Source organism: Oreochromis aureus, linkage group 7 (genome assembly GCF_013358895.1).
Source record: "Oreochromis aureus strain Israel breed Guangdong linkage group 7, ZZ_aureus, whole genome shotgun sequence".
Taxonomy (NCBI): Eukaryota; Metazoa; Chordata; class Actinopteri; order Cichliformes; family Cichlidae; genus Oreochromis; species Oreochromis aureus.
In genome coordinates this window covers 32,956,613-33,199,975 of record NC_052948.1, presented here as the reverse complement: position 1 = coordinate 33,199,975, position 243,363 = coordinate 32,956,613, and the positions used below count along the sequence as shown (strand labels likewise).

Here is a 243,363-nt window from a genome sequence, read left to right as displayed (position 1 = left end):
ATGCTAAAATCCCAGTTGGACATGACTGATATTACAACAGTAGTTGTAACTTTGTTAACCATTGCCCAGCATCATGCAGATATAGTATGGATGTAATGTTGTGCACCAACAGGAACCTGGAGCTTAGGACCCACTGCATCAGCATGGAGTCTGATGAGTCAAAGAATTTCATCCCAGTACTTGATTGCAGTAAAGATCTGTATGTCCCTGCATGGGTATTCCTCCCCAGACTATCACAGACCCACCAAACAGGTGATGCTAAGCAATGTTTCCATGGTGTCTCCAGACGTCTGTCACATGAGCGCCAGTTCACCACGAGCACATCTGTGAAAAGCACAAAAGATCAGTTTTGTGTGCCAATTCTGTTATGCTATGGCAAATCCCAGGCAGTGAACAGTAGGCCCACTAGAGGATGTTGGGCCCTCAGGCGACCCTCATGAAGTCAGTTTTTGTTCAGATAGTCTCAGCAGTACCCAGCTGAAGGTCATTTTGCTGTGCTCATCCTGTTCCTCCATGCACAAAGGAGCAGATACATTCCTTCTGTCCAGCTCTCTTGGAATTTTCTCCGTGATCTTAAATCTGTAAGGGGAGAGAGCAAACCTGACAATGGCACACATTGATGTGCCATCCTGGAGGATTGGACTACTTGCACAACCTCTTGCTTGCGGTAGTGACACTGACCTTAGCCAAATGCAAAACTCTTTCCAAAAGGAGAAAAAAAAAAAAAAAAAACAGGATGAGGGGAAAAATGTGATTGGCCGCCACCTGTAAAACCATTCCTGTTTTGGGGGTTCTCATTGTTGCCCCTGTAGTGCACCTTCGTTAAAACAAAACCAGCTGATTAACCACCAACTCTGACTTAACTGGCCAGATGGATATGCCAGAAATTTGGTGGATTAGATGTTATATTCTAGTGTTTTCTTGTTTAAAGCTGCAGTGCATTTACTGAAAGCATAACTGGAGAAATATGTAGTTTTCTCATACTCCAAAGCTCAAAGCAAATTATAAGGTTAAATTTGGGTGCAAGAGAATTTAAAAACGTTAATGCATGTGTGTGCGCACCTTCCCCTGGACCAATTGGAACAGGTAGTAGTAACAGAACAACTTTTATCCAAGTCTAAGGACTCGCCGCTGCAGTCATTCAAGTCCTCAGCAGCACACAGCGAGTTAGTGGATCAGATAAATGAGGAGCATGCTCAATTTCCTAGATAATTATTAGGGAGCCCCTGAACTACCAGTTACAAGTCCTTAAAGCTTTCTTTTCTTTTATAATTAGAATTTTCTTTAGGAGCAAATGACAATCACCACAAGCAGGACTGACTCTGCTGTATGTAATGACTTAAACTCTCCTCCTCTGCTTCCAGCACAGTTTAATCTGCCCTCTGTCAGATCAGGGGCAAACATGAGGATGCGTGTATGTAAAGGGAAGTGGGTCGCGAAACGGAGTTTGCCTCCATCTTTTTATTATCCCTGTTTAACTGAAGGAAGGATTAATCTCCACCTAACTACTTGAGTTATAATTGCATCAAACACACACACTTGGATTAAGGCAGAGATTTAAAATGCGAAAGTCTATGTTGCATCTGAAGGAAGGCTACATCAGATATTTGAAAATCGAGGTTTGTTGTGATGCATTTAAGGAGCGCTCTGAACAACAGGGGAAAATCTTTCCCAAGATCGTATCAGCTGAAATAACCAAACTTTGTCTTAAAACCAAAAATCTTTTAATTGACTGATGGGAACAGTAGATGCCTTGCTTTCCAGGTTTTTGTTTTTAGAAAACCAATAGTAATATTATTTATTACGTAAAATCCATCTGTTCATCCACAGTTGGCTCAGGGTGGCAGCAGGTTAATTTAGTTTGTCCATACTGTGGAGGATCCTTGAGTGTCTTCTGGATCTCTTGCAAGCTGGAAACCCTCAAATAATCAGATGCCTGATTAGTTTAAGTTGAGTCAAAGAAACGACGGTTCCCCTCCGAGCCTCAAAATAAATTTTTCAGTGAGGCTTGAAACCATATACTGTATAAAAGATGGACATAGATGCTGCAACATTATGTCAAATCATCGATATTGACCATTTTTGATGAGCCAGAAATTACCATGTTTGGCCAAGACGGTGTGCCAAGTTACCAGCTCACAAGTTGCTTTCATAAACTATGCTGTTTAAAAAAACAAAAAAAACCAAAAAAAAACCCCTGAAAGGAACATTTTAAGAAACACTTTAAGAACACACAAAATCAGATCTGAGTGGGGGGGGGGAAATCCCAGGTCGGGACCAGGGATGGACAGAGGTACAGCCTGGCAGCATTGGTACTCCGTTTGTCCCACCACGTGCTTGTATGTGTGCCTGTAAACATTGGAGAAATCTCCTAATGAGACAATGAATGAAGTCTAAGGGGATCATCTCCCAGATTTAGACTGAAACATAATGTCCCAGAGGTGTTCTATTGGATTTAACACAGGTGAGTGTGGAGCCAGTCAGTGGTTTTCCTTCATCGTCCCACTAGTGGCAGATGTAAGTCGTACTCCACAGTGTAGTGAGCACAGAGCTTACTAGAGGATGTTGGGCCCTCAGGTAAACCTCTGGAAGCTGACTTCTGATTGTTTGGTCAGACGTTCACACCAGTGGCCTGCTGGAGGTCATTATGCAACTCTGCTCCTTGCACAAAGGAGCAGATACTGGTCCTGCTAATGGGTTAAGTACCTTCTACAGGCCTGCCCAGCTCTGCTACAGTAACTGCCTATTACCTGGAATCTCCTCCATGGTTATGAGACTGTGCTGGAGGAAACGGCAAACCTTCTGGCAATGGCATGTATTGATGTGCCAGCCTGGAGGAACTGGGCTCTGGAAACACTGTAAGGTCCAGGTATCGCTAACAGTAGTGTCATTGATCCTAATGAAATGCCAAACTAAAATGTACACCAAAGCAGATGAAACTGTTTAACAACCCCCTCAGCTACTTTACTGACCAGATCAATGTCCATGTGTAGTGAAGTATAACAATGATAGAACTTTAGATCTGCATGTGTACTGTAGGTACAGAGATTTTGACACCTACAGTCACCTACAAAGAAATTGCTACTCTAATTTTTTCTTATGCTATCCGTTGGCAATGAATGTCAGAACTGCATTTTATAGCTATCATTACGTTTCAGGTGCTGTTGTAAATTAAGAGTTTTCTTTGGGTATTGAACAAAACTAGCAGTTGTTAACAAATACTGTCTTGTACAAAGCAGTGGACTGGACTGACATCTTAGAACAGTATTAAAATCATCACATTTATGACCCCAATTTACCAGATTTGTAAAGTTCCGTGAAAGTGGGAGGAGAGTGAGAGCGTGAGAGATCAGGAGATGGACAGAAGAGGATAATAGTATTTAAAACTTTAAGCACCCGGATCATCTCAGTCAGCAGCATTAGGCGAGGAGAATCACTTCCCCCATCACTCTGAGTGTGATATCTCTCTGTCAGCTGCGTGCATGTGTGTGAACAGTATGATTTCTTTATTACTGCATGTGTCTGTGAATGCGACGTGTCTCTGTGCAGTTTACACTTAACACTTAAAGCAGCGATCATGTTTAACCACCTCAGAGCTCGAAGCAGGAGTTTATTCTCCAGCTACAAGCCCGGCAGCCGGACTCAAGAGGTCAAAGAAACAGTGGAACACCTGGACTTGATCAGTGCCTTCGTTAAACCATGGAACTCCATGCAGGTCAGTCACTCGGTCCATTTGGGATTGATTTGATTTGATGGAGCTATTTTTAAAAAATAGATTTGAGCTATACCTTTGGCTTTTGGTTAATTTTTGTATAGATTCAACAAGTTCAGTGAGGCTGAGACAGCTTCCAAGGTTTTTACAGGTGCTGTGTTTTTTCAGCATTGAACAACATTCTAGTGCTCAAGCTAAGACTCTCAAATATAAGATAAAGTAGGATGCATGGATGGATAGATATGGAGAGGTAGATGGGTACTTTATTGATCCCACAGGGGAAATTGTCGTCTCACAGCAGCAGGATAACGAATAAAAATAGTACAGTCTACTATAAACAACAAATCAACAGCAACATTAAAGTAAAACTGGAACTTAAATATACAGATGTGGAGCTCTTCAGTGAAATCTTTGGCAAGGATGCCAAACAGGAAGTGGAAATGGACTTGGTGTTCCATCTGCCTTAAGCACTGTTTTCCTCAAATCCACAGCCAGTTCAGAATCTTCAATTTAAATTTGCTGAAGTACTCAAAGCAAACTCCACACAGAAGACTGTAGATGACCAGGTGAACTGGGATCCTTCTTGCTATGATGTGAGGCAGTAATGCTATTTAGTGAACCACCATGCCACTTATTTATCTCATTAGTTTGGAAAGTCATCTGTCACTGCAACCAATAAGGTAAAAATGTCACAAAAGATACTACTCTACACCTAGTTCGGTGTATAGTAGAGCAAAAAGAACCCTAATTGGAACTTTGATTCCATTACTACTGTTTTACTATGATCATATCTAAGCTGATATTTTTCAGTTTTTCTGTTCCTTTTGTGTTTTGTTATATTTTGAAGGACCTTGGCAGAGACATCTACGATATTTATGCCGAGTATGAAAACGAGGAGGTGGAGGATCGATTGCCAGTGTCTCCCTCCCGCCTGCTGAATTCTCCAACCAAACACTTCATTCTCAACATCAATGTTGGAGGAACGGTAACTCCGCTTAACTTTTGCATAAATGCTAATATTTTTATTTTACTGTTAGAAAGACTGAACCTGACACTTATTAACAAGCAGCAGAAGAGGCACTTGTTCATCATTATCAGACTGTGAGCTGCATATCTGTCACAGGCGTCTTGCTCAGATGTTACTGCTGACCCCGTGGAATCAGTGGTTCTGATCCAATCCCATAGAAACTTACAGATTTAGGAGGTCTCCTCTGAGTTCACTCTGACTTTTTCCAGTGACTACCCAAAGCTCGCAGTCATCAGAGAGTGCTAAAACCAAAGACTGTATATAAAAGATGGATCTAGCCCCCATGATATCATCCGCTGGTTTTCAAATCTGCATTTTGAAGTCTCATCCTTAGTCTTTGGGCCACCCACTGGTGCTGTAATCTGCTGTCTTATCAGCAGATTACAGCACACAGTAGAGCATCAGACAAATAAAATACTAGATTTTTGTTGACTAGAACAACGGCGTAGCCTGCTTAGATGATCTCTACATGCAAGTCTCGTTTGGTAAAGATGAGGTGTGGCAGCCAGCTCCATATCGCTACTATTCAGATGGATGAAGTACAGAAAAAAAATTGACCCTCACAGAAGGGAGGAAGAGAAAAATGATATTTTGTACCAAATGATAAACATGCTTTATAATGCTGTAACGTTGAGCATTTTTTATATGAAGCCTGTGGGGATGGGACTCCCTGTAAGTGGTCACTAGAGGAACTTCGGTTTGAAAGTTGAAGAGCTGCAAATATCGCCACCTACAGGCCACCAAACAAAGCTACTATAAGTTTTACAACTGTGCTAGTTGTGAGCAATGAATAAGAACTGGATTTTTTAACTGGTTTTGTACATGCATGTTTTTTGTGATATTAGTGTTTTGTAATTGTAATGAAAATGTTTTCCATGTTTTTTCAAATGTCTATGCTAAAGAGAAGAGATTCATTCTCTTTTTATTTCTCAGGTGTATCACCTACCTTACAGGTTAGCCGCCAGGTATCCGAAGACTCGGATTGGTCGCTTGGCCACATACACAGACCACAGCAGGAAGCTGGACCTCTGTGATGACTACGTCGTCCAGCGCAACGAGTTCTTCTTTGACCGCGACCCAACAATTTTCCACAACATCTTTAATTTCTACAGGTGACATAAAACACGTGAGGTTATAAGTCAACACAGGGACACTTTAATCTCCTTTGTGATATCTTGGAATGATCATGGATGCTGTTTTCCCGTCTCTCTCCTCTCTGTCAGAACTGGAGTGTTGTGGATTAAAGACGAGCTGTGTCCCCGAAACTTCCTGGAGGAGATAAACTACTGGGGCGTCAGAATCAAAAACAGCCAGCGCTGCTGCCGCATCTCCTTTGAAGAGAGGCAGGACGAGCTGAACGAGCAGCTGAAAATACAGAAGCAGTTGATCACAGAGATGGGTGCTCTGGTGAGTAATGTCATACTTTTTCTGCATTTTTACTTAAATTGTGTGTAATAAATAAACATTATTGTGCTCAAGTTCACCTCAGTTTAATAGACTTTAATAGGCTTTGCATGATTCACAGTTCACAATATTCATCTTATACCCCACCATAGTGCAGGCGCTCAGTTCACCATCTGTCTGAAACAAGCTTTATAGCTCCCTGTCTCTTTCCTTTAAACCATTTTTCTTCTGATTGGCTGCCCCTCATAAATAAATATTTTGAACTACAGGTGGGTGGAGCTTTTTTCATGGATGCTAAATGTTGGAGGAGCAAATAGGAAAAGTAGCTTTTATATGATTTTTTTATTTTTATATTTTTTAAAAATAAGTGCAAGCTCTCATGTCAGGATCCCTCATGTTTATCTTGTGACCCTTTTGGGGATTTCCGTCTTTAAATTTAATACACACATATATGTTGCCATGGCCATATTTGCAGTCCTCACAGCCTAGAAAAGTTAGACCCTTCTCCGTAAGAAGTGGATAATCCACAGGACACAGGAGGCGGTTTGTAATCAGTGACTTTATTTATTTTACCACCGGTTCGACTCCATATGTTTAACAGTGCTGCAAAATACAATGTCATGGGTTCATCACCTGCTGCTGCCTCACTGGTTCAGCAGTTATTTTTTTAACTCTGATTTGGCAGTAATCTGCTGGCTGACTCTGAGTCTGTTTGACCTACATTATAAATCACCGCTCCGCTCTGCTGTCTTGACAGATGGGGAGAAGAGAATAAGCTTTTCCTTGGCACAGATTTATACAGATGTTTCCATTACAGTTTGCTGTGCCAGTTTTTTTTACTTTAATTCAAGCGCGTTTCAGCTTTGTGACTTGTGTTGATATTTGATTTGTCTAGTTTTGTCCTCAATGAAAAATAAGATGTTTTTATACCGCCTATTTTTCTGGTTGTTTCTAGTGAGCATCAAGTTTGACTCCCCTCTAAAAAACAAACAAAAAATGCTGTTTTTATGCTGTTGCTGATGCATTTCCATCCTGCAGGTAGAAACCGAGGAGAATGAGGTGTTATTTAACGGCATGGCCTTTGGGCAGACCCGGAGGAAAATCTGGAACCTAATGGAGATGCCGTTCTCCTCGATCACAGCCAAGCTAGTGGCAGTCGCATCCTCCATGTTTGTGCTGGTGTCGCTGGTCGCTATGACCCTCAACACCGTGGAGGAGATGCAGTACAAGGTGTCTATAACACTAAAACCATGACTGATCCTTTATTGTTTCAGAACAGAAGCTGTAACTTTATATTCTCTGTTCTAGACGCCATCAGGTGAGCCCAGCGGCAGGTTCTACGGCGAGTACGTCGAGACGTTATGCATCACCTTTTTCACCCTGGAGTACCTGCTGCGCCTAATCTCCACCCCTGACCTGAAGTGTTTTGGACGCAGCATGCTGAACACAGTTGATCTGATCGCTATCCTGCCGCACTACTTGCAGATGATCCTGGAATGCTTTGAGGACAAGGACATTCATGTGCACTCTGGAGACATTGAGACAGTAGCACGTGTTGGGAAGGTAAAGAAAAGACGGGAGTTGTTGTTAAACTTTAAGTATGGTGGTCTTATCCATGTTTAATAGTTTTTTTTCCCTCTCTGTAGGTTGGGCAGGTTCTGAGGATCATGCGTCTGATGAGAATCTTCAGGATCTTGAAGCTGGCTCGTCACTCAACGGGCCTCAGAGCCTTTGGCTTCACGCTGAGACAGTGCTACCAGCAGGTCAGGGTTTATCTGCAGGTTGAGAGAAATATGAAGAAAGTGTTTAACAAAATGCTGAAATTGCTCTAAAATATTTCTCCAGGTGGGATGTTTGCTGCTCTTTATCGGCATGGGAATCTTCATGTTTTCAGCCATGGTGTACACAGTGGAGCACGATAGCTACAACACCAACTTCACCTCCATGCCACACGCATGGTGGTGGGCTGCTGTGAGTCGACACACAAATACACACCAACAATTTTGTTACGTACACTTGTTCAACTGCTCATTAATGCAAATAAATGGTGGAACAGGAGAGTTGCATCAGGGATGTAAGTCCAACAAATCTGATGCTATCATCTTAATATTGACCAAAATCTCTGAGAAATGTTTCCAGCAACTTGTTGAATCTTTGCCAATTAAGGCAAGCAAGGTGTATTTTTTGTATGGTTGTCACAGAATCCCCAAAGACACCATTTTAGAACCAGTGTTTTAGATACAACATAACACTGTATACAAGTAAGTGTTTGTGTGGTGGGAAAAAAGAAAGAAATGTTTCAGTAAATCCGACTTAAAGTCATTCAAGCTCTACCTTTGAATCTTTAGAGTTATTGTCTCTTTCACCCCTCAGGTGAGTATTTCCACAGTGGGCTATGGTGACATGTACCCAGAGACCAACCTTGGACGTATTTTTGCCTTCGCCTGCATCTCCTTTGGCATCATTCTCAATGGCATGCCCATCTCCGTCCTCTACAACAAGTTCTCTGATTATTACGCCAAGCTCAAGGCCCACGAGTACACTACTGTGACCAAGGCTCGTGGGAAGGTGGGCTTTGCCAGGAGGGCAGCAAAGAAGTTCTCAGAGTTCTGTGATGACACCATTCACCAAAAGTGATGACAGTACCTTGTAGAAGTTGTAAGAGAAGAATTAAAATCCTGAAACATGTTTGTGACATCATATTCCTGATCACACATACTGCACAGTACCTGAAATTTCCATAACAACTAGACTCTATCTGGATGAGCTGCTGGATGGTGAGATGCTGCTGGAAACTTCCTCCACCAACAACACTTTTCTGATATCAGTTAGAGGGTGCACAGGTAAATAGACACCAGGAATTGTACTTGTCATTCTACCTCTTTTTTCAGGTTATTCAGTTATTTTTACAACTTGTTCTCACAATGTTCAGAGCAATATTATTGTTCATAATAGAACTATTTGACTGTTCAGATGCTAGCACCGATGGAAGTGGAAACTAATGGTGGCAAGAGACATTTCAGTGAAACAGCTTCCAGCAGTCAAACTTGAGGACTTTCTGGCCACTGAATTGACAAACCTGTTTATTTATGCAAATTTTCATCCATCCTCCCATTATACATGATGTAATCCTGCCCATTAAAAAAAAAAAAAAAAAAACACAGGTGGTTTGGTTACTATGCTCTTGCTCTGTTGTGCTACCTGCACCTCCTATTGGCTTTGCAGTGCAAACCTTTGGGGGTGCACAACCTTAACAGATAACCATGGTCCTGATAAAGTGGCTTAGTTGGTTTTTAATGCAACACCACTTCTTACTAGGTCATGCTCTCCTGGCTGCAGTTTTTAAATTTCTTTTTCTGTATGTAAACTTAGATTATTTAGAAATTGAATAAAAACTCACATTTCTAAATGATCTGATGTCAGTCTCAATTTTATGTTTCAGCTTTGTGAGCTGGGTAGCAACAAAAATTCAGGTTATAGGCGAGAAGTACCGATCCTGGACAAGCCCCCAAATTTATTGTTAACCAAGGTTTAAATACCTTTTGTAGAGGAATATCTGCCTCTGTTCATGAACACTCCCACAAATGCTCCTGGTCACATTGATGTATCCCAGGTCTCAACTCTCACCAGCAATGATCCTTGACACAAAAGTCAACAGTTTTACACAGAAGGGATTTCAAATGATCAGGACAGGACTTCTAGAGAGTGACCCAAACTGAAAGCAGCACTGGAAGCAGTTCAGTGGTGCAAAAGGAGATAACCTTGAAGGAGGGCTGTGGCCAAATTTATATGTAGTATCACTTTTGCTTATTATTGTTGTACAAGTTTTTGTTTTTTTGTAATTGCAATTCCCATTCTTGAAGTAAAAACAAAGAAAAAAAGTCCTCTGAATTAAAGGTGTTTATTTATTCCAAACCTGTCTGTGGTGAAGCTGTTAAAGCCTCCATCCACAACATGGGACCAGATAACATTGAAACATCCGACATCTGGACAGAGCCTGAGAGACCTGTTTATCTGCCCCATGAGTCTCTGTAAGAATAAAACTGTTTCTCATTATCTTGTCTTCAACAGTTTGTGTACAGAAATTGCTATCCTCAAAATATTAACTGCATCTCTGGAGCCGACAACTTTTATAAAATATCAGGGTTTTTTTGAAGCAATTTCTTTTTTCAAATGGTGAAAAGAAGGATCGAGCCAGGTTCCTTCACAGGAAAGCAACATTAAAAAAAAAAAAACACTGATGTAGTCAAATTACATGCATGACACTGTCAAAGAGGACCTGTTAAATTCATTTCCGCCTCCATATTTGTATTCTTCGGCTCTACAGGAGTGGCTTTGCATGATTCAGAGTTCAAAATTATTTATCTCACAGGTATTACCAGTCTATTTACCATGAGCACCAACCACTGGAACAATATCTATGGCAGAAATGTGACAGGTCCTTCAGCTCACTGAAATCAACCAACATTTTAAAGTCTACTTTAACTATGCTTGTTGATTACTTGCTTGCTCACACTCATATTTGGAGTTCTGTGTCACCATCACATAAATAAATCTCTTATTTAAAAAAAAAAAAAATCATAATTCACGTTATGATAATTCTCACAATAGTCTTTATTTTGCAAACACATCAACTTTGTAGCTGATGCTTACAACATATAAAATCTTACAAAACAAATCTGAAGGCTGACCAAATGAATCCTAGTTCACACAACTTACCAAAAAACTTGGGGCTTTGTCATGTAATGCACATGGTTTTACTTTTCTGTGCTTTCAATGACCTGCAGAGTGTTGGACTGAACACAGATTTTAAACTCAAGTCAATTGGAGAGACCCCAAGCATAAAATAAGCAGGATTTTCTCTTATAATTACAGTAAGTATAAGAGACCTCTCTGTTCATTTCTTGAAGATCTTGTCATGATTCATTCAGTCATGCTAAGCTCATCGATCACAGACAGAGGCCGTTTCCCATTCACTAATCAGCTCTGTATCTTAACGTTTTAGCTTCTGTCCATGAAACCCATCACTTCATCCAGATTTGTTTAGTTCAAGCTTTAATGTAAATGATGAAGTGCTGAGTTTCAAAGACAGTAATGGACTCGAAACTGATTATCTGAGAATTTGTGTGTGCTGTCCGTTGACTTTTGAACTGCCAGCTGTTCGTCCATGTTTGTAATCTGTTTTCTTGTAGCGGTGACCATTTTTCCAAACACTTTTCCTCATTTCCCAGATTCCAAACAAATTCCCATCCACTGTAATTACATATCAGTGTGTCAGGTTGTATCCACTTCCTGAAAAATGTTCCCATTTGCTGCTTCAATCGCTCGCAGGTGTTGGTGCCATAGAGGCAGCGATGGGTTAAAAATCAGCAGTTTGTTTGGAAGAGAAAGGTCTACTTGTTCAGATTCTCCAGCAGGATTTCCACGCCTTTGTTGTTGCTGATGCTGCTGAGCTCCGACCTGATGGACTGCAGTGCCGCCTTCACCTCCGCAGCCACAGACTTGTCACAGCTGTTCAGCAAACTGCAAAGAGAAAAACCCCCCAAAACTTTAATTTACAAAAAAAGAGGGCAAATGGTTTCTTTGTGATAGCAGTCGCCCCCTGCTGGTCCGTAGAACAAATGCATGGTTATCTTCAGTTTAAAACCAGCTGGAAGTGCCATGTTTCCCTGGTTCTTTGAGCATGTTTTAAAATCAGTATCGATTATCTGCTCTTACTTTTAGATTTTTATGCTCTTGATAGATTTTTAATTACCATTTTATCATCAGGTTATTTTGTACTATAGATGAGTCATGTGATGTTTGACATTATGATACCCCTCATCCCTGACTGGGGTTTTAGTTGTTGTCCAGCCAGCTAATAAAAAGACTGACTGAGCTGAACTTCAGTTGTTATACAGCCCTCAAGAAACATCCTCTGAAGTGATAGAAATGTTTGTTCACCGACCTGCAGAGCACCATGGCTCCTCTGTTGACTTTGGCCCAGCTCTTCATCTTATTTGTTCCTACTGTGTCCACCAGGATCCTCCCAAATCGCTCTGAGAGGGTAAAACAGACAGGCAGAGATTAACAAGATACAGAGACAAGAGATAACAAGATATATAGTTTCCACTTTCTAGCTCTGATGTGAAGTGATTTTCCTGCAGGTATGTAGGAGTATTGCAGTTTGTGGTGAACTCTGTGGTTCTGTTGTTCAGCTCAGCAGAGACACACTCCAAAGTTGTGTTTGGCTTTTAGTCCACTGAATACCACCTGTCTGCCTCCAGTGTATTCATGTTTTTAAAAAGTTCACTTCTCTCTTTTGATCCATAGCTATAACTGACTAAAGCCTCAATCGGGTTAGAGGGGACAGGCGCTAAGCTGTTTTCACATGCGGCCATTAACTTTTGGACACATTGCTCTAGAGAGGTGCCAATGAGAACACAATGTCCAGCTCAGTTGAATCAGGCATTAGCTGGTCTTTAACCTGGCGGTTTGCAAGAAGTGTGACAGCTGCTGCTTCCAAGCAGGTGTCATGTGTCCTGCCTGCTTGTCTAAACAACGCAAAGTGTTTCCAGCATTGTGAACACATCTGAACCCAGCCTGATTCCCCTGCAAATGTCTGGAGTTTGTGTGAAAATAACAAGCTAATGTAAGAAACCCACTTAAACAGGTTTTTTTTAAATGCTCAGCACACTGTCAGAAATGACCTTAAATCAGATATGAATTCAACAACATTCTTATTAAAACCAGTTTACTGTGTGTGTCAGTGTGTCCTTACCTTCCTTGCCGGCCTCTGCCAGCGTGACGTCCTGCTCTATGAGCCACTTCAGCACCAGGTGTCCTGCTGGATGCTCTGCCATGTGAAGCTACAGAGGGCACAAAGAGCACAGCACATCAAAGTCACCATCAAAGCTTCTTTTAGTGAATATCCAAGTTAAAAAAATCCTTTCATATTCATATTTGTTGTTTAAATGTTGACACTTTTGTGCTTGGTTTCTAACTGCTGTCACACACCTCGCCTTTAATCCCTCCTGGCACCAGCTCCTGATTGGCCAGCTGAGCCACAGCCGTCATGGCGGGCCGCAGGTCCCCACAAGCAGACGCCAAGATGTCGCTGATGGTGACGCTGGTCGCCTTGTCTATCGCCATGGCAGCTGCGTTGTTGCACAGGTACTCCAGCAGAGGTGGGGAGACAACCTCCAGCAGCTCCTTCCTCCGAGTTGCTTTGTCCTTTTTACTGAACAGAGCAGAAACATGTGACGTTCACTCCATCTCAGACTTTTATATGTCAGCATTACTATTTATCTTTACTTTCTTGGATTAAACAAAACCGTCCATATTGCTGTTACCTGTGTGCGTTTCCGTCTCCCTGCTCCAACACCTTGATGATCTCCGGCAGCAGGTGAGCCGGGTCTCTGGGGCTCAGCAGGTACACCAGAACCTTTTTACCGTACTTGTTACCTACGACCTCATCCAGAGATTCTAGGATCTCCTGGAAAGGTGGGACACAAAGGAGGTTTTAATGGGGATACTTCTTAAACATGTCATGCTTTGCACTCTTTCCCCTCCCAGTCAGGACCATATGAGTCTAGGAACCATCCTAGTCTGAAGCTAAGGTTTCTTTTGCTGAGGCAGTGCGTGTCTGCCCTCCTTCCTGTTCAGACAGACTTGCACTTTGGCTCAGGCCACTCACAGTCATTTTTCTCTGCACTCTCTAGTCAGTTTACAGATTCCTGCTGGGCTCCAAAAACATTTGAGTCTGCATACCAATGAAGTATTTTGCATTTGACTTACTGAGAGCACGGCCTGTTTGACCAGCTTGGTGTCGTCCACACAGTCGAATATGGCCAAAAGAACCAGGTGAGCAAACTCCCCCTGTGGATAAATACATATATCAGTCCACACTCTTACTCACTCTGAGGAATTTTCATTTCTGAACAATGCGACTTTAAAGAGATATAATAACCAGGTGCTATTTTCTAGTTTTGAACAATTGTGCACATAACAAGCTGTCTTAGACATTTTAGAAGATACATCAAGAACAGAGAATCTCATCACAAAACTTCTGAAACACTGACAGAAATCCACAAGAAAAATAAGACTAATGAGACGTAGAAGTGGAGGTGAGAATACAAAGTACAGAAATACACACTGGCAGTGATTATTTTTTGGCAGAGATACAACCATGAAGCTGTTTTACACTACACTAAAACATCCAAACTGATTATACCACACTTTAATTGACCTGCAGACATGCATGTGTTAACATATAAACTTAGGTTTTGGTTTAATCAATCAACACGTGATTTAATGAACTCACCATGGCAAACTTCACCATGTAGGTCTTCATAGTTTTTATGATGACTTTTCGGTCCTGAAACAAAAAATAAAACAATGACTTTACGAAGCAGACGGTTCCATTTCCTGCCAGTCATCGACATCAGTTACATAAATATTAAGTTTGGATGGTGCCAATCTAAAGATTATGGGGAACTGAAGAAGCTTTAAGTGCAGCTGGCATGTTGGGAAATAATTATGATCATCCATCTTCTGCCACTTGACCAGAATGTGGTTCAAGCAGAGAAGCCCAGAACTCCGTCTTCCAGCTGATGTGGTGGGAAAAGCAGCCATTCCAAGCCGGCTGAGAGTACAATCCCTCTGGTGTATCCTGGGTCTGCCCCAGGACATCCAGGAAGCCTCCATCAGGAATCCTAATCAGATGCATGAATCACCTCAACTAGCTTCTTTCAATGAATAAAGCTCTACTCTGAGCTCACCCCTATTCTAATGAAGAACAGGCCATCTTGGATCTTCCAGAGGAAACTAATTTCCACTCCTTTTTTGGGTGCTACCCAGAACTTGAGGGTAAGAGTGTAGATGCACCACTGAACTGACAGCTTCACTTTTACGCTCAGCTCCGCCTTCACCACAAGAGATCAACACAGCGTCCACATCACTGCTGACACCGCAGAAGAAAATATCTTTGATCACCACAACATCAGTTTACCCTGGCTTGTGGTACATGGAATAATTCTGATAATGTAGGTAATAATAAAAAAACTTTCAGCCTAACCTTTATTTTATAGCGGTCACAGTGGATGGACCTGCAACCCTTTTACCCTGTTACCTGTACTCGCTTACTCCTCCTGCTAACCTCAGGGATGGATAAATAAGCACAGGTGATTACTTGAGGTCATTTATGCCACCGATTTTAAACTGGGTACTAGAGACTTTTTATGCAAACAAAATCCAATCAGGCTCTCTCTTTGTGTATTTTGAGCCCAAAAGTTTGTTTTTGAGCAGAGTAAGTAAGAGCGCTGCTTCCTTTTTTAAATAACTCCCATGGAGGAAAAAAGAAAAGAGTGAAGGCTGCTTCTCAAATGTCTGTAACAACAGAACTCCTGTATGTGCACGTGAAGCTGTTGCAAGTTGAGCGTGTGCACACCTTGGCCGTGCCGTGCCACAAGCAGTTCATCGCCACTCGAGCTCCGTCGTGAGTGTGGGCCATGTAGACGACCGACTGTCTGATGGACTCGATCATCTCCTGCTCGAATCGCAACAAACACAGAGCAAGGAGAAACAATTATTATTCCATTTTTAGTTCTGGTGAAGCAGCGATATTCAGCTTCTGTTCTTTAATACATGGAAACTTTAAAAAGAGGCTCACCGTTCTCTGTTTCTCAGGAGCACACTGGAAGAAATCCAGGAAGACTTTGTGGACCAGAGAGTGTTTGATCACTTGTTCCCTGAAATATGAAAAAGAGTCCAAGTGATTAACAAAACATCCAGATAAAATAACATATAAACAGAATTTCAATGGAGCAACTGCAGTTTTTGGCACTTCCACTTAAGATTCATTTTTCATCCTTCCATTTGACCCATACAGCAAGCCTGGCATACGACCTCACTTCCTGTTTGACAGCTTTGCAGCCGATTTCAGTTAAACATATCTGAAATCCATCTGATAGCTTCTGTGAGCTTTGGTCTGAAGATTAAAAAGTTTGGACAGAATATTTGTGCCTTTCCAAAAGAGGTTAAACCTTTAACCTTTAATTTCTAATGGTAGAAAATCCACAGTGGTGCCAGCTGATGTAGGCCACTCTCACCTAGGACTAAACCAGTGCTTCATTTTTCAAAACTGGGGCCTATGATTCAAACACGTAAAATCACCTCCCTCTTCCACCCATATGCACGACGTGCAAACTTTGAGTGAAAAGAATGACAGTAACTTAGGTGTAAATCAGGGGTCTCCAGCACCAAAGAGCCATTTTAGCCCCTCAGGCTGAATACTGGGAGAAAAAGAGTCGTGTGTCTGTGGTGGTCTGTGGTCCAGCCCTGAACATAAAATAAAACTACATCTAAAACTAAAAACTAAACTATAACTAAAATACCAAATCTGACCTAAAACTATTTTACAAATGCGTACATCCAAACCTGAAAGAGTTCAGCTCAAGAATCCAAAAATTCTGACTTTCAAAAACCTTTGTGTGCGTACAAATGTCTAAAACAGCTTGTAACATCTCTCTCGCTCACTTACAAAACCTCAAATACGTGTGGACGAATCAACTTCAAGATTTTATTTGTAACTTTTAAGTTCATTAATGAAATTTTATAACTTTAACTTTCTTTTAGGTTTTAATTCATCTAAAAGAATTAAATTCAGACCAGAAAAGTGACTCAAACCAAATCAAAGTTTCCACATCAGCTCAGATTTGTTCTCATCTTTAGGAAAAACATTTTAAACATTGTTTTTATTGACTCTTTTGCCATTTTACCTCAACTTAATGTGAACTGCTTTATTCATTAGTTTAACAAAAACTGAAACCTTTAACTACACTCTGTCAGAAAACATTTGTAAATGACTTCATAATCAAACTTTGGAGGTGATTCTTTTTCTGGTCTTACTTCTGGGCCATGGGTGTGAGAACCTGCTTCATCTCATCGATGATGTTGTTCAGCTTGTCCGGGTTCGTCCTCACAACTTTCTCAAGGGTGTTGAACTCATACGACTGGACACGGAGAAAGAAACGCACACCAGCAATGAATAAACACACCTCTCAAAAATAATAATCACAATAGTGGTCGGTGTGTTTGTCTGCCCTCTGGTGGCGCTGATATAAAACAATATTTTCGAGCCTGTGTGTGTGTGTTTACCTTGCAGACAGTGTAGGTGTTGCCGTACAGCTCATCTGTGAGCATGAGCCTCTGTGCGAGCACTGCTTTGTCATTGTACGCATACTCGATGATGGATGAGGCAGCGGCGTGCCGGAGCATCTGTCGCACATGGCCTTTAAACCTGTTAATCACTGCTGCCACCAGCTCCTTGTTCCTGTGGGGGAAGTAAAGACATAAATAATAAATATGCCTAAAATAACACTTATCTACTGCAGAACTTCATTGTAGCTGCTGAGCAGTTTATTCTGTCATATTTAGCTGAATTCATTTAAACTGACTGGACAAAATAATAGAAACACCTGTTTCAAGAGGCATCTGCAGAAAGGGGAAAAAACCCTCTAAGCTGACTCACCCGTACATCAGCAGCTTTTTCACCACATGTCTGCCGTACTGTGACTTGCTCAAACTCAGGATGTCATCTGTTAAAAGAAAACAAGGACACAGACGTATAACTGGATCTTTATATATCTACTTACGTCTCATTTATTAAATTTCTATGTTAAAGGGAAAATGTGCTGCCTATTCATGAGGTGTTTGGAAAAATGTGGTGGTTTCAGTATCAACCAGCATGACTTTGGTGCTGATAGACTTCTGATGGTTTTGATAAATGACAAAAATGTAAATTTTCTGGGGAGAAGTAGCAGTGAAAACCCACTCGACCCAAAAATCATTCGTCAACAGTAAAGTTATCAGGGCCGTTTCTGCATGAGTATTGAGAAGGTCCAAAGGAACCTCACTAGAATTCTAATATTTTTAACCAGTTTTGCTGGTTTGGAGTCCCATTTACTCAAACATATAAGACATTTTCCCCATTCATCCATCCTTTTCCGCTTATCCTCATCAGGGCTGCGGGAGGGCTGAAGCCTATCCCAGGCTATCCCAGACAAGACGCACAGGTACACCCTGGACAGCTCGGCAGTCTGTCACAGGGCTAACAGAGAAAGACAAACAACCATTCACACATTCAGTCACACCTATGGCCAATAGGAAATCAGCAATTAACCTAACCCTGCTAAATACATGTCTTTGGACTGTGGGAAGAAGTTGGAGTAAACAGAGAGAACCCACGCAAGCACAGAAAGAACATGCAAAGCTCCACAGAGAAAGTCCCAATAGTGGTCCTACGGACAATTTTGTTCACCAAAATGTCAGAAAAAACAGAAAAACTCCATAAAAACCGAAACCCCCTCACACCCGTTATGTCAGCATAAAAATGAACGTACATTGCTCGTGCGCGTCAGTCATTTCTCAGATTCTGGATGGCTAAAGCGCCATGTGTGGACAACTTGTGATTTCCCTTTCTTGCTAAAAGCCTCTTTGCCACTTCTAAAATTTCTTCTGTGCAAGAATAAAAAGTTAAAACAAAAAAGAGAAAAGGGAAAACTATGCACTATCACAGTAAAATCCAGAACTGCTAAATGCCCACAGCCCATTCTGTCTGTATTTGGGATATTCTCTAGATGTCACCTTTGAATGTAGTTTAACTGGTGATGAAAAAGCTCAGAATTTGACGAAACTCACACACAGACTGTAACACTTGCAAAGACAGTAGATGAAACTTTGATCCTCACCTTTGAGCTCCTCAAACACTTCCTGCCTCTGCTCGTGATTGCTGAACTGAATGTAACACTGCAGCACTCGCACGGCGTCGTGAGCAAACGCCATCTGGGGGAAAGAGAGCACAGTAACGTAACAATCCGAATTATTCCATAAAATAAAGACAAAATCCGAGAATCTGCTGGTTTTCTTTTGTTTTTATGATGTTTTGTGTTCCATGTGTCCACTTTTAAGCTTGTTTACTTGCTGAGTCAACTGCAGACATGATAATCAATCCTAAGAGAATATGACCCTAACTATATTTTAAAAAGGTACATCTTAATGGGAGCCTATCCCGTTTGTTCTTGTTTTCTGTCATATATGATTAGGCTAGTGTATGTACAAGTAATCCCTGTGAGCCAAATGATCAGGATTCAGGAAGGTTTTTTTCCCACTCTTGGCTCTGTATGATGTCAACAAGAGTGGATGTCCATTATATGGTCATCTGAGGATGGGTTCATTTTAAAGAAAAGTTAGACAGGTTTAAAAATAAAAAAAATCCAAATGTGCAGTTTCTAACAAACAGACGAACCTGTTTGACTTTTCCATGGATCAGGTCTCGGAGCTCTCTCAGCAGTTTCTTCTTCAGGTCTTTCTCGCAGTTCTTCCTGTTGACACAAACATCCGATATTGAACCGACCGCAGCAACACAAACGATGGCCTTGTCTCCAACCCTGTGAGTCTGTGTGTACATGTACCTCCTGAGGTCTCCCCACATATGTTTGGACTGATTGATGATCTCGAACATGTCCTTCCTCTCAGCTTCCTGTCGGCTCCTCTTCAGGTCCTTCTTTCTCTGTTGCCTGTTCTTCTTCAGCTCCTCCTTTGTGAGCTTCTCATTTGGCTTAAACCCACCTTTCTTCACCTTCTTAGCCACAGGACCTGATCTCACACAAAAGAGGAAACAGAACTTTTGCTTTTGAAGGCCGTCCTCTAACAGAAAGGCTCTCAGGAGGAGCCGAAAACAGAATCAGTGATTTAGAGCAGAATGTGTCGTTTCAGCAGCCAGACTATCCACGCTGTAGCACATAGAGTCTGTCTCATGTATTTATTTATTTTTACTCTAAAACTAAAAAGCAGTGAGCTGATAACGTGCTGTATGTGTGCAGAATGTATGTGTGTTAAATATGCTCAGTTCATGATATACAACCAACTCCAGTGTCTACAGGCAGTGTCAGATTTGGTCTGGAAAGAGAAGATATTTCCTCACCTTCACCCTCTCCTCCTTCATCTTTAGCATCTGTCAGTTTCCTCTTTCCTCCTTTAGAGAAAGAAAACTTTGTTTCTCTCTTGCCACCATCCCGGCCCTTCCCCGGTCGGCTCTTCCTCTCTGCGTTGTTGTACTGTTTGAAGGGCTTTTTGCTGCCTGGTTTTCCACCAAATTTGGTCCCTGTGGAATCTGGGCAAAATGAGACACCCCAATCACAAAACTAGTTTCATGTGATGAAGCGTGGAAGCATTGTTGTAAAAGATGCTTTACCTTTTCCTTTTCCTTTCTGCATGAACTTCTTCCCATTTTTAGGAGAAAAAGGTTTTTTTGATTGAGTTTCCATCCTAATGTGTGTCTGAAAGAGAAAGTGAGACAAGAGTAGGAAGATTAACAAGTCACATACACGCAGGTCACAAATCAAAGTAGAAAAAAAAAGGATGGAACGCCAATCTCCCACAAGCGGTTATCTGGGTTGAAATTTGTTGGCTATGGCTAGCATGTGATCAATATATCTTTCATACTCATCAAACCACTGAGTGACCACTCAGGCTGTATACAACAAGAGGCTTAGCAGGCACCACAATCCTTCACTGTGTGCAGCAAAGTGATGATGAGATTTTCTATCCATCACTTACTGCGAGTACAGTGTACTTTGCTGTGATCTGCAGGAGAAGCAGCACTAGAGCTGGTGATAATAACAGACTCTATGAACTGGAATCAGGAAGACTAGTTCTGTGATTGCAACTGATGAGAACTAAAAACTGCTATGCTATCACCCTCTATAACGCAATATATCTGAAGCACCTGACAGGTGTTGATAATAATAATAAATATTAGTAGTATCTGATCATTATTTAAACTGCTTTAACAAATAACCAAATATGGGAAAAATAAAGTATTCCTTATCATCTTACCGAGGCAGTGAGAAGCTTTGTTGGACTGGGCGAAAGTGTCTGACGATAATGTTTCTCTGATTCTAATTGGATTTAAGTTATGAGCTAGTGAAGCTTTCTGCAAAGCAATAAATGTAGGTGTAAAGTTCAAAAGTGCCTTCATCTGACAATACAATCATTGTACCAGACGACAGTAAGGGGGGGGGGTCCAATTTTGGCTTTAGAAACACTGACCTGGGCTTTTAGCTTCAGAATAAAAATAAACAGAAAGCCGAGCTTCTGAGACAAGAACACAGTTTTTTCAAAACCTTCTCCACGTCTCACATTTAGGACATCAGAAGTAGATTCATGTGGATTTTAGAAGACTTTCAGATGGGAACTTTCCCTGTGATACACTTACTGGCTCTGCCAACTATTTTATTCCTCACTTTGTAAATTAAGGCGTTAATCTAGAACCACAGACAAGAAACTACACCAAGCCTTTTTTCTTCCCGTGCTGTTAATGACGACACTCTGCTTAAATTTTAGTTTTAATGAACCACTTCTCCATCAGTTATAACAGTTTTAAACTGTGTTTTCGATCCATAAAGCGCTTCTGGTGCTTTTACCCAAGCTACTTAGCAAATAACATAAATAACACAAGTTAGCAACTGTTATTACGCAAATAAAAATAGCATTTTGTTATAACATAACGACGTAAACGTGATTTTTTCGAGCAGTTAACTCACATTTCAGATGGACACGCTACCTCAGCTCCGTCCCATGTGTTCTTTAACCGACACGGTTTACGGCACAAAGCGTCCAATCAAACTTAAACTCCACTGCCGTAAAACGTTGGTTGTTGCGACAATTCATTATCGCCAAAAAACGCCGCACCGATAAATTTATTAGTTTCAGCTACCAATATTTAACACTTTGATTGGTTGTGCAGTTCCAAAGTGTACCGACAAAAAGTGAACTTCTTTCTTTCGATTTGTGGAGCTCTGAGCCACTATAACGCGGCCATGTTTGTTTACAGACTGTCATTTAAAGGGGCAGACCTCGTTACTGTGGTTACATCGATGTGAATTAGAAATTGACATTCTTTAAAATTCCTTAAAAATCAAGTTAGTTTAATCTGATATTAAAGTTAATCATGTTTGTAAAAAATCATGTCATTTTCTTTAAAATTACGACCCATTACTTTAAAAAACGCAAGACAACGGTTGAGAACTACATAACCCACAAGGCTTTGCAACTCCGTTGCCCGGCAACGTAGCAACAGACTTTACAGAGCCGTATCCAGACGATAGGACTTTAAATCCATCTGGTGGTATTGTGTATTATCGTATTCTAAAGCTTAACTTCCTTCATTTCAAGCTATAAATACCTTTGAATAATAGACTGTCTGTGTGTGTTTCACAGAGCAGGTAACAAACAGGAAATGTTGGGAGAAAACGGAGCTTCTGTTAGTGAACAGACTGAAAGCACACGGACATCTTTACAGGAAAACATTGAAGGTCAGGCAGCTTAATGCTATTTCCCCCCAAGTTTAATTAATAATTGTTTTTTTTAATGTCAGATATTTTAATTTACTTTATTAACCCGCTTTATTGCAACTTTTAATGAATGAAAATCCATTATTATTAATTATTAATTTATTTCATATTTCATATTTTAAATTTACATATTTACATTTTAAACTTAAAATGTTGTATTTTTCTCTAATTTTCTCTTTTTACTTTATTGAGACATTTATTTTGATATATTGAATTTTATTGTACACAGCAATGTCCTCATTCTACCTAGCTAAGCTTTGTTCTAGGTTGTATTAAGTAGTTTTGGCTAATGTAGCAAAGGAATCTCCCAACTTTGGGGTAAATAAAGCATGTATTCTCATGAAGGTACCAAGCTAAACCCAATCAGTTTTAGATACTTCGTTGTTATTGCAGTTTGCTGATCATTTTATGTCATGCACCACGTAAAACCCAGTTTCAGTATCACTTCAGTAGCACTATCACTTTAAAGCAAGAAGGGGTTGCTGGGTTGAATCAGAAAATAAGTTGTGAAGACAGTGTCCTGGAGGAAAGGTCTTGGCTGTAGATGTTACACTTGGAGTGGGTGTAAAATTGATACATAAATGTGATTCAGCACTAAAAATTTAATGTGGCTATCCCCTGTAGTTCCTAAGTTATGAGTGCTAAAATACTGGAAAAATAAAGTTAATTAAATGGTACAAGTCACGAGCGACTAAAAACTGTTTTCACATCTTTCCTTCCTCGCAGAATGTGATACCAAGCACTCAGCAATGCAGCAGGAGGCTGGGAGCCAATCAAAAAAGCAACTCCCTGCAGACATGTACTACAAATATGAAGAGCTTCACTCCAGACCGTACATCACACCCGATTCTGAAATCCCAGAGAACCTCCTGCATCTCTCGTATCCTTTGCTGAAAAATATTTTACACATTCCCATGTTCCATTATAAGAATAGTGCACATAGTTTATTTTGAGTAGTTTTTAACTCCAGCTTTTATGTATTCAATTCAATTAAGTTTTATTTATACAGCAGCAAATCACAACAACAGTCGCCTCAAGGCACTTTATATTGTAAGGTAAAGACCCTACGATTTTATTTAAATATGTTATAAACACTACCTAACTCTATATTGTGCTTATGTTTGCAGCCATTATATGTTTAGCTTGTATTATATAAGTGTATGTGTAAGTATGAATGCTCAGTATAATATACTGTACATTTAAACATGCGTTGCGTATATTGTATGTAATATGTAGTATAGACTAAGCAGTAATATTGTTTAATAGAGTAGCATTATAGTGCCATTATCTTATGGTATGTGTCATATATAACTCTGCTAATACTAATGCTTCTAAAGTAATAGTATGTATAAACAGTATGTGGAACAGAGATATTAGTATATTGATACATTATTATAAAAAAGCAGTTGTAATTTTCTTTTGCTAAAAAAACATTTTTCTATAACACTGATGTGAATTTTAACTTTGATATCCTTAATTAATGATGCAATCAGTCACTCCTTTGGCTATGACTGTGGACGCAGGGCAAACCTGAAGCTGCTGGATGACAGAACTCTGATTTTTATAGCGGGGAACATGCTCGTCCTGCTCGATGTGAACACCAAGGAGCAGAGATACCTGCGCTCCTGCAGTGGAGGGGGAATCGGAGCAATCACGGTAAGGGGAAATTACTCATCATGCAAGTGAACTGTCCCACAGAATCTGCAATCTCTGTGACTGGCAGCAGGCACATTGAGGAGATAAATAATGCTACTGGGGATTTAAGCTTTAGCGGGAAATCTACGGCATAACTACATCGTAACCCCAAATTCCTCTGAAAGCCCACGGTGTAACCCAGCATGCACCTCTCTAGAAATGTAATTATTACACATCATGTTGACTCAGCCCGCAACTAATATGATTGGCCTGTTTACTACTGCAAATTCCTCCTATGCATTTCCAGCAACTTTTCTGCTCTAGTTTTATAATTTAACAGTGTGGCTAGCATCAAATGTAAAACTCCAGGATAAATGCCAGCAACCTGGTCGGCTGCTTATGTAGGTTATATCGTAGGCACTCCAAAGATTTCCTGCAGAAGTGTACATTTATGCACCTACAGTTTTCAAGCAGAAATGATTGAGGTACATACACGTAATACCTCACTTGTTTTAATGCAGTATTTACAGGAAGATTTACAACCCCTTATTATAAAATGCATTTGGTTCAGTTGCATAATTAATCACTTGATGACTGCATTTTCTCAGACGTGTGTGTTTGTGTGTGTGTGTGTGTGTGTGTGTGTGTGTGTGTGCGCGTGTGCGTGTGTGTGTGTGTGGTTAAAGGCCCACCCTGGCAAGGAGTACTTCGTTGTAGCAGAGAAGGGAAAACAGCCCAACATCATAGTCTATGAATATCCTTCATTGCGACCTTACCGCATCCTCAAAGGTAAAGCTGATTCATTTTACAGTTATTATCTTAATGTTATTTGATGGTCTTGATTTAACCTGCATGTCTGTAGGTGGTACCGAGCGGGAGTACAGTTTTGTGGAGTTTAACCACAACGGAAGCATGCTGGCCAGTGTGGGGAGTGCACCCGACTACACACTGACACTGTGGGACTGGAGGCAGGAGGAGGTGATGCTGAGCTGCAAAGCCATTTCACAGGAGGTCTATCGAGTCAGCTTCTCCCCATACAACCCAGGAATGCTCACAACATCTGGATTTGGGCACATCAAGTAAAGTCAGAGTACAGTCCTCTGAAAATGTTGCAAAAACAACTTTGAGTTAGTTTCTTGTTTTATGCAGAGGATATTGTGGTAAACTCTGGGGTCAGAATAACAAAGGTTTTGAGGTTTTGACCCTTTTGCAATATCAAATGTTTTTGTTTTCTTTCTCTCTCTCTTAGGTTTTGGAAAATGGCAAACACATTCACAGGTCCTAAATTACAAGGACTTATAGGACATTTTGGGAAAACTGTACCAACTGATATCGAGGGCTACGTGGAACTTCCTGATGGAAAGGTCTGTACTCGAGAGTCAGAGGCTACCTCCAAGAGAGCCTCTTAACTTTCCATTAATCCATTTAAATTGAAACTGGCCGCACATCATCTAGTGAAGTTTCCAGATAAAAAGCAAGAATTTTACATTTTTACAAATATAGTCCTGATTACATGTGTAAATTAAAGTGAATTGGTGATTTGTCATTAACTGTAGATAAGAGGTAGATGGTGTGCATGAAATAAAGCTCTGTGTGAAAGTACGGGTAAATGTAGCTTTTAGAGGTCAGTGATACTCGGAAAGAAGTATTTACATACCACTTCATGTTTTAGTCAAGAGTATGGAGCCCTGCAAGGGACATTGGAGAAAAAAAATGAAGATGAACTTTTGCGAGATCGGCTCCGTACAAAAGAACTAATATTTCACTTTACCTTTTCCTTTTAGGTGTTGTCAGGAACAGATTGGGGCAATTTGCTGCTGTGGGATGGGAACACCATCAAAGTGGAGATTTGCCGTAATGATGGCCGAACCTGTCATGCAGGGACGGTCCAGCCATTTTCCCTAGAAGATGGACAGCTGATGACGATTGGCTTTGATGGTGTTGTCAGGGTAAGATCCTTGCTACACCAATCACAACATTAAACCATAGAGTCCCCTTCTTTTGCCAAAAACAAAAACATTTGACCTGTCAGAGCATGGCCATGTGTCCCCTGGGTGTGAACAGTAGTAACCGCCAGCAGATACTTCTTGTCCTTCAGCTTGTTCCATCACATGTCAAACATGCTTGATCCTGAAGGAGGCTACTGCCACTGCAAGTCAATTTTTTACAGCTAAAATTCACAATGAACTTTTTCTGAAGGAGGAAATAATTATTCTTTTGGGAACTATGTTGGGGACTATTGCCCTGGTGGATTAAAATACATTATTTTTAATTATTAGTACTTTATTTATCCAGGTAAAAAATCTCATTGAGATTAAAAATCTCATTTCCAAGAGAGACCTGGCATCATGCCAGCAAAAGCATTGATATTGGTCTAAAGAGAGTACAGAGGCTCTATTTCAATCTGTCTACATGCGCCTGCTTGGACGAGCATAATTTTTTTAAATTAATGGCTAGAGTAGAAATATAGAGGCACTTTCTCTTCCACTTGAAGAAACTGGAATTTGTGTTGAGCGTGGATTTGAGCAGATGGATTTATTGAGATCATGTCAAGCAGTTATTTTAAAAAAATGCTCATATTCTCTTTTAAGATAATCCTGGTGCTTACAGTACAACCAATTTTCTGTAATACTTTTACCATTATCTTTTTTAACCAATACCATTCTTTTCTTCTTTCTAGTTGTACAATTGTATCAGTGTATGAATATCGAAAGTAAAATTTTCCCATCAGGTTTGGGACTTTGAGAGGATCAACACAGCTGACAGTAACAGCGACGGCAGTAGATTTGAGATGGAGCCCAATAATGAGCTGGTGGTCGGACGCAATGTGTGCCTCTCCTCTGTGGTGAGGAGCTCCCTGCCTCACTCCTTTGTTTGGTTTGCCCAGGTCAGAAAAAAAAGGTTTGCACTTTTTTTTAAACACACGATCCACACTCACCTCGGTCCTGATCACTCTCCTGTGTGAACTTGTAGGATTCTAATGGAGCCATCTGGAAACTGGACCTTTCATTCACCAACACAGTAAGTTTCCTGCCTCTTTTGTTTCTATGGAGAAGCTATGTAAATACAGTAGTTTGTTTATTGGGGATTTGAATGAACAAGTAACAGTGCAGACATTTCTAAATGGATGGATTGTAACTGATAAAAACCAAAATGTTATATTCTCCGTTCTTCATGGGAACTTCATTATACCACTGTGTGTCATAATACAGTGTGCAGGTTCTGGCCTGTGTAATAAACTCTTTTGTGTGCAGAGTCCTGATCCAGAGTGCCTGTTTTCTTTCCATGCTGGGATGATTCAAGGCCTGGACGTATCAAAGAAATCCCACCTGATGGCAACAACCACTCTGGACTGTGAGTCCATGTGTGCTTACATACCTGTACACATGCTCTCCTTTTCCATTGATTCAGTGCTAGTGGCCAATCAACTACTAGCAGTTCCATACATTTCACAGAAAAAGGCTGTTACACTTAAACTGTCGCCACACCCCAAAGCTATTGGGCCCGAATTTGGAACCACTTTCATGTCAGTAGATATGAGAAAAATCACCAAAATCACATATGCTTGTTCTCATATATATATATACTATATATACTATATATGTGAAAACACATACAAACTCTGTAAGAGCTGCTACTTTGTTCATGTCATCCAGGCTCTGTCAAAGTTTTTGACTTCTTGGGAAAACGAGAACTGACCACCAGACGCTTTAATCAGGGAGGAACTGCTCTCTGCTGGGCTCCACCTGTGGTGAGTGTGTCAGTAGAAAACTGAATTCTTCTTCCATACAGTGTAACTAAAAAGGCTCAACGATGGCTCCGGTGTTGGCTTTAAGGTGAACCAGAGTGGAGGTTTACTGGTGACCGGCTTTGAGAATGGAGTAGTACGCTTGCTGGAGCTGTACAACCCGCAGAGGCTGCAAACAATCACAGGACAGAGCCCCGAAGGAGATGCCGAGCTACGCCTCAGACAGCCCTTCAAACCACATGATGCTGCTGTTACAGCTGTGGCATATGAACGAAACGGAGAGATCCTGGCCACAGGAGTAAGTGGTTTTCTAGTTTACTACTGTGGAAGCATATAATATGGAGTACCAGTAACAAGACTTCTGTAGATAGGCTAAATTCATCAGCTACACAAAGCTAGGTTTTGTCAGGATTAATTGGCTTTGGCAAGAAGGAATTTCCACCCATTAAAAGTTCTGCTACAGTTAAGCTAGCTGGAGGTGAAGTGTGTAAAGTTTCTGTAGACACGTTATCAGTTTTAAGGTTAGTTTTGGTGTTTGTTGTATCTTTCTGATATCTCTTCTTATTCTGATCTTTCTCCTCAGAGTGCTGACTGCACTGTGTTCTTCTTCACTGTTGGAGAGAACTACAACCCCATTGGTTTTATCCACGTCCCTGGGCCAGTACAGGCGCTGGAGTGGTCACCGCATTCTCACGTAAGCTCACTGTTTAATCATCGCTGCTGTGAATGTGAAGGGTCTCTGTGATAGTAAATGATTTGCATAACGTTGTTTTTTGTACTTTTTTATACAGAGTGATAACAATCTGCTCATCCTGTGTCAGAGTGGTCATGTGGTTGAGGTGCACAGTCCTGATCCGGCAACTCAGAAACCAACCAACACCTTTCATCTGTCAGAGCTGCCCAGAAGATCCTTCAAGTTTAAAAGCATCAAGTCTCGAATCAAGGTCTGAAAGTGGTCTTTCTTGACTTTAGTCTGTTTGAATAAATTTTCATCAGCACCACTAAGGTAAAAAAAAAGACCAACATTTACTTCTGCGAGCGTTCATATTTTGGCAGTACAGCTCTGTGCTGGGACCTCTTTGTTCTTCTATAACAAGCCCCCCCCCCCCCCGCCTTAACTTTTATGGCTGCTTAACGTTTATGGCTCCATTACCTAACTGTGTTTTTGTACTCAGTTTTTCTTTATTTTTTCCTTTTTACTTGTTTAAAAGAACTGCTTCTTTAATTGGAAGAATCTTTTCAGATCAGAAGTTTTGCATTTTAAATTCTGTGTTTCAGAGAGAGGAGGATACTGCAAGAAATAAAGCTATAAAGGAGAAGAAGAAGAAAGTGAAAGAAGAATGGTTAAAAGATACAAAACAGCCAGATGCAGAGCAAGAAGAAGAAAAAGAGGAGGAGAAGGAAGAATTACCTATTATCTATATCCCTGATCCACCAAGTCCTCTCTGCTGTGGCTTCTATTCACAGCCTGGCCACTTCTGGCTCTCCATGGTATGCATACAAACACAAACACACACACCCATAATGTGTCTGTTTCTTACAGTCATACAGGAATATGATACCAAGTTCCTCCAACCACAAAAGTAGAAAATATACTAGACTACAACCAGATCAACATACATGGAGAGAGCCTTCGTTCGTTTGCTGTCAGTGAGTAAAAACATGTAAAATCCACAGTTAAAAAGGGTGAGGTACCAAATCTTTTTTGATAGCTATCAAAACTGTCCAAAAAACAAACCATTGTGCAATATCAGATACAGTCCAAAAAACAAGAAGACTGGAAAAAGAATCTCCACTTTTAAATATATTGTGCACTCCGAGAGTCTTTAGTGTAGTTGAATGCAATGGCCACACACTACAGTCACATTCATCAGCAAGCATCAGTCTAACTTTCTGCATCAGAAAGTTGTAACAACTGAAAAGCACTAAACTGAACAGGATGAGGAGTCAATTCTACAACGGAGCAGGGCAGGTAAGGACAATTTGAAGAACTTAATCACCAATGAACAAAACAGGTTTATATGAATTTTGTTACAATGCTGGCTCTGGCTAAAGCCCTGCCTTGTCTAGAGATTCTGTTTAATCCTATGCAGATATCTATTTATCAGTTACCAGCCATGCAGTTTTATAGAAAGGAGTTTATAATATCTGTTTAGCTCTGGAAGTTGATAAGATATAGATAAATATCCTTAAGTGTGATTTGTTCTTCACGACTAAGTGTTTTCTGTGCTCTGTCTCTCTGTACCCTGTAGGGAGGCTTTGACTCAGGCTTCTTATATCACTGCAAGTTCTCTGAGAATCAAGATGAGGATCCTGAGCAGCGCCAGGATGAACCATTCAGCTTTCTGCCTGTACATAATGCAGAGGATGACCCCATCTGTTCCATCACCTTCAGGTAGTCTGAAGACAAACTAGCTTTTCTAAACTTTTGTGTAGCTGTTTACATTTGACATATTTTGAATGATAAAGGTGGTGATTGAAGTGCAATTCCTGGTGCTTTGTAGCTCCAACAGACAGCTGCTTCTCTGCGGCATGAACTCGGGCTCCATCAGGATTTATCCCCTGCAGCCTGGTGACCACAGCCTCACCTCCATGCAGGCTTACTGGACACTCAGCATCCACGACAACCAGTATGGACACCTGCGACACATCCGCTGCAGCCACGACGACCTGTTTGTGCTGACAGCGGGAGATGACGGGAACATCTTTTCCTTCAGCCTGCTTCCTTCGGAGGAGATGCAACAAAGCCTGCAGAGAAACAGAGCCAAGATTCCATCACCCAAGGTCAGTCACATTTTGTTGGCTTATTGCCTTTAAGCCAATTATATAATAATCAGTTTCAGTTTGTAAGGGACTAAAATTGAGCTAGTTTATGTAATCTAAGTTTAAAGGGGCACTTTATAGGCCTAAATGCTGAACTTGTGGTCACGTGTTCCCAAGTAAAACAGTTCAGTGGAAGACAGACCAAAGAAAAAAAAAAACCCAAAGAAAAAAAAAGTTTAATAAAATTGTTTTATATGTGTGAGGTTGTATCAATATCATCTTTTTTGCATGATTTAGATAACTCTTGGGAATGAGACTGAGGATATTGAAGATCCAGCAGCCTACAGGTGAGAATAAATAGCAATTTTTTTTATAATTTGGTATCAATTAATAGTTTCTTCCTCTGTATATCTACCATTTTCTCTTTTTGGGACTCTCATAAACCGTATATACAGGTGAAACTTGAAAAATTTGAATATCGTGCAAAAGTTCATTTATTTCAGTAATTCAACTTAAAAGGTGAAACTAATATATGATATAGACTCATTACTTGCAAAGCGAGATATTTCAAGCCTTTATTTGTTATAATTTTGTTGATCATGACTTACAGCTTACCCCAAATTCAAAATCTCAGAAAATTAGAATATTGTGAAAAGGTTCAATATTTTAGGCTCAAAGTAGCTGTAGTAGTAGTACCTGTAATCAGCTAATTAATCCAAAACACCTGCATAAGGTTCCCGAGCCTCTCTCAGTCTGGGTTAGTAGGAATCACAATCATGGGGAAGACTGCTGACCTGACAGTTGTGCAGAAAACCATCATTGTATGGAGGGAAAGCCATAAAAGGTAATTGCAGAAGTTGGATGTTCCCAAAGTGCTGTATCAAAGCACATTAATAGAAAGTTATGTGGAAGGAAAAGGTGTGGAGGAAAAAGGTGCACAAGCAGCAGGGATGACCGCAGCCTGGAGAAGAATGTCAGGAAAAGGCCATTCAAAAGTCTGGGGGACCTTCACAAGGATGGGATTGAGGCTAGAGTTAGTGCATCAAGAGCCACCACACACATCAAGAGCCACCTGGACATGGGCTTCAAGTGTTGTATTCCTCTTGTCAAGCCGCTCCTGAACAACAAACATAAGAAGCATCTTACCTGGGCTAAAGGAAAATGGGATTGCTGTGCTTGAGTGGCCAGCAAACTCACCTGACCTGAACCCCATAAAGAATTTATGGGGTATTGCCAAGAGAAAGATGAGAGATATGAGACTGAACAATGCAGAAGAGCTGAAGGCTGCTATTGAAGCATCCTGGTCTTCCATAATACCTCAGCAGTACCACAGGCTGATAGCATCCATGCCACTCCGCATTGAGGCAGTAATTCATACAAAAGGGGCCCAAACCAAGTACTGAGTACATATGTATGATTATACTTTTTAGAGGTCTGACATTTCTCCATTTAAAATCCTTGTTTTATTGATTTCATGTAATATTCTAATTTTCTGAGATTTTGAAATTGGGGTTTTCATAAGCTTTAAGCCATGATCATCAAAATGATGAAAAATGAAGGCTTAAATAACTTGCTTTATCTTGCTTTGAATGTAATGATTCTATGTCATATAGTAATTTGAACTTTTGAGTCGAATTCGTGAAATAAAGGAACTTTTGCGTGATATTCAAATTCAGTTTCACCTGTATATAATGGCCAGTAGGAGGAGACTCGTCCTGTTTCACAAAGACAGAGAAAGAAAATAACCCTACAACCGTCACATTTGTGACCTAAGTAAGCATTTTCCTGATGAGTTAATGGTCTCAGTCACTACTTTTAAGTCTTATTGATGCATTATGTTTATTTTGGACATCAGAGTTACATATACTTTACAGTATTGACAAGTAGGCAGAATATGAGCATGCAGGGTTGCTCGGTTTCACAGCTCGTGATATCATGTTATAAACCGCCAAAGTGGGGGTGGCGAAAGCTTGACTGTACACAATGAAAATTTTCAAGTTTTCTCTCTTCTAACTTTCAATTGTCTCCTTGTTTCAGCTTAGAGAAGGCTAAGCAAAAGCTGCAAAATGACCAACTGCAACAGGAGGTTGAGCTAAAGGTTTCTGAAAAGCAGAAGAACCTGAGTGAACTCCAGAAGAAATTTAAGAAAGTGCTGAACGACAACCAGAATCTGCCGGAGCACATTCGCCTGAAACCTGAGGTACAAATGCAAATCTGGGATGTGTATGTGTGCACTGTCCCTGAGTTGGGAAATTCAGCTGGGTTGCCACTGAAACTGAGATTCAATGAGATCTGAAAAATAATCTGATCTGTAATGTTTTACTAAGGGATAGACACAGTAGATTGTTGTTAGATGTATGTGTTGGTGTGTGTCTGTAGGAGCTGCAGCTGGACCAGCGATGTTACAAACAGGCAGAGAGGCTGAAGGCCCAGCGGGTGATGGAGGTCAGGAAGCAGCTAGCCTGGGAGCAGGAGCGCTGCAGCATAGCACTCAAAAAGCTACAAGACTGGTACACACAAGTTTTTATTATACAACTATTTATATTATTCACAAATCAAAACAATAGTAATTTATCTTAAAACAAACCTTTGTGGTGTGAAACAAACTATTAGCTCCCTTTCAGCCAGCCTTCTTCTGGTTCTGATTGGCTGCCCCTCAAACAGAAAGTTTGAACCCCTGGTGGGACAAAGCTGTGTTCCTGACTTGACTACTGACCTGCACAGACTTCATTACTTGAAACTTTGGCCATGTGAAATATGAGCATGCATCTTTAGAATAGTGTATGTAGCTACACTGTAAAAGGTTCGGCTCAGAAATTTTATGACACATGGCAACCTTTTCTTACTTACTTTGAAAGGTTAAGTCCGGATACTATCGCTTAATGTGTGTGTGAGTGTTTGGTTCTGGTTTTTGTTTTTTTCTTTGTTATTGTTTTGTTTGTTGTTGTTGTTGTTTTTTTGTTTTTGTTTTCTTCCCTTGCTGTTATTCATTTATTTTATTATTTACTTTTTATCTGTAATTTTTTTTTATCTTATCTCTTCTGTCCTCTCTGGCTGGGTTTTAGTTACACTGTTCTGGATGGGTGGGGGGGGCACAACTGTTTGTTAATACTGCCGTAATTGTTGTTAAAAGCAATTCTTTGTTCAATAAAAAGACCTTGATCAAAAAAAAAAAAGAATAGTGTATGTAGCCAACTGACAAACACCTATGCTTGATGTTAGGTTCAGGGACTCTCTTGGTGGAAAAATGGTCACTGTGGTTGCCATCCAGACCAGCCACAGAGTCTCCACTTACCATTTACCGGAGCTTGCCGAGCTTTCAGCTTGGGTCAGGCATCAGAGCACAACAAGAGAGCCTGCAGGAGACAGAGATGCTGCAGTAGATTGTAGGAAAGTCAGAGCACAGACTGCAAAAGGCAGCAGCAAAATTGACGGTAAGAAAGTGATTGTGTCTTTGATTTACACATCAAAGATGTATCTTGACCTGCATTGTCACCTGTGTGTATCCAGAGGAGGAGGTGTTACGCCACCCAGTGATTTGTACAGCAAAGATCAAGCTGGGAGATCGTCAGGAAGAGAGACTTCGAAAGGCTGCAGAGAAAGCCGAGCAAGCTCGAGCCAAAATAGAAAAGAAGAAGCAGGAATGGGCACAAATGTGAGTGACTCTGCAGGTGTCAGGTTAACCCACTAAGGAGTAGCTGGGACTTAAATGATTACTATGACGCTGGTTCAAAAATGAGTTCTGGTTTTTGGTGTCTCAGTTATGCAGAGAAACCAAGTGAGGACTATGAGGATCCGAAGGACGTGGAAGCCATCCGTGAAGCCAAAGAGAACATCGGGGACTATATCGGGGTGAAACACCGGAGGGTGAATGCTGAGATGAAGAGAGAAGAACTGATTTCCTTGGAGGAAAATGTACAAACTCACACAAATACCAAGATGTTCACATCTGCTTTAAATATACTTTGTGCTATCTATTTCACACCTACGTGCAGGCATATAATTATGGTCCTTAAATATCATTATTAAATTATCTGGATAATCTAATGACTTACTCGATCATCACTAGATGCATGAAAAGCAGAGTGAGGTGAACAGACGGATTGTGGCATTGCGGGACTCCAAACTTGGTCTGGTGTCTTGGTTGCACACTCGGGCTCAGCGGCTGCAGAAGGTCCAGCAGCGCCTGGCGGTTCATCTCCGCCGGCCTCCACCCATCCTGCCCAACATGTTACCAGAGGAAGTGCCAGAGGAGAAACTGCGGTGCAGCCACTCCACCTTGGAGCGATACCGGTCACTGAGGGAGCAGAGGTACAGAGGATGGCTGTTCTCTGAAAGCCAAAAATGTTAATGGTTTCAGTTGGTTTGCTTGACATTGTTGCCACAATGACATGAAAAACATTAGAAAACAAAAACTGCAGATTTTTTTTGTTTTGTTTTTAAAAAGGTTTAAGGATTTGGAGCAGGAGGGAGCAGCGAGTTTGTTGAAGCAGCTGGAGAAAGAAATGGAGGAGGAGAAAAAGGAAGAAGAGCAGAGGAGTGATGAAGAAGAAACTCCCAGATTGTCTGTGTCATCTGTAACCAACGAAGGATCTGAACTGAGCGAGCTGGAGGAGGAGCTGCAGAAGGAGGAGGAGATCAGACTGCTGCATGAGCAGAACACTCTGCTGGAGGAGGTCATTGTCATTAATGATTTTTAACTGAATAAAAGGCCAACTAGTTGGAATGTCTTCTGGATAATAACTGATGTGGGGATGGATTTTTTCCTCAGATGGAGACTGCGGTTTGTCAGTTTGACGCGGAGCTGCTGCTGCTGTGTCGACAGAAGCTGCATCTGGACTGGCGGCTGAAGCTGGCTGACCTCCGCCTGGTGACGCTCTTCCAGGAGATGCTGCTCCTCAAACAATTTCAGAGGAGAGAGGGAGGCTTACATGAGAAGCTCAACACCTGCATTACGGAGGAGAACAGCATCACAGTAGGTGGATTTCATTAGCCTGGAGTTGGTGTTTTTATTTAATAATATGCTTTAGTAATCTGCTTAAAAGGATATATCAGTGTTCTTATGTTTTAGCTCACCTTTGCACAACCACACGCATCGTTATTCTGAATGGACAGTTTAGGGATAAAACAGAGTGGCTCATTTGACCATGAGCAGAGGAGAGATATTGGGTTTATTGAAAGGTAGATGTTAAAGATGGAGAAAGCAAAAGAGGAGGTTTTTGGATGGTGACTGTCATAACAGGAAGACGTTGTTTGTTTGTTTAGGGTCAGCACAATGGCTTCATACATCATGCCATCTTCCAGTGATAGTCCTTATTTTTTCTCTATTCAATTTTTTTTTCTGCTCCTAAATGTGCTTTAAAATACCACTGACTTACTTTAAATTGATAAAAAGACTTAAAAAAACAGACCTGAAGCATTGAAGATTTTATTAAACAGGAGATATTTCTTGCCATGCAGTCATACAAGTCTGCACTGGCTCAGATTTGTGACTCAAATTTACAATTTATTTTTTCACACATAACTGCAATAATTGTGTAGTGAGTGCTGCCAAACACTGGTGGCCAGGAAATCAATGTTTGCCAAAAAACAGTGTAAGCACAACACTGGGCCTGCAGTTGTTGTAGTTCTCACACGTCCTTCCTCTGATCACTCACAGTCAAAGCTGGAAGAGTGTAATGAACAGCTGGAGATGAAGAGGAGAGACATAGCCAAGCTGCAGGAGAGGGAGAAGGCTCTGACTGCTGCCTTCCAGGCTTCGCTCGGGGAAAACAATAAATATGAAGAGTTTCTCACCAAAGTTTTCAAGAAGAAGATCAAACGCGTGAAGATGAAGGAGCAGACGGGAAATGAAGGTGAGGGAAATTAACACAGTGTATGTAACGATGTGTGCATCAGTACTTTATGATCACAGTGTGTGTTTGTAGAAGAAGAGGACAGTGATGGAGACTCTGAAGAAGACGATGACTGGGATGATGATTATGACAGTGAAGAAGGAGGAGCTGCTGTGAATGACAGTATTTGCCCTGAAGGTCAGTAAAGTGGTGAAAAACATTCATCTCCTTTACTTTTTTAACAGTGAAAACTTTTGTGTTGTTCCAGCAAGAGCACAGAAACGTTTCGGTACTTTGAAACACATCATTAAAGACAGATTTCAGGTCATTTCATTTTTTAGCCTTAAAATAGCTCTCTTTAATTTGACTTTAAGCATAAGTCTGTGTTTGTGTGTCTCAGGCTGTGAACCTGAGCTGTTTGAGAACACACTGCAGCTGCGTGAACGTCGACTGGACCTGGAGGAACTGTTAACAGAGGAGAAAAAGAGCGCTGAAGCTCTGAAGAAGGAGAGCGACAGCCTCGCAAAGAAGGTCAAACTCATCGCTTTTCATCACTGTTGTGCTTTCTGTAGCTTGCTCTTGTTATCACTCACGTGCTTTGCACTCATGCTATTGTGCATGTGTTTTTGTGTGGATTTGATCTGCTCTGCAGGAGAAATCGGTGAAGAGCAGCCGGGCTGCACTAGAAGATGACTTGGATTTAATCAACAGGGAGAAACTGCAGAAAATCAGTGAACTGGATGTGGTGGTTCCTCTGAGACTGCACCAGGTAAATGGGATGTCATGCTGGATATTCACTGCTGACAAAACTGCTTCAAGCAAGTCTTTCGAGTAATACAGCAACACATAACAGATGGTTAATAGTGCAGTGGTCAGCCTGCTGTCAAAAATACTTATAGTGAGAAAGTACAACCAGATCAGTCTCTACAAAAATAATTGATTGGTCTATTTCACCGAACATGCAAGCTTTTACAAAATCTATGTGAATCCTGCTTTTTTTTGGAATATTAATTGTTTTTTTTCTAAATGTATGTTAATTAAAAACAAACTTTAGAAATCATAAATTTTAAAAGAATATTGCAGGAAATAAAGCGTTTTTCTCAGAATGGGTATTTGGACCGTGGCGATCACACAATATCCACACATTTTAATAGCCATTAAAAAAAATTCTGTGTACATGTTATTTTTCCTCGTGGAGTTATCAAGTCCCACAGATGTTTAAGTCTTTAAATAAAATGAATAAAACAAAAATTCAAATGAAAAAAGAAAGTAGAAGAATATACACCTCAACTGCCACTCTTTTGCATGCATGATTTTATTGATCTTTATTGATCCAAAGCCAAACTGACTTAAAACAAAACATTTTCTTGGATTTTACAGATTTTTATGAATATTGACCATAATAACTTCCATGCAATACTTTGTGATGTTTTATTTAAAAGAAATGGCTACAGTGCAGTTTAGTGGATATTACAGAAGTTCTTGAACTTTTTCTTTTTGTTTTCTCCTTCCTTCCACTTTCACCCTGCGTCTTCCAGATTGAGTATGTTGTTAATGGCTCAGTGCCGTCAGATCTGAGCGAGGCGTTGGTGCTGGACAAGAGTGAGCTGGACAGGCTGAAGGGGCGCATCCAGCTGCTGCAGGGGGAAAAGCTCTATCAGAGAGATCTGCACCGTCAAGCTCGCCAGCAGCACACCAAGCTCATCCACGACCGCAGAAGCATGGCTGCCACTATCCAGAGTAAGAGTCTCTGACATGGAAAAGCCGAAATGTAAAGATACACGAGAAGTTCACAGGTCACATGTAGACATTGGCTTTAAAAGAAAACACACGTGCAGATGAAAACAAATCCAGATTTGTGTTGCAGGATTTGCCACATGGCTTCAAGAAAACATTCCTCTGACTTTGTTCATGCGTAGATTTGATCAAGTGTTTGTTGATCTGTGCTGTTGGGCGCCTGCTTGTATCTTGGTGCAGCACTGGAGCAGCAATGCAACGAGCTGATGAGGACAAAGTTTGGGAGGCTCGTGGATTTGGAAGCTTTGCAGATGCTGTCGGGGAACAGGAGGCTGGAGGAGCTAAAGCAGGAAAAACTCCTCAAAGAAGCCGCTTATGCCAAGGAGATCAAACAGTGGGATGTATGCTTACCTGTGTGTGTGTGTGTGTGTGTGTGTGTGTGTGTGTGTGTGTGTGTGTGTGTGTGTGTGTGTGTGTGTGTGCGTGTGTGCGGGTGCGCGAAGTGTCTAAATCTGTGCTGTGCTTTCATCATTTGCAAAGTGAACATTTTAAAACCACTTCAGGTTAAGTTTTTTTTCTACTTGGGGGGTGTGTGTGTGTGTTCAGGCTAAGGTAGAAGAGGCACGTCAGGCTTTGATGGAGGTGACCACGTGTAATACGGAGCATCTCCGCAGCGCAACGAGCCTGAATGAACAGAAGAAGGATCTACAGGTTAAACTCAGCACCAGCCAAAAGAAAATGGTAAACAACGTGCAAGACTGATGAGCCTGGGATCCACGGTGTTACAGACATATATAATTAAATAATGCAGTCACCAGGTGTACAGTTTATTTTAATAGTGTCGTTTAAAAAAGTGAATCCTGCTGTAATTATATGCACTTCTGCTTTTCTCATTCGGATCCAGAGACTTATACAAAATGGTCCTGGGTCAAGTTTGAGCCCCGGATGTCTCATGTGCCCTTTAGCTTGAGTTGTATTTGTTGCTATCATGTGTTACTTTGCCCATATACTCTATACTCTGTGTATGTGTGCATGTATCCAGGGCAGACAACAGTTCCAGGACTACAGGAGACGCACAGACCAGGAGGCGATCCAGAATCTCCAAGACCTGGTGATAAGGCAGTCTCATCAAGCTGAAGCCCTCAGGAGAGAGATCCACCTCCTTTCGTGCAAAGGGGGTCACATGTTGCCCCCTGATCACACCAGACTGCCACCACTTTCCCCCTTGCGCACCCACATAGGCAGCATCAACACTGGAAAATAAAGAATGTCCACATAGCGCAGCTGAACAGAGTACGAAATATACATGCACCCATTTACATCATGAACACTTTGCACACCAATAAGGCTTAAGAATCATGGACTGTTGCTTTTCAGTGACCCCCATCACCTTTTCTCTACTGCTGCTTTCAGATATTAACACACTTAAAGAAACATAAAACAAATAAGCACCCAGTACAGGGACACTTATTTAATGAGATATGATTAGAAACATAAATGAAGTGATGAAATATGCAGTATTTCTGTATTTTGATCCCACAACACTACAACCAGATGAATAGAATCAACTTTTTGGGACTTCCTTACCTGCATGTTTGAGCATGCATCAAGACTTCCCACAAATTACTGTACTTAGTCAAAGAAATGATCATAGAAACATAACAAACATCATCATGATTAGTGTAGCTTCCATCCACTCACACCAGCTGTTAAATAACTCCAGTCTATTTGAGGTCAGACAGCTTAGCAGTGGATCCCATATCTAGTCCGAGTCCGGCACAGAGGGGCTGAGTGAATGTGGTCTGGACTCTGTGGAGGAGAGTCATGGTGCCAGAGACGCTGTAGAAGGACAGAATCCCTGCTCTGTGATCCAGGTACACTCCTACTCTGGACGGCCGGCAGACTGAAATGGGAGTCTTTCTTTTGTTATGTTTGAAAAAGCATCTTTGGTTGACACATTGCAAAGCCCAGGATTTGTCATTGTGTCCGAATTCACTTTCATCTTGCTGCTTCCTGCTGATATCCCGGTATGTGACTGCCACTGTAACCCCTCCTCCGCTCCACTCCACCTCCCAGTAACAACGTCCAGTCAGAGTCTCTCTGCTCAGCACCTGAAACCTGTTAGTGAAAGCATGCGATTCTGGTTTGTTGGCATATAAATCCACTGCCAGTTGCACTGCCGCTAGCAAAGTGGGCATTCCTGTTGCTTTCCTGTTCCCTTCAGACAATATCAATAATGAGTTTGCCGTGCTCTGATCCAGTGTGAGCTGACAGGAATACTGTAAGAACGTAGCTCTTGTTTTGGGATCTGGTTGTGGCAGTAAAACATCCACTTCACTCACTGTCAGTGAGATGTTGGCATAAACATCACTAAAAATTTCCTGCATTTTATCCCTGGCTTTTGACACAGCTGCTGTCACATCCTCAAAGTAGCGCAGAGGACGGATGTTGATGCTCGGTGAATCTGTCCATTCGCTGATGTGTGACAGTGAGGTGTAAGTGCAGAGAAACTGTGTGTGGTCCTCCGTGTGGAAAAGCTGCTCCAGCTCAGTGTTTCTCCTCCTCAGCTCAGAGATCTCCTGCTGCAGCTTCTCCTGAAGCTCTTTAACCCGACTGACCTCAGTTTTTTGCTGAAGTCTGATCTGCTGGGTCACATCAGAGCTTCTTTTCTCAATCGTTTTAATCAGTTCAGTGAAAATCTTCTCACTGCACCTCACAGCTTTATCAGCAGAGTGATTAATGGCCTCCACCTCCTGCTGAAACACTCTCTTTGCTTCCTCTCTCTCCTGGATTCTCCGCTGGAGTTTTTCATGACTTGCCCCGAGTGCTTTCTGCCTCTCTTTCCTTTCTGCTTCAGCGGAGACAGTGCAGTGACCTTTATGCTCATCCATGGAGCACAGATAACAAATGCACTGTTGATCAGTGCGGCAGAATATCTTCATCACCTCATTGTGGCGAGGGCAGATAATTCTCATCTGGGAGGGGTCTACCAGCTGGTGCTTTTTGAAGGCAGGAGACTCATAGTGAGGCTGGAGGTGCTGCTCACAGTAAGAGACCAGACACTGCAGACAGGACTTGACAGCTTTCATTTTTTCCCCAATGCAAAAATCACAGGCCACATCTTTAGATCCAGCATCACAGTGATCAGCAGGAGGAGTTTGGAGTCCGGTTTTCTTCAGCTCCTCCACCAACTCTGCCAACATGGTGTTTTTCACCAGAGCAGGTCTTGGTATGAAGGTCTGTCTGCACTGAGGGCAGCTGGGGATTTCCCTCAGATCACCTCTATCCCAGCAGCATTTGATGCAGTTCATGCAGTAGTTGTGTCCGCAGGGAATAGTCACAGGATCTTTCAGTAGATCCAAACAGATCGAACAGCAGAGTTTGTCCTGGTCGAGTTGAATTCCTCGCTGCGCCATTTTACCTCAGAGATAGTGAGTGTGTGAGAGTTTCACTTCCTGCCACCCGATCCAAACCAAAACTCAGTTCCTTTTTCTTGCTTTGCTATCTTGTCAGTTATGGTGTGTTAATTACAAACATCTGCACGCTGGCATATATTTGGAAGGATCAGAAAACAGGAAGTTATGCTGACCAAAGGGCAAACAGGAAGAAGGGGGAGGCTGTTTTATGGTTCAAAGAATTCCAGGAAGAGGAGTGGTTTCACAAAACGGGGTGTGTTTTTATATTCTGAGTGTCAGAAATAAAAGTGTGTGAGTGTGATATAAAAATGCCTGCAGACAAAACAAAGCAGAACCAAACCAGTGAAATCAATCATCACTGGTTGGCTGTAGTGTTGCTCCACGGGTCTGTAGATCTGTTTTCATTGAACAGTTTGTGGCCTAAATAGATTCATGAAATCCCAAACATGATGATGATGTATTCAGTGTAATGTAAATCATTTTTGATTTGTATATATGGGCATCATGTTTCTTCCTCTTGTAATCAATGAAGCAGTTTATGGGAAAGTGCTCTGGTGCTCTTAACACATTCTTTTTTTAAAAGCTTATATTTGTAAAGTAAATATGATAAAAAAATAAATATTCAGAAAAATAACATTTAAAATGTCAGATGGGCCAGTGAACCGAACTGACCACCTTATTAGGTACACTTGATCTGCTGCTTGTTAGTGCAAATATCTAATCAGCCATTCATATTGCAGCAACTTAATGCATTTAGATAGGTAGATATGATCAAGACAACCTGCTGAAGTTCAAACTTAGCATCAGAATGAGGAATGTGCGTGTGTAGCGTTTTCAGTGGGAGAAACGTTTCAGCTCTCCCACTAAAAATGCAACGTCCAAATGAAGAGAATCAACCTTTTGGGGTCTACTTACCTGAATGATTGACATCAAGAATGTGATGAAAGTGACTTTGACCGTGGCGTGGTTATCGGTGCGAGACAGGCTGGTATTTCAGAAACTGGTGATCTATCAGGTCGATCAGCAGCAGAAGAACAAACCACATGCCATTCCTGTGAGCTAAAAATATAAAAGTGAGGCTACAATTCACACTGATTCACCAAAACTGCACAATAGAGGATTGGTGAAGTGCTCCCTGATCTGAAGAGTCTCAGTTTCTGCAACATTTGGAGGGTAGGGTCAGAATTTGGTGTAAACAACATGAACACATGGCCGGCAGATCTGTATGATCTTAGCAAAATCCCTGAGGAATGTTTCCAGCAGGCTGTTGAATCTATTTCATCCAACTTGGTACTTGGTGATTTTTTTTAGGCCCAAGCATCCCTCACTAATATGATGCTGAATCAACAAATGTGGAAGTGAAATCAGAATCAAAATCAATCAGATGTCAGGTGGCCTTGAGATGTTTTATTGAAGCAAATCCAACCATAAAGATTGTGACTATCATAACTATAGGAATCTTTAACCAATGGAGCAGTTGTGTTCATAGTTCAAGGTGCTCCTCTTCCAGGACTGTGAAACACTCACGCTGTTATTTAGTGCATATAAATCAGCTCATTATACTTTGTTCATACTCTGTTCGGTAAAATGCACAAGTTTACATGTTGTTCCATTAAATTTGCTCCTTTTTTGTGTCGTGAGTTTCTCCAATCTCATTTTCAGTAAGAATTTTTTAGTTTAGTTTTATTTATTATTTAACTATATATGCAAAAGTTTGGGCACCCTTGATAATGTTCATGGTTTTCCTTCATAAATCATTGGTTGTTTGGATCTGCAATTTCATTTAAATATATCATATAGCAGATGAACACAATGATATTTGAGAAGTGAAATGACGTTTATAGGATTTACTGAAAGTGTGCAATAGTTACTTAAACTAAATTAAGCAGGTGCATAAATTTAGGCACCCCAACAGAAACATTACATCAATATTTAGTAGATCCTCCTTTTGCAGAAATAACAGCCTACAAACACTTCCTATAGCTTCCAACGAGTCTGGATTCTGGTTAAAGGTATTTTGGACCGTTTCGTCTTTACAAAACATCTCCAGTTCAGTCAGGTTTGATGGTTTCCGAGCATGGACAGCCCGCTTTAAGTCACACCTAAGATTTTCAATAATATTCAGCTCTGGGGACTGAGATGGCCATTCCAGAATGCTGTACTTGATCCTCTGCCTGAATGTCTTAGTAGATTTTGAGCATTGTTTCGGGTCGTTGTCTTGTTGAAATATCTAGCCCCAGCGCAACTTCAACTTTGTCACTGATTCTTGAACATTGTTCTCAAGAATCTGCTGATACTGACTGGAAGCCATGCGACCCTCAACTTTAACATGATTCCCAGTACCTGCACTGGCCACACAACCCCACAGCATGATGGAACCGCCACCACATTTTACTGTGGCTAGCTCTTGGAATGCTGTGTTCTGTTTCCATCATGCATACCGCCTCTTGTTATGCCCAAATAACTCAATTTTAGTCTCATCAGTCCACAGCACCTTATTCCAAAATGAAGCTGGCTTGTCTAAATGTGCTTAAGCATACCTCAAGCGACTCTGCTTGTGGCACGTGCGTGGAAAAGGCTTCTTCTGCATTACTCTCCCATACAGCATCTCCTTGTGAAAAGTGTGCTGAATACTTGAATGATGCACAGTGACACCATCTGCAGCAAGATGATGTTGCAGGTCTTTGAAGCTGGTCTGTGGGTTGACTATGACTGTTCTCACCATCCTTCGCCTCTGCTTATCTAACATTTTTCTTGACCTTTCACTTCCGGCCTTAACTAGAACTGTGCCTGTGGTCTTCCATTTCCTCACTATGTTCCTCAAAATGGAAGCTGACAGCTGAAATCTCTGAGATAGCTTTTTGTATCCTTCCCCTAAACCACGATGTTGAACAATCTTTGTTTTCAGGTCATTTAAGAGTTGTTTTGAGGCTCCCATGTAGCCACTCTTGAGAGAAGATGCAAAGAGGAGAAAAACTTGCAATTGGCCACCTTAAATACCCTTTCTTATGACTGTGTATGTAGGTCAAGGGTCAATGAGCTTACCAAACAAATTTTATGTTCCAATAATTAGTGCTAAAGGTATTCAAATCAATAAAACGACAAGGGTGCCTAAATTTATGCACCTGCCTAATTTAGTTTAAGTAACTATTGCACATTTTCTGTAAATCCTATAAACTTCATTTCACTTCTCAAATATCATTGTGTTCGTCTGCTATATGATGTATTTAATGGAAATTGCTGATCCAAACAACCAATGATTTATGAAGGAAAATCATGACAATTAGCATGGGCGCCCAAACGTTTACATACCACTGTAAATGTGGGTTGGTTGCATTCTAGGATAATATTGGTGTATTTAAACTCAATACATATTCATAAATACATTTAAATGCATGACATTTAAGCTTATGTTTCTAGAAATGGAACAGTTTAAGTGAAAATCTGTCTCATAGTCTCATACTTTGGAACACCCACATTAAATAGAGATATATCTGACAGAGTGATAAATGCAAAGCGGTACTCACTGATCCATTTTAAAGCACATTTTTATTTTGAAATTGTCTACAATTTGTAAGGACTGAGTTAAGGTTGTGTAAGGTGTCTAGTATTTGCATCTTATACTCTGTGTTGTCAACAGTGGGTAGAACCACACGGTGCTTTTCTCAAGAGTTGTGGCTTCGTGGCATGACTTGCAGGCTGAAAACTTCGTCACTATGCACAAAATCAACCAATTGTGTTCAGTCTCAGTGTTTTTCTACAGTTTCACTCTCACAGATCTTCTCATAAGTTAAGACATCAGGATGCTGTTAATAACGAGCCCCACTGCAGATAATGAAGCACACATAAAGAAAATGTAGTTTCTGTGTAATTTGCTTTTTAAAAATCTTTTTTAATTTTAATGCGGTAGTACTGTTTTTATCATTCTGTTATCTGAGAGCGATAATGGCACGGCAAACAAACAGACTGGATGAGAAAAAAATCTGCTGCTCGATCTGTTTGGATCTCCTGAAGGATCCGGTGACTATTCCCTGTGGACACAGCTACTGTATGAACTGCATTAAAAGCTACTGGGATGAAGAGGATCAGAAAAACATCCAGAGTTGCCCTCAGTGCAGACAGACCTTCATACCGAAGCCTGCTCTGAAGAAAAACACTGTCTTGGCAGAGTTAGTGGAGGAGCTGCAGAAGACTGAACTCCAAGCTTCACCTGCCGATCATGGCTATGCTGGACCTGAAGATGTGGCCTGTGATGTCTGCACTGGGAGGAAACTGAAAGCCATCAAGTCCTGTCTGCAGTGTCTGGTCTCTTACTGTGAGCATCACCTCCAACCTCACTATGACTCTACTGCCTTTGAGAAACACAAGCTGGTGGACACATCAAAGAGGCTTAAGAGAATCATCTGTTCTCAACACAGTGAGGTGATGAAGATATTTTGCCGCACTGATCAGCAGTGTATCTGTTATTTGTGCTCCATGGATGAACATAAAGGCCATGACACAGTTTCAGCTACAGCAGAAAGGAATAAAAAGCGGAGAGAACTTGGGGTGAGTCGAAAGAAAATCCAAGAGAGAATCCAGGACAAAGAGAAAGACATGAAGGTGCTTCAGGAGGAGGTGGAAGCCATCACTCAGTCTGCTGATAAAGCAGTGAGGGAAAGTGAGAAGATCTTTAATGATGTAAAACAGCGGATCAGATCTCGTCAGAAAGCTGAAGTGTGTCGTGCAAGAGAGCTTCAGGACAGAATAGAGAATGAGATCACTGTGCTGAAGAGGAAAGATGCTGAGCTGGGGCAGCTCTTTCATACACAGGATCACACCCACTTTCTCCAGACTTACACCTCACTGTCACAGATGCATGAATCTGTTGGATCACTCGACATTAAAACATGTACTTTGCACTACTTTGAGGATGTGATGACAGCTGTGTCAGAGTTTAAACGTAAACTACAGGAAATACGTTTTGGTGCCGCAGGCTCACAGTTAGAGGGGGAAGTGGATGCGGTAATGTCTCGACCTGAGCCCAAAACCAGAGCTGAGTTCCTCCGACTTTCACAAGAACTAACGCTGGATTTAAACACAGCAAACACAAGTCTCTTATTTGAAGGGGACAAAAAAGTCAAATGTATGAGTAAAAAATTTGTATATCGTCATCACTCAGACAGATTCATCAACAGACATCAAGTCCTGAGCAGAGAGAGTCTGACTGGATGTTGTTACTGGGAGGTGGTGTGGAGTGGAGGAGCACTTTCAGTGGCAGTTTCATACAAGAATATCAGCAGAACAGGAGATGAAAGTCTGTTTGGGAACAATGACAGTTCTTGGGCACTGGAGTGTTTCAAAAATGGTTATGAACTGAGGCATAACAAAATCAGAACTGTCATTTCAGGCCCTCAGTCACCCAGAATAGGAATATACGTGGATCACAGAGCGGGTATTCTGTCGTTTTACAGTGTCTCAAAAACCATGTCTCTCCTGCACAGAGTCCAGACCACATTCACTCAGCCGCTCTACGCTGGATTTTGGCTTTATGTTGGATCGTGTGTTGAGCTGTGTGAGCTCAAGTAGTCTAGAAAAAGAGGTCTCTCCTAAAGAGGTCAGGCAAAATATATCCATTTCCTATTAATGCAGTCTGATATACCATTATTTCTTTCCTCATCTTTTACTTTTAACAAAGGAGAAATGAATGACAGTTGAACTTGTTGTTGGTTGCTAGAAGTTACATTGCAAAAGCCTGTAAAAGCACCAATTGTGAATTGGGAAGTTAAAATTTTGGACATGAAGCTAATGGGATCTTATCATTGTCATGTTCTTAGGAAATTAAAGATGATAAGTTTTTGTCATTTTAATTTATTTTCTTTTTCTATATGTTTTATTGTTGGGATTTTTTTCTCTGTAGGCTAAGTGTTTTAAAAGCCTGGCTAGGACTGGGCATTGCAAAATAGCATAGATTATAAGTGCAGTGATGTGGCATGGGTCTGTGTTACTTGCTATAAAAATTAACAAAAACAAATAAAAGAAAGTAATTAAAAATCTTTAACTGGAGGTGAGAAGACAGTGTGTCACAGCTTCCCCATTTAAGCAAAAACAAAAATTGCCTAAAATTGATTACCTCAGTAAGTGTGTGTGATAGAGATGACTTCAGATGTTGAGGAAGAACTCAATTGCACAAGGCACCTGGACTGTTAAGGACAGCATAAGTGCAGGCCAGTGGGAGAGTGGGGACAATTGGATCGTCCTGGGTCATTTGAAGCAGCGTTTTGAGTTTTCTTGTATTTTAGTGTAATTTTGTATTATGGTTTATGTTTAGGTTCATTACTTGGTCAGGAATTTATTCTGCATTTTGAATTGTCTAGTTTCCCCTGTTTTCCCCCCTGTGTCCCTCTCTAGGGTGGCTGTAGCTCAGGAGGTAGAGCAGGTCACCTACTGATCGGAAGGTTAGTGGTTCCATCCCTGGCTCCTCTAGTCTGCATATCAAGTATCCTTGGGCAAGATACTAACCCCAAGTTGCTCTCCAATGCATTCATTGGAGTATGAAAGTAGTTAGGAAGCACTAAGTATAGAAAGTGAATGTGGCATGATGTATAGAGTGCTTTGAGTACTCCGGGAGAGTAGAAAAGCACTATATAAGAATCAGTCCATTTACTCTCTTTGGGTTTGTGTGTGCATCTTGCTCTTTTATACAGAGGCTTGCTTATTAATTTTTGGTTTGCTTGCATGTGCAATTGGTTTCTGTAAAAAAAAAAAAAGAAAAAAGAAGAAGCCTATTCCAGTTTGGCATGGCCTGATAAATTTCACAAAAATGAAAAAGTTAATGACAAAGGTAATGTAAAAAGCTCCCATAAAAGCATAATGCTTCTTACATAAAAGATGAAAATACAGTGGAACCCCAGCTTACGAATACCCCATTTAACGAAAAATTCGAGTTATGAAGGCACTTAACGGCAATATTTCTGCCTGTGGTACGGCAAAATGCCCGCATAACGAAATCCGCTGGCTGAGCCCAGAATGCCCAGAATGCCTTCCGAATCATGTGATAACCCCTTGGCTTTCGTACTTGCATTTCGCTGTTCCACATGAAAGTCGTATTGTTGTTGCAGTGCTCTATTTCGTGTGCTTTTCGTTTGCAAAAGTGATTCGAGTGAAAAGAAGAAGCGTAAAGTGCTCTCGATGGAAACAAAGAGAAATTATTGATAAATATGAGCGAGGTCCTCCTCCACCAAGAACTTCGTCTTCAGCCAGCATCGCCTCACTCATAAGGCGATGGAAAAAGGTGCTTCGACTTACGAAAATTTTGACTTACGAAAGACCCTCTGGAACAAATTTATTTTGTAAGTCGGGGTTCCACTGTACATGGAATCCTGACATACATCTCTTCCATACTGTCCTTTTCTGGGGGATTAGTATCTTGAAACATTGATCTGTCTGAGATTCTGCCTAAAGCCAAGCACTAGACTTTTGGTCTTTAAGCTTTGACCTGTTTTCCAAAACCCATCGAAATACCAACATCAGCTCTTTTTTTTATTTATTTGCTAAAGTTGTTTTGTACTATCAGCACATACATAAATTCTACTATTATATATAATCTATATATATTGCAATGTGTGCATTTTTTTAAGAAACTTGGCAGGTCATTGATAAATATGGATTATAATTGATGCCTAAACAGCTATCATGAAGAATTTCACATTGAAATGATCTGAAGCTAACTGTGTGCGTTTAGCCACATTAATAAATTTAGAAGAACCAGAGAGGAAAAAGCCAAGCCAAGGTGATCTGATATCTGGAAATTTTTATCCTCAAAATGTGTGTGATGTATGTTAAATGTTAAGTTTTGAACCTCCAAGCTTTTAAAATCCTACTGATATTTAAAAAATAATTACTTTGTCTTAGAAGAGTGTAATTAACATAAACTAATTTAAATAATGTTCTTACTATTTTAGAAAATTAAACTAGTTCACATAACGGTCTTTGAGAGGTGAAATGACGCAGCAAGGAATTCGCATGGACCCTGTGGACACAGCTACTGTATGAACTGTATGAAAGGAGAAAGGACTGAAACGGCAAAAAGAGGTCAACTCAAGTCGTGAAAAAACTCAGGAGAGAATCAAGAACAGAGAAGGAGATGTGATGGTGCTTCTGCAGGAGGTGGAGGCCGTTAATCAGTCTGCTGATAAAGCTGTGAGGGACACTGGGAGGACACTTTAACAACTATTCCTTCTCATCAAGAAAAACATTTCTGATATCCAGCAACAGATCAGATCAGATCAGATCCCAACAGAGAACTGAAGTAAATCGAGCCAAAGAGCTTCTGGAAAAACTGCAGGAAGAGCTCAGGGAACTGAAAAGAAAAGATGCTGAACTGGAACAGCTCTCTCACACAGAGGATCACACTCAGTTTCTACACATGTTCCCTTTGTTCTCAAATTTCAGTGAATCTACAGAGGTACCTTTCACTAAACGTCATCCTCTGCTGTACTTTGATGATGTGCCGGCTGCTGTATTAGAGGTGAAAAATAAACTACAGGATGATCTTCAGGGAGGATGGTAAAAAGTTTCCCGCACAGTGACTGATGTAGACGTGTTGCTACTGTAACACGGGCGGACCTTTTACGCTAAAAAGAAAGATTCTTTAAAATACAAGGGGGAGCAAGCGAGTCAGACACCACGGGCACAGAGATGCAGCAGGTCTCATCAGAAACAGTTTATTACTAGGCCAGGGAGCACAAATAAAAACACCCTTAAAATGTATGAAATAAAATGTTATCTACTAAAACTAAATAAAACAATTCTAAAACTCGTAAAACTACTACATTCACTGAAAACCTCCCTGCTATAATTATGCCACATGTTCATTATGGGTCCATCAGCAGGCCGGGAATTCCTTCTTTAGAGCTGAGTCCACGCCAGCCTCGTCTTCGGCAGACAAGAAAGAGCCTCCCATCTTCTTGTCCTTCCGCTGGCCCATCACTTCCCAGCCCGGCTTGCGTTCTGCACCCGAATCCATTATGCGACCACCGCCACAGCTCCCCTTGCGTCGGTGTCCTGTAACATAACAAATAGGGGCCAGAACAATGGTCCCAGAAGCGGCCCGGCTCATGGCCATGGCGACCCTCTCCCAATCCAGCTGCACCCAGTAAACAGTAGAGACCCTACTCACAAATGCAGGCAGAGGTAAACCTCTGCCCTGCTGCCAGTCACACGCGTTGTCTCCTACTGTTGCCGTTCCATGAAGTCAGGACTGGGCCGCCGTGTCACGCTGGCCATCTAGCACTCCCCTTCCAGTCTGGGGCCTCTCTCCCTTCAGCGCTCAGCTAGCCTGCTTTTAAAAGGTCTTTACACAGCTGATAGGCCACTTCTGGACACACCCATGCCTCAGCAGGTGGTCCCTATCAGCTAATTTGTCCCATGTGCAGCCAGTCCACAATGGATAAAAACCATGTCACATAAAACACTAAAAACCATGCAATAGAAATAGAATAAAACCATGCAAATAAAATGACACTCATAAATAACCACTAAAAAATCAGAATAAAAACAATATACAAGATAAATACAAATTTCCACTGTGTGACACTACCTCAACCAGAGCCACAAACCAGAGCTGAATTCTTAAAGTTTTCAACTCAGCTCACACTGGATCCAGACACTGTAAATATGTGGCTGGTATTATCTGAAGAGAACAGAAGAGTAACATTTGTGAGTAAAAAACAGGCATATTCAAGTCACCCTGAAAGATTCATGAACAGGTCTCAGATTCTGAACAGAGAAAGTCTGACTGGACGTCATTACTGGGAGATAGAGTGGAGTGGGTTTGGTATTTACATAGCAGTTGCATACAAAAGTATACGCAGAACCGGAGATCAAAGTGAATTTGGAAACAATAGTGAGTTTTGGGCATAACGGTGTTCGCACAAATATGAATTCATTTATGACAAATACTTTACATCTATCTCAAGCCCTCCATCTTACAGAATTGGAGTGTACCTCGATCACAGAGCAGGTATTCTGTCCTTCTACAGCGTCTCTAAAACCATGACTCTCCTCCACAGAGAACAGACTACATACACTCAGCCGCTCTATGCCGGATTCAGGGCTAATCACTTCTTGGGTGAAGGCTCTTCTGCTGTGTTCTGTGACCTTGAGAAATCAGAAGCTGCTATGGAATGAACTGAAATTATTCTGCTTTCAGTTTTTAATTACTCGCCATTGTTGCTTCCCTAGCAGTTTGCATGGGCTGACTTGTGGTGATGATGCTGTTTCTGTTTTCTGTCGATGCCATTTTCTTTATAATCCTTATACTTTCTTCTTAATCTTACCTTACAGGGGCAATAGCCTAGTTTTACTTGGGTTTTATTTAACTATTCTAAATCTGGTTGGTTTATTCTAATGAATTGGTTCTAACATCATTATTATCATCACAGTCAGATATTGATTTTGCTTACTTTTACATTTTCCTTGTGCAGTTTTCAGTTAATCTGTTTAATAAATACATGCAATGCTGCTTTCACTGCATGGGCCTGTATGGATCTAAGTGTAAAACTAGGTGTTGCAGATAGTTGTTTATTTCATTTATTTTCATTTTTAACAATGCAAATGATTTCAAAAATATTACAATGATATAATGTTCATCAAATCATATGTTCATTAAATAAATGTATATTTCAATATATTTAACCATATTTTAAACATATTTAGTACATGAAATGGATTATATGGACCCTCAACCATCTAGTGAATAAATATTTCTGCCATTTTACACCATCAAACTTAGATAGCTAAGGATGAAGAACCTTTTGTTCTTTAAAGAACCATTTGTAATAGCTGAAGAGCCATCCTCAAAATAAAAAGGTTCTTTGACGTATGATGGTTCTTTAAAGAACCATAAAGACATCTGAAGAACCATTTAAGAAGCATAATTTTTCTGAGAGTACTTGCCATGTGTCGTAGCTCTCTTGTCCAACTACTCTCAGAAAAATGCTAACTGCTATGTTTCGTAAAAATCGGCACGTTTGTATTACAAATTTACTTTTTCTTCTACAGAACTGACTATAAGCAGACATGCCCCTCCTGCTTTTGTCTGCGATTTCGTGGGCTGCTAGAAGTGCTGCAAATGTCATCAGATCAAGTCTTGGATTTGATAATCCTGATTCATCCACTGCCCACCAAACAAAAGGTGTGCCATGTGATGTAGTTCCACCAGACCACTGTCCAACTAATTGTGAGTTTGACCCCACAGTCTTCAGCTACACAAAACTTAGGTCACTGACTCATTCTACAACCAAAGGGTTGGAGTTAGTCAGTGAAAATCAGGGGAACAAAACAGAAAATACTCACAGAGAATCAGAAAAATCTATTTTATCTGGAGTTTGCACAAAACTCTCATATTTCTCTTCCCTACCAAGAGCTGCTGCTCTGTCTGTGGCTCATGCAATAATTTACATCACCAGGACAACAATCAATAATTCATGCGGGGCAGTTGTGGCGATGTTTAACATGCTCCTGGCAACAATTAGACGCTCTTTTTCTCGGTTTTGGGAAAGAATTGCAGCTCTGATTTCCAGAATCAGAATGGCTGCAAAACAACTGGTCAGAACAAAAGTTGCTGTTACCTTTCATGGAAGCACAATAGTAATTCCACTTTTTATTGTAATCACATTCGCACCAGTTGCAATTTTCCAAGCAATACTTAACACTTCAGTAAAACTTATACTTACTAACTTAAAAAATGAACAGGCGAAAAATGAAAAATGTGAAATTTTAATTTCAATTCTACTTTTTCTGCATAATCCATCATACAAAATGTAATCAAATGGAAAAGTCTCTTTTTAAAACTTGTTTTATTAGTTTTAATCTTTTAACTTTATGCATCAAACAAAAATTTAATTATATGCAACATTCTCTGACTGGAAGAAATTTGTTTAACATTTAAACCTATTTTCTGCACATTCCAGCACATAAAATAAAATATTTTTTTGTGTTTACACTCACTCTTTCAAATAGATGCAAGTAAAACACAGCAGAAAATAAATAAAATCAAAGATTAGCGGTCCTGTTGCTCTATTTTCACCTGTATAGCAGGAGTGGGGTAGGCGGAGGTGTGCCCTAGTGCAGGTGTGCCGCAGCGGTCAGTTGAAGAATCCGCGAGTTTCTCTGTGAATTTCCCATTACGTTGTAGCGCACTCGGTGCTTGCTTGGAAGTTTAGGGGGTTTTTTCGCTGTAAAAAGAAGTTTTCTTCCCATACACAACGGACACTAATGTTTTTGTCACTTTTTATGGAATCAAACTCAAAATAAGGTCAGTACTTCCACGCTTTAAACGCTGCATGCTCATACTCTCTCCCGCACTCGATATATTATCCATTGTTGATCTGCACACAGCGTTACAAGTAACGCGTTACTGCCCATCTCTGGTGGCTACACAAGCCAGGAAGTACCAACGACCGTATTTGGTGTGTGGTAGTAACAGGTAAATGAAATTTTTTTTTAAATTATTTGAATATATATGAGTGCTTGTGTATAAATACACAAACAGTACATATATGCTTTCGATTGTGTAATTTAAGTGATCTAGGTAGCTCTGTTTTGGAAGTTCAGTTAACGCTAGAAATGTGTTTTGGAGTTTGTACGTGCTTTGGAGTTTGTACGTGCTTTGTCTCTAGGGCCCACCACATATATTTATATATAAACATATATAAATAAACCACTTTTTTTTTTTACATTAGTAATTCCTTTTGTGCATAATTTTATATTATTGTTAATAATAAATTAATTAAAGCAACAAAACAACCTGAAGAGTCGGTTCGGAGTCGAAAGAGTCGGCTCTTTTTAGTGAGTCGAGACGAAAGAGCCGGTTCTCTAAAAAGAGCCGGAAATCCCATCACTAGTGCTGTGCTCAGTCGCCTAGTGCCTGAGCTCGGATCATACCAAAATTAGGGGGAATTTACGACTGTGCGCTATGTGCTTCGAATATTGTGTGTAGTTTTTGTTTTATACAGTTGTCAGTCAGGCATCTAACTATGAAACAAATTACACTCCAAAAGACCCCGGGCTTCTGAAAAAATGACCCGGGCTTAAGCCCAGTAAGCCACCCCCCCCCCACTCCGCCGATGGTTGACTCCAAATCTCCCGACCACTGTGTTGATCTGAGAAAGCAAGCCCAAGACAAGACCGAGGGATCTGAGACTGAGACAACACCAAGACCAAAGTCCGTCGAGACCAAGACAAGACCAAGACCACGTAAAAGACCAGTCTTGAGACATCCAACTCTAGTCCTGGCATGCATCCTTTTCGTGTCCAGATTCTTCACGGTGCTCCCCATATGGAAAAGAAATAGTAAAAACTTATATGTTGTTACTCATGAAAGTGGCCACTTTCATGAGTAAATCATATAAGGCTTACATGATTTACTCATGAAAGTGGCCACTTTCTCATTACTTTCATATATTGTTTTAGTAAGTATCCAAAACATACAAGTTTCATTATATAATTTTTCAAGGGATCTTATATCTGTTTTCACTCTTGTATGCTTTTCATACAAGTTTCACACAAGACAGATACAAACTTTATAAGATTTATATACAGTTAAGCCCATAATTATTCATACCCCTGGCAAATTTTGACTTATATGGAAGAAATATAGTATCATCAGAATCCAACTATTTTTAGACATCGAATTTATAACACTGAATTTTTATCCTCCAAATTTCCCTGCAAAATATTCACCTGCAAAATTCACCTGCAAAAAAATTCACCTGCAAAATTCACCTGCAAAAATTCACCATCAAATATTCACCTGCAAAAAATTCATCTGCAAAAATTCACCTGCAAAAATTCACCTGCAAAAAATTCACCTGCAAATATTCACCTGAAAAAATTCACCTGCAAAAATTCACCGTCAAATATTCACCAGCAAAAATTCACCTGCAAAATTCACCTGCAAAATTCAACTGCAAAAGTGATGAACTTAAATGACCCAAGCCAGAGCAATCAGCACTAGATCGAGTCGAGCGGCTCTCAGCCAATTAAATTACGCTGTTTGATCACATGACATCGTTAGCCAGCAGTGTGTCTCCTAGAAGATAGCTGTTTAGAGGTGAGGGATTAAGTTTTTCTCCTAAATAAAGATCATTACAGGACGCCTAGTCCTACTTAAAATCCCATTCATTTTTCTTTTATTTTATCATCTACTCGAACTGAGGAAAACGTTTGACTAACTCAAAGAAAATTTCCGCCCTCCCTGCCTGTCTGCAGAGGCAGTTTTGAATTCAGGAGCGGCAAACCCTGGCGGTTCTCCGGTAAGTATATTATGTTTTATCTTCAAGTTTGTCTTTTGAAACGTTAATTTTATTTAAATCCGTTGGTCACGTATAAAGTACACAGACGGGGTCTTTGCTCAACTCGTCTGATGCGTGTCTCACTAAGCGCTACATGCTACCATCCTGCTAACCGAGCTAACCTTTACATGCTGTGCTCTACAAAATAGGATACTCGGTACAAAACCATACTCCACAGATGTTGATAGATAGACGAACACTGCAAATATAATGTGGGAAACGAGAACGGCATTTGGTGAAGGGTAAAATACACCATGAATAAAGCCATAGAGTGAATGGCTGCCATGGTTGCAGAACGGCCTGATTTAATGACAAGAATGGGGAAGAGTGAGGTAAAGTGAACCAAAGCCACAAAACACGGTCAGACAAGGCGGGAATAGGGCAGTGATATGTCCGTCAGTATGAAGTTGGTGTGTGCTTTGGTGACCAAAAACTCGAGACCGGTATCAGGAAGATGGGAGACTCGTGTTTCACTGGAATAGTTGTGAATTAAAACATCATTTGTTGGGGAAATTTAGGTGTAAATGCATCCATACAGGCGAGACAGAGGCAGACCAGGCAGTGAAGAAAACAAGGCAAACATTAGAAATATTAAAACGGAAATATGGGATTAATATAACATACAATTAGGGAAAATTGAAGGAACACAATGTAAATTATACTGTAAAGTCATTAAAACAGCATAACCTGATTAAAAGAAACATGTAATTGGGTAGGATGGTGATGATGATGATGATAATAATATTAAAAAACATGTACAAGATGGGCATGTATACTTGTACCCAGAATTTAACAACTATAAAGTTGTGGCATGACAGTACCTTACCCCTTCCATTATATCCACACTTTCAGAAAAGGATATGGTCAATATCTTTACAAATCTAAACTTAAACAGATAGCATAAGTTAAACGGATATTCCTCTGCTTTCTCCTAGAGAGAATACATCAAATTAAACAAATAAGTAGTCTATGGCATTTAAAAGTGGTTACCTACAATTCTGAAATGATAATACTAATTCTTATTGATGATGATACTGTATTTGAAATCCTGGTGTAACACTGAACCCAACATCATAAAATGATTACCCTTGTAATGTCAGGGAGCTACATCCAAGGAGGGAAAATATTACTGTCTCACCCCTTGTATCCAATTACATAACAGCACTGCTTGGTAAAGGTGTTGAATTAGCTGGGTCGCTCAGTTTGGGGAAAATTGTGGGTAGCCTGCAAGGGCCTCAACTTCTCCATTCCCACAATGTGCAACAAATGGGCACAGCTGATCTTCAAGATTGGAACATCGGCCAATTACTTCCAACTTTAACGTATTTTTGCAAAAATATTCTTAAACTTGTCTCTTTACACAGATCATAATGATACAAGATGGCACTTGTGTAATTTCCTATAAATTCAATAAATCTAAATAATTGTTACCAACCCGGTAAATCCTGAAAAATGTTTTAACAGCTGTGTTAAATTAAACTTCATACTGACACATGCTGGAAAGTGCATTCATGAGACAATTTTTTTTTTTTTTTTTTTATGCCTTCTAGAGCAGTAGCAATCAAAGATTTTAAGGATTCTTTTACATTTTTAAAAACACTCTGATTAAGGCATAAGTTGTTCTTTATTATCAGATCTAAGTTTGTTTAAAGCTTGAATGTTTTGAGGTACTTTTCTTTGTTTTCAGGATTCGTTGCAACCACGGATGGGAAAATGTGGAGGTTGCACGGCTGATGTTTACTGTTCGTGGCACAGGAAGAGGCAGTTTCATTTCAGGAATGAGTGTGCACAATCAAAGGTTTGTTCTCATAAAATACTGTCAACCTCAAATGTTTCTGACATAAGATGGAAGGTGTTGCAGCTTTATTTCCATTATTTAAAAATACATAAACATTTAAAGGGTATAATGTTATGATTTAATGTTGTCAGTGTTTTATGTCATGTTTAAGGATTTTGTTCTCGGTTGTATCTTACGTTTAGTTTAGTTCAGGGTCCATGTGTCATTCTGTCTCTGTGTCAGGTCTTCGTCTTGGTGTAGTGTTCTCATTTCCTGTTTTATTGTGAAGGTCTGCGTCTCATGTGAGTGTGTTCAGTTTTACCTCTGTCTCGTCTGGTTGATTATTCCCAGCTGTGTTCCCCCACCTGTGTGTAATCTCCTTGTGTTTCTCTGTGTGTATTTAAGTCGCGTCTTCTGTCTTTGTGCTGGCTGGTCCGTCTGTGTATCCACCATGTTCCACTCGTGTGTTTGGTGTTAGTGTCTTAGTTTTGTAAATAGTTGTAAATAGTCTTGTCAAGTAGCGATCGTACATTTTGTTCACCTTGTGTATATATCCTTCACTGCAGCAGCATAGTAGGCGTGAGAAGCCATTTTTGTTGATTAAGTTTTTTCCTGTTTTTGTTAGAAAGTTAGGTAAGTGGATTGTCTTTTGGTTGGTTTTTATTTTGTGTAGGAAAGCATAGGGACCAGTAGGGAGTTTTGTTTGTTATTTTTGGCACTGCTCACAGCTGAAGCAAAATAAATGGCTGCTTAGCACTTTTAGAAGATATTGTGGTTTGTGTACTTAGTTGGGTGGTGTGTGGGTGGGCCAACTTCTTGTTGCGTTCGATACTCGCCTAGACAAAGAACGTAACAATAGTTTTATGAAAAAAGTTTTATAGTAAAATGTCTTTAGAGAACAGTGCCCTATCCAGCAGGATATATTGTCTCATATGTGTCAGGTGTTTTTGTTGTTGTTGTTTCTTTCAATTTCCATTATTTACCCCTCAAGGAAGAAAATATTGGACAGGTCCTACAAACCCCAAAGAGCCTTCAGGACTCTGCCCTATTTTTTAGTTATTCACACACCTTTTCCAGTCTGTTACTTCCTTCCCTGAATGTTCATTCTGTGTTAATGGTCTGGTTGTCATCTCATGTATTGCCACTGATCATTACAACCCTTTTGGCACCTTTTAAGTGATATGCCTGGGTCCTTCCTACATGCCCTGATAATGTATTATTACTGTTGTCATGCACACATTTCATGTAGGGTTAGAAACAAGCAGGAATTTCTCATACACACCAAAGAAAGGCCATACCTAATTTAAATATTTTTTATATATTATTTCAGAATAGAGCGACTGTGGAGAGACCTCTGGGTGGCCGTTGCATGCATTTACTACGATGTTCTTCACAACCCTGAGGAAGAAGGCCTTCTTGACATTTCAAATGCTGCGCACACCTTTTGCTGCCATTACATCTTTCTTCCTCGACTGGAGGATGATTTTAATACATTTTGCAGTGGATGGGACAACCATCCACTGCGAACAGAAAACAACACGAGTCCCAACCAGCTGTGGGAGTTGTGTCACAGATATCACCCTGTTCCTGTTCCAGAAAACACACAGGTAAAGGTGCACATTTTTAGTACTCATTGATTCTCTTACAGAGAATGTGATGATTTTATGGATAATTAAAGTCAGTCATAAATCCACAAACACAACAAGCTGAAAGTCAGTGATGCTGCTCGGTTTGCAGTCCTGAATATGACGGCACAAGCAGGATTCACTGCACTGTTAATGTTAGCTATGTTATATTGCTGCCTCTGTTCGGTGGTGTCGAGCCAAACGGACTTTAACGTGTGTTTGAACGAGCTGACGGTTCACTCGTTAAGCTGAAAGAAAGATGCTTTAATCACAGGAGTCACACATGTGTCCACTGGACCATCTGGAACTCTTCTTGTTTAGCACTGTAATAACACAAACACTAAATCCTCCTTCTCTTGTGCTGTTTTGTAGCAGTGTGTACACCTGAGACTGTCACCTGTCTGTCTGTCCTGCACTCTCTCTGTTTCTTTCTCTCTGACTGTGGAATAAAAGTATGAACATGTATTTATAAGTTACACTTGTGTTTGAATCCTGCAGCTTATCACACATTTGATTTCCATGTGTGACAACTGCAAGTGTCCAGAGTGAGGACAGACTGAGGGACCCACTGCTGCACATCATCTGTGAGGCTTTGCACCCCTGATGATCCACCAGGACAAACTCAGCAGTGTGTGAGGAGGAGGAAGAGCCAGCAGCAGCTGACAGATGGAGAGAATAGACAGACTGTTCCCTGTTTGTGAAGGACTGCTAGGAAAGTTTAAAAGAACTAATTGTCTGTCCTGAATCAGTCTTATTAGGTAATGTTCAAATAATGTTATCATCCCAGTGTTTTCAGTGTGGGAGAAAGTACTCAGGGCCTTCAAGTTACACACTATGAAAGGCAGCAACAAGTTTAATGTTCAGAAACCTAAAGTATGTATCAGCAGCAGAATGGAGCTAAAATAAATGTTTGTTTCAGTTCTATGAAGCTTTGAGTATTTTGGATTAGTAGTTTGTTGCATCATATTGTTGTAATTGTTTATATGCTTTATATATTCTGAGGTAAGTTGATCTATAGTGTTACATCATATTCTATAAGGATGTCATGTGTTTGTATAGTTTCTGCCCAGTTTGACCCATTTAGCAGAAGTCAGCCTGTTTAAGGCTCTGATATCTATTCTGTGTGTCTTAAAGCAGTTATGACATGGTCTGATTTTCTCACCCAATAAAGGAATATTTAATATATCAGTCTACTCTTTGTTTATTAGAAACAGTTTTCACAGCTCGTACATTTTCTTTTTACACATATATGTGAGCATTGAGCCAAATTTAGTAATGCCAACATATTAAACGAACAACATTTGTCTCTTATATATAATACACCTATATATGCACTGTCAAAGATATTTGTCTTTGAGTGAAGATTTAAGGTGATAGGACTTATAAATAACTGGAACTTGAATCTTTACTGAAGCTCAGTATTAGACACAGAGTTCACTCACATGAATTTCACTCACATGTGCTGTACCAGTGTACCTGCACATGTGATGTGACAATAGAAGTGATTTGATTTGAGAGTTCAAACTCACTGCTGTAATAACTTATGATTAATATAATAACTATAATATTGGCCATATCATATTTACACTGACTTTAGTCTCATGAACAACATTGGCTAATTGGTATTTACTAACTAATCTTAAATGACTGTTCAGTACAGATATGAAGGCCAACAATCATGTTTTACAGTCCTGTGGTCTCAGCCTCAGATACTTATTAAATCACACAAAGTTCGTGTAGAAACAAACACACGAACAAAATATGTTCTCCTTCATTTCTGTCAAACAAAGCTGTATGAAACGTTTCCAGCGGTTGGTGTTATGGTTGCTAGGCAACCTGGGCAGCGCGACGGAGGCTAGACCGTCCCATTTCACGAGCCTCGCACTTCCGGCCTTAGCGGTCTTTGAGTACGCGGCCCTTGAAGATCGTTGAGGCTGCGTACTTTAAGGCTGCAGACCCTGAATTGGGATACAGCCTTAATCCCTCACCTCTAAACAGCTATCTTCTAGGAGACACACTGCTGGCTAACGATGTCATGTGATCAAACAGCGTAATTTAATTGGCTGAGAGCCGCTCGACTCGATCTAGTGCTGATTGCTCTGGCTTGGGTCATTTAAGTTCATCACTTTTGCAGTTGAATTTTTGCAGGTGAATTTTTGCAGGTGAATTTTTTGCTGGTGAATATTTGACGGTGAATTTTTTGCAGGTGAATTTTTTTCAGGTGAATATTTGCAGGTGAATTTTTTGCAGGTGAATTTTTGCAGGTGAATTTTTTGCAGGTGAATATTTGATGGTGAATTTTTTGCAGGTGAATTTTTGCAGGTGAATTTTTGCAGTTGAATTTTTGCAGGTGAATTTTGCAGGTGAATATTTTTGCAGGGAAATTTGGAGGATAAAAATTCAGTGTTATAAATTCGATGTCTAAAAATAGTTGGATTCTGATGATACTATATTTCTTCCATAGACTTAAAGTTACTTTTATTCAACTAGCAAGTTATTTTTTGACTGGAAATGACACAGGCGTCTCACAAAAGATAATAAGATGATGTACAAGACGCATCATTGTGGAAAAAACATATTTCTCAGCTTTTATTTACATTTGAGCAAAAAGTATCATGTCCAGAATTATTCATACCCTTTACAAACTGTCACAGTCTCTGGGAAAATCCAAAGTTCCATACCATTCAAAATAGTCAAAGCTGTTCTAAAGCATCCTAATTACCCTGATTAATTGGAAATAGCTGTTTTGATCAACTCAACAGGTGAAAAACAGCAGCTCTCTGCAGGTGGTCTGTGGACATTCATGGCTAAGACAAAGGAACTCAGTGAGGACCTGCAGCTGTGCATTGTGGCTGCTCACAAGTGAGGAATGGGCTACAAGGCCATATCCAAATGTTTTCAAGTTCCAGTGGCTGCAGTGCAAAGTATTAAAAAATACAAGATGTTCCGCACTGTGGAAAATCTCAGAGGACGTTGTCGGAAGCCAAAAGTGAAACCTGTGTTGGCCAGGAGAATAGTGAGAGAGGTGAAAAAGAATCCAAGGATCACCACCAAGGCCATTCTGGTGAATCTGGACTCTGCTGGTGGCAATGTCTCAAGGCAGACAGTCCAACGGACACTGTTGGGTTCCACGGATGCAGACCAAGGAAAACGCCACTTCTCCAGGCACTTCTAAGGCATGCAAAAGCTCATTTGGCCTTTGCAAATGCTCATCTGGACAAAGAAGAAGATTTCTGGTCTTCAGTGTTATGGTCAGATGAAACAAAAATTGAATTATTTGGTCACAATGATGTTGCCTTCATTTGGCATAAAAATGGAGAAGCCTTCAACCCAAAGAACACCATCCCCACTGTCAAACATGGTGGTGGGAACCTAATGCTTTGGGGGTGTTTTTTTTTTAGCCAATGGACCATGGAACCTAATCACAGTAAACAGCACCATGAAAAAAGAGCAATACATGAAGATTCTCAACAACAACATCAGGCAGTCTGCAGAAAAACTTGGCCTTGGGAACCAGTGGACATTTTAGCACGACAATGACCCAAAACATACAGCAAACGTGGTGAAGAAATGGTTAGCAGACAACAACATTAACGTTTTGCAGTGGCCTAGCCAGAGTCCTGAGTTGAATCCAATTGAGAATCTGTGGAGAGAGCTAAAGATCAGGGTGATGGCAAGAAGACCCTCCAACCTGAAAGATTTGGAGCTCATTGCTAAAGATGAATGGGCAAAAATGCCTGTGGAGACATGCAAAAAGCTGGTCTGCAATCATAGGAAGTGTTTGATTGCTGTAATAGCCAATAAAGGCTTTTTTCTATTGATTATTGAGAAGGGTATGAATAATTCTGGACATGATACTTTTTGCTAAAATATAAATAAAACCTGAGAAATATTTTTTTTCCACAATGATGCCTCTTGTACATCATCTTATTATCTTTGGGGAGACACCTGTGTCATTTCTGCTCAAAAAAGAACTTGCTTGTTGAACAAAAGTAACTTTAAGTCAAAATTCGGCAGGGGTATGAATAATTATGGGCTTAACTGTATATCTTTTCCATATGGGTCTGGAGGAACAAGTGGCGCCCTCTGCACTCCCCGGGCTCAGCACAGCTGATGGTGTCACCCCTCGACGGCAGGACGTTCAGAGTCCTTTCTTAAACAAAACTCGTGCCTCTCCAGACCCACTGAGTTACATGTTCACACCACCTCCACAGTCATGTTTGAAGGTAGATCTAAATGTTAAACAGAGTTTATCTGTCAGCATGGGGAACAAATGTATTTCTTCAGTGGAAGAAAGAGTCTGCACGGGAAGGCAGGAAACCCGCAAATCTTTTCTATCTGCTCTTCAGCTGTACTGAAGAAAATAGTCTGAAATACTTTCTTTAAAATACTTTTAAAAACTACTACAACTGTTTAATACACTGCTTAATATTATTGTAGCGTCCCTCCGACAGAAGACACAGACGATCGGCGTTCCGGTTACTGGTGTTTATTCAGAATCGTAACACGGGCTACTGTGGGCCGTAGCCAACGCCAAAACAACAGGAAAACAAAGCGCGCTCTCCAGCAACAAAAACAATCCCCCTCTCTCCTCCTTTCTTCCGCACACACACCATTCTCTAACCCCCGCCCCCCGAAAACTCTCAGCCAACCACACACATGCTCTCCCCCAGACTCTCTGTCATTGGTAGCTGATCTGATTGACAGGCCAACCAGCCTCTAGACTACTGCACATTCAAGGACACTCAGTAAATCACCATGCTGCGGGTGGTCCAACTATGCCATAAGTAACTGGCAATTCTGAACACAAAACACTGATAACACAAAAGTCAACTAACTTGTAACCCAGTCCGTTACATTATCTTAATGTACTTCATTCATGTATTTCAGTGTACACTTTGGTTTGCAGGTTTATTAGTGGCTCCCGCAGCTCATTTTTGATTGCTCAGACAATAATGTTAACAGGAAAAGGAAGAATTCCTTTTAACAGGAAGAGGCCTCCTCAGCACCAGGATCAGGGAGCTGCTGCCACCTGCTGGAAGTGGTTCAGGTTTGAAGGCAAAAGAAAAGAGAAAAGAGGAGCCTTAACCACACCAACCCTGACTATAAGCTTTGTCACACACATAAAAAACAAAAAACAAAACATTGATGTTGACATTATACGTTTAAATGTTGATCATGTAAATTCAGTTTTTAAGCTGTGTCACCTCTTTCTGGTCTATTCGATGCTCACCTCTTCTTCAGCTTTCCTGCTCTTTTGGTGTCTCGTCAGTAAATTGCTGCAGTCTGCAGATGTGAACCCAGTGTGGGAACTAAAACTGTCAACATGTAATATACCAGCTTGCTTATGACTGCTTCACCAACATTGTGGTTTTATACAGCTGCTTAAAATAAAGACAAAAAAGAGGTTTAACGAAGTTGAAGAGCTCAAACTTCACTGATTGCTTATTTCACATCATTCTGTGAAATACAGAATGAAATACACCTGACTTCAACTTTTAGGTCGTGGACATTGTCTGACATTTTATATTAATTTTACTGAAAATTATAGTAAATCATTTTAAAAAGGTGTATTTATTGAGTGACAGGAGCCAGGTACTAAAAGCGGCTTCACTGGAAATGACTGTGAGACGAGTTGTAGGAAATGAGTGTGCTTGTTTGGTACAGTGACCCATCAGTCTGTGATGCCCTGTGATTAATGGTTCCATGTTTACAGATGTTACAGTTGCTTCGACGTTACTTTAGCGATGCTAAATCTGTTTGGGCTTGTGGCAGCCAAGCTGAAGAAAATGAGAGTTTATGTGTTCGTCCCACGACCTCTGACTGCAGGAGCTCGTTGTTGTTCCTGATGACTGAAAGCTGGAATGATGTGTGTTTGCTCCGGTACAACATGGCAGTAAGAGACAAGGTAATAACAGTTAACTAAAAGTAGATGTGAAAAAATAAAATAAAAATAGAGAAGAGATCCTTAGTTCTGATATTTGATAATTTAGTAAAGTTTGTTATGACAGCCTGCCTGGTGAGACGTTAATGTCTAACAGACTGCGAGTCAATTGCTTTTGTTGGGATTCAGAGATTCTTTTATTGCTATCATATAATCTGCCTTATGATAAATGCATTGATGACATGTTTTACAGTATTATTTTATCAGTAATATTTCTTATAAGGTTCATACTGCATTGAATATGTTTGTTATTACATTCATTCTATTCACAGGTTGAGTTCATTTTATACACAATGCATATCTGTGCTTGTTTAGAGTTGATGTTCCATCCAAGAGGGTTCTAAGCTTCACTGGTGAGAGTGTCCAGGTGATACATGTTGAGGGAGATGAGAACATAGCAGGTTAATTGCATACATGCTTACAATACACATATTAATTTAGGAGCAGTCCTGAGCGAAGGCCCAAGCGTCTTCTGCTTCTTTTCGAGACCTGCGCCAATTTAGTCTACTTAGTGATTGATGACGAGGGTCAATTATTAGCTCTTAACGATCCCGAAGCTTGAAGTTTATTACCTTAAAAGGCAGGTGTTATAGAAAAGAGAAGTTATAGGTTTGTTTATAGTTATTAAGATGTACGAGATGCGCTCATGTCTGTAAACGATGTATTTTTGACCTGTATTGACGTGTGTGTGGGCGTTAATTTTCTATGGTATAAAACCAGTATTCAATGTATTTTTGTCAGAGGAAGCCATATGCTGATGGTTCTTCTCCGTTGTCAATAAACTCATCGTTTGATTGCACTTGTCTGGTGCCTCCGTCGTTTGTTGTCTGGTCTGCAGTTGATCGATTTCGCTTCACTTTCTAAAAGTCCTGTTTGTATTGTAATAACTATACTGATTTTCCCCTATTTGACACCCAAACGCAGGCCAGTCACCTTCCAGAGTCAGCTCACAGTGAAGAGATACATGTGGGACAGTTTTAATGATAAATAAATCCAGATCACATCAACAAACACTGGTAAATGGCCTGTATTTGTATAGCACTTTGCTTAGTCCCTATGGACCCTAAAGCACTTTACACTACATCCACCCATTGGTGATGGCAAGCTACATTGTAGCCACAGCCGCCCTGGGGCGCACTGACAGAGGCGAGGCTGCCGGACACTGGCGCCACCGGGCCTCTGACCACCACCAGTAGGCAACGGGTGAAGTGTCTTGCCCAAGGACACAATGACCGAGACTGTTGGAGCCGGGGCTAGAACCGGCAACCTTCCAATTATAAGACGAACTGCCAACTCTTGAGCCACGATCGCCCCAAACACTGACTTGGATTTTTAACTCAATTTTTAACTTTGACCTGCGTCGAAGCAATCGAGGAAAAACTGTAATGTGACCATGTTCAGAAACACAATTTAAAAGTGTGCATTTACATTTAAGCCCTTTTTATTTAATATTATAAGTGTGTTTTTCTTCCTTTCAAGTCGCTTCCTAAAGCCTTAAAAGATTACTTGAAATTGGTTCAAGAGACTTTTAAATGATCTGTTTTGTGCCCATTTTAATGAATCAGTTCTTTTGGCCGCTTAGGATCACATGTGAACATGTGTGACTAACCGAGATGGGCAGTAATGCGTTCCAAGTAACGCGTTACTGTAATCCGATTACTTTTTCCAAGTAACGAGTAATGTAAGGGATTACTATTGCAAAACAGGTAATTAGATTACCGTTACTTTCCCGTAAGCACGCTGTGGTTAGGTTCGACTACTAGAGTAGCAATGAGTGTAGCGTGTGATAAAGACCACAGACCAGAAAATAAGTTTAAATTGCCGGCTTATTATTTTGTGAAGACAGAGAATAGACAGTTAACACACATTACATAAAACATTCAACATCACACATTTAAGGAAAACAAGATATTTTCTTTCCCTTTTTTGTTCAGTAATTTCTATTTATTGACTATTTGTCACCTGTAATATATTTCTTATGACTGTTTTTACTAACAGGCTTTTATTTATTGACAACTATGTTAACCAGGGTTACACAAGCACCGAGTACGCTACGACGGAATGGAAAATTCACAGACAAACTCGGGGATTCTTCCACTGACCGCTGCGGCACACCTGCACCAGGGCAAACCTCCGCCTGCTATACAGGTGAAAATAGAGCAACAGGACCGCTGAGTCTTTGATTTTATTTATTTTCTGCTGTGTTTTACTTGCATCTATTTGAAAGAGTGAGTGTAAACACAAAAAAATATTTTATTTTGTGTGCTGGAATGTCCAGAAAATAGGTTTAAATGTTAAACAAATTTCTTCCAGTCAGAGAATGTTGCATATAATTAAATTTTTGCTTGATGCATAATGTTAAAAGATTAAAACTAATAAAACAAGTTTTAAAAAGAGACTTTTCCATTTGATTACATTTTGTATGATGGATTATGCAGAAAAAGTAGAATTGGGCTGAAAGATCTATCGCTTTATCACCTATTCAGGTTGTAAATCGTGTTTTTAAAAAGTAACTAAGTAATTAATTACTTTTGAAAACAAGTAATCAGTAAAGTAACAGGATTACTTTTTGGGGGAAGTAATAAGTAATTAGTTACTGATTACTTTTTTCAAGTAACTTGACCAACACTGGTGACCAACACTTACACATGTGCTTAACAATCATTAATAAACTGGCTGCATTTTCATTGCACAATGATCCTCCACTCAACATGATGTGACCTGTTCAGTGCTTCTGTTTCACAGTAGAATATTTAGATTATTTCAACATGAAGGAAATGAAGACATAAAAAGAGCTTTGTTCATCAGCTGACTATAAACTGACAATCTTACAACATCTTATTTTAATTTCACATTTTTTAAAACTCTGGTGTAATGCATAATCTCAGTCTTTCAGGTTTTTTCTTTACATCAAGCTTTTCATGCTGACAGTTTCTGTTTAATTGTTTTTACATTTTTCAGTTTCAGCTCTTTTTACTGTTTCTTTGTGTTGTACACTAAGGTTAGAGCAGCGCTTACAATAAATCACACAGACACAGAGGTTACTATTTGTGTTTGCGCGCCTCCGAGGGCCAGCCAGGTTGTAGATTATATTTATTTCGAAACAGGGATGACTAGACATGTATGGATGTAAGCATCATCATCTCATTAAACTATCCTTTTGAATATTTATTGAGTGTAAACCCTCCAAAGAGCATTCTTTCACCACCAAAATTTGATCACCTCATCTCTATATGATATGAAAAATATAATAAAATATTATACTTTATGAAAATAAAGGAAAATAGGCAGCTATTTATAAATGTATTATTTAACCCGTCCTGCAGCACACGGCTGTACGATGTTTTCATTTTTTTGAAGAAACTCGATGTCAGACTCAGATATGTTATATGTTTCTAAAATATAATTTTGTTTTAACTTAATGATAAAAACATTACAGTTGACAGCTCAGTGTTTATTTCACTTCATTTACTTCACTTTTATCTTAACATATTTTAGTGACAAGTATTTGATGTTTTTATTTCAACCAAAAGGAAAAAGAGAATTGTTTTCCTTACATTTATTTTTAAAGAGACTCATTTTAGGCATCTTTAGCCTGTTTTGCAGGATCTTCTCCAGGTCTTCCAAGGACATCTTCTTCACATCATGGCCATGTTTGGTGTTTTTTTTCACAATGTCATCTTTACTGGTAGGATCATTTCTTCCCACTGCAGCATAAGTAGGAAAGTAATCCTGGTCAGCTCCAGCTTCGAACGTTGGGCAGCAGGAAGCAGTCCAAAAGTACTCAGGAACAGTCACCCTGTCTTTGATCATGAGTTCATTATTCTCATAAGGCATGACTCCAGTGATAACATACATTTTTGATGTGCAGACTTTAAATCTCTTTGCCATCTTATTTTCCAGATCGTTCCAGGGGCCATTATTGAACTTTTCCATTTGAGGAACAATATTTGTCAGGGTGAAGGTAGCCTCTTTGTTTTCTTTTGTCTGTTGGTGACCGCTGGGGGCGAGGTGGCCTCTGGTATAACCAGAGTTTTTATAGTCTTCATCGACTGCCTGGCTGTCCTTCACATTTTGGTCAGGATTTTTTTGCTCCATTCCTGTGTTAGAATTGACTGACAGCTGAAATACAAGAAAGACAGACTTTTTATTTCTTTAGAAGCTACAAAGATTATTTATCATTCTTCATACTGTGTGTGCAAATTGTCTTTCAGTGTGAGTTTGTGGGAATGTGTAACACTGAGAGCATACTGTCATACTGCACAGTCATGTCATTTTGAAATGTGAGAGAGCAAATAAAATCCTACAGCCTTTTTTTAACCATCGTTTTATTAAAGATCATCTAATTTTGTGTGTTTTCTTCTTTATCCTGTCCTGTTATTTATTCAGTTATATTTGTGTTATTTAAGTTATTACATTATATGTGGTATAGTATGACAATATCTAAGGCAGGACAGGCAGGAGGAAAATAACTGCTTTAAATGTGTTGCATATTGTTTGAGGTGATGGAGAACAATGTGGCAGTAAAATACAGAGAATACACACTTCAACAAACAGTTAAAATCCAAACAGAGCGATTCTTTCACATTGTAACTATTGTGCTTCATCCTCTCTAAGAAAACCATTTTTAAAATACACCGTATCAGACAATGTTCTTAAAAGAGAGCAGTTCAAACACATGACTGTCCTTGAACATCACACAGTGATATTTTACACAGCTTACCCGTGGGTCAGTCATCCAGTTTGTTTTTCTGGGCCTAGGTCCACCTCCAGGACTGAGTATATACGCAGAGAACAATGGAATACGACGGTTTCTGTCATACAGGGTGGCAAAGTGGTATTGATTTTTATAGCGCTGACATAATGCCTGGTAGCCGTCTCCACTGATGCCCTGTGGTATCGTTTCTGCGTAGAAAAATGTAATGCATGGTTCAAAGTCAGTAGTGATCTCTCCATAGCAGAGAACACTGATTAAGTTAAACAGTGACAAAAAAAAAAAAAAATCAATTATCCACATCCTTCCTTTGAGACAGCTCTCACAGCAAAGTAGAAGGTAGCCTGAACCTTTTTCCTGAAAGTGAGGGTTGGAGTTAAATACTGTCAGCCTCTGAATGGTGGCAGTGATGGTGTCTGGTACTAATGCAGATAGATACCAAACACACACTCTATTGTTTAACAAAGGACAGTGTAAGCATTGTAACATAATGTTTTTCATACAACCTTAAAAAATATGCAAACCATGTTAACTGTATGCCCAGAGAGCCAAAGTGAGTGAGTGTGTGTGTCCCCATACTCAGCTGAAAACAAAAGGAGACAGAGCCTTCTGTTCAGTGGCCTCCAGACTCTGGAACTTTTCTCTCTTCCTTTCGATTTGAGATCAGTGGACTCTGTGATCTCTTTAAAATAATGAGTTAAAAACAAATGTTTTAACTCTGCTTTCTATTAATTTTGCTTGTTTTTTTTTCATTGTTGGGTCTTGTGAAGCACTTTGTGATTTTATATCTTGAAAGCTGGTATATAAACAAAATTTTACTTACTTACTTACTTAATATATACAGTCTACTATACAGTTTAAAGTGTCATATCACGTAAAAAGCAACTAAAGAAGAAACTAATGGAAAAGACAACAATTTCTTAACCCTGATGTATTTTTATTTTTCTATAGTTAATTTTTCAAATTTTTCATTTCTACTAAGTTTTAATGAACACCTTCTGTTTCTATACATAAGTTATTCAGTTCATTCTTTTATAAAAATTTTTTTTTTTACAATAAATGGTTACTTGTTTACTGCTATAGTTTAGGACACTGACGTAGTATAGTATGGAGGACCACAAGAGCCACCCACATCGAAATAAAGATTTCTGTGCTTAAATAATGAATTGTAGAATAAATTCTGCATTTGTAAATTCATTTTTGAATTCCAATTTAATAAACTGCATTTCAAAATCCATTTCCCTTTCCTGTTCGCTCAGGGATTAACTTCTGGATTAGCTGCTGGATTAACAACTTCATTTTAAAAATCATCGTGCGGCTATTCAAATTAGTCACACCGTGGGATGTAAGGAGCTCTCTGATTGGTTGGACAGACACAGGCTGTGTCTGTGTGTGTGTGTGTGTGTGTGTGTGTGTGTGTGTGTGTGTGTGTGTGTGTGTGTGTGTGTGTGTGTGTGTGTGTGTGTGTGTGTGTGTGTGTGTTCACCTGATGCTAATCATCCTAGTCATGGGCTCACTGCTTAACTGAGTGGTTGAGCTTCATTCAATGCTGGGATGTTGAGGAAAACAGTCAGTAACTGCAGCTCTCCAGTTACTGTTCTCAAAGTTGTGTTGGTCGTCAAGGACCACAGGAAGGATTCAGTGCATGGGAGCTGGGACATCGTCACTGAAGAAATAACACACTGTGGACTGTTTGCACTGCTTGTTCTTTATTTGACTGTAAATAAACTCACTGTTGCCAACTCAAAAGGTCCTGCAATTGGGTCCTGCTTTCTGGAACCTGACAACAGTCACAACAAAGATATACGGTTGTGGTCCGAAATTTAAACTCATTGTGGGCATAAATATTGTGGTAATTTGGAGTTTTTAATAATTTCTTTTCATTTTCCTTTTTCCAGGGTGGAATGATTATACCCCATCTTTAATGAATTTAAAAAACAAGAAACAAAATTAAGCAGCTGAAGGTTGTAGAAATGGAAAGTAATAATGGTCTAAAATAACTTCAACATTAGGCTAGAAAATGACAATGTGAAGTTTCTGTAACACTAAATTAAATAAGTTTGTGAAATGAAACAAATCTAGATACTAAAGTTACACAAAAGTCTTCCAGTCTAAATGACCACATACATGTCATTTGGCCTTACTCTCTAAATATTTAGGACCTTCACTGGGACAGACATTAATCTAGTTTTAATACTGAAGACATGGTTAATATTATGTAACGGTCATAGTTAGAAAAATGTTGACTATGTTTCCTCATCTCTGCTTCTGTCACAACTAATCTGACCACTTGAGGGTGCTGTCAAATCTAATAAAACGTACATCCATTATTTTGTACAAAGGGCTATGTTTACATACAAATTATTATGGCAACCATTTACTGGAGATATGTATAAAATAATCAGGCATTAAAATATGCAGTTGCATTTAAGCAAATTAAACTGAGAATGTCCTTCATTAATTTTCCGTATATTAATTATTAATGTCCAGAGGTATCCAATGTCATATGACAAATCAATCTCACACAGTTTTCATACATTCATTTTTACAATAACAGACAATCCAACATTACATTTTCACATCAGTTAACAGGCTCACCTCAAAGTGATTATAACAAAGAAAGCTACCTGTTACCTTAGCATAAATGACTTAGTAGTAATTAGCATTAGGTGTTGCTGTAGTTTACCAGTGTTGGCTACCATGCAGTAGCATATTTCGGAAAATGACTCAGAGAAGGTAGGTTATCAAATCTGTACAAGCGAGTTACCTAACAGGTAACTTTTAGTGTCAACTTCCCATTATGTACTTTTTTTGTCCTTGGGGTTTTCCACAGTTTCAACAGCTTTATTCACAACCAAATTTACAAGTTAGTGATCTTCTTCAGCCCTTGGTTACACAATGGTGCACATTTAAATGCCTTACAGACACCAATTATTCTCTGGTATGCAGTCATGTGAAACTATTTTTAGTACTGGGCATCAGGTCACCTTCGTGTGTGTGTGTGCATGCCTATGTTCCTTCTACACTGATAAAAATGAAATTGCCATCTAAAAAAAAAGGTGCTCTGTGCTCAGGAGCCTGGGTTTAAATCCACTGCTCTGCTGAGACCCTTCTCTGTGAAGCATCCATATTTTCTCTTGATACTCTGGCTTCTTCTTCCCTCTGTCCAAAAACATATGTGCTAAGTTAACTGGCAATTCTAAGTTGCCTGTGGTTGTGAATGTGAGTATGAATGGTTATCTCTGCGTTTGCCCTGTGATAGACTGGTGACCTGTCCATGATTTTCCCCACCTTTTGGCCTGGATGGATAAATATTAACACTTTATATTAAGAATGCAAATCATATACTTAAATCATGCTGAAGTCATGCATGACTGCTTATGACTGCATGAATTAATGACAAACATATCAAGAATTCCTATTGGTATTCTTAAGAAAATGTCCGGTCACTGCTGGGATAAGGAAGTTGTCTGTTGAGAGTGACCTGGGTGCACTGAATGTTCCGTCCTTTGGAATCTTTGGACTCCAAGCATATCACTTCTTTCAATCAAAGCTATTGTGTTTTTCTGAAAGCTGCAGACTGTAAAACAATGGAGTCTTGGCACACCCGAGTCATAAGAACGATTTTTTCTAATCTGTTTCTGCACTTTATTCAGACTCAGAGATGACATAAGTGCAGTTGCTGCTGAAAACATGTGAAGGAATTTTCTTTTCCAAAGACATTCTGTCAATAAAGATCTAACAGAATCAATCATGGCATCGGTAATGATAAAAAGTTCTCAAATATTTGCAGTGATTTAAGTTAAAAAATAAATACATTAAAATGTGTCTAGTCCTGGAATAGGCTGGCAACGCCCATATGGAAAAGAAATAGGGAAAACTTATAAAAGACTTGCATCAGATGTGGCCTACTACATATAGTGAATCATATAAGGCTTATATGATTTACTCATGAAAGTGGCCACTTTCATAAACTGTTTTAGTAAGTATCTGAAACATACAAGTTTCATTTATATAATTTTTCTAGGGATCTTATATCTGTTTTCACTCTTGTATGCTTTTCATACAAGTTTCACACAAGACAGATACAAACTTTATAAGATTTATATATATCTTTTCCATATGGGCGTGTACAGATGAGAGACTCCAGTCCTCCTGGGACCATGAATTGGACAAGGATGGATGGATGGATAAAGCTCAGCTAACAGAAAAATAATTGCCCATTTAACCTCCCACAGTCAAAAGAAAGTAAAACAGACAAATAAATTTTAATTGAAAAATGCATTTTTTCACTGTAACTGCAGGATGAGCTGCTACAGCTCAATACTTGATGAACAAATAGACACTTGGTATTCATTTAGTGTTAAATAAAATACAGATTTACTTATTGGCTGATTGTTAGCATTTTTCTTAGCATATTTACATAGTTGCAAATCAAACACATTTGATATAATTCTACAAGGGTCCACAAATCCATCAATATTATTGCTGTAATACAAACAGACCAATTAACTATAACCTGTATACGAGATCCATGCTCAAGTCACCAAAATGAAACTGTCACAATTTCTATTACATGTAACATATCTATTACAAATGATGCCATCATAGGCAAAAATATGCTTTCAGTGTTACTATTCTGAGATCCTGGTGTGCAGTGAACCAGGTTAAACAACAACAGTTAAACAAATGAAAACGGTGTGTATTTTATCATATTCATTTTTCTATGGTGTGTGCATAAGAGAAAAGGAATCACTTCATGAAACTATTGGGTTTCCACACAATGTGCGGAATATTAAAAGAAAAATATCATCATACTTCTGCCCGTAATGTTTAACTGGCAGCTGAGGCACAGTGCCAAAGATCAACAGTGGAGAAAAAAGGCTTTAACTTGAAACAGAAACACCTTCATTCTGTAACAGTGTCCATCTGCTCCAGCTCACTAAACACAGCAGACGAGTCTGCACCCAAGAAATGATAAGCTCTAAGTCCAGCATACAGTGGCTGAGTGAATGTGGCCTGGACTCTGTGGAGGAGAGTCATGGTGTCAGAGACGCTGTAGAAAGACAGAACACCTGCTGTGTGATCCAGGTACACTCCTATTCTGGAGGACTGAGGACCTGATAACCATTCACATACTCTTTTATGACTTAATTCATAGTGACTGGAAGAACACCTTAACGCCCAGGACTTATCATTATTTCCAAATTCACTTTCATCTCCTGTTCTCATGATGCTTTTGTATGCCACTGCTACGTAAATACCAAACCCGCTCCACTCTACCTCACAGTAGTGACGTCCAGTCAGACTTTCTCTGCTCAGGACCTGAGACCTGTTCATGAATCTTTCAGGGTGACCTGGATATGCCTGTTTTTTATTCACAAATGTTGCTCTTCTGTTCTCTTCAGATAATAACAGCCGCATGTTTACAGTGTCTGGATCCAGTGTGAGCTGTGTTGAAAATTTTAAGAATTCAGCTCTGGTTTTGGGCTCTGGTTGTGGTAGCAACACATCTACATTAATCACTGTCCGCGAAACTTTTTGCCATCCTTTCTGAAGAACGCCCTGTAGCTTATCTTTCACCTCTGATACAGCAGCCGGCACATCCCCAAAATACAGCAAAGGACGAGCTGTGGGACATCGTGACTCTGAAGATTCATTGAGATCTGAGAGCAGTGGAAACATATTCAGAAACTGGGTGTGATCCTCTGTGTGAGAGAGCTTCTCCAGTTCAGTATCTTTTCTTTTCAGCTCATTGAGTTCCTCCTCGAGCTCTTCCAGAAGCTCGTTGACTCGATTTATTTCAGTTTCCTGCTCGAATCTGATCTGTTGCTTCATATCAGAGCTTCTTTTCTCAATGAGGAGGATCAGTTCACTGAATATTTTCTCAGTGTCCCTCACAGCTTTATCAGCTGACTGATTGATGGCTTCCACTTCCTGCTGAAGCAAATTCACGTCTTTTTTTCTATTCTTGATTCTTTGTTGAATTTTTTCACGACATGGATTGAGCTCTTTCTCTCTTTGAGTCCTTTCGGCTGATGCTGGAACTGTCTCGTGGGCTTTATGTTCATCTATGGAGCAGGCATAACAGATACATCTGTTATCAGTGCGGCAGAAAATCTTCATTACCTCATTGTGGTGAGAGCAGATGGTATCTTGAAGCTTCTCGGAGGGGTCGACCAGTTTGTGTTTCTTTAATGCATCTACATTATGGTGAAGCTGGAGGTGTTGCTCACAGTAAGAGACCAGACACTGCAGACAGGATTTGATGGCTTTCAGCTTTCTCCCACTGCAGACATCACAGGCCACATCTCCAGGTCCAGCATAGCAATAATCAGCAGGAACAGCATACAGTCCAGTCTTTTTCAGCTCCTCCACCAACTCTGCTAACATGGTGCTTTTCTTCAGGACAGGCCTCTGTATGAAGGTCTGTCTGCACTGAGGACAGCTGTGGATGTTCTTCTGATCCTCTTCATCAAAATGCCTTTTAATACAGTTCATACAGTAGCTGTGTCCACAGGGAATAGTTACCGGATCCTTCAGTAGATCCAAACAGATTGAACAGCAGAGTTTGTCGCCATCAATCGGAACTCCTTGATCAGCCATTTCTCCTCTCAGAGAGTGAATAGTTCTGAGCGGAGAAGGAAGGATTCAGACTCCCGTAAAAGTTGACGGGTAGGTTTGAAAATAGATAGGTGAATTTCTTTCAGTCCACACATGCGTGAAACTTGCTTCATACGTCAAACTGATGCCTTGATGGCTGAAAAAGATATGCATGTCCATTTCCCATCAAAGACGTTGTCTGCATAAAACCAAAGGCAAAAACAGATTTCACACATCATATATGATATAAAGAGAAACTCATACACAAATGAGACAAAAATATTAGACATAGTCAATTTTTATTAAGGAAAATGATCCAGAATTACACATCTGTCAGTTTTCTGTGTAACTAGTGTAAAAGTGGTTAGTGCAGTCTGACATGTTATGGAATCTCTAGCAACTGATCAGGCAGATTAACCTTGAAGTAACCAAACGACTTGTCTCATTTTGGGGGTCGTTGTATTTTATACATAATAGATTTTAAAACAGCATGATTTGTGTTTATCATATATATACTGTTTTCATTTTGTGTGACAGGTTCATTAAACCTTTCATTCATTTTTATGCAGTTAAAAAGAATTATTGATCATCTAGTGTCATTTCAACACCAAATTAACTCTAAAATACTTTAATCAGCAACGAATTAAAGTATTAATTAATTTATGCACGCTCGTATTTAATTTGGCCACCAGAGGGGAGTAAAACATAACTACAAGAAATCCTGCTACTGGGCATGTATCTATATCGGTCATTTCATCAAGTTCCATCTAGTATGAAATGTTAAAAAAATGCAAATAAGATGGAATTCACAGCTGGAAATCGTAAATTATTTCTGAGAAGTAGAATATTAAAAATATCTATATAACCTAAGAAGCTGTAATTGGCAAATGCTGAGAATTTCGACTTAGACTTTTTGACCACATGAGAACTAAAATAAACAAGAAATATATAATTATTACAACTAAAACGTAAAAATGACTCATAAAATTCAAAAACAATTTGAGAAAATGCATCAAATGAAAGTAGGGGTAGATTTTCAGATGGGTACTCTTAGTCATCCCTATGTATGATGTATCATGATTTTGCCTCTATATGATCTTTTGACCTGTACACTAAATTTGGATTTGACCTTGCTAGTAACAGGAAATTTGCAACACTGAAAGCAAAGTTACATGTTTTAAGAGTATATAAAAATACCCCAAAAGTGTTCTGTTTAATTGTATTTTAGAAAATACTTTTGAAAGCACTGTAACTCATTCTCAAGTCATAATAATAATTCAAGTTATTATTATTATTAGGATTGGTTGTGGAGACAGCCATAGACAGAAAACAACAATCTGCACGACATAATATCTTGGGTAAAAAACAAAAACACTCACTGTAATTAACCACAACCATTTTTACAACAACATAAAACAGATTTCAGCTGGTGTTTAAGAGTGATCTGCTTCTCGACTGCCATTTATCTTTATCTGCATTTATTTCCATCTCTTTTTATTCTATTTTCACCTCTGCCTATTTTTTCTTTGTGTGTCTCGCTGGGAGACTTGTTTAACAAGTACCTATAGATAATCAGGTTCCCTTCTGAAAGACAGAGACAGAGAGAAAAGCACAGAGAGAAATGGAGACAGATATAGAAATATAAATAGAGAGGGTGGATTTGCATTTGGTGTGCACGCCTGCACATCATAGAAACTGTAGAGAGTCCTCATGAAGTGTCCTTAGGCAAGACACTGAACCCCAGTTTTTTCCTCCTGCATCATCAAATTGTATGTGAATGATATATTTTAAAATATATTAATATTAATAATATATAAAACACAATATAGTCACTGTAGGTAAGTGAACTAAATAAATAAATAGCTTGACGGCTTTCAGCTTCCTCCTACTGCAGACATCACAGGTCACATCTTCAGGTCCAGCAGAGGAGTGATCAGCAGGAGCAGCTTGGAGTCCAGTTTTCTTCAGCTCTTTCACTAACATGGTGTTTTTCTTCAGAACAGACCTCGATGTGAAGGTCTGTCTGTCCTTCCGATCCTCGTCATCAAAGTGCCATTTAATACAGTTCATACAGTAGCTGTGTCCACAGGAAATAACCTGAGGATCAGTAGATCCAAATAGATAAATCTGATAAATCCCAGAAAGACAACTGTTGCTGGAATTTTTAAAATTTGTGTACCCCTAACTTTAAAGACTCCAGCACTCAGCCAGTACAGTAAGTATATCCAGGTATGCTTTACTGTACTGGCAGTAAAGCCTATGCTTATAAGATGCCCACCAGATGGTCCTTTTCTGCATTTGTAATTCTATATTGGCAAGATCCCCAACAACTGGCTGATATACAGCCTTAAACCATGACTGAGTCTCCATCATGTTTTTCAGATGGTTGTAGTTAGTCACTTACTGTTGTACCTGTTTCCTGAGCTCATTCATACATATTGATGACAATTTGAACCAAAACTTTCACATTTGGATTTGAAGACCTGTTGAAGACCTGTTGCCACTGATTTCCCCTCCATTTTCTAATTTGACATAATTCTGCATTTTCCTCCAGTTTCCTTTTCATAAGACAAGAATGGCTTCTTGATAGCCATCGTTCCACTAACACCATTTCTGATGAGGCTTCGGTGAACGGTAGATGGATAAACTGATGTGTCAGATACAGCCATCAGGTCCTGTGTCAGGCCTTGGCTGGATGTTTCCTCTGAAACCAGTTTGGCTCTACATGGGTATCATTGTATGGGAAGATGCTGTATGATATTGCAGATGTTTGTAATGTTTGCAGTTTGTGCTTCATAACTGATACCCCTCTAATATCAACCCATCTGCGACAATCACATAAAGTTATAGTAAGTTGGTTTTAGTGTGTAACAGGAATTCATGATGTATACTGATCTAACTTGTTTGAACTTACAGTAACCTTGAGCCGTGCACGATTTAAACTTTACTTTTATTTAAGGTGACCAGATTCTAACAGCTAAATGTGGGGAAAAGAGGATATCTGTGTGAGGCAGCGTGACTTCCTCTCTGAGATAATACAGTAACCATAAAATCAAAAAAAGAAGTTTGCTTTGCTTTTCATAGCCTTCCCTTTTTTCCATTGCAAAAAACAATTTTTATTCTGTCTCATTTCAGTATGGATTCATCCACAGATGAGCACACGTCTTTTCTGCAACATGTTATGCAGCTTGCATGTTTTAATTTTGATTGGAGCCAATCAAAAAATGTGAGACACTGTGCCAACATGTGCAGCATGGAGACAAGCATTTAAAATGCTGTACAGTCCCACATAAAGTGTGACACCTGTCAGTATTCTGAAGAAAAATTTAAACTGTAGCCAATTATGAATAAGCAGCTCAGAATTGACCAGACATTTAATGTCAACAGTTAGAAACTTTTCACTCAAAGTGTTGAGGTTCAACACCCAGACACATCTGGATGGTAGGAAAACAGAAAAGAAGCTCAAATAAAGGCAGCACATTGTTCTTGTCCTCTGGAACAGACAGCTGGCACTGATCTCCGGACTGTCCTCTGCCTCACATAGCCGCCAGCTCCTGCATTAACTTCTCCTTCTCTCGCTGCAGCTCCAAGATGCTGTGCTGGTTCTGCTCCAGCCGGTCCTCCAGCCACTGCAGCAGCGGCCCGCTCACCGCCGACATCTGGCTGCACAGGTTCTTGGTGAACACCGAGCCGTTGTGGATCTTGGTGACGGGGTCCAGGTGCGCCAGGCTGTGGATCTTGCGGTAGGTGTCCTGCTCCTCCTGGCACAAGATCCGCGGCAGCTCCACGGCCGACTCCAGGCACACCTTTCCGATGGCCTCGCGGGGCAAGACGTGGATGGGGATCTCCACGCGCTCGTACTCTGAGCCCTTCTGCGCCTGCACGGACTGGAAGCAGGTGTAGAGCACCCGGCCCGTCTTAGTGTTCTTGTCCTCGATGAAGCAGGAGAAGATGAGGCCCACGAAGCACTGATCCAGCATCTGGTACATGGCCTGGGTCCGCACGTCGACGTGGGAGGGCCACACGGTGATGTGCGGGTGGGAGTGGTACCAGCCGACCACCCGCATCGGCCGGCCGGTCATGTCCGCCAGCCGCTCCGCCTCCGTGGAGGCCGCCGACAGCTGCTCCGGGGAGATTTCCACCCGGTCTTTCCTCTTGTCGGAGCGGCGGAGGATGATGACGGAGTGGATGTGGACGATACGGGAGACCTCCACCTCCCCGATACACAGACCCATCACCTCCTCCTTCTCTGTGCTCAGCGCGTGGTTCATGCACACCAGAAAGGCGTCGGACTCCAGGTGGACGGCGCTCACCGCCATTATTTTCCCTTAAATTCGGTAAAAGGAGGAAAAAATAAACAAATCCGACAAACACAGCCGTACTTCCGCGTTCTCACGTGCCACACCAAAACATTCCGTGTAAGTGCAACAGCCCTCTTACACAAGGGTTCCGCCTTTCGGTCCCTTTATTTTATTATCACGATTAACTAATGAGGCATATGGAACGTCAGGACTGCCATAATGAATTAATTAAATACACCATTAAATAATTATTTAAATGTGGCAATAATTAATTAAAATGTGAAATAAATAAATAATTAATTAAATGTGTCAATAATTAATTAAATGTGTCATTAATCAATTAAATATGTCAATAATTAATTAAATGTGTCAATTATTAATTAATTACATGTGTCGTAAATATTTATGTAATTAATTATTTCTGATTTTAATTAATTATTGCCACATTTAATTAATTATTTAATGGTGTATTTAATTAATTCATTATGGCAGTCCTGGCGTTCCATAGAAGGCACTCCATTGTACAATTAATAATATCTGCGGGGAATAAATGCATAGAATTATTACGGTATATTGGGGCTTCTAAAGCTTAACTAAATGTGACCCCCTACCTAGAAAATGTATATAAATATATTTTTTCCTGTCACTTTCAATATGAAGGTTCCCACTCCAGCAGCTTAATTTTTTAAAGTTCTCAATTACACCAATTGACGATTTAAAAGCTTAAAAAATATAAAACAAAACAAAACGTCAGATAATAATTTCTTCTTCATTTCTTGCTGACATTTTTTCTCTTTCGAAACATGATTCACTGCGAAAATTGACGCCAGTGTAGAAACGCACTTTTTCATTTTAGGCCATCGTTCTAAATGCAGTTTATAAATCGATAAATACTGTATTTACTCCTATAAACAATCCAATGTGTAATACTAGGTTATTTTTATAAAGACTATATTAAAAACGGAAGGCCCGAGGCAGAGACCATTGCAACCAATCAACCCCTGACCCTGAAAAATGAAGCCAATGAGCCTCAAATAATCCATATTCTTTGTAAGATAGGTGCATTAAAATGCTCGGTTAGCTTAATTAGTTCAGTGGCTCCCTGGGCCATAGTCATACCAATCATTCAAAGTGGCCACGCTTCTAATTCCACGTATTAACCAAATGCATGACTTATGCAAGAGGAATCACATTACAGTTCTTAAGAATATGAACTGAACTTTTGGATAAACAGAATTCAAATGGGTGACTTATTAAAAATCTCACAGCATTTCTGAAAGAAGAAGAAGAAGAAGTGGTGGGGGGCACTTTTGGTGTGGCCAGTAAAGAAATTGCACTTTGTGGCACTTCCAAGTTTTATTGTGTTTCTTACACACTTCGTCTTAGCAACGCAGAAATATTCCACAGAATCAACGGAGTCCAAAGCACACTGTGACAAATCATCCCCCAAGTTTCTGAAGAAGCCAAAATAAAACCTGGTCAAATATGTTACCTGACTTGGTCTTTGGGGTGATATTAAGAGAAACCACACATCGTTAAGCAGCCCTACATGCAATGACACAACAAATTTGTTCATCTCTTGTGTCCTCCATGCTAAATATTTGACCCATCCATCAAAAATATAAAGGTGAATATAAGAAGCAATTTTTAGAAAAGCTTTGAAGGTAAGCAATAAAATCTATACTGTCTTTTGCATCTTTATAGTTAACCGAAGGGAAAGAATTGACAAATTCAAATATTTAAAAACAAAACTGGACCATTAAAATCTTTTTTAAAATAAAAGACACAAACTAAAATTATACTGTGCTTTAAAATAGATCCATATTTCTTTATTGAAAATAACAATCAGAAATCAAGGTTTTTAATTGCAAAAAATGTTAGAGACTTAACAAGGATTGTGCAAATATTCACATACAACAAAACACAGGTTTAAACATTTCAAGCAACTTCTCTTCACTGTGCAAATGTTCAAATTCATTTGAAAATAACTACTCTTTGACTACAGAGTTCGTATTTTAAGCTAATAATACTGGAGTGTAAACATGTGAAAAAAAGACTTGTGTCTGAAAACACACAAAGTCTTGAGCTTTAGCAAACTATGAAATAAATCACTGGATCTTCTTTACACTTGGTTTTAAAACCAGTCTCGGCTCAGTCCAGGTTTAAATGTGCTTTTCTATTTTTAAATAATGATCATAAACCTGACATATGTTTTAAAAAACTAAAACAAACAAACAAACAAAAACATGATTTGACAGTTTAGTTATCAAAAAGAAAACATATCACAAAACAAACTGATCTCTGTAAACCTGCTGACGCCCCCTCCACACCCACACCCGCTTTACTTCAGCTGACTCACTTCCATGTTTGCTTTATTTAATTGCTCTGGAGATTTAGGAATGTCTGCTAATGTAAACAGGAGATGACAACACAACTCTGTTTAAGCAGAGCAGAAGCGTTCCAGAAAATAAAGGTGGGATATATTAAGTATTTAAAAAAAAGAAAAAAAAAAGCTTTGCTGAATTTTCTACTCTTTAGGAGATTAGTATGTTAACTCTAATATGTTTGTGTCAAATTTTTCACAGAAGCATGGTTACATAGAAAAGTTCCCTACTTTTGTTTCAGTTCATTGAAAGCATCACCCTTTTAGTGGCTATACAACAGGAACAAAGACAAAAGTCAGATAACGCTGCTGTGTATTAGCATGCTAAGCAACTTAACCCACTTCTCAGATTCTATGGAAGCTGAAATGAAAACTGGCCAATATGCCACCTGACTGGACTCTAATGGATCACCTTTGAGGATTTTAAAGAGAAATATTGTATTGACCTACTGTGAGGCTTCTACTATTTAAATTTAAATCAATACAGGCAGTGATGAGTAATAAAATATTTAACTTTATGTTTGGTTCATTCAAACTATTTAGTGCCATTTGAGTCCCCATGACAGAATCTATGTATCTTGTATAAAAACGGTCAAATAATTATTTCTAAAAGCTTTCTTTATGCTATTAACCCTCTTCTACCATAGAAACAACCATATGTGGCCACAAATATTTCTTTTTACAGTAATCACTGACTTTTAGCACAAGTAGCTTGAACTGCTATGTCCCCAAATTGTGTCTTTGTTCAAGTTTAGTTATAGTTTTCATGATTATTGTTACATATCCTTATTTATAATCTTCAGATGCTTTTTTGTTTTGTTTTATGCTATTAATACATCTTTTACTGCCTAAAGTCTTTGCCTGTCCCTCAGTTACTCTCATGAAAATCACTGATTTTTAGGACAACTTACACATGACTTACAGGCACTAGTATTTTTTTGAGCTCGCACAGCTCAGCAGCAGCAGCAGCATCAGAAGAAGCAAAAACACCAAGACCCTGACACAGTGGCTGAGTGAATGTGGTCTGAACTCTGTGGAGGAGAGTCACCGTGTCAGAGACGCTGTAGAAGGACAAAATACCTCCACTGTGATCCAGGTACACGCCTATTCTGGAAGACTGAGGGCCTCTGATTAAAGTGCTGGTGGCATTGTGTCTGAACTGATAACTCTTATTAAAACACTCTAAAGCCCAGGATTTGTCATCATTTCCAAATCCACTTTCATACCCTGTTCTTCTGATATCTTTGTAGGTAACTGCTATTGAAACTTCAAACGACTTCTTCTCCACCTCCCAGTAATGACGTCCACTCAGGCTCTCTCGGCTCAGGACCTGAAACATGTCAGTGAATCTGTCTTGATGACTGGGATATAACTGTTTTTCACTCATCACAGTTGCTTTTTTGTTTCCTTCAGTTAGTGACAAGTGTGTGTTTGCTGTGTTTGGATCCAGTGTGAGTACTTGTGAGTGTTTTAAACATTCTGCTCGGGTCTTAGGCTCTCCTGATGGCACTGAAACACTAACTTCTTTCTCTATCAGTGAGATTTTGGTGGAAGTATCAGTAAGAATCCCTTGTAGTTTTTCTTTGGCCTTGTGCAGAGTTAGTGTCACATCCTCAAAGTACTGCAGAAGATGCATGTTAATCCTGCGTGGGTCGGTTCCCTGATTTATGCATGTCAAAGAGGAGTAATTTTGAATAAACGTTGCATGATATTTTGTATGTGACAGCTGCTCCAGCTCAGCATCTCTCCTCCTCAGCCAACTGAGCTCCCGCTGCAGCTTGGCTCGAAGCTCTTTTGCTCGACTGACTTTTGTTTTCTGCTGGGATTTAATCTGCAACTTCACATCAGAGCGCATGTTGTTGATAAGATGAAGCAACTGAGTAAAGATCTCCTCGCTTTCCTTGAGAGCCTTATCAGCAGAATAATTTATAGCATCCATCTCATGCTGAAGCACCTTCATATCATTCTCTCTGTCCTGGATTCTCTTTTTAACCTGTTGTTGACTTGAAACACGCTCCCCCTCCCATTTAATGCATTCTTCTGAGGCCAAGATCATGTCGTGGTGTTTGTGTTCATACACTGCGCAGAGAAGGCAGATACACTTCTGGTCTGTGCGGCAGAAAAGCTTCAACTCTTTACCGTGACAAGAGCAGATGTTCCCCTGGAGCTTCCCTGATTGTTTGATGAGCTTGTGTTTTTTATAGGCAGGGGATTCATACAGAGGCTGGAGGTGTTGCCCACAGTAATTGACCAGACGCTGCAGACAGGACTTGGTAGCTTTCAGCTTCCTCCCAGTGCGGACATTAAAGGTCACATCTCCAGGTCCAGCGTAGCAGTGATCAGCTGGTAGTTCAGTCTTCTGCAGCTCCTCCACTAACTCTGCCAAGATGGTGTTTTTCTTCAGAGCAGGCCTCGGTGTGAAGGTCTGTCTGCACTGAGGGCAGCTGTGGGTTTTCTTGTGATCTTCCTCATCCCAATGATTTTTAACACAGTTTGTACAGTAGCTGTGCCCACAGGGAATAGTCACCGGATCCTTCAGCAGATCCAAACAGATCGAACAGCAGAGCCTTTTCTTCTCTACTTGAATATGTTGCTGCGCCATTTCACGAAGAGACACTGAGTGTGAAACAGTTTCACTTTCTTATACACACACCAAAGCGCACAGACAGATATGCACAGACACGTAGAAAATACAGACCAAAGCTTAGTTGTCCTTTGTCATGTGTCTCTGCTTCTCTGAAATGAATGAACATTTATATGTTCGTGTTTCCGACTCCCAGCCCCTTTCCACCAGTGCAGTAAGAGGCAGGAAGTTGGAAACATGAAAGCTGTGGGGGAGGCTGTTACAAGAATCCAGAGATGACTAAGGAGTTAGTCAAATCCATTTCCTGGAAGGGGCGGCATGTGTTTACATCCGTGCTGCTTAAAACTAGTTCATCATGTTTGCTTTCATTTTTTCCAACACACTTTATCCTTTTATGGGAAGCTGTTCAGGTTTCCCAATGATGCCTAAACACTCCAGTCAGGACTTAGACAGTTATGTCAGACTTACATGTTTATTGTCACGATTTCATGTTTTACTTTTGCCATCTGTGGCACAGTGTGATGGGCTCTAATAATCCATTTGAACCCTGATGAACTCACTGCCCATTTAATTGTTATGTTAATGCTACACTAGATGTAGATTAATCTCACAGCCTGTCAGCTATATCAAACTGTCCTTAAAGAAACTTTAAGCTATTTGACTCCACACAGGAGCGCCATATTTAGGGGGAAGTTGGGAAAATACTAAGGCCGTGTGACTGACAAGAGCCCCCAAATAATTATAGAAGTTTAGATTATTAAGAAACATTAAACCCTCCGATGTACTCCAGTGAAAAAAGTATTTAACCCTTTCTGGATTTCTTGGATCTTCTTAGCTCTTCAAACAAATTTTAATATTAGTCAAATATAACCCAAGTAAAGAATACACTTTTTAAATGATAATTTAATTTGTTAATGGAGACACCTACCTAAACACCTACCTGACCATGTGTGGAAAAAGTAATTGCACCTTTTGTTAAATCATGAATTCACTGTGATTAGCTACAGTTCCATTCATACACAGGCCTGATTCCTGCCAGGCCTGATAAATGAAGAAATCACAAGTGAAGTGAACTAAAATATCTCAAAAAGCAACACATCCTGCCATCTAAAGAAAGAGCTAAGAAATAAAATCATTGACGTTTATTAGTTCTGGAAAGAGTTGCAAAACAATTTCTAAGGGTTTGGGACTTCAGCGAACCTTGGTGAGAAAATTCGTAACAGTGATGAACCTTCCCGGGAATGGCCAGCCTACAAAAAACCTCAAAAAGCACATCAATGACTCATCCGGGAGGTCAAAAAAGAACCCAGAACAACATCTCAGGAACTGCAGTCTTCACTTAAGGTCAGTGTTCATGTTTCAATAATAAGAAAGAGACTGGGCAAAAATGGCATCCATGAGAGAGTGAAATTCACAGCTTACCAAAAAGAATACAATTATTCTGTTACTTGTGGCATAAAAAAAACCAGAACATCATAACAACAAACATGTTGGTGGTAGTGTGATGGCCTGGGGCTGCTTTCCTGCTTCAAGACCTGGATGACTTCCCATAACTCAGTGGTTCCCAAACTTTTTTTGCGAGGCCCCCCTTTGTTTTACAAGAAAAATGCCCCCCCCCCCCGCAGAAACACACCCTCCAAACACACACACCCATATTTTGCTCCATTGCGGTTTATTTCACACCTCAAACATTTAGTAAACAATTAAGCAAATACAAGTAAACAGCAATAAATTACAGGTAGTAATAAAATATACACTCTTTTACGCTGCGTCCACACCTACACGGGTATTTTTGAAAACGCAGCTTTTTCTATGCGTTTGGGTCTTTCGTCAACACGTAAACGGAGATTTTTTAAAACTCCTTTTTTGCATTTATGTGTGGACGAGGATTACAGAGTTCGCCACGCAATGACAAAGGTATGTGCCTCTTTTCACGTCACGCTGTGCGCCACGCTATTGTTTACATGAGATGAATTGCAGAATGGCAGATAGAGACAAAATACTGTTACTGTTAATCTGACTATCTGCAGGTTTTACACGCTTATATATACACACGCAGTTACTGTCCCTGCATTTAGAAAGGCAGAGGCGTCACGGTGTAATTATTTTACGCATAGTTGTTTTTTTTCCTGTGTAATAATATTCAACATTGCTATCAATACATTTTTCAAAAAATGCCTCTCTGTGCAAAATGGTTTCAAAAACAAAAACAGCTGTGGGATACTGTTTGTCCGTGACTTGGACAGGGGGAACAAATTACGGCAGGATCAGCCTGATATTATTTGTATCCCGCTGTAACTTTACTGTATAAAGAGCTAACATGTCCAAAATGTCAGGGGTAGTTAGTTATTACAAGAAGTGTTTGTGAACTAAAAATCAAGAATGTGGGATACTGTTTGTCCGTGATTTGGAGAGCCCAGCGCTGCTCCCGACGCAGGGAAACTAATTTTGCAGGGGGAGACCTACCTTGGCACTTGTGCAGGTGAAGCCAAAGGAAAGATATGCTTCACCATATTTTCTAGTCTTTGGCTTGGAAGGAAGTTGGTTTGGAAACATATTTGGTGATGCTTCATCTCCTGCTTTGCGTTTGTGTGGGAGCCCCGTCAAAAACCTGTCCATTATGCTAGCAGTGTCCAAGCATTCTTTTCTTTTTTTTTCTTTTCATACCGCCCCCCTGCAATGGCTCTGCGCCCCCCCCTAGGGGGCGGGCCCCACACTTTGGGAACCTCTGCCATAACTGATGGAACCATGTATCTAGCAAAAAATCCTGAAGAGGAATTCCTGACCATCAGTTCATGTCCTGAAGTGCACTAGGGTTATACAACATTACAATGATCCAAAACACACCAGCTTGCCTCTGAATGCAAACATAAATAAATGTAAAAAAAAAAAAAAAAAAAAAAAAAAAAAAAAGGTTTTGGAGTAGCACCATGTGAGGGATTATAACTATATTTTCGTTATGCTTCCACAATGACAATAAGGACTCTTGAATCTGGTGCATAAAATGAAAAGAAAGAAAAGTAAGACATGACAGAGAAAAGAAGGAAGTCTCTCTATTCAGGAGCTATCTTGAAACACTGCTGTGCTCTTATTGGGCAGTTCTAATTCAGCTTGTTGAGTGATGTCTCTGCCTTATAAAGTCTTCATCTAGTATTGACAAAGAAAGAGAAGTGAGTGGTCCTGAGTGAAAATGTTGATTGTGAAAGCACTTGGCTTTCTCTGTGTGATGACGGCGGCACAGAAGTCCAACCCTTCCTCTCTCTCTCTGTCTCTCTCTCTTGTAAGTCTTTCTAAAAGGAGGTGAGGCCATTTTATTGTACAGTGGATAAAAAAAGGTTAAACACTGTATTTTCCAAATAATGACTCTTGCAACAACAACAACAACAGCAAAAATCAATAACCAATGAAATCTTATGGTAAATTTTGTGTCTGTTGTTTTGATGTAGAGTTCAATATGGTTGTATACTGACATTTAGTGGTGGTAACACAGAACTGCAGTTAGTTTTGGTCAACATTATACAGGTTTAGTTTAGTTAGCTTAAGTATAAAAAATATATTGTAACAGAGACTTTAGGAAGGATAAGATTACAAATTGTATTATATCAAATAGCGATTTCCGATGTAGGCAGGATTTTGCATGCCTTTTACATCTCAGGGCTATCATGGCCTGTGGTGGGTGCTTCATTGCTCTGTGACTCCACACCTTGACCACCCATTTGGTGTGGAGTCTTGTTATGTCGTGTGTTTCACCACCAGGCGTTTCACTGTGTGTCATTCATGATATCACTTTTTCAAAAATCCTTTTCTGAGTTATTGAAAGCAAACATCAGCAGTGTTAAATGACTGGACCGTTTTTAACAGTGTTACCGAGCTCAGTACACAGAACTTCTATTCTGAGAATCTGGAAACATGAAAATAATGTCCCAGGTGACCAATCACATTTCTTCTTCCCTATAATAGCTTCCCTAAAATGGTTTATGTATATATATATATATATATATATATATATATATATATATATATATATATATATATATATATATATATATATATATATATATATATACATATATATATAATGTATGTTTGCTAAAGAAACATTAGATGTGTTGTTTGCTTTCCTTTATGCATTCATACCAATTTGCTTCTGTATATTAAAAAGAAAATTTCTAGGTCTTCAAATACACCAATTTACAAGTATCTCATCCTGCATCCTTTCTAATAGTCAGCAGGATGAATGTTGTTTGGCTGAAACACTAAGTCGTATAGAAATCTGTGGGAAAATAGCCCTTTCTTCCTTGATTCATGCTCTGTATATGGTCTCCGTTGCTAGATTAAATTTCACTGAATACAGCATGGTGCTCAGGTTGTAAATCATGATCCCCATTATAGTCAAAAATGAGCTGGGTATGGTTTAGGGCTGGCCTGCTCTGTGATTGCCAAGTATCTATTGTATGACCATTCAGTGTCTAACAGTTTGTCAGTGAGATCCTTGTGCTTGTAACATCTTGTTTTAAAAAGCTACTATAGTGACACCCAAGATGCTCGACTTAAGGTTTCATATTGGAAGTCCTCAAACAAATGAGTGTCGTCATGGAGGCCACATCCATCTTTTATATCCAGGTGTGGTCCCAGGTTTACATACACTCATCAGGAGCATTAATGTCATGGTCATTTTGGGCTTTTAATGATTTCATTTAACTGTTTTCTTTTCCAGGGTGGAATGATTTTACAGCTTACATCTTTAATGACTTTATAAAACAAGAATTGGGCACAAAAGTTTAAATTTTTTTGAATTTTCTCTAATCCACACAGGGTTACAAGTATACATAAATGTTCAGATATATGCATGCACTCCCACTAAATGTCCATTAGCTAGCTGCATCTAAACCAGACACTTTTGGTAGCCATCAACAAGCTTCTGGCACAATCCTGGCACAGTTAAACACATTTTTTTGGCAGAATTGGTAGATTTAACGCTATGGTTTCCTGGCATGCTTACAGCTTTGGGAAGGCCATTCTAGAGGCTAAACTTTAGCATTTTTATCCATTCCAAACGGTTTTGATGTGTATTTGGGACCATTATCCCGTAGAAACCCTTAACTGTGTCCAAGTTTCAAACATTTAGCTGAAGGTGAAGTAAAAAAAAATTGGAGGCAGTCCAGCATCATTATTCCATCCACGTTGTGCAATGTACCTGTACCACTGACAGCAAAACAGCCCAAGAGTATGATGCTTCCACCACCATGCAGGACAGTCGGTACAGTGTTTATAGGTTTAAAAGACCTACCTTTACTCCCCCCAAACATACGTTTTATCACTGTGGCCAAATATCTCAGTCTTTGTCTTGTCTGACCAAAAAACTTCTCCAGAACACATTTAGCTTGTCCATGTGGGATGCTGAAAATTTCAGTTGAGCTTGAAGGTGTTGATTTTGGAGCTGCACTTCTTTTTTGAACAGCACCCTCTCAGTCCACGGTGATGTGAAACTCAATTCACTGTGCACAGTGATGCTGGTGTTCCAGCACTTCCCAGTCCATGGCAGTCTTGAGAACTGGTGGTTACTTGGTTGTTCTTTCACATCCTAACCAATTTCCACTCATCTGACGGTGACAGTTCTTTCCATAGTGGTGACACATGAATAACTTGTACCTATGTAAAGTTGTTTAAACTGATGATCTTGGAATCTACAATTATTTAAAATGGCTCTAACAGACCTTCCAAACTTGTAAACATGTAAATCTAGAGTCTTAGATCTTCACTAAGTTATTTTTCAAGGAATCGGAAGCTGTGATCTTTTTTTTGTGGACTGCAGCAGGTTACACTCGAGTATAGGTGCTTATGGCATCGACCATAACAGGGGCTTAGAACTCTTTATGCTGGTCTTTCTTTCAGTTTGTAATTCAGCAGAGAGTTATTGCAGCTTATGTAAGAAGTGCTGGTAATGGAGATGAGCAGATGTTCCAAGAAGCTTTTCAAGTTATCCTTTTATTCACTGTTTTTTTCCTATTCTTTGACTTTGATGGAAGACCAGGCTCTGATCCAACTATGTCCATATTTACCAGCTAATTAAGCGGAGAAACGTGACATTCTGAATCACATCTCCATGGTAACAATTTGCGGTGGTAAAAAGTTTAATCCTGAACTCAGTCAGCACATGCATGATCACACACACACGCACACACACACACACACACACACACACACACACACACACACACACACACACACACACACACACACACACACACACACACACACACACACACACACACTCTTTCAGTTGAGCACATGCACATAAACCACTATGTCAAGCACAGTCACTGTAAGCTTACTCCAAAGGTCTCTGTATTTTTATTCCCTAGCTCACGTTGTACCTCACACGTTTAGAGACATGTGGTATCCATGACAACGTAAATGCTGAGACTAAGATTTGAGCAAAAGCTAAAGTTGAGCCCAGTAAAAAAGTTAAATGTGTTAGATATTTGTGAAAGGAAGCAGTCTGAGCTCCTCTCCTTAAAAATTTTACTTAGTCAGTTGCACTAAAACACTCTAAATAAAAATATATTGTTTTTCTATACTGTTTGTTTTGGTAAGAAAAAAAAGCCCATCTAAAGGTGTTTTACACCTTTACTGTTTTATTTTGAAAGTGGCTCCTAAACACCTAGCCCTATTGTGTCTCGTGGTATCCTACCTGCACCCGATGAAAAACCCTGAAAACCATAAATTTCACACCTGAGCCTCAGCTCTCGCGGCCGGGTACCAAATGACTCACGGACCGGTCCGTGGCCCGGTGGTTGGGGACCGCTGCTCTAATCCTACAAATGGACTCCGAGCCCTCCATACTGGGCTCACACAGAATCCTGCCTTGGACACTTGAGATTTTCTGCAAACTGAAGCCCACATCAACCTTAACCTGCAGCTTATGAAGAACTGGCTACGCTGAGTTCACAGAGGCTGCAGAGCCAACCCATTATTATCCTGTTGGACCACATAATGCTCCAGATACTGCCTGCAATTGAACGTTACACATACAAAATATTGGCCACATACAGATAACTGTCCTGTTTTTGAGAACTACAAAGACCAGATTTGGTGGATGGAAAGGTTATTGAGAGTGTAAGCTCCATGTTTTAACTGAGCAGACCGCCATTTGAATCATGTTTGGATACTTGTGTTTTTACTCATTGGTTAGATTTAGGCACTAAAGCTTACTTGCTTGCGTTTAAGACAAGTTGTGGTTTAGGGGTTAGGACTACACAATTTCATGCCAGGATGAGGAAGGAGCTGGAAGAGCATAATGTCTATCTTCACCAGCTGCAATCCAAGATGGTTGAGTTACGTATATTTGGTATGATCACTTTAATTCTTAAACAGAGCACAAACTTTCTTAGACAAACTCTCTTGTAATTTCTTTAATTATTCTTTAAATGCTCTCCAAGCTTCTTAATAGACATTCAAAGCTCTTCTTTGAATGTTAGCTACCAAGATGATCCCACACTGATTCAGTTATGTTGAGGTCTGTGCTCTGGGGAGACCAGTCCATGACTGATAGAATTCCATTGTGTGTTTGTGTGCTTATACTGCATTCACACTGTGTTTGGGATGATTTTCATGATGGAAATTAAAATTGTTAATCAGATGTGTTCCAGGAGGTATCTCATGGTGGATCATAATCTGATAGTACTTTCTGGTATTCCATCAGTTTGGTCAGGATTCCCTAACACCACATCTCCGACATGTTTTACATATGGCTGTAGACACTCACTTCTGACCTCCTCTGTACATACTGATAATAATTTGAGCCAAAATTTTGTCAAATTTGGGTTTAATTATTTATTGAAAGCCATCGTTCCACTGAGACCATTTCTGATGAGGCTTCGGTGAACAGTAGATGGATAAACTGAAGGTCCAGATGCATCTGGACAAATTGTGATATCTTTGGCATTTTCCATAGATTCAGCTAACAAACTACATTTTTGAGACAGGCTGCCAGTAACAAAGCCCCTAACATTGGTTATTAAAGGCCAAAATGACTTCTTTGCTAAGTTAACAAAAAGTCCTCTGAAAATGGTCAGGTACAAGGAATGGACTGAAAGTGAGTGAAAAAGCAGCCAATGTCGAAAGAAGAACTGAAAGGCCTTCAGAGAATCTGGAGAACTTTCCTCAAGACCCCTTTAAAAGATAACAAGAAAGTCTTGTTCCTTGGAGCAAAATAAAAAGAAATGAGGCATGTCTCACAACTTTTGCACAGCCCTATACTGTGCACCTGTTTTTCTCTTTCTTTTTTAAATGCTTTATTATTTTTTATTGTTTCGCTTGCAAAAACAAAAAACAAAAAAAAACTTGCAGTATCTCCTTCATAGCTGATTTGTATTGAGATCTAAATTGAATTAGAACTTTTGATATAATCACATATTTAAACAGCATAGTGGTTTAATATATGAAAGATTTTCTTAAAAAAATATTGCCACTAATTACTGATTCATCTTTAAGTTTTGTTTATTATATAACATAAAAAGAAACAAACAAACAAATAAGTAGAATAGATGTGTTTCAACCTGTTGAACATTAATACCAAAGTGAATGAGAAAGTGGCTGTAGGCGCTAGGACCCTGCAAACGCATCTATTTTCTGGTGGGATGAATGTGTATCAACCACGCTCATACCATGGTGCCTTCAAGTGCTGTAGGAATTTTAAAATCTTACATTTCTAAAGGTTTCCTGTAAAAATTAATGATTTTTAAAATTGTATTTATTTTCGGTTATGATGAGTCTTTATTCTGTGCTTTGAGTTTGGAAATTTAAGAACCCACTTTCTCACAGGTACTTTAAACAATAAATGCAATGTGATATATGCATTTAAGCTTGAATAATTCGCCATTATTATGGTGTATGAAGCAGAACTCAGCAAAATTCAGATCCATGAAGAAGAGTTTCAAACATCAAGGGACAACAGAAAAGCCGAGGAACAGCAGAACTGGCAGATTAAAGAAAAAAAAAAATACCAACCAGACTTATGTTTCAAAAGCTTTTCTGTTCACATTATGAGCAGCAAATTGGCTTCCTATTACAGTGCCTCACACAATCTGGAGAAGCTTGTAAAATTAGATATGCTAATCCCTTTTAATCAATTGAAATCCCATGTGGGGCACTGAGCAGTGTGAATGCATGTGTTTTCTTTGAACAGACATCGTCCCTTATGTTGATGTCTTCTTTTGATTTTGCTTTTTATGTTTTTGCTTTCATTGATTGATGTGTATTATTATCATGGAATTCTTTTAAAGGTGACTGTGGTCTCTGTGGCCTCTCTTGTTTAATTAAAGGTCACATGACCCCAAAAAACATATTTTATGATTCACTAATCAAACATTTGCAGGCTCTGTATCCTCTCCTTCCTGTATTTCTGTTAAGGAGGTTGATTTTTATTAGCAGCAAGTCCAGCTTCACTTGTAATGACAGCTCACTGGGAGGTTTTACAAATATCAAACCTCCGCAGGTGTCAACCCCCCCCACCCCTCCACCGCCCAGTGTTATTACTGGAGAAGAATTAGACAGCATCATTTAAAAGTAATTTTTGTAAAATGCTATTTAATTTGATACATTCATAAATACGTAAATACGTCACTGTGTATTAATTAAATAGACTGTGTATTAAAGATGAACATAACCAGTGTAAAACCAGCCTTTGGTTTTCGACTTCACATTTTGGAGACTTAATGGCTGCCACCATATTATTTTTTTGAAAGCAGGTGTTACCATATGTGGAGCAATGTGTGGAGTGCTAAGTTACCAGACTGTAAATATATATATATTTAATGCTGTAAAGTTAAGACTTTTAACATGGAAGTCTTTGGGAATTTACTTGCTTTTAGATTCATTATCAAATGGAATTAAAGAAACTTCAGTTTTTGCCATTTACAAATCCCCAAAACCTGGAATAAATACAAGTCAAGTCAAGTGCTTTATTATCATTCCAACCATGTGCAGATGTACATTACATAGTGAAACGAGAAACATTCCTCCAAGACCATGGAGCTACATATGACATATAACAGACAATCAGCACAGGAATACATAAAGTACAATGTGCAAATGTTGTAAAAATTGCAAAACAAAACAAAGACAGTGCAACACCAGACAGAACAGAACAATACAGACACAAGACAGTGCAGACACAACAGTGCAATAGAAATGTGCAAAAGACGTGTGTGTGTGTGTGTGTGTGTGTGTGTGTGTGTGTGTGTGTGTGAGTGTGTGTATGAGATTCTGCTTGGTAATGACGTGTATGAAGGTATGTGTGTGTGTGTGTGTGTGAAGGCACTGAATATGCGGTAAATGGACTGGTTTTTTGTAGTGCTTTTCTACTTTTACTGGAGCGCTCTTTGCCTTGTTCACCTATTTACACCAATTCATACAAGCATTTTTTGTAAACTTTAAGTATCTTTTTATATCAACATTATCAAAGTGGACTTTCATAGTATAGTTCCAGAATGATTTGCCTAACATTTATTGTGTATTTATGTCTTTAATATTATTGGCATAAATGGCATTCCATATTATGAAACCAGTATGTTGTATTTTTATTATTGAGTGTTCTACCAATAACCTGTGCTTGTTATATAGAACATATCACATAGTAATATCAAAACAAATTTTTTTTGATATTTAGTCACAGTATGGGCACATCGATGCACGTCTTAGCCAAAGTATGAAAAATCAGAGGTTACAGAGAGTCCCTGAAAGCAGCTCGATCGTCTATTCTCCACCCTAAAGGAAGCCGTGCGACATCCATCAGACTCGCAGGACTCTCAGAGGTACTCTCGAGCTGTCCCCAGCCTGTAGCTCCAACAAACAGCCCGCTGGGACATCACGCTGCGCTCCGGGCAGGCTGCTGATCTCTGCCCGGATTTAGCCCTCGAACAGGACTGTGGGAGCGATGCGACGTCTCGGAGGAGGAGGAGGAGACGAACTGGCCAGGCAGCAGCAGACACCTGAGAGGAGGATCTGAGTTTGTTTCTGTAACGTCAAAGAAAGGTGAGTGGCAAAAAGAAAAGAGCGGAATGTTTCCTGCGGGCTCAGCTGGTGCCTGGCGCAGACGCACGTTTGCTTGTTGGTGTTCGGTGCGTGTTACTTGTCGTGTCCAGCATCGGTAGCAGGCAGGCGGTATGAGTCATAGCCCCGGCGCAGGGCTGCTGGAGGATCTGCTGAGGAGCAAAGTGTCTGCAGCCTCCAGACCAACAGTCTGTTATCAGCCCACTGCACATGCAAAGCGCTGCACATCTACGCCATTTACGCAAACGACTCTCGTGCATTTTCCTCTTTGGAGTCCGCGTGCACTGTGATCGTACTTGGAGTCTGCGTGGGTGTTCACGCACGTGCATTTAAGTGACGTGATAGCTGCTTCACCTGACAGGCAGGTGTGTGAGAGTGAAATTCAGAAATGCTGCATTAAACTTAAGGTTTGAAGCTGTGCTTCCGGTAAATGCGAAAGATAAAGTGATGTCTTGCACAACGGTGCGGCTCCAACTTTACGGCAACAGTTTGTGTTGAACCTTTTAATGTGTTGGGGTTTTTTTTGTTTGTTTGTTTTTTTTCTTTCTTTTTCACAAAGCAGTGGCCTGCTGAAGCCACCAGAAAGCAAACCACAGTTTGGTGCAGCCTGCAGAGAAGACTCGGTTTCTGAAAGATTATTTTAATTAATTATTCTTGGCTCTCTATGATGTCACTTTTGGCTCTGAGCACAGAAACCTCACCCACCTGCTGTTCAAACCTTCTGTTTGCCAGGGGCACTCAGTCAGAGGTAAGGGTAGCCGTGAAGGAATATGAGCTAAAATCAGAAAGTGTAAGTATAAGATAACCTGGCAATATTTACGTATTAGAATCAACATGGAATAATAGATGACCATTATTAACTGGAAAGTTACGTGTTTGCATCTCCGCTGTCTCTCTGAAATATTATTTAGAAATGTATTCCTTTAAATCTAATCGTACCATTGTAGCTGAAGAATAACAGTCTCCGCAGGAATCAGCATCAGAAATATTTATGGGGATTATATCAGCGTGTGATCGACTGGCAACCTCAACTGAAGTTTACTCCCACCTATTGCCCTATGACAGCTGGGATGGCCTGCTGCATTGTAATCATGCATGTAGTAAGAAAGTGCCTCAAATGGTTCAAGAGTAGCAAGGTGACGTACAAGTACCAGTCCATTTACCGTTTATTCTCTGTGTTAAATTTTTCTCTTTTTCTGTAATGGAATTTAAACAAAAGTTAATCTTTTATTATTAAATCCTGTATTTAAACAGGTAAGCTAACTAAGATTGAGATCTCCTTTTCAAGAGAGGACTGTGCATAAAAACATACACATGCAACATTCAAAAACTGACACAAAGAGCTGCACAATTAAAGGACAAATGCATTATACACACAAATGAAGACAAACTCATACAAGAACAGTTGTAGATAGACAAACGTAACCCTACGGAGAATGCAGCTTAATAGTTCTTTAGAGCTTGTTCAATTTATAGGCAGCAATGAATCTGAATCCAGTTTTCCCAAGTTCAGTGTGAACATGAGCTACAGATGAAACCTGACATTGTAGGTACTTTATTTAAATTCAGTCAAGGAGTTGAGTAGGGCTGCCACGATGAGTCGACTAGTCACGATTACGTCGACTATCAAAATCGTCGACGATTAATTTGATAGTCGACGCGTCATTTGAAGCTTTGTAAGATCCCGAAAGACGTAGGAATCAGCAGTAGGATTTAAGAGTGTAATAACGGAATGAAACAGAAGATGGCAGCACTGCATGTACAAGGATGCCAGCTGCCGTTAAACCCCCGAAGAAGAAGAAGAAGCAGTGTCCGGTATCGTAGTTGTGTCCAAATTCAGGGGCCACATCCTTCAGAGGCCACATTTGTAGGCTGATTACGTTACAGCAACGCGACGAAGGCTGTCCAAATTCGAAGGCTCCTCCAAATGCGGCCGACAAATGCGTCCTTCATTTCCCCAGATTTGAAGGATGGGTCGGGTGTATCCTTCGTGGCCCAACCTATTCCAGGATTCATACCGCGGCACAGCCAATTCCAGTTTCCAACAATGGCGGCAGCTAGTTGGTTTTAATATTACTCTTATTAATCTTTCTGGGTCACAAAATAAACTTTTAACATATTTTCAGGTGAGAAGGTAGCTGTGTAAACTTCAAATATCTGCTCGGTTTATCAAGACATCACATATTTGCAGAAGTGCTCTGTTTTCGGAGACGTCTGTTACCCACCAGCTTGATAGCTAGCCGGGGTTCAAGGCTCACTAGATCTGGCAAGAACAGCGAACTCCCGGCACATTGTTTTCAACCCCCCCCGCGATCTTTCACTACTCAGGTTAAACATGATATATAAGTCACTTAGATAACTTAAAAATTTTATTGTTTGGCTTTTTTCAGTGTTTTATTTGTTCCTCAGTAAATCAGTTTGGCTGAAATTAAAGTTTTTACACAGCTGAATGAACGTCAAACAGAAAACTGATTAAACAGAAGTGTGAGATGGTCGAGAATTTACTCCAGTGTCCTGTTATATTTTAGATAGCAAGGAGCAGACGGCTGAGTTTATTAAACACCAAGACAATCTGCAAATTTCATTAAAAGTTCAATAAACTGTCATCTTGTCTTTATTTTAGTTAGCACATATTTTAAACACTTCAAGCTGTAAGCTAATGATAGTTATAAATAAGGTATAGAAGTCTTGCTGACTTATGCAAACAATTAAAATTTTTTCATTTGCTTTAAATCCAGGTAAATTCACCTAAGTTGAAAACGATATTTCATGGCCACACACAGACGAGGAGGTGTGACAGTAATGAGTATTTTCTTCTGTCCCATAGGTGGACTCGGAGTCTTTGTTGACTCATAAATCAGTTTGTAAACAAAGACGGAAGGAGCAGAGGTAATTAGCGGAAGCAGCCTTTATTGGATGGGTAATGCGGTCGCCATCCCCCGAGCTGCTGGCAGCTTTATTGTTTCTGCAGAATGAATCCAAGCTGATTTCTTGCTGATAGACTCATAATGGGAATTACAAATAACATCTGACTTGCCGGCCTGTTATCTGTGCTGGTGTTAGTGTGCACACTAAGGGCCTCGGCTTCCTTGGAGTTGCTATTCATTTGGTCAAATTTCATAAAAAGACAAATTAATAAAGACGAATGAGGCAAAGGGAAAAGTTGATCTTTGGTTTTGCTGTCAGGTCTGATGTCATGTGAACTACTGATACGGAAAAACTGGTCACTGAATTTTTAATCTTCAACGAAGCCAAGCAATGCCTGTGTATGTCTGTTAGCTAACCCTTCTTAGATTTCAGTAATTCAGCTGAGGGGTAAAATGTGCAAAGTAAATTACAGTATGTGTAGAATTTCACTGAGGATATTAATCCCTAAATGTGACCACAGATCAGCCGTGAGTCACAGAAATGCCAAAGTGTGACATGTGGGTGCATGAAATATGCTTCTGCAAAGGGAGGCTCTGAAACTGGGACATGGTTAAATTCCATTTACCGGATATGAATAAAACGGGGATCTTTTACAGTTCATGGGAAGATGACATGACAGCCCGTGCGTTACACTCCACGTTTGTGCAGCGATTCGTCTGTGACAGAAGCTAATGAGTGAAATATAAGATTAATCATCTGGCACATCTGAGTTGCAAAAGCAAACTTGCATGCGTTTTAGAGGCATTTTGCTATTTCACGCTCCATTATTAAGTTGTGGCGTAAACTCTTGATCACAAGCAGCATCTACAACGATCAAGCCCGTTATAAAGATTTAAATGAACAATTCAGACTTTAAACATGACAGTTAAGACAGTTAAGAAAGAAAGAATCTCATCACTTTTCATTGTCCTAAAGAAGTTTGCATGACATGAAATTGTGTCACCATGAGACTCAGTGCTAGGGTTGGACGTTTTGGTGAATCTATCTGCTGCTAGCAGCAGGCTAGGTTATTTTTTTTTCCTATTGTATTTAATGGCCTGACCTCTTCAGAATTCAGCCTGCTAAATAAATAGTAGGTAACATGTAATAGAAAATGTGAGCGTTCTGAGAAGCTCTTGTTTGAGAACAATTTTAGAAAACTGTGTGGTTGTACTTCCTCAGCATTTAAAAGCCTGCGCTGTTCCCACTTGATGGATTATTTCGAGGTTGAAAGGCATCCTTCTTCTGATTGTTTTGTTTAGGTCAGTGTGTAATAATCCTAAACTGGTGATTGCAGATATTTTTTGTACCATAAAGTGTTTTCCGTGGTTGGCGTCTTTGAAAAATGGTCGTAATAACATATCAACCAGCCTGAATCCATGTGTCTCTCTGTGGAGAGACACATGAGTGTGATTGTTCTAAGTATAAAAATGCATCTGAAGCATAGAGGTCTGTGGATTTGTGTACAGAAACCTTTAAATTCATCTTGTTGTCAGTGACCTGGTTGCTCACCTGTTAATCACAGTTTCTGGGTCAGTAACATGAGGATTGTGTAGTGGGAATTTTTAAGGTGTCAATAAATCCTCATTTGGACAAATGGTTTCTCTTACCTGGGCAGACTCTTAACCTGCACGACTCACAAAGTATCCTGACTGAATCTGAAGCAGAAATTCTTTGAAAGTGGGTTAAGTTGTAATTAATCAGGTTTTTCATGTTTGTGTTTTGTGCTCTCCTTCATTAACTTCTCTGTATTTTAAAGTCTCAGTTAAAATGTGCATTGCCACACCAAACTATTCTCGTGCTCAGGGGCTCAAATTCTTCAGTTTTACCAAAGATGAGGTCTCTCAGAGGTCTGCAGGTGCCATGATCTGGATCTCTCACTCCTAACCCTACTTTAGATTTGAAGAGGCAGCACAGTGGCTCAGTGGTTGGCACTGATGCTTAGCAGTCAAGAGAGTCAATGAGGTTAAAGCTGTTTCCCTGTAGGCTTTAATAGGACCAGAAATTGCTTTCCAACCACAGGCATTGCCACCTGGTGTCCATTAAAAGCAGTGCTGGTTTAAGGCACTTAGATATTGGATCTTTCACTCTATCTGTAGTGTTCTTGGTCCTTGGATGGGTGTTCTCTGGAAGCATACAGTTTCTCCTGCTTTTGAACAAAACTCAAGGTTTAGGTTTTCTCTGGTCCTACATAATTTCTGTGTTGCTGGTTTGAGGTAACGATCATCTGGAATTGCAGTCGGATTAGACTGATTTCCAGATGTACAGGCTCATGGAAGTTTCATGCCATTTCCCGAACTGTATCAGCAGCTTCTGTTCTAAAGTCTGAAAATGCAGTTGGTACCTTTGAGGTTTATTCAGGAAGAATAGGGGTGCTCACGTTAGGTGTTTTGCTGTGATGATTCACAGTGACCTTTTGCCTCCAAGACAGCCTCCCTAACCACTCTGCCCTTTCCTTCTGGCTCTCTGTCTTTCTCTGTCTCTCACTCCCTCCCTCTCCTCCTCTTCTTCCTCCTGCCACCCACCTGCAGTGTATCGACCAGAAACAGCAGGATTCAGCCTTCCTAAGATGATTAATGCATAGATAAGATTTCCACTTGATAGCAAGGGCCTTGCTGCAGAAACACTCCTCTTCAGGTCGAGCATGGTGTCTGCGTGTTGGCTTTCCTGAGAGTATGGTCTGTCAGGAGAATTAACTTTTAGTTATACAAATGTTTCCTGGCAGAAATAATCTAGTTGAGTTGAAGCTCAGTTGCTGGCTGGAGCCAAAGATCCCACGTTTATTTTACAGCGTTAAAGAGCTGACTGGCACACCAGACCTGTTATGAATAATTAAGTGTATCTCTGTGATTTATCACAAATTTATGTGCTTATGATGCACAGAAGCACTTCAGTTTTATTTTTACTTTAGAATTCCAGTTTGTTCTCTGGACCTTCCTTTGCATAAGTCATCTGCTGCATATCAGAGACTAAATGACTCACACACCGAAGGGCTGCAAGGCTTGAGGTGCAGATAGCACAGGGCTGAAAGTGATTACTGTTAAATATCCTTGGGATGCCGAATCTGCCTTCACTGTATACATTTTTATCTTTTAATTACTGACTCAAAAGGCATTTAAATCTGTGTACAACAGTAGTTCCCAAATGGAGTGTTATGGCACACTGGTCTGCCTTGAGGCGAGTCCAGGTGTACTGTGGGATTTTGTAAGTCATACATTATTGCACAAAATGTTATGAAGGAACTTTTAATTTATTGTACTGTATTTTGCAGGCACTTGTTTCCTAATAGCCTGCAAGCTGTTAAAGAAAAAACCTTGTCATAAGGAACCCATGTCCTTTTGTGCAGTGACTCGAGAGGCAAAAATATTAAAGTGTGACACGTCAAGACCCTGAGAGATGGTCACGAGGATAGAAAATTTATGAGTGGAGTGGAAAATCAAACTGTCAGTAGAAAACATTGTGAAGCTACTGGTCTATTGGAAGTCAAAATCTCAGCCCGAGTGTATCATCTGCTGAGAGGAGCTGATGGTAGGAAGCAAACTGAAGAGGCACTAGGAACCCAAACATCCCTACTGAGAAAAACTCCAAAAGAGTGCTGACGCTGAGGCAGCTTTTTGTGAAAGTGTCTGATAAGGCCGATGCGGGCAATGTCGATACCAGTGAATCACAGATATGAAAAAGTGCGCCTAAAAGCCATTTGGCTTTCCCTTTGGTGTGGCTTGGGCACAAAATGTGTAGAAAACCATTGAAGATGCCACCAAAATGATCAGCCAGCCTGAAAAATGTTCTATCTGGATCCACTCACACACATGCACACACAAACAAATGCTCGTCGCCCATTAAACCTGTCCAATGGTTGTCTGCTTAAAGCTTCACTGACTTGCTGGTCAGCTCTCCTACTAACACATTAAAATATAGTCCAAAATGCTGGTGGGTGACTGTAGCTCAGATGGCAGAGCAGGTCAGCCACTATTCAGAAGGTCGGTGGTTTGATCCCAGGCTGCCTCCCGGCTGCATGCCAAATATCCTTGGGCAAGATACTAACCCCATGTTTGCCTACTGGTGGTGGTCAGAGGGCCCGGTGGCGCCAGTGTCCGGCAGCCTCGCCTCTGTCAGTGCGCCCCAGGGCAGCTGTGGCTACAATGTAGCTTGCCATCACCAATGGGTGGATGACTGAATGTAGTGTAAAGTGCTTTGGGGTCCTTAGGGACTAAGTAAAGCGCTATACAAATGCAGGTCATTTACCATTCATAAATCTTTTTAAATTTAGTTTTTCATTGACTGGCTGTCTATCGCCGTGCTAAGACTTTAGAATTATTAAAAAAAAATTAAAAGTCTGATCTCATTTTCCGCACATGGACTAAGGTTAGACTGGGACGCTAACAGAGGACTTCTGTATATCTGACAACTTCCACTTCTGGATTTAGGCAATCATGAGATGGTCAAGAATGAACAGAACTAACTGGAGCCTGCAGGACACCGGCCCTCGAGGCCTGGAGTTGCCCACCCCTGAACTGGAGTGTTGTTTGATGTGTACACCAGCGTTATTATGGTCTTGTATTTCATAAATGTTTAGTTTTTATTACTTTCAGTGTTCGCTTTATTCCCAGAGGCAAGATTTAGGAATATCAGTACACCTATAACAAGAACTCAGACTTCTAGAGCGTCAAACATGTCTATTAATACCTTATCAGGAAAGATCTAATAACTTTTTATGAAAATTAAAAACAAAAAAAAACTAAGAATGTTTCTTCTATTTTTAGTTAATTTTTCAAGTTCACAAAATCATTTCAGTTTCACTTTTTTCTGTGACGACGTCTATTTTTCATTTAAAATCTTTTATTTTAGTTGACTAAACTTGACTTGTGTTGTCACATCTAGTTTTAGTTTTTAGTTTAGTTTTACTTAACCTTGGTATAAGCAGTTCTGTGTTTTCAGTGTATCAAAAACACCAACTTCCTGTGTGTTGTAAAATCTAATTGATAGTAAAATATACCTGATTTACTTAATTGAATAGGAACCTGCTTATGCTAATATTGCTAATATTTAAGTTTCTTTTCTTTTTTTTATCATTAGCTCTTTAGCAGGATGGTTTTAGTGGTGCTAATATTGGTTGGCATGACCATTATTTTAAATGCTGGTGAGTTTAAACACATCATTCTGTGGTTTGAAACAGACTGAAAATGTTCACATATTAAACACAAATCAACATATTCAGAAACGGAAATAATATTTTGTTAAAGCCGTACACGCGATTAATCTTTCTGCTTGGGTGTTTTAATGGCTGTATTTGTAGCTTGATCACAGAGAAATACTGTAAGTAACTGAAGGCTGTTTTTTTTACTTTGGTGACACATTAACAAATGTTTAATGTGTCTTCCATTAAGACGTGAGTTGGATGTGCTATACTTTAAAATTGGTTGCAGCTGTTGTATTGTGACTGATTAGCAGCTGTCAGGGACCCAAGTGAATGTAGACATCTGCTTTTTGGCTCAAAACATCCTTGAAACGTAACATTTTCTCATCTTTTCTCTCTTGTGACTGACTGAGCTCACTTGATTAAATTCAAAACAGCGCTCCCTACAATGCCATATTTTACAATTATCAACGCAGTTATTAGACTGTTAACTGATGCAGTTAGTTTAATAACTGGTAAATTGCCTTTACAAATGAAAGAGAAAACAGTAAATTGGTTAATAATGAAAACTGGTGCCAGCAACCAGTCAAAAACCTGTGTATAGTTAAACTCTCTGTAGTTTTTGGATTCGTCTTTTGGTTTGAGGATAAAGATGCTGTGACACATTCAGGTTAACGATTTGATCTCAAGGGTCTCGCTCGGTTCAGCCAGTCAGTCTGTATAATTTACAGCCGGATAAACAGGAGGGTGGCTGTGGGAGAAGGAGGATTTCAAAGGCATGGGATGCCAAACATGGACTACCAGACATGCACAGAATCTCATAATATCTGAACAATGTTTATGCTATTTAAAAACAATTTTACAATATTGTCCTCACCAGAAAAATTAAAGTAACTGCACAAACTGCTGCAAGGTTTATTTTTTTAAGTGTGGAACCTGTGAGTCTCCTTTATTGAGATGAACAGCGATCAGATACAGATTCAACACTTAAAGGTTCCAGATGTGGTTTTTATCTCCTTAATTTCCTCTAAATGAATAGAGAGCAGGCCACATCTGGCTGTAACACTTATCAGTTAGTTTTCTGTTTGCTTTTCAGGGTTATGACTTCTCTTCAGTCACATCTTAGTTGCTCCATTTTTAAATTTTCACGGTGGTGTAAAGAGGTCAAATTCTGGAACTATTGCCATCGTCCAAATATATGGTCCTGACTGCAGAAGCTGAATTATTGGTGACAGTGTTTAGTGCCGGACTGACTTGCTGGTCAGCTCTCCTACTAACACATTAAAATACAGTCCAAAAAAAGTTTTTCTCTGCTTTAGGCAGAGAGATGGAGGCTGTACAGACTGAAAGGGTAAGAACAGGAAATCTTTGGCTGACTGCAGGATCTGAAAGCACAAAAGAATCAATAATGAAGACTGTTCTTCTGGACAGTAAATCAGCTTGGCGGTACATTTTCTCCTTGCAGCTGCCACTTTTATCCTCGCTCATAAATACCGGGATTACAACTTCTCATGATGGGGAACTCCTTGCTGGGTAGTGCCGTTTTTAATGATTGTGGCTAACATCGATTCTTATACTAAAGAGGCACTACGTTCTCTGAGGCTTACGCATGATATATAGGTGTTGTTTCTCTGAGCTTGCATTGTAGCCTCCACCCATGAAACCAGGTAGCATCTCACTAATTTTGACCGATTATTCAATTAATTGTGAAATAATTTTGCAGGTTAAACAATAATTAATACTTCTAGCATTACTTTAAAGATAAAGGCATTTAAGGCTTAAGCCATAACACCATGAAGCCATTGTAGCTGTGGCATTGTGTGATAGTGACAGTACTGCAACCACATATGTAGGTAAAACTTCATTCCAAAATGAAAGTCATATCTTATTAAATAGAATGTGATGTGAAACCATTGATAAAGATCAAAAACCCAGCCCAAATGCTTCTGCTAAGGTCACAGATCACAAGAAAGGTCATTCCCCCCCAAAAATTCATTTAAAAAACATCTCTAAAGCAACAGGTGGCAATATAAGCCTAACCTTGAAGAAATATAGTGCCACAAACAATTATATTAGATGAACACCACTGTTGCGAGAACACCTTTGATGTTGTCTGCATGTAAATGCAAAAAAATGTTTTTTCTAAAATCTTCACTTTTGAAGGATTTCTTCCAGAAGCTCAGTTTTGAGTCATCCAAAAAGCTGTTTATGTGTGGACGAAAACCTAAATGCATAGAAAAGGCTAGGTTTGCCAAAATACCCGTGCACCTAGGGATGTAGCCAAGGAGTCGCCTCCTGCTGGCCATTAGAGTGAATTTGCTCAGTCTTCAGAAAGAGCCTATGTCCATGTTTTATATTCAGAGCAGCACTTCTTTTTTAGACCTCACGCTGCTTATGTTTCATAATAATCCCTGTAACTGTGAACATTATTTAATACTTATTAGAAGATGAAAGCATCGTAATCAACAAGGGAGCCAGAGAGCTGAGGTCATGTTTTTTTAGATCAACTGACCATGAATTAATAAACCATAAAGTAAGGAGATATGTGACACTGCCAAGGATGCTTGTGGGACTAAACACAATCTCTACTTTTCTTTGTCTCTTTCATCTTTCATTTGTTCTTGCTTTGCTTCTTTATGCCTTTCATGTGATAGACTGTGTTGGTTTGCTGCTCGAAAGTCTGAGGCTAAATTGTCCTCTAACAACCCTCCTCCGCCTTTCTCTTCTCTGTTCTTCTTCCTATACACGCCTGTCTGTCAAACAAGGGCTTCCTCCCCTGCAGGCTGGAAATGTGTTTTTTTTTTTTTTTTTTTTTTCCCCTTTTTCTTCCTATAGCATGCTTGAAAGGTAGGGATTTTTTGCACCAAATGGACTCAGAGATGTGGGCACCTGGAAGCAGAAGGTCTAGAAAGCATTTTTAATGTCCTCTTGTTTTGGGGGAAACCTTGACATTTTGATTTTTCTGCACTTGTTTTTTTTTTTTAATATATTGCCTCCCTGCTCTCTCCACTTTGACAGGCAGAAGTCAAGCCTGCAGAGTGGTTCTTTATTAAACTCTACTGCCTTGACATTTTATGATTGGGTGCCATCTATTTTTTTTTTTCTCTCTCTCCCTCTCTCTTTTTTTCCCCCCTTGTGACTGTGTGGGAGGAAAAGATGTCAGTTTTGGCACTTCAGTAGGACACTTCTGAAAATTTGGATTTATCTTTCTTTAATGACACAGCTAAATTGAGCCAGAAGATGATTAAAAATGAGCGCAGAATGTAAAATGTCTAAATCGTCCAAGAACTGCCTTGAAATTTTAACTGGAGCTGATTTTCCTTCTCATTAGTCAACAAACCAAGCTCATGAAGAAAAAATTAAATTCATTGCTACCTATTGTTTTTGCTTCATGTAGTTTAAAAAGAACTGAACAAGGTGCTAGTTAAATCTTCACCTTTCACACTGTCACCTTGCCTATTACAGCCTACTTGTTAATGTCTTAAACACTAGCTGGAATTTATGAGACATTTTTCCAGAAAATAATTAGATATAGGAGAGACTGTAAATATTGCCTACTTGAAGCTTATGAAATCTGAATTTTTAGTCCTCATAAGTGACAACAACATTTGTACAATGTTAAATGTCCATCACAGCTCGGGCCATGAACACAAAAGCCACACGTACCTTAGATTGTAATGTTTTGTTGTGAGTGGCATCCAGTCAGAAGACAGTTGCATCAAAGCGAATCATCCAAAGAAACCACTAAGTTGACTAAAATGTTAATATGTAACCTGCTGTTAGGCACCATGCTAACATGTTTTACCAAGTTAAAAAAGAAAAAGTATCAAAATGGTTAGTTTGTAGCTAAAAGATTCATTATTTTATGTGAACAATATTAACTGTAATTCATGTCCCAGTGTGGCCTACGTCACATTAATGCTTAATTCTGTTTGCGCCTTTTGTGGGTGGATGTGCTGTGTGAACAGCAGCTCAGCTTCAGTTTCCTGTGATAAGGGATAACATCAAGGCTGAAAGACAAACCCCTTGACGTGAAGCATGCACATTAATATAGTCTGATTCAACTATCCACAAAAGCGAAATTTGGATGTTTGGCTAACCTACTAGCTAATAAACTAAGATAATTAATATACATTTAATTTAAGGCTACCTTAAACAGGACTTCTTTTTTTTTTTTATACCAGTGCTAGTATCAATTCTCTTTAGGTTTCATTCTTTATCAGTTTCACTAGTGATTCCTGTTCAGCTTTAAATGTAGAAAAAAGGTAGGTCTACACAGATTTTCAGCCTCAAGCCAACCATCTTTGAGTCAGAACGAAGTTCATAAATGGAGTAGAAAAAAACATGTATGTAACTCAGGTGTGCAAAAAACTTGCTTTGAGTCTGACATTGTTATTTTTGTGATGGCAACTTGTTAGAAAAATATACCAGCATTGATGAAAGGAACTGATAAGCTTGGAAGCAAGTCATCCTGGTGGATCACTCTAATGTGGTGCTGGTTCTAGCTGGAAAATTGCTCTTGGATTAGAATAGGAGTGAAAAAAACAAAAAACAAAACATCACGTTGTTTTTTTTGATATTCACATTCTGATACATCCAGTGTTTTAGATGTTTTATGCTTAATTTTATTTATTCTTCAATGTTTTTGGAGTCTGTATTTGACAGCTAAGCAGCCTGAATCTTTGCTGTAAAAGGAAGAAGCAGATTAGAAACTAATTGAAGCTTATTAATAATGAATGTAACCCGCAGCAGTGGATGTAGGGTATTCACAGAAATATCACACTGGGGGTGTGTGTGTGTGTGTGTGTGTGTGTGTGTGTGTGTGTGTGTGTGTGTGTGTGTGTGTGTGTGTGTGTGTGTGTGTGTGTGTGTGTGTGTGTGTGTGTGTGTGTGTGTGTGTGTGTGTGTGTGTGGACATCTGTGCTTACTGCAAGTTTGTATTCTACCAAGCTTAAGTGCAAGCTACTGTGGTTATGAATCACATGACCTCCCTGCAAGCTTGCAAGAAATAAATCTGTGAAGCATAATTGCTTACAGTGTTTCTTTCATGGTGCTATATATCAGAAAATTGTCTTTAAGTTCATGGTAATGATTCAGTCATATCACTGAGTCTTGGCCATAATAAATAGTAGATATGTAGTGAAATATGAACAGCACACTTCACTTAGAGTGAAGTAATTATTATTGCAGAAGGCTAACTGTAAACAACAATATATTAATCATAATCTAAGAAAAATTGAGGTCATATTCAAATACAGCCATATCCTGCCACAGCAATTGGTTCTTATCAATAATTTAATGCCACTGGAGCCTGATGTAGCAGTCCTGCTGTCAGGTGGCATGCAGCGTTCTTCATTTCAACTTGAGTAGTTCTGTTTCACCTCCCGCTTCATCACTTTGTGGTTAAAATTGGGGCGCTACCACAACGTGCAAATTGCCAAACATTACTTTGCACCTCTGCAAAGACATAGAAGCCAGTTCGATAGTATATTTGTGCCAAGACTGAGTATTTTCCCACTAGAATTTGTTTTCTGGCAGCAAGGGCAATGAGATGTGTGTATTTGGAGTGGGAATGGGTAAGAATTTAAGATATTTTTGAATAGTCACTATTTGGGGCACATTTCAAGCAATGTTTCAGCTGATAGAAATTATATATACTAATAAACTACAAGATTAAACCACTTGCCTAATACTGTGCAGCCACAGGAACGGTGAATGGTTAAAGGACAGAGGAGGGTAGGAGATGTCCTGTGGCGTCTAGATGTTCTCAGTAGATTTTTCCCTGTGGAGTGGGTAGATGCTATTGTATTTGATTCTTGGGGGTTTAAATGCTTGGTCAACATCTTGCAATTGGGGATGTCACATTACCATACATAGGCTCCTTTTCATTAAGGTTTGAAAGTTATTAAAGTTGTTTTCAATCGCTACCATGATGGTGGCAGACAGTTTATTTAAATTATTAACATTATCTTTTCTTGAGAGGATGTGGACTGAAATATTAGGATGGGTAATGAGTAGCTTGCTAACATCTCTACAAGGTATAACATTAGTTACATTAGTTAATTTTAGTTGATTTTGAAGTGGCAATGACGGCTGTCTCAAACAAAAGGGTAACATTTCAGAATAACACAGTAACTGCCCCCTGTCTAACATTATGTTGGTTCCCCTTATGCTACCAAAAAGTCCATGCCTCTGACCTGTTGACTCCACTAGAACCCTGACAGTGTGCTGTGGTATCTGGCACCAAGATGTTAGCAACAGATGCTTTAAGCCCTATATAGAGCTGGGCGATATAAGATTTTTTTCATATCACGATATGTTTTTTTCATTTCAGGCGATAACGATATATATCACGATATAAGCCAAATAACTATATTTGTAAGATTTAAATGTGCCGTTGCTCACAAGTAAAATGTGAAATAATTAGCAGCTTGTTTTAATTAAAATATTTATTTCCCATAATAAGTTCAACAGGGTAGATGTACTTAAGGAACATGAGACTTTTTCAGATAAATAAAGGCAAATATTGCAAACTACACAAAAGGCAGCCGCTAAAGTGTTTAAGTTTCAAAATAGAACAAACAAAACAGACCACTAAATTGTCAATTCCACTTAGAAACAAAATATTAATTCTAAAAATAAATCTTAGGTCGTTTTACAGAAGAACAGACAAAATTGACTAACTTTTGTCAATATCAAATAAACTGAGAACTAAAAGGAAATTCTCAATCTCTCCTTGTTGTATAGCTTAGCTTTTCAAACAGTTTTAACAGTTACTTTAGTCTGACAAAAGCCGAATGACGAATTAGCGCTTTCAGTCGGAGATTGAGCATGCACCGCTTTATTGTATTTCCAGACTTGCTTTCGGCACAATTTACAGTGCGCGCTACTCTGTTTTTTGTCAGACTTGAAAGAGCCGAAATACCTTCACACTACGGAACTTCTGTGGCCCTTCCGTTTGACAATCTCTCCAGCATTGGAACCATCATCTGTTTTTGCTTCGGTAACCTTCGCTAACGCTCTCGGTTGATTTTTCTCTAGTCGGCAAACTCATTTCCTTCATTACCTGGGCGGCCCGGCTGCAAAAACAAATACACATGTGCGCCTTGGCACTTGTGCTGTACGTAACAAGTCACGTGACGTGACGCTGCGGCTGTGATTGGTTCGGCTCTGCGCTACTTAATTTGGATTGGCTGTTCTTTTCTTTTTTTTTTCTTTTTTTTTAAGAGGACAAGAGAGATGAGGTCTATCGCAATAGTTTAATTTTTCTATCGAGAAAAAGTTATTTCGCAATACATATCGTTATCGTTTTATCGCCCAGCTCTAGCCCTATAAGATGCAAAGTGATGCCTCCATGGAGCGAACTTGTTTGTCCAGCACATCCCACAAATGCTTGATTGGACAGAGATCTGGAGAACTTGGAGGCCAAGACAACACCTCAAACTCATTGTTGTGCTCCTAAAACCTGTGCTCCATGGTCCAGTCTGATGCTCATTTGACCATTGTTGGCATTTTCAATGGCACACAGGGGTCGACATGGACACCCTGACTGGTCTGAGGCTATGCAGCCCCATTCACAACAAATGACGATAAACTGTGTATTCTGACATATTCCTATGAGGTACAGTAGACTGGACCACACAGGCCAGACCTCACTTTGCGCAAACATCAGTGAGCCTTGGTCGCACATGATCCTGTCACTGGTTCACTACTGTTCCCTGTTCCCTTCTTGTTGATTGATACTGACCACTGTAGACTGGGAACATCCTACAAGAGCTGCAGTCATCTAGCCATCACAATTTGGACCTTGTCAAACTTAAATTCTTTAACCTGTCCTTTTGTCCCGCTTTTAGCACATCAACGACAAAATGTTCACTTGCCCCCTACAACATCCCAACCATGCACAGGTGCCATGATAAAGAGATAATCAGTGTTATTCACCTTACCTGTCAGTGGTCATAATGTTGCGGTGTATATAACTGCGATAGGCCAGTATCGGCCTAAAGGATTGTCTGGCTGATGTCGCTTTGGCTCTACTCATGTCAGGAATAGCCTCTCTACTACTTGTAAGTTATGTCACTATGTACTTTCAGGTTACTGCAGTACTTGTAAAATCCTTGCTGTGTCCTGCCTTACAGTGAAGTAAAATGATAAGCTACTTGTAATAGACTGCATGAGATATTTAGTTGACTCAATTCTAAGTAAAAACCTGACTATGAAGAAGAATTTTTGAGTAAAGGTTATTTGAAATCAAGCATAGCCGATTTCTTATCCTTTTCAAAGTTGTAAGAGCTGTTGTAAGGGCTTTAAAAAAACGTATTACTCCCTGCTATTCAGAAATGAGTTTGCTTGATGTGTTTGAAGGCTCTCCACAGTTCATTGTAGGGACGACTTCAAGAGAAAACAGTGTTTGTTTGGATACGAGTGAACCCACAGAGAATTTGGGGGGGCTCAGAGTGAATGTGGTTCAAAGAGAAAAGAGGCGATGAAACGAATCGGGGCAGAAGAAGGAGAGAGATGAGGTAGAAGAAATGAAGGGGGTAATGCATGAATTTGTTACGAGACAGTAGGAAAAATCAAACAACCTCTCAATATCCAGTCAAATTAATTTTGACTGGTTACCTACATATATTATTGTGATAGTAGCTAACATAAAAAAAACAAAAAAAAACAAACAGAAAAATGTCAGAAAGGTTCATGAAACATGATAATTTTTTTGGATTTTTCACTAATTTACATCATCACACCAATTTGCAACAAACTACAGCAGCAATAGGCCTCTTTTCTCTTCAGGTGTCCCAGGTAAGCCATGGCAGGATGCTAGGAGCCAGAGAAATAAAGGACAGAAAGTCTTCTCCGTAGGTTGACTGCACTGTGGGGACAGGTAGTCAGCAACCATAAATTCTAAAATTTATTTCATTATTTTATACTCTATTGTCAAAATATCTTTTGTGAAAAGGGTCTTCAAAGCTAGAGCAAAAAATAAACTGTAGAAAAATATTATGCATTTCTTTCCGCCACCACACGCCCTAACAGGGGTGAACAATTAATTTTGCAAAGGGGCCACATGAGAAAGTGGGACTGACGTCAAGGGCCCCAATCATAGATGGACTGGTCCTTATGTTGCGCTTAGATTGCATTTACTTATTCATAAAAGCACTTTTTTTTTCTCAGTTTTCTATCTAACATTCACACTCTGATGCATCAGAGAACAGCTTGGGGTTAGTATCTGCCCCAGTGATGTTTGACATGCAGACTGGAGCAGCCAGGGATTAAACCAACAACCCTCAGATTAGTAGATGACCCGCTCTACCTCCTGAGCTACAACCACCCAATTCTGCTGAGGACCAGAATTGAAAAGCATGTTGGTGCAGCCTTCCACAACAGTACCAGTTTCTCTTTGGGCCCCTCGGGGGGAAATTAATTGTCCACCCTGGTCTACTGACTGTTTACAAAGTTCAACCAATGTAAAGAAAGTTGGTTTAATTGGCGAAAAGCTACAATGGCTTATTTCAGATGGAGAATGAGGGGCTGCACAAAAGATCTGCTAGAAGATAAATAAGAATGATTTTGACCAGGTTCCCACTATCAGTAAAATAAATAAATCTTCTGAGCTAAAAGTCTTTCAGCTCTTCATCACACCATATATACACCAAAAAAGCTGGTGGAGCACACATAGCTGTGCTCTGCCGTCAGTAAAGGTCATCTTATTTGTTCATCTGATATCAGCACCATTAGAGGTGTAATAATCACCTAAAGCTCTGGTACAATTTAATACTTTATAGTTTTTAATTAAAAGAATAAACTGGTGAGTTAAAAAATTAATTAATTAAAAACATGGAAATGAAACACAATGGAGATATTTCCTGTTCATTTTATGCTCCATACTTTTAGTCTGGGCTCAGCTAGATTAACTGATGCAGTGTTTACTGGTGGAAAAGTCACTCACATATATCTATTGTTTATATTTACTTGATCTTTTTCCTTTGTTTATTTCTTCGTCAAAATATAGTAATCTACTAATGAACAGATGACAATGAGCTACACCCCTTGGACTGCATGCTACGTCTGAAAAGGGAAATTACTGATCTTTTACAGAAATAAATGAAATGATGGCATAAAAGAGAGATCCTCGGGGTGCTTTTTTGTTTTGTGGAATCTTAATGAGCACAAACCAACAACCTGCTCTGAGTGTATATCGTACGTAGACTGTGAGGAGCAGGGGCGATTACTGCACGGCATGGGGAGTGAAAACGATGAGCGAGAAAGACATAAAACTGAGGGAGGGAGGAAAGGCTAGTTGCCTGGTGACGGAGGCAGAAGGAGAGGAAAGAGAGAAAAGGTGAAGAAAGGAGAGAAAATGAGGAGGAGGAAGAGGAGGAGGAGAGGAGTGGAGTTGTTTCCAAGTGCAAAGAGTTACTGGTCACGATGCTACATCTGTTGCTGCCATCCCTCCTACTGCGCTCTCTCTGGCTCACTCAGAGGATGAAGAAGAGGTTTCGGCCCTCTGTTTTTTCCATGTTGTATCTTTGGGAAGGATTTATGGTTTTTATTAGCCATAATTAGTGCTTCCAAATTATTATTATTATTATTTCCTGTGTTCTTCTGACTGTAGTCGGATAGCGTTTACAAAGGCTGGCTTAGGATGTCCAGCTCCATACGAATGCCTGCATGTAGCAACTAATGCTACTCTTCCTCTTCCTTGTTCCTATTTATTAAGGTTCCACATTAACAAAGTCTCTTTCTTTAATGTGTTTTCCACTCCTACCTTCATTGTCACACATTCATAAATACTCAGATGTCCACTGTTACCTGAACTAAGATTCACTTACAGAAATCTAAGAAATGCAGTCAGATTCATTCTCCTCTGTGGAATATTTGGAGGAGGAATGCATTATATTTTTTGCTGAGGTCCATACTATTCATTCTCTAGTATGGACGGATCACCTTTTGTGAATATCAAAGTATACTTGTGGTTTTCCTCTTTTTATCTGAGGCACACAGTAGCCCCACCCACCTGCCGTTCAAAACTTCTGCTTGCGTTGGGGAAGCCAATCAGAATGGGTGGATGAACTTGATAGAAAAGTAGCTAAAATGGAATATTTTGGACTGAGGGTGAACCAAGACCCAGTGTAAAGCAAATGAGGATTATTTTGAACGGTGAGTCCTGAAAACCTAGTCTAGTATAGTTCATGAATTTAAATTTAAAAGGTGTATGTAAACATGGATCAGGCCTTTATTGGCTTTTGAGCCACCTTGAACTAGTATCATTCTAATATCAGACTCTAGTCTTGATTTATTGTGATGTCCTCTGATGTAACTCTAGAATCGATTTTCAGCAGTAGACAGACTCTGGCCAGAAAAACGATTTGATAACTGATATTTAAAAATATTCCATGTCATGCACTCAGGTATACTCCATCTCCTTCTATGGCAGCTGGGATTGACTCCAGCCCCCAGGTGACCCTGAAATGAATGAATTTGATTTGAAAGTGATATTTGACACAATACTGCTCATTCTGGTTTTGTCATTTTCTGTCCTTCACCTCCCTCATCTTTTCTTTCACTTGTTTCTTTTGTACACTTCTTTGTCCATTACAGTTTTGTGGCTCTCTTTCTACTCTTGAACTTTTCTTTCCTGTGCTGATTTTGTATTTTGTTTTCTCTGTCTCCTGTGAATTCCCTGTTCCCTCTTCATTCAGACACCGTATGCTCTGTCTCACTTTTTTTTCTATCTTTTTTTATTTCTCTTCCTCTCCCTCACCTTTTTCTCACCTGCCCTATTAGCTCTCCTGTTACATCATCTGGTCTTTCCTTTCACTCTCTTTTTTTCTTCCCCTCCTGTTCCTCTTGTCCTACTAATTCATCTCTCTTTCCTCCTTGGCTGCATTTTTTTTTTTTTTTCCTCCTCATTTGGGGCTCGTGACTTGCTGAAATTCAGCTGACGGGACTTTTATTGTTATCGGGCAGACAGAAACATGTCTTTCTCTCATATACATGCACACCATTAGTAGAGAACTACTGGCAAATAACTTCATGACACACACAAGAGCAACAGCAGCTTTTAAGGCATTTTATAGTCCTCAAGAAATCAAATAAAACTCAAAGTAGACTGCATCCTAAACTGTTCCTTCTGTATCTGTTCTTCATTCTGACTGCTAAATGCTAACACCACAGTGCTCAACACACACATACAAGCACTCTGCTTGAGGCTAGGCTCATACATTTTTCACTGCACTGCACTGCTTACTTTTTTTTTGTTGTTCTTAACCACTTCCTTCTTAAGTAAAAGGTAGGGTTTTTTTTGACTGATGAATTGATTCTAATTAATGCAAAAGTTTTTTTTTTTTTTTTTTTTTTTTTTTTTTTTTTAAAACTGATGCCATCAACTGGCTGTGAAATTGCCAGAAAAACAGTCGAGACTGTGTGTCTAACCAGACCCTGTAGTGTTTTTCTGAATGACTCATGTCTGTTAGCAAGTGTGGAAATAACCTGAAATCGAGAAAGCTTCAGAGTTTTTTACTGCATAATAAACTGTTCACTTTAAGCCCCAGTCTTGCAGGCCTACAGACTGGTTTGTTTGCATTGTTTGTGTGATGCTGTTGCGACAGCAGACACTTGCTAACTAAACATCAATTCAATTCAGTTCAATTCAATTTTATTTATATAGCGCCAAATCACAACAAAAGTCGCCTCAAGGCGCTTTATATTGTACAGTAGATAGCACAATAATAAATACAGAGAAAAACCCAACAATCATATGACCCCCTATGAGCAAGCACTTTGGCGACAGTGGGAAGGAAAAACTCCCTTTTAGCAGGAAGAAACCTCCAGCAGAACCAGGCTCGGGGGCGGCCATCTGCTGCGACCGGTTGGGGTGAGAGAAGGAAAACAGGATGAAAGACATGCTGAAGAGAGACAGAGGTTAATAACAGATATGATTAAATGCAGAGAGGTCTATTAACACATACTGAGTGAGAAAGGTGACTGGAAAGGAAAAACTCAATGCATCATGGGAATCCCCGGCAGCCGACGTCTATTGCAGCATAACTAAGGGAGGATTCAGGGTCACCTGGTCCAGCCCTAACTATATGCTTTAGCAAAAAGGAAAGTTTTAAGCCTAATCTTGAACGTAGAGATAGTGTCTGTCTCCCGAATCCAAACTGGAAGTTGGTTCCACAGAAGAGGGGCCTGAAAACTGAAGGCTCTGCTTCCCATTCTACTTATAAATACTCTAGGAACAACAAGTAGGCCTGCAGAGCGAGAGCGAAGTGCTCTAATAGGATGATATGGTACTACAAGGTCATTGAAGATAAGATGGGGCCCGATTATTCAAGACCTTGTATGTGAGGAGCAGGATTTTGAATTCAATTCTGGATTTAACAGGAAGCCAACAACAACAACAACAACAACAACAACAACAACAACAACAACAACAACAACAACAACAACAACAACAACAACAACCTTTATTTGTCACATACACAATTATACAGAGTACAACATGTAGTGAAATTCTTCTGTCCGAGCTGCGGACAGGCTGCAGACGTAGCCGCGCCATTCCAGGGCTTGGGTTTTTTTTTAGCATGGGGGGTCTAGCCAGGACCCTTACTGGATACCGGGTGGGAATCGAACTTGTGACTCCCACTCCAAAGGTGTGTAGTCTTACCACTACACTATCCAGCTGCCCTAACCAATAGAGGAGAAATATGCTCTCTCTTTCTAGTCCCTGTCAGTACTCTTGCTGCAGCATTTTGGATCAGCTGAAGGCTTTTCAGCGAGTTTTTAGGACATCCTGATAATAGTGAATTACAGTAGTCCAGCCTGGAAGTAATAAATCCATGAACTAGTTTTTCAGCGTCACTCTGAGACAGGATATTTCTAACTTTAGAGATGTTGCGCAAATGGAAGAAAGCAGTCTTACATATTTGTTTAATATGTGCGTTGAAGGACATGTCCTGGTCAAAAATAACTCCAAGGTTCCTCACAGTGTTACTGGAGGCCAAGGTAATGCCATCCAGAGTAAGAATCTGCTTAGATACCATATTTCTAAGATTTTCAGGGCTGAGTAAAATAACCTCAGTTTTATCTGAATTAAGAAGCAGAAAGTTAGCGGCCATCCAGGTCTTTATGTCTTTAAGACATTCCTGCAGTTTAACTAATTGGTCTGTGATACCTGGCTTCATGGACAGATAGAGCTGTGTGTCATCTGCATAGCAGTGAAAATGTATACTATGTCTTCTAATGATGCTGCCTAGGGGAAGCATGTATAATGTAAACAGAATTGGTCCTAGCACTGAACCCTGTGGAACACCATAATTGACCTTAGTGTGTGAAGAGGACTCTCCATTTACATGTACAAATTGGAGTCTATTAGATAGATATGATACAAACCACTGCAGTGCAGTACCTGTAATACCTACAGCATGTTCTAATCGCTCTAATAGAATATTATGGTCAACAGTATCGAACGCAGCACTGAGCTCTAGCAGGACAAGCACAGAGATGAGTCCACTGTCAGAGGCCATAAGAAGATCATTTGTAACCTTCACTAAAGCTGTTTCTGTGCTGTGATGAGCTCTGAAACCTGACTGAAACTCTTCAAATAAGCCATTCCTCTGCAGATGATCTGTTAGCTGTTTGACAACTACTCTTTCAAGGATTTTTGATATGAAACGAAGGTTGGAGATTGGCCTATAATTAGCTAAGACTGCTGGGTCTAGAGATGGCTTTTTAAGTAAAGGTTTAACTACAGCCAGCTTGAAGGCCTGTGGTACATAGCCGATTATTAGAGATAGGTTGATCATATTTAAGATTGAAGCATTAATTAATGGCAGCACTTCTTTGAGTAGTTTTGTAGGAATGGGGTCTAAAAGACACGTTGATGGTTTGGAGGAAGTAATTATTGAAGTTAACTCAGAAAGATCAATTGGAGAAAAAGAGTCTAACTTAACATCGATGGTACTAAAAGTAGCTGTAGATAATATTAAATCTGTGGGATGATTATTGGTAATTTTTTCTCTAATGATTAAAATTTTATTTGTGAAGAAGTTCATGAAGTCATTACTAGTTAACGTTAAAGGGATTGTTGGCTCAGTAGAGCTCTGACTTTTGTCAGCCTGGCTACAGTGCTGAAGAGAAACCTGGGGTTGTTCTTATTTTCTTCAATCAGTGACGAATAGTAAGATGTTCTGGCTTTGCGGAGGGCTTTCTTATAAATCAGCAAACTATTTCTCCAGGCTAAATGATGATCCTCTAAATTTGTGACACGCCATTTCCTCTCCAGCTTACGAGTTATCTGCTTTAGGCTACGTGTTTGAGAATTATACCACGGAGTCAGGTACTTCTGATTTGAGACCTTAGTTTTCACAGGAGCTACAGTATCCAGAGTCGTACGTAGTGAGGAGGTAAAATTATTAACAAGATAATCGACCTCTGTTGGGGTAGCGTTCAGATAGCTGCTCTGCTCTATGTTGGTACAGGGCATTGAAGATGATAACAGTGGGTGGATCATATTCTTAAACTTAGTTACAGCACTTTCAGAAAGACATCTACTTTGATAAAGTCTACTCTCCACTGCTGTGTAATCAATTATTGTAAATGTAAATGTTATCAGGAAATGATCAGACAGCAGAGGGTTTTCAGGAAACACTGTTAAATGTTCAGTTTCTATGTCATATGTTAAAACAAGATCTAGAGTGTGATTAAAGTGGTGGGTGGGTTCTTTTACATTTTGAGAGAAGCCAATTGAGTCTAATAACAGATTAAATGCTGTGTTGAGTCATTTTTAGCGTCTACATGGATGTTAAAATCACCCACAATGATTATTTTATCTGAGCTGAGCACTAAATCAGATAAAAAGTCTGAGAAATCAGAGAGAAACTCTGTGTAAGGCCCAGGTGGACGATAGATGGTAACAAGTAAGACTGGTTTCTGAGTTTTACAGCTGGGGTGGACAAGGCTAAGCATCAGGCTTTCAAATGAATTAAAAGTCTGTCTTGGTCTTTCGATTAATAGGCTGGTGTGAAAAATTGCTGCCACACCGCCCCCTCGGCCTGTGCTTCGAGATTTCTGGTAGTTAGAATGACTCGGGGGTGTTGATTCATTTAAACTAACATAATCATCCGGCTGTAACCAGGTTTCTGTAAGGCAGAGTAAATCGATTTGTTGATCAATTATTAAGTCATGTACTAACAGAGACTTGGAGGAGAGAGACCTAATGTTTAATAATCCACATTTCACTGTTTTACTCTTTGGTTCAGATGTGGATACTGTATTGTTCTTTCTTTGTAATTTTTTTTTTTTTATGTTTAAGTTGTTTATTGCTGGTTTTGGTTTGTTTTTGTCTTTTGGGAGCTGACACAGTCTCAATGGAGATGGGTTTTTGGGGGGGTAGCAGGAGGAGAGAAGCTGCAGAGAGGCGTGTAAGACTGCAACTCTGCTTCCTGGTCCCGACTCTGGATAGTCATATTTTGGGGGGGTTTAATAAATTGGTCCATATTTCTAGAAATGAGAGCTCCTCCATCCAAAGTGGGATGGATGCCGTCTCTTCTAACAAGACCAGGTTTCCTCCAGAAGGTTTGCCAATTATCTATGAAGCCCACATCGTTTTTTTGGACACCACTCAGACAGACAGCAATTTAAGGAGAACATGCGGCTAAACATGTCACTCCTGGTCTGATTGGGGAGGGGACCAGAGAAAACTACAGAGTCCGACATTGTTTTGGCAAAGTTACACACCGATTCAATATTGATTTTAGTGACCTCCGATTGGCATAACCGCGTTGTCATTACTCCCGACGTGAATTATGATTTTACTGAATTTACAACCTCAACATCAAGCCAAATGCAACATGGAATACTGCAACCACATCGGCTTCAAAGTAAGGTTTTAAAATTCGTTGGTTTCAGTGGTAAGGCACAACCTTTATGGTCTCTGTTTCTGGTTTGCATTGCGCAAATTTTTGTAACCAAGATCACCTACTTGACAGCAAGCAGCCTCCTGCAACCAGTCACCAAATACTTATTTTTCTCTAGTGACTTGTGGTTGCTGCTTAATAAATATGTAAAAAAGCGAACATATAGAAAAGAAGATGGGTTGAGAAACTGATGTTTCACGCTGGTTTGTGAATGTTTCCTTTTGGACCTTTTGAATTGAGTGTTTTGGTCGTTGTAAACCAGACAAGTCAAAGGTTTGATTGGACTGAGAAACTGAGTGACAGTCATTTACAAGGTAACCATGCCAATAATCATATCTGCTTTCTTGTCTGTTTCACTCTCAATGGAACTATAATTTACAAAAGGAGCTCATGCTGTATTTAATAAGATGTAAGACTAGCATTTGAGACAAACTTACCAGCAAAGTATTCGTAGAGTTAATTGATGGAGTGAGTATTAGGCTCATTTTCTTATACATTTCTATAGAATCTGACTTCTCTTTAACTTTAGGTTTTAAGACACTTACACACTGACACAACGTTTCACAACCAGAAGCAGTGCTCGTTCTCTTAAAATCAAATCATGTTTGAAGTGACTGGTAAGAAGTCTGTTAAATAGCCCCTCTACAACCTCAAAGCCTCCTTGGGGGAGCATGCCATTCAAACAGTGGGAGAATGTGGGAAGAAAATTTGCTGGTGTGAGTGGCTCATTAAAATCCCTGCTTTAGTCTGTGGAGACACTGCGGAGTATGAATCGTAAAGCTCAGACACCTGTCAGTGCCCTCTTGCCTCATAAACTTGAGATGGTTTATCATGATTTTAGGATAACCACTAGATGACTAGAAAATAGTACTTTAGCTATTTTGACCTTAAAGTCGTCAGCAAGGTGTTATTGAGGTATTAAAGTCTTACTTTTACTACCTGACTTCAGATGAGTTGCCACCTGCTGGCCATTAGAAAGAATGCAGGTTTAAGACAAATTTGCTCTGCCTTCACCTTTGACATCCAGAAAAAGACATCTATTGTATACAGTCGGTTTACAGTTTGTTGTGATGTCAAACAGTGGCTGACATCCCGGTTCTCAAGCTTTTTCTCTCAAGCTCCACCCTCAAAGCTAAAAAAGGTTTTCACCCAATGTAATGCTATTTGCTATTATTATCAATCTCAGGCCATTAATGATTAAGAATTTGTGGTGAATTTTAGTGAAATAAAGGTTAGCATAATGGTAAATGGCCTGTATTTGTATAGCGCTTTACTTAGTCCCTAAGGACCCCAAAGCACTTTACACTACATTCAGTCATCCACCCATTCACACACTGGTGATGGCAAGCTACATTATAGCCACAGCTGCCCTGGGGCGCACTGACAGAGGCGAGGCTGCTGGACACTGGCGCCACCGGGCCCTCTGACCACCACCAGTAGGCAACGGGTGAAGTGTCTTGCCCAAGGACACAACGACCAAGACTGTCAGAGCCGGGGCTCGAACCGGCAACCTTCCGATTACAAGACGAACTGCGAACTCTTGAGCCACGATTACGGATCACTTGTTTTTGTTCCCTTTAAAAATCAGTTCACCTGAAGTCAGATCTATATTTACCCCGATCATCTACGTCCCACTTACAGAGACTATGCCCCACCAATGGGAGCCCATAGTTTGACATTTGTAACATTGGATTATTTTAGATTAGATTAAATTCAACAACCAGATCTGGTCAGACGCTGAGCCTTGTGATGTACATGTGCTGCCATCTCAGTTTGATAAAATTACCAAATAACATGACTGACTGTTAGCTGCTTCTTATATTCTGAGCTAGAGTCACACAGATCAATAAAATGTCACATTTAAAAAGCATACAATTAAAATAGTTTATTTTTCCATTCATCATTCTTTAACACAAACTTTATTTTCCTATTTATAGGTTGTTTTTTTTTTCATGATAAACCTTAAATAGTTTTGTCAGGATTATGACTGGCATATGTAGAATTTTTAATGATTTAGATAGCCAGTCTTGTTATTGAATTCTCACTTTGCACATGTATTATCTATTTAACTGGGGAACTTTTGGATCCATCAACATGGCTTTTGTCTTGTTTTGGAATGAAACTCTTCATATTAACAGTGTTTTGCAGAGTTTGAATTGATAAAAAAGTATAAATGGACCATCGATTGCTGATGTTATCATCACAGAAAACCATTAAACTAAACTTTTCCATTAATTTATTGGCAGTTCACTGCAGCGTTAATGTAAGAAGGAGCAAAAGGTATTCTCATTACATTAGTGATTGCTATTTCTGCTGACTCTGCAAGAGCATGACATTACGTCAAGATGTTTAGCAGTCACGTTACAATGGTGTCCTTTGTGCTGGCAAAACAACCATGTTAGTTCTACCAGCGTGTCTGAACAAATAATGCCTGTTGTGCATAGTTCGGGAGAATTTGTCAAATACAAAGGAATGTTCTTGCAACTTTTGAATAATTTTCTAACAGCTGTGTTGATTTTATTTTTTTCATCTTTCTTAAAGACTCTCAAAAACAAACTGCAGAGAGGAGTACAGTCAGAGAACCAGCTCTTCTGGTCTGTGGTGCAATCATAGATCTGGTTGTAAGATAGGGAGGTGGTTTCAAGATTTAAAATACACTGAGTAATATTTACATGAACTTAAATCCAGGGGAAAATGGGTTGAGAACTTTGTTGAAGCCAAATTTTCAGAATTTGGAAAACATCACAAGACCACTATTTCTACTTCACGCAAAATATTGGCAATCATTCAAAGGGCTGTTAGTCTGACTTAAAGTAGAGAGAACTTCAAACCAACCTTGTCCTACCTAGAACCAACCCGCTAGCATGGCAGAACCCCAAGAGCATACCACTCTCCATGTTGAAAAATAACACATAGTGGTATACAATTAATTTCATGTAATACCAAAATGTCTTGCCAAAGTGAAAAAATGGTAAATGGCCTGTATTTGTATAGCGCTTTACTTAGTCCCTAAGGACCCCGAAGCGCTTTACACTACATTCAGTCATTCACCCATTCACACATTCACACACTGGTGATGGCAAGCTACGTTGTAGCCACAGCTGCCCTGGGGCGCACTGACAGAGGCGTCTACACATATCCAATAAGTTGTACTACTAACAGGTTACATTTTACCTCCAAACACTGAACTTTGCAGTTTTTTAGCAAGAGGGCAAAAATTGTGTTTTTAACAGGTCACCCTTCGCCCGCAAGCTGTCAGATTGGTTCAGTTTGTAATAATCACTTGGTTGTTGTGTTTTGCTGAGTCTGTTCCTGGGTTCACATCTTTAAATAGGAGAGGACATTCCTGCAGTGTTTTAATGTGACTGTAATAGAGACTGCATGACTGACCCATTGTTTTCCCCTTTCCACCTACTTACTAGTTGGTCAACAGAGATTTCAGTATAATAATATTCAATTCAATTCAGTTTTATTTATACAGCGCTAAATCACAGCAACAGTCACCTCAAGGCGCTTTATATTGTAAGGTAGACCCTACAATGATACATACAGAGAAAAACCCAACAATCATACAACCTCCTATGAGCAAGCACCTTTGCAACAGTGGGAAATAAAACTCCCTTTTAAATGGAAGAAACCTCCAGCAGAACCAGGTTCAGGGAGGGGCGGCCATCTGCCACGACCGGTTGGGGTGAGAGAAGGAAGACAGGATAACAGACAACAGACATGCTGTGGAAGAGAGACAGAGGTTAATAACAGATATGATTCAATGGAGAGGTCTATTAACACATAGTGAGTGAGAAAGGTGACTGGAAAGGAAAAACTCAATGCATCATGGGAATCCCCTGGCAGCCTACGTCTATTGCAGCATAACTAAGGGAGGATTCAGGGTCACCTGGTCCAGCCCTAACTATATGCTTTAGCAAAAAGGAAAGTTTTAGACAAATTCTTAGATAAATATAAATTACTCTCTGACAGTCAATATGGATTCAGATCAAAAAGATCAACATCTCTGGCATTAATCGAATCAATTGAGGAGATTACGAATGCTATAGATCAGAAACAGTATGCAGCTGGAGTATTTCTGGATCTCAAGAAAGCATTCGACACAATCAATCATGACATATTAATTAATAAACTGGAACGGTACGGGATCAGGGGGGTTGTACTGCAGTGGGTGAAAAATTATTTAAGTAACAGGAAACAATTTGTGAAGCTGGGTGTCCATTCCTCATCATGCTTGGACATTGCTTGTGGTGTTCCACAAGGCTCTGTACTGGGTCCAAAATTATTTATTATTTATATAAATGATATTTGTAAGTCATCTGATATATTAAAATTTGTATTATTTGCAGATGACACAAATATTTTTGTTCTGGGGGAATCTAAAGGAGCTGCAGGATACAATTACTTCAGAAATGTGCAAAATTAAAAATGGCTTAACAGGAACAAACTATCGCTAAATCTAAGTAAAACTAAAATAATCTTATTTGGGAATTCCTTAGAAATGCACAAGTGCAGATTCATTTAGATGGTGTGGAAATTGAAAGAGTACTTGAACATAAGTTTCTTGGTGTGATTGTAGATGATAAATTAAACTGGAAGTCTCATATAAAACATATTCATAACAAAATTTCAAGAAGTGTCTCAATCTTGAGTAAAGTAAAACACATTCTGGACCACAAATCACTCCACATTCTCTATTGTTCCCTGATTGCACCGTATTTGAATTACTGTGCTGAGGTTTGGGGCAATACTTACAAATGTTCGCTATCATCAATCTCTATATTACAAAAAAAAGGCCATAAGGATAATCCATAAAACTGGTTACAGAGATCATACAAATCCACTGTTCTTAAAATCAAAAATTCTAAAATTCACAGATCTGGTTCATTTTCTTACTGCACAAATTATATATAAAGCAATAAATAACCTGCTTCCTGACAATATTCTAAAAATGTTTTCTAAAAGGAACGGGATACAATTTGAGTGGGGAATTAAATTTAAAACATCCTCGTATCCGTACAACATCAAAAAGTTTTGCATCTCTGTGTGTGGAGTGAAGCTGTGGAACAGACTAAGTAAAGATATGAAGCAATGTCCGAGCATGGCGCAGTTTAAAAAGCGGTTTAAGGATATGGTTTTACAGGGTACAGGGAGGAGGTAGAGATTTGATAGGGTGTTCTTGTCTAATATTTTCATGTGTGTGCGGGTGCACGGTATATTGGTATATATATATATATATATATATATATATATATATATATATATATATATATATATATATATATATATATATATATATATATATATATATATATATATATATATAGGTTTGTTGTGTATCCTTGAGGTGTTAATGGGGTTATTGAAAATGTGTATATGTGCGTATGTGTATATACGTATGTATGGATAGATAGAAACATATATGTATATATGAGGAAAAAAAAAAAACACATGACATATAATGTAATTGCAAGGAGGTATTTCTGTAGTCTATTGATACTAGATAGTGGAAAAGGGTGGGATTAAATAAGCTTATGCTTCTTCCTGCTCCTTTTGAACATGAAAGTTATTTGGAGTTGTGGTTGCTCGTTTTCCTTTTGTTTTGCTTTGTTCATTTGTCTCTTTTAATTCTATTTTGTTGTACTTTTTCAACATGTTCAAAATAAAGATTCAATCAATCAATCAATCAAAGTTTTAAGCCTAATCTTAAAAGTAGAGATGGTGTCTGTCTCCCGAATCCAAACTGGAAGCTGGTTCCATAGTAAAGATGACCTTCTTAAATGTTTGTTACTAAAAGGCTTGTTAATATTAATAAATGGATACATGCTTTATTTTATTAATAAAGTTGACTTAATAGTTTATATGGAAATCCTATATTATTTGTGGTTTAACATCTTTAACTAGTTTGATATCAGTGATACTAGCTCATACTAGTTTAACCAGCTATTTTTTTTTTTTTATTCACCTTATTACAATTTTACATTAATGTAAAATATATTTTTATGCCAAATTTTCAGTAATTATTGATATTGTGATTTCTTTTTACCTTGATGTTCATGTCATGAAAATTAAATTGGGACATTTGTGCGCTGGTAAAAATGTTCCTTTCTTTAAGCTTTGCTGTCATATAATGAGAAAATTCCCTTAAATCATAAACATGTGCAACTAACCACGTAGGTGGAACTTGGAGAGGGGTGGCTTGTCTTGTTTCGGTATTGTAGTGTAGGCCTATGACATGTTCTAGGTTGACATCATGTCTCCTAGCAACACCATCCGAGTTTTCAGTCATCTGTTTTACAGGGAAGCTCCCCACCCAGAGGCTGAAGCTCTACACATGCTGTTCCTACAAATGGGTTCAAAATCTGTTTTGTTTTTTGTTTTTGTTTTTGTTTTTTTAAAAAGCAGCTGTTGGATTAGCATATTTTATATTTTCTCACAAAAATGTGAGGGCAGAGTCAAACTTTGGTTTTGGTTGGTGACATAAAGAGGGTCTGCTGCACGCCTGACAGAGATGTTTGAGGTAGATTCGATTGGACAGATGAAGACCTGGGGAACGGTTTCTGCTGCAGGTTGCAGTAATGTTTGAGACAGCAGCGATTTGTGTCTGTTCTGTGTCAGATTTTTATGGAATATAGTTACACACATACACACACACACAGACTCACAGTATTCTCACCATTCTGTTGTCAGAATTGATAGCAGTAATTACTGCTCTGTGACCAGTGGACCCTGTTAAACCGATGCTAGCTGTTTGTGCGCCTTTTCTGTGAGCTTTGATGCGCACTGTGAACCCATTTCCATCTCGGTGACAGCTGTGTGTCATTGTTCCGTACCACTGAGAGCCATGCAGTACATTGACAATTAATTTTTAAGAGCTACTTTCTGGTCCACTGGGAATTGTGGGAATTGCTGTCCTCGACTTGGAGCCTTTTTATGCTTCGTGTCAAAGTCTTAGCAGATTGGTTTTGACCTGGTTCCCTGGTTTGACCTTTTCACATTTAGTGAAAGGAGATGGGTTTATTGGAAATCTTTCCCCATCGTGTCTGTAGACAGAATTTAATACCACAGATTAAATCTGGAACAATCAATTAATTTTTAAAATCCTCTGTAAAAGCGTTTGTTGCTGTTTTTGGCCAAAGTAAAATTCTGACATTGATCCATGAGTCAATATTCTTAAAAACATGCTGTATACATAACCTGTAAGAAACAGCTGTTGTAGCACAGGGCATGCTGTAAAGTAATTTATCATTCTTGATAAATGCAGTTTTTTAAGACGGTAAGCATTAATCCATTTTATACATTAAATATAAACAAAAAGCTGCTCTACATATTTATAGTATGCTATAGTATTTTTCTGTTAGTCTCTTTTTGAACATTATTTCTAACAACGTTCAATTGTAAAGATCTAAAAATCCAGTAAAATGCACTGACCAGAACTGCCAATATTTTACCATTTATATTTTTTTACAGTAAAATACTGTACAGCTGTCATATTTTACAGTGACTGTGTTGACTGTATTTCCATAATGCATATTTTTTAATCCATCTAACTATTTATCATTATCTTCCACTCATCCAGTTCAGGATAGGTTGAAGGTAAAGATGGTATACTTTGATGCCAATCTAACATATAGGGACAGGCAAACCGCCATACTCAAATTCACACGTACGACCAACGTAGAATCACCAATTGCATGGGAAGAAGCTGGGGTATCTGTTGAGAACCCACACAGGCTCATAAAGGACATGCAAACTCCATACAGGAAGCCCCTAGCCTAGTTTGGATTCAAACCCAGGATCTTCTTGCCGCATTATGCTCTGTTAAAAAGACTGCATCTGTCAACCAATATATCGGACTCTGAGCTTTAGAATCAGAATTAAGTAAAACTGGTGCTCAGTAATCTGATTCAGTGATGTGAGAGTTTGTCTCAGTAGCTCTATTGTTTGGTGCAGTGGCCTTTTATGTGTCAGTCTGGCTTCAGTGCATTTTCTTATTAAACAAATCATGTGGAGAAGAATGAAAAGGCTGAACTATACATGACATGAAGTGATGTCAGCCCCGCTACTGCTGCCATATTGACTTCCAATATGAGTGAGACTACCTTTGAGTGCCTTGTAATGTAATTGTCAGTCACTGTTCATACAGCACTTATATCAGCATGAAATATGAAAAAAAAAATGCTTTTATGCAAAGCAGGCTATTGATAATAAGGCCATTGTTCTGCCAGTTGGAGGGGAGGGGCGAGGCAGCATCTACCTTTTATATTAAATAATACAAAATCCATCCATGCATTCATGTGTGCATCATTTTCACCATTTTCATGGGGCACACAGAGATGTGTGGAACCCCCTCTTCTTGGACTTCCAGGGAGACACTAAGGCATTCTGAGACATGTAATCTTGTAATGTAGCATCTTGTATGTGCAACCATCTTTTAGTCACTACTGACATTTTAGAATAGAAGATGTTGGAAATGCTTCACACTAAGCTCTGTTTTTATCAAAACACAGTGGTACAGCCTCTGCATCGCTGTAGATGCTTGCTGGGTCTCTGAAGCTTTTTGCCAGAAGTCATGGCCTTCCTCTGTAGATGGAGTCTGCTCAGTTGTTGTGGAGATGAATTAGTTTACTATAAAGGTTAAGCACAGAATTTCACAATAAGAGTAGACTGTCCTTGGTGTAATTTGTCAAAAAAAGAAGTTTCTTGAAGTATTGTGGGCAGATGAGACAAAGATGAGTCAGCCTAAGCACTGTAAACCAAAAATGTGTAAATGCTCAGCAAATATCTTGATGCTGAATAACCATCATGTATTCTAGGCTTAGTTGAAAAATAGTTGTAAAAGGCAAATTGTGCCATCATTGGAAATACCTCACTTCCCCACGTAATCTTTCTTGAGCATCCCTTCTGAACATCCCCTGAATGTTTGTGTATGGCAATAGGGTTTTTTTGGGGTTTTTTTGTTTTTTTTGTATTTTATTGGTTAGACCAGCGGTCCCCAACCCCCAGGCCATGGACCGATACCGATCCGTGAGTCACTTGGTACGGAGCTGCGAGAGTTGAGCATTAAGGGGCAGAGAGGAGGATGTCACTCAATGTTGTTGGCGCATTTCAGGAGGACGCTGCTAATAAAGTTACACAATTACACAGTGAATTATATTTACATGTGAATTATAGTGAATTATATTTCGCGTTTATTATTATATTTACAAAATACTACATTTTTTGTCTTGGTCGTATCATTTTATTTTGTTGTATTTATCCGCAACACCTTAAAGGCCGGTCCATGAAAATATTGTCTGACATTAAACCGGTCCATGGCGCAGGTTTAGAGGAAAAAATACAAGAAGTGAGCACTGAGGAAGCTGTGAGGGAAAAGTGAACTGATGTTGGGCATAGTGAAACAGACTTTATACAGATAAAGAAAAATAACATGAATTTATTGTGTATATATTTGCCTTAACTTTCTGTCATAATACTGCAAAAAACATACAGAGAGAAAGCAAACTTTTAAAAAAAAAAAAGAGACTGACCACACCACTGCGGTATGTGGCAACGGACACATCGGTCATGTTGATTGATTGATCATACTTTATTCATCCCGAGGGAAATTGGGTTATGTTGACTATGTTACAGTTTTGCATCGATGTTTGTTCAAACTGTTATTGCTGAGTTGCCGAGTCCCCGCTTAATTTAAAACCATGGATGCTGTTCCTGCGTCCCAGTGTTTTCGAGCATTTACTGCATTTGAAGGACTGAATCCTAAAAGTTGTGAGCAAGAAACAGATAATCAGAAGTGAATAGGATTTCATAACAGATGATGACATTTGACCATTAGAATGAAATGATCTATAACAAGTGGAACATTAAAAACAGAGTTAAATGGTTTAATGCAACACAGCACTGTCCCACGCTCTGTGTTCCCTCCCAGAGTCAGTGATAGATCTTGTTTTGTCATGGTAACTGTCGGTGTTGTGGGTAGCTGGCCTTTAACGTCGCCTAAAGGTCACCAACATGAGCTGCATAACTCCTCAGGGTCTGGACAAAAGCAGACACCAGACCAGCTCAGAGCCAAGAAGATCACATTTTCTCTGTTCAGCCTTTATCGCTGAATCTCTTTGGTCAAACATGTTCAAAGTTTGGCATCAGGTGCAGAGAAAGTACAAATGACAGCGTATTGCTGTTTTTATTCTAAAAAGTGAATTTTCAGAAGGTTACTCAGTTATCCACATCTGCTTTCTGTACACCAAAGCTTGAAGATCCTGTTGTTAATTTCTTTCTTACAGTTGTGATGATTGACTGAATTGTATTTCATTTATTTTATTTTTAATGAACATTCTGAAAAACATGTCTCTTATAGTTCTGTTTCTTTTCTTGATGCTCTGTTTTTCTATATGAACATTGGGATGATGAAGGGTAAAATGTGAATGAAGGTATTTCCCACGCAAACTGGAAACCAAAAGGTTGTTAAGCAGAAGGGTTTTTGTGCCCTGTTCCACAGAGCTTTTCTAATTTTCTGCATCTGTTAGTTTAGTTCTTTTGCTAATGTTTGTGATGGCAGTAAAAGTAAAGTGGGTCAGTTGTGCTTGATTAACACTTCAAAAATAATCCTTATTTTTTTGTTTGTTTTCTTTGAGTCATAAAATAAGCCATACACAAAGAAATGAGGCTTTATCCATGGACATGCAGCACCCAAAAAAGTCATTGCGTTGTATTGCTGGGGATGGATGAATGACCATCTTGCTTAGGAGAAAAAACAAATCCTCTTATCCTTTTTTAGAAAACAGCCAAGCTCTGATGTCCAACTTCTAAGGTCAGTGGAGCGCCAGTTGAGACCAACATTTATAGCTTGATATTAATGGAATCAGTTTGTCATGTTAAAATGTAAGTGTTCACACTTACATGGAGGAAATGGAGGAAGCTACTGTGGTGCATTAGTTGCGTTCCTAATGTTAGATAGGAAAAAGAATGCACAGTGTAAGACCAGGTTGTATCCAATGTATGTTTTTTCCATCTGCTTCTGTCACGTCTCTTATGGTTGCTGAGCGGTCCCTAAGCCTGTGTGACTGGGACTCAGAGAAATGAGGAAGTTCACATCTATTCATAAGCTGCTGTCTCTCATGCAAAGTGGAGTATGTTGTTTCATTCAGTCGTTGGGTGAGTTTTAAAGGTGAGAGAGAAAATAAAGAATGCATTTCCTCCATGCCAGTATAGTTTGTATGTATGTATTTTTACCTGCTTCCTGTTTTGCCACAGCTACACACACACACACACACACACACACACACACACACACACACACACACACACACACACACACACACAAACAGGGTTTCCCTGACCTGAGGCTGCTCTGCTCTTGTTCTTTTCCACAATAACGATACATGCAGTCTTTTATCTTACAATGAAAAGTGCCCCGGGATTGCAGTTGTTTCGATTCAGACTGCTTAAATAAAATAGACTTAATCTGATAAGGGGTGTGTGTGTGTGTGTGTGTGTGTGTGTGTGTGTGTGTGTCCGTCTGTCTCCTGAGCTATCTTATTTAGCCCCACCCTCTCATTACACAGAGAAACTGGGAGAGTCAGAATCAGAAAGTAGCAAGAAAAACAAGGGAAAGTTCAAAAACTACACCTCATTCTCAGCAGGAAACCAGTCAGTTTGTCAGGCTTACATTTATAGTTGGGAGATTTTTGTTAGAGATAGAAGTAGACTGGTTTATTAGTCACCATAAGTCAGCTCTGAGCAGTGCTTGTCTTGGAGTTATTGGCAGTCTCTGTAAGTTTGGAAGTTATTCATTCGGTTGGTCTCTCTGTCAGATGGTTTAGTTAGTTGGTCCATCAGTTACAGAAGCAGAAATCTGGTCTGCAAATTAACAATAGACACATTAAGACAGAACCAATAAACTACTCCCTATGTCCCTACAGCCAGTCAGCTGCTTAGTGAAGGGAGTGGCTTTCTGCTCTGCTGCCTGCAGCTGTATTGGAGTCATTCACCAGGTCATCCAGTGATCCAGCCTCCTAGCCAGCCAGTCAGTCAGTGGTTGTAAATGCAGGGCTGCTGTTCAGCTGCTCTGAACTCCTTGTATCTCCCCTCAGGATCTTACACCATTGAATCAGCTGAGGAGCTGCTGAGAGGTAAGACTTTCCCAGAAGTTTGGCTACATTTTGAAGCAGCTGTCTGACTTTTTGTGGGCATGTGATAGGCTGCAGGGTTTGTGTGCAGAAAGGAAAAATGTACTTTAAAAAAGTCAGTTTTGAACAAGGAAATGTAGTCGCTGCATCTGTGGAATGCGATCACACCCTTTTCTACAAGTTGAATTGTGTTAGCATGTTGTTGCGCTCGGCTTCATCATCCAGGCTGCTCATTATCCGGGCTCTGAAATTTCTCACATTCTCGGTCTCACGACAGTGGTGATGCTCTAAAGGCAAGTATTAGGCTGGTTTATTAAAGGCTGACTTCAGTGTCTATATCAGAAAACATCACCAGTTTGACTCCCACTTGTCTGTTATTTATAACTTTTTTTGGGGAGAACTTTAAGTTAATTGTGAAAGAAAAAGATCAAAAAGCATAAAGAAAATAAAAGAGCTCATATGAGAGCAAACTGATCCTGCTTATTGATTTGTGGTAAGCTCCAGAAGTTAGGGCTGCACGATTTTGCATAAAATGAGAATCACGATTTTTTTGCTTAGAATTGAGATCACGATTCTCTCACGATTTTCTTTTCCAATATAAATATTTATTGCACTTATTAACTGCACATCAACTTCGTAACAGTTGAAACTGAACATAAAACAATAAATAAAAATAAAAACAATAAATGTCTCACATTTTGTGGTTGCCGCAAAATGTTGTACTGCTTGAAATTCCGTCTCCACCGTTGCTCGACACTGCGTGTATAGAGCAGGTAGTGCAACAATAGAAAAATAGTTGCAGGACGGCACTGTGTAGCGTTTGTCTAGGGTGTTGATCATTTTCCTAAATCCCTCGTTTTGCACAGTGTTGATATATCTTTGGTCAGGTGATAAGTAATAGCCTCCGTAATTTCTTTGTGCCTGCGGGAGTTCGACGTGTATAGGGAAGCGCTGTATAAGGTTCCCGTTATTGATGTTTGGGTGGTTGACCGGCACAAATTTTCTCCTGTTACTTTCTCGTCATCCCTGAGGTGTTCTCCGTTGTTTTTTCCCTGCCAATTTGAGCATCACGGCACAGCTTCTGTATCACGTGGTATAAGGCTCCGCCCATGTCATTTGTTGAGCAGGAAGGGTGAGCGCTTGTTTTCATGCAGATTACGTCCCGGATCAAAATGCGGTACAATCGTCGTCGTCTTTTTTTTTTTTTTTTGAAATCGTTGTCATTTGGAAATGAGATCGCACATAAGTATGAATCGAGATCGCGATTTTCTAACGATTAATCGTGCAGCCCTACCAGAAGTTAAGGGCCTTTTAGATTTTCTCAAATGATTTTTGAATGTAATTTCTTAGTGGAAGGTTTGACATCATTTGTCTGTCCAGTGTGTAACATTTCCTCAAAAGTCATTCTGACAGCTTCACAAATGTTTTAATCTTAATGCCATAAAGACTGACCCAATGTTCCTCGGTCATCTGTGGATTCAGTATGTATGTATAGTGAATTTGCTAGAGTTGCATATGTTCACCAGTGTTGACCAATTATAGTACACTTGTCTGGGTATGAGGTTTAGTACAGGCTGAATTCCAATCCTCTGCTAAGTTTTTAGTTTCCAAATCTTCAATTTATGCATTTAGTGTATAATATAAGATCTTTAATCAACAGGATAAAACGGTGTATAAGATTCTGATATGAAGCTCTGTTAAACAGTCCTTTGTCATTATTTTAGAATGTGTTTGAGAGGATCTGCTGGCTTAATTATGTTGATGTGCTTTTACAAACTTCTCAACTGTAGCCATATTTAAAAAAAATTACAAATTATTTGTAATTACAATAATACCAATTATGATACCTGTGCAAACCTTACATTTTATATCCAGAAACTGCCTTTTTTCTCAGGAAATGTAGTAGCATTGCAGGATGTTGCATTGCCAAGATATTCAAGGTGCCCTTTGGCAGATGTGGCGACATTGGTCGTCAACAGAAAATAGTCGTATGTTTATCAGTGTTTTTATTGAGGTTGTCCATGGAAGCTTGCGATTTGTGTCCTGCTTTGGAGCTTTGTGGTTTGCACTTTATTTTTACTTGCTTTTGCGCTTTTCCGTTCACTCGGTGGTTATGATTCAGTCACCACAGAGTTAAAATTGGGTGACATCTCTTTTACGCCTAGGAAAACTCAGTGGCTGCTAGGCAATTTTTACATTCAGTGACTGATTGAAAGTAGCTGGGGCAACCAGTTTGTTTCCCCAAGGCTGTGTGCAAATACCCTTAACCTCTGGTCAATTGCACAGGTCAGTTGTTGGGAGTCAGCTTGTCTTCAAACAATTGCAGTCCAGCCCAGACTGACTGTAGCCACAATGACAGATTCGCAAAGGTTTGCAACTCGTGTGTGACAAGATTCTTTACAGTAGTGCACTCGACTCAGCTGGCTGCCAGCTGGTTGTATTCTGGTTATATTCCTATATAAAAGGTTCCAGAGCACCAATGCCAATCTGCAGTTAAGTTGACTTCATGCAGCAACTACGTCACAATTTATGGAAGAATTTCTGTTTTAAATCTACAAGGTTTTGGCTGGACTCCGAATGTAGGTAGTTATTTGAATTTCTGTATGGAGATGAGATGGCAGAATGATTTTGTCTTATTGCTGTTTTTTTGTTTTGTTTTGTTTTGTTTTGTTTTGTTTTGTTTTGTTTGTTTTGTTTGTTTGTTTTGTTTGTTTGTTTGTTTGTTTGTTTGTTTGTTTGTTTTCACCGTCTTGATAGACCAAAGCTTTTCTTTGAAGACAGCATCAGACTGTCAATGGTTGCAAACCTGGTCCCAATCTTCTATTTCAAAGGAAAGAAATTGCAAGTTGATTGTTGGTCACAATAAAAATACTAATTTTGTTAAGGCTGCTGTCTCCAACCACTGTTTTCCCTGGTGAGGCACAGTGGGGAAAATTAATTCTTGAGGCTTACCTTTGTATTCTTCACCTTCATTTCAGTAGGAAGCCGTGGGATTAGGTATGAGAGCAAGGCTTTTGGAGTGTCAAGAGATGGACAGATGGTTGGTTTTGTTTTTTTCCCCATATATAAATATATTTAAAAAAATAAAATAAAATAAAGAGCAGCTGTATCCTTAAGTCAATTTGTGTTTAACTGATATCACGAGAAATTAATTTGCTGTTAAAATAATAATGATAATAATAATAATGATAATAAATTGAATATTTTTGACAGGAATTATTCGCAGGGAAGGTCAGGTGTCTTTGATGTATTTAATTACCATCCAGAACCCACATGTTGGTTCCACTGAATTATTATTTTTTTGATGATTTGTGTAAAGTGTGTATATGTGTGTGACAAAAAGCCTCTTCCACTGCGTAGGACTAAAGCACATTTGCTGTGTTTAAACAGTATTATCTCAGAACTGGTTTGACTGCAGAGGGGGGAATGGTGTCATTTGAAGCCTGTAATATGTTGTAATAATTTGCAGAGTTCACTTTATGTGACTGAAAATGTTGGTAATAAATGTTGCTTCCTCCTACTCGTATGTGACAGGCATTTCCTCTTTCGTGATTTATATTGGAGGCGATACTAAAGTCAATATTTGTCTCTGGTTTCTGTGAAAAGAAAGAAGCAGTTTTTTAAAAGAAAATAAAAAGGCCCATGAAACCTTGAACTCTTTTAGTCATTATTAAAATATTGCTCTCCGCCGAACCTTGAGGAACTGAAAGAAAACCACATCAGAAAAATTCATTTTGCTGCTTTTACAGCTTCACTTTTCGGGCTTTACTGACACTTTGGAAGTAAACATGAATATGAATTTGTCTTTTATTTTGTATTCTCATGTGAGAAACACAGTTGAAAAGAAACCAAAATATTGACTTAATAAAATTTAAGTATAGTTAATTTTTTATCCTTTTTTTTTTAAAATAGTCAACTGTTAACCTTTAAAGGCAGTTTTATGTTTTCGTATGTTGTCTGTATAATTACTTGCTTAAGGCTTGTAAAATCATCAATCAGGCTTAAAAACAAAACTTGCATAATAAGCTTATAGAAGATACTTTTGCCTATTTCATCATATTCATCATGGGAAAAAATGACACTTAAATTTAAGCAAATGGAACAAGAAAAGGTCACAAAGTATCTAAATTAGATTGAGGACCTACAGACCAGAAGATCTTGATTGAATTAAAGTGTTAATAGGATTTTGCAGACAGTGTATGCTGATTAGATCTGCAGAGTTCAGGTATTATCTGCTATTTACTACACTGTCCCTATATTTAAAAAAACAAACAGTATTTGCTTGTTCTACCCACTATTTTTTTGAGTAAATATGATGTTAGAACATTTAAATGTGAAAAGGAGTTGAAATGTAAGATGAGCTAATAAATGCTGTGTAATTACCAAATCACTTGGCTTTAGGACCCTGGAGTGTGGGGCGGACACTCCATCTGATAATGATGCTGTGTGCTGTTTTTTGTTTTTTACTCTCCTGGGGCTTATGGCAGAACCACACATTCAATCAGCTGACTAATCACGTGACTGTCAACTCAATAAGCAATGAATGAGGCCAGAGTTTTAAGGAAAATGATAAAGAAGTCAAACACAGTTAGTTATACAGAGCAAAATGGACCAGTGTTTGATTGTTTCAAAGCTGCGTGAAGTAGATTAGAGGATGGTGGGGCTCCTCAGGGATAGGATTTTGTAGCATGCACGTTTATCTAGTGTTTTAGCTCTGCAAGTTCCAGATCCTTGATGGTTAATGTATCAGGACGACTTCAGTGGAAATGTACTGTTCTCAGTTAGGTCTGTGCTCTCTATGAGTTGTTGCTATGTTGTTCGGGGTCATTGCCTGCATAAATTACAGCGCTGCAATCATTAATTTGTTGAATACACCATTTACTGTAAATAACATTGTTACCCTTTGCTGTCATTGATCACTTGCTCTCATTGGTGCTACAATTAACATTAATATTTATACCCATACTGTGATTAATGTTTTAGGCTAGTTATGCTAACAGTATTAGATCAGATCTGTTGGTGTAGGCAAGTTGGCTGCTGTAAAGCTGCAGTGAGAGCATTGCTGGTAATAAATCCCGTTGGATTCTCGGTGGGTGTTGGACTCACCCACCAGCTGTGGGTGCCGTTTGTCACTGATTCTCTTTATAATTGTTATGGACAGAATTTGTAGGTGCAGCAAAGGGGTGTGACGTGTAGGATTTGGTGATCTCGGGATCTCATCTCTGCTTATTGCAGATGATATGGTTCTGTTGCCTCCACTGTGCAATGACCTGCAGCTTACACTGGGGTGGGAGACAGCTTGGGTGAGAATTAGCATCTCCAAGTGTGAGGACATGGTTGGTGGTCAGAAAAGGTGGCATGCCACCGCTGGGTTAGTCATGAGTTGATATCCCAAGTGCAGGAGTTCTGGTATCTCAGGGTCTACTTCATGCGCGAGGGAACTGGTCTGTTGTGGTGAAGAGAGAGATGAGTTTGAAAGTGAAGCTGATGATTTTACTCTGTTCACTATGACCAGAAGCTGTAGGTAGCGACTGATGGAATGAGAGCTGCTATTGCGTAACTATTGGCAGGTTAATGTTTAATTTGACTGAGTAAACATTTGGGTTGCAGTCTGGCTGCGTAATGTCTAGAAAAGTTTATTGCCAATGACAATGTATGACATAGTGGTAAGTGGTAAATTAAAGCGGCATGCGTGTTTTTTAGCTCTTTTTGGTTGGTAAGCATTCATCATACAATGGTTGCAACACTCAAATATGCTGGAAAAACAGCAGATTCTCCATATTTAACAAATATGCTTTGTGTAAAGCTCCATACACAGCAGTCTCAGCGGTATTCTGTTTACAAGTCTACAGCTGTTGGACATAACCAAGTTAAGCACATCACAACTATTAGAGTCATGAGACCACAATGCTCAATTGTGTCTCTGCACATTAGTTTAAATTCCAGCATTCTGGTCTGATTTGTATTTGATCAGGTTTCATGTGGCTGGATGTAATAGAATTTCTTTCTATCACGGCAGGGCACGAAGAGCTCTGCAAATGGAATTTGATGATTGCTGGTTTCTTGACAGACTCTCTTGTTATAGTGTGACTTGTTAGTCGCTCATTGCTGTGGGGTTGTTTTTCACTGCACTTAATAATTCCTTGTCAAATTCTCCTCAGTCTTCTCCTCCTTTGAATTTTCTGTTTTGAAGTTTCCATCATTACTGCAAAGATATGTGGCAGCAAGGATGTGCCAGACTGTGAGCAGGTGGAAATGCTTTCATGAATTGGATGTACTGTTGTGTATTACAAGCTGAGTACAGCCAAACATATTGATGTTGATGAAAATGTCACAGGTTTTTCCTGCGTTACTATAAACACAATCTGTCTGATCACTAGTCCTTATGTGTGGATATTCAAATAGGAGATTGGCCATATTATTGGCTTTTTAAAGGTTTCTATCTCATCTGCAATTTCAGAATTCAAAGTGGAACGTTATTCCTCCAGTTATACGCTGATCTGCTGCCATGGTTCAGATTTAATTATCTCGATAAGTGTTGAGTTTATTTTTTGTTCCCTGAGGGGTTTATTTTTCTTTCTTAAACTGAAATGGAATTTGTGAAGCACTTCCCTGATTTCGAAATCCGCCTACTGCCACTGCTGTCAATATGTTGCCAACAGAGGCCTCAGTGGGACATAGAGGACATTATAAAAGTTAAGTACAGCAACTGTGTATGCAAACAGACACAAGAGGACATGTGACAGGCATAGGATAGAAACCACGGGATGCTATGTCTATGTAGCTAAATACAAAAACAGATGGGTAGTGAGAAATACACAATACATGAATATTAATATTTAAAGTGCATTATAATCTTGATGGGTATTAACCATGTCTTTGTATTGCTGACACCTAAATGATTGCATTGTAGTCTGGTGAAAGTTATTGTTGCTGTAACCCGTAAGCCTGTCACTAAGTTAGTTACTGGAAGTTAGAAATTGGTCACAAAGAGGGTGCTCCAACAAAAAGCCCCTTGTTGCTGAGTTGGTTACTAACAGATTACTGCAGTTGCCCAAAGTTTGCATTCTCTTTTGCTCTCTTTCTTCCTCCAAGAGCTGTGGTGAAACTTAAAAAAACACATTCATTTATAGAGCCTGATCAGTGCTCTGCATACTGCTTATTTAGTGAGTCAGAAATGCACGAAAGTGGCACATACAACTAAGTTTAGTTTACATTCAGTACCGCCATCTTGGATTAATAACTCAAGGTTTCTGGGGCTGCTCTAAGTTTTCGAGCTGAAGGGGTGTTGTAGATTTAAATTTGGATGGTAGTTTATACATGAATGCACCATGAAGCCTAAGTTATCATTAGGGATTAAAGTGTTATGGAGAAAGTTAGGACTTTCTGATCAACAGGCATAAAAAAATATTCAGAAAGTTTCTTCTTGTTGGTAGGGATGTTGAACAACAAAATAAAATGAGATATTCTGATTCCATAAGGTTAGCATTAGGATTAAAGATTAAGGAAGGTGTAATGTAGGTAAGGAGTGTCGTGGAAATGCACTAGAATATTGGTGTTTACATATGTATGTAAGTAAATGTAGTGTCTACTTTACTCTTAATTTGTTAGTTTTTTTTTCCCCTTAAAGATAAGAACTGACGAGTACCATATCTCTGAGCATTATTGGTTAAACTAGTGGTACTGTTAAAATCAGTATTATTTTCTCCCAATGTTGTTTGTGCAGTTCACTCCTGTAGACATAATTTAGCGTGTTCTTTTTTTTGTGATGAAAGCAGCACTCTTTAGACCTCTTGGCTACATTCATGCTTTTGATCTTTCTGCTCCACCGTGCCAGATGTGCCTCACTGTTTTGGTAAGTGGGTCTGATTTGCTGAAAGGTTTGGAACAATGCAAGACATAAACCAGGAGGACGCCTGAGCAAATTGAATAATCAAGGGTCAATCTTCACCCATGTTAGCGGTTATTGATCGCTTGGCTCCACAGAATAGATTGCTAATGACAGCACAGGTTTTCTACAGAGTCCACAGCAGAGATGGGAAACAAATTAGTCAGATCTGGTTAAAGTGATTTAGAGGCCACAACAGTCAAATGCAAAGGTCTCTGACAAATGTCTGCTGCTTCTAATAATAAAGGCTTGCTGAGAAACGAACATTGGTACATTAGCTTGAGAGGAAAGAAGTAAAATACATGACTTGCTTTCCACCAATGTTAATGCTTTGTTTTCACAGTGAGTGTCTTTATTATTGTTTATCTGTCAAGTACGGACAGCTGGCATAAGTAAGCCAATTCTCAGCTGTTGTACTTGTTTTTTAAAGCAACACTTTCTGTTTTACTTTCATTTTGCTTCTGTAGTGTCTCCTTTTGTTTGTTTCCTTGTTTTTGTTGCTTTGGTTTTATTTGATTCAGGTTGCTTTAAATTGCATAAAGGATTCACAGGAAACAGTTTATGGGTGTACTTAATAGTTACGTTAAACGAGCTAAATGAATTTTCTCCTGCGGTCACCATGCAGTCAGTATGGTTTCTAATGCAAACTGGACATTAAAATACATAAAATCTATAGATTTTTATTTTTTTAATACAGTAGTTGCTCATGGCTGTTCTCAGTGGATAATGTAATGAACAAATTGCACATAACAATGCTACTAATGGGCACAACAAACAAGACTAAATTTGCCTGATTGTTCTAAAGAAACAAGCACTGTATTTCTTTGGTATTACAGATTAAAGATTTAAAAACTGGCAACCTAATAATGAATAAAGATGTTATATTTCAATTCTCATTTATCCATACGTCCATACATACAGCCATTATCTACTGCTTAGCTGAGGTTGGATAACAATAGCAATAGGATAAGTGGGGTCTTCCAGACATCACTCTCTTTAGTAACACTATCCAGGTCCTCCAGGGGGAATCCAAGGGGTTGCCAGTCCAGATGAGCTACATAATCTCTCCAGCAGGTTTTGAATCTGCCCTGGAGTCTCCTTTCAGTTACACATGCTCAGAAAGCCCCTAAAGGGGGAGGGTGCCCAGGAGGCATTCAAACCATATGGCCAATGTCCTCAACTGGCGCCTAGGCAAGTCCAGCTCACAACGTTCCAATCTACAAATTATTAAAGTACTACAAATTTAGATTTCCCCTGAAGATTTTTTTAGCTTGGTTACTATAACAAATTTAGATTTACGCCATATTTAGATTTAGATTGACCTTCTGTGCAATTGGTAAACCTGATGTTACCATTTGGGAGTTTAAATTGTGAAATTTAAATGTCTGACATTAAAATTCAAAATGCCTATCCTAGGCAGCGGTGGGTGTTTTCTGTAGGGCTTTTTTGTGCCTTCTGATCATGGTAATGCTATCATGTGTGTTGTGGCATTTGGGCAACTTCTAGCTTTCATAGTATTTACTATATAGTATATAGTATTTACTATAATCTATGTTGAGCTCAGCTTATGATTAAGCATATGATGAAGAAGCCTCTCAAACTTTTTCAGTAGCAGGTTTATCAGAGAGCCACCTCGACAGGACAAGACTCGGATGTCCATCTGCATCTAAAGGACAAAGGTCACTCTATCGAGGATGCCAATGTTCACATTTTGAACAGAGAAGACAGATGGTTCAAAAGTGTAGTGAAAGAAGCCATCTATGTCCACTGTGAATGACCATCTTTGAACAGAGGTGGTGGTTTACGACAAACTGTCTGCCATCTATAATCCAGTTTTGAGATCCCTTCCCAGACACCTTAAGGCCCACTCACATCCTGGGCCTTTTGACCTCAGTAAATCACATAATAGGGTGGGGCTAGGGTTCACAATGAGTTTACCTGAGACCTTTTGCTGATTGTGACCTACACCCGTTTTCACACTTTGGCTTGTGTGATTAGGTAGACGATCAAAAGGGGGACCAGGGCCCTCTTAGGCTACGTCCACACTAGCCCAGATAGATTTGAAAAAGGCGTTTTTGTCTGAAAACATTCCTCGTCCACACTATCGTTTTCAGTCGTTTTCACAGAGTTGTGCGTCCACATTGAAACGGCCGAAAACGCTTACGTTCCAGTACTGCGCATGCGTGAAACGCAAGACGATTCGACCTGCCTCATTTCTGTCTGCTGTTTATTTACTTTCCGGCTCTTTGAAACGTCGCGGCAAAATGTTGAGGAAAAGCACTGAGTTTTTTTTAAATAGACTAACAATGAGGTGGAGTTGTTGCTGCGAGTAACACAAAAGTACAAAGTTGCAAAAGCAAGTGAGAATTAAAGAATTTGAAGAAAAGCTCTCTGGAGCATGTACAGACATGTACATGTGTTAATCTTTAATAGGGTTGTCAAAATTGAGAACAAACAAAACAACTGCTGTATAATGCCCTCTGCTATCTTTGTTTAATTGGTCACTTGACTGCATCACATGACTAAAATGTGTCATCATTTTCAAAAAGTCTCCATTTTTGCTGTCCACACTGCGACACGAAAGCACAGTTTTCAAATGTATGCGTTTTCGAGAGCATTTTCAAAACGCTGTGTTTTCCTTGAGCGAAAACGGCGTCTCAGTGTGGACGGGAGGCCAAAACGGAGAGAAAACGCTGCGTTTTTGTTTGAAATCGCATTAGTGTGGACGTAGCCTCAGGGACACTCCTAGGGGTTTATAATCTGGGGCTGTCCACCAGTTGCTCTTAGAACTGAAGAAGCTTCTTGGATGAGAGGTGAAACGTCTTCAAGGAAGCTTAAAGTCCAGACGCTTTTCTTTCCGAGCTCCTAAGAGGAAGAGATATTCATATTTCTGCCTCTGTCTGTTCTATGAAGCATTTAATCAGAGGGTGAGGTTACATGAACCTAACATTGCTAATAAGCTACAAATACTTCTCCAGAGGCTTGCTATTTTTAATGCTTAAAGTTTAGTTGTAAAGGTTAAACTGCAGTGAGGAGATACAGATGAACCCAGTAAATGTGGATAAATAATTAACCCAGCATAGGCCGTCATCAGTGTCCTGCTGCTTTTTAGTAGTACAATGGAAATTTTTGCACATCCTTTTGTTGGGATGTGTCTCTGCAAAAACCAGTGTTGTTGGATCTAAAAAATGTTTTGTTATACATTATGCTAAAACCTTTTAACTGATGATTTTTTGTTTTTGTTTCACTGCTTCCTGAAAACACTTTTCATCTCGTCATGTAAACTGTGAACACTCACATGCTGCTAGGTAGCTCTAAACTCGACACAAAAATCGGATGTTTTGCTCAGAGCCATCTGGTCCTGTGAGAGTAAATCTAATTTGGAAATCCAACTTGGGTTTGGCTGAAAATGTATTAAACTGAAATGAATTATTTATTGATTTAATTTGAAATTAATTGGGCTCAAGGTTGCATTATGTATAAAGATCTAATGAACCCCAAAGATGAAACGCTTTTTTTTTTTTTTTTTTTTCTTCTCCCCCATCTGCAGATAATGAGATTTAGAGTTCAACATAAACTACAGGCTGATGTTTCTGTCTACATTTTTATATGAATCTGTTAAACCTGGATTAAGAAGCATACTTTTTCTTGAAAAATAGCATTGGATCTCCTCCTCTTTACCTCTTTCACATCTTATCACCATGCTCTGGATATTTATAATCATGGTAATGGTTTTAATTATTAAACAGGAATTATGAACAAGACGAGACCGATGGCAGACACAATAGTAAATTGGCTACATGGGTAAAAAGTAGCAAATAATTCTGCAGTAACAAAGGCCAGTTCGTGGTCAATGTTGGGTTACATCAAAGCCAACAGGTCAATTTAATTGTGAGGTGTTGATGCTGATTAGATTCACTGAAGGAATCCTAACATTTAGCCTAGCTTTAAACGTCCATGAAGGCTGGAAAGAAGCTAATAGCTTCTTCTTATCTTACTGAGTTTGGCTAAATCCACAGAAAGCAGTGAATGCTGGAGTTGCAGAGTTTAACTGATCACAGGCCTTGATAATTCTACTTTCGGCTGCTCTCTTGTCACAGGGGGTGACCTCAGCGGGAAGCACCGCATGTTTGATTTGGCAGAGTTTTACGCTTTCTGACACACCCCCAAAGGGAATTTGTGTTCGCAAGACAAATAATTATGACTTATCGCTAGGTGATTCGTCACACTTCACTTCTGTTGCCAATCTAAGGGTTCCCTTACCTCCCAAATTCCATTGTTTTTCACAAGATGCTAGATTTAAAACTTTTATTATTATAGATCCCTTTATTTTGTTTCTGCCCATTTCTAAAACTATAAATGTAGTCCCAACCAGGGTATGGAAGGGTTCCTTCAGTTGATATTTAATTATTTTATTCATGAATTCTAATTAAAGTTCAAGGAAATGTCTCATAATTCAAAACATGAGTTTCATCTTCTTCTTCTTTTTTTTTCTTTTAAGAGTTCAGTGAATTTCTTTTTCTAAATTCTGCCTGTAATCATGTTAAATGATTATCTCTCTCTAACTATGATTTTTGCCATCATCAAACAGGCCTACAAGACCTAAATCACTGCCATGTAAACTCCAAGACATTACAGTTTGTGAGACATCGATCAGGTTGGATTTGTCTGTCCAATCCAGGCTGAGTCACGTAGACTGCATACAACAAGAGCTTGACTAGCCTGTGTGAAAGGAAACCTGAGACAGGAAAGACTGGAGCATGTTGCTTAGCGGCAACTTTCAAAATAAGAGTGACAAAACTGTCCAATGGTAAACAGATTACGTTGCCTTGGACAGATTAAAAAATAAAATAAAATAAAATAAAATAAATGCTCGGTGTATCTGGACTGCCTATCCACCTATGTGTTAGAAACACTGGAATGATGTGAAATGTGGTTCCCATAAGCCATTTGGTAATCTAATCCAGGACCTCCAGTGGACTCACTGCATCTACCAGTGTCAGTTAAACATCTTCCCTGTGTGCAATTAAGAATATACTTGTTTTCTGGACTTTTACTAAATGAATTATCAGAAAGATTTCCGGTCACAGCAGTAAGTTCAAAATTGAGCTGAAATGTAAAATTTGCTTTGCTGTGACCTGAAACCTCTATGGCTCATGATGAGGAAAGTAATCTTAATTTGCAAGACTCAGGGACTGCTTATAAGGCATTGCAGTGCATTGTAAGGATAAAGAGGTATACATTAGACTTTCTTAATAAGTGATTATAAATTGTAATGTTGGAGCTGTTCCACAGAAAAACTCCACCAAACTGATTATGTACATACTGCTACAGGCTCACAACCTGATCAAAAGAACACCCAGGATTTTATGCAAGTAGGCCAAAGCGCAAAGCAGAGCCTTTGTCTTACATTATGTCGTTTATGGGAGATTTACATGTTTTTATGCAGTGACGCCATCTTATTAAGGTCGGCAGGTTTGAAATCTCACTTCCAAATGCTGTTTTAATACATCCTGTTGTATTATGCACAGTCTAGACTTCACCACCTTCTTTCTCTGTCCTTCACATTAAATGTACAGTGTAATAAGTCAGCGAGTGTTAAGAGCAGCACAGCAGTGAATGGTGAAAATTACAGCCCGGGTCTGCCAGAGGGATTTATGTCTCACTGAGACAGTGTAGTGTAGATTACCCTGACTGTATAAGCAGCATTGTGACAATAGATGGATATGATACTTTGTTAGGCCACATTGTGAATCCATTAAATACTTAATTACAGTGATGGGGAGCCAAGAGGATAAATAATGCATTTAATCATTACTACTATGTAAGATATGATTACTGAGCCCATCTCAACTCTATGGGAATGCTCTTCAGTATTGTCTATGTGATTGGTGTTGCGTTTCAAAGTGAATCTTGTGTGATATGCAATCTTATATGCATGGGTTATGTTTAGGACATGGTGTACTTGGTAAAAGTTACAGGAAGCTGGTTTTCGTGGTTTATAGGAACCAGCATTAAGTGGTGATCAGAGATAACAATGTGAACAGCAATCTGATATAAAAATAGTGATTAATCTACTATTCATGGCTTCTAGCAAATGTAAAACCAAGAAAAATGAGATTAAACAGTTATTGCAGTGCATTTATTTCTGCAGTGAGACACTCGTGATTGTATTGTGTAAATCTTGTGTACTCCTTTCCTTTACTTGTGTGCTTTTGCCCCTCCCTAAAAGCCCAAAACGCACTCGCTTTTATTTCAGTTTCTAAGATGAGACGATGTAAAGAGAGCTTTTTGGCCAACACAATTTAGAAGATATGAACATTGAAACAGTTTTTCTGAACTTTAAAATTCTCTTCATGCAAGTGTGATGCCGTTTGGTCTTTTCATCACCCTCATCTGCACCCGCAGTCCTGCCGTGGTGGAGGCAGTGCAGAACCCAGTGGTTGCACCACCTACTATATGACCCTGTATCTGAAACCACCTACACCTAATTTCTTGAATGTCTTTTTAAAGGTTAAGAAAATCCCCTGTTCAATGGCATTTTTTTAAAGCTCAGTAAATGCATGATTTTCCTACAGTTAATGAGAAACTGTAGTAAATAATCATATTCTCAATATTTGGAAAAATAAATATTGAAAAAATTTGGTTTGCTGTTTTTATACATCCAAATCAACATTTAAGTCACATGGCACAGGTTGCTGATAAAGTTTGTTCCCTGATGATAAGGAAACATTTAGCTCTGCAGATTTTGACTTCTTTGCCCGGCTGGCGTTATTCAGGAAAGAAAGTTAGAAAAGAAAATCAGTCAGTGTAACTTTTCTTCACACATTTATCAGATTGTCAGAAATGCTGGCTGTTTTTTCCAGAACAGGAAGTCAGTGTTCTGATGTGTTCCTCCTCAGCGCTCTGAAGGCAGATCACATGTCGTAAAGATAAAGTTATGAAGCAAGACTCTTTAGCTTCATTTCATAAAGTTTCATTTCTCACCGTTTAAACACCATGGAGGATGTCTTCTGATAATTATAAATGCAAAAAGTATGCTGTTACATTAGGAACAGTATGGAGCAGTGCTTCATGTTAGGAGCTTAAAATATTCAGCATAGAGTATATGTTAATGTGGCCTGAAGACTACCCGTAACTACAAACTAAAGAGCTCTTAGTTTATGCAGCTGCATGTGTTTGTGCATCAGAGTCAGAATGAAAGCAGTCTGTTATCAGTAAGATATGAAAGATAACAGAGGGGGAGGAGCAAAGCACTACTTCCTGATAGACCTTTTGATAGTAACACTGACGACGTGTCCTCATACAAACATGTCATCTCTTCTCTTTGCAGAAGCGGTCCTCCAGATTGCCGCCCTCATTTCTCCTCTCTTTATAGCCATTTCTATTCTGTGTGATTTTTTTTATTTTTTTTTTCATGCATTTTTAATGTCTCTGTCTTTTATGGTTTTGCTTGTTATGAAGATGGAATGTTCTCCAGTGCCAGAATGTGAACAGCAGGAAACCAGTATTTCTTATTGTTGGTATATATATTTCTGTTCTTTGGTGAGCAGAGCAATTTCATCGAATTAGTTTCACCTAACTGAAAATAAAAAAATAATAAGTAAATCGTATTTACATCAATAATAAATTAATTTACATCCTACCCTCACCCTCAGTCATAAGCTCTGGATACAGGCTGACAGTTAGAAATTGTGGACACAGCCAGTGAAAATGAGCTGCTTCTGAAGGATGTGTGGGGTCTTGGAGATGAGGTGTGGAAGGAGTTGGAGGAGAGCTGCTATTCCTCTATATTGATTTGAAGGTTTAGGGTGGTTCAGGGATCTGACAAGGACCCCTTCCTGGGCACTACCTTCGGTCTTGTCCTACCAGGAGGTGGTCCTGGGGTAGACCTAAGAAAAACTAGGGAGATTATATCTCTCGGATGGCATGTCTGTGTCCTCTGGAAAAGCTGGAGGAGGTGGCCAGAGAGAAGTTTAGAAGATAATATTTATTGTATAGACTGAGTTTTCAGCTATTGACATATCAATGAACTTCTCTCATCACCACTGTATGAGAAGGAATATAAAATGCATTTGAATGAATGTTAAATGTAAAGAAATATTGTACAGCTTTACAAAGATTTACACCCCCACCTTTTTATTGAAACTGACTGGAAATGGCTAACTGCCTCGATGCATACTCACTGAAAACTAAATCCAGATCAACAGAATTAACTTTTTGGGAAGCACTAACTGTGATTAGGTTAAAGAAGGAAGTGGATGCTCGTTAAATCCACTATCCAGGTTAAGTGGCAGTGTACCATCTTTAGTCTGTTATAAATATGTTACTCTTGATTCTCATTGTACTGTCTCTCTGAGGTACAGTGAGGTTATTGTGAGGAGATTTGACCTCCTGGCAAATCACTGCCCTCACTATAATAAAGCAGAATTTTTTCCATGCTTCTTCTCAGCTGACTAAATCTTAGTCTTATGATCTTCTCTCTAAATATACCACATTTAGCCATGAGGCAGACAGACACTAGAGTACAATACACTGTGTACCTGAATGATTTACACAATTAGGAATTTCACATGAAAAACACATTTATAGAGCGTGTTCAGTAGTTCACAGGGTGTCGTAATAATATGAAATAGATCAAGACTTTTGGTATAGGATTGTGAAATAGTGTTTTTTTTTTTGTTGTTGTTTTTTTTTGTAGGACATTTTGCTGTGCAAGCTAAATTCACAAGTATTTATGATGCTGGATGAGCAGACCAAACTGGTACTTTGGAAATATTGAAGTTCCTAGTTTATGGTGGGGCTTCAAAGTGGCTTTTGAGCAGATAAAAAACAAAAACATTACAGTCCACTTGGAAAATAAATATTTATGTTCACTGTAAAAAGTAGTTGGCCGGATATCAATCCTTGAGGGATGCCCTTATCAATGTCCTGGGAACATAATTTGAAACCAACAACAATTGGTTTAAAAAAAACAAAACAAAAAAACCCATCAAAATCCACAGAAAGCAACTCATTTAACATGTTATGGCTAAAGCTTCAGAAGCCTTGAATCAAGTGAGGTATAATAGCAGTCACTGTGCCAACAGTCGATCTAAAAGCTTGACTGCTGTGGCTAAAGTAAAGTGTTATCCTCCAGGAAGCCATGTAGTGGTGAATTGGCCAGGCATTTAATTAGTGTAGATTTTGATATTACTTTCATTTTTATGTTACTAAAAGACAAGAGTGTGATGGGTGCAAAGTGCAAACTAAAGGACAGAAACTAATCACTGCAGCCAGTATGACACTGGCTATTTGCAAGCATCTGCATAGACAGTGAAGGTTCAATAAGCAATTTGTCTGTCAAACCCAAACAAGCAGCCAGAGCCTGCACCGTTGCAGCAATTGTTTCTAACCATTCCAGTTTCTGCATTTTTCTACTGTTACTGTTGTTGCTAATGGAGGAAGTGCAAAAAATATGAGACGAATATGAGGTACAGTCAGTCTGTGGGCTCTCTGTGCTGTTGTTGGTCAGACAGCCTCGAAGAAATGTGAAGTTATACAAAGAGCTGAATTGAAACGGAGTTAGTGTCCACTGCAGCCACTGTCCGTGCTTTTCATGCTGCATTTTTCATCTTTGATTTTTTTCTGTTAACACCTCTCTTTTTATCAGGAAGTGTTGTAACTTTGGAGTAATATTCAGATGATTTGAAAACAACAGTGCACCTCCTGTTGCCGACTGGTAGTATGGTGACGTTTTAGTCAACAGATGGTTTTACTCAAACCATCTGTTTTCTTGGTGCAAAATGCATGTCACAGGAGAACCACCCCAACAGGTGTACTCAGCTGCACACAACTCTCTGTTGGGTTTTTAGAACGGGAGAGGCCTCTTTTGAAGGGGTGATGAAAACCTCTCGTCACCTTCTTTTCAATTTATATTGTCTACTGATAATCATGTGACAATGCATGTTAAGTAATGTTATGAAGTAATAAAAAAGGCAAATAACGAATGGTATGACTAATTACTTTCACCAGGGGATAAGTAAGTATTGCATTGTGCATTAAATTCATTAAAAAATCATTAAAAAATAACAATTAATTTGTAGTGTTTTTTTATTTATTTATTTATGACACCAACACTAATCACAGCTTGTCCAATATAGAGTTTTGTTCACTTACCATTTTGGGTAAGTGAACAATACTTGAAAATAGTCTGTATATTATGTAAAGTGTGTGCTTTTTGCACTCTTACACCATTTCTTCTTTTCTTAAATATTTTCCTACTTAGCTTCTCACAAAAAGTTACTATTTTCCCAGAAATCCATATTCTAGTCTGGACAGTCCCATGATCCCCACCACCATAATTCAGCATGACAGTTGGTGTTTGCCTGTGTGTGGTTGTACTACCATCTCCTTATTCTGTTCCTCAGCTTATTTGTTGGCTTCCTTGTTTCTCGCTTATTTCCTTTTTTCTGGCTTGGTTTGTATCACAGACAAACTGAATAGCCATGGAAGCTGAAACCCTGGGTTTTGGTGTGTGGGTCTGTGGGTGATCGTGTGACTCTGTCTGTTTTCTGCAGGTTTATTGCGGTCATCACTATGACTGATGGGGATTATGACTTCCTTATAAAGCTCCTTGCCCTGGGGGACTCCGGCGTGGGGAAGACCACGTTCCTGTACAGATATACAGACAACAAGTTCAACCCCAAGTTCATCACCACAGTCGGCATCGACTTCAGGGAAAAGAGAGTGGTGAGTTCTTACCTTTTATTATTCTCACGAACAAATGTGTGTAGCTTGTAGAAGTTTCTTTTTGGTTGTGTAGTTTTACACAACATTTAATTCATCTTCATCTCAAGTTAGCAGCCACTTTGGTTACCATAGTTACAGTTTCATTTGTCCAGAGCTTTTAGTTATCAAAGAACAAACAGCGGGTCAGGTCAAGCCCAGGTTTTCTGCTGCTTTTCTCCCACAGTGGCTGCTGAGCTGAGTCACTCTACAGTCATGTTATTTTAACTTATGCAAGGAAAACAAACTTGGGTCAGATCCAGCCGGGAATAAATGACCCGGAATAAATTACCCGTGAAAAGATGGTCATTAACTAGTTAGCGTCTAACATAATTGCTGTGGTATTTATAAATGAAGGCTTTCCAAATAAAGCATTTAGCTCTCAGAGTGGGGGCTTACTTGTGCTTGTTAGTTTCCAAAGATTGAGCCCAAGTTTGGGGAGACGTCCTCTTTACTTAAAACTAAGCTTCCTTTTTGATAGTTATGTGAGGGCTGGATCAAGTGACCCTGAAGCACCTGCTGGAGGCTCGGGTGGCTGGGGGACTTTCTAGGATGTGCTGGGCAGGGTGTTTGGGTGATGCACTCATCTGATAGCTATAAAACATATGCTGCCAGATAACAAAGGGCACTATGAGAGATTATCAGCTGTCGGCAGACAAAGGTTCAGGAGCTAATTGGGTAGGGATGGTTATGTTATCGTATATGTTGTTTTTCTCTTTTTCATTTTACTCTACCATGTGCTGAGTTGCAGTAGTGGTTTCTAATAGAAGTTCATTCAGGCAGACATGAAAAATGTAGCCAGTGTGCTTTAAACCTGCATTCCTTCTGATAACCACCAGATGAGTCATCTGGTTGAACAAAGAAGTCCGGTTGTATATGGTGTTAAGTTTATGGTGTTAATCGACCAATCGATTTCGGGTCTTATTGAACATAATATAATGATAATTTAGACTGAAAACCTGGGGTTATACATGGTGTGCTTTAGCATGGGCCTACCTCGTGATTGACAAACAGCCCTTCTTTGAATTTGTGGTGTGAGGCTTTTTCCCAGTCAGATACACTCCTCGCTCTGGTCTTCAAAACAACAAGAATGCAAAAATGCACAGCTTGAAAACAGATTCACAGTTTGACTTCTCAAACCAGTGGGTAGCCAACGATCTACAGTTAAACGTGAGCAAACTTTTAAATAATGCGAACCCAGGAAAAAAAAGCATCTTTCAGTTTTTTGTCCACCACAGAGGACATAATGAATAGGCTGGGTCTAAGGATCCTTAACAGTGATGGGAACACTCTCTGGTTGTAAGCATAGATGCCCAACCTACTTTCTGTTCTTGCCTTATAAGAAAATTGGCAGCCAATAAGAAAAAAGCTGGCTTAAAGTTAGGGAAAAATGACTAAAACAGTTTGTTTCATACAGAAGATAAAACGTCTGAGGCTGTATAGCAAAGGATTAGTTTGAACAGAAAATTATGCAAAGCGTAATCGATCTTCTTTAAGATCTTTCACAGATATGGCACTGGGAATAGCAATATTTGCTTAATAAGACATATCACAATTAACATATTGTAACATTGCAAAAACGGTTTGATCAGCAATTTTTACTTTTGTTTGAATACTGTTATTTATTAGCACATAATAGTATAGTTAAACCCTTAGGTGAGGAGGTTCATCGTAAACAGCTGTTAATCATTAGCATGCTAGCGCTGTCTTTGTGAATAACCTAACTAAGGCTGGTGTTTAGTTTAAATCATCACTATGTTCAACTACAGCCTCAGAGAGCTACTAACACGGCTGAGGACTCTAAATCTATCCGTTTAATTTCCGGACCACCTGATTCCCCAATCTAATTTGCAAAATTATATTATTTTAATCCACTTAATAGCTGCCTTGTAAAACTGTTGTTAGAAAAAAGCCCTCTGTGTTCACTTTCTGCTAATGTTAAGAGCTACTTTTACTTCTGCGCTGAAAGTACTTGGTACAAGTTGATCCTTACACCACACATACTGACAGAACCAGTAACTTTATAGTGACAGAACGTGGTGACAATTCTAAATAAGATGCTTTTCTCCAGAGCTGACGCTCATGGACCCCGAGAAATATGACGGTGACATGTCTTGACAAGTTGACAGTCTTATTAAAATTGTTTTAGGCTTGAAAGATGGCTGATGAGACAGAAGCAATTTATTGCCATGTTTGGACAGACAGTGAAGGAGATGTTGTTTTGGGTAAATGATGAATGACAGGTTGCAGAGCTCCTTGTTGCTCTAGAGGCAGAAGACATTTTTTTAATTTTGATGACTTTATTCTTGTGTTGTTGTTGTTGTTGTTGTTGTTGTTTCTCTTTTAATGCCGCAGAACCAATTGCTCATGCTATATTCCAGAAATTTTTTGTATTAAAATCCTTTTATAAAGTTTGAGAGTTTCATACTTGATTCTGTGTAGAGTTCCACTTTAAACTTCACCTGAGACTTGATAAAAGCTTCTATACTTGTTGTTAGAAGCCCATCAGGATGAGTACGTGCAAATATCTCACTGTGAATGCTCTTATCTGAATCAGAGAGTGGGCAAAGCTTGGTTTGGTCACTTTGGTGCCCTGCTGCCTTCGCATGTCTGAAAAACACACAATGCTGCTTTAATCCCACCTCTCCGGATGACTCATAGGGTTGATTATTGTTCCATCACCTTCAGTGTGTTTGTCTGTCTTTGTTTCTGTGTGAGTGTGCACGCGTGCATGTGTTTAAAGGTCACACCTTGTTTTCAAACCGTTCTATCTGAGAATTAGACAGAAGCAGACAAATGTGTGATCACAGCTGTAGTTCGCAGCTGTACTTCCTCAGAGTTCTCATGAGGTCTGAAAGCTGAATGTGGATCAGTTTGCTCATCCCATGAGACATTTAACCAGAGTTTGTAAATGAAAGTTTCGTGACTCCCAGACAGACAATTTAGTGAACACTTCTGGTAAACTGTGCTTCGGTGCTCATACCAAGAGGAAACGGCTCATTATGACCCACATCTTTTTCTGGCCTCTAATATGCATTACAAAACTAGCAGTGTACTAGTCAATATGAAACTCACATTACCGACTGTTTTAGTGCTCGATTATTATCTCAGAAATCTGACTTGTAATCTGACTTGTGTAGTAGCCACTGTCCAGCGCATCTTTCATAGGCCTTAAATTAAACTGATTTAAATAAATTAAATTTTGAATGTAAGTGTTTGGATTATTTTAGTCAGGGTAAAATTAGCAAACAAATGAAGACTAGAAACTGTTGATGTAAGGAGGAACGTGGCTTTTGCGTAGTATAATCGCACATCTTTCAGCCAGAAGACATAAGGTTGACGCCTGTATGGTAAGGCTGTTTATAGACTTTAGCTTCATTTCGACTTGTCTGGTGTTGTGAATCTCCTTTTCCGCTAAACCCCAAAGGTGCTCTATTGGATTGAATTTTAGTGACTTTGGAGTTCATTTGAATACAGGGCTCTCATCATGTTCAAGAAACCAGTTCAAGATGATATGAGAAAGAAATGTCACAGCAGAAATTGAGATTCATCACACCAGGCAAATTTGACTTGTATTGAGTGCTCAGAGATGCTCTTCTGTGTACTTTGTTTGTAACTAGTTATTATTTGAGTTACTGTTGTCTTCCAGTGAACTTGGAGCAGTCTGGCCATTCTTATCCATCCTCTGAATGGTTAGGGTTACGGCATGTTGTAAAATCGTGCCAGTGGGATTCCTAGTGAGCTAAAATGTGCTGATCATGCGTCAGCATGTGAGAAGTTGAATGAGAACAGCACCTACAATTGAATCTGGCACTACATGTTCTTGACTATGGCTAGATGGATTTAAGCCATGTATTAAAAAAGCCTGTGACGTGTCTGTTATCCAAATAGACTTCCTCGGTCAGAGTGCAGGTCTTTTCATGTCACCCCATCTGAGCTGAAGATCAGTTATCACCTTGAAAAATGAAAGAACACCACAAAGTCAAATATAACTGTTGCAAACATGATCTGTATAAACTCAGTCTAAAAGGGGTGTCAGAAAATGTGACAGTGTGTCACATTAGGGAGAATCAGAGGTGTGAATGATGCCTGAAGCTTCCTGTGGTGACAGGAACACAACCAGCCAGCTGCTGCAAACAAGACTTCATCATTACCCAGTCAGGATCACTGTCCACATAAGTTTTCATCATACCTGATGAAATATTCACTGAAGCAGGGGTGAGGTGAATAAATGGAGGCGGGGTATGTAAGGTGGTGAATAGTTCTTCAAATACAAATGAAAAGATCACAAAGTTAAACTAAACTTTTGGGCTATTTCATTGTATTTATATTATGTATTATGTAACATAAACTAACTGTGGTGTATCACACCTTTGGAAAGCTGAGTTTCATTTCTCTAGCCACACCCAGGCCTGATTACTGCCACACTAGTTCTCAATCAAGAAATCCCTTAAACTTGACCTGCCTGACAAAGTGGACCATCAAAATCCTCAAGATCCTCAAAAGACAGATGTCATGTTGCGTTTCAAAGAAATTCAGGAACAAATGGAAAAACAAAGTAATTGAGATCTCTCGGTGTAGAAAAGGTTAAAGCCATTTCTAAAGCTGTGAGACTCCAGCAAACCACAGTGAGAGCCATTATCCACAAATCATGAAAACATGAAACGGTGGCACACCTTTGCAGGAGTGGCCGGCCGACCAAAATTACTCCAAGACAGCAGCGACGACTCATCCAAAAGGTCACAAAAGACCCCAGAACAACATCCAAAAAATAAAGGCTCTTCTCAGATTTGCCAGAAAACATCCTGATGATCCCCAAGACCTTTGGAAAAATACTCTTCGGAAAGTCAGTAAGACAGTAAAATATGGTGGTGGTAGTGTGATGGGGCATTTTGCTGCCTCGGGTCCTAGAAGACTTGCTGTGGTAAATGGAACCATGAATTCTGATGTCTACCAAACATCCCGAAGGAGAATATCAGGGTCCATGAACTGCACTTGGTTCTGCAGCAGGAAAATGCTCCAAAACACACCAGCAGGTCTACCTCTGAATGGCTCAAGAAAAACTAAATGAAGACTTTGGACTGGCCAACTCAAAGTTCTGGCCTGAGTCTAATTGAGGTGCTGTGTGTTCATCCTCCAAAACCCTCCAATGTGGCTGAACAATTCTGCAAAGATGAGTGGGCCAAAATTCCTCAACATCACCGCAAAAGACTCATTGCGAGTTATCGCAAATGCTTGATTGCAGTTGTTGCTGCTAAGAGTTGCCCAGTCTGTTATTACATTTAGGGGGCAATCACTTTTTCACACAGGGCCATGTAGGTTTAGATTTTTTTCCCCCTTAATAATAAATACTATTATAAACAATAATAAATAAAATTAATAATTAACATCTTCATTTACAAACTGCATTTCGTGTTTACTTGTGTTATCTTTGTCTAATATTTTAAATTTGTTTGGTCTGAAACATTTAAGTGTGAGAAACGCACAAAACAGGAAATCGGGAAGGGGGCAAAGACTTTTTCACACCACTGTAGATTAGTAACTTTGACTAATCAAACTCTATACAGTATCATGAGGAAGAAGTTTACAGTTATCAAGTGAACAATCTTACTCTATGGCCGTTTCCTAGCCCAAAACAAAGGTGCACCAATCACCTTATAGAGGTACTTACTTTTCAAGGTTGAGGAAGGTTGACAGTTGTAATGGTCAGTTTTGGGTGGACTGATTTAAATGTCATTGTTTTTTTGTTTTTGTTTGTTTGTTTTTAATTGAAAGTCTTGTAATATACACCAGGTATGAATGATTTTTCTTTCATAAACAGTCATCTCATTTAAAATTGTGCGGTTTCTTTCTCCTCAGGTCTACACAGCGTCTAACCCCAATGGGACGACCACGGGTAAAACCTTCAAGGTTCACCTTCAGCTCTGGGACACAGCTGGACAGGAAAGGTAGGCCACTTACCCCATTAGGACAAAGTCTTTTTCCTAACGGTTAGTTGGTTCACACATCACTGATGGCATTGTGGATTGTGGGCTTAAGACTCTCCGTGATTCTACAGGTCATAAATGCCAGGTAGGGCTGATGGATGGCATCAAGGCTTTAAATATGTGTTATAGTGTGGTAGACAAAAAAGTAATAAAAAAACACCCTTTTTCTAAATCCCTCTCACCAGTGCTTAAAGTTTTTGTCTTAAAGTCCTCTGCCTGTTACTCTGTAACACAAAAAACATGCCTACCCAAGCTTTAATCATGAAGCAGTAGTAACAAGCATTGATGAAATTGATGCAGTCATACAACTGACCTTTAGGGCCAGTTTTGCAACTGTGGACATCCCACTGGGGTTAGATGGTGTGTAGTCTTGAGGTGCAACAAACTACAGTTTTAGCTGTCATTGCACAGTTGACCAAAGGAATTGACTTCCAATTGGTTGGTCAGTCATTACTGATTGGTTGAGGCTAACCAAAAGAAAATGCAATAATGCCAAAATGAAATCACCAGGGATGATATCAAAACAGATAAATGGTACAATGAAAAATGTTTAAAAAAGTTTATAATTGTAGAGTAGTAACGCTTATTTCTGAAATCCAGATAGAGAAACAACAGACCAGTATTTATGGCTGCATGTGTCAGTCATGTGTGTGTGTGGTCTTTAATTGGTCCCGACCTCGATCTGTTGAATCTGTTTATAAAAGCCCGATGACTCACCGCAGGATGAGTCAGTGTTAGTTACATAATTTTAATTGCATTTATTCTGCCCAGTGCAACGGAACAGATTCCGCATGATCATTTATTCAAGCGGTTAAAGTCATTATTCCACCTGTAAGATGATTTCAGCAGGCTGCGGTGGAGACACCTCTGATATCTGCTGCTTCATTCCGATTGTTTGCATATTAAATATTGCTCATAAGTAATGTTTACACACTGGTACTTGCTGTTGTCACACCCAGAAGCACAAGCGTGTCACCGAATATGCACTTCAACTGGGGGAGTCCCATTACTAACTAGTGTGGGTAGAAACAGACATGGCACACTTCTATTGTTTTTCCACATCTAGTGCTTAAACACAGGTGAAATTACAGCTGATAATTTTTACTTATAACAAAGTTATAAGCTGATAATGATAAAACTGAAATCAATGTTTCTGTTTTGTGCAAGAAGGTTTCATACAATTATTCATCTGAATAACAGATTTTTGGAAATGGTGACTACAGATTTTCAGCTTAAAAACTGATATTGCAAAAATGTTAGAATGTCATGTTTAGACCCCCAGAGAACAATCCATGACCATGTGGCAACCAGCCATTACCAGGGAAGAAAAATGTGTATTCCCCAACCGGTTGTAAGTGTTTACCCTTCAAAGTAAAAGTTGCACCTTTTTGAAATGTGTGTTTGGTATGAAATGGGGCTTCTGATTTGTGTCACACTTTTTAAAAAAAACACTACAGCTTGCAGTGGAAAATGGAAGCGTTGGTGTCCTCCGTGCAAACTACGGGTGACGAAGGCAATCTCCTAGCAGTGTGCGAGGTTTTCAGTGCAGCACTGTCTTTGTGACCAGTTTCACCTGGTGACAGCCAGCAAAGGTCTTTTTTAAAATCTTTTGACTGATATTAGTAAAATATCTATTCTGAGAGCTTAATTTGGGCAAATGTGACATCCTGTGCTGAAAAATGAAGCATGGAAGTGCAACAAACTGCATTTCTAATAGCCTAAGTTCAAACAGACTCCATGTTAATATGCCCAGCTTATCATTAAACTGAGGGCATGTTTACAGCCTGGTATGAGAAATGAATAGTTTGATTTGTGGCCAAAGATCTGAAATGTTGCTATACACTGGTACAATGCCAAACACTAAAAGGAGTTGGTAAAGACCCAGAACACAGCTGACACAATGTGAATATTTGATATTTATCAGCTGGCCTAAAAGAAGGCTACAAATCAAAAAAACAGAACAATACAATGTTGCTCTGTGACTGCTTTCAGGCATTTGCTCTCAATTAAAAACATGATGTGCCCAAATTTTTTTTTAAATCAATCAATTCCGGTTTCACGCGTTGTTTTGGGTTTACGTAGTTATTTTAGGATTGTCTATTTTTTTTTTCTGCAGCACCTTCTTGTGGCTGTTAGAAGAACTGCATCTGTGGACACATCAATTCTAGCCTCGTCTGTTCGTAAGGCTAGCAGTTAATGTGATTGGGTGGCTTGCACATTCGGGATGTTGTGCAGTATAATACAATTAAGATGTTTTTAGAAACCCTTTAAAAGATACACATTGTCATATCTGTACTCTTTAAAACAGTTTGTTTGTGTTTCAGGTTCCGCAGCTTGACCACGGCCTTCTTCAGGGATGCTATGGGGTTCCTGCTGATGTTCGATCTCACCAGCCAGCAGAGCTTTCTCAATGTCAGAAACTGGATGAGTATGTTTACTAGAATTTGCTATCAAAACATTTCAGTCCAACAATGTTCAGCTCACTGTTAAAATATGGAGAAGGCTGATGACTAATGTATTGTGAAAGCATGAAATAGCAGTATAACAAAACATTTCTGTTTGTTTGAAGTTCCTCTGATACATCACAGTTTTTATTTATTTATTTTTCATCTGTATTCATTTTCAGGCCAGTTACAGGCGAATGCTTACTGTGAGAACCCAGATATTGTTTTGGTAGGGAACAAGGCGGATCTGGCCGACCAGCGGGAGGTTCAGGAGAGACAGGCCAAGGAGCTGGCCGAAAAATACGGGCAAGTTTATTTGTCATGTACATTAACCGTATCTCTTAATAGATATTAAGACCACTTCAGGTCTTGAACATTAATTTTTTTTTTACTGTTTATCTGAGAGCACACGGTGGCAACTTCTCATCTGACTTTCACAAAAGAGCTTCTGGCCTCGGTATTACCCTAAAAACGTGATGGTTATAATTAAACAACAAAAGCTGTTTCCTTAACTTCTTGTAGAAACTAAGCAGCTGTTTTCAAATCAATGGACACTTAAAGTATTTAAAATTACAACTATATCTTGCACCTATACTTAAGTCTATATGCAAACACTAAATACTGTTGATGTTTATTTATCTAGGAGAAAAACTATATTAACTTAAATTTCAATTGACACTGTTTCCATGCTTGACCTTGTACAGTTGGATCCTTACCCCTCCATGTGTCCTCAAGCTACTAATACCGTAAACACTTTGTCCTACATTACTGGTATGGCTGCTGGTATTTATAAAAGTAAAAGGAAGGTATGTGTCTCTCAGCCACGTGCAGGCAACAAACAATTTGCGCAAAATCCTAAATCTGACACTTGAATTAACATACTGTAATGTTCAGAAATTATTCTGATGTGCTTCAGATCTCTGACCCACATTAATAGTTGTGTTTTGACAGGCTTTAGAACACATTATGTAAATACGATGTGATAGAGAATAAGAAAAGCAAATGCATAATAGTGATTTTTGTTGTTGCATAACTCCATATCTCATATTTATCTTATAATAACCACATGTTTTACATCTCTGTTCTGCTCTGTTGCATTACAATAACATTAATGTGGATCAGAAACATGTGGGGCTTTGTCCTAAACAGCACTCACTTTTGTACATCATGTATGATTGATATAAATACTTTATTTTGTTGGCATTGATAATTTTCTTTTATAGAAAATTATTGTTAGGATTATTATGATCATCAACATTGCATGTTTATGAATAGATGGCACATGGGTTTTCTGTAACAACAGATGACTTCCTGTTAGATGAGGTAAAAACCCACAGAAACCCCTAAGTTTTGCTTAGGGAAGTAATATAAGTAAGTTCTGACATAAACGGGTAAACCTAAAAAGCTTTGTTGATGCAAGTATAGCAAAAACTGCAGATCCTAAATGTGCTCGTATAGATGGTTAAAATAACCACTTCAAGCCTTCAAGTGTTTTCCAGCTTTGGTTAACCACCTGAAGTTGTTAAACATACTTAGGAATACAGTAACACCTGACATCTCCCGCAAATGCCCATAATAAACTGACAATAAGCCAAACATGATTATACATAAAGCACACACTTCAACTTCTTTAATGCATATCACAGTGAGCAGATATCTAGAATTGCAAACTAGTCTTTCTGCAGTTCTGTTGTCTAGCCTAGAATTTATTCCTGTAAGGTTCTGTGGATCAGATGCTTCTGACCGTCAGCAGACAGTTAGCAGATTGATGGGTCTTTAACCTCCTAAGACCTGAACTCTTCCACGGCATGCATTTTTAATTTCTCTTTGATATTTGGGCTGATTGGGACCTGATGAATGTAAAAACAAAGATTTACCAGATTTTTTTTTTTTTTTTTACCTGATTTTTGTTTCTAAGACAAATCAGAGCCACATATGAGGATATTCGTTTAAAATTTCGATAGAACAGTGCCAGTATAATGTCCTCGTAAGTGGATATCAGGCCCTTGTAGAGCAAGATTTAGTATTTTGGTCTAAATAACCCAAAGTGTGATGTCCACATATGTGGACACCAGGTCCTAGGAGGTTAAAGTTGTTTCGGTCTTCACACCTGCACTTTTCTACCATATGGTTACAAGTATAAGAACTTATCACTGAATACATGCTCGGTATTCACATTGTTTTGGCTCGTTAATTTACTCAATGCAAAATGCGTAGTCCACAGGTTATTCTTCAAAATCTTCCTCAGCCAAAAAAAATTAATTCATGATGGTTGAAAATAACACAAATACAAAGTGAGGGAAAGTGAGAAAGTGAGGTGCATTTGGAAAAACATTGGTTTAAGTTGCAGATTTGTTCTTCGCAGGATCCCGTACTTTGAGACGAGTGCAGCGACAGGAGCAGATGTGGACAAGGCGGTTCTAACGCTGTTGGACCTGGTCATGAAGAGGATGGAGCAGTGCGTCGACAAACCCCCTGCTGAGCCCGCCAATGGAAACGGGGCCACAAAGCTTGGTGATGCACAGCCAATTGCTAAGAAATGTACATGTTAGATGAAGAGGCGATACAGGACAACAACCAGTCAGTGCTGCTCTGTCGTCTGTCCTTTCTTCTCACCACATTCCTTCCTTCGTTTATTTTATCCTTGTCATTTTTGATAGCATGTCTCTTCATCTTGTCATCACCCCTGTGCTCTTTAAAGCTAACATTTAGCCATGTTCTCCTATTTTGGTTCTTTTCCTCCCTTTATGCTTACTTGTCCTCCCTAATTTCATTCTGACAATGAAAGAACTCTATCCCCCTCTAATGGACTTTTACGGTAATACGGTCTCTGTTGGTCTGCCTTTAGGAGGAAATAAAAACAGGAGGGGACAGTTTCATCACTGTCAGACGCATAATGTGCCTAGTTAAAAACATGCACCCTGGGAATAGGCTCTGCACGCTCCCAATTTAACTGCTCGCAAGTGCTTTGAATAATTTAACGGACCTAAACAGTCAAAAAGACACATTTAAAAGTTTGATTTGGACTCTTTATATGTTGATCTATCTATTTATGACTGCAAAATGAGGGGGATTTAACTTTGTTTTTAATCAGTCTTGGTCCTCTCCTAAAGCGTTTGCTCCTGGATCAGAGTGAGAAATTGTGTGACTGATATGGTTTAATTCCTCTGTTATTTATAATTTTTTTCTCCCCGTTTCACAAAGTGTCCTATGCTGTACCCATATGAGCCACATTTAGTACCTTTTTGATTAATTTGATAAATTTTTTTGTCAGGTTTAGAGATGGTAGACATTTGCTAAAAAATGCTAAATGCTTTTTCTTTTTGTTAATAAAATAAAAATTTAAAGTGCAGCATAACATAAAATAAAATCACCCACTGCTAGCTTCTTTTGTTTCTTTCTCTAGGTAACATCAGATAGCACCCTCTCATGCAGTATGGTATCAAAAACATGTACTTTTTTCCATTGTCACTAATTTTGTTTACAGGTAGTATTGTCTTATATAGATTATAGAAAGTTGCACATTTAATAAAGGGTATAGCATTTGACCACGATTGTTTGTGACCATATATTATATTTCATTCTTTTACAGTGAAGACACAAATTTACCACACAAAAACAACCAAACAGCATACAGCATGTGACATCAATAATATTGTAAAAATGATGCCGTTAGCTAGCTTGGTAGTGAGCGGGCGTCACCATCCAAGCAGATGATGTGTCATGTTCCTACTGGCTCCTACTTGGTTGGTGATTCTTAACGTTCACTTTCTGACCACAATCAGAAAAAATCTATTTAAACACTCCTACATTGTCAGGGTTTTTTTTTTTGTTGTTGTTGTTTGTTTTTTCAGTGTTCTACCAACTTTAACATTTTTCATTTAAAGGGTTTTTTTTTTTGTTGTTGTTGTTTGTTTGTTTTTTCAGTGTTCTACCAACTTTAACATTTTTCATTTAAAGGGTTTTTTTTTTTTTTGTTGTTGTTTGTTTGTTTTTTCAGTGTTCTACCAACTTTAACATTTTTCATTTAAAGGGTTTTTTTTTTTGTGGGGTGGGCGGGGGTTTATTATTATTTTTTGTTGAGCCACATCACCTGTTTTTTGTTTTGTTTGTCTGTTTGTTTGTTTGTTTGTTTGTTTGTTTGTTTTTTGTTTTTTACATGGCAAACTTGAACTTCATTGAAGCAGAAGACCACGAATACTGACATTTTCCACCTTCTCATATCAAAATATTAGCATTTGATAAGTTTAGATGTATCCTAGTCTGCTAAGGATTCCTAATATCATTAGAAAAGGTTTTTTTTGGCTAGATTTTATATATTTGTTTCCATTTCCAAAGTATGAATTAAGAGACAGTTTTTTCAGATGGCTGATGCCATCAACACTATAAAAGATGGGCATAGCTAGTTGTTTTGAAGCCTCAAAATGAGTGATTTTGGCATTGTGAAACCAGATGTAGTGGAGCCAAAGTAAGCCATAGTGAGCATATACTGGATAATCCTCCTTTCTGACATTCAGATTGACCAAAATATACAAAATAAACTTAACGTTTTAGACGATGTGACCCAAAATGAGCAACTGACCTGATAAACTTGGTAGCAAAATGTTGACAGATATGCAGACAGAGGGCCGTTTTCCTTACTCCTACAGAAAAGGAAATCTTTTGGAATCACAGCCCATTGTTGGCCTTTGGAAAAAATGCCATCTTTATTATAGGACTCGTATGGGTATAGCATGACACATGTGCAATAAAGGAAAAAAAAATTGTATATTGATCATTTTAATAGTGTTTATCAGGATGGATGTGTTGTTCCAAAGTGACCTACTGCCTTGACCTTTGAAGCATTATTCCACTGTAGTCATGCGGACCTTGTTGGAGACGGTCCAGCTGTGCTGTTAGATGTTCGGGAGGCGCATTGTCATTGTAACTTTCTACTATTTACTTAAAAAGTTCAAAATAAAGTATTCTTTCCAGAGAGCAAAACATGTCCTAAACAAAAAAACGGCAACAAATCAACATCCAAGCATTTGGAATAAATCCTTTCTAATCCTTTCTAGTCTCAAAGTACATGTGAGACATATATAGTTACTTCTGTTGTTCTGTTTTTGTTCTGTTCTTTAAATCCCACGTTCCCGTGTTACTTCATCTATTTTAATTTACATGTATGAGAAACTGCTTTTATATTGATTTACTTTTTCATTGTTTTAGTATTTTTGTGCTCAAAGCATAAAAACAAAAAACCCAGAAACTTTGATTTTAGTAATTTCAGCTTCGAGTTGTCTTGGTTAAATCTCTTCAACCTGAATTTGGGTGGTTTATCCAATTCATCTGAGCTAATCTGCATCTTCAAGCGTCATCAGATTGGATGGGAAGTGTCTTCTTTGTGCCTCTCAAAAGATGTTCTGATGGATTAAAATTTTGGCTTGGCTACTTAAGAACCAACAGTGACTTGCCCTGAAGCTTTTCCAGCATTGTAAGGGCTCTGTTCTTTGGTTCATTGATTCATGGTTTGCTGAAAGTTGACTGGATGTCTCAGCCTGTGGTAGAGGCACTCAGTAGATGGGTTTTCTTCCAAGACAGAAAACCCATCTACTTTTTTTTTTTTGTATTGGGCAAAAAACATGTTGTCACTGTGTTATTAACTTTAGATTAATCAGGAAATATATAAATGTATCCATTTAAAAGGTAATCCAACAAAAGCGTGTAAAAAGAAGTATTTTTGAAGCCTCTACAGTTTTGCATTTTTTATTTTATTTTGGTTTGGTTTAGTTTTTTTTACTTGATCACAACCTGTTATAACTCACTGAAGACAGGAAAAGCCTAACACTGGAACACGACTACAGTGGCATGTATTTAGATGGTAATTACAAAATCCACTATATTAAAATGTCAGTTTCATCTTCAAGTCAGTGATGTGTGTGTGTGTGTGTGTGTGTGTGTGTGTGTGTGTGTGTGTGTGTGTGTGTGTGTGTGTGTGTGTGTGTGTGTGTGTGTGTGTGTGTGTGTGTGTGTGTGTGTGTGTGTGTGTGTGTGTGTGTGTGTGTGTGTGTGTGTGTGTGTGTGTGTTTAAAGTGCAGCTCACAGTTTTCCATAAATCAAATAACACCTTATGTGATCAAAGAATATTGAGGAAAAAAAGATTAGATTGGCTGCTGATAAATGTAGATTTTTGTGAACCAGCTGAGAAAGTTCAAAGCTGTTCCAACTTGTGGAGGAGTAAAGCTGTAGCACGCTGGGTTTACTGTAGGCTGTCATTCAAAGCAAATCAAAGACCAGGCCTTAACAAATGGGTCATTAGGAAGAAGTATATATATTATTTTTTTCATTTATTCATTTAGGTAAACATCTCATTAAGATTAAAATCTCTTTCATGAGAGACCTGGCCAACAGAGCAGCAGAAGTTACAATAAATACATACACATAACACTATAACAAGCAAAGAAACAACCACAAATTGAATCTGACAGTGTGTTAAATAACTTTTTTTTTTTCAAATAAATATTTGCTACTTTAGTTTTCTTGACAGCTAAACATATTCATTTGCCAACAACTGATTTCAGTGCCATATTTAAGTGCTACTTACAGTATATTTGATTTTTAGATGTTCAACAATAATTTGCTGATAATATGAAGCGTTGACTCGGATGTCTCCCAGTTACTTGGCAGAAAATCCTCTTTTTGTAGGCTGGTTTGCAGCATTTCCATTTCAGCGTGTATGTTTTCTACAGGTGTTATTGTTTATTTTGGTTGTAAATTATGCAGAAGTTGTTTGTATGGGTAAAATAGTTATAATGTACAAGCCACTTATGTCTGAAAGTATAGTTAGAAGAGAAACCTCAGTAAAACGAACGAAGTAAATGTGTGGTTATTAGTTTACTCTGGCCCACCTTTTATTCATGAAGCGAGCGATGTTTTAGCAGAAAACTATCGTTTGGCCACTAGAGGGCAGAAGATCAAGTGGCAGTCTTTGCATGTTAGCAATCAGTAGCCAGATTTACACATCTAGTGCATGTAGACTGGAGTTGTATTTCTTTACTCCATTGTTCACCTTCCTCTTAGCTCTGGTTGAGTCTCCTCCATAAATTAAACTGGATTTGTAGCTGTTTAATGTTTGTGTCTTTGTTTTTTGCCTGTCTGCCATTTCTTGAAATTGTTTGGGCTGGCCAGAGCAGCAAGACCAAACCGGGTAGTAAACGTGCCGTAAAACCAAAACTACAAGCTGAAAGAGGCTAAAAAGCTCCGTACCATGCTGCATAATTGTGAGTTCTCTGTGAGTGTCAGTTTTTAACATAGTCATGTCTATTATTGCTATTAGGGAAATATTGATTAGTCCTGTTTTTAAAGAAAAACAAAGTGTTGATTTTATGAAAATCTTGACTTGAATGGTTAAATGTTTCTTTTTGTTGAAAGAAATTGATGAAAATAAATTATGAGGCAAAACATGACATGCAGTTGCTTAACTACTTTAACTAGATGACATGCAACTTATTAGGACTAATAAAGTTAGGGAAATTGCTTCAATATTGATTAACTTTACAATGTCAAAATCACAACTTGGGTCAAACAGTTTAACACTAAACTTATTTGTATTTGAGATTTTAACACTTCTCCAAATGGGCAAGAATTTCCCCCAACCAATGCCTTTAATTGTGACAATCTTCTAGGACAAATTGTCGGTTTTTACCTGAACCTTTCTTCCAATCTTGCTCATCATGTCTTCATTTCAGTCTCTCTTTTAAATCTTCGGTCCATTTGTTGCTGTTTTTGACCGTCATTTTCTCCATGAACCTATTGTGTCTTAAGTGTTGTTTTTAAATTCACTTTGAAAGTTTACACTGTTTGCGGTCATGTTGTGCCTGTTATAATAACTCTTCTGTCTGATCCTCTGTAAAGTTTGTGAGCTACTGAATATTTTAATGCATTATTGATTATAGATTATAAATCAGAGGCAAAAGAGAACAGAAGTCAGATGTTTTGGGTTTTTTGTGTATTGTCAGATTTATCAAAACAACAAATCAATCTAAGTACCTCTAAGAGCTTTTATTTTTGGATCTCCTGTGTGTGAATACTCTCTGATGCCTGCAGTTTGTACTCGTTTGTTCAGTTTTCACTGTGTGTATCGATGCCTGTGTGTTTGTTGCACTGTCAGCATGTTTGACACTATGAGAATGGATTGACCTGTGATGCGTTCAGTGTTTCTGATGCAGGAGCTGCAAAAAATTTGTTGGTTTTATCCAGTTTTTTGTTTTTTTTTTGTTTTTTTGTTTTTTTTGTTTGCTTTTGTTTTGCTTCTTTTATTCTTTTTTCCCCGACATGTCAGCTGCGACTTGATACAGATGGCCACTGCCGTCTTATTGTCAGCGAAGATGCATTATAAAGGTATCTGATACCAACCGCGGTGTGGTGTTTCTGTCTGGAGGAGGTAGTTGCAAATACATTTATCATTACACCTTTATGTTAATATTTTAGCTTCCTTGATAAATTGCTCATGCAAATGAATTAAACTTATATATATGCATTTTTATGTTGTGGAAGCAGACATGATTGGCCGCACCTATTATATACACTTCTCTGAATTTTGCCTGTGGGAATGTGACTATGTCTTGACTACAGCCATTGTAGAGTACTTATTCAACTAAGTTTACATTTTCTGCCTTTTTTTTTTTTTAACACATCTCTTTCCCCATGAAAAAGCAAAAAAAAATACTTTCAGATGTGCTCCAAAGCTTGATAAATTATAACAATGTGTGATGCAGCATAATCCAGCTAAAGTTTACAATGTTCCTCCAAGTTGATGTTTGATACATGAAATCTATTTTTCAATCTTTTCATGTAGTTTGTATGACTTTGATGGATATATACTCTTTTGGAAATCATTAACCTCGATTCAAAAACTCCACTAGGTTCACAAGAAACTGTTCTCATCACACTGCAGAGCAGTGTCACCACAGGCCAGGTACAGAAAAGCATCATTGAGGTGGCACATTTCATTCACTCCCTAGGTTGGGTTACATACCTAAAGAGTGCGTGGCTAAAATGAGCAGGGGTCTGCTGCACGAGGATTTTCAGCAAAGTAGCACATTATTTATTTGCTGCTTATTCATCAGAAACTGTTCAGTAAATGACTTTTTTCTCCAACATAGTTTTCAGAGATAGTTGCAGACAGTCAAGTTAAGATAGCAAACGTGAAATATTGGAAAGTCTTGCTGTTCCTGATTGCTTGGCTGTTTCGTGTGCTGTGTCACATATTGTTAGAATATCTAAAGACCATAATGCTGATCTTTAACCTTATCTATTGTGCATTGTCTTTTTTGGCAAATTGCCTACATAAGTGAACAAAAGCATACAAAAACAACAATTACACAATTTCCTGCATTGTGATCTCATAAACAGACAATTTATTTGTCACAAAGTTGGTTTTAAATGCAACCCATGTGACATCATGGAATTGACAGAACTTGTTTTTTGGTTTTCACCTAATGTGGCGCAAAGTAGGTCCTGTTCTGAGTCAGCACTAAATATCATTACATTTTTTGATTTTTGTGATTATTATTTAATGTGATAACTCTTTATATGACTTAGGAAAATAGTTGTGTTATTCTTATGCAATGCTCAATGCTGCTTCCATTTCAGGAAAAACTTTTTCCTCACAACAACAAACAAAACAGAACCCAAAGTCAGTCCAGTTATTGAATCTTCTGGACAGGAATGCCCTGCCGTGGTATTGACTATCAGACCAAAATCAAGATTTAATGGTGAAATAACCAAACCTGCCTGAACATTTGACCAAAACTTTGGGGAATTTTTTTTTTTTGTGATTCAGCTTCTTTTGTCATGATTTTAATACTTGTGTTGCCTTTGACACCGATGCTAGTGTTTTGTTTGTAACAGTTGTAAAATGTAAAAAGGAACAAAAAAAAAAAAAAAAAAAAAAAAGCAAAAAGGTTTTGAGAGTGTTATAAGCCGGAACTGAACGTGTATGTATTGATGAGTATCTTTGTAGAGTCAGTTGTTTGCATTTTATCTAGCCGAAGCATTTGTTATAGATTGATTGACTTTGCAACTTGAGAGCTGATTAAAAATGAACTTAGTACTATAATAACTTTCTGATGTTTTGTCTTTGTTTTGTACTTTTGCTTGTGTGTAGTCATGCTAGGTTAATTGATACAAATACAAAGGAGTTTGTTAATGCTTTGTGAATCTCGTCCTCGTAGATATCACTGAGGTTCTTTCACGGGGAGAAGCTGGAAATCCCCAGTCTGGTGAACTTGTTTATATTTCCTTGAAGTGAAGACTACTTTTTTCTTTTTCTTTTTTTTTTTTTTGTCACTTATAAACATAAAGATTTCTAGCCTATAAAGAAAAAGTTTTACTTACAAGATTTCTAAAAATGCAGTGGACAAACTGTATCAGCAATCTTGCAATCTGTGGCTTCATAATTGTAAATCATGCAATGGCAGAACCTACCATTCAGGGTTTTTTTGTTTTTTTTTGTTTTTTTTCAACATTACATGGGTAATGCTCTTGTAATTCAGTGCTAATAAATGTGTAATTAATTTTTTTTAACGGTTTAAAAACTTTACTTATTACCTACACAAAATAGAAAATGTAACAAAGCACATTTGAAGTCAGCTACATGAAAATAAAATGGTGGTTATAATAGGGTTTTTTTTCTATGCATTGTGTATTTGAAAAGCAAGTTGGCAAAAGTATAGTTTTTTGTATTTCATTGACTAATGCAGAACAACATTACATCAAATTTAATCCTAAACTCTGTTATTGTGCAGTTATATTTTTAGTAACTTCTCCCCAGAAAAGGCCATTAAGTCATTTACTTCTCAAAAACAGCGCAAAAAAAAAAGAACACCTCAAATTCACAGTGCAGAAGAATTTATTTTATCTTGTAGTAAGAAACTTCTCACCAAAAGAGAAAACGGAAAAATAAATACCCAAGAATAGTGGAACCGTGTGAAGTATAGTTACAAAAATAAGTCAGCATATTTAGTTTCTTTTTACATTTCTGTAGATACCCTCATTTTCTTTTGCTACGAGGAAAAAAAAAATGCAGTAGTGTAGTTATTATAGCTGAGATACAGCAACCTAGACAAAACTTGTGATTTAAACTCCTGTTTCCAAACAAGCTAAAAACATAAAAAATGTAAACATAGCAGGGAATTAAAATTGTGTGTGAATATTAGCTTTTAATATATTTCTAACAGACATCCTTCAAACTACTTTTTGCATATTACTGATATCTGAGAATGACTGTAAAATATGCTAATATTCCACTCTTGATTTTAATTCAACAATCTAGTTTGTTTTTGTCTGAATGCTTGGTTTTCTTAAAAAACAAAACTATCCTCCAAATAAAATTATGCAGAATATTAAACCAAAATCAGAATACATACATGAATGAAGATTGCATTCACAAAAGAAAAAAATGCATTACTATAAAATTGCAAAGGTAAGTTACGAGATCAGAATGTTGTAATTTTTCAGTTAGTGTGCAAAAGAAACATTGGGTTAAAGTTCTGATTTCCTGTCTCATTACAGAATCTTGACTTTTTATATAAATTAGAAAGTAATTGAGGTAATCGTAGGAAAAAGGATTTTCTTTTGTGAATCCAACTCATTTCTGCATACGTAATCTTTTTTCCCCTCCTCAATACGACACATTTTTACATGTTTAAAAAAGACCAGAGTAAACACCTCATTCGTTTTGTCCTCTTTTTGAAATAAATCTTAGCCTTGAAGCTTATCTCATGTACAGCATGCAGGAGGCACAATAGGTCATATCTATACAGCAGCAAACCCCCAAAATACCCAAAACTGAACTCGGAAGTCCTCCTGTATTTTTTTTTTTTTTTTCTATAAAATAAAAACTTTTCCCCACTAAGAAATAATAATAAAAAAAAAAAAAAACTCAAACATAAGACACACACACACATACACACACTTCATATAAATAATTGCTTAATGGGCTTTGATTTGAATTACACAGTTACTTAAAGATCCCTCACATGTACCAGATTTATCTTGCTATTTCTTCTAATATGTCAGAATCCAAATACTGCATGTATGAATGTAGAAAAAACCCTCTTTAGGAAAGAACTGCTATTAAAGAGCCATCAAATAATACAAAAGCTGAGAGACTGGAGAGCTCTGATTCTAAAGCTCATTCTAAAACAACTGGTGGAACAACTGGATTCAAAACTACACAGCACCTTAATCAAATCCCTATTATGTCAGTACTCTAAATAATATTTCCGTAATATGGGTCAATATCAAGCAGGAACTGGCTTTCCCTCAGAAATGAGTTTAAAACTTTTTTTTGCATAACTTGCAACTTGCATAACTTATTATAATTTAAAGCAAGTTTGTTTAAGGGTGTGACTGCTCTGAATGATAGGTGGGCGATGTCACAGCAGTTACATCTTTTGCAGTATAAGTGTCAACATGTCTCTGCAGCAAACTCCTGTAGGTTTATTTTCTTTGGCAAACGAGCAGATTGTGGCTTTAAGGAGAACAGGGAGGCAGAAAGTCCACCAGGTGATTCTGTCGTTCACTTTAGACGGTTGAATTTCTTCCTGATCAACAGAAGAGGGCGATCAAGTCCACAAGTTTTTTAGGAGATGCTTTAGAAATTGTTTTCACTGGGCCACTCCCAGGTAAGACAAACAAGAGTTACTACCCTTTGAATTAACATTTAAAATGTGGGCAGAGAATCACACTTTAGCAAACACGGAGAGCATGTAAAGGAAAAAAATGCATTTCAGCTTTTAGCACAACAGAGCTAACACAGTAAAGTACAGGACTTGTGGTGCATTTACATGCAGAATTGTTTTGTCCTTTCAGATTTTCAGAAATGTAATTTTCCTGATGGTATTAAAGAGTGACTATCCTGTGGACATTTCCTGTTTAAAAACAAACAAACAATAAAGCCTGGAAGGAAAAAAAATCTTCTCATTTGGTTATACACATGTTTCCCGCTGAGGGAATTTAGAGTGAGGGGGTTTTTAGACTTTGGTGACATTTGTACTATTTTCCAGTGTCAGATCATCGTCGTCGTCACTCAGGTCCAACCTCAGGTTATCCAGAGTCTGACGGATTGTCATGGTCTCCTTACGCCTGAGGGATACAGATGAAGCTTTAGTTTGCCATCAAAATTATGAGAGGGTACGTAAACATATGTGAGGAGGTTAAAAAATGAAATCTGCAAGGTGAGAAATCATGAAAGAAAATACAAGTGGCAAGTAGCTGTTATGTATTGTGAGCTATCAACAGTCCATATGCATGCATGCAGTACAGTTCATACTTGGTCTGCAGGTGTTGGTCAAGCAGCTGCTTCTGTAGGCGGCTGGTTGTCTCCCTCTCCTCAGTCAGCTCTCTCTGGGTGTGCCGGTACTGTGCCTCCTTCCTGCTTGCCTCCTCCTCAGCCTCATTCAGCTGGCGCTTCAGAGAGCGGATCCTCTGGGTCATCTGGAGAACAAATCACAGATTATCAGATCATCTGGTTAGTGTACACTACATAAAAACATTTGCCACTTTTGTACAGTTTGTTAATCCATTATGTGGGTCAACAATTCACCATACAAATACATCCCATTAGAAAAAGAAGAAGAGTGCGGGGGAAGTTTTTCTTTTTCTTCTTTTTTTTTTTTTAGATAATCATAGAAACAATATTCATAAAAGGAAATCAAATATACATCCAAGTAGTGAGTGGATCCCAGAGAGAAAAAACTAGTTGACTTAAATAACAAATTTCTGTTCAGAAAGAACAAATTCATTCCCAGTCTTAGCATCCGACAGTGATCTTCCAAGGACATTTAGATAATCCTAAAACACTTTTTTTTTTTTTTAAACCCTTTAATTTCTTGCATTACTCTATCGCCCCCGTGTGGCGAGAGCATGTGCAAGATGATAAAATAAAAAGGCAAATATAACTAATACAGTACAGAAAAAAGTTATAACTTAAAATACGATATAAGGTTAGTAAAAATAAAGTAGTGGAAGGATGGAAATTACTGCAGATAATAATAATGATAATCCGTGATTTAAGAATTAGTAGTATTGAAGCTTTGGATATTTTAGTTAACACACACTTTCCACTTGGGGATGTGTGAGACAGAAATGCTGTTTTATAGGTTTGTACAAATGTGTGTCTGTTTCTGTATTACCAGGTCTTTCTGTTCAGTAGCTATCCGGTGCTCCTCCTCCATCTGATCACTCAGCTCGTTGATCTTCCTCTCCAGCTTACTGATGGTGTTTGACAGAGTTGCTTTGTTCCTGCACAGAAACACACACTTGTAGTGTAACAGCAAAAAGCCATTTAACACATGCAGGTACTCCTGCAAAGTCTGCAGGCTGTCCTCGGTCACAGAGAAGATCTTTAACTGACCTCTCCTCAACCCTCAGTAAGTTCTCCAGTTCCTTGACTCTGATCTCCGTCCTAGAGATGACATCCTCCTGAACTCTGTTGCTCCGCAGTTCCTCCACCTCCAGACGAAGCTCACGCAGCTACACAAACAAAACACTTTATTAGTACTCAAAACACAGAAAAAAAAGTCTCCTTTTTTTCAGCACTAAGTATTTACATTGTTTTGTGTATAAAAATGTCTAAATACAAGGAAAGCATGGCAGCTATAAGTATTTCTTTTAGAAATGACACTAATAAGATCTGATTAGTCTTTTTGTCCACAAAGTGATGGCAAGTTTTTGTTTTATCTATGAAATGTTCTGCTTAATTTTCACAAAATGGCAAATGAGAATCCCTTCAAAAGTGGTTTATGGTACACATAAAAAGTAAATATATTCTTTTCAAATGCATATATTATTGGCTTCTGAATTTAAGGCCCAAACACTCATTACATGCATAAAAAGTCTAGAAATAAGCCCACACAGATTACCTGTCTTTCCATTGACACTTTCTCAACTTCCAGCTGCTCATTCAAATCTTTCTCCTGAATCAGCTTCAGCTGCAGCTGCTCGGTCTGGAGGTCAAAACACAAAAAGAGTGTCAATAACCAATCAAATCAGTTCTATAGGAATAGTTTTCAGTTGATACGCTTCCTGTTCCCAGCGCCTCTACCTGTTCGATGGCTCTCTTTTGCTTGGCGGCCCATCTCTGCTCGCTGTCATGCAGCTCCTCCAGATCACTCTCCAGGTCGATTATCTTCTCCTGAAAGTTTAAAAATAAGTAAACTTCTGATCTGAATCCCTCTCAAACAGCCTGTGAGGTCACTTTTTAAAATATCTGACACTTGGGTTATTTTTGAAAACGGAACAGATTAAGCATCTTCAGAAATGGTGACGTGATGTAGATACAGGATTATGGAATCACTGTAGCATGCTGATTGCTAAACAGGATTTGCATAATTAATACTCTATTAACCCCAAACGCTGATGGTTTCCATGAATGATTAATTCAAGTGGACATCTCTGTTTGAATCATTAGGTCATGCACACAAAGACCCTTGGATGTTACCTGATCCAAAACTGGTGAAATGTTCAGGAATTTGGTGATAGCAAAATCACAAGAAAGGACTGAAACCAACAGTGGATGTAACCTTAACATGTGTGTATAAAAGCCTGACATGCTGTATATAAAACACATGTATGGTAGTTTATTTGGAATCAGTTAGACAAACCAAATGTGTATTAATCTGCTGCTGAAAATCAAGACTTCCTGTTGATTATTAAATACAATCACTACGAATAGCAGCTGTTTTTATTGAACCTTTAAATGTGGGCACCACATGCAAAGTAAAGGTATTGGAAAAAATAAAAAGTGTCCCTACACATTTCTTTTCCTCTTTCAGTGTTGAAAATAAATAATTTTATGTGAAGCGGTTTGACAGCTTGAAGAAAAGTGTGCTGCTGTTGAGCAGGTAATTAGCTTTCTACCCTTGAAATGATGAATGTTTGTTGACTCATTCAGCAAATTAAGGTGAAGGGCAAGACATGATGATTAGATAAAGAGTCAATGAGGCTAATGTGGGCTGTTGTCTGGCCCACACAGATAGCTGTCTATGACAGCGCCAATCTAAAAACAGCAACAACAGGGGGTGACACTCTCTGAATATGAGTCTGGGTTTTTTCTTTCCAAATCTGAAATTAGACAGAAACCCTCAGCTAAACGAGTTTCTGAAAACTAGAGTTGTGTAGGCCACATTTCTCTTGCAAGCATCCACAACATCACGCCAAAGAGCATGGCACAGGCGAATGTTAATAAGGAAACACAATAGCGATGCCTAAAAGCTGTCGGCCCAAATTCAAGACAATTTCCCTCCAATGACCAAACGTTTTTGACATGGATGGTAAATCAAAGCTGAAATCAAGATTATTCCTTTATGGTGCTGAAGGCTGAATTTGTCAAACTTAAATTGGTGAGCCTAACAATCCATAGCAGGTAGGTGGCCCCTATGGTTTTGCTGAGGTTGTGAATCTCATCTTATACAAAAACCTAGAAATGTTTCTGACTGTTTCTTTGATCACATTCAATAAAGAATCTGGTGTAAAGATACAGTGTAACCCTCTTGCCTCGCCTCAGACTATTTACTGTACCTGAGCCAGTTTGAGCTGTTTGGCCAGGTCGTCTCTGGTTTGGTTCGTGCTGTGCAGCTCCATGGTGAGGTCGTCCACAGTCCTTTCTGCCTGCTTACATTGCAGCTGAAGCCTCTCTCTCAGCTGAATCTCCTCCTCCAGCGACCGCTCTCTATCGAACAGCTTACCAGAGACCTACACACATACAGAAAACACACAGGTCCTGAGGCTGTGGGTACTCCAAAGGTTTCCACAGCTGTTATTCTCTATTAGGCCACTGTCTCAAAGTACAGCTGAAGCTCAAACGCTACAACAGCTTGAAATACCTCTCCCTGCAGTTTGGTCACAAGGATCTGCAGTTTCTGCACTTCCTGCTCCTTCTCCAGCAGGGACTCCTCCAGCTCGTCCACCCTCATCTGGGCATCCTCACGCAGCTTTTGCTGCAGGTTCATATCTGCATTAGCCTGAGTGGATACCGCCATGGCCTCACCCAGCTGGAAAGGGATATAAACTTATTACAGTTTAATACAGTTTATATTTGTAGTAATAGAAGAAAACACATTCTCACTACAAGATTTCTTAAAGATCTAATTGGTTAACAAATTTAAATGTTTTTGCTTTAATTTAAGAGTCTTTTACACATGGAGGCACAAGGAATAGATTTGACTGCTCTCATAGTGCTGGAGAAATGAAGAATAATACTGCTTTTTTAATTGGATTGAAAAATCTGACGGCAATTTCAAACTCCATTTAAAAAGGAAAAGAAAATCAAAAGCCTTTTCTGCACATACTTTAATGTTACTGTAAGTGATGCTGCACCAGGGGTTGCAGTTTATGCTTTGGAATCACTGCTTTGGGTTGTCAGGTTTTTCAGTGATGACAATTTATGTGGTTCTTTTCAGAGAATTTCTAAATAAATCTAATTTTGAGGTGATGGCTGCTCATCGCCTCAGTGCAAGGAATGAACCCTGTTTGTCTCCACTTGTCTACTATGTCCGTACCTCAGTCTCCAGCCTGAGGATGGTGTTGCTGAGGTCAGACAGCTTCTTATCTTTGCTTTCTTTGTCACTCTCCACGTCTTCCAGCTGTCTCTCTGCCAGCCACAACTTCTCAGCCAGAGTCTGAGCGTGCTGCGTCTGCTTGTCCAGATTTTCCTGAAAACAAAAAACATGCATATAGTTCAGCTTCTTTGTATAAGAGAAAAATGTGTCTCTTACTGGTCTGAATGTGCAGTAACATAGATGATCTAGTCCCTCACTGACAAATAAAACCAAGCTGGATATTGACTAAACTGGATTATCACTGAACGTCATATAGGATTCTTGGTATTCTGCGTGCTGTGTTATACTAAAGACTAACACAGGGGTGCACCCCGAGTTCCACTGGACTGCTCTGTGACCATAGTTAGAGAAAGTGGTTAAGAAAATACATACAAAGAAATACAAAGAAATACAAAGAAATACAAAGAAATACAAAGAAATACAAAGAAAGGGTAATTTACATCTTTGGATATCTGGACGAGTGGAAATCACTTTAAAGATATGGTACACCCCATAATCCAGTTTTCCTTTGCCTTTTTATCTATCTAGATTATTTTGGTGTGAGTTCCTCCTCAGGTTTTAATGTGATCTTTTTAAAAAAAAAATTATTTTAGCTGCTTCCATCTAACTTTGCATACCTCAGCATCCTGGATCCTATTTTTGAGCGACTGCTCGAGGAAGTTGAAGGCGTACTCCTGAGTGTTGGCCTCCACCATCACCTCTCTTGCTTGCTTCACCTCAATCTGCATAGCAAAACACAAGTGTCACCCATCCAAACAGTTATACTACTACAAATCACTTCTATACATCCTTTTATCTTAAAAAAAAGTCACACCTCCATCTCTCTGAACCGCTCCCCTATGGACTGATTCTCTCTCTCCATCTCTATCATCTGCTCCCTCAGCCGCTTCAGCTCGTTGTTCAGCTGTGTGTTTGTTCTCAGCAGGTCCTCGTTGTTCACCAGCAGGCCGCGCATCTCAAACCTTCACAGACAGACAGTAAGTAGACTGTTATGGGTTTGGACAAGAACAAATTGAAATAGACTTAAAACATTTAAAAAAAAAAAAAAAAAAGAAGAAAGAAATAACATGAGGCTAAAAGCTTAATTTTAAAGTACACGGCCCCCGGTTAGCTAACAGTGTGCTGACTTCGAGTACAACTACTGAAAAACAACACATGCCCGACCTGATCTGGTTCCTCTCCTTCTCCATCTCCACACTCTCTGCCTCCAGGAACTGGTTGCGCTGGAAGAAACAACACACCACATCAAAAATCCAGTTTTCTACAAACCGCCAGGAGCTAAACGTTCCTCACACAGTGGATTGTTTCGTGTCCTGTTTGGTGCTCTCCGATTCATTAATCTGATAAATCTGGTGAATCTGGTCCAAATCAGACTTGTGCTGAACAGTATTCAACAGATTTGTGACATCATGAAGAGAGGATTCATGGACCCCCACCTACTCCTCAAATCTTCTGTTTAAGGGGGGCAGCCAATCAGGAAAAAGCCACTTAAGGGGGGAAAAAGCCACTTAAGGAAGGGAGGGAAAGTGGCTTGCTTAAAACAGAGGATAAAGGGCTGCACAAAGGGCCCATTACAAGATAAATAAAAGTTAAATGAGCCTAACTGGCACCCTTTGAGAGTTTTCTGTCAGGTACACATGCTATAAATCTGCATTTCTCTGACATTTGTTTAATGCTTTTGTTTTAATTTGAATCTATATTCCTTTTTTTTTTTTTTCCAGGCGACTGAATCCACAAGAAGTGAAACGGGGCTTACTCTCTGAATGGTCTCCAGCTGCTTGGTCAGTTCTGCTATGTAGTCTTTTTTATTGGGTGCTCCTAGAGTGGAAGAGCGCATGCTGTAGTGTGTGGGCACCACCTGTAGCAAGAAAAATGTACAGAAACCCATTACAAAGTGTGGAAGTCAGAGTATGTGCTACACGTATGTGTGTGTCAGTAAACACGTACCGTGTTGACGACTTCTGTCCTCCTCCTCAGAGTGTCGTAGGTGGAGAAACGGGGGCGGGCGGAGATGAGGGTCGGCGTCTGTATGCCCACCGGACTCGTGCTGCGACTGTTATAGGTGTACAGGTTCATCTCAGATGTGGCAGGAGACAGTTTACCCTGAACATGGAGAAAAGAGGGGAGGCGAACAGAGGAGGGTCAGTAGCCTGCTGTGACTCCACATGCTGTTCAAAACGTTAATTATGCAGAAACAAATGCAAACTATTTTCTACAAAAGTTTAAAAGAAACATTTGGTTTTATTTGCACTCTTTAAAAGCTTTTTGTCAAGTACACATGCTGTAAATCTGCTGTATTTTAGAAAAGAAATGCAGCTTTAGTACATTTCAAGACACTGTATAAATGAAGTGGTTTCAAAATTACAGTGGGGTCAACTTACAAACCTTTTCAGACATTCGATAAGGGGGGTTGTACTCCAAAGAGGTGGCTTGGGAGTATGGACTGTTAAACACTCTGGGGGGGCTGTCAATGACACCCATCTGTAAAAAAAAAAAAAAAAAAAAAAAAGTCAAAAATGTCAATAATGAATGGAGAGACTTAAAGAAGACAAATAAAGCTCAAGGATCTCAGAGCAAAATGTGAATTCAGAAGTGCAAATGCAGCCACGATTGCCTTCCTCACATCAACATAAAATGAACAAAGGTGGGCGTGTGCTGTAAAGCAGCTGTGTTTATTAGACGTGTGCAGCAATCCTGTTAAAGTAACAAACGTGAAGACTGAAGCAAGTTTTCTATACTGGTATTCACATTCATACCAGTAACAGATGCTACAAAAACATCCATTAATGCTACAGTACTTTAACAGGATGGTGATGTTCCGGGCTGTAAAATTACAAATCATTGTGTCCTTAATTATTATGCATATGATAAACAACGGTATCATTTCACATCAAAAAGAGAGGGTTAACTTTGCATTAAGCCTCTCTTTTTGTTATTTTTGCTTTTCGAGTCATACAGACGAGGTGATTAGATTTGATTTGGTGCAGAGAGGACATGCAAGCCTGCTTTCATTGAATTCTGTGATAACCAGAACGGCCTGTGTTAGACCTGTTTTTTGAGATTCATCCAGGACTGGGCACGTGTCAATGACTGTAAAGGAAAAGATTTATTTTATTAATGCTACATTAAGGATCAAATATTAAAAATGGCAATACTGTGTGAACCTCACTCACTTAAACGTGTACTTATTTCAATTTAAAGTGATTCAGTTTGAAACATTCAATGAGGAATCTTGACATGATTGGAATCTACAAATGGATTATAAAACTAGTCTTCTGTAAGAAATTTGGATATAAATAATATGTAATAATGTAAATGTTACCTTTTTGAATGACTTTGGCTCTAAATGAATCAAACACTAAACTTTACATGTTTTCTAGAAGTGTCTGTGTTTTCATTTTTCTCAGTGAAATGATCATGTTTGCTGTGAACTGGAATTAAGAATCCAAAGCTGAGTTTTTCCAGGAGAGGGCACTGTTTAATAACTGGTGCTTTTACTCTGGAAGTAAGGCGCCATCTAACTTTTCTAAAAGCTATCTTAAATCATATGCATATATACAGACAGAACACATGGTCTGAATCACCCACCCTGTCAGACATAGTGTCCCAATCTCGTGAGGCCAAACACTCCAGGGACCCTTTGTAATGGTTCGCCCCAATCCGGGTGGTCTCCCATCGGGACATCCTGGGGCCATTCTCCCCGATTGACCCTCCGCCGCTTCCTGGACCATCTGCATCCCTGCCACTCAACCCGTTGGTCTTCAGATCGTTGTTGAGGTACAGCTGATATTTCGGGTTCTGGCTGATTATCATTGCTTTGGGCGTGGAGGGTTCCTCCTCTGATGGGCTGTCCAGCTGCTTGTTTGAATCCAGTTCTGACTCCTGGAGGGATAGAAGGTGAAAAATGAGGAATGAAAAACCTGGATGAATCTGTCGGAGGGGGCGAAATCAGTCAGCATATAAAAACGAATGCACCCAGTTAGAAAACATAAAGAACTGACGGATGAAGGATGAATTAACAGAGCATGTGATGATGTTGTCACCAATTGACAGCAGAGAGAAAATAAATACATGGTTCAGGCAGGTAAAATGACAGATGAGATGGCAAAATATATCATTTTGAAAGACACTATGGCAAACTGATTTGACTTCTGGGAAAAAATGTGCATAAATAGAAACAAACTTGGCTCACTGTATTAATTTCATGCAATTAATACCTAGATATGCTCTGCTCTACTTTTTCATCCCGGTTCTAACTGACATTTCTTTAAAGGGGGACTTATGAGTTTTCTGACCACTAGAGGGCAAAAAGAACACAGTGCTAATATATTATTATAATGTTCCCAAACAGCTTTAGGTTTTGAATCCTTTTTTTTTTTTTTTTTTTTTTTTAACTCTGCTTTGCCTCCACCAACTAAAGAAAGACTTCACTATGCTCAGCAGCTCATTGTGTGTTCCCTCTGTCTGCTGTTTGGTATCAAAGATGGAGTTTACTGTACTTAACCACATACAGCCTGAAACACAATTCTATCAAATAAATTATTAATTACTACGTTATTATATGTTAAAATTACTGCTAACCTTAAAGAACATACTTGTTCTTTGATTTCTGTGGTCGCCGTTGGCTTAAACACTGGCCCAGGGGTTCATTTAGACTTACTGCTATTTACCCGAAAGCCTTCCCATTTCCAAATACACATTATCAAAAGCACCTAGCTAAAAGGTAAATTTGGGCAAAAGTGAAAATATGAATTCAAGAGAAGTGCAAGAAAACTGAATGTAAACATTTAATGGGTTTTAATAAGTTTTCATGCACAAAAAAGGAAGACAATTGAAGACAAGATTTGTTAGATCCGTCAGTGAGTTTTAGGCCATTTTGATTAGTATGCTTAAAATGTTGCTGTGTTCATGCGTTCGAGCTCGTCATGCAGTTTGAGTATGCAGATTTTTTCATGCAAGAAATGCGTTTAAATAACCTGCAATGCCATGCAGTCATGCCATCTTCACGCAGTGTAGCTGCAGAGCTTTTTGTTCATGCAAGGACATCAAAACTGCCGGTCAGGAGGGTTTTTTTGTTTCGGTCTCTTACCGATCCCATTCCAGAGTCAGCCACTGAGTCTCTACCAGTGTTTGTTTGGCTTCTTGACTCAGCACCGTCCACTACTGGAAAATTGATTCTTGATGTTATCTGAGTAGTTGTGGAACCTTTCTGAACTGGTCCAACTCCATTTTGAATGGTTTCCTTGAAGGGTGGAGTCACATTGATGCTGGGAATAGAACTTCCATCTTGACTGTTACTGATCGGTGTGGATGGACTTGACTTTGAAGACTCCAGAGCCTCCATCGAAGCCGACTTTTGGACTCGTTCAGCTCCCATAAAAGGGCTCTGTGGAGAACCGGAAGGTGAGACCTGGTGATCCGGACCTGAGAACCTAGTAATCAGGTCTTTGATGCTGCCTGCTCGTTGCACTGAACTGCGAGTCAGGCCTACTGGTCTCTTATAACTGGCTCTCCTGGCCTGCTGTGACTCTTCTTTGGTGGTAGTCTGCTGAGGACTAAGTGGTGATTGTACGGAAGACGACTCGGGTGTGTGCTGAAAGAGGTGAACACAATAACAGATCCCTAAAAAAAAACTGTTACAGAAGTGTCTGAACACCCAATTGATGGTGGCTTAAATGACTGGCAATATAAATTTAACACAGGTTAGACCATGTAAACCATCACTATTTCAAGCAAGGTGTGGCTCTGACTGAGAACAAGTTGGCACTTGTTGCTTGACATGTAGGCAATAAAGATAAATATAACCTGCTTGGATGATATTTGCTCGATTTATGGGTCCACATTTTACAAAATGAAAATTATGTTGTGTTAAATGAGGCTTAAAGCTACTGACTGCAACTATGAACTCAGTAGGAAAGTGTTTACCGAGGTCATATGTGAGGGGAACAGTAGGCTCATTTTCTCATAGACTTGTATATAATCACATTTATTCCTTTTCGCCCCCTGCTGGTCACTGGAAAGAATCCAGGTTTAAAACATCATTTTTGAGATTTGGATGCTATGTTCATATAAGCAGCTGCAACAAAGTGTTACATAGTCTAGAAAGTGATTACAAGAAGTGGGAAAAAAAAACTCTCCAAAGAATGGTTAGCATCAAATACATACCAGGCATATCAAGTTTATTTTTAAAGCAGCATGTTAATAATGTGTTTTTCTCTCTCTGGCTCGTGTCTTTACAGTGCATCAATGTTGTTGACTGATGAAATGCATACATAATGACATGAATCCCAGCGTGTGTGAACGTATGGTTGTGTGTCAGTGTGTGTGTGTGTGTGTGTGTGTGTGTGTGTGTGTGTGTGTGTGTGTGTGTGTGTGTGTGTGTGTGTGTGTGTGTGGAAAGTGTGTTCCTATCCTGACATAAATCCCTCTTGAGAAACTGTAACATCTGCTCGCTCATCTGAACAACAACAACAAAAAAAAACCTACCCTACACCCCCACCCCAAATCACAACATCTGACTTTCTCACACAGAAATGTAACGGTAGATAGGTAAATAAACAAAGGGACAGCAACAGGGACTTAAATTCAAAAATCTGCTCAGCTCTTGCTCAAAAAAAGGAGAAGAAGAACAGAAAATGTCAGGATTTTTCCTTTTATGCCAGAAAGCCACTTGAATAAATCCAACTTTAATTACCAATCATAACAAGAAGGATGGTGCCACTTAGAGAAATGAAGTGGCAAGCATCCAGGGGTTTAACTTTCAAGGTTCAAGGGTCCAAAGCACCGAGTGACCTTAATCCAGGGACTCGCCTGCCCGCCTCCCCCGAGGACTGTGAGCCGAAGCTGGGGTGGGAGAGAAGCCCTGGCCTGAGAGGGAGGGAGGGTGGCTGGGTGTCTGTCTAGGGTTTAGGATCACTGCTAATCACTGTGGTATTAAAATGTTTACAGGCCGTGGAGGGATTAGCTCTGAGCTGATGATTTTTAATGTTATTATTTTTGCCCTGTGAGGTGAGCGTGCTCAGTGTGGACTTGCGGTGTGAGAAGACAGTGAATGCAGTGAATGTGATAACATGTATGCATTGCTGTGCTCGTGTCTTTATGCCCTGTACATAACATTACTATGGTGATGGCAATAATCCAGAGCTTGACAACTTTTTATGAGCCCAATTGAGGGCATCACAGGACACGTCTGTTCAATAAATACATTTGAATCTTTTAGATATACTCATAATTTACTTTCATATTGCATAATTAATTTTAAATGTTTAAAACTGTTGGGGTCATTTTGCTAAGAATATATAGTGAGTTAAGAAAGTATTTGAATAGAATTTCAGAATAAATATAAAATACAGCAGAAGAAATCCAAAACATGTACGTGAACTGCAACTTAAAGTAGACCTTGTAATGCAAGTTCCAGTTTCATAGCTTTGATTCATAGTTCATAATATTCTTTATTTCATACTGAGCTTTGATCAAGACCGTCAGTTCATCTGCTGTCTGAAACAAGCTGTTTTATTTGCAGTAGAAAAAAAGGCTATTATATTTATTGTACATTGTGCGGAAGACGTCTGTATATTTTTGGCAGATACTGAACAAATTTTAGGCATCAAAGGTTGTTTCCCAGGGGCATCAACCCATACCAGTGCTTAATGAGCTGGTCCCTCACAAAGGCACAATGCAGTGCTTTTATTTTAGATTACCCAACCAAATCTATTTGGTTCATTTCAATATGGAAAACCATGAAATTGCACACACATCCAGCTGTCCCTGGCGCACTCTTTACCAGTGGCTGGGTTTTCAGTTGGTTGTAGCAGTGGGAAAAAAAAGAACTTATTGCAGCTGAACCTGAGGTATAATTTTATTTGGGTCATAAATTTTTGTGATAAGCTGGCACCTACATGTAAAACCTACAGTATGTAAAAGCAACACGGGAACTGGAAGCTGAGGAAAAACAAAACACAAAGACAGGCAGACAGAGCTTCATTCAGGAAAACCACAAATTCCCTAAAGTCCTGGACACACACACGCACACACACACACACACACACGGGTCCTCCATTCCCTGTGGCCTCACTACAGTACAGACATATGGTACAGAGCTGTGCACCATCTGACCCAGATATAAGGCAGCAATGCACTCTGGGAAATACAGTGAATACCTTGCCGATGAGGCTTGATGCAGCCGAAGTGATCGGGGCTTTTCTCCAGAATTCAAAGTTCAGCAGATGCAGGAGCTTTTCTGCTCAAGTGTATCTTCAAAAAGCAGATGTGCTGTGCTTTTGTGAGAATGAGAGACTCTGATTACAGTAGGAGGGCTTTTGTAGTTTATTTTCAGTAAGTGGATGACTTTGAATGGATAAACAGTTTCATTTATATAGCACCAAATCACAATAGTAGTGCCCTTAAGGTGCTTTACATTGTAAGGTAAAGACCGTACAATAATATAGAGAAAACCCCAGCAATCAAACAGACCCTAGGAGTCAGCACTTGGCGAGAGTGGGAAGGAAAAATCCCTTTTAACAGGAAGAAACCTCTTGTAAAACCAGGCTCAGGGAGGAGCAGCCATCTGTCGATGGCTCATAATAAATGGGTTCAAGTCCTCAAACCTACACTGATCAGCCACAACATTAAAACCACTGATCATCTCAATTCAGTGTTGTTGTTTTTTTGTTGGTTTTTTTTTGGGGGGGGGGGTCCTAATATTGATCCGGATGTTTCTTTGGCATGTATCACCCAGACACTGCTGCAGACTAATAACAGTCTCCTCCAGCAGGACAATTCTCACACTGCAGAAAACACATGCGAACAGCTCTACAAAGAGCCCAAGGTGATGACCTGGGCTCCAAACTCATCAGATCCCACTCCACTCACGGAGGGTCCAACACAATCCACAGAGATCCAAAGCATCCACTGGACTATTAGACACCACAGGACACCTAAAGGAGTCCTGTGTCTATACTCTGAAAGCATCACTTCTAGTTTGAAACATGCACTTTCAGTTAAATTTATTTTGGAATCGAAGCTGAAACTACATGAGAAATTTCTCTGGGATCAATGTCTTAGACTGGAAACACAAAGGCAGGACATTATATAACAAGTGCTCCTCTGGCCTATTACATAATCTACTGTCTAAATTTGTGGGGTGAAATCCTTTAACTTTCTCCAAGGTGTTATAAGAAGAACAATCTAATCTGGGGCTGGAAATGTTTGTGAGTGTCTACATGGATTTGTGTGATAGACAGGCCTGTTTGCTCAGAGATCACACAGAGATTCAGCTTGTGGCCATCTGCACGCCAGACAATAGAACATACAACAACTATTCAAGTTAGAAACAATAAATTTGATCAACTGTAAGGACCAAACCTGCTTCATCCTTTAAGCCTAGAGCATTTCAAGCACTTTATTATTTCTGCCGGCGCCTGACAGCTTCGAGGACGAGGACGGAGATGAAGATCAACAGTGACATCGAAAACTGGGGCAAAACAAGTGGTTTGGATGAAAAGAGAGAACACTTCAAAGCTTCTCTTCTACTTTGTGTTTGTGGTGCTTTTCTAGCTTCTTCCATTTTCTTTACTGGATTCTTTTGCCCTTTTTAAGTTGTGTTTTTACCCTTTTGTTGTTTGGCTTTTACTTTTTGATTTCAGTGTTGTTTCCTAACAGCTTTGTAATTCATTTTAGTTTCTTTGGGTTGTTTAAACAATATTCTATATTTTCATGGTTCTAGGTTCCGTATTTTGAGTTGAATTCTTTGGGTTGTTTTCTGTTTCATTCTATGTTGTCCTTGTTTTTTTGTTTTTTTTATCTGGATCTTTTAAGGCTTCATTTAGTTGTTTTCTTTTCTTAGGTTGTTTGCTAATTGTTGTAGTTTTTTTCAGGGTTTTTTGTTTTTTAAGCTGGTCACTTTTACTCTTTAGCTTCTTGTGGTCATTCCAAGCCATGGGTTATTGCTGATCCTGGGTTTTGATTGTTTCCCAGCATTTTGTGGATGTTGTGTAGCATTTTTTAGGTTGTTGGGTTTTGATTTCTTCAGGTTGTTTTGTTGTTTAAAAAGTTTTCAAATTTTCTAACTGGTATTGGTAGTTTCTTTTTCTAAGTAAAGCAGAATGCCATCTCTAGTTTCTGCTCTAACGCATCTTCTCTTCTTCTTTTTAGAAATCCGATTCATTTTTATGTAATACAGTTTTTTGAGTGGCTTTGCTGGTTTTCTAACCTCTTTTACATTTTTGGCTTACAGTATATTGGTTGTTTCATCTTTTTTGGTTGATTTTTTAATGTAAGTTTTTTTGTTCTTTGTTCTTTTATGGGTTATATCTTAATATGACATTTTTCACTGTATATAATTCCACTTCTCACCTTTTTCAGCACAAATGTGACATATAACCCTCAGTGTTTGTCAAGGCTCATAACTTTCCTCAATCCCCCTCCACTTTCTCCAAAACAAGTTAAGCATACAGAGTAAAAACAAGAACGTTAGAAGAAATAAGATAAATAAATAAATAACCAATTAGTGGCTGCAGTGCTGTGTTGAACATGTACGTGTCTCGCAGAGAGCAAAACGTCAAGCTACGTTTGGCCCGAGGCAATCTGCTTAGCAATATGTTCCTCTGTTGTTGTTGTTGTTGTCCCCCCTCCCCCCCACACTCCTCCCATCTCCATGGCTGCAAATAAAAGAGATTAATCAACCAACCCGTCGCCCTGTCCTCAAGGCCTGCCTGTTTTTGCACTTAGTTAGCTGACAATTATCCTTTCAACAGCAAGATTTGCTACAAACCAAGCTGGAATCTGGTCGAACTAATCCTGGATGTCTCTTTCTTTAACGTGGGAATAGCAAACAGGAGCTCAGACATATGATCGCCAGATTTATTTACATGTTTTGAAATGGTATTATTTAGCTGAACTATAGGGAAAATGTACTAAAAGCCAGCATGGAGGTAAAATGTGGAATAGATTTCAGTGAGTAGAAATCAAAATAATGTTTGCATGGACAAAAAGTTATAATATAATGGAACCAAGGTATAGTATTGTAAAGCAAATATAATCATTTCACCCTAGATTGAACTTCACAACATATGTTTCCACCACATTTTCCCATGAGGTTAAACTGCTGCAGAGCTTTTGTCTGTTTCACACCCCAGATGCCCTTGACTGATGACTAATTGCACCTGTGTCCAGTTTTTACAGACTTTTTATTTTTTATTTTGTAGTTTGTGTGTTTTTTATAATCACTCAGAGGGGTTTTCTCTCTTTGAGTGCAGTTTGATGGAAGGGGGACACCTTCGGCTCCATCCAGCTGCTCCACAAACAAATTGTGTCTGCGCAGTCTGACAGGACTTGGACTATAATTTATACACGTTAATGCTTTTAGCATCTGTCTTTGCGGGGACTTTTAAAAGCTGAAACCTCCTTTATATCTGCACCTGCAGCTTTATGTGACACAACTACTGGTATCTCATATAGGAGAGAAAATACACACATGCACACCGTGATTCCCACAGTGAAAAGTGGTCTAACAGAAAAATCAAAAATCCCAGATGGATCACTGTATCTATAAAACATTATTTATGCTAAATCTATTAGATTTATATCTAATCAAAATTATGTGTGATTATTCAAATCCATTTCCTGACAGATTAACTACAGCTAATCTGATAAAAAGGTTCTCGGGTCACCGTGGCTCGCCTACATTAGCGGGGCTGAAGATGCCAGCCGTTTCAATCCCCACCGCCCTCCCGGTCCACGGAGACCTCCAGCACAAAACAGAAACTGCACAGTCGTTCGCTTCCCACTGTATTAGCAAATTATTTTGGGCATCAGGGTTAAAAATAAATAAATAAATAAATAAAATGCCACAAGCCAAATTCTGTGACATCTGTCAGCTGTAAAAATCAGTGTTACAACAAGCTGACCTATTTCCTTTTAAAGCCACATTACAAGGGACTTCAGCTGTCAGAAACCAAACTCAGTCAGAAGGTGACAGGAGCATATTTCTGTTAAACTGCAGATCACAATTTGGCACAAATAACCGTAGTTTCATAAAGTGGAGGGAATGGAGCCTCTCTAACCAACCAGAATGAGAAATGACTGCAGAGTCCCAATTATAAAGTTTAAAGTGTTTTAATTAGCTTTGAAAATGTAAACTAGCTAAAGGACTCGGGATGAACTCGGGACAGACTGCAATAAGCAAAGTTCAATCATTAACACCAAGAGTGCACAAATAAGTGGAAGGGCCATGTGTTTTTTCTAATTCACGCTACAATACAGCATCAATTGGTTGATCGAACTGCTAAATATGAGCTAAATTTAAATTTAAACTCAATGGAGGAAGCAGTGTAGAGCTGTGTATTAGTATTAATACTAATAATATTAGTATGGGCCTAATGTGGGGCGCAAGATTTCAAAAGGTCCCACCAGGTTATCTCTTAGGTGAGGTGTTTCGGGAATATCTTTAAAGCCCGGACAGATCCAAGCCTCGAAATATGGCTTAGAAAAGCTTCGATGTCGCCCAGAAGTGAGGTCTGGTCTCTGCCCAGTGACCCAGAATAAGTTGCAATAAATGGATGTATAGGTTTGAAACTAAACTACCAGGTTTCTGGTCCATTCTAACTCCTAAAAAACCCAAACATGCTGTTTTGCTAAATGTCCTTGGCATGTGCCCAGTGTTCTTTGGGATGATTTTAGAAATGCCAGTCCATCACATGCAGATGCTTCTTCACATTTAAATACACTGGGCACTGTTGAGCATCATCTTTCAACAAGTAGGTTTACTGTAAATTGTGAATTTAAACACCAATCATGCTGCTTTCCTAAAGCTAACCAATGAAAGCAAAAGTAAAGCCAGACAAAGTACAGAGAAGTCCCCTGGCTAACAAAACAGTCATTCTGTCTCCCCACGGACCTCCTGTGTCTAGTCCTGCTGCACCAAGACACCAATGCCCACAGACACCTTGTGAAAAAGGCAATATTCGATACTCTGGTGGCCTAAGCTCTGAACTAAAATACTTCTTTTTCTAACTCTAAAGAAGTTTAATTTTTGAAACTTAAAAAAAATCGTCTTTGCAGTTTGGAAGGTGACAAATGATGGTATCCTGCTGTCTGGGTGTTTTACATAAATAAATAAATAAACAATAATTAAATCTAATTTGCAGTAAATGTAAACCTGCTTTTAAGTGTCAGCAGTGTTGCTTACCCCCCAGGTTGTAACACATTATTTGCAGCTAGTGTGTAAACATAAACTTTTTCTTGAACCATTTCTTCTTGATCACTAAAGTGTCCCCTAGCAGATCACATATTTATTCTTTTTAACTATAGCGACATGTTGAGGTTTTAAAAAACCTGATTATAAAGGTCTTCTGAGCAAAACCGTGTCACTAAATATAAAAGTACAGGTGACAGACTGATTTCTTTTTATTTCCTACAATGCACCTGTCCTTAAGACTTGTGCTACGGCACAGAATAATAACATACTGATGTTTGAAAAAAATAAAATGCTTCTATTTCTTCAGTGAAATCTGTACAGACTGCAGACAATGAGCGTGATTCATGTTGTATTTCTGTGCGGGAGTAGCAGCATGTTGGCAGCCGGCCTGTCTCCAGTTTGTGTTTAAGCTTCACGAGTTAAACTGTGGTGACACTTTGACAGGTTTCCTGTTATAATAAGACTCCAAACCAGGTTTCTTCCCTCATCGTTTCCTGTCAGAACTGTGTCAGTTTATTATGGCTTGTTTTTTAGGGAAAGATGCTAACAGAGTGTGTGTGTGTGTGTGTGTGTGTGTGTGTGTGTGTGTGTGTGAGACAGACAGAGCCAGATGAGCAGGCAGATGTTTCCTCTGTCTCTACTCTGTCTGAGAAAGACTGACAACAGCTGGACCAGTGCCAGACACACACACACACACACACACACACACACACACACACACACACACACACACACACACACACACACACACACACACACACACACACACACACACACACACACACACACACACACACACACACACACACACACACACACACTGATGCCATTCTACCTGCACCAAGCTGTATCTCTTTGTGTGTTTTTCTGTTTTGTTAATTTTTTGTTCATTGCACCATTAGCCTTTATCAACGCACCCAATTCAACTAAAAGTGATGGATGATTTTTACACTATAATGCTAGAAAAGTATTATAATAAACTACCTAAGGTGAGAAACACAGAATTTTTAATGATACCAGAATACAGAACACTGAATTTTCAGTCATGAAAGACTATTTAAATAAAACAATTTGAGCTTCTTCTTTTTTCCTTCTCCCAGGTGTAGCACACAATGTGAGACTTCAGACGTCAACCTTCTTTTAGGAACGATAATTTCTTGTGTAAAATAATTCAGAATAAAACATCAAATTTACCATAATGCACGTCTACATATTTGTTTCTTTGTCCATCAACCCCTCCTACACAATCAGCAACTGAGCAACCAAACTTGGTACACAGGTACGTCTTAGGCCCCTGAAGGTTCTTATCTATAGATATTATGACCTTGTCGTGTTGCTAGGCAACACGACACCAACTGGCAAAAATAACCCATTTATGCACCTATACACCTTACAAAAGCATTATATCATGCTTATAGTGTCAACATTACATTGCACCATTTGACACATCAACTTATGAAGTCTAGCTTACCGTGGCTATCAAAACTTACATAATACTAATATCTGTCTAAATGCACTTAAAGCAATAGGATTTAAAGTCACGTGAATTAATCCAGGCTAAAAATCACCTTTTTTTCCCCAGAATGCCATTGCATGGGTTTTTATCAGCAAGTGTGCAAGTAATTAAGTAAAAAAATAAATGTTAAAAAAAATCAAATCAGGATTGTAATAAAACTGTTACAGTTGTGTTTAAATCTGTGACCAGAAGCCTAGAAAGTGAATCATATTTGGACACTTTGAGCGACAATGGGTGAAATAACTGCTGGCAATGTGAACTGGACAGGAACTGGGATTCCCTGTGATTTCAGACTACCAATAAGTGTGAAGAATACCATTTATTGACATATGACCTGTTAGTAAATACATCAGAGGGTCACCAGGCAACCGGAGCCTGAAATGTACGTAAACCATGAGCTGGTGTGCACAAAGAAAATGGAAGTCGAGTATTTTGTGGGTCTCCCAAAGACCACCTCAGACTTTCTTTAAAAACTTCCCTGTCCTCAGTGAGCCTAAAAAACCACTAACTAACAGAATGTAAATAATAAGACTCTAAAAACAGCCTACAGAGAAGAGTCCGAGCTGATAACAGCGTTGTGGATGCTGTGAGGGAAGTTTAAATGTTAGTTAACCATACCATGTTGTTTTCTGTCTCGTTCTTTCCCTGCATGCTGGTTTCGCTCTGCCTATTGGTAAAGGTTTCCTCTCCGTCTGCCCTGCAAGAGAAAAAAAAAGCAAAGGTAAATCTTAAAAGACATTATGTAAGAAAACCACCTGATCTCAACTACTTTGTCAGGTTGTACAGACACTAAATAATCATTTCTGTGTTGCTGGGTACCTGTGGGGTTTTCCGAGTATTTTCTGTGCAAAATGGGTCAGTTTCTCTCTCTCTTCCTGGTACCTTTGCAAGTCTTGGGTCAGTAAATTATGGAGCGTGCTCAGTGCCTCCTCCTGGAACACCAGCCTCTCAGACTGGACCAAATGCTCAGTGATCGAGTCCTGAAGCTCCCGACAAGCAGACAACTGAAGCTATGATGCAAAAGCATGGAAAATGTTTTTAACATAAGGCTCAGAAGGAGCAGCTCTGAGTAAAGACAGTGAGATTTATGACTTATTTGCTTTAATATTCGGATTCCTCAACACTGGCACAGTTTGTTGGTTTTATCTCTGGCCTTGTGTGTGTCAACTTCTGAGCCACTTTCATCATCAGGCTTGTTTCAAAATGCTGCATGCCCGAACACAGACGTTGACTCATGACCTTGGGATCGGCACCATCTAAGAGAGGATCCCACCCACTTCTTGTGTTTGCATTGTTCAATTAATCAGAAGAAAGTTGGCTTAAAGGGAGAGGAAAGAGCTAAATCTGCTTGTTTCAGACAGTGGAGATGTAATAAGGCCCAGTACAAGTTTAAAAAGTATTATTTTAACCTGTGATTCATGCAAAGCTACTCTAGTACAGCCCAAGAATAACACAGTGGAGCTGGAAAACAATCAGACCTCTACAAGACATGGACTCCTGCTGTGCTCACTTACTGTGGATGTCTGAAGGCAGGAGTTTCTCTTCAGCTCTTGTTCCGCCTGTTTCTTCCTCTTCTGAAGATCAAACAGCTCAGTGGTCAGCAGCTGCTGGCGGCCTTCAATCTGAAAGAGTCTGACGACACAAACAGAAAAATTTAGTTTGCAAATTGAATGTCAAACTCCCGTCTGAGCTGGAAAAACTAGAACTCAAACTGTGGCAGATAGTATATATTGTGATTTCCCATAAGAACATTTTCACTATGAATTACTTAAAAAAAAAAAATAGCACAAAATCAGCATGTTACTGTGCTAAAAAATTAGCACAGCAACATGCTGATTTTTACTAAAGGGACACTGGCAGAAATACGAGCTATATGCATACATTTGGACAAAATCTGGTTCAATCACCTAGACAAACAGGAAGACGTGGACAGAAATAACATGCTAACATGCTTAGAAGAAAATGCACAAAAAAATGAACAAACTTCAGCGCAAAACTAGTAAAAACATGGATGAGAGTCAGATATTTCTGGGGAGGAAAGCATGCAATAGAAGCTTAAGCTCTGCTGTTCTTTGTTCCTGAGCTGCTTCTGAACTCAGTGAGAAGGACGCGGCAGTGCAAACTTTAATCCTCTCTGTTTGTTTTATAGCAGCTGAGAGATTTGCCTGAGAAAACACGGCCGACAGGTACAGCATCACAGCTCAAGAACTTTAAATGACTGAATAACTTGTGATACTTTAAACACTCAACCCTCCAGTCCTGTGCTTTTCTCTTTTCACTATTTTCCTCAAAACACTCCACATAATAAAGCCTTGACAGCTATTTTGTAACCACATCAAGTGTTGCTGACTAACCTGTGGGGTCCTATTTAACTTGAAACCGTCCCTCCCTTGAACAAACACAGCGTTTTCATAGTTACACACAGAGCTGAACAGCTGATGCAGATTTAGTGATTGTTGCTCCCGGTTTAAGTCAACAGCAGGCAAATAGTCCAAAACCACACTCTGACTCACATTAACATGGACTGTAGGTGCTGTTGTCTCTTGCACAGCTACATTCTGATATTAACTACTGTTATCTGTTATGAGCTGGTACAGTCACTGCAGCAGAATTTGATTAGAAAAAGCAAAAAGATAGTGGTAGTAGTGCCTATGGCTACTTACTTAGCCCGAGTACAAACAGGAGGAATAATAAAGGCCCTATGTGGCTACATAATAAGATGCACTGCCTCTTCAAGGTACTGTACATGCACTGTCATTAAGCATGCGTCCACTGGGAGGCACTAAACCTCTGCACGAGTGTCAGAAGAGCAGGTGATGAGAGGCCGAGAAGTGTTTTGTTTGCGAGGACGAAGAGGAGGCTCATGTGAGAAGCCTTTGATGAACTAACTGAAGAATCGACATGTAGAGAAGACAAATTAGCAGGAACGATACAAACAACCAAAACAAAAAACACAAAGGCACTCTGGGAAATATATTAACATTGTGTTAATGAGGTTTTCAAGAGGGCCCACTGACTCGGCTGTGTGTCATGAGAGCTGTTGTGAGATGGACAGAAAGCTGAGGTAAAGCTCAAAGAGGACTATAATCTTTGATTTACATTCACTCTGAGCGGCTGGAAGAAAGAGAAAGGCTGTTGTTTGAAAGTCATGCAAATGTCTCAGTTTAAGAGAGAAAAACCTGAACTGCACCCCAAAAAGTGAGGAGAGCTCCATTATACCAACATTTGAATATTTCTGTCCTGGTGGAAAATAACGAGGCCTCCACAGTCACATAAGCTCAACCCAGCTGAACAACAGGAGCTCTCCTCCACCATCATCAGACCATCATGTGATCGTCATGTTTCAAAGACATTAATGCTGGATTAAGTCATCTACTTTAAAGCAGGAAACTTTATTAAGAAACGTCATGCTCTAAAATAAATATGAATATAGCAGTTTTCAAAAGTTCACAGCATATATATAGCAAGGTCTTAACAGATCATGAACCAAGGTCTTCAAGTGCTCCAACAACCATGAAGTATGTACATTAAGCAAAGTGCTATCACGTTACGGACAGTCATATGTCAAGTTTGGTTTCCTGTGGCTTTTAAACTTGTTCTCTTTTATCCATCTAACACAGCTGAGGCAATATAAATAAAGATTCCAGATGCAGTACTTGGCTTTGGTGGACAAACCTTTAGTCGAGTATTCTGAATTTTGTTTGATTTTTCTAAAGGTGCCTGGACATCGGAGAGATGAAGACAGATTGCGTTTGCTAGCATTTGTTTTTGTGGGGTTTTTTGGGATCTGAGTGAATTTCACATGATCCTCATGTTTCTCCCATTTTCTCTGTGTAACTTTTTTACAAGTTAAGAACCCACCACACTAAGTTTAGTGTCATTTCGGCTAAAAGTGGGGACAGTGGTATCACTGCAAACTGTGCGACGTAGCTCTGCCCTGCTGGACTGTGGGTGAATTTCCAATTATTTTTTTTCCAACTTCTTCAGAAATCTACATTTTTCAGTTCATTGTTTAGAAGAAATTAACATCGTGAGGGAAAAAAAAAATTCTGAAGTTCATGCAAATTAACTCATCAGTCACCTGTCAATCAAACCTGATCTTAACCAATCAAAAGACTTCATTAAAACACTGCGATGAGGAACATCACCCATCCCGGTGAAAAGACATTAATTACCAATGAGTCTGTGTGTGTGTGTGTGCGTGTGCGTGTGTGTGTGTGTGAACGTGAGAGAGAGAGAGAGAGAGAGAGAACGCACATTCACGTGAACATGTAAACAGACGCACATCGCACCACATGGTAACAATGTGTCAAATCCTGCTTTCTGTGAAACACACACACACAGCCAGCTGTCAGTGTGCTCTGATTAGAGGCTTATGTACAGAAAAGCGTGAATAGGGCTCCATAATTATGTGAATGTATGTGACAAACACATTTTACTCCATAATTGCAGGTGAAAAACGTGTGGGTGTCATTTTATTTATTTTTATTTTTTTTATATTAATGTATCTCACTGCTCGCAGCTTGTCACATATATAATTTTCCTTGTGTCTGGTTTACACAGAATCTATACACTGTGGCATATAGAGTTTATTCTCATGTATAAAATCTGTTCCAGAATGCATTTCCATCATGGACAAAGGTGACGCTATACAGCTTTATGTAAATGATCATGCATGTTAATGCCAGGCTCCACTTTTACTCCAATCTCTGCTGAAATCATACATTTAGAGCCAAAACTAAAGCTGTTTGCAGGTGCATTCACAAGTTACAGATTCAACACTCTGACTATGTTCCGGGATCGCCAGATAATTAGCCCCAGCAACAGTTCTCATAACAGATTTGAAGAGCAGCTAAGACCGTCATTATCACCACTGAAGTAAATATCTTATGGAGGCTTTGCTGGACTGATATATTACAAAGAAAGGGATTCACAACACTGGGTGCTGCGCTGTTATAAGAAGAAATGTGTGACAAATAGGAATATATATATACACACATACACACACACAAAGAAAGAGGAGTTGAGGGTGACATAAAAGCAAAGGGTGAGAGGAGTGCAATAATAAGCTAAAAAGGCTTTGACAGCATAATACAAAGGAGGAGGGCATGACAGAAACATACCGACAAAGAAAGGAGTGGAAAGAAGAAATCATGTTGAGTCTTGTTATTCAAACATCCTTGATATGCTGAAAGACGGGAAGAAAGCCATGAAAGAAAAAAAAGTGAAAGACAAGAAAGAAAAGGCAAAAAAGAAAGAGAAATCAAGAAAGGTTAAAGAAAAAAAAAACAGAAATAAAAGAGATAGAATACAAAAAGAAAGGCCAAACAGCCAAATATAAAATACTCACAAAAATTTAAGCTCATGCACAAAAGTTGTAGTGCTTTCAGGCTGACAGTGTGACAAAGAGAAGAGAAGATGGCTGTCATTCATTTTTACATTTTAGTGGAAACAAAGTTTCATTTTCATGTTTTATTAGATTTAGGAATCATGACTGGTTAAATTTAGCAAAACATAGCTGCTGGTATGAAGCCTGAATGCTGGTAGAGTTTAAAAAAATACAGTTCATCTATGAAACATACTTCTTTTTGAAATACATCTGTCCAACGTCATGTGAACTTTCAAAAAAGGTAAAACCTTTGTACATGTGCAGAAATAGATCATAGATTTTTTTATATATATAATTTCATTACTAGTCAAAGTTGCATCTTCTGGGTATTAAAAAAACATTAAGTCAACTCATGAATGCTGCAGTTCTTTCAATGGCTACTCAAGGCTGGCTCCAAAAGCTGTTCAGCGCCCACAGACCTCCACGTTAAAACATTCAGCTTTAAACTTTGTATGTTTTTGAAGTGGAAATATTTGATAAATAACATAATAAACACTGTGGTACAGCACATCCAAGACATTTTTGCTTCAGTTTCAGTGAGGGGGAAATCCAATATTTTCTTGTTTTGTAAGAGCTAGCATTAGCCATCATCATACGGTCGATGCAAATATCCATGAGATTAGGCTTGTTAACCACTGAAATTCCTGAAGACAGTGAACTATTAATCCCCATGTTCAAACTAAAAACCAGTAACCAGGAAAGGAAATTTGATGTAATAGGATAAATCAGTGAAGCATCAGAGCTTGTCTGCCTTCTTGGTCAATTTTATGGGCAACACCAGAAGATTTTGGAAGTTATGAAGTAGAAACTGAATGAACAGAAGAAGAACATGAAGACGAGAAGAGGAGTTGACAGAGTTCAGCTGGGTAGTTTCCAAACTGCCAGTCTGCCTGTTGGTCTTGGCAAAAAGCTGATTTCTCCTTGCGTAACCAGACAGAAGACTACGTTTCAGTCTGTCTATGGGAAAATACAGCTCAAAGCAACACATATAATCCATCACAATCACACTTTGTGTGTCTGTGAGTTTTCGTACGGATGTTTGTGAGAGTTTTTGGTCCATAATGCACTGCTGCAGCTTTTTAAAATAAAAAGTCCATCTTGTTATTTTTAAATGAGACAGATCAGGAGCTGAGGTTTGTTTTGACATACTTGAAAAACACACTCAAACAGCTCCAGTGCTCTCTTCTCATAAATGCGACATCCCATTTTATGTGTTCAAGTTTCAAGATGTGAGATTTCTGATTGGTGCAAAGAGAATTTACACTTTAAAAACGTTTATATCATTTGTGCATTTACATACAATGTGTTAATTGGTTAACAATTTTCCCACTATCAAGTCAGAATTAAGTTGTGTAATAACAGAAAAAAAAGGTTTTCTTCCACAGAAACATTTAGCACCAACACAGCAATACTGATGACAGCCACAATATTTCAAATTGTGATGTTGTGTGTATAATGCAGATATGATAAAACTTGAAATACTTGTGTAATTGTTATTTTTGTAATCGGTTTGTAAGTTAAAAGTGACAGTAAATTTATTACTATAATACAATTTTTTTATACGTCACAGTAACATTTTTTTGCATTATTTTGGTCAAACTAATCATTTATTGCAAATCTGATATTGTGACAACTCTGGTCAAAACGAGTAAATCTTCCAATTTGTACTGTTTTGGATCATCTTCTGATTTTCACAATGAAGCAGGTCAATAAAATGCAACGCAAAATTTTTTGCATGTTGTTTTCCAGTTTTGATCCTTGAACATGTTAATCTGACATGATAAAGAAAAAAAAGAATTAGGTGGTGTTATGAAAAAAATCTATCCATTGTACAAATTAATTATAGGGAAAAAATGTTTTCAGTTTGTTTTTGTTTGTTTTGTTTTTCTATTGTTTTTTAACATTGAATAAAAATAAATAAATAAAAACAGCATGTTTGGACTATTGGTCCCAAAATCTTTTCTTTTCTTTTTTAAAAAAAATTTATTTTATTTATTTTTTTTAATTTCAAGCATCAGTCGGGGTCTAGGAAACTTCTTGTTAAAAAAAGAAAACTGGAAGAAGTTGGCCTTTTCTCTCCAGTCCAACAATTCACAGAATATTGGAACTTTTTTATCCTTGTTTTAGAAAAACTGAATGTATAGAGAATTCTTCATGCTGACAAATTTCTAAAAACATTTTCTAAATACATTTATATTTTCTTTGCATTTTCACTGGTCTACCTCTACTTTATTTCCTTAGGCCAAAACCACTTGAATAAGATATTTCACACAGTTAATAAAAAAACATCATCACAGGGTTTGCCATCTGCACCCAACCTTGTTTGTCATTGAGCACTGAAAACAACATTTGGACAAATGGATGATGCTCATGCACAATATATATATACACATATAGTTCTCTGTGATGACTGAAATGCACTTGAAAATGCTGTCCAGCTGCAAATGTTTGCAAGCTGAATGGAAAACATTCAAGGTTATGCACAGGAAGGCCTTTATTTAAATAGGAAAACAAACTAATACTTTCCCCTGATTTCGTGCCAGGCTTACAAGTCAAAATTTACCAAAAACAAACCTCCACTATGGAGGATTTGTCCAATAGAATTCTGGCATTGACAGGATCTGCTTCTAATGATGGCGCCAACGTCACTGTGGTGAAACACAGCTTAATTTTGGAGTTATGCAACATCATACAGTCTGAACCTATTAGGCTTTTTCTATATGAAATTATGGAAACCACAGTTCTGCACCCTCTCTTTTTGGGTCTATAGAACCCGGTGAGGGGTGAGGTGAATATGGGTACACTTACTTAATTACCAGAAAATGGCAGTAAGCTAATTATTTAATTTCAAATATATTCTGAAAATACAGATATATGTTAAAGTATTAAAAGAATATTACTATTGTAGTCGACCAGTGTAGTTTCTCATGATTTGTTTTTTTGTTTTGTTTTTTTTTAAGAAAATAATTAGGCAAATTTACCAATTGGGTTCTTCTTCAAGCCTCTCTCATGTGCGGTGAATTAGAGATCCAAGAAGACTGTTTCAGTAGTTTCGTTTCGTATTGTGCCGCTAGAGGTGAAATTCTTGGACCGGCGCAAGACGGACGAAAGCGAAAGCATTTGCCAAGAATGTTTTCATTAATCAAGTTCGTTATCGGAATTAACCAGACAAATCGCTCCAATATGTGAACAGTCACATATTGATGTAGCCTGTAGTATATAAGTTAGCTGCCTTACAGAACAGTCACACTGCGTATAGTACTCTTCATTATTTCAGGTTAAGAACAGAGTGTGTGAAGGACAACTGAAACCAGGGTTACTGATCAGTCGGGATTAAGGTTTTACTCTCAGAACAGCGGCTCAGTTGTCTTGTCAGAGGACTGAGACTAATTTATGTTGGAGGAGTTTATTTAACAAAGAAGCTAAGCTATAAAAGTTCAAAGTTTTGCTGTGTGCTTGTTATGAAAACTGTTTGTTAAGCACTACTCAGGTAAAATGCTGAGTCTTAGATTCACCTTGCTCAAAAGCAAACCCAGCATTGGCTCCAACATTATTAGGTAAGCCTCCTTTAGAGCCAAAGAAAACCCCAATAAATTTAATGTAGGATGACGTCTTCTTCCAGTAAACTAAGTGGATATGATAAGTCGGTACCACTGGGCAGGGCAACATGATGAAAACATGTAACTGTTTCACTGAGAAATTATTCATCTCTGCTCATAAAGCTTTTGATCCAAGCTGTGACAAGAGACGATCAGCGCTGGCACTGAGGACCAACAGGGTTGAGAAATTAGGAGGTTTCCGGGAATATGCTCACAATAATGTGTGTGTGTGTGTGTGTGTGTGTGTGTGTGTGTGTGTGTGTGTGTGTGTGTGTGTGTGTGTGTGTGTGTGTGTGTGGGTGTGTGTATGCTGCCACACCTTCAATCCTAAGATGTGTTTCAGCTCGTCTTGTCTGCCAAAAGACGGGTTAATGGCAGGAGTACAGAGAGGAAGACAGAACAGGGCGGTGACCAAGACCTGTTACCATCTGATTTACTGTGATTTGCTAACAGTTTACAAGCTCACTTAAATTACATTTTTTTAATGTAGTGCCAATTCACAGCAGCAATTATCTCCTACCTTATAACGTACAGAGAAACCCAATGACATGGAGCAACTTATTTTACTTTTTCATGCATAACGTAACATAAAACAAACAAATAACATCAGCATTGTTTTTTATTTCATATATATATATATATATATATATATATATATAATCAGCTGTTTTACCTGCTAACTTCAGCACAGTCACAACAAAGCTCATACAATGAATTTCCTTTTTGGTTTACTGGTGTAAACGTTTTTGATTTCGTCCTATGTAATCTGATAAAATCCTTATTTAAAAGTCTCTGTTTTACAGATCTTGCCAAAAGCTCTTCAGGTTTGGACAGATCCAGATATTCAACTATAGGGGCTGAAATTTTGTTCACAGTGAAGTGAACTATCAGGAGAAAACTCCATATAGCAAGGGGTTGAGGATCCAGCATGCATATATCTTACTGCAATCAGCATACTTCCACACTTCTGTTGATCTGGCCAACTGTTACATAACGTGGATGTGCTTATTATTTGTCTGCCTGAGATGTAGAGGGACGGGTTGCAGATGCTGCTCCAAACAGTTTTTCTAAGTCTATTCATGCTTCACTGAAGATGACAATCACATTCAATCAAGTTAAAATCAAAACTTTGCACAGTAAAACTCAACCAAAGCCCAGAAAAGACCAATAAATGTCTCCACACAGCACTGGCAACTTTACACCAGGAACTGTTTACATTATGTTTATTGAGGTTATGAGGTTGATGGCTTTTAATAATTTCTAAGAATTTTTATTAGAATAAGAATGAGCCAAAAAGTATGCTAGTGTATGGATGTCTCCACTGATGGCAATGAAATTACACAGATCACCATGTGCACAAACACATAAATATACCTAATTCATTAGAAGAGCCATTAACTTTCACTTTCTCTCCTTTTCCCTCCACTCCCTCTTTTGGGAAATCCAAACATAAAGGCAGGCAGGATCCTGTTCTTTTTTCCAGCAGAGCCTGCTCCTGTTATGAGATACAGCAAAACTCCCACAATTATGTTTCAGGTGTGTGACAAAACACCACAAGTACCACATAGCATGGTCCCGACGTAATGATTTACTGGAAACCCCAGTTATCAAATGGAAAAAAACTGTGGACCTGACTCTAGATAGCGCGGTAGATTTCAATCAAAGAAATTGGTGGGAACCTAAAATCTAAGATTATTGATACTAGTCAACATGTAAAGAATAAACTGTGAATTTTATCTATTCTGTCATATAATTTGCTGCACCAATCCTTCAGTAAACACCGACTTTAATGTCACCAGATTCATTTTTTAGAATATTAGGTTTGAAAAGTGGGTGTTTTCAGTTTGTTTAAGTTTGTCGCTCTAAAAGGTTTAACGTGCAAAAGGACTTTTGTTTTTACTGAGCAAACAAAACAAAACAATGAAAAAAAACTCATCATCTCCAGATGTCCTTACTGCAGAAATGAACCAGAGAGAAAATCTGTCAACAACTAACCTGTCATAGCGTGCTACAGTTCAACAGAAATAAAAAAACAAACTACTCTCAAGAAAACTGGCCTGTCAAGATCACTGTTGAAATCTTTATCGTGCATTAATATGTAGGAGGGTAATCAGGATAAGCCAGTGTTCAGGCCAATAGTCAGTCTACAGCCCCATGAGTAGGGGTGTAGAGCCTTACTTCTTAAATAGGTTGCTAATGGTTTATCTTTATGATAACGTAAAGATACACGCTATGACAGGTTAGTTTCTGCTTTTAAGAAGTTAGAAGAAGCATCGTTTGTAGAAGTAAACTACCATGATATAAATACCTTCAGTGCTCACACGATGAGAACCAGTGTTTCATTTCAGAAAATGAGAAAAGTTCTGACAAGAATGTAACTCTACATACTGTCATATAAACCTACACGGTGTTATTGCATGAACATTAACTAATGCTTCCTGTAAGAGATTAGAAGTGCAGGGATACCGATGACAGCCAGAGTCACCAGTGTAGAAGAAGAAGAAATTCTCACTACCATCAGGACAATAAACTAGAAGTACTTTGATCATATGATGCAACAAATACCATCTATTGAAAGTATTCCAGGAGTAATTTAAGACATAATCCAGATTGCAGAAGAATATCCTGATTCAAGAACTTAAGCCAGTTGCTTGGACTGAACATATTAACATTGTTCAGAAAGGTTATGAACAAAAAACAGACAATGCTGTTGCTCACCAGTGTTTTTGAAGTTACAAGGTGCTTGAAGATACAAGAAAACATCTCAAACTTCATCAAGTATCCATTCTTCTCAAGTCCAAGAAACAAGAAACTAAAAATATGCTCTTTGAAAGGAAACACACTTTGGAAACACTCTCACAACTCCTACAACCAAACCACAAAAACAATTTTGACTCACTGTGTCCGTATGTTGCGGAGCTCTTGCTCTGTCTGTCTCTGCAACTGCTGGAGGTGAAAGGTCAATTCTTGGCTCAGAACAGCAAATCCCAACAGTCCCTCTTTTCCTGTCGTGTCCTCACACACCAAACCCTGAGATGAAGCAGTCATTAGAGCTTTCAGGTGCCACTCACTATTGCTAGTAAATTTCTCTCAATGGCCACCAGCAACATCACAAAAAAAAAAAACAGGAAAACCTCCAGTTTCTGCTCAATCTAGGTATAATATTTGCACAATTTCCTCAGAATCTATTTGTATGATGTAAACTGGGAACAAAAGATAATATGCAACAATTTCATACAACATTTATGCAAAAATACTAGTCAACACAAGTTTAATGCCAACACCGGTGATCAGGAATAGCTTATCGTCATTTGATGGCAGCTGGAGCAATTTTAATAAACTTTATTTTTATATAAAAATAGGACTTTGTTGCTCTTATCTATTGAAATGAAGGAGTTCTCTCACTGTTCTTTAGGAACGAATAGTTGTGGATGGAATAAAAAAAAAAAAAATGGTAAAAGCCAAGCCAAGATAATTTATTTAAAAAACACTTTAAAAGCAGTAACAACTGACCAACGTGCTGAACATGAATTGGTTGAAACACTCTGTATCAGCACCAGAAACAAGTATCCAAGGGTATATCACACATTCTAGCAGCTATATTAGACATCTATCTCATAACATGCTAATCAGATTGATAATGATTATGTAGTGATATATAACTTTTCCTCTGGGACAATCAGGAAGTTGTAATGTTGAACAAAATGTCTCAACCATTATTGAACAATATATTTCATGGTGATATTCAAATCAAACTATACAATGAAATGAAAGAATGCTGATATAATTGACTGACTCCAAGCCAGCCTCGGGCAGCATAAATAAGTGTACTCCTAGTGCTAGTCCCAAACGTGGATGGTTGTATGAGGAAGAGGATCTAGCAAAAAAAATCCCTGCCAAATTAAACTTGCAAATCCAACCATTATGGCCCCCCCTTGGGAAATAAAGGAGCAGCCAAAAGTACTTTTACTTTGGTTTGTGGCCAAACAGCATTAAAAAGCTAATAACCCTATTACCCTTTAGCTATAATTTTACCCTTTAGCTATAATTTTACCCTTTAGCTATAATTTTACCCTAACGCTAACATGCTAACAAGGCTGCTAAACTACAGCTCAGTTTCCCAGCCACTGATTAAGCCTACTCCGAGATTAACATTTTCTTTTAGTCTAAGACTGGGCTTAATTCAACTCTGGGAACCAAGCAGTGCAACCTGCTGATACTTTACAATGAGCATTTCACTCAAAGCACCATAGTGGTGATGCCCAGAGCTACTACAGTAGACAACAGAGTCTTAGTTTTGTTAGATTACAGTGAAAACCTGTTTACCATTTAATTAGGCGGACGTCTACTAGGACATAATCTTCCCACCAGTTGATGCTAGCAGCAGACAAGGGACAGATCATACAGACAGAAAAAGCAGTCAAGGTAGGGAAGTTGGTCCTGACACATCCTGGTCCATTTGGGACTATTTTTATTCAGTTATTGTCTCGGATCTACACACCCAGCGTATGAATTGTTTTATTTAGTACAAGGTGAGGTAAGAAAAATTCTTAACAACTGAATCTCAGAGAAACTGTTGACAATTAAAGAAGACAAAGCACAGATAAGTCGCCTTCTAAGTCATCCTATATATTTAGTCTGCAGAGTACTACGCAACAGCTCTCAGAAGTCTCAGTTTGTCAAACAGAAGAAGGATGAATCACCAGGCATGAGAAATACAGACAGACGAGAGGAGGTGAAAAGAAATGGACTGAGACCCTATGAGTACATAACAAGTTGGAAGATAAAGTTCTGGTTGTGAGTCTGAACTTGTCAAGGTGACAGAGTCCTTCAGTGAGCGGCTGTAGGCTGAAAGACAACAGACCGACTGAGTCATCCTGGCAGAACATGACGATCACCCTCATCCTCCCCTTCGTCTGTGTGTCTATGTGTCCATGTGACTCAGTCTGAGAGACAAACTGGCACTATGTTCACTCAGCAGCCAAATCTGATTTGTTTTTCCCAGATATGATCTTTAGTCCTCACTGTCCACAGTGAAAGTGACTAAATTTCTGAATCAGAGTTCTTCAGCTGAACAGAAAATCAAACTAATTTGTGTTACTTTTTGACTATGAATATCATATATGTGGTAATCTCTAATAGTGCTCTCTACCATGTCATGTCATTGGGTAATACCCTCCATCAATCAGTTTTATGTAAGAGCACAGGGTGGAGGTGATAAAAAGTTAAGATCTTCGAAATTCCCGGTAGGACTGACTGGTAGCACATCTGCATTTATGAAACTATGATCATAAAAAACTTCAGAGTGTGACATTAAAACCAACTGACTAGCTTTTCAAACGCGGGTTTATCTCGATTGTTCTTTTTTTTATTATTTTACTTTCTGCAATTAAGTCCTCAGAGTAGGGGAATAAATCGGATTTGAGCTGCCTGTCTGAACATGGCCTCAGGAGACATCCACAAAGAGGGAAAGGAAGGGAGGAGGAGAGACAGACAGAGAGAAGCGGGCCCAGATTCCCACAGAGAAATGAAGGGAAGAATCAAGCCAATGGCATAAAGAGAGTGGAAATAAGAAAAACAAACCCCCATACAGACTGTTGGGAGGAATGCAGTTAAGGCAGTGTTGTGCAATTAGCCCCATACCCTCTAGCAAAGACTCATGTTTAACAGACATTACGTTAAAATCGAAATTGCCAACTCCAGCCAACATCAAGCATAAAATACTTGATGCCTCAATAATACAGGTGATAACGATCTAACTGGGGTTTTTTCAGTGGTGGTTTTATGCTTCAGATCCTACTGCTGCTGTTCTACTGACCTTCAGACAAATGACTTCACTCATGAAAGATGAATTGTGCATTTCATCATATCCTATACTTGCACTGTAATTTTTGTTATATTATAACGTTAACCCTTGTTTTACCCTTGTATAATTCTTATATTATTGTTTTATTGCTTATATTTTATAACAGAAACCTTTTCATTTTTATATTTATATTCTTCTATACAAGGTGTACTTGTCAAAAAAATAATTGGAGGCAAGTTTCTCTTGTTTTTGCCATTTACCTGATCAACAATGGATGATTCTAGGATGTGAACTTCTTCTTCTATTAGCTGCCGGAGTTTCTCCAACGAAGCAGGAAACTCCTCTTTGTTCCGCTGGAAGTTTGGAGACTGGAGAGAGAGGCAGAGCGTTTAATCATCTTTCATCTCAGCAAATGTCACACAGTAAATCTGCTGTATCCTTAACAAACTACAGCTTTTGCAGCAACCAAATACCACTTTGAGTCTGAATGCTAATAGCTGCTATTACAGAGAAAGACATTCTGCCACTAAAGTGGGCATTTAGAGTAGAAATTGAGATTAACTGAAGGACAAACTGTTCCGCCTGGAAGACAAAATGACATTGTGAACTGAAATTAGAACAACACCCAATTAGCAAGGCATGCTCCTGTGATTTTTTTAACCACAGGAGCTCATTTTCATTTGTGTGGAATGAAGAGGAGCAATGGGAGAGAGGAAGGCTGAAATTGATCAAATCCTGCCCTCCGCAGTGAACGCTGAATCTCTAAATTCAATTTTGACTTCGAAGTTATGCACTTTTGAAGCAAAGACCGGATATCCTAGATACCAGCACGCAACTGTTTTCCATCTGTAACACAGAGCACGTAAGCAGATGATCAAATAAAATCAGACAGAATAAAAAGATCAAAGCGCTAAAAAATAAATGCCCCATTATGCTGCTTTAGATAATTTGACTCAACATAACTGAAAACAAAAGATGAAGATAAAATGATCAACTCCATATGAAAGATGAACACCAGACAATTCAGAAGTGCATTCTTTCTAATGGCCACCAGGGGACGAATCCTCTGGTTGCAAATAGAAATCTGATTATACTGGAGTCTATGAGAAAAGGGCCCACTTCTCACTTTATTAATGGTCACAGTAAATGCTTTCTTGATGAGATTATGGCTTCAAATGCTTGTTTCAAGTGTTCTTTAATGTGACCTGATGCTCATTTTGTTAAATATGTTCCTATTTAGAGCAAAAAAGACACAATCCAGTGGTTTGCTTTAAGGTGAGGCAAGTAATTTAAGGTTACAACTTTTCATTATATAGCTAAAATGTTTTTTGGTTTTGTCAACAGTCTCAGATCTAGAAAGTAATAACGTTTGGCTTAAATAGAAACTCTAATAGTTCCAGTTCTAAATACTGCATAAAATAGAAAATATGCTAAAAGAAAACATTATAGCCTATGAAATTCCAACAGTTAGCCCTTGCCTCAATTGAGCTGTTGCGCTGACTAGCAGACCTCCAAATAAGTAAGTACACGTGATAAAGCACATGATAAAGCAAATTGTCAGATGACATGCTCTGTAGAGCTCCTGTCCTGTCCTGGAGGAGAGGTCACATCTCCCTGTGTCAGCATGTCAGCTACACGACTCTCTTTTTGTCTTCACTTTGATGGATTACCCTCCAAACCCACAGCAAAATGATTGGCAGTATATCAGCAATGCAAACTTGAAAATTCCCCAGTGGAAAAGCTGAGCTGGTACAAAAACATTTAAAGTGAAACAAAGATGCTATTTGTAACAGCAAAAGTGCAGAACCTCTTAAAATTGTCTAAGTTGGTTTCAGCCTTTAAATGTCAAAGTGCTCTGTAACATAAACTCAGAAATATTCAATGTTGTTCTGGAGGAGAGACATATAATGGAGGTGTTGGTAACAACACAACTTTGCCTGTTGAGTAGACTCTCACCCACCCACCAGCTTCAAAACCCACCACAGAGAGCCATTGTCAGACTGAGCTGAAGCAGCGAACCTCGGTGACTCATATGTACATTTTTAACTTAAATGAGAAAATCAATCTTCATACATATATATAAAAACTACAGATGGACAGCCGGCAATTAATTCCTTTCCTCGCCATACGAGTGGATGCATTCATAACATGAGTGGGCTGGTTGTTCATGACACAGAGTCTGTGTTGTCTGATTAAAAGCAATCAAAACAAGTCCATTGTATTTTAATCCCTCCGAGAAAGATTATATGCGCTGACAGGAGCTTGGGAGAGCAGAGAGACATTTTTAGTTGTTAAAAGACGACGGAAATGGGAAAAACAGTCTTGGTTTACAGTATTTAAATGGTGTGTGACATTCAGTGGACCCGACAAAGTCCTATTCTTTTCAGAAAAAGTAATTAGAAAGTAAAATATAATGGCTGATGAATGTGGGACGCTATAATTCTCTCCTCATTACTGTCCAACCCTTACTCCTAGAAATTATGTTTATATACTGCTAATTTGTTTTTCCAATTATGCTTCCCGACAAAACCTAATTGGCGAAACAAATTAGTCATATATAAATGCTGCAACTGTAAGAATAATATAACCTCACACTGTCTATGGCCTTAAAGAAATGTTTAAATACAAATTTGTGTAAAAACACAAATGGTGTTAATACATAACTAAATTTTAAAAATATGATGGCTAGCCCCAAAGGCCTTGAGACCACTGGATAACCTACTGGCAGCCAAAAATCACTAGAGAAAAATTTGTATGCCTGAACCAAATGGGAAGTGGTTACTTGAGGTTTTTGGCAATCCTTAGGTGGAAATGATCACAAATATATGCACAATACTCGATCTAAAACAACCTTGCAATTAATTTGGTCACTAACAGGTTGCTCAAGTTGCCTCTAGTTTACACAGAGGACATCAACTTGCCTACAAACACTCACTAAATATTGGCCAAGCAATTTGAAATTGTAAAAAGTGCAAAACAAACACAGCTGAAATGAAGTGAAAGTAAAATTTGCCGCTTTTGCAATACATTGGTTGCAACAGTAAAGCACAACTTTTACTTTGAAGACAAAAGTTTCAAACTCCTTTTCCAGCTTTTATCAAACTTGAAATTTCACTACTGCTCAGAATGTAATTGGCATCGTCCACAAACACTACAGGTGACAATCTGCTAGCAACCAAACTAACCACAATTTGATTCTTTGTGCAACTCTGTCTCTGATTTCACCCGACAACAGCAGCAAGAAGACCTTATTAATGCTCAAAAGGTAAATGTATGAGTGTTTTGGGGCGTCATGAGGCTAAGCTACGTTAGCCATTGGCAGCTAACGTTACATTTGCAAAGTGCAGCTACAATTTCATTGCTGAAAACCAATTTCAGTCATTCTTTGTTGATAGGAAAGATACACTGTGAACAGGTCACCAGTTTGTTGCAGGGCTAACACATAGAGACAGACCATGGTAGGACTGAACTAATGACCTTGTTTAGTTTGCTAACCACTGCGCCACCGTGCTGAATAAATCAAAATAAATAAAAGCTTAGTTTTAGCTTTGAGGCTTTATAATACTGAATTTAAAACTTATTTCTAGGCTAGCTAAATAGCTAATTTGACAATCACAATTTATTTTAACTTTCAATACTAACAGGGGCAGAAACGTGGTGGAAAAAAAGACCATTGAAAATTAATGTCATTTACAACCTCAAGGAGAAATATCCACTGACAGCACAAAGTGGGCAGGTCCAAGTAAATCTTTCTCAACTCGGAAACAAGCAATCACAGAGACTTTTAATGTGAAGAGACCGCTTATTGACATATGACAAGGTACTAAAAAAGGTTAGAGGGTTACGTAAGCAACCAAAGCCCAAAATGTCTGCTTGCGAGAAACAGCAAGCAAAGCGTGAAGAGCAAATTGCTTCCTTTGCGGGCACCCCTTGGTAACTGACCAAGTGAGCAAACATACACAACTGTCACTTGTGAAATGTTTTTTGTAGCTAAAAAAAAAAAAAAAAACATTTTCTGAAATGTCTCACTCTGAGGTATGTCCAACTTTACCTACTTTGAAAGATAGTCAAATATTTATCACTGCAAAAGATTCAGTAAGGTAAATTCTTCATTGATCAAGCCTTACATTAACAAACAGCTTCAAACGAGCTGCTACCAAACTTGTAAAACTGAACTCTCTTAGCTATCTCACATTTTAGCCTTCAGCTGTGAAACATTTCATAAGTACTCACTGCAGGACGTGGAGAGAGAGAAGTGCTCATGATGACAGACGGGCTCAAAACTCATTTCCTGACTGAGCTCAGACCACAGGGGGTTTCTGTGTTTCCATGTGTATGTGTTAGTGGGTGGGCTGCACTACTGTGTACATGGAGATGACCCTAACTACAACCTCTGAGACAGAGAGGATGAGAGAGTGTTAGAGAGACTGGTGGAGAGAGAATGTGAGCGGGTCAGTTAATCTCCAGCCAAGGTTTGTCACGGACTGTGGGCTTGATTGATTAGCTCACTCAGCCTCTTGTGTGTGTGTGTTTGAGGGAGATACAGAGGGGGGAAAAGCTCTAGACTTAGAATTTTGTTACAAAACTTCAGCTAAACCAGTATTTGAATTGTAATACACTTTTGGTCCAATTTGTAAAACAATGCAAGCTTTAGTATCATGGGTTAGGCATTTCAGGCCTTGTTTTTCATATGCAGATCTGTTTTTAAAGGTTTTAAAGGTAGTATTTAGATATCCTAAAGAGCACAAGAACCCATGTTCCTGCCCTGACCCCTCAAAGTCAGGGGGAGTCCCCAGGGTGTGTCTAGGTGGGGTCTGATGACTGTGGCAGGTTAAACAGACACACCTTTATAAGTATGCAGGTATGAGGAAGGTGGGGCCTTCTTCCCAATACCTCTGCAGTCCTCCCCCTCCTTTTTCAAGTCTCTTTAATCACACGCACACAATAAGATTTAAGCAACAAGATTAAAAGTCCAGACCTTGCCAGATTTTGCTACGGTCACAGCACATAAAAACCGTTGGACTGAAATTATAATGTCCAGGTTCATCCTTCAGAGACTAGTAATAAAACTGGCTAATGTCAGGGCAAAGCCACTTAATGCGTTTCTGTTCCTTGTGTGAATTTGTGTAGATTTTATCTTAGAGGTGGATCTAAAGGAACAGTCTGCTTACCTTATATCACTCCCCAGGAAAACATGAATTTTTACACAAAAATTTAAATCCGGCGTGTAGTTAAATAACGATTATTACTATTATTAGTACCAGATTATTTTTGGACTACAGAAAGTGACAGAAAGTGGTGAAAGTAGCTTGAATGATTTTTATGAAAAACAATTCATAGCTTGATAAATATTTTTAAGTCACAACTTTCCATAATAAGGTGAACGTTTGTGAATATTTGTGAAACACTACATTCTGTAGCCTTTTGCATCCCTTTGTAGTCGTTTTGAAGCCCTCGGTGCTGATTTTGCTTAAGGTCACTTTCTGATTGTTTTGCTTCTCCATGTTGTCAGTCTCCCGTTGTGTTTGTAGTCATGTGATTAAGTTTACAAAAAATACAAGCAGCCACTTCATGCATGGCCCCCTTGACCCCTTCCTGCACTCAGCCGCTTTTAAAAGCTTGTTTCCTGAAAACAGCTGCTGCTGGAGGAAATTGACTTTAGGACATTAAACCATGAATTGTAAACACAAATGTGCTATTAAACCAAACCTATATGAGCTAAAATAGGCTAAAAGCCTGCTGAAGCTTTACTCTGACTGGGGTTTAGTCTTGGATGATTCTGTTAAACAAAAAAAAAAAAAAAAAAATCCAGAAAACTTTTACTCATAAATGAGTTAGCTCAAATTCAACTAACCTGCAGTCCAGTGTAGAGTTGAAATCATAAAACCTTCAACCTAGTCAGCTTAAGTCAAGAGTTGTTCCTGTTTCAGGAGCTAAAGAAACTCTGTCATTAGTGAAAGTAAGATTTTACTGATAAGAGTGTTACTTTCCCTCTTTTCAGATCCCTTCTAAGATATTTTTTTTTTTTTAAGATCTCCTTGTTTAAACCAATAATATTATGTTATGTAATCAGGTGAGACACTCTACCACCCACAGGAAGTTATGAATCATGCATCATCGCCTTTGTCATTGACACAGGCTCTCTTAATATTGCATATTATGCTGAATGGTTGCTTATTCAGAATTAATTTTCTTTTTGTTCTTTTACAATTTTCTTTTTAGGAAAAAAAAATCTTAAAATCTGTAAGTGAGGCATTTATTATCAGATAAAAGGGTCAGAGGTCTATGGGCATGCACTGTCACGATAACTGCAGATATTTGTTGCTCAGCAAGCAACTATGTCTGTACACAAGGAAACCTCTCCTACCCAGCACGCCTTGTTCATGACTCACAGCTCTGGTATGTCACCTTGTGCACTGATGCACTTTGAACCACCAGAAGCTTTAAACTGGGAGTGAACAGCAGACGACGCCTTGTAGTAACATTTACTGATGAGGAATGTTTCATTATGGAAACAACTTTTAGTGACGAAGTTCATTAACAGTGTAACGATTATGTTAATTTACACAAATGCCAAGTCATGTGCATTTCCTTTAAATATAGTCTGGTTAACTCCTAATGCTAAAAATTTCATTCTAATCTTTCAAAATAAAGACCTCTGTCAGATTAGGGCTGTGCGATATGACCAAAATCTCATATCCCGATATTAAGACATCTATCGTCTGATAACGATATAAATCACAAAAATGTAACATTTTCTGTAAATTCTGTGAATCTCGGGCAGCTCGACTTGCGTGAAGTGTTTCCAGCTGGGCGTCGCGTACCTGGAGTCGAGTGTTTTAACTGATGCATGAAACGATACATTTTTAGACATAGGTTGTAACGGCCGCCGTTTTCTTTGTGAGTATTTATTACACAGCGTGCTGCGGGGAAAAGCCTGTTCTAACGTTTGAGTCTAAGGTTTATTTTTTAGCACCTGACGGCTCTTTTTTGCTTCTCATCCGTAAATACTCTGCATCTTTCACGTGATTCAGTTTATTTTGAAAAGTCTCAACAGGATCCTGAGCTTTATTGTGAAAGGTTTATGTGGAAAATAAACAAGCGGACACGAGGTGGTTTTACCGTCGTTGTTGCTAACGACAACGCATAAAAACAAGTGCTTGTCCGTCTGTAGTGTGGTTATATTAAATATAAGAGAAAGAGAGAACTTTAGGAAATTAATATAGCCACTACAGTGACCATCAAAATAATGAAAAAATATTGCCGTAAACAGTTTATTTTGCGACACCACGAAACAAACGATAGCGTAAAATGAAACAATAGACGTTTTTATATCATCATCCGATATATATCGTTATATCGAACAGCCCTACGTCAGATAAAACTACATTTATATTTTTAAGTTTAAGGCTTGTCTTATAATTGTTAACAAAATTGTAGTTCTGTCAAAACAAAACTGTGAAGATGTTTTCAGAAACCTAACACAGCATCTGAAAATGAAGAAGCTAAGTGGTGAAATTCTCGTTTCTGGAGCTTTCCTGCTGGCTGCTAGCACATTAAATGGACTATTATGTTTAATGTAAATCCACCAGGTAGAACCTGTTACTTCCCATGCTCTGTCAAAAACATTGTTTTTATTAGACACAGTGAAAATAGAAAGTTAAATTCCTGACTGTCATCCATTATGTATTAAAAACAACAAAAAACATTCGTGTTTCAGTTGTGCTGAATTTAACACTTCTGCCAACTTGATTTTTAGGGGAAACGCCTACAATGGGTACTGATCTACACCGCAACAGACATTTCTACTGCATTTTTGAACTCGATTTCTCCTCAGCTGGACTGCAGTGGAACAACTGAGATCAAACAATGAAGAAGGAGCAGAAATGCAGAAAATACACAGTGGAGGACAAGGAGGTCAACATAACTTTGACCAAACAGAGTGTTTAGTCTCTTTGGAAACTTTTACAACTTTTTTAGAAATTCAAGTTCAAAACCAACCCAGTATTGAGGATTGTAGTTGATTAATTAATCCCAGCTAAACATTACTGGACGTGTAGCTCTTCCTCTCTCTCTATAAAAACACCAGCAGTATAAAACAGCAGAACCAGTTTGTCTGTACCCAATGAGGCGAATAAACAAAATACCACCTCTCCTGTATTTGCCCTCTTCCTGTTTGCACCTCCCCTTTTAATTGAAGCATAGGTGGGCCTGTCCCTCTGTAGTTAACAATTACACAAGTTCAGGTTCAGATCTCTCGTCACCCTCACATTAACCATGTCAAACACAACAAAACCACTATGCCCTCCATTTCTTGAAAAGTGCTCACACACAAAGTTTACTAGGTGATGTTCAGGAAACACTTTCTGAGGGAAAAGGGAAACTTTGTACATTTATCAAGTGATGATGTGAAAATAAAATGTATTTGGCATCTAAATGCAGATGACAGCTTAAACTAGGGAACACTTAATTCAAGATGTCCACAACATGCATGGACAACCTGTGGCAGATAAAGTGCCATTACGGAAAATAATCCATCATCTTCTAGTAACTTCCTTTTTTACCCTAATGCACGACCTACACCAGACTGATTAATGGTATGTTTTTACTGCATACAGGTATTACTCTGGGTTATTTTAGGGTTTGGCACAATACCGCTCTCACCACCACCCAACCGCATCGCAATCCATACACATGCACAGGTGTGCAGGGCTGGGTGTGCAACCTACTTATGATGAGCTCCTCCCAAAGACGCATCCAAAAGAAATAAAACCTCTGTGAGATGTCGTCTGTCCGACAGTCAGGGAGAAAAACAGGTAGAGCAACACAAAGACACAGCAGGTAGACCTAAAGGAAACCAAACATGCAGTGGGAAATTACACACTCAGGGAGACAAGAACATAAAACACATCCTTGTGTCCTATTGGGAGTGTCCCCCATTAGAAAAAGTGAAAGTACCAGCCTTTAGGTTGAAAGCTAAAAATAATATATATATATATATATATATATATATATATATATATATATATATATATATATATATATATATATATATATATATATATATATATATATATATATGTTTAGATTTTACAAATAATGGGACTTTCCACAACTGAAAGCACAATTAGTTGCAAAAACATTATACCGTAAAACTTCTAAAGAACTGGACACAGTCCAAGACCCACACGGGCAACAGATGTAAAACACGCTTCTGTTTGCACTACACTGGGTGGGTCCTCGAATGTGTCTGCATGTTTATTTGTGCAGTCATGAGTTTTGGTCTGCAGACAGACACACTATAGGTGAATGAATAAATTTTACCGAAGATTTACACAAATGTTTGATTCTATGTGAACCGGCCAACAAAATACAGACAAAATGCTTAAAAATGTCTTTTAAGAACAACAATAAGATAAAAATAACAGCTAATAGACAATATGTGATTCAAGAAGAGATGGATTCTGATGGGCAGTGTCACAGCAATCCTTCAGAGGCTCAGAGAAAAGTGCGACGCCCCTGATGAAGCACTTGTAGAAGATAACTGTGCATAGACATATGACTTCATTAGTGACTTTATGCAGTAACTCAGCTAGGCCATCTAGTAACATTTGGCTATGTGATGCATGTAAAGTCATGTATTTAAGAGTATTTCTAGTGGTCTTTATCATCCATTTAGGCCAAAAAATGTTCTACACATTTCTTCACATTCCAGATTGAAGTAATATTATAAACTGATTCACCATGAAAATCGAGCAAAGCTGTAAGTAGTACTTAAAACTACTTGGATAGTCTGAATCTCTCAATACTGACCAGTCCAAATACAGGTAAAGGAATATGCCTGAACCAAATTATGCATCATTGAAAAACAAAGCCTTACAATTCAAAAAGTGTAAACCATTGTACAATACAACTACTACAGTGAGAACTGTTCCATAGTTTGTCTTAAGAGTGACTACCCAATAAAACAGCACTTACTTGTAGTGAGCAAAACGCTTCAAGGCTTTAAGTAAAAGAAAATTATTTCACATATTTATCCATTTTATTTAAAAACCATTTTTACCATAACATAAGAATTACCAGTACTTCCATGTGTTCCACACTCAACACCTTCTCATCTGAATAGTTTTTGCTGCCCATCCTTAACCAGATATTAACAAGGTGGTGGCAAAAAAAGGCAATGACAACGTATGACCATAATGAAATTAGAGCTTTGCAACACAGCAACATGTAACGTAATGCTCATGGCCTATCAGAATTTAGGGTTGACTCTTTAAACAACAAATAGAGTCAACCTAGCCCAGTTGGAATCACTGGGGATTATTTGGAAAGCTGCAACATATCCAACCCACTAAACCTAAGTTTAGTGGGTTGGATATGTTATAATTCCCAGTCTTTATGTCATAAATACTGGGAATCCTCTGTTTTCCATCCCCTGTCAGTGTTTCTAATAGAATCAGATTCTATTTGTGGTGGTTGCGGGGTGACACGTGTGTACATGAATGTGCGGTACACCTACGCTTGATTAAATGAGTTAAAAACTAACACTATATACATTTAATGAGAATAAATAACAGAGGAAACTCCAGCCATCTCCCCCACTTCTCGACAGATTTCAACAGCTGGTGACGGCAGTCGCCTCATTTTGCTCTGCAGCTTCTGCAAGCTCAGTTTAGTGGCACATGAACCAGCTCCCCACCTGCCGAAGGTTCTGGTTAGAGTGGCCCCTCCAGCTTGCAGCAGATCTCCAGAGCAGAACAAAGACTACTGTTGCCAGCTGCAGTTCACAACAATGGGAGATGGAGATCGAGCTGAATGATGTTGACAACCACCACAAGGGTGACCTGGCTGAAATGGGCCAGAGCTAACAGGTTAGCAACAACTGATGTTTGAAAATAAGAGCAAGATGGTTATTGAGTATTAAACTGCATGGCTGGAGGCATTCTTTAAAAAATCTACTGAGTTCCAAGCATACTTTAGTGGCCTGCCTATGTGTGAGAAAAAAACAACAACAAAGACTTTCCATTTGACATGAATCTGGTATGAAGGTTGGGTGAATGTGTATTCTATTTGGCTTACATGCCTAAGGCTAACCACACAGTAGTCTTTTCCAATTAACAGTCAGTGGGGTGCATTTTTTAAAAATTAACCTTGATAAAGTTGGTCAAATTGGTCAGTGGCATTTTTTGATATTTAGAAATTTGTCAAAAATTCTGCCATTGTTAACATAATCTGGCCTCTGGGAGACTAATCTGATGCTTTTACGCTGATTTGCTGAAATATATTAGGTTACTTTCTTTTTGCTTCAAAGCTTCAGTTTTACTGCCCATGCATAGTTTAAGCAAAGCAAAATCAGTTTTACCCTGAAAACAATAATAAACATGCCAGTTAATAAGAAGCTAACACCATGTTCAGTACAATCATGTTTTTACTCTAGAGCCATGATATGTAGAAGGATATGCAAATGATCAACACTTTCTTTTTTAAACTCACTTCACTTTCTCATCTCCAAGTTCAGTTTTAAAACTAGAGCATCGACAACAACAACATCAACTCTCCAAGCACTGCAACTCCCACCCAGCACCCACCCAGCCTGCACCCACTCGGCCCTCCGATGAGGCTTAATGAGTAATAAGCACTGGGTGACCACAGTCTTGGAGTCAAGCCAACTTTCCCAGATGCCAAATTGAAGCCTGGAGGTACTGCATAATGCAAAACAACACTCATTAAAACTTGGAGTGAAAAAAAAAAAAACACAAGGAGCTATAAAATGCAAAAATGCACTAAGATGCATTCGAGGAGAAGCTCTGTAGCAGTTTCTAAATGATGCAGATGAATAATTAACTCTCAGGTGTCCATTAGCGGGAGAATTTACAAGATGTAGAAAATGGGTTCCAAAAAACGCTCATGACCTTCAAACCGAAACCATTTGGCCCGAGCACTATGTTATGGAGGCGAGTGTGAGCTTTGGAAAGGATGATGAAATGGAAGGAAATCAACAGCAAAAAGAGCGACGTTTCTAGATGCAGAATGTGAAGCTTTCACACTTCAGCTAAATTATACGGTACAGCGGTTTTTCTTCTTATTGAATTTACAAATGGATAGTGTAATGGATTGCATTATAGTAAGTTATTTCGATAATCTCTGAAAGCAATTCAGTTTCTATGGTGTCCACAGGGCTTAAAATCACTATCCTGTCAGTGATTTTAAAAGTTATTTTTGCTAAAACAGCAGTCAAGGTGGCAACAGACAAAAGAAATGTGACTGCTGAAAGCTAAACTATTACACAGCTACATCTTTAATATAATGTAATGATAACAAAAGACAACAACCACATTAGAAAGCAAATTAATAGATCTGTAGATGACCAATGAACACAGAACTGGAATCGACTTAATGTGATGTCCAAATTGGAACTACAATGAGCTGTAAATATGTGTTCAAACAGTGAGGCTAATGGTGCCTGTAACTGATTACTTTATCTTTTACAATGAGTATGTATCTTGAAAAGGAGAAAAAGAAGAAATATGTGTATTTGTTTGGTGTTTATGAACATCTGTTTTTCCTATCTTTCTATATGCAGTAACCGATGAAAATAAAGAAGAATACCATGATGGGTTTTCCCTAGAACACATTAATACCTCAAAAATTTGCAATCCAATAAGATTCTGAAAGGGGTCATTCCACATGAAGAGTATTTTTACTTTAGGTACTGTATGTATATTTTGATATTAAACCTTTTTTTAAGCAGGCCTATGAACTGTAGTCAAGAGTGCAAATAATATTAGCTTTACTGTTTTCAGTATTTTATGCACAACAGTTTGCTGTATTTATTCATTTCATCATTTATTATGGTTTTCTTTGTCCCCTGCTTGTTGATACGCTCCCCTGTATCACCTGATTAAAACAAAGCACTGGTATGGCCCTTATTCTTGTCTGTATGTTAAATATTATTAGTACAGCTGAGAGGCTGTTAGTTTAACCTAGCATGAAAACTGTAAGCAGGTGACTACTGACACATACACCTGCAACCTGTGGGAGTACAAAAGAACAGGAAGTCCTCGAGTTTGTGTTAAAGTGGTGCTGCTGCAATCTGCAATAATGGCATTATGAAAGACAGGTTAAATTTATCTGCATTATAAACAGCTCAGGGGAAGAAAGTGATTTTCTAGGAAGTCAGCCATCTTGACCTTAGACCAGTGTGAAGTCATGCGAGAGATATATCAAAGAAAGGGGAGTTTCTACCCGCAGGACTGATACCAGCACACAGTACTAGTCCATTCCCGGCTCCATTAAGAAAAGTAATATTTGAATTGCATAATGCTACTAAAATGAGGAGATCGCAACACGGTACCAAATAGTTTGCGTGTGTGTGTACGTTCATCTTGTCCTTCAAAACTCACGCCCTGATTCCTAACATACCATCTCCATCCTTCCTGCTGCTTTCACATGATTCACTGTTGACTTGCAGTTTGTGGCATAATCTCACTTTCAGTCATGCTTTTATGTGACTCCTGTGTGTGCATAATTAAAAGATTGTGAGCTAGAACAAGCCTTATGCTAAGACGCCTTTTTTTAAAAATGATGGCTTGTTTGTTTTTTTTGAAAACATTGTTTTAATATTTTGATGTATTTCTACACTGAATCATTCTGGAATTGGCTGCTTAGAGTTGACAAACTCACAAATTACTCACTCAATTCATAAGTGCATAAGGACATCTTTATTTTCACTTCATGGAAATAGTAAATAAGTTTTTTTTTTTCCAGTGTCTCGCTTCTCTCTCACACATGCACAGTAGCTCCACATCTTTTATTGAGCCACCAAACAATCTGTGCTATAGAAAGGCAGCTAGCACAATACTAAATGTCATTAATGAACATTTCATAAAACCACAGTGACTTACTGCACAGAGATCTTTTTTCTTCTTTTTTTTCAGGGGTTTATGAAAAATTCTTTCTTCCATTGTGTTAATGATTGATGGGCACCAAATGCCACTATGGGGTGTTTCCCATACCAGACAGCTTGACATTTGATTATAATAGAAATGAATGTTGCACACAATAGGTGGTTTGTTGTAAACCTAGGGGCAATAGAAGATAAATATTTATACTGTTTTGTGAAGCCAAGGTATCGTTCCACAAACTTTCCAAAAGAAGATTCTAGTTTTTTTGAAAAACTAACTACACCCATGACTTAATAGTTTGTAGAAGCACATTTAGCACCTATAACTTAGAGTAACTGTTTTCTATATGACCTAATCAGTCTCTCACGTCATTTCTGGAGGAATTTTGGTTCAGTTTTCTTTACATCATCACTTCAGTTCATTGAGGTTGTGCACAGTTTGGTTAAAGTCCTGCCACAGCAACACTTTAACCAAACTGTGCACAGCCTCAGTCAGGTTGAGCTCTGGACTTTGACTGGACCGTCACAACACCTTCTTTTCTTTTTCAGCCATACTGTTGTAGATTTGCTGTTGTGCTCAGGATCATTTTCTTGTTGAATGACCCAATTTGGCTGCAAAACAAGTCCAAATCATCACTCCTACCCGGCAGTAGTTTGAGGTGTTGATATGCTGTGTTTGGTTTTGGCCAAACATCTCCACACCAGTCTTGTCTGTCTGAAGGACATTGTTTCATGAATCTAAACAATACTGCCATGTTTTTCTTAAAGAGAAGACGCTTTCTCCTGGAAACTCTTCGAAATAAGAAACACTTGATCAGTCTTTTTCCAATTGTACTGTCATAATCGTCCCAAGAGTAGATGTTGGAAAATCTACTCCTGGAAGGACTGTGGTTAGTTGAAAGCTACAGACCATCACACTGCCAAAACTTCTGCTGTTATACAGGCGGTCACACTGTTTTAATCAAGTGCATTTCAAATCTCTTAGAGTCCTATTAGAGCTTTCTTTTCCACATAACTGCAGATAAAAACGCAGACAGAAATACTACTGCCCCGCCCACCTCAGATTTATCGATTATCTTTGGCCAAAGTAGACTGGTAGTCACTATCTACTTTTTATCTCATTTGTTATACTACTAACACCTGAATGCATCAGTTGACATGTAGGAAGAATATGATAATATTATTTTCCTAAATGACAATTTTAAGTCATTTATTTTTGTGTTATTACAAATGATAGCTAAGCTACATTTAAGCAAGTGCTTTTTATTATTAATTATTAAAAGTTTATTATTAATAATTCAAAATACTTGAGAAAGTATTTTGAATTATTATTAAGTGGAGAAGGAATGATTACTAAGCTGCATAAAAAGACACGTAATGGTTTTTAAGGTTCAGGTATTTGACATATTGTCTCCGTCAGGCTGCTGAACATGTACAATCACTTCTGCAAACACAAGTGAAGCTTTAGGAAGAATGACAGCAAACACAGACATACTTTGAATATCATCTGACAGACAGCGCTGTGAGCAAAAAAGCATAACAGCCATGGGAATGCACCTCAATAAGACAAGAAACTTTGGTGTTCTTTGTCACCTAATTGCATTCACTGACCTGTGCACAAACATGACACTGAAAATGAATGCATAATTACTTTCTTTAGAAGATCAAAAATACTGATTATAAATGCTGAGTATGTGGATGTTTGATTGGAATATTACCTTAAGAAAATAAAATAAATAAACCTTTTCCTAAAAATTCCAGAAAAAAAAAAAACGGATAACAACATTCTTAATTTTAAATTTGTAACTGCCCTTTCTAATAAAAATGTCACAACTTGTCACCAGTTTTGACATCAAGTGAATTTATGAATGCTGATGTCATCATTCTTACTAAAATGGCATAGCTAAATGTTAAGGTAATGGAGGTTTCGGTAAATGAAGTAGTCACACACAAAGACTTGTATCTACAGGTGAGAAACAATTTCTTAAAAACAATGACATCATCTATAATCTCAATTATTCTCGCACACACCCAGCTTTGTGAAAGTTGGGATCGTCTATGAGACTGTCCCAAAAGGGCTTGGGAAACAGTTCACAATACAGGCCTTACTGATATTCTTTTTTTTTTTTTAAATTTCATTTGTTTTTAGTAAATCTCTTGTGCAGTACATTCAAGGAAAATGTTTCCAAGTGAACCAATTCTGATGTGTAATTTATTAGTTCCCACAGTCATTTGGAGCTATAAAATCTCGATTCAGGCCACATCAGTATGTGATGTGAATGTAGCCTTAGTGCTCATGTGTTCAGGATTAGAAAACACTGATGAAAATTATATATATCCTCATTAATCTTTATATAATTTGCCCCAAACCATTTTTTCTTTCTTTAATTTGATGTCTTGAAAAAATTCATTTTAGTTTTTGATCAAGACTTCAAGGATGGGATGAAAAATTTAGTCCAGTAAATGCACATCAGGTTTAGCATGCTCCAAAATGAAAGTCAAACTGATGTTGTGGATGTCAATTCAACAACACTTTGAGCTACTTCTTTAAGACTGCTTGGACGTCCTTATTAGACTTCCTAGTTAGTGTTCAAGAAATGCTTTCCATAATATCTTTTTTTCAGTTTGAAGAAAACAAAATAAACATTTACAATAAAGTTCATGAGGAACAATTTCTCCCAGTTTTGACCAAGGAGACAATGTCAGAGTTTCAGCCGTGTTGCTATGAAACTTAACTTGATTGTAATTTTAAAACCCTCAAACAGCACTTTGTATTTATGAAAGCCAAAAAAGACATTTTACCCTATACCGTAAATCCAAAAGCTCCAAGTTATTATCAGCTCATCATATCAATTTTAATGTTAAACTGGCAAACCTATGACACCAAGAGTGCAGTGGGTTGCAGGGCTGATGATGGTGTTGGCAAAGTTAGGTTTGTGTACTAGCAGTGAGTTGACTAGAGAAACTGAAACCACAGGTACAGGATACATTTCTCTTAAAGCCATTCCCTTTAATTAATGTGGGTAACCTGTTTGTGATGTAGGCCAAGTGTTGTGGGTAGTAAGCAACTGTAACATGTTACTGGCATGTAGCTGAAGGTACCGTGAAGGCCATGTCAACAGCGATTAAGTTACCATAATCTAATGGCTAGATAAGTTTCTCTGTAACAGATATCCAAATGTGCATTTGCAAGGAATTTAAATAAAATGTCTCCTCATACAGTCCTGTGCAAAGGTCTTAAAGTACCACTCATTTCTTTATAGGTTGCTTACAAGGAGCCTTTCTTGTAATTTTTAAAAAAGTCTATCTTTGAGTGTTTGTATTTGAACATTGGCTGCTTTTTCACTCATTTTCACTCCAGTCATTGTACCTGACCATTTTTGGACAAATGTTTCTTTGTTTGTTAAGCCACTCAACACCAACTGAATCATTCAAGCATAAAAAATGCACCTAATACAAGGGATAAACCAGTGTTGTGTCTATACATAACAGACAACTTAGCAACGAACCAATTTAGAAATGTATCTTTAGCCACATTATTTTTCCTCTTTTCTTTAGCTGAATTTCTGGAAAATGGCAAAGATAAAACAGTTTGAGGGGGATAAAATATTATTTTGACACCAAAAGGTGATATCTCAGCATGGCGTGCAGTGTTTCCTTAAAACATTCAGGGGAACTGGACAAATAAAGGACAAGAGAAGTGGCAGTCCTTCCACTTCCTTATGAAAAGAAATGATCTACCACAGATAAACATCATCTGAAATTTATGCCCTCAAGAAACAGGAAAAAAAATCCAGCAAAGAACTTACACAGAACTTGAGATATATTTTTTACAATGTGTTATTCTTTGACTTGCATTAACACTTACTTATGCAACATTTTAACCCATCTCTACTCCATTACAAACAGTGACAAGGCAAGAGAGAGAGAAAAGAGAGAGAAAGCAATGAGACAGTGTAGGGTGGGTGTGTGCCGAGCAAAACTGTGAAAGAGATCAGTTGTGTATTCTCGTTGGTCTGGTTCATTAACTGCCTGGGCTGGAGTCAAGTGAAAGAATGTAGTTCCATTAATACCCATTAAAGAGAGAGAGGATGGGTGTGCGAAGGACAGAGGTTGGATACAGATAAACAGATTGAAGTTGTTACACATGATTTAACTAAATTTCTTTGTCCCATATATACGTATGGTTGAGTTTGGAAAACTGATAAAAAGGAAAGACTGAAACATCCAAAAGATAAGAAAGTGGTATTAAGAAACCAAAGGAACTGGGTGAGAGTGAAAGGGGAGAAAGGGTGACTGAAACGGAGAGAGCTCTGATGAATTGTTGAAAAATTCTCAATGAGAAAAGGGATTAAGTCAAAATATGACATAGAAAAAGAGAGAAATACTGCTGCACAATATGCAATGACTAATGCCTTGTGTGGTGTGTTGGGTCACTCATTCCCTTGGTTCAACCCTTTTTAAAAACACACACATACACACATCATATATATACACATATACATATATATGTATATATATATATATATAGTCAAAGCTAAAAAGCTAAAAGCTAAATACAACAAAACTAATAAGCTTAACTTCTGGTATGTAAGAAAATCCAAGTCATCATTTACACAGTGTAAGTAAAATAAAAAAACATATATACACACCCCAAAAACTAAAGAGTCAAGAGTAAAAAAGTGTAAAATCGAGAGTAACAGTAAAAAATATGTTAGATATATGGAATGAAAGATAACGACATGGAACGTGGACTAATACAAAGACACTTTAGCTAAGCAAGAAAGTCAGTAATGCTAACAGCTGACAATAGTTTCAGCATTCTTCAGCCAAGAAAACATTTACACGTGAATGACTGCAATTTGCCTTAGACAATCGTGAAAAACCAGCTTTAGAAAGCACATTTTACATTCTGAACACAGGACAACAACACTGATCATCTATTTAACACATAACTGCGTAAAGCTGACTTCATTTTAGCCTGCTAGCACATCTCTGTGAGGATGACATTTTCTACATTTTGCAACATATGTGAGAAAACATAACTTTCAGAAATATAATAAGTAATTGTATGTGCTTGACGTCACCCTTTAAAGCAACTCATGTATCACTAATATCCCTGCTTCTTAAGCTAGCTGTCAAGGCTGCAAAAGTAGCTGCGTAGGCAACACGCTCACTGGCCTGCAAGCTAAAAACAAAACAAACTAGAAAAAAATACAAAGATATAAGCTCACAATGGCTACAGGAACTCACTTATTCCTTTAATTATTGTTAATGTGATAAAATAATATCGATTTGTGGCGACTATTTCACAGAAGAACTAGCCTAACAACCACTGCTCTCTCTGGCCTGTTGTATCTTCTGACTTAAAACTGCCATAGTTCTCACTACTGTTGGTGTCTCCATGACCGTGTTTTACTGTGATTACACACACACACACATAAACACACCCACACAAACAATCACAGCTTGTAATCAGTCGCCCAATTTCATTCTTCAACCAAACAGGCATGCAGGGGTAGAGACCCAGTTAAGAACAGCATGGTTTGGTTAGGTGTTGTTATTGTTGCTGTGACTATTACTAATTAAGTGTTAAGTAACACAGCAGCTCCACGTGGAGTCAGTAAAAGTTCACATAGCGCCCTCCACCCAGCTGAAATAAAGATAACATCTCATCTCTGTTGGCCTCTTATCAGAGGGCAGAGTCTGACTTACCCTTTGTCTGAGTGTACTTTGAGAAAATGAAAACTGTTAGATATCATCAGTATTACAAAAAGAGGGAATTTTATTGTCAATGCCTGACACGAGTTTGATCTTGCAGAGAAGTAGCTTAAAGTCACTATTATGGTGGATAAGAAACTGCAAAACGTATATTTTCATGCCACTTTACAACACTGAGATTTCATGGAAGGTAGTATAAACTCCCCACACTATACTTTCTGGCCATAAGTATGTAGAAACTGCACACAGCAGACCCACAGTACACATGAAAAGTGAATCTGTCATTCCAAAGCCACAGACACTAAATGCTCCTCCAGCTCAGACTCCTAAAAGGTTTCCACATGATTTTCCAGTTCATCCTGAACGTGTTGGAAAAGACCAAGGTCAAGGTGCTTTACATGTCAGTCAAGTTTTTCAACACTGAAATGTGTAATGTAGCTCAACAGTGAGAATGAGCCCAGTGCCTAATTTTAGGTTGTTTCATTAACATGATAAAAAGCAAGGAAAAGCCTGTAGTAACCACTTTCGAGTCCACGCTGACTCCATATAATAAGATGCTACACAGTTGCACTATGTAGCACTTTATATTTCATTCTATAATCAAATTTAAAGTATTTACTATTGTATTGAAAATTATTTGTTAATGCATTTTTTTAAAGTATCTGCATTACTTACATGTTTCTCCACAGTATTAATACACTACAGGTATTACAACCTGCATACCAGCGCCATGAAAAGTACTCAAGCACAAACACAGACTGCAGTAAGGCGGGCCACAAAGGTTGAGAACTATTGATTTCTGGTAACATTATCACACTAATGCTGTTAACTCTGAGCAGCTCTTGCATAATGCTCCTGGAACAACAGTAGCTTTAATCATACTTCATAGTTCTTCAGTCACCATATTAATTGCCTATTCTTATCATACTTTATGGTACCTTCTCTCCGTTTACACTGCCTGTCTCAAGCTTCATTATTTGAAGATCTACATGCTAAATCAATCCTTCGGACTTGTTAATATGTACTCTGGCTGAATTTATTAAAGCCTGCATCTCCATTTGCCGCAGGCTAAACTTTAAAAGTTTAGTTTAACTTTTTTTGTGCACAGTTTTGACCTGAAGCAGTCTCTGTGCTTCCCTGCATCAGCTGGATTATCTGTTCCTCAGCACTATCCTTAAAAAAACAGACTAAGTAAGTAAAAGCAGCGCATTTCTGACCCGGAATCAATGTCAACAAAAAAAGCTGTGCCAAAGCGCTCCCGTTAAACTCCAACAAGTGTTCCTGGTAAATTATGAGCTTCTTACCTGTTCCTCCTCCTTTCTGCGGTGCTCTGATGCCGACTGACAGCCTGCTGAGTCTGCCTGACAGGAGTTTCCTTGTGGGTGTGGCCAGAGTTACACCTGCCGCACACCGGAACGTGCGTAATGAGCCCAGCTGACTCACGCAAAGTCGCCCGGGAAGGGAGGAGCAGGGAAAGGTTTGAGCTGGTTAAACGTTACATTCTCTGGCAGAAATCCACGAGAACATTTTTGAGAGGCATGAGAACGAACTCACTCTGTCTTTGACACCATTTTTGGAAATGTAGTGCACCACTCTCACCATCGGGCAGCTTTTGCAACTATTTCAGGAATGTTTTCTTGTGGTTACCATCTTCTCCCTCTGATGACATTAAGTGACAAATATATTTATATGTCTTAGTTCCTTGTTTTCATATGCACTGCTAAACAAAATCATAAGACCACCATCCAATCAGCTGTAAAGTTTATAAATGAACAGTATTAATAATAACCAGAATAATTGTGTGTCCACCAGTATGTACAAGCTCTTTAACCGAGATAATATTTTTAATGCTAAAATATAATTTTTGCTGCCATTCATTAATTTTCCAATTCACTGTTTGACAAAAAGAAAAGAAAATTTTCAGTGATTGAGTCTTATGCTCAGATAATTTTTCACTGATTCAGAGAAGTCAGGATTTGGGTTGAGAAACATGAATTCAGTTTGTTATTTGCCTGCCAAATAGCAATATAATTTCTCGTTTTAAACAAGTTTTTGTCAGATTTCTAAAATATTTGTGTTTTTTTCTTTTTATGGTAGGTGGTCTAATATGCATTTGTAAAGCATTGTATTGTACAGACACGACGCCAGACCACCAACCTCTGACTCTCTCCCCCACTGATGTAGGAGCGGTGCTGAGCAGGATCAATGTCCACAAGGCTGCAGGTCCTGATGGCATCCCCGGGCGTGTTCTCAGAGCGTGTTCTGGGGAGCTTGCAGGAGTCCTGACAGACATATTCAACCTGTCCTTGGCCCACGCTGTGGTACCGGCCTGCTTCAAATCCACCTCCATCGTCCCGATACCCAAAAACTCCAACCCATCTAGCCTCAATGACTACCGCCCAGTAGCACTCACCCCCATCATCACTAAGTGGTTAGAGCAGCTGGTCCTAGCACACTTCAAATCCTGTCTCCCCCCCACCCTGGACCCCCACCAATTTGCATACCGCCAGAACAGGAGCACAGAGGATGCAGTCTCCATCGCACTGCACTCTGTCCTCTCACACCTGGACAACAACAACACATACGCCAGAATGCTGTTTATAGACTTCAGTTCAGCGTTCAATACAATCCACCCCTCACAACTCATCAGGAAACTGACAGACCTGGGCATCAGTTCCCTCATCTGCAAATGGTTACTGTACTTCCTGACCAACCGCCCCCAACATGTCTGGCTGGATAACCACTGCTCATCAACAATCACAATGAACACCGGTGTACCACAAGGCTGTGTGATGAGCCCTTTCCTCTACTCCCTCTTCACCCACGACTGCAGACCTGCTGATGGTTCCAACACCATCATTAAGTTTGCAGATAACACCACGGTGATTGGCCTCATCAGCGACAACGATGAGGCCGCCTACAGGGAGGAGGTGGATCGTCTGGCTGAGTGGTGCAACAGAAACAACCTGCTGCTTAACACTGAGAAGACCTAGGAGCTCATCGTGGACTACAGGAGGAATGCTGACCCACATCCACCCATCCACATTAAGGGGACGGCTGTGGGCCGTGTGAGCAGCTTCAAGTTCCTGGGTGTCCACATCTCCGAGGATCTCATCTGGACGACCAACTGCTCCAAGCTGGTCAAGAAGGCTCACCAGCGCCTCTTCTTCTTGAGGACTCTGAGGAAGAACCACCTGTCCTCAGACATCCTGGTGAACTTCTACCGCTGCACCATCGAGAGCATCCTGACCAACTGTATAACAGTCTGGTACGGGAACTGCTCTGCCTCGGACCGGAAGGCGTTGCAGAGGGTCGTGAAAACTGCCCAGCGCATCGCCGGAGCACCACTTCCTGCCATAAAGGACATCTACAGGAAGTGGTGTCTGAAAAGGGCTGGGAAAATCATCAGAGACCCCAGTCACCCATCACATGGACTCTTCACCCTCCTGCCCTCTGGGAGGCGCTACAGGAGCCTCCGGACTAAGACCACCAGGTACCGGAACAGCTTCTTCCCCACAGCTGTCAGACTCCTGAACTCTGCCTCCTGACATCTGACCCATGTTAAACTCATGGACTGAACATACACACACACACAACCACCTACACACACACACAATGGACAACTGTACCCTCAAACACACAATAATAACATGGACTGAACCACCACTCACAACCACTAGCACTTTATATAGCCTCTGTAGAAATTATCCACATATCTCACTTATCTTAACTGCACTACTGTATAGTTCTGTGTAAATAATCATTCTGTACATACGATAATTTTTAATACTACAACTGTTCATAACTTGCATAGTTCACATTTCTGTATAACTGTATATCTCATATTTCTGTATAGTTTTTTTATTTCATATTTATATCCTGTTCATAGCCTGTACATAGCTTGTACTCACTACAGCCTGTACATACTTATAGTTATACAATATTCATAACATACTTCATACCATGTACATTATAACATACCATAATAGACCCATTTCTGTAATATACTTACATATCTATATTATTGCTAATATATATTGTAATATATTTATATCACGGCTAAAGCACTTCTGGATGGATGCAAACTGCATTTCGTTGCCCTGTGCATGTGCATGTGCAATGACAATAAAGTTGAATTCTATTCTATTCTATTCTATTCTATTCTATTCTATTCTATTAAATCCTCACCTTTCCCCAACAAAAAATGCCCGGAGCAAAGCCAAAGTGCAGTCCCTTATGTCATGCTACAGCATATTATTTTACCTCTAAACCAGCTTTCTGGTGTTTTCTCTATTGAAGTTAGTTCTGGTCACTGGTTTCAAGTAATGTTTTAAATCAGTTTGCAATAGGTAACAGTGCTACTTAAGGATAGCGTTTTGTTGACCCATTCCATCAGCGGCTTTTATGGCACTAGTTGTACTATAATCTCCTTCTATGACCCCACTGCTTGTATTAATGATTTATGGGGATGTCTTATTGAAAGAGGAGTCTCTGCAATATAGTTGGTAATCTGCATTGACCTAAATACACTAGTTGGAAAAACAACCTTCAAGACAGCGTGACCACTTTAGGCTGGCTCCAAACAAAACAAATATTCCCTTCATAACAACTGTATGGTTGGTGTATTTTCTGTTATATCCAAATACATATTTACAAACATATATTTTTAAAGCGCTATGAGTGCTCCAGTAGAGTAGAAAAGCACTATGTAAGAACCAGTCCATTTACCATTGACAGTACCAACACAGGCTGTTGTGAGGCACAGATCGCCCAAAAAGTCTTTAGTTTTGATGAGTGAAATTTTGGTATTTATTAGCCGACATGGATGCCTGTGGATTGTATCTCTACCATTTATAGATACAGCTAGCTACACAGTGTTGCTAGCACTGATTAGCTATCGCTCCAGTGTTTCATCCAAATCATCAGCTTCTTTTGAATGCTTCCTTTAAGAATCACCACAGCAGATCATCTGCTCCATCTCACCCTATCCCACCTCCATCTACCATACTCTTCTGTCACACCAAGACTCTGCATGACCCCCTTCACTTCTTCTTCACCTCTGTTGCTTTGGATGGTATTTATCTTCACTATCTCTACCCCTTGTGTGTTCACCTTTCGAACTGTCTCCCTCTCATTCACAGACATTCATTCCTCTTCTCTCCATTGCATACCTCCACCTCTCCAGGCTGTCTTCCACCTGCTTCCTACTCTCACTACGCATCACAATGTCGTCTGCAAACAGCATAATCCACAGAGACTTCTGCCTGACCTCATCTGTCAATCTGTGCATCACCACTGCAGACAGGAAGAGCTGATGTAATCCCACTCTAAACCCTAAACCCAACTCCCACCACACACCTCACCACTGTATACATGTCCTTGTTGTTGAAAGTTAGTGCTGGTACAGTTACAGTTTTGTTCAAATATTGGACAAAAAATGCTATTAGTAAACGGACTGGCTTCTAGTGGTTTTCTACTCTGCATGAGCACTCAAGGCACTTTATACAACATGCCTCATTCCCCCATTCACACAAACACTTGTTTCTATGCTTTAGTGCTTTCTATCTAACTTTCAAACACATTCATACTCCAATTGACACATCGGAGAGCAACTTGGGGTTAGTATCTTGCCCAAGGTCATGCAGAATGGAGCAGCCAGGGAACCACTAACCTTCCAGTTAATAGATGATGTTCTCTACCTCTTGAGCTACAGCCAGCCCCCACGCACACAAAAACACCACAGATGGCAGTGGCCAAAACACTCACACAAAGCATTCAAAACACAGATTCCAGAAACCAACAGGTGACATCATAGTGGCTACACCCATCTTTTATATACAGTCTTTGTTTAAATATACTGGAAGTTTCTCTTTCCACAGCTGAATTTGAAAAACCCTACACACCATGCTGCACAGCAAAGCTGAAACATCAAAGAAAAGGAAGAATAAGCACAGCATATTTTTTGAATGGGGAGGTCCTGTTGGCAAGAAATGGTTGGATAGTCACTATAAAATCTGAACACATAAATCTAATGTTTGATCTCAGCCTGTGAGGAACAGTGAGTAAAGTCTTTCCAAGAGATCACATTATTTTCCTGCAGTGTGAAAACAATGTGGCACACCTGCACATAAACCCAGTCTCCTGTAAAGTAGAGACGACTGAGTGTTGGTTAAACAGCCTGCGGTTGCCATAGATGTCCCACTGAACGCTGAGCTACTTTGTGTTGGGCAACACTGGCAACCACACCTCACATTCCTCTGAGCTGGAGCCAGGAACACACCCATCAGCAATTTACACTATGGCACCACACACATTCACATGTATGCATGCATTCAAATGGAACTGAATAACACTGCATTCACACCTTTTGTTGTTTTAAAAAAAAAAATTGTTGTGACAACCATAGGATGACAATGAATACTCTTACTGGTCACTTTATTAAGTACAAATTGATAGTACCACGCTTAAACCACTTCAGCCCTCAGAACTCAACAAGGTTCTGGAAATAATCCTCAGAGAATTTGCTCCATGTTTACACGATAACATCACAAATGATGTTAATATCCCGTTCCACCACATCTATGACGTGATGACTGTGAACTCATTGTCATGTACAACGACCAGTTTGAGATGATTTGAGTTTTATGACACTAGTATTATCCTGCTAGAAGCACCCATCAGCCATCAGCAGCCTGAAGCTGGTGGATGGATTGTTCATGCCAAAATCTGACACTACCATACCAACCTCCTGTTGACCAAATTTGGTCTGCCAGTGTGGATTGCAGCTTTAGCTGATATGAGTGGTGGCCAGTGTGGTCTTCTGCTGCTGTGACCCATCTGCTTCAAAGTTTTATAAGCAGTGTGTTCAGAGATGCTCTTGTGCATACCTTGGTTGTCATTATTTGAGTTACTATCGCCTTCCTACCAGCACAAAGCAGTCTGACCATTCTCCTCTGACATCAACAAAGCATTTTCACCCAGAAAACTGCTGCTCATTTGATATTTTCTTTTTTTCTGACCATTTTCTGTTAAACATAGAGACAGTTGTGTGGGCAGATTCCAGCAGATCTGCAATCACAACAACAGTTGACTCAAGCAGTGGCGGTCCTAGCCTGTTTGGCGCCCTGGGCGAACACTCCCTCTGGCGCCCCCCCCCTCCCACACACACAAAACATGTTAAGGATTGTACATTAACATAAAACTGTTGTCCACACACACATATGAAGAGAGAGAGAGAGTATGCATAGTATGCAAACGGCTACCAAACAGCCATCATAACTCGTCATATAATGAGAACAGGACAAATCAACAACTGACACTGACTAATTAATATTAAAATCTGTAACATAATGTATTGTTTGGAGTTTAGTCTGTTACTGTTGCTATTTTTACCATTTCTTCTTGGGGCAACTGTAACCCACATTATTTCCTTAGGGATTAATAAAGTATTCTGATTCTGATTGTTTCAGGATGACCTGCCATAATCCAGTGACACATCTGCTTACCTGTATCTTTTGCTCGTTTCTCCTCCTCTTCTTTTCTATTTTTTCTAAACTGAGCACCTGATGGCTTTCAACTTTTCTTGTCCATCTTCCATTGGTTTTAATTTTGCACTCCAGTATGAACACCCATCCCTCAACCAGAGGATCACCACAACATAACCTAACAGACCTACACCTTAGTTCACAGATTCACTTTGTCTAGGGTTTATTTCTGGGATTTCACACAACCCAGGATTCAAATCATGAATACATAATGGGCTTGGATTTACAACATTATGAATGAAATGTGCTCTCTTTGAAGCAGCCGGCCCCCTCCCTTTCGACGGGTTATGTGTGAGACTTTAAATCATCAAACTGTAAATTATAAATTTTAAATTGTTATTGATCCCGTTACCCCGAGTCCTAAAGTGTATATTTATTTTCTTACTCTACTATATTTATTGTTCGTTTATTTGCACTGCTGTAACTGGAGCCTCGTCGTCTCGTCTCTCTATATACTGGACTGTATGTAGCGGAGATGACAATAAAGTTTACTTTGACTTCAGCAGCGAGCAGGCACACCGAGGGCTCTCGCGCTCAGTTTTCGTGTATAGAATTTCGAAAAAAAACATCGGTGCAAATTATAAGTCTGTATCATAATGTCTGGTGTTTTCGTGTTTGTTGTTTTGTTTTTATTTTGTTTTATTTTGCGAGTTGGTTATTAGATGCTGCTCCAGCCAGCCAGAGAATCCCCCGCCGCCCCGCCCTCTCCTCCCTGTGCCGCAAGCAGCAGGCGCACCTCGCAAACGGAGGGCGCCCTTACTCCCAGCAAATGGGCGATAGAAAACCGATCGGTGCCTATGCCATTCCCAATATGCGCTGGCTGCCGTCGGGGCAGCATGAGTACGAGCATTTTTTTTTTGCCGATGCCCGTGATGCCGCCCCCCATCACGATGCCGCCCAGGGCAACCGCCCGTGTCGCCCGTATCTAAAACCGCTACTGGACTCAAGGTACTTTATATTGTAAATACCCTACAATAATACAGAGAAAACAGAGGAAATCCCAACAATCAGATGACCCCTATGAACAAGTGCTTGGTGACAGTTTAATAGGAAAAAAAAAACATCCAGGCTAGCCATCTGCTGTGACCAGTTGGACAAGGAGAGGAGATATGGCAAGAAGTGAGGTACATCAGGTTGCCATTCTGGGCCAACAAAAGACACCGACACCATTCATCCTAACATCCGTGGCCAATTTCGAATCACAGATTAACCTAACACTGCATGCCTTTGGACTGTGGGATAAGCTGGATTACCTGGAGAGAACCTATGCAGGCAGAGCAAGAACATCCAAACTCCACACAGGAGTTCTTGCCTCAGACCAAGAACTCATCTGGTCTGAAGCAGCAATGGCAACCACTGCACCGCTGTTGCATCCTTTAAAAAAGCAAAAAAGAAAATTATTAATTTTCCAATCATAAATAAACATATAAAAGTGAAAACTGAATTAGCATTTATTTAATCATCCTCTCAAGTAGCTGGTTTGTACACAGTGATGTCTCACACGTCTGTTCAGGGTGTGTCTACAGTTCAGAAACATCCTGCAGAGGGGAGCGTCCTGTGAGACAACTTTTACTCACACAGTGATAATTCACAATGCTGCAATGACTTGATTTGGTTGCTTGTTTATGCTAGTTCTGTAGAAGTTGGCATTATTCTCAGAATGAACAAACATGATTTATCTTCAGCCATGCTGTTGGTAATGGGAGGCTGTACTTTAGCCAAATGCTGACATCAGCATGCTAACATCTAGTATACACATGCTGAGGTGACATAGATGACTGAGGTAAAAGTTCAACTTGATTTGCATGTTAGCAGTGCTGCTTACAGTGATAGTTTTATAATAATGCTGGCAATGATAATGGTAGTATATTAATGTTATGAAGGGACAACATTTACCCTATTCCCGATTAGTTAGCATGAATGCAAGCTAAGTTTTAGTAAGGCGAAATAAAAAAGTCGGCAGATCAAAGTTGTGACTGTTGGGTCTGCGCTTCCACAGGCCCCGCTGGTTTAGAAACTTATTCCTCATGAAGAAAGCAAGACAATGACGGAATCGGGTTTTACTTGCTAGCAAGGGAGGCTGGTCGGAACCAGGCTCTTGGAGCTAAACGCTCCTCACCTGTCTCCTAGCCAACTTCAAAAAAACAGCCTGCGCCTTTTATTGAAAACAGTTACAGTACACACAAACACCACCCATTATAAAAAACCCCTATGGTTCTAAAAGATAAGGCAAGATAAGTACTGTGTGTGCACGTGTAAGCACGTGTGTGTATGCGTTTGTGTTTGTGTTTGGGGGTGCGTTTGTGTGACATCCTGCCCACAAAAGGGTCATAAAGGCAGGAAGCTTACTAAACAAGAAAACAGAACCCTCACATAGGATGTCCCTGTAATAAAAGCGCTACAGCCTCCCCCAACATTCAACAGGCTGGGGGTCAGATACAAAGGAATGTCTTTGATCATACAGTTTGAACCAAGACTTACAAATTTAAGTACAATAATGGCAACATTTAACAATTTGACTCCAACAGTGACAGTTTTTTTTTCTTTGGGAAACTATCCATGTGCGAAACAGTAGAGGAAAAATACATGCTCATCAATATGATTAGAATATCAACAAGGGAAACTGAATGCTTGTATCAAATTCCAAGCCAGTTCATAAAGTTGCAGTTATGTTATATCACTTCTTGAATTAATAATATAGATGTAGGGCCAGGAGATCGAATACAAACTCAACAGATCACCAGAGTCAGTAGGGTTCATCCTCTGGGGATCACAAATTTTAAAGGACCAGATTTCAAAGCAATGTATTTATTGATTTGTATGGATATCACAGTTTGCAATAAACAACCATCTCTGTGGAGGGATTTTGAGTCTTTTAACTTTTTTTTTTTTTGTTAACCAGGTAGGTCACTTGAAAACAGATTTCTCAGGACCGAGATAAAATATGGCTAATGTGCAATGGAAGAACGAAACTGCTATTTTGCAAAAAATAAGTTGTAAGTGTGACTGTAAATGACGAGGGTCATGAAAATGATTTCCTCTGGGTTTCTTCTGACGGTGATTTCCACTGAAAATCTATATTCTGACTCAATGTCTTTGTGAAGTTCAAAGAGATACAGCAGTACTTTCATTTGTGGTGTTACACAGATCCCCATCTGTTTGTGTACTCACAGCCAGTATTCGTAGTAACAAGGGTATTTATCAACTCTAAATTTTTTAAGGCATCCTACATTATAATTAATAGGCATGTAAGATACAAAGTAGGAATCAGATTTTCTCTTCATCAGTCAGCATTTCCTGTAATCTTAACTGTGAATCCTTCCTTGTACTAAAGTCTACTGTTGCAACAACTTCCAACATCAATACAGTCTATTCTAAAGGTCACTCATGGCAATTCCTGAATGACTAATCTATAGCTGCACCTCTACAGGGCATGCTGTAAAATACGAGGTCACAAAATCCAGTAACAAGTAAGATGCCCCCCCTTCTCATTGTTTCTGTTGAGAAAAGTTTTTTTTTCACTTTGCTTATTTCATTTTATTGTAATCAATCAATCAAACAGAGAGTAGAACAGAGTTCTTGAATGCAAGCTTTCTCTTGCTAGAAAGTCTAATAAGAGCATTTAGGCGACCATAAATATCTGATGGTGTTCCTATAGAAAAATTATAGAAAATAACAATTCTATAATAGTTGGGATACTGTGTGAAATATAAATGAAGACATAATGTCATGATTTGTAAATCACAGAACACATGTTAAACGTGGTGAAGTTCCTAGACATTTATTCTTGGGAGAAAAAAAGAAATGACCTGACCTCTGACCTTTAGATGAAAACTTTCATATATAGAGGAACACTGAAGACATCATTTAACCAAAATATGTGGATTTATTGAGAAAATAGACTTTTGAGCCATTGGTTGCTGGTTATGAAAGACATTCCACTAGTGTAATTTTGATCATGTTTCATTTTGTCCCTGATCTTCTCCCTGATGAAAAATTTTTATTGGATATTGACTAATATCAAAACTACTTTCCCTGCAGCATCGGGTAACTGACGTCAGTCCCTGTTGCTTGTAGGCACAAATAGATGAAACCGCCTCAGTGAGTCAAAACAAAAGCGTCACACTGACTTGTGCTGAAAGTGCAGGTTATTGCTGAGGCATCATCAGCATCATCAGCTCAGGTGGAAATCCCTGCACCTTTGCAACTGGCTCCTCTAAAACTGACGTGATGCAGAACCTCTCCAGGCCTTTTTAAACAAGCTGGAAACTTAAAGCGTTAGTGTCAAGTGGGGACTTCACATACACAATGAATTAAAGAGAAATTCCAAAAAAGTGAAAGTGAAAACGAGGAATGCATTTTATGTGTTTCAGGAGCAGCAGTGTGTGCATGTGCAAACCATGTTTACCATCTCTAGACTGGAAAATTTACTGAGTAACAGGCTAAATATAGCCAGTATAGACACCACAGTCCATCATGCAGCGATGCAGCCAGTCATGTCGTTTATGTAATCTATGGTATTAAGTGTGCATAAAGACTTTTGTCTTTAGCCATTGAGACAGGGCCTCCACCTGGGTAGTGTAACGCCCTGGGTGGGGAAGAGTGCTGAGGATAAACCAAATGAACAAAAGTCCTTCTCAACCTTTACTGTAACACGTGATCAATTTAAGTCTTTAACAGCAATTTGTTAATTTAGTTATGCTGTGATGGTTATTGTAGTTATTTGGCTTTTAAACTCTGATTGTTGTAGCTGTATTTTGGTTAGTAACAGTGTCAACCCTCTCTCCAGTAACTATGGATTACAGTGCAGAATTTTACACTTTGTTTTACTGCATTTTTCAATTTCTCTCTTTGCTGCACATGAAAGAAAACAGTGGCTGGAGAAGCTTTATTCTATACAGCACCATATTTGATGATTTACATTAACAACCCATTATTGTTATTAAAATAACAGATTAGAACTGGGAACTCTATGTGCTAGTATTTTATTATAATTTGTAGTGATTTGTTCATTTAAGTTTACATTGTGCAATCAACAAATATAAAATCACATTAAAATGTTCATCAAAAGGAAAGCTACTGTCATGGTGACAATAATGCTATCATAGTAGCAAAATATCTATAGAAGGAACGGGTGACTGATATGAAACTAGTGTTTTTCATTGTAAATCAGTATACTAGTCTTACTTTACGACTACAGGTAACTGTGGAAGAGAAGCAAAGCAGTATATTTGTATGTACAAATGTACAATGGCTTGTTTAACATGTATGAGCTGTCAGCTGCATGTCATACAGCTTCCAAACTATGAAGAAAAAAAGCAAAAAGCTTTGAAAGCACCGTGTTATCAAAATTGCACATTTATTGCTACAGAACAGTCGTGAACATGAGCCTCATTGAATCATTACAAGATGAGAACCAGCAGGCAGGACTGTCAGGTTTGTATGGAGGAGAATAAAACCCTCAGCACAGACATCAAAACCCATTCCCCCAAATCTCCACTGATCTGGAATAAAAACAACATGCACAGTAAGTGTAACAACATCAAGAGGGAGAGAAAATAAGCAGACAAGAAAAGATGAAAGAAACACCAGAAAGTGCAATCAAAGACAGACTCCAGGCACTTTACCTCTTGCATTTCTTTATCTTGCAGGAAAGAAACGTGACTGCTGTGTTTTCATGTTTTTTACATTTTTGTTTCTTGCTGTGAGAGGACATACCTCACCGATGCCACTAATGTCACATCTTCAAAAAAAGAAACCTGTTTCAGTAAAACCTTCCTTACACTTGAATGGATGATGTAAACTCTTTTTTTTTTTTTAGTAACTGGCTTGAGAACATTTACTTTTCAGTTTTTTAGGTATAAAAGATTTGTCCCTCCAGAAATATATTCCAATTTATAAATAATTTAGCTTAAAGTTTACCTCTATTACAGGATGCACTTAATCTGCTTGACAGAAAAAGACAAAAGACGCTGGGGAAAAAAGCCAAGCACTGGCAAAAGGGCAATTATGCTTTATGAATTTAGTTTATCTTCTCTGCCTCGTCACTGAAGTACAAAAAGAAAAAACATAAAACCAAAGTTCGTTTATATTCGTCTTTACTTATAGTAATACTGAAAAACATGATCTACTGAGCAAGTAGGTGAATGTGAAACATTGTATGTGCTTGTTTGTACTGCTGAAAACTACAACGCAAAGTATACTGCGTGTCACATAAACAGTTCCCATTTATAATATATGCTCCGTGATACATAAAATCTGTGTTTTGGGTCCAAAAAAGTATATCTTGGTTTCAGACCCTTAAATCATCCCTTAGACTTCACCCAGGCCGAGATACCAGACCGTGACTGCTTGGGAACCTCAGGTTGCAAGGGAAAATTTGTTGGCGAGTGGTTGCTGACAGGTGTGGTCTTAAAGAGGGTGCTGCACCCTCTTTTTGACCTCACCTGTGGTTGCTTTGGTCGCTAGCAGATTGCCACAGTCACCTTTAGTTTGCTTGGAAAAAGCTGACTTGCCTGCACACACTTGGCAACTGCTCACCGAGTGGTAGAGACACAACCTGTAAACAGATAACATTTATAAAAACGTTTGAAATAAAGGTTCACCTTTTGAAAGATGTTGGTTGTGGCAGTAAGGTGCAATTTTTACTTTGTAACTACAGGTGATTAACAATCTGTTAGCCACCATAGCAATTACAAGGAGGTTTCGGGAGCCACTCACCAACCCGTTGGTGAATACACATTTTTCCTTAGTGACCAGAGGTTGCTAAGGGGTCATCAATAATCTATAGGGCTGTGTGTGAGTGGAGCATTTATAGGTTGGAATAGGAATGTGGAGGCAGCTGTACTAGTTATTCTATTTTGACCCAAAGAAATGACATTTTAATCAAAAATCAGATTGAGCTATGTATATCCCAGAAGTCCATTGGAAATCAAATTAATGCTTTTCTCACCCCAACCGGTCGTGGGAGATGGCCCCTCCCCTCCCTGAGCCTGGTTCTGCCGGAGGTTTCTTCCTGTAAAACGGGAGTTTTTCCTTCCCACTGTGGCCAAAGTGCTTGCTCAAAGGGGGCCATATGATTGTTGGGTTTTTCTCTGTATGTATTATTGTAGGGTCTGCCTTACAATATAAAGCGCCTTGTTGTTGTGATTTGGTGCTGTATAAATAAAATTGAATTGAATTGAACTGAACTGAATTTACCACCAAAGGAAGAGGTGTATTGAAGGTCTATTATACTCATTTCCAATGTAATGGAAATGTTTCCAAAGTTTTTGGTGGAGAATTGCAAACATAAGTGTGGTCTGAGTTAGTTATCAATAAACCCCAAGCTCTTTCTAAATGCATATTTCACCATTTCTCCACATGCTTGGTGGTAAATGTATGGCACTATCTGACACCCACATATAATGTTCAATATGTATTCAGCATTGGGTGTGTTGTGTTTATTAGGCAGGTGTAGCAATAGGAATGTTAAATTAGGACATTGTGGTTTTTGCAGTAGTTAGCATTAAGAGCTGTTTGTTGACCTGCAGCTGCTGTATACAGCTTGTCAAAAGTCCTGTCCGTTTAGTGAGGTCATCAGGTTTGAGCGAGGTCATGACTGCTGTCAGCAAACACTCGGTTGACTCAGCTGTAATTGTAACCAGACAGCTAGCTAACTTTAAAATGGTTGAATGTGTAAGTTTTGATGGTGCTACTCTATTCTTTATGCTAAGCTAGGTTAGAAAGTTCTTCTGTAGCCAAAACTCTGTAAGCATGTATAATTTTAACACTACACAATTACTTTATTTCAGAGGGTAACTTCCACATATTAAAACCCCCAAAATGTAATTTGAGTGTCTATGAATTATAAAGATGTTTAAAGCTGTAGTTCATTATTCATGGTAACAAATGCACTGGATTGCTTTTTTTT

General features: G+C 39.0%; 11 protein-coding genes and 2 long non-coding RNA genes across 15 annotated transcripts; 6 read left to right on the top strand and 7 right to left on the bottom strand.

Moving 5' to 3' along the window:
- The first annotated feature begins 3,577 nt into the window (after window positions 1–3,577).
- Window positions 3,578–9,894, top strand: kcnv2a (potassium channel, subfamily V, member 2a). The gene is made up of 9 exons (XM_039614747.1): window positions 3,578–3,715; window positions 4,560–4,697; window positions 5,673–5,851; window positions 5,963–6,146; window positions 7,182–7,373; window positions 7,452–7,706; window positions 7,790–7,906; window positions 7,989–8,114; window positions 8,517–9,894. The coding sequence occupies exons 1-9, from the start codon at window positions 3,578–3,580 to the stop codon at window positions 8,778–8,780; spliced, it is 1,593 nt and encodes a 530-aa protein (XP_039470681.1). The 3' UTR covers window positions 8,781–9,894.
- Window positions 9,895–10,738: 844 nt separating this feature from the next.
- On the bottom strand, window positions 10,739–21,979 carry pum3 (pumilio RNA-binding family member 3). Its single transcript, XM_031745670.2, has 18 exons — window positions 21,728–21,979; window positions 20,377–20,461; window positions 20,107–20,295; window positions 19,595–19,778; window positions 19,429–19,504; window positions 18,872–18,965; window positions 17,653–17,719; window positions 17,280–17,454; window positions 17,031–17,134; window positions 15,793–15,871; window positions 15,571–15,669; window positions 14,446–14,499; window positions 13,920–14,000; window positions 13,475–13,617; window positions 13,140–13,362; window positions 12,904–12,991; window positions 12,091–12,181; window positions 10,739–11,666 (listed from the first exon to the last, which is right to left on the bottom strand). Exons 2-18 carry the CDS (start codon window positions 20,447–20,449, stop codon window positions 11,537–11,539), a joined length of 1,950 nt encoding a protein of 649 aa, XP_031601530.1. The 5' UTR covers window positions 20,450–20,461; window positions 21,728–21,979; the 3' UTR covers window positions 10,739–11,536.
- A 267-nt stretch (window positions 21,980–22,246) lies between these two features.
- LOC116324890 (cilia- and flagella-associated protein 44) lies at window positions 22,247–39,552 on the top strand. Of its 2 annotated transcripts, none has more exons than XM_031745662.2 (35): window positions 22,247–22,311; window positions 22,404–22,498; window positions 23,264–23,417; window positions 24,031–24,193; window positions 24,859–24,961; window positions 25,035–25,251; window positions 25,422–25,536; window positions 25,957–26,121; window positions 26,904–27,059; window positions 27,146–27,193; window positions 27,427–27,526; window positions 27,829–27,923; window positions 28,009–28,218; window positions 28,504–28,614; window positions 28,712–28,864; window positions 29,199–29,411; window positions 30,173–30,315; window positions 30,425–30,704; window positions 30,981–31,030; window positions 32,721–32,883; window positions 33,063–33,193; window positions 33,906–34,117; window positions 34,194–34,338; window positions 34,445–34,598; window positions 34,753–34,994; window positions 35,131–35,359; window positions 35,455–35,658; window positions 36,343–36,538; window positions 36,614–36,715; window positions 36,918–37,048; window positions 37,170–37,286; window positions 38,056–38,257; window positions 38,495–38,655; window positions 38,861–38,995; window positions 39,297–39,552. In XM_031745662.2, the coding sequence occupies exons 2-35, from the start codon at window positions 22,423–22,425 to the stop codon at window positions 39,516–39,518; spliced, it is 5,298 nt and encodes a 1,765-aa protein (XP_031601522.1). In that variant the 5' UTR covers window positions 22,247–22,311; window positions 22,404–22,422; the 3' UTR covers window positions 39,519–39,552. The 2 variants fall into 2 exon arrangements, with proteins under 2 accessions (XP_031601522.1, XP_031601520.1); XM_031745660.2 differs by having other exon boundaries at window positions 36,611–36,715.
- Window positions 39,553–39,962: 410 nt separating this feature from the next.
- On the bottom strand, window positions 39,963–43,280 carry LOC116324891 (tripartite motif-containing protein 16-like). The gene has a single exon (XM_031745663.2). It carries the CDS (start codon window positions 41,668–41,670, stop codon window positions 39,979–39,981), a length of 1,692 nt encoding a protein of 563 aa, XP_031601523.1. The 5' UTR covers window positions 41,671–43,280; the 3' UTR covers window positions 39,963–39,978.
- A 2,025-nt stretch (window positions 43,281–45,305) lies between these two features.
- Window positions 45,306–47,486, top strand: LOC116324898 (E3 ubiquitin/ISG15 ligase TRIM25-like). Its single transcript, XM_031745674.2, has one exon. The coding sequence runs from the start codon at window positions 45,616–45,618 to the stop codon at window positions 47,236–47,238; it is 1,623 nt and encodes a 540-aa protein (XP_031601534.2). The 5' UTR covers window positions 45,306–45,615; the 3' UTR covers window positions 47,239–47,486.
- An 8,242-nt stretch (window positions 47,487–55,728) lies between these two features.
- Window positions 55,729–59,965, top strand: LOC120440978. The gene is made up of 5 exons (XR_005613686.1): window positions 55,729–55,765; window positions 55,924–55,967; window positions 57,694–57,804; window positions 59,114–59,390; window positions 59,907–59,965. It is a non-coding gene; the product is annotated as an uncharacterized LOC120440978 (long non-coding RNA).
- Window positions 59,966–68,874: 8,909 nt separating this feature from the next.
- On the bottom strand, window positions 68,875–71,985 carry LOC116324906 (endonuclease domain-containing 1 protein-like). Its single transcript, XM_039614746.1, has 3 exons — window positions 71,981–71,985; window positions 70,076–70,319; window positions 68,875–69,474 (listed from the first exon to the last, which is right to left on the bottom strand). The coding sequence occupies exons 1-3, from the start codon at window positions 71,983–71,985 to the stop codon at window positions 68,875–68,877; spliced, it is 849 nt and encodes a 282-aa protein (XP_039470680.1).
- A 2,874-nt stretch (window positions 71,986–74,859) lies between these two features.
- Window positions 74,860–76,672, bottom strand: LOC116324899 (tripartite motif-containing protein 16-like). The gene has a single exon (XM_031745675.1). The coding sequence runs from the start codon at window positions 76,670–76,672 to the stop codon at window positions 74,975–74,977; it is 1,698 nt and encodes a 565-aa protein (XP_031601535.1). The 3' UTR covers window positions 74,860–74,974.
- Window positions 76,673–79,600: 2,928 nt separating this feature from the next.
- brcc3 (BRCA1/BRCA2-containing complex, subunit 3) lies at window positions 79,601–81,101 on the bottom strand. Its single transcript, XM_031745667.2, has one exon. It carries the CDS (start codon window positions 80,986–80,988, stop codon window positions 80,206–80,208), a length of 783 nt encoding a protein of 260 aa, XP_031601527.1. The 5' UTR covers window positions 80,989–81,101; the 3' UTR covers window positions 79,601–80,205.
- A 1,676-nt stretch (window positions 81,102–82,777) lies between these two features.
- On the bottom strand, window positions 82,778–86,118 carry LOC116324905 (E3 ubiquitin/ISG15 ligase TRIM25-like). Its single transcript, XM_039615276.1, has one exon. It carries the CDS (start codon window positions 85,953–85,955, stop codon window positions 84,261–84,263), a length of 1,695 nt encoding a protein of 564 aa, XP_039471210.1. The 5' UTR covers window positions 85,956–86,118; the 3' UTR covers window positions 82,778–84,260.
- Window positions 86,119–96,841: 10,723 nt separating this feature from the next.
- On the top strand, window positions 96,842–164,729 carry rab27b (RAB27B, member RAS oncogene family). 2 transcript variants are annotated; one of them, XM_031745650.2, is made up of 6 exons: window positions 96,842–96,974; window positions 152,537–152,708; window positions 158,604–158,692; window positions 161,056–161,159; window positions 161,358–161,481; window positions 163,541–164,729. In XM_031745650.2, exons 2-6 carry the CDS (start codon window positions 152,556–152,558, stop codon window positions 163,725–163,727), a joined length of 657 nt encoding a protein of 218 aa, XP_031601510.1. In that variant the 5' UTR covers window positions 96,842–96,974; window positions 152,537–152,555; the 3' UTR covers window positions 163,728–164,729. The 2 variants fall into 2 exon arrangements, with proteins under 2 accessions (XP_031601510.1, XP_039471212.1); XM_039615278.1 differs by lacking the exon at window positions 96,842–96,974 and adding an exon at window positions 133,963–134,092.
- Window positions 164,730–167,138: 2,409 nt separating this feature from the next.
- On the bottom strand, window positions 167,139–229,298 carry LOC116324904 (cingulin-like protein 1). The gene is made up of 24 exons (XM_039615270.1): window positions 229,212–229,298; window positions 208,544–208,651; window positions 205,377–205,507; window positions 195,004–195,121; window positions 194,309–194,499; window positions 194,108–194,186; window positions 183,868–184,371; window positions 182,367–182,660; window positions 181,827–181,868; window positions 181,164–181,259; window positions 180,726–180,881; window positions 180,535–180,636; window positions 179,943–180,001; window positions 179,593–179,740; window positions 179,396–179,500; window positions 178,719–178,871; window positions 178,044–178,211; window positions 177,739–177,912; window positions 176,264–176,353; window positions 176,082–176,165; window positions 175,574–175,692; window positions 175,353–175,461; window positions 174,491–174,654; window positions 167,139–174,303 (listed from the first exon to the last, which is right to left on the bottom strand). Exons 6-24 carry the CDS (start codon window positions 194,138–194,140, stop codon window positions 174,192–174,194), a joined length of 2,712 nt encoding a protein of 903 aa, XP_039471204.1. The 5' UTR covers window positions 194,141–194,186; window positions 194,309–194,499; window positions 195,004–195,121; window positions 205,377–205,507; window positions 208,544–208,651; window positions 229,212–229,298; the 3' UTR covers window positions 167,139–174,191.
- Window positions 215,639–216,439, top strand: LOC120441180. The gene is made up of 2 exons (XR_005613856.1): window positions 215,639–215,875; window positions 216,043–216,439. It is a non-coding gene; the product is annotated as an uncharacterized LOC120441180 (long non-coding RNA).
- Window positions 229,299–243,363: the final 14,065 nt, after the last annotated feature.

Coding starts and splice junctions, on each gene's coding strand:
- LOC116324898 (XM_031745674.2), top strand. CDS start 45,616: ATGGCACGGCAAACAAACAGACTGGATGAGAAAAAAATCTGCTGCTCG.
- LOC116324906 (XM_039614746.1), bottom strand. Junction 69,475..70,075: donor ACTGGATGACTGACCCACGG/GTAAGCTGTGTA, acceptor CTTGTATTTCAG/CTGTCAGTCAATTCTAACAC.
- LOC116324891 (XM_031745663.2), bottom strand. CDS start 41,670: ATGGCGCAGCGAGGAATTCAACTCGACCAGGACAAACTCTGCTGTTCG.
- brcc3 (XM_031745667.2), bottom strand. CDS start 80,988: ATGGCGGTGAGCGCCGTCCACCTGGAGTCCGACGCCTTTCTGGTGTGC.
- LOC116324899 (XM_031745675.1), bottom strand. CDS start 76,672: ATGGCTGATCAAGGAGTTCCGATTGATGGCGACAAACTCTGCTGTTCA.
- pum3 (XM_031745670.2), bottom strand. CDS start 20,449: ATGGAAACTCAATCAAAAAAACCTTTTTCTCCTAAAAATGGGAAGAAG. Junction 20,296..20,376: donor GCAGAAAGGAAAAGGAAAAG/GTAAAGCATCTT, acceptor CATTTTGCCCAG/ATTCCACAGGGACCAAATTT. Junction 17,720..18,871: donor AGTGTTTGAGGAGCTCAAAG/GTGAGGATCAAA, acceptor TTCTTTTAACAG/ATGACATCCTGAGTTTGAGC.
- LOC116324904 (XM_039615270.1), bottom strand. CDS start 194,140: ATGCAGGGAAAGAACGAGACAGAAAACAACATG. Junction 182,661..183,867: donor CTGACTCTGGAATGGGATCG/GTAAGAGACCGA, acceptor CTATCCCTCCAG/GAGTCAGAACTGGATTCAAA. Junction 177,913..178,043: donor TGACCAAACTGCAGGGAGAG/GTATTTCAAGCT, acceptor GTATGTGTGTAG/GTCTCTGGTAAGCTGTTCGA.
- kcnv2a (XM_039614747.1), top strand. CDS start 3,578: ATGTTTAACCACCTCAGAGCTCGAAGCAGGAGTTTATTCTCCAGCTAC. Junction 3,716..4,559: donor AACCATGGAACTCCATGCAG/GTCAGTCACTCG, acceptor TATATTTTGAAG/GACCTTGGCAGAGACATCTA. Junction 7,907..7,988: donor TGAGACAGTGCTACCAGCAG/GTCAGGGTTTAT, acceptor ATATTTCTCCAG/GTGGGATGTTTGCTGCTCTT.
- rab27b (XM_031745650.2), top strand. CDS start 152,556: ATGACTGATGGGGATTATGACTTCCTTATAAAGCTCCTTGCCCTGGGG. Junction 152,709..158,603: donor ACTTCAGGGAAAAGAGAGTG/GTGAGTTCTTAC, acceptor CTTTCTCCTCAG/GTCTACACAGCGTCTAACCC. Junction 161,160..161,357: donor CAATGTCAGAAACTGGATGA/GTATGTTTACTA, acceptor ATTCATTTTCAG/GCCAGTTACAGGCGAATGCT.
- LOC116324890 (XM_031745660.2), top strand. CDS start 22,423: ATGTTGGGAGAAAACGGAGCTTCTGTTAGTGAACAGACTGAAAGCACA. Junction 27,194..27,426: donor ACCTTTCATTCACCAACACA/GTAAGTTTCCTG, acceptor TTTTGTGTGCAG/AGTCCTGATCCAGAGTGCCT. Junction 28,219..28,503: donor GAGAGATCCTGGCCACAGGA/GTAAGTGGTTTT, acceptor CTTTCTCCTCAG/AGTGCTGACTGCACTGTGTT.
- LOC116324905 (XM_039615276.1), bottom strand. CDS start 85,955: ATGGCGCAGCAACATATTCAAGTAGAGAAGAAAAGGCTCTGCTGTTCG.